Consider the following 218,635-nt stretch of genomic DNA (forward strand, 5'->3'; position numbering starts at 1 on the left):
TTATTTTGGATATTATTTTAGAAAGCATTGAACTGTATTTCGTAAACTTTTTTTTGAAAGGTTTAATGGCCCTGAAAAGCGCCGTGGTTTATGGTGCCTGCTTTTGCCACCAAAGCAGTCTGTATAGACAAACTTTTACCTTCTTCTACCAGCTGTCGTTTTGCGATTGCGTTTGCCACTCACTGAAACTAATTGTTGCCTTGATGAGCGCCGAACCGAAGCTGCTCTGTTCTTGATGCGGGTTTTCTGATTGTCGTGAGCAGCTTTGCAAGCCAACTCGAGCACTCCGACGGCCGAAACTCTTTAATCGCTGTTAGGTATACTGGTGCTCCGGCACCAATCCGTTCGGCTTAGTTACCCTTGCGGAGCAATCAGTGAATGCGACCAACAGGGAACTGGAGACCTGCACGGTTCGAGTGAGACTTTGCCTTTCCCTTAACTTGTCCTCCTTTGTTACGTCCACGATGCCGATGCCGTACAACCACACGGGTTTACGGTTTGAAAGAAAATAAGATATTTTTTTGGGGTCCGCGTGTTTTATACTCTAGCGGTACAAACTCACAGGATAGAGACAAATCGGCAGACTCAGCCAGAGGGGCGAGTCCAACGAGACGAACAAATGAGCGTTAAAAGGGAGCGATGGCAAAAAAATACATTCATTACGATTTGTTCGCTCGTTGGATTCACATGCAGGCTAAAAAGGGTCCTTTTCAGGATCACAAAATTATCTTCAATCTAAAGAGTTTATTGTTTTGTTATCACTCGATATCCCCATCTTGTTCGGCTAAACCTTCCTGTTTAGCGATTTGTTGCCACTCGCCACAGCTTTCACAGTTGGAAAATTTCTTCCCATCCAGCTTTGTGACATGTTGTACAGTAAATTACATTCAATGCGACGTGCCGAAGCGCCACTCAGTGTCGCATTGGAGGCGATTTTAACCTGTAATTGAACATTTGCGATGACAGTGGTACAGTGTCGACTTTCAATGTGGGGTCATAATTTGGATCTCTATGTTTACAAAAATGTCCAACTAAATAAGTCGCATTACATGTCCGTCCAATTAGCTAAATGTCGAACTAATTGTAAATTACTGTACCTTCAATCTGGAAACAATTTAAGAATTGGTGAAAATTTAATAATCAGGAAAGTCCCCAACTATCAATAAGCTGAGAACAACTGCCAAATTCACATATTCATCAGATCCTGGCAAACAAATTATGAAAAAATCAATTTCTGTTTTATTATTATTTTGGATAATGTTTTAGAAAGCATTGAACTGTATTTCCTAAACTCTTTTTTCCAATTTAGAAAACTTAGTACTCGTGGTTTTGAAAAAAACCATTTCGAACGCCCTCGATGCCGCCTTGTTCTGGATTTGCCACTAAAGCAGTTTGTATAAAGAACAAACTTTTTTCTTCTGCTACCTGATGCCGTTTTGCGATTGCGTTTGCCACTCGCCCCTCGCTACAACTGCCTGTTGTCTTGATGTCCACCGAACCGAATGTGTTCTGTTCCGAATGCGGGTTTTCTTATCGTCGCGAGCAGCTCTGCCAGCCAACTCGATCACTTCGGCGTCCGAAACTATATAACGCCGGCTAGGTGGACTGGTGCACTGGTATAACGCGCTCGGCCTAGCTACCCTTGCGGGGAACTCCAGATCAACACGGTTCGAGCGGGATTTTGCCTTTCCCTTCACTTTTCCTCCTTTACCATGTCCAGACATGGCTGCTTGGGTTGGTTTGTTGATGTGTTGTGATGCGAACCGATGTGGTGTACGGTTTGGATGAGAATGATCGTTGCGGAAGGAAGGAAGGAAGGTATTGTATTATAGAGACTTTAAACTTTTGCAGTTCATTCGTCTCTAGCCTTGAGAAAGGCCCTATGAAAACTCTACTCTACTTTACTCCAGCGCTACCACCTCCGCCTTCTTGCCTTGAGAAAGGCACTCGATCCCTCGCCGTCCAGCCCGTCCAGCAACGGTGTTGTCCAGTCGGTGTCCACACAAAGAATGATCGTTGCGGCAGCGGAGCGGGGATTTTTAAGCTGACTGGCTGGCTCGAGAATTACGCATGTGTGAGACTGCGACCAATGTTTCGTTCATTTTTTCTTTTTCCTTTCTAATCGTGCTTCATTCTATTTCGCTGCTGCTCTGGTTGCCCGTTTTGGTCGGTACGATTTGAGGAGCACAAAATGGACCAATCGAAAATGGGCACATAGTGCATTTTGACAATGCTTGATATTTCACAATTATTCAATTATTTATCTCAAGAAAAATGAAATGTTATTCGTTATGATAGATGCGTAGATATATTTCCTATCAATTGATGCAAAAACCTTTGCGATCTATTGAGAAATGCTCGAGTTATAAACGTTCCAAACCTTGCATTTTTTCCTACTTGTTCAGTGCCTAGATTTCCATTTCACCCTTTATATCTTCCGGTTAGACGTAGTCCTACGTCAAAATATGTCGACTCAGAGGCTCGGAAGTTGCTGGACATCTGCTTTGACATGCGTCTTGTCATCCATAATTAGACAATGCGGTTTTGTCAGCATCTGGGTGTAGAGTTTTAGAGCACATGATTTTGCCACCGTGTTCTGCCATTCATTGCGATGCGGTGACTTTTGAACTTTGTCGTATGTAATCCTTCACGATTTGACGTAGGACTACGTCTTTGATTTCTATTTGGGGGTGTCACTCCACGAAATTGAAAATGTGGCATGTAACGATTCATTGAGGAATTTCAAACGCATATTACGCCACATCGTTATTGCGATATATGTTATGTTGTATACCATTAGACAGCAAATTTATCCAGCATTTATTTTTTGCTTAAAACATGAACAGTGAATATAGAAAATGGGTGGGTTATATCTATGATATAACCGCAAGGTAGACGTGGGACTATCTTAGCTTAGCAATCATTTGTTTGTATTGATTAAATTTTTGATTGAATGAAACAATTTCCCAATTCAATTAAATGTGTGTAAAATTATTGTACAAAGGCTATGTAAGGTCATGCATTGTGATAGACTATGTTCTTCGTTTCAAGTAAATTTAATGACAGTCCTTTTACATGTGGTATGATGGATAGGACAAAATATGTGAACGGAAGAATTATCAAACTATTATTTATTTTACTTCTACCCCTAAAGTTTGCATATCTCAAGTGTATGTACTTCTCGAACTGCGAATTTGCTTGATTTGATGAACTTTAGGCACTCAGTTTCGAACATGTACCTTAAACGCATATTGTTTAATCAATAGGCGTTATCGCAGCAAATGGTTATCAACATTTTGCCTAATCATCAAATGGTGTGCTTAGAAATTCTGTGAGCTGAACATATGAAGGCATATCCTTCAATGCAATCTTGAATAACCGAGCAAAAACGTTGTACCCGTACCCGCTATGCAAAACAAAACTGCGGGTGCAGAAATACCCCCGACTTGCATGAACCAACAACTTCAACTTCTATAGAACAAAAATACCTCCGACCTGCATGAATTTGCAATGCCAATTTCTCCAGGTACATTAGTTTTGAAATCTCTGTTAGGGAACACACCGAACAAAAGCTCGCCCTACTTTCATGTATTTTCAATGCCGATTTCCACAAGTCTGCTTGGTTTTGATGGTCGTGTTGGGGAAACCGTAAATCGGGTCAATCAAAACAAAGCAGTTAGCGCGTTTAGATAACGCTCAACATGTCACAGTTAATCAATTGTTTATCTAATGAAACATAACATTCTATTAATTGCGATAGATGCGTAGAAATATTCCCTATCAATTGATGCAAACATCTCTCCGATCCAGTAAGAAATGTTCGAGTTATAAGCATTCGAAATATTGCATTTTTTCCTGCATGTTCTGTGTTTAGGTTTTCATTTTACCCCCGTATATTCCGGTTAGACGTAGTCCCACGTCAAAAACAAAAGTTAACAATTTGATGATTTGATGATATTAATTAAGTTAAAGCTAATATAAGTTAATATAAGAAACTGTTTTTCCTGGAACTCCATTTGATGTATCAAAAGAATAAAAATTACAGACTTCCGAACAATGAAAAAAACTCAATTGAAATGCAATTATTACAAACAATCACAGTCCTACGTCAGGCTCCCGTCCGTGCTCCTAGGTCCAGACCCATCTACTTTTTTTGTATTTTGCACGAAAGTTCTGCTTACATTTAGTTTTTTCGACACATCTCTAACGGAACTGTTCGGGTTTCTCTTTAAAACATGAGCTACGAGTTTGTGATCCTTTACACTATACGGAAATCCATTTTAGTCACTTTTGACGTAGGACTACGTCTAACCGGAAGATATAGGGGGTGAAATGGAAATCTAGACACTGAACAAGTAGGAAAAAATGCAAGATTTGGAACGCTTATAACTCGAGCATTTATCAATAGATCGCAAAGGTTTTTGCATCAATTGATAGAAAATATATCTACGCATCTATCATAACGAATAACATTTCATTTTTCATGAGATAAATAATTGAATAATTGTGATAAGCATTGTCAAAATGCCCTATGTGCCCATTTTTGATTGGTCCATTTTGTGCTCCTCAAATCGTACCGACCAAAACGGGCAACCAGAGCAGCAGCGAAATAGAATGAAGCACGATTGGAAAGGAAAAAGAAAAAAATGAACGAAACAATGGTCGCAGTCTCACACATGCGTAATTCTCGAGCCAGCCAGTCAGCTTAAAAATCCCCGCTCCGCTGCCGTAACGATCATTCTTTGTGTGAACACCGACTGGACAATATCGTTGCTGGACGAGCTGGACGGCGAGGGATCGAGTGCCTTTTTCAAGGCAAGAGGGTGGAGGTGTAGCGCTGGAGTAAAAGTAGAGTAGAGTTTTCAAAGGGCCTTTCTCAAGGCTAGAGACGAATGAACTGCAAAAGTTTAAAGTCTCTATAATACAAGACCTTCCTTCCTTCCGTAACGATCATTCTCATCCAAACCGTACACCACATCGGTTCGCATCACAACACATCAACAAACCAACCCAAGCAGCCATGTCTGGACATGGTAAAGGAGGAAAAGTGAAGGGAAAGGCAAAATCCCGCTGGAACCGTGTTGATCTGGAGTTCCCCGCAAGGGTGTAGCTAGGCCGAGCGCGTTAGTACCAGTGCACCATTCCACCTAGCCGGCGTTATATAGTTTCGGCCGCCGAAGTGATCGAGTTAGCTGGCAAAGCTGCTCACGACGATAAGAAAACCCGCATTCGGAACAGAACACATTCGGTTCGGTGGACATCAAGACAACAGGCAGTTGCAGCGAGTGGCGAGTGGCAAACGCAATCGCAAAACGGCATCAGGTAGCAGAAGAAAAAAGTTTGTTCTTTCTACAAACTGCTTTGGTGGCAAATCCAGAACAAAGCGGCATCGAGGGCGTTCGAAAATGGTTTTTTTCAAAACCACGAGTACTAAGTTTTCTAAATTGGAACCATTCCATAAAACAAGGCGCTTTTCAGGGCCATTAAACCTTCCAAAAAAGAGTTTAGGAAATACAGTTCAATGCTTTCTAAAACATCCAAAATAATAATAAAACAAATTGATTTTTTCATAATTTGTTTGCCAGGATCTGATGAATATGTCAATTTGGCAGTTGTTCTGAGCTTATTGATAGTTGGGGACTTTCCTGATTATTCAATTTTCATCAATTCTTAAATTGTTTCCAGATTGAAAGTACAGTAATTTACAATTAGTTCGACATTTAGCTAATTGGACGGACATGTAATGCGACTTATTTAGTTGGACATTTTTGTAAACATAGATATCCAAATTATGACCCCACATTGAAAGTCGACACTGTACCACTGTCATCGCAAATGTTCAATTACAGGTTAAATGCGACAATGCGACACTGAGTGGTGCTTCGGCACGTCGCATTAAATATAATTTACTGTACAACATGTCACAAAGCTGGATGGGAAGAAATTTTGCAACTGTGAAAGCTGTGGCGAGTGGCAACAAATCGCTAAACAGGAAGGTTTAGCCGAACAAGATGGGGATATCGAGTGATAACAAAACAATAAACTCTTTAGATTGAAGATAATTTTGTGATCCTGAAAAGGACCCTTTTTAGCCTGCGTGTGAATCCAACGAGCGAACAAATCGTAATGAATGTATTTTTTTGCCATCGCTCCCTTTTAACGCTCATTCGTTCGTCTTGTTGGACTCGCCCCTCTGGCTGAGTCTGCCGATTTGTCTCTATCCTGTGAGTGTGTACCGCTAGAGTATAAAACACGCGGACCCCAAAAAAATATCTTATTTTCTTTCAAATCGGCATCGTGGACGTAACAAAGGAGGACAAGTTAAGGGAAAGGCAAAGTCTCACTCGAACCGTGCAGGTCTCCAGTTCCCTGTTGGTCGCATTCACTGATTGCTCCGCAAGGGTAACTAGACCGAACGGATTGGTGCCGGAGCACCAGTATACCTAACAGCAATTATAGAGTTTCGGCCGTCGGAGTGCTCGAGTTGGCTTGCAAAGCTGCTCACGACAATCAGAAAACCCGCATCAAGAACAGAGCAGCTTCGGTTCGGCGCTCATCAAGGCAACAATTAGTTTCAGTGAGTGGCAAAGTGTTTCTCCGGCACGTCGCATTAAATGTAATTTACTGAACAACATGTCACAAGCAGGACGGGAAGAAATTTTCCAACTGTGAAAGCTGTGGCGAGTGGCAAACGCAATAGCTAAACAGGAAGGTTTAACCGAACAAGATGGTAATATCGAGTGATAACAAAAACACAACACCAAAGGTTCTTTTCAGAACCATCAACATATTCATAAAGAGTAAACAGTAAACTAATCCATTTTTCAGGTAGATAGGTAGGTATTCACGTAGGAGAAGAAAATAAAACAATATATTTAAAATATATATTTAACAAAAGCTGTCCCCTTTGTATAGTCCTACGTCACTCCGGTTATGTCCACGACATTACCCACCCGTCTTATATATAAGAATTTTTTTTTTAAATGAGTTTTAAGTTGAGTTTTTGCGCGCGCGTGTGTGCGTGTGTGTGAGAAAGTTTTTTTTGTTTTTCATAGACGATTGCGCACCGTTTGCGCAACCGTTATGGCGTCTGCTGATGCTATTGTTGCGCGGACGCGCTATTACCAACAGTCCTCAAAGGCACCATGGGTTGTTTTCTTTCGGCCCAAGGAGAAATCGTTGAGAACTCTTGACATTTCTAGAGATTTGCTGCGTAAGTATCCGGATGTCTTGATACGTAAAGAGAGACCGGACAAACTGCGTGTAGAAGCACCGACTTTTGATGTGGCGAACAAGATTGTTGACCACGAGATTTTCAACAGGGAGTACCACATTTACATCCCTTCTCGAGATGTGGAGATAGAAGGCGTAGTCTCCGATGCGAGTCTGAGTGTTGAAGAATTGAAAAAAGCATCGGGTTGTTTTAAAAACTCGCTAATTGGTGAGCTTGTGAAGATTCTGGATGTTAGGCAACTACATGCAGCATCTTTGGAAGACAACCAAAAAGTCTATAAGCCTTCACACTCGTTTCGGGTGACTTTCGCTGGTTGTGTTCTCCCGAACTATGTGAAAGTAGATAGTGTTTTTTTTTCCGGTGCGCTTGTTTGTACCGCGGGTCTATAATTGCACCATCTGTAAAAATTTGGGACATTCTTCCAGCCATTGCGGCAACAAGTTCCGCTGCGGTAAATGTGGTGAAAAACACAGTGAGGATTCTTGTACACAAACAGTGGAAGAATGTATCCACTGTGGCGAGAATCCTCACGCACTACAGGAGTGCCCAAGGTACAAACAGCACTCCGATAAAGTGAAGCGTTCTATCACAGGACGCTCCAAGCGGACTTATGCTGAAATGCTCAAGGCCGCATCAGCCGCTCATGATGAAAACCAATTTTTGGTTTTGTCAACTCAAGAATTGGACTCTGATTCTGATGAGGATCACACTACGGCTACACCAGAATCTTCGACAAAGGATGATTCTCAAAAAAGAAAACTCTCTTCACCAATGATGCACCGTAAGAAAGCTAAAATGATCCTCAGAAGATTGTCTAATTCCAAGGATAATGGTAAAAAAACTAATCCGAAGACTCCTTCTCAGCCAATTCCTGGTTGCAGTAAGGATTATACGCCGTTACCCAGAAGAGAGAGAAACAAAAACGCTGCCCCTCGATCTTCTCATAGAAAATTCGCGTCCAATCGAGGATTGATAGCTTTTTCGGACATTGTGGACTTTATATTAAACACCCTCAATATTCAAGACCCCCTTAGAAGCCTTATTTCTGCCTTGCTTCCATCTCTGAAGTCTTATCTTAAGCAATTGACTGTTTCATGGCCCCTCCTTGCATCAATCATATCTTTCGATGGATAATTCACCTAACGTAGTAGAAGATATGATCAATGTGCTACAATGGAACTGCCGTAGTCTAGTACCTAAACTAGACTCGTTCAAAATTTTACTTAAAAATTATGACTGCGATATATTCGCCCTTTCTGGAACATGGCTTTCTTCTGACACAGAACTGAACTTCCACGATTTTAACATTATTCGCCTGGATAGAAATGATTCTTATGGAGGAGTACTTCTGGGGATCAAAAAGTGCTACTCTTTCTATAAAATTCCTCTCCCAGCTCTATCAGACATCGAAATTGTCGCGTGTCAAATAACGGCAAAGAATAAAGAACTTTGCATAGCTTCAGTATACGTTCCTCCAAATACTAACATTAGCCGTAGTCAACTTTGGAATCTAGTCTCGATTCTCTCATCCCCAGTTCTAATACTGGGTGACATGAACTCCCATGGTACTGGATGGGGTGATCCTGATGACGCTAGAGCGGCTATTTTTTACGATTTATGTGACGATTTCAATTTGACTATCTTGAACACTGGTGAAGCGACACGAATTCCAAAACCTCCGGCTCGAGAAAGTCGACTCGACCTATCTTTTTGCTCAAGCTCGCTATCATTAGATTGTCAGTGGAAGGTCATCAATGATCCCCATGGTAGCGATCACTTGCCAATCAATATATCAATCAAGTGTAGCCCGCAATCCACTGAACCATCTCGAGTTCCATTTGATCTAACAAGGAACATCGACTGGCAAAAATTTGCAATGGCGGTAACAATTGGTGTCGAATCAATAGATATGCTTCCACCATTGGAAGAATATCGATTCTTCGTAGATTTGATGTATAAAAGCTCATTGGAAGCACAAAAAAGAAAAGTTCCTAGTGCTCCGTTTAATAGAAAACCAGCCACTCCTGGCTGGGACGACGAATGCACAAAATTGTATTTGAAAAAATCTAATGCTTTCAAAGCTTTTCGTAGACATGGAACATCCACACACTTCGAGGAATATTCGTAGCTTGAAATACAGCTGAAACAATTAATTAAAGCAAAAAAACGCGGTTACTGGCGCAATTTCATTGAAGGTCTTTCTCGTGAAACCTCAATACGTACCTTGTGGAGGGTAGCTCGCAACATGCGTAACCGGTCATCTACCAACGAGAGTGAAGAATACTCCAACCGATGGATATTCGATTTCGCTAAAAAGGTCTGTCCAGACTCAGTTCCAGCCCAACATATTCTTCGAGAAACGTCTCCAAGCGGTGGACCTCTGGACAGACCATTCTCAATGCTGGAATTTTCTATGGCTCTTCTTTCATCGAACAACTCTTCACCCGGAAGCGATATGATTAAATTCGTTCTTCTAAAAAATTTTCCCGATATCGCGAAAAGACGCATGCTAGACTTATTCAATACCCTACTAGAAAACAATATTGTGCCACCCAAATGGAGACAGGTCAAAGTAATAGCAATTCAAAAGCCTGGCAAACCAGCGTCTGACCATAACTCATACCGTCCGATTGCTATGCTCTCGTGCATTAGAAAATTGTTGGAAAAATGATCCTTCGAAGACTCGATCAATGGATCGAGACAAATAATTTGCTATCAAGTACACAATTTGGGTTTCGTAAGAGCAAAGGAACAAACGATTGTCTAGCGTTGCTTTTTACGGTTATTCAACTGCCCTTTGCGCACAAGGAGCAACTGGCTTCAGTATTCTTGGATATTAAGGGAGCTTTTGATTCGGTTTCCATAGAAATTCTGTCAGACAATCTGGACAGATGTGGACTTCCTGGAATTTTGAATAACTTCTTGTACAATTTGTTGTCAGAAAAGCGAATGAACTTTACCCTTGGACAACTGACAACTTCCAGAAATAGTTATATGGGTCTACCCCAAGGCTCATGTCTCAGCCCCCTTCTTTATAATTTTTATATGAAAGATATTGACAGTTGTTTGGCAGAACAATGCACGCTAAGACAACTTGCAGATGATGGTGTGGTTTCCGTCAGAGGTTCCCATGCCGAAAACTTGCAAAGACCATTGCAAAATTCCCTAGGTAACTTGTCTTCCTGGGCAAGGAACTTAGGGATCGAATTCTCGCCGCAGAAAACAGAACTGGTAGTGTTTACTCGAAAGCGGTTCCCAGCCCAACTGCAACTCAAGCTTTTGGGCAGAAGCATTACCCAATCATTGACCTTCAAGTACCTTGGTGTCTGGTTTGATTCAAAATGTACTTGGAATACCCACGTAACGTATTTGAAACAAAAATGTCAAAAGAGGGTCAACTTTCTCCGCTCGATTTGCGGCACGTGGTGGGGAGCTCATCCGGGAGATCTCATAACGCTTTATAAAACAACTATTCTATCTATTCTGGAGTATGGCTCTTTCTGCTTTCTCTCAGCAGCTAAAAGTCACCTTCTAAAATTGGAACGAATTCAATATCATTGTCTGCGTATAGCCCTTGGCTGTATGCACTCAACGCATAACATGAGTCTCGAGGTTCTGGCAGGAGTAATTCCTCTACAGAACCGATTCTGGGAACTTTCTCTCAGAATACTGGTGAAATGCGGAGTCACGAACACACTTGTGATTGAAAACTTTGAAAAAATTCTTCATCTAAATATACAATCTCGGTTTATGAGAATTTATTACCACTATATTTCGTCAGATATTTGTCTTCCATCGTTTACTCCAGATCGTGCTCACTTCACCATCAGCAGATCCACAATTGAATACGATCTGTCGATGAAACAAGCAATACTTGGGATTTCAGATCAGCTTCGACCAACTTTCATTCCCCTATTTTTAACCGAAAGTACCAAAAAGTCAATTGCATGAAAAGATACTTCACTGATGGGTCTCCCCTCAATGGATCCACTGGCTTCGGTGTTTTCAATGAAAATTCGAGCGCCTTCCGTAAACTGCAGGAACCTTGTTCCGTTTATGTTGCTGAGCTGGCAGCAATCGACTTCGCATTGGGGATGATCTCCAACAAGCCTGCAGACCATTACTTCATTTTCTCGGATAGCCTCAGTTCGCTTGAGGCTCTCCAGTCGATGAAAACTAGTAGGCACCCATCTTATTTCCTCACAAAAGTGAGACAGCAGATGAGTGCACTGATCGAAAGATCTTATAAGTTAACCTTTGTATGGGTCCCCTCTCATTGCTCAATTCCTGGCAATGAGAAAGCGGACACTCTCGCAAAGGTGGGTGCCCAGGAAGGCGAATTGTTTGATAGACAGATTTCATACGATGAATTTTTCCAATTACTGCGTCAGAGTTCCCTCTTGAGTTGGCAAACTGATTGAAACACTGGAAGTCTTGGGCGGTGATTATATTCAATTATTCCAAATGTTTCTTCGAGAGCGTGGTTTAAAGGTCTGGACGTAAGTCGTGACTTCATTCGTGTAATGAGTAGACTTATGTCCAACCACTACTCGCTAGATGTGCATCTCCACAGAATAAATCTTGTTCAAAGCAACGTCTGTCGGTGTGGAAACGGTTACGATGACATCGATCACGTAGTTTGGCAATGTACGGATAATTACGCAGCCAGAGAGTACCTTTTGAATGCCCTTAGGGCCCAAAGAAGACAACCCTATGTTCCTGTTAGAGACGTGTTGGGAACTCGCGACATCTGCTATATGCAGTTGATCTATATGTTTGTGAAACGGACTAGCATAAGAATTTAATGCTTTTGTGTGTTTTTTTCTTTTTCGTTATTAGTTTGTTTGTCTTGTCCCCGTCGTCCACCCTCGACAGATAGTCGAATACCAGATGCTATCCCTGGTCTTTATGCACAATGCTACAGTGCGTGCGGCAACTCTCGGTTGAGACAACGATACCTCATATCCATATCCCTAACCTGATCCATCCCACAAAAATTATTGCCCGTCTAACCTCGAGTAAACCGCGAGTAATCGGTCGAAACCTACTAAACATAGATTTAAGTTGAAATTCTGTAAAAACAAATCATGAATTAGTGGCTCCGCAAAGCTCATGCGATTGAGCCTTACAAATGAATGAATTGAAAAAAAAACAAATTTATTTATGAAAAATGCAAATCCAAAATAGCCGCCACCACAAGATGGCACCATCTATATTTTTTTCACAACCCCATCAATATGGGTGACTAGTAGAACACAGTAGATCATGAAAAACCCAATCCAAGATGACCACAGTTCTCAATTAAACAACTACTTTTTAATGGTTTCATTCAGATTGCCCTTTTTGTACGTATTTTTGAGTGTTTGTTAAGTTGTCCCACATTGATAGAAAATTGACCTCGTTCCGGTTGACTGATTGATCTGAAATTTGGAACATCCCTTTAATTCTACTCTCTGGCTGAATGGCTTGACTTGGAGAATACACTACATTATGAACAACATAAGTTTGAAAAGGTCGCCGCCACAAAATGGTCGATCATGTATTTTTTGCAATCCCCTCAATATTGGTATCAAATGAAATGATTTGACTAATAGAATAGTATATCATCAAAATATTCCGAAGACAGGTTAGGTAAGTTAGGTAAGAAATAAAAATTAAAAAAAATAATTTCTGAATGGTTTTGGTTTGAATGGAAATGGAGAATTATACTAATGGTACAGATAATTTACTACAAATTAGAAAATAAAATAAGTAAAAAAACTTTTTAAGTTAAAAACTTTTTAAGTTAAGGTAACTGAAAGCTAGGAAATAATTGGACAAGTAACAGTTAGTAGTTATTACATCCGTTCCTTCATTAATCTAGGGCAATGATGAGACTAAAATAAAATCGTGAGGTATATGATGAAACAACTGACTGTGGATAATAGAAATCGAACGTTTATTTGTTACCTAATTTTCTTCGGAAAATTTTCATGATGTACTGTATTTCATTAGTCAAATAATTTCATTTAATACCGATATTGAGGGGATTGCAAAAAATAGATAATCGACCATTTAGTGGCGGCGACCTTTTTGAATTTATGTTGCTTATTATGTTTCGTGTTCTCCAAGTCAAGTCATTCAACAATTTTTTAGCGACGCCCAATTTGAATTTTTCAAGATCATGATAAGCAGTTTTATAATGACAGTAGAATCAAAAGTGTCATCCAAATTTCAGATCAATCAGTCAACAGGAACGGGGTCAATTTTTTATTAATGTGGGACAACCATACAAACATTTAAACATACATAGAAACAGGTCAAGCTGAATGAAACCATTTAAAAAGTAATTAGTAATTGGATTTTTCATGATCTACTGTGTTCTACTAGTCGAGAACTTTCTTTTGATACCCATATTGATGAGGTTTTTGAAAAAAATATATATGGCACCATTTTGTGGTGGCAGCCATTTTGGATTTGCATTTTCCATAAATAACTGTATTCTTCTAGTCGATCCTTTTCATTTGATATACATATTGACGGGGTTCTGAGAAAATGTGTAATCCGCTATTTTGTAGCGGCCGCCATCTTGGAATTAAATTTTTCATAAATAACTGTATCCTACTAGTCAAGCCCTTTCATTTGATACCAATATTGATGGGGTCGTGAAAAAAATATATGGCACCATCTTGTGGTGGATGCCATTTTGGATTTGCATTTTTCATAAATAACTGTGTTCTACTAGTCAAGTCATTCGATACCCATATTGATGGGGTTTTGGGAAAACCCACATTGATGGAATTTTGAGAAAATATCGGCATAATCCTCCATTTTGTAGCGACCGTCATCTTGGATTTTCAAGATCATGGAATACGCAGTTTCATAATGACACCAGAGATAAAGATGTGTTCCAAATTCAGATCAATCGGTCAACAGGAAGGGGGTTAAATTTCTATTAATGTGGTACAGCGCTACAGACAACGTTACAAAGCTACAAAGTCACAAACATACAAACGTGTCAACCTAGATAAAACCGTTTTATAAATAAGTGCAAATCTTTATTATATTACGTTTACCGAGAGAAAATTCGTTTTAAGTATTTATAAGTATTTATGACTCGATTATCCGGAGGATTCGATTATCCGGAGTGAAAAAAAATCAATACTCCGGATAATCGAGTCCGACCTGTAATAATAATATAATATAATGATAATATATAAAATAATATTATTTTATTTCAATTGAAAAACGCATTACGTCAGTTTATGCGAACAATATGTTAGTTGATCGTTTATTCGCAATCTTGACATAAAATTACGTTGGTGTTCTTACCTCACTCACATGAAGAGGATAAAAACGTGAGATTTTCTCCGAAGTATGACAGTCCCAGTGATTGCAGAAAGGAAACGGACTTGGAAGAAAATTTCTGTCCAGAGGAGATGGCCTGGATTCGATGCAGCCGTTATACTAGTTCCGAAGCAAAAACTTAGAGTGATACGAATCGGCCAACCACGTGTCAAGATGCGTGTCAACTTGTGGCGACCAGGTTCTTCTAGCCGGTAGCGAAACAACGCCAGCGTCAAGAGAAGGTGTCTCCAATCGACGGCCCATTTTGAAGAACCGTCGATGCAAAGCATTTTGTTACGACAAAATCAGCCGTGAGCGAAGATCCGAAAGCAATTCTTGTTTTTAGGGATTGTCAGTGACGGAGCAACGTTCGAAAATTTACGTGAGACGGAACAATTGCTGGATGAAAAGCATGCCACATTGCCAGTGTTTTTTACAAATTTTTCCAAATCCTGATTATTCTGAAATATTTGAAGTCACTGTAAATGAGCTAGTAGAAAAATTTGAGTTCCATATTATGAAGTACAGGGTTCTTCTTGTTTAAGGCCTCGGAACTTCACTCTGACATGATTCTGGAACCAGCGTGTGCGACTTATCTCGTGCAGTGTAGGTGAAAGAGTCGAGTGGTATATGGAGGAGCGGATATTCGGCCCGGGTGCATGTGTGTGTGTGTATGCGTTGAAGCGTTACCCGATTAACGGTTGTGTACTGTTGCGCTTGCAGTGGTGGATAATGGTGCTAACCCGTTATAGGTGAAGCCCCAAGGTAAGCTATATTTATATGCCACACACAGCGGAATTCGATTCAAAAAGAATTCAGGACTGTGGGTCCATTTAATATACAAAACATATAACATATAATATCTATTGCATATAATATCTATTGCTATATGTGGTTAAATATAACATATAATATCTATTGCTGGAAATGTGGTTAACCCTGACCTATTTCGAACAAAGTGCCATCTGTTTGGAGCGACGTCTTTATTGCGTACAAATGGCTGTTACGTCAAAATGGGGTTTTCAATAATGCTCGATTGTTTTCGAACAAACATACCATATTTTAAAGTTTTGCGTATGTATGACATGGTAAAGAACGTGAATCAGTAAAAAAAAGTGGATTCTGGTAATGTTGGCAATTACGTCAATTACGGCAGTTGAGATCTGCTAATTACTTGCGGGAAAGGTCGTCAATCGAGTATTCGACGTGTCAAAGTAAACTGGGTGAGGATTTCTTTTTAGTTCTATCCAATAATCCATCACTAACTTCCATATAAATTGATTTATAATTCGCTCCTAATAATTGTAGCAACTCGCAACCATATTCCTTTCCATTCCTATCGTGTGTGTGTGTTTGTGTATGAAGATAATGCGTAGCATCAGTTCAGCTCATGTTTTAATTGACAGAGATTGTTCAAGTGTGTAGATGTAGATGTGACTATTTGTCTGTATATGTGTGTGTGTGGCTGCAAAAGAACATGTTTGTTTACAGATTCTGAGCTACAGCGAGTTGAGTTGGGGGAGGAAAGTTCAAGTGCACCTTTTTGTTTGCGTGTGTTAAAATAACAATTTTCTCATGGAACATTGCTTATCCGGAATTTTATGTTGTACTGTTTCGTTTGTTTACTGATAAAATAAGTTAATTTTGTTAATTGTGACTATAATTTTGTTCGCTATTGTATCGCACGATATGTTTGCATTTCTATTTCTTTTCTCACATTTTTTCCCACGCGTATGAGCGCTTGGAAAAACCGTTCACCGCTGGTTCTGCTCTCCGTAATTCCTTAAAGTACAGTGTGGCCAAATCAGTTGATACCTAATCGATCAGAATAATTTAAACTTGTTGTGAAAGTGCAGCAACAACTACAATTCTGTTTTAAAACGAATCAAGCTGTTCACTAGGATTGATTTAATTGTTGTTCAACAGGTAAAAAATGAAGCTTAGTTTTCTTATAGCTTTCACTACGCATCATAGAACCACTAGTAATGTATTACACAGTTAGAAGTAAAGTGCGACCGAGAATATTTCCAACGACTTATTTCCTAATTTAGACAATCAATTCGAGCAAAGGAATCACACAGAACTGACTTCAAGTTGCGATTCGTTTTTTTTTTCAAACCACGTGTCTTCAAACTGAACCGCGAAAAGAAGCGTCTTTCACTATCTAAAAACGGCCTCCGCATTTCCACCCGGGGAAAACGCTCACTAACCTATGCCCTCTACATGCTGCCCACTACTGCGGATGGCGAAGGTAAAGGCTGACAGGACAGCCAGGACTTCGTTGCTCATCCCTACTATCGGGTTAATTGTTCTAAATAAATCAACAACGTCAAACACTTCTTTAAAGTCATCTTTCGCGCTCCGCCTCTCGCTTCGGCCAACAATCATCGTTTCTGTTTAGAAATCTCACAGCTCCTAGTTAACGCTCAGTTTTCATTTCCGCTTAATCCTGCTCATTCCTTTCTCACTCACCAAAATTGACACCTTTTTTGCTGCATGAGTCGCAAAACATCATCGCACTTTACATTTGCCGTGGGGCTTACACCTCATGTTGCTGTGTGTATGTTTGAGTGTATTCATTGTGTTTTAATCTTTTTGTTTCGACAGTTTCTAAAATATTATTATTCTATCCGTGGCTTTCTTCCAAGCGTCGGCGAATAATTTGGAATTTTAGTTTTAACTATATATAACAATTAGTCACATTTTCTTCATCTTGTTTGCATTGTTTCGCTTTCCGTTTCAATAGGCTTGTATAAAAATATTTATTTCTTTTTTTTTTTCTTGCTCTCTCTCTCTGTCTCTCTGTTCATACCCTTCCTTGTTCTCAGATTTTTCTACTAGATAATTATTTCTGCATGGTTCCAGTGTACAATAAATTAGGCATTCCTCGAAAACCTCATTTAATCCCCGCTAGCGCCTTCGTGCGGTTTCATTTTTGGTTTACTCTTACGTGGCGTTAGCGATAATTTTAACCGTTATCTTATTCTTCATTATAAAAAAAACTACTTGTTGCACTATATCATGTTTGCCATTGCGTTGTTAGGAATTATTTTGGAAGGTTATATTTACGTTTCTTACACCGTTGCGTCGCTTGTGTTCGATCATGCGTAGTCTACATCGTCACTGTTTGGGTTCGATTTACACGCAGTGGCACGGGTTTATTGCGTTTTCTTTTGTTTTCTAAGGGTTTTGTTTTTTTTTCACTAAAGTGTTACTTATGTACTATGCTATATTTAGGCTGAGATGGGAAGGAAGCTGGCTTACTGACGGAGTAGTTTTCTTGGTAGTGAACTTGACACTTACAGTACCTTAGAACAGAAGGTTTAGACAATCGAAATCAATCTCATCACTGTGAGTTGTTTTCATGTGCACGGCTTGTACAATTTGAGTATTGTTGGAGGTCGTTCAGACTTAAATAATCGTTCAATAATTAGGCCTTGCAGCGCCAGATAATTGAACATAAGTTGTGGTGCCAATTGGCAGCACTGCACTAGTTACAATCTCATATTATATAGAGCAGGGATGCTAGGTGTGAAAGACAAGCTTTCATTTTGAATCATTTTAAACGCGAATAGTTTTAATAGAATGTATTATACGATATCAAAACAAGCACTGTATGAGTTATAAAATATTGGGTAATGAATTTAATTTTGTTCAATTTCATTATAGAAACATGTGTATAAATGTAAAAAAACCAAAAATCCCTGCCATAACTTTGTAAATATTCGGTCTGATTCCACGCGGCGTGTGAGGTGAGATGACAATTGTCACGCATGTCACGCGATTCCACCAGGCGTATGCCGTGAGAATTCTCACTTGAATGAACTCTCACCGTATTCCCGCTCTCAAATCTACGTGACGATTGTCACGTGAACTGGGATTTCTAGGTGACAAGTGTCGATATGTCTTGAGGTGTCGACAGCGCATAAAAACAAATGAAAAATGGATGAGAAATGGTAAGCGTCGTTTTGGTCTTAATAATCAATTTATCTTCAATTTTCACAGTGCGAGTTGCGAATTGCAAGTAGTTTGAATTTATTATGAAAGCGGTAGTGAATCTGTTATCCCTTGAACTGACGAATAAGCACTCCGGAAATATTTCAATTACATGAAGCCAATTTATTTTCTCTTAAATACAACTATTGCATGGATCTTGTGTTTAATCTATCTAGCCACAAGTCATCACCACCAATTTACATTTCCATTTATCCTAAGGCTACATTTTATATCCTAAGGTGGGCCAACTTGCTAAAACCACCCTTCAGCCACCTTGGAAGTCTACTGTGTTTCGTTTGTAAACAAAACACAATACGCTTGTGCCCAAGCTCGCTCGTGATCAGTCTGTCTCTTTCACACTTCAAGCAAATAAATTCCCTTCTGCTTTCTTCCGTACTGTTTTCATATACCGCTCCCCTAACCAAATTAGTGACGAAACGGCCTCACCTTAGGATATACTTCTAGCGCCTTGCATTTAACCTCTCTGAGCGCAATAAATAAAATTCTGGGATGTCATATGTTTTTTCTCAAATATATGCGATAAAAATCTGAAATATCTGTAAATATCTGCAAAACTGGCCAGCTTCGTTTATCATTACGACCCAAAAATGTTTTGTCACTGTTTTAAAGAACCTGCAGCAGGAATAAAAGGTAGTGACGAAAGTTAAATGTCTTAGACATATGTGCGAATGTGGCACCTCTGATCTGATTTGGCAACCAGCAGAATGAACACCTTGTCACATGCAGTTCATCCTCTCACATACATAAAATGAACTTCTCACGGCACCCGATACGACAGTAGGCATAGAGTGAGTGAGCGACAGTAGGCATAGAGTGCGTGATGGTGATGTGACAATTGTCATCTCACCTCACACGCCGCGTAGAATCAGGCCGATTGTCAAATAGGTCAAAATTCATCCATTTTTTACATGATTAGGAATAAATTTTCATTCGTTACAGGTTATAACGACAAAAGAAATGACTCGCAGAAGACAAATAAAAAAGGTACGACAAGCTGATTTCTTTCTTGTCTACGATTAACACTGGAACTATCGACAGTTATAATATATCTATGTCTACCAAAGTGGTCATTATGACTAGTGTGATATTTTGTTGTCTAAACATAAAGATTTCAAAGGAAAGAAAATATATAAAGAAAAAGTCATAACATTATATTATTAAATAAAATTTTAGACAAAATTTTGTGAACAAATGATACAACCGGTCATTTTGACTCCCTAGACATGTCATGCTCACGTCTTCTGCCGAATTTCGCAAACTGCCTTTTTCAGAATTATATCCAGATTAGGATTGGGCAATCTTTAGAAAAAGATCGATCTTGATGGATCGATTTTCTAAACGACGCAGGGATCGATTCACTGATTTAATCGGTACCAAAGAATCGATCTTCAAAAAATCGAATGTCTTTTTCCAATTTATTTGCTTATTCTATATAAGTGTTGTTATTTCTTTAAAATGGAATGAACATATCACATTCCTATTAAAACATCAAAGGCATTTCATTTTGATTCTCAGAATAAAGGCCACAAAAAAACTTGAAGGTTCAGAAAGAAGGATTTTTCCAGGGCGTTCATCTTGAGCCGCCATGGAATTATTTAATATTATAAAATGATTGAAAACTGTAATTGAAATTGAATAACTGATATTCCTCCAGAACTCCGCTGACAAAACCCGCGTTGAATCCAATCGTGTCATACGTCTGGTATTTGGTCAAAATCTTGATAATAGTCTCAGTTCTAGAAAAGAACGCATCAGCTGAACCTGATGTCACTATTCCATATCGTTACAATTTTCCAAAACACCATCAATTTATTATAGCCACATAAAGCGCCAGTTCAAATCCAACCTTCGAGAAATACAGTCTATTCCTATTAAAGTTAAATTGTTATTTTTAAAAAACGTCCAAGAAGCTCCAAGTGAAGAAAGGAGATCCGACTTGCCCGAACAGTCATTTTTTATCGATATGAACAGGGAGGTCAGATACGAAGACATGTTTTTTTTGGAAAAAACAATCAGTTCTAAAATTGATCAATCGATTTTTTTTTTCTCAGTGTCAAAACCCAATATCATGTATTTTCTAAACAGTTATACGATAAAGTTACCTAGTTTTTTTTCACAGTCATAGCAAAAGACTCCCAAACATCTAGGTACGGTGATTGAAACGTATTAAATAGAAATAGGAGACAATAGAAAATCATTCATTTATCAAAAATTGTTCGAAATTTGTTCAAAAATTGAGTTGTGCATTCTCGCTTAGTTTTAAAATATGCTAATGTAACATGAGAAAAACGTTTCACGAACTGTTTTAAAAAGGAATCGTCTTTTAACACTACTTTAACATTTGCAGTGAATGATGACTCTGAAAATATCAATAGTGACTGCGCGATAACTGGCGAAATCGAAGATGATAAATAACAAAAAAATGAGCTTTCTAAAAGAGATAACAAAGATTGTGAGTTCCGATTTCTATGAAGATAAAGTTGTAATTCAAATGAAACATAACATAGAAATTGTACTAATCGAACTTGGTATTCCTAGCAAAACCTGAATTTTGGTATCGTCAGGATGAGTAAGAATGGAGCCTTTGGTCTTGATTGTGACCCCGTGGTCTTGAATCGACCCGAAACGGCAGATATGTGACGTGTAATAATTTTAACCTCTGGCACAATTTAAGACGCATCGGGGAGTATTCGAGCATGTGAAAGCCACTGGATTTGCCAGCAATGCCAGGCCAAATGTCATTGAGCAGATCTGATAATGGATCTAATAAACTTCGTAAATGGTCAGTAAAACTTCGTCCAGGACAATGAAGAAGACTGTAGAGATTCCACTTCGGTCGCGGCTCGGAAGGGCACTGGAATGTCTGAGTTTGAGGAAAACCAACAGACGTCATGAGGAGGAGGAGGAGTCAAAGCTACGCGATGAGCAGTTAGCTCTACCGAAAACTTTGCGGGAAGAAATATTACGGGTGCAAAATTGATGGAAATACGTCAGGAGTTGATGGTTTCAGATTCTAAAATGTACCCACTAAAATAATATGCAATGATACATGCGAGCTACTCATAGCGAATTTGCTAGCGCAACTAGTGATGTCTAAATTTTTCATTTATTTGATTATCTATTAATCGTTGGGGTATTTTTCAATATTCGATTCATTCGAATAATTGTCTTTCAATATTCGATTAATCGAACGAATATTTATTTCTTGAAAAAATCACGTATCACGATGTCATTCTGGTCGCGTGGTCTATCGGGTTGTCGATGTTAGATGGTTGGATTAAATAGCCTAATCCTTAGCCTGAAAATGCATTAACCTTGAGAAAGATTCCTTCTTTCATTAATCGCGATTACAGTGACAATTATTCGATTTATTCATATTTTGATTTCAAATTATTCGATACAAAATTATTCGATTATAATTATTCGATTATTTGAATTAATCGAACGATTAACCGACGTCTCTAAGCGCAACTGAAGTTGGACAAGGCTAAGTATAAGCTGCTCAATTCAACAACTCTTGTCGCCTTTGGGACCTTCATGAGGTAGCTGGTTCAAGCAGCCAGCGATGCCTGTTTCGATGCTCTGCGCTCAGTCAAGACTCTAGAGTCTAGACCATAGAAATGGAGAAACAGAAAGCAAACTATTTCTCCCACGAAAAACGAAATGCGGGATATCATTTGTCGAACATAAAATGTATAAAACAAATGAACATAAAATGTAGAGAACCTTCTCCGCCATCTCAACCAAGATGCTGAACTATAGGTGTTTCGTTCTTGACACTTTCAAGACATGACGTGAGACGAGTAGCGAGACGTAACTTTCTGAATTATTTACTTTTTGTTTGGGTGTGTGGTTATGATTTCATTGTCAACTCGCTAAGGAAAATAATTGAAGGAAAAAATAAGCAAATATATATTCGTGGAATATAGTGCACAACCTCCTTTTGCTCTAGCCAATTACTTGTAACGGCCCTTTCCGGATCTCCTCCCGGTATATGCACAGCATTCTCCTCCTCCCTGAGCGAAATCAGTGGAGCCACAATCAGCGTTATTTTTTGTCACCATCGCCGTAAGCTGATAGTACTCTTTTCCCCGCCGATAGGAGCCAAACGGAAGTACATTTTGCTTGGAAAGAAAGGCGAAAAGATATACTAAAACATCCTTCTGCACTGTTATGATTCGACAATAAAGCGCGAGCAGCTATTTTTCCAACGAATGCATTTGTCACCAAAAGGTACGACTTGTTTTGTAAACAAATTTGTTTTTTCACGAGCAATGGCCGAAGAGTAATTTTGACATTGCGGTCCACCTATAGTACAACGCCTTGATCTCAACGAGAACGGTCCTCTTTGTTCTTTAATCACCATAGTTCTAGATATGTGCGAGCGCAAGAAGATGGAAGAGCAGATTTTCTTTTTAACTCAACACTCTCACGCTAGAGTGTGGAAAGAGAGCGCTAGAGAGCTAGAGAGTACACTATGATGAGCTTTTACCTGTACGCTCTGGCGGGTGCACTCTGAAGGATGCGCTCAGGTAAAAGAACAGAAGTGGTTTAGCGCTGTGGTTAGCTGAAAAAAATGAACCCAGGTGAAACATGCGTGTGGGTTTTATGTCGAATGAGATTGGACTCTTCAGGTTACTCTTCAGTGTACTCCTCTGAGTGGCGGAGTGCGGATCAGTGCGCTTCAGTGCTGGACACAGGTTTTCGCACATATTTCATCAAGAGTAAAGCGTAAAGAGAGTGTAAGAGAGTGTGACTCACTCGCACCAAGATTTCTCCCAACTAGCGCACACTGGCTCTCAATATATCTGCTGGAGAAATGGAAAAGTGCATGGTTTCTTATTTGTGAGTGATGACTGTATCCTTAGTTTGGGAATGAAACACGCGCGCGAGCGTATCATTTAGGTCAAGATGGTGAGTGGTTTTGTTTTTCATCATTTTCACCATTATGAATGTGACGAAAATCAGAATTTTGACCATCCTCAAAGATTTAATGACTTTTGTTTTTGCTGTTGCTTTTTCTGGAGTATGTTTTGCCTCGGATCAACAGATGAAATCGTTTTTTTTTCCAGGGTGAAAACCATGAATTGACGATGCTAAATGAAAAGCAGAAGGATTTATATCTTCAATACTAATTGATTTGAAGATCTTTTGAAAAGCGGCAAATATGTTTAGGTTGGAATGGCAGCAGAAGAGATCATTTTTAGAGATAATCGTCGTTGTTTTTTCGCAAAGCTGATCAAGCAGATGAAAAAAAGATTTGATTTTGATGATCCAGGGTTCTGAGATGGGAATATACAGGATCTAGAGAATGAATTCTATACCCAAAAGGTAAAATTACTCCGTAAGGAAATCACAGTTTCAGAAGACGAGCATGTGCAGGATTGGAGGACAGAAATTGATGTCTAAAAAGAGATGACGGTTCGCGCTCATTCTTGGGTACTTCGTTGCTTTTTTGTAACGTTCTCAATATGCTCACTTCTCGGTAACAATCGAATGATTTTTTTCTGAATATAATCAGAACAAAAATAAGCTTCGAAATCTGCTCAGCAACGATACGACGAACGCTATTTTGAGATCAAATAATTTGATTAAACATCGTGGCGGCAGCTCGAAAATTTTAATAATTATAGTATGCAGTCAAACAAATGAATGGCTTGCAAATGTAAATGTACTATTTGTAGTAAATAAATAAGCATTTTTTTGGTACATGGTACAGATTTTCGGGAGAAAAAGTACAGATTAGAAAGATTTTTTACCCCTCTAGTACAGATTAAAATGTTGCAACACTTTTGGACGATATATAGTACGATTACTAACATGTCGGTACATTTAGATTATTTTTTTGATTTTATCGACCTTTTCGACGACAGATCTTCCTGTGCGAGGTGCATCTTTAACATCAAAAACCTGAATGTAATCGACGAAACCAAAATTGCACGTGATTACACGCTGTTAAAGTATCGGCACCATAAACACCATTCATAATTTCAGCGACCTGTCTTGCATTTTCGTCTTTACCAAAGAAAAACTGTAAAATGAATCGTTTTTTTTTTGATGACTTTCATTGTTGAAATCCTGTAAATAACAACTGATTGGAACAAACAAAAAACACCGAAAGTTTGTTTTAGTCTGAAACGAGCATAAAAATTGAATTGTTTGGTGGATACTATACGAGATAACGATCACTACAGCCATCTACTGAGAAAATAATGGATTTCTTTTTCCCCAATCTAATATTTGAGTCTATTGACGAAGACTTTTGAACAATATGTTGCAAAATTTCCTTAAAATCGCTGATTTAGCGATGGACCTTGAAATGAACACCGAATGGCGCGTCGATTGATAGAAGAAGCGTAAACGGGTTTGAGCCGGCCAATAGTGGAAGCCAGACAACATAAAATTTCCAGACAGTTCCCATATGGCTATTTGGAGACTTGACCTACCCTGAAACTGCGAGTTCATGAGCAACTGGACGAGTACGTCACAAGATGCTGCTGTCATCATGCCACACCATGTGACTTAACCATTGCTGAGAGCAAACACATTTCATATCTTCTTTTGGGTTTTTTCATCAATCCTAAGAATCCCCATAAGATAAGACTACTTTGAGAAGTTGCTACATAGATCAATGGAGTACCCTTCAACTCGGCCTCAGTAAAGGGACTAGATCTATATGAGTCAATTTCCCCGCACAGCGAATGTTGCGAATGCGTCACCAACGGTTAAATGGTTCTGCGTGGTTGTGATCGTATTGATTATTTGTTCCGTGGAGTCTTGACTGTCTGCTTTTTGTCTTCCACGTAATAGTTGCGTTTTAAAACAACTGATCCCAAAAATATAAATTAAGAAAATGCAGAAACCACTTCCTGAACAGTTCTACGCCACTTCCTTTCCTATCTCGACCCTAAACACATGAGCTTCCGCTATAAACATAAAAAAATGCAGTCTCGGGTATTTACAATCACTAGCTACGTAATCCTACTACTATTTATGTATTTTGATTTAACAAACTTCCAAGTACGGGATTCCTGTTGATGTGAAACCTTTTCTTTACGTTCGATCAATGTGAAAAATCTGCCGCGGGAAGAAATTCAATGAATGTCTACAAAGGAATGATGCTCTCAACACAATCGCGGCTCTCGAAAGCAGGAAGAAACGATTGGTCAAAGCACGAGGGAAAAATAGTAATCTACTAACCCCACTATTACGTCGTATGGCATTGTGGAACGTTTCGGCGTTAGACAGAATAGTTGTTACCGATGAAACTCGCCCAGTTGGCGGCTAAACATTCGTCGATGTCGAACTACTGCTGGCGCACGGTTCCTCCAGAAGATTGGATCTATCCAGCAATATGTGGAGCGATTCAGGCTGACCCACATCTGCTACGGCGGCGTAACTCGGCTGGTGCCCATGATGCAGGTGATGATGAGGATGGTGCAACTGGGTCTCGTTGCCAGTGGATAATTTCCTAATATTACTACTTACGCTGGAGGAACTACCGATCGGTTCACACGGCTGGTAGCTGCTATACTTTAAATCCTTTGAGTTTGTCCTCCGGTGCCTCAGGATACTGTTGGAGTCATCAATCAACGCTTTGATGCCCCCCAAAATCCCACTGGTGGCACCCTCTCCAGGAACCTGTGCATTCAGTAAGTTCAAATCTTTGGAGTTGTTTCTAGAATGTCCATAGCTGGGAGACGACCCCTTCGCGTATTTGGATTCTAGTTCCTCATTCAGATCATTCATGTTCTTATTACCTCCGACCGCTCCCACCGCACAGTTATTCAACTTGCTCACATTTTTCAACAGATTCACATCATGCGAGACGGAACTCTTCCTCGAACTGGTCCCGCCTCCATTATTCGCCAGGAACTTATTTGCTATGTCATTGTCCAACCGGATGATGACATTGTTCGGTAGGAAGGAAAACTCCTGCCCGTACGAATAGTTTCTTGTGTGTCGCTTCTTCTTCGGCCCGCCACACGGGCCACCGTTCCCTCCGCTACAGCTGTTGCTGTAGTTCAGTTTGCCATGGCCATCCACATTGTTGTTCTTCAGGTGGTTCAGAATGTACTTGATGTTGGTCGATGACGGCTGCTCGTTATTGTGCAGCGCAATCCATCGGCCTAGGTGTGAAGTTGCCTGCTGCTGGCGACAGCAGTGCTCCTGATCCAGATCCCGGGAGTTGTTTCGCGTGTGGTGTCGCATAAAACGTTTCAGTTTCCAATCGTGGAAGTCCGTCTCCCGATTGGTGGTCGAATTAGACCGTTGAATCTTTATGTCGCAGGAATTGCTGCGGATGTGCTTGCGCGGTCGATGATAGTGCTGGGCTGGAGCGTCGTCGTACCTGCTCCAAAAAAAAGTTTTTTCAAGTGATCTGAGAACAGCAGTTTTTTGTTACGGGGATGGGGAAACTTACCTGTATTCTAACTGAATCGATTTCGAATCATTCCTCAAATGTCGACTAGCTATCAGTATGCGCTTACTGCTGTTATCGCCCACCGATTCACCGGAAATGCATTCACCGTTGAACGGAATCGCCTGACTGTCCAAATTAGCTTTTTCTTCAAACACTGAAAGTATAATTAAAGGAAAAGAATGATTAATGGAAAAGAATGATATGTGTTTTTACAGAATATTGACGTTCATGATTTAGAAAATATCAAAATTTTTTGAAGAATTTACATGAAAATTAAGAAAAAATAAAAAACTGACAACGTGAACGGAGTCAAACAGGCCTTGAACAGTGTTAATGAGATGCTGTTTTTAGTCTAAATTTTGTAATTTTAGTACGAATTTCACGGTAAGCCGTCTCACACCTAGATCATAAGTAAAAATCGATTATTTGATTCGTTCTTTCGTCTATCCATGCCGACGATTCCGATGGAGAAATGATAGCATGCAACAAATGCGACCAGCCGTACCATCGAAAGTGTCAAAAACTGGGTATTTCCATAAGCAGGTGGAAGTGCTAGAGATGTTTGACAGACTTTAAAGGGGTAATCGATGAAGGAGAAGTATGATTTGGAAGAGCAAATCGAAGAAGAAGAGAGTAGCTTTCAGAACTCGGTTGTGAGCGAGACAGACTGGTGAAAAACGAAGCACTGATTTGCAAAAGGCTACTAGTAACAGAGGAAAAATAGGGTTACCTTTGTCGGCGAAAGCGACTAATACCAAGAAACAGTGGCGATACGTGACCGGGTGATACCCGGGGCTGGTGGCTTGGGTGTCGCCCCTACAACCAAATCTTGTTATCAAGTCTTTGTTTTGGTTCTCTAATGAAAAATCAAGGGCCTGGCCGGGTAAGGGAGTAAATATTGCCCTCCAGCCAAATCACTAGCTGTATGGCAAATATTGTATAAGATATTAAATAAGAAATTTTGACGGTTTATTTGAACCCGTATGTGGTTTAACATAGGATCTATAGTGAAAAACGTACTTTTTCGTTTATTTCACGCTATCCTCAAAAGCTTTGAGATAAAAAATTGAAAAAAATACTGAATTTGCATCTCACTACGGTGTATCAAGAAAAATTATCAAAAAAAAAATCATCAAATTCTGAATTTTTTTTTTGGGATTTAGAGATTCAGTACTACTCTAATTCATATTTAAATGTGTTTCTAAGGCTTTTCTAGATATTTGTGATTTTTTCAGTGTTGCGCGATACAAAAGAATTTTTTTATATAATATTTCCAAAGAGTCTGGTTGGGTAAGGGAGTGAAAAGTCCCCCAAGGAAATTGAACGGTGAATTGCGTGGATTTGAGTTATTTTCTTGGGGGAAACCTTTTTTATGCGGTCCCTATCTACCGCACAAAAATGTTTTTTTTTCAAGATGTGTACCAGCACGATTTCTTATAGCTGCTGATGAAGTTTTGCACGATTTTTTGATGCGACTTTTTATGCGGTCCTTATCCCCCGCACAAAAAAATGTTTATTTATGTCTAAAATAAATCGGATATACGTATGCCAGTACTCGGATTAGGTGCACATATATGTCGTATATCCATCCAAACTTTTTCGCAAGCATTTGCCATGTATGTATATTGTCTAAACTTTTGCATGTATATGCTAGTGAGGCGCATCATATACCACCCAAAATGTGGGGTACGCTATGTTGCATATACAATAGTCATAATATTTAATTTTTGCTGGGTACTGTCAGCTCCATCCCGGAGTGGAAATTTGGATATCATAACGGCACTTCGGGTGCGTCAGATATAGCTGATCCGGGATTTACAATATCCTCTCCTTTCTGGAGAAAGGCGGGAGCGTTGAACTGCAGCCAGGTTCCGGTTTTTTCCCATCCCCATCCGAAATTAGTTCATTAATTTCACTTCATGCGTTATTTCTCAAGATAATTTGAGAAATTTGTGTGAAATTTGTGAACCATTAAAAAATCTGAAGAAAGTCAACATTATACTCACATTTATCCAAACTGATGATTGACCCAACAAGTTCGTTAGCTGACAGTGGGTTCAGTTTGTCCAGCATCTTCCTCCGTCGGACCAACCACCAATCGATGATGAAAATTACCAGTGCAATGATTTTTATACTCGCGCAGAGTCCAACATACCTGAAGGTAGATCAACATTAACAAGCAATCCGTCATTCATGAGCACTAATCCCGGTACTCACTTGTAGCGAAATTTCTCGATGTCGTAAATGAGACAGCGACCACCTTTCTCGCCGCAGGTGGACTTCCACAGCAGACACGACGAGTCGATCAAATTGCCGAAAACAATCGGCGCAGGAATGTACCCGAATAATCTGAATATCACAAACTGCATGCCAAGCGCAAACGAGCGCTCCTCTTCGGAGACGGACCTGATATACGAATAAAAATGTTCACAACAAATTCCTCATTAAGGTGAAGAAACTCCGATTACCTTAAAACTATCATCAACAGCGGCATCTGTGTCGAAGCGACGACGAACGTCATGAAGAACAACAGTATCAGGAAAGGATAGATCGTTCGGCAGGGTTTGTTGCAGACCCCGGCAGTGGCCACAGGAACGACGGTCACTTCTGCAAAGTTTTCATGGGCATTCAGTGCTTGCGCCTGTGCTCCCTCGGCCCCCGTGTATACTTTAGTGACATTAGCTTGAACGCCTAGAATAGAGGAATGGATGAATGTTCTCTGAATTTACGTTCACCGACGCAAACCGGCCAATACTCACAAGCACAATTGGTATAGTTCGAACTGGAAGAGAACGCTGTACATCCGGCGTGACAAGGACTGAAGTACGTAAGCCCGTTGTTTCCACAGACCGGTTCAACATCGTACATGTGACATTCACATCCAAAGTTGCATGCCGCAGTGAGATTTACCTGGAACGGCTCGGGGGCATGAGCCGGTGAGCTGTTGTAGTATGGAATAGTTGTGCCTGCCATCTTCAAATTTTCACATCCCAGGAAAAACAGCAAGCCATAGCAGGACAAACAGACAAGGTTCGAAACCAGAACAAACTGAACTGCTCCCTTAGGTTTCAGTTGAAACCGCTTCAGAATGCAACCGCCTATGAAGATTCCAATACATGCTCCGGGGACTGCGATGGATCCCGTAAACACACTAGCTTGGCTCTTACCCAAGCTGAATTGCGTTTCGAGATACTTAGGCAGGAACACCACGAAGCCGGACACGATCATGAGTTCCATGCAAGCGCCCAAGCATGTGACGATGTATACAGGGTTAGAAACCAGACGCCACATTGACAATGGTATGTCTACGGGAATGAATCGGTTAGAAAGTAAATTTTAAATTATGAAGAGCATTATTTAAACTTACCTTTGATGTCCTTCCCATATCCGGAATCATCATTTGTTTTCCCTGCTCCAGCTTGACCAGTTCCACCACCGGATTGCTGCTGATTCGACTGCTGCAGCTGTGACTGGGATGTCTGCTGTTGTCTTTGCAAACTGCTGGAGTTGTGCGAGGACAGTTGCTGCAGTTGGGGCAGTTTTTGTTCAGCTATTCGGATTTTCTTCTTCTCTCTCGTAAGTACTTTGGGAAATGAGAAGAACGGTACAGCTACGAGGATCAACAGGATTCCACATACAAGAAATCCGCCCCACCACATGCCGACCCAACGACGGTCGTCTTGATCTGGAAGATGATAATTGTAATTTGTCAAGTTGCTTTTTTATTTGTATAAGTGTGTCAAATAATCGACCATAATGAAATTAAATGGAACGATTAGGTTTTTAACTGTTTATAACAATTGACATTCAAAAAATTTCACCTATATTGATGTCGCTACCGGAGAACGAATCCATATGAAACGATAGCAGATATGCTCCAAGCAGGAAACCTAAAACAGGCCCAAAAGCGGCCATACTATACATTGCACCTGAAATAAAAACCAAAACAGTTTAATAAACAAAACTAGCGATAATCTTATGGAGCAATTCCACGCCAAATCACTCGAAACAAGACCGTTTTTGGCGCGACCCTTTTCGATTTTTTAAACCTTGTAGCTACCCAATTTTAGTTACGACTGATTTTTCATAACGACGTGTGCAAAAAATGGAACAACTTTATTTTTAAATAGAGCTTTTTTTTTGACATACAGGGGTGCGGTGTCGATCTCTCTAAAAAGGACGTATGATTTTTTTTAAATTATGAAATCTTAACAATTCAAGAAAAGTAAAATGAAAAATTGAATCTATATGTCATTCTACATGAAATACTATATACTACCTTGATCAAAAAGTTCCCGGAATCATCACAGTGTGGTGCTCTCAGTCACCCGTTTTAATTTTATTTTTTTTTGTAGGTTGGCACATCTGTCATTGACAGTCTATAAAATTTGTAGTGTGATAGTTTTACATTTCTAAAAGTTACGCTGTATTGAGTACATATGCTATTGTGCGTGCTTCTATTTTGTACAATTTGCAAATGCACACAATGCCATCGTGAACATTTGCCTGAAAACGAAATGAATTCCAATCACCAACCACCGAATTCACCTGATTTGGCTCCCTGCGACTTTTTTCTATTCGAACGACTAAAGAAACACGTTTCAGCACCCGAGATGAGATAACGGAAAATTCGAAGATGGCGCTGATTGTTATACCGCAAATCGAATATAATGAAGGTTTCGAGGGTTGGATCAAGCGTTGGCATAAGTGCGTTGCAGTCGATTGGGAGGGGAGGGGAACAATATCGATATTGATGTAAGGTAAATTATTTTGGTTTGTCTAGTTGAAAATATGATCATGGTTTGTCCACTTTTTCGAATGCTCTAGTTCATCGTACTTGTGTCAAATCATGTATTCAAATGTATCAAACCATATAAATCATGATCATCATCATGTAAATCTTTTTCATGATTTACAGTAGTTTTATAGTATATTTTGACGGATTCACACGTTTTAAAGGATTATAAAATCCACTCTCTGTGTTGAGCGTGTTGAGGTGAACACTTTGAAAATTCTCAAAGAAAAAGGCAATATTCTGAAGAAAGCCTAAATTATGAATGGATCAATATGATGACAGCAAACTCAAGCAATGAAAAATGCAATATCTACTTGAAAATTCGATATTTTTTCTTTCAAAAATGGTGATTTCTAAAACCGGACAAACCATGACCATTTTTTGAACAAACCATGATCAGAGGAGAACAAACTATGATCATAAATTGAGGAAAATCGTTAAAAACATATTTTTTTCAATAATTTCGCCTTATGGTAATATTAGCAACTAGAGACTTGGGACTTTTCAACAAACTCGTCTTGATTATATGTGATTTTGATTAAGAAAAATCGATTTGCATTTACTAGTTACGTAAAAACTCCCTAAATCGGACAAACCAAGATCATTTACTCTAAAATCTTGTATTTTTCATTTCCTGAATAAATTCCGGCATTTTTTTGATTAAGGTAGTAAAGGGTGCACCGTTTAAAATCCGCACACACAAGATTTGTTCTCAAAATTCGAGTTTTTATCGGATTATCACCAAATTTTAAAAGGAATGCCCAATCCGGCCAGTAATTCTTCGGACCGTCGTGAGCCTTCAGGAAAGGGAGAAGCCGCTCTAGTACAAATCACTTGCCAAAACATCTTGGCGTACATCGACATCTTCTGTATCCGGTCTCGTCCGGTTCTCGTGGTCATCCAAATTACCCTTGGCATACAGGTTTCCTGGAATCTGATTGAAGTCCGCCTTAACATATGTTTCGTCATTCATTACGCAACAGTGTGATTTCGTTAACTTCTGGTTGTACCACTTCCGGGTACGGTTTTTTGCGACCGTATTCAGTTTCTCGTCACGGTTTGGGGACTTCTGAAGCTTAAACGTACGTAGTCCAGCTCGAGTTTTGATTATATTTGAGTTTGCATGAAAGTCTTGCTCACATGCAACTTTTTAGTCATATCTCGAACTGAGGCGTTCGGTTTCCGTTTGAGGGCTCCAACCACGCGTTTGTGATCGTTCTCGTTGACCTGATGGCTTTTTGACGTAGAACTACGTCTTTCAGGAAGGGTGCCAAATCAGAAAATAGGTCACGTTTTTGTGAAATAGAGTTAACGTGATTAACTATTTTCACAGCGAACGAATTATGATACTTTGCACACCGATGGAAATTCTCTAAGATTCTTTTGATATATCATACAGTACAATCCACTAATGCCTAAACAGTTTAAATTAATGAAGCATTCTCATTTTCCCATACATTTGTTCTGTCGATTTGTGTGCATTCCCGAAGAGAGCTGTCAATAACGAACAATTGATACATTCGTTTCTGCCCGTTTTCCATATATCTGGTTCAAATAAGCCATCTGCGATTTGAAGCCAAACGAGCCCATTCGTTACGTGGACACCGACTGGACAACATCGTTGCTGGACGAGCAGGACGGCGAGGGATCGAGTGCCTTTCTCAAGGTAAGAGGGTGGAGGTGTAGTGCTGGAGTAGAGTAAAGTTTTCCAAGGGCCTTTCTCAAGGCTAGAGACGAATGAACTGAAAAAGTTTAAAGTCTCTATAATACAAAACCTTCCTTCCTGAAGCCACACCACTTCTCTTTTGGTGGTCATCGAAGCAACATGGTTGCCGCAGAGCGTCGAGCGGGAGAGGATTGTTTTCTTGTCGGGTGAAGGAGGAGTATGGAATAGAGCTTCTTTTTACAAGGGCCCTTCTCAGGGCTTGACGCGGAAACCAAAAATAGAATAGAATAAAAAACACAGATGCGAGTGAGCTAGCATAACACAACAAGCGGATATCATTCATGCCTAATGCTGATTTCACACACATACACACACAGCTCGATACAAGGAGAGCCTTCTGTATCGAGGTGTGCTACGACAAAAAAGAGCAGCATACCAGAATTTTCTGTGCTAGTTCGGATATGGAAGAGTATCCAGAATTTTGGAATATAGACATACACTACATTTATTAAGATAAACGTATATTTCATGAAAGTATGCTCAAATTCCAGCAGGGTAACCTTACTGTTGCATGTGTGGGGATCGATTATATCTCAAGCGAACTATACGAGCAAAAGTGTTTATAGTTTGTGCTCGATATCTGAGCAGGAAGGAGAAAGTCTGATGCGAGTTGAACCAAATAAACGAGAAATGCTGATAGCTTTCGACTCTACTCGGATCTTTCGAGTCTACTGAAGTAGTGAAAAATTAAATAGCTAAGAAGATATTGCAAAAATTTCGATGCATTCTAAAATAATATCCGAAAATCCGTAAGTTGCTAATAATACCATAAAGCGTTCAAATTATTGAAATGTTCATGTTTTTTTAACGATTTTCTTCAAAGAGAAATTATGATCTCGGTTTGTCCGAAAAATGGTCATGATTTGTCCGGTTTTAGAAATCACCATTTTTGAATGAAGAAAATCGAATTTTGAGAGTAGATGTTGCAGTTCTTATTGCTTGCGTGCATGACATGATTTCCAATAGCAACAATTCCGACATGCAGAAAAAGCACAATTTCATACACACACAACGACGCGCAACCGAAAAGACAACGTGTATCAACGTACAGCAGGAAAACAAAAAGAAAAACGAACGGTAAACGGCGAGGATTCGAGTTATTTTTTTGGGGAAACCTTTATTTAAGCGGTCCGTATCCGACGCATAAAAAAATGTTATAAATTTTTAAAAATTCATATCTTAATTTTAGAGAGTCCGATACCGCGCCACTATATGTCATAATTTATTGAATCGAAAGAGTTATCTAATCAAAATATATTGAAAAATATCGAAGGATGAGTCTTTTAAGATACAAAAGTTTTAAAACATTAAATCCAATTTTTGAGTTATATTTTAATTGGTAATTTAAAATAATTTTGTTTTAAATAGTTCTATGATTTTCTAACAACTTTGTCGTACGCCATATTTCAATCATACATCTTGAATTCGAGCTACGATTTTTTGAAAAAAAAAGTTCGATTTTTCTACATACACCCTTATGAAAAATCAGTCGTAATTAAATTTGGCCATATGATAATGAAAATTGTGATTTTGGAAGACTGTCACCATGTGTATAAAAATCGAAGAGGGTTGGGTCATCGGCTTAATGATTTGACGTGGAATTGCTCTATGCCAGCATACCTATATACATTGATGAACTCTCCTTCCGCACATGATCGTCGACATACGTGGTACCCAGTGTGAAAAGAGGACTTCCGCCACCTCCGAGTAGGATTTGGGCTATGATGAATAATATCACCGGCCCAAAAGTGGAGGCTTTGCTCTTCAAGCAGTTGTCACCTCTGATGGGTAATAACATTGTCTCGATTACGAAGCAATTTTCTTTCAAAATAAGGTTTCTTACCTCAAATTATGTGTCGTTAGAGGCGGATTGGAAAGGCTATTTGAGAACCGCCCTAGCCCCATATCCTGTTCTCGCACCGATACCAACCGGCAGATATTGTCGGTAGTCTTATTGTTGATTAAAATCCCGGGATTTGGCTCTCCCGTAAAGTGGGGAATCATGAAGATTAGTGAACCAATGCCCATTATCACAGCACCTGTCAAATCAAGTGACCTTCGTATATTTTTCCATATATAAATATCGATACACTTTAACATTTACCAATTCCAATCCACACTGGGATGTGTCTCCGGCTGCCCAGGTAGCTAACAAAGATGACGGTGATAACATTCCCGATCTCGTAACTCGAAGCCACCAGCCCGGATAGGCTCGAAGGGATCTCGAACCGCTTCTCGATGGTCGTGATGACCGAATTGATATATCCGGAACTGAGTGCCTGCTGCAGTGTCACCAGGATGGACAGCAGCAGTACGAAGACCTTAATCCTAGCGAACTGTTGGAACGTCGAAGGCCTGCAGCTCAGGATGCCGCAATCCCGCGAGTAGTCCTCGTTCACTAGCAGCACGTTCGGCAGGGGCTTCTCGCGTTCCATCATCATGACAGTGTTCGAGGGCTGTCGGCTGTGGCACTTGATCACGGTGTCTGTGGTGGCAGTGTTCACCGAAGCCGGCAGTGATTCCGATTCCGTGTCCTGGGGGATATCCGCACTGCTGTCGTCCGTCTGAGCTTCCGCGTACAGACCGGTCATCGCGTACATGGACTCATTCCGCCTGAAAGGTAAAGAAAAGTATTTTTTTATAATTCGTTTATTTCTACAGGCTCCGCTACATAGGTTTCAAGGACCTAAATTCCAAATTCTTTTTTATGTATCTTTTATATTTACATTTTGCTTAGATAAGTAGTAATTGTGAGCAATGGAAATAAATGTTAAATGTTGAATGTTTAAGAAAAACATTGAATTGCACATAGAAGGTTATATATGCTACCAGACTTTCCACAATTTTTTATTGGAAAGGGTAGTTATGATTCATGATTCATTCTTGTTCTCGGGAGAACAGTAAACACGCTCAGAACAATACATAATACGCATTCAGTATGTATCGCGGCATTTTTCCTGTACTACATACAGTGCGGTTCCAGGCGAATATATATTTGTCCCACACTACCGTTATCTATTTGATAACGCATAAAATCAACAATTCGTACAATCTCCACGGTATGAAAACCGACGACGTACCTGCTATTTGATATTTCTCTTCTGCTTTGATTCCGCTCTACAATATGCATGCTTCTAGCATATTCTGAAGATGTACCCTGTGTCGAAAAAAATAGTTCAACACAGTAGCAAGATAGAAGCTGAGATTGACCAGGGCGAGCACAATATTTAGAGAACTACCGCTGACCACCAACGACATGTATCGACAAGTTTTGACTAAGATGGACATTCAAGCAGGTACTCATATTTATAGATTTTTGTGATTTCAACACTTTGCTTTCGAAGCAGTTTTGAGATATTGAAACAAGTTTATGGGTCAATTAATAAACAACATTACCTATACACCTTTTATCTTTCGAAGTGATTAACATACCACATTGTACAATTTTTTTTTATCCCATTTATTTATTAAAGGCTCAATAGCATTTTAGCTGTAACGGAGCCGAATTTTAATCGTGTACATGTCACATGGTTATCATATATCTATAATTAGCACATTACACAGTTGCCATTCGCCAGTATTCCTTCTATACCATTACATATGGTACATTCACACAGTAGCCATTTAGGCGTAAGAGAATTCTTTCTGTTCTTCCATTATCCAGTGGGTCCACCGGACAGCAGAAATAGTTGATTGATCATTGTTGAGTTATTTCTAGAACAGCAGCCCGATGTGTCTTGCAGAGCAGAGCAGTTGTATGGATAAATCGATCTTATTTCGACCGTGGATCGATCTCCATCGCTGATGATTGTTGGGTGGACGTAGTTATTCTGTAACAACACAAAGATGGTCAATGAGGGTCCTGAGTTTTGAACTCACGATCGATCGCTTATTAAGCGAACGTGCAACCAATGTGGCTACGGAGACCCCCGCACATTGTACAATTGACAATGAGGTGTTAACGCCCGAAACTTTGCACCCCAAATGTAACGCTCTTGTTTTAGAAATTTAAAATTACACCCCAGTAAAGGTTCAAATATGATGTGATGCAAAATACAGAGGCGCTCTTCACCAGACGGCAGGAAAATCGACACGGTGCTCACACCCAACAAAATTGCACCGTACAGTTCATTCTTCCTTAGAATCGAGCAAAACCATTGTGACATCAGCATTGAGAAAGACTGTTATTTGATAGCTGGAGCGAGACGACTTGAATGATTGATTATTTGAATTATAGAGGCTTCCAAATTTATCAGTTCATTGGTCTCTAGCCTTGAAAAAGACCAATTCAGAGAACTCAACTAAACACTCGGCTTTAAGAAAGTTTATCGAAGATTTCGCTGCCGCTAGATGACTGATAAATTGTGAATACTGTGTTTTGAAATCGCGAGTGGCTTGTTTATACTCAATAAATAGAATACGGGGGAGCTAAAATAAGCTAAAGCTAAAGCAATATAATTGTCCGTAGAACGAATTATGCAATTGCATTTCGAGTGACCAATTTACGCCTGTCTTATTGGCAGTGATATTTGAATATTGTACCTCCCTTATACATACTCGGCCACAAGAACACGATAGAAAAATGTGTATTCTTCCAATTTTCCTTAATTTTAATCATTTATGAGTTAGGGAACCGTAATGTATAAATTACCGAAAAAAATTCAAGAACTTCCGATTCGATTGGAATGCAAACCATCAAAAACCATTCATAGTTAAAATAAATATTAACGGTAAAATTATTTCATTAAAAACCGCGACCAATTTTCTGATTTAATACCATAACTGAGAGACGTAGTCTTATGTCAAAAAAGGTAATGATTTCATATTCGTATTATCATATCGATATTCTCATTTTTATTCTCCAATGTCGACAGGGGTAGTCCAAATGATCGGATTAAATGTATTTAATTCTCTATAATTTCTCGATGGTTAAAAACAATATAAACTGTATGCGAGCCACATTAAAATATTATTATTAAGGGTTACTGATTTTTGTGATTATAACATTACGATCTTCTGTGATAATTTGCTCAAGCTTCCTTATTCAAACCGAAATAAATCAATATCGAAACCTCATTACCCATTCCACACGGAGTCTGGCTTCCGGTAACAGTCACCTGCGAATGAATTCGAATGAACTGACAGCAATCATGGACTGAGCCAGGACTTGATTGGGAATAGCTATCCTGGATGCATTACGCTTCTGGTAGCCAACACGGGGAACCGTTCTCAATTGCTCTATGACTGTTCATCTGTCCTAAGTGCTTGTTCAATGCTTGCCTCCAGGCTAGAGATCATTGCAGTCGGATTCTAATTTTGGACCAGCATGGCGCATGACGTATCTGATGCAAAGTGTGAAGTTTGTGTGCACGGCTGTACGGAAGTTAATTGCATTCCCGTAATGTGGACCGCAAATCAATTTGGTGCCAGTAATGGTTTTATCTAGCGAATTTAGCATCCCCCTGTTCGATGGGACAAACAGAATAGTTCGTACTAGTTGCATCGATTATTCAATTCATTCGTTTCAGTAATAATATGTGAGTTACTACTATGGTTTAAAGCAAATGTAACTCAGGTTAAATTATATACATTTTTCCAGGTACTGTTCGAATGAAGACAATCAATTTTAATTGTGAAATGGATGGTGTCACACATATTATAAATATAAAAACGCTACTAAGTGCCATCGAAGAAAATAGATTCCTCAGATTCTTGAATTCTTCGGATCTCAAATTCGGTCTTTTCAAACATAAACCCCGAACTACACAATCAGGGGTGACATTGCGTGTTTCGAAACGAGTAATTTTTGTTCGTTTCGGCCACTTTTGCCATTATGGATCTCGAAACGAGTGTAACGAATAAGGTAGTAGTAGAATTTCGAGCAAAATTTGACATTACGTAACAGCGTTTTTTATCTCGAAACGAAAACGAATATCTCAATAAGAAATGGCTGATCGTCGTATGGAAAAGTGCTAGTGGAACGTTGTTTTTAATATTAAAATTTAGATCAAATAAAATTTTAATTGCTTTTCCTTCGGGTTTTGACGTCTATTTGTACCTGTATGTGAGTATATATACAATACTTTTTTTTTAATTAGTCACTTGTTATTCTAGCACTATGGAATCACAAAGAAATGTAAAAAGCATCAACACTGCTCAAGTGGAACATTTGACAGAGTTCATGGACGAACATTCGGATCTCGCCCGGAATGTGCTGAATACCCCGGATGCGAAGAGGACTTCTCACAGATTATGGGACAATTTAAAGAATGCACTTAATGAGCGAGGTCCCCGGTGCGGGAAGTTTCGGAGTGGAAAAAGTAAGTTCAGTGATGCATATTTTTCCATGAAATATACATATGGAAAAGAATTAATATTTAGGTGTGGGCGGACTATAAATATAAAGTAAAGAGCAAACTTCGTCATAATATAAATAGTGCAAAAAAAAAAACGAAGGAGGACCAAATAAAACCAAACGTTTGAATATGTTTGAAGAAAGCGTGGTGAGATCTGCCGGATAGAACGCTGCCGTCTGTGGAATAGCTAAAGCCAATTCGTTTGGTATTCGAATAAGGCGCCGCCCATCATTCATGAAACGCTAGAACCTCCACCGGAAATTCAAGCAGAAAAAACCAAAAAAAAAAAAGAAAAACTAGAACTTTTTCGAAGATACGTTCTGGCCAAGGAACATTGCAACGAGACGCAAAAGGCTTCATTGGAGGTAAAACGAGAAAGCCTATAAATTGAAAAAAAAGCGCTTGCTTTACAGTTGAAGCAACTTGCGTCGAATCAAACAGACATTATTGTTATGAATAAGATTTTTTTTTTAAATTATTGTTTAGGATTAATAACTATTAATAACTTTTGATATATTCATCAATTATTCTGCGCAATTTAAGCGCTATCAGAATTTTATGTTTTGCCAAATGCGCAACTATAGGCTGACTCGATAGACTTTGAGACTGCTAGCTTTTAAAATATGACTGAGTAAAGCTGATATGAAAAAAAAACAAAATACTTCAATAAATCCAACCAAAAGAATATTCATTGTTGTTTGATTTATGATTGCATAAGCCATTCCATGTAAAACCGATATAGTGGTACTCAGATTTTCGTGAAAATTGGTAGTTATATTTCTTATCGAGTATATTTACTTATACGAGTGGGGTATGTAACAATAGATAGAAAATATGGTCGCAGTTACGAAAATAAGTAATACCAGACTAAAAAAATTGCCGCGATTTTTGTTTTTTAACGTTTATTATTACACAAAAAAAAGTTTTTCTACATATTAGGAAAGCAAAGAATCCCTGATAGCGTCTCGAATCCTTTGTGCTCTGCGTTCTAAGCCGCGATCACTACCTACTTCGTTTGTTACTAACGGCGTATCTTCTAGTAATAACAGATCATTAAAATTAAACGGTACATTATAAGCTATACACATGTTTTGTAGAGCACAACATACATTTATAATGGAAGCAGCCTTTTGTGGGCTGTATCTAAGCTTGCGGTCGGATGAAAGACACCTCCATCGAGCCTTCAAAGCACCAATACCTCTTTCTACAGAACACCTTGCGGTATAATGTGCTGTGTTGAAAATATCTTCTACAGAGCCTTCAGCTGCTATTCGGTATGGCGTTAACAACCATGGTGCTTACCCATATCCACTATCACCTGAGAATCAAAAAGGTTTAGTGAATCACCAAATCAACTGACGTATAAAATTACCTAGTAATCTCGACTCTTTATATCGATAACGTATATAAAACAAACTCACTCATTTTCACTTAGCGAAAGAGGGTCATTTTTATCTCTCAACTCCCGCCTCTGTGGAATAAGCGTGCTCTCTTCTTTACTATCGCTATCGTCAAAAAACATTTCGCGATCTTTTCTTTTTAATCACAATTCTTATATAGGATCAAATAAAATTTGTTTTTCGGCATTGATATTCGCAATAGCCGTGAAATTTGCTTTGTTTACAAACCCTAAAATTTGACATTTCTCTTCGAGACAAATTTTGCTCGAAATCTAGTACACTGAAAATAATAACTCGAAAAAGATACATAATACTGAAATCAATTCGATTCGAGTTTGAATTATCTCGAAACGAGTTACTCGTTTCGAAATGCGCAATGTCACTCCAGGATATTACAGTTGGTTTGTTGTAAGCTACTTATCGGACTGTCTACAGACTGCTGATCTATGACTTGATAATTAATTTATAAATTCGATAATTAATTGAAGGAGCGCCTCCTCGTACATACCTGTGTCCTTTCCGGTGTGCATTGCTGTTCGACGTTCCGCCGTCGTTCGCTGAACTCGAGGTCGTCATCTTCATTCAGCTGGATGTGTGTAAAGTTCGCACGAAAACGAGCGTCGTTAAGGGGCACTTAGCTTTCTTCCTTCACGGGAGGCTGTGGGTTTGATGCGGTGGCAAGCCAGATTCGCTCAGTAGAGTTATTTTCAAGCGTTGCGGCGCCACCTCCAGCATTCTCCGGGTATATTAAGCTACCCCGATCGAACTCGTCTCTGACGTCAGAAACCTGCAAAGCGATAGAAAAACGCTTAAATTAAAATTTGCTTTGCCACTCGGGGGAAAAAAAATGAAACGGATTATTTGAAACCGAGTGACGAAAAGCTTCTTGGCGCGCTCGTTATGTTTGTACATGCATTAGGTTCGCACCCGAGCATATATGGTGGCTGGCGATTGGGGAGAATGTATCATAAAATCGTAATTGAGGTTACTCAACGGCGAGACGGTGAAATCGGAAAAGTGCTTTTATGATTCGAACTTCGGTGGTACTATATAAAATCGGTGGAATTGATGTTAATCGAAAAGATTCGTCGTTTAAAAATGTAAGAAATGGGAAATTCACGATATTGGGCTTCGTTCAACACGGATTATCATAAGGGGTTTTTTTTACGCATACGTAAGAACAAACAAAACATAGTTTTGAAACTCCTCATCAAAACTCCGTTCGAGTCAAATCAAATCATCGAAATTGTGCCAAATCTTCATTCGTGTTGTTTACGATGTTGAGACACGTGTTCATCTGGCTTCGTCTGAACTAAACTAGGAGTGCCACTAGAACCGCACTATCGAATAGTGATACATAGAAATGTTTTTTTGTATGGTTTCGTTCTGCTTCTAGTGGCTCCATTACGTCTGGAAAAGTCACACCAGAGACCTTTTCTTTGTTCGAAATAAATTGTTCGTGATGAATTTGCAAAGGCGTCAACGACTGCTCTACATTCGAATTTTTTCAAGACCTCATATTGTAACCTATGATATGTGTTAATGGGTAAACATCAAACGCTATGTTTTCGAACTTATAGATAACGTTGCACAAATTGCTCTTCAACCGTCGCATAAAGCACAAAGCAAAGCTGTGAACATGATGAGAATGTCATATCTTACAAAAAATCTGTTTAAACTCGAAAATTTCTCACAATTGTTCTGGAATCTCCCTCTATGAATCATCGTAAAAATATAGCTGTTAAAAACTGTCATGCGTTATTATTACATAATTAAAACAACGTTCAATTGAACAATGCTCTTTTTCCCATGTCGCGAATGAAACAACTCCCTTTGTCTGTAATGTCTGATAGTGGTATACAGTGCTAAACTAAAGAAGAAATCTTCTGGCTAAAATCCACACCGTTGGGTGGTTCCATGTGCTTGGATGAGATGTTTGAATAACCGCCCTTCTCCTAGCAGCTGAACAGATTGCAAATGAATAACTACGATGGGGGAACATAGCTTGAAGTATCGCATGTGTCGTACAGAAATCATTCGGTTTTCAAGCACGTTGCACAATGTTATGAATGTTTTGTTTAATATATATGAAGCAGTCTTATTGGAACCGTAACTTTATTTCCGCCTCAGGTGTTGGATGCTGATGTAAACAGAATCAATAATAATTACTAAGGCATCTGGTTCTTTCTTTTAGTACTGACTTTTCACGATTGAATTCCAATTCTCGAACATTTTATTTGCAAACATTGTTATTTGCGTTTTTTTGTTTTATTTGCTTTTGATAGTGATTCGATATTTCTGCTGTATATTCATCACTTCCCTTAAGAAGATTATTATGATCAAACTTCATTGCAAATGTTATTTTAAAAGCGGTATAGGGTAAATGATCTTGGTTTGTTCAGTCGAAAATATGATCATGGTTTGCCCACTTTTTTGAATGCTCTAATTCAGCGCTCCTGTGTCAAATAAGGCCTTCGAATGTTTCGAAACATATAAATGAAATTGCCTTTTACATGATTTATAGTAGTTTGATAGTATATTTTTACGAAATCACATGTTTTAAAGGATTATAAAATACACCTTCTATTTGAGTCAATGCGCCCCTCATTCGAGCTAACTTTTAATCGATCACCAGATGATTATTTGGCACGTATTCAGACCTTTTCTGGATTACAACACTTATAAATATTGTAAACATCATGCTTGCTCACCATTTGTATCGGATTTACATAGCTAAACCATTAAATTAAACCCCAAATTGGACAAACCAAGATCATTTAACCTAGATGATTCAAAAGTGATGATTTTGATGTCAATGATAAACCAAACTAAGGACAGACAAAACAAAATTCGAAGACGATGAGTTGCTGAAGATGCTTTCCATTTTGTGGGATCTACAAGGGGTGTTGTACAGCGTGCTGCTGAAGGCGGATGTAACTGTTACTGTCGATGTCTACACCCAAACTAGCGTTGCTAGAAAGCATTTCATTTTCGGCAGAATCAATGTCTTTTCATGCCTTGTAGCGTCAAATGAGCAAATAATGTCATCTGTCCCCCAACGCTTTGAAAAGTTTATATGAATAGAAAATAGACATCTCTCTCTTTTTTCTTTTTTCATCTTTTTTGGGATTGCACAAAAAAAAGTCCAAACGACGCCAACGGGGCTCGAACCAAGGCCGGCTGGAATGCTAGACTGTTTTACACGACCACGCTATTCACACAGCTAATGATGCTATTGCGCAGAAGTACGATAATATATACATCTCATTACAAATTTAAGTTGAAAAGTGTTTTCTAATTTTACACTTAGTAAACACTTTTCAGTGTAAAGGAGATATATATCCATCTTGCTCTGGGCCGTGTACACATGTGGCAATGTAATGGGCGCTTATTTGGAACGTGTCTCTTGTTTCGCTCGCCCGTATTAATCTTATATTGCCGTACCATATCTATCTATATACATAAAAATGGAGTGATGTCTGTCTGTCTTATGGACTCGGAAATTACTGAACCGATCGACATGGAAATTGGTATGTAGGGGTTTTTGGGGCCGGGGATGGTTTTCATGATAGTTTGAGACTCCTCCCCCCTCTCTGAGGGGTGGCTGCCATACCAATGAAACACAAATTCAGCCATTCCATGCCAAACCGATATAGTGGTTCTCAGATTTTCGTCAAAAGTGGTAGTTTTGTTCATTATCGCAAATTATTAGACCCGTATTTTTTTTATTTTTTTGTTAGGGTGACCATTTCCGTTTTAGGGTGGTCCGAAAAATCCATTTTTTCGCATTTTAGCCAAAAAGGTTTTTTTTTTCTAAAATTCATAATTTTCGAACCACTGGACCAATTCAGATGTTCAACATATTAAATTAAAGCCAATTAGCTGGTCTTTTTTTGGAAAAAATACTACAGTTGCAGAAAATTAGAATTATGTTTTCATTATAATTGATTTTATTTGTTTTCTATAGTTTTCATGGTCTCGAGACCAAAGGCACTATATATTTTATACTTGTTCTGGAAAGCTGAGGATTTTTCACATAACACATTTTTAAACCAGGGAGGCGTTTTTTTCCGCCATACAGATGAAACATAAATTTCTGCATTACTCGAGAATTAATCAAGCAAACGAAACCAAATTTGGCAGGTGCAGGTGTTAGGGTGCAATAAATGATTCTATGGTGGTTAGATACTCCTCCACCCTCTCTTAGGGTGGGCATGACAATGAAAAACAAATTTCTGTATAACTCGAAAACTAATCAAGCAAATGGAGCCAAATTTGGCATGTGAAGATTCGAGGGGGCACGAAACGTTTCAATGGTTAATAGCCACTCCTCCCCGTCCCCCTCGGGGAGAAGAGAGGAGGGGTCTGTCTTTATTCTATCATGCTTTCTGTATCAAACATTTATTCCATGTAACGGAGAAACATGTTATTTGTAAGTGGTTGAAAAATCTCATGAACTTGCGCTTAGTAAGAAAACGTGAATGTTTGAAGGTATTGATAGCAAAAAACAAATTTTAGGCGGGACGAAGTTTGCCGGGTCAGCTAGTATATTATACAAATGCTTACCAGTATTTGAGAGTCATGACATTTTCTGTTATTTTACGCTCATTTAATGTAATAAATCGGGATGACAAACATGAGCTAAAAATCAATTTTGGGTGTACAAATGTCAATAATGAGTTGTTGCGAAAAAAACAACGATAGCGGTTTTCCTCGCGTAAAGTTATTTTTCTTCATGATAATGTTTGGTCACAAACAAAAAACACATCAAGAAAACACTGACACAGTTCGAATGAAAAACTCTACTTATTACTTGTGTGTTTCTTTGATACTAAATTTTCCTTTTTTATCTAGATTTTATACACACCTAACATGAACAGAAATTACCCTTTGGCGATGGTTCTACGGTACCATATCAGGACAGTCCCCTCAGACAAGTACAGTTCTTCAAACTGTGTCAAGAGTATCACTCTTCCCCTGTCCTACGCCAAAAATCACTGAGTAGCAACATTTTTTTCTCTGAAATATAATTGACACGGAAAACTAAACTCTGATGATGATGATGTTGACACTGAAACACTGAAGTAGTTTTCCAGTATCTCTTAGCTACATTTTATCTTCAAGGCTCCCAAAAATATCATTCTCAAAGCAATGAGCAACAAATTATACTATGCAGCAATTAATACAGAACAGCAACAGAAGATCTGAACCGAATCGTATAGAAACAAATTTCACCTTCAGTTTTCAACTAATGAGAGCCACCGAAGTAAAACATCTTCTTCACATAAATTACCAACTTAAAAAGAGCTGCGTCACTTTGAACTCGGAAACAAATCTCAATTTGGGAAAATTCACAAAAATTCTCCCTCTTCAATGAATTATAAAATCAGTTTGATTTTTATCATTCCGGGTATTACTATAGAATGCACCGAACATTACAAAACGATTGTTTGCCGCTGCTTTCACTGCTGCCGCTCCTGTCGTTACTGTTGATGTTGATCTTTTGCTGCCGCCCCTCTTGAAGTGAACTGTTTTCCGGTGAGAAAATGAATGATCGATTCAGAGTAGAGCAGCGAAATTTATTCATATTGACTAGCGAAGAATCACACAGGGGGTGGGGCTTTGGGACGCAATGGCTCGCTTTTTTTAGGCATGCATTATATCGAGCAAAGCCGTTAGGGAAGAAATGGAAAGCAGATAAGAGCTCGCTAGCTGGGGCATGTGTTGGCTTCGTTATAATATTTTCTTCTATTCTCTTTGGATAGAATGATATGCAAGATAGATAGCTACGTTTTTTTTTGCTGTAATATTGTTGTATTCAAATGGTATTTCGCTGTTTCTCTAGTCGCGCTTTAAGAACGGTGCAATTTTAAGAGCACAGCTTGGGCCAATCAAAACATGGAGTTTAGCACGCTTAGATAATGCATGACATCTTAAAATTATTTGATTGTTTGTCTCAAAAAAATTCTTCATCTTGATAGATGCGGAGAAATATTTTCAATCAATTGTGGCAACCATCTTTGTGATCTAATCAGAAAATGGTCGAACTATGAGCGTTCGAAATCTTTCATTGTTTCCTACGTGTTCAGTTGTTATATTTTCATTCTTCATATTTTTCTTGTGAGACGAAATCCTACGTTAAGACTTTCGATCGTATTGAAGAGTGGCACAAAATCGACCATTCCATGTTTTTAGAAACGAACGGATTGAATGAGTCACTGCGTGCCGTTTTCAACCATAACAAATGGCATGCATTCACTCATTCGCCGTTTCCTTAACCGCGCAATCTGTGTGACAGAGGCGAGAGTTGCTGTAGGTCGGCATAAGTTAAACAAAAACGAACACTGGTTGACGCTTGTTCCATTGACGGCTACCCCACCTACAAGAACACCATCAACAACTAACGTATGATTGTATGAATAACCTGCTACAAAGTAACCGCCTTCCAGCAGGAATTAGCACAGCGCGGTTGTAAAGAACAAAGAAACTTTCTCAAGCGCGAACAGGGAAGAGGCGTGCTGAGCAGACTGCGAGCTTGTTAACCTTTCGGAGCAACCGCTCCGCGGAGTCTGTGCGAAATCAGACTCTGGGATGATAAATGCTCGATAAATCAAGTGTTTAGTCATCGGGAAGGATAGCAGCGCGTAGAGGGGTCTTAGAAAGGTTTGATGAATGGTGATAAACCATTACAGTATTAAGTTTTTTGGTATTTGTTAAACATCGACCCGGGATCTGTGTAATTTGGTAAAGCGCTCGAACTGATTGAATCACAATCGAATATAAAAAATATGCGCTCTATGTTATTAACAAAGATGCACCTATAGGAAACATATGCTTTCTGAGATGTATTGGTTAATGGAAAAGGCTCGTTTAGGTTTCAGTGATCTCCTTTATGTCTGTTTTTTTTTCTTTTGTACGTTTCGAACCTATCAAGACTAATCAAATAGATGGGTGAAAGTGAATGGCGAGAATTGATTTTTTTTTCAGAACGTGTTTTGTCGTGTTTCGTAAAACTCCTGTCCCGGTAGCAGCTTAAAATCCGATTGTGCCAAACTTGCGAGCGAGAAGCGCGAAAATTTTCAAGTAAGAAAAAATATTCCACGAATAAATTTTTATCTTGTTGTGTGTAGATGTAGTGAACAAAAATATCGGAAAGAAATAAAAAATTGATTTCTTTTTTATTTTTCAAAGATTTTGTGTTCTAGCACAATTTCTCGTCAACCAATTCAATAGCAAAAAAAATGGAATGAAACCTCGTATCGAACGTGCTGAGAATAGACCGAAGCAAGTACCTCCTGGTTTAAGCGGTTCTTCTACGCACCAGGGGTCCTCAGCACTTCCCGGAGCAGAGCCCAACACGTCTGTTCCTTTTTCGCGGTGGTCAATGGCCACAATCTGGCTTGCTTGCGCTTTCTGACCTGGTGGACAATATTTTAAATGCTTTAAATATAAATGACCCTCTTAAAAGCATAGTATTATGTTTGCTTCCGATTGTGAGAACATTTTTGAAAGAAAAATGTGGTTTTTTAGCAGCGTTCATTTCCCTCGATGCCTGATTCAGTGCAAGAGGTCAAGGATTTGACCACTGTAATACAGTGGAATTGCAGAAGCATCATCCCTAAACTAGATCAATTTAAATTTTTAATTCATAGTTCTAACTGTGATGTATTTTCCCTCTGTGAAACATGGCTTTCTTCAGCCGACGAACTGAATTTCCACGATTTCAACATTATTCGCCTCGATCGAAATGACTCGTTTGGTGGCGTACTATTGGGGATCAAAAAATGCCACTCCTTCTATAGAGTCACTCTCCCATCGATGACAGGCATTGAAGTTGTCGCTTGCCAGACACAAATCAATGGCAAAGACCTCTGCATTGCCTCGATATATATTCCTCCAAGAACTATGGTTGGCCGCCATCAGTTTTTTTATATCATCGAGGCACTGCCGGAGCCGCGGCTAATCTTAGGTGACCTCAACTCCCATGGAACAGCATGGGGTTCACTCTACGATGACAACCGTGCCACTTTGATTTATGATCTGTGTGACAACTTCAAATTGACAGTTTTGAATACTGGGGAAGCAACTAGAATAGCCAACCCTCCTGCACGGGCAAGCATGCTAGACATATCACTTTGCTCTTCTTCGTTATCCCTGGATTGCACGTGGAAGGTAATCCAAGATCCCCACGGTAGTGATCACCTGCCAATAATTTTATCGATCGCCAATGAATCAGGTTCTCGTGAGTCAGTCGATATTGCGTATGACCTCACGAAAAATATTGACTGGAGAAAATTTGCAGAAATAATATCTGAAGCACTTGTTTCAATGCATGAACTTCCTCCACTCGAAGAGTATAATTTTATATCGAGTTTGATTTACGAAAGCGCACTTCAAGCTCAAAAGAAACGTGTTCCTGCTACCACTTTACGACGTCGTCCTCCATCACTTTGGTGGGACAAGGAGTGTTCAAAGGTCTACCTTGAAAAATCATCCGCTTTCAAAAAATTCCGGAAAACTGGACTAGTGGAATGGTTTCGAAAGCACCAAGCTCTAGAAGCCAAACTAAAAGGTCTGATTAAAGCAAAAAAGCGTGGATATTGGCGAAAGTTCGTCAATGGTTTGTCAAGGGAGACCGCTATGAGCACTCTTTGGAATACGGATAGGAGAATGCGTGGCTGGAACCATACAAATGAAAGTGAGGAATACTTTGACCGTTGGATTTTCAAATTTGCAAGAAAGGTTTGTCCCGATTCCGTTCCTGCACAAAGCGTCGTACGCGACATTCCACTCCAATGCGACTATGAGAATTTTTCGATGGTGGAATTCTCAATTGCCTTCCTCTCATGTAACAATTCAGCTCCGGGGTCGGACAAGATCAAATTCAACTTGTTGAAGAATCTTCCCGACTTGGCAAAACAGCGTTTGCTGAACTTGTTCAACAAGTTTCTGGAGCTGAATATTGTCCCGCATGACTGGAGACAAGTGAGAGTGATAGCCATACGGAAACCCAACAAGCCGGCTTGCGATCACAACTCGTATAGGCCGATTGCAATGTTATCCTGTATTCGCAAAATGTTAGAGAAAATGATTCTACTTCGTTTGGACAAGTGGGTCGAAACGAACAATTTGCTGTCAAATACGCAGTTTGGCTTCCGCCGAGGTAAAGGGACAAATGATTGTCTCGCGCTGCTATCTTCTGAAATCCAAATCGCATTTGCTCGCAAAGAACAAATGGCTTCCGTTTTTCTCGATATCAAAGGGGCATTTGATTCAGTTTCCATGGAAATTCTCTCAGAGAAACTTCCTAATCGTGGACTTTCACCAATTCTGAATAATTTCCTGTACAATTTACTGTCAGAAAAGCACATGTTTTTCAATCATGGCAGCTTGAAATCTTCTCGTTACAGTTTTATCGGCCTACCACAAGGCTTCTGCCTAAGCCCCCTCTTGTACAGTTTTTACGTCAATGATATAGATGATTGTCTAACTAGAGACTGCACGCTGAGACAACTTGCAGACGATGGAGTTATTTCCATCACGGGTACTAATCCCGCCGTTCTGCAAAAATCCTTGCAAGATACCCTGAACAATCTGTCCACGTGGGCTCTCAAGCTGGGTATCGAATTCTCTACGGAGAAAACCGAAATGGTCGTTTTTTCTAGGAAGCACGAACCCGCCCAATTCCAGCTTCACCTATCCGGTAAAGCGATCAGGCACTCGATGTTTTTCAAATACCTTGGAGTATATTTTGACTCTAAATGTACCTGGGGAATACACATTGCGTATTTGAAACAGAAATGCCAGCAAATAATCAATTTTCTCCAAACAATAACCGGAACATGGTGGGGCGCCCATCCAGGAGACCTCATTCAGTTATACAAAACAACGATATTATCAGTGTTAGAATATGGCAGTTTTTGCTTCCGATCAGCTGCCAGGATTCATATTCTCAAGCTGGAGAGAATACAATATCGTTGCTTGCGTATAGCAATGGGGTGTTTGCATTCGACACATACGATGAGTCTCGAAGTTTTGGCAGGAGTACCCCCAGGAGTAGTTGTCGCATGGCTGTCCATGCGACAAAAAATCCATGGAATCCCAGATCATCTACGCTCAGATTCTGTTCCGCCGATATTTTCAGCAGAATATGGGGGCATAGTTAGATCTGATAAAATGTTCTTTACTGACGGTTCATTCATAAACGGGTCCACTGGCTTTGGCATCTTCAATGAAAATTCCAGTGCCTCTTTCAAACTCAAAGATCCTTGTTCCGTGTATGTTGCTGAACTGGGTGCGATATACTACGCACTGGGGATCATTGAAACATTGCCCATCGACCACTATTTTATTTTTTCAGACAGTCTCAGCTCATTAGAGGCAATCCGCTCAATGAAGGTTGATAAACGCTCATTTTATTTCCTAACAAGAATAAGACAACTATTGAGTGTTTTGGTCGAAAAATTATTCAAGATTACCTTAGCATGGGTTCCCTCTCATTGCTCGTTTCCGGGGAATGAGAAAGCGGACTCGCTAGTTAAGGTGGGCGCTTTAGAAGGCACACTTTTTGAAAGGCAAATTGCTTATAATGAATTTTTCCACATTTCTCGTCAGTATACGCTCGTAAGTTGGCAGCGCATGTGGAGTGGTGATGAGTTCGGTCGTTGGTTACACACGATTATCCCTAAGGTCTCGACGAGTGCATGGTTCAAGGGATTGAATGTAGGTCGTGATTTCATTCGCGTGATATCTCGGCTTATGTCCAATCACTACAACCTAAACGCGCATCTCTATCGCATTGGGCTCGCAGCAAACAATCTTTGTGATTGTGGCGATGGCTACCACGACATCGAGCATGTTGTCTGGTCGTGTATCCGGTTCCATGCTGCTCGCTCTCAGCTCTCTAGAGCGCTAAGAGCACAAGGCAGACAATCGGATATCCCCGTCCGGGATATCTTAGGTAGCCATGATCCTGATCTTCTGCTTCATCTATACCTGTTCCTCAGAAACGCCGATGTCAACGTTTAATGATGTTTCCTTCGTTGTGTCCCCGTTTCATATCCCTCCTATCCGATCGATAAACTTTTACTTAGTCGCGGCAATACATACACACACTCTTTACAGACACACGGGCCAAAGGTTGTGCAGTCCACTGATCATTCAACAAGAGCCAAAGGTTGTACCGCTCATGACAACTCTACACGAACTGAAGATTGCGCCGGCTAGAGACCATTCTACCCTGGATTCCTCGAGTCGAGAAAGCCGCACCACGCTAGATATGAGGTACAGACTAGGGGGGCGTTGCTGATTAATGGTCAGCTGCATCCCAATAGGAAGTATCCCGTGTCGGGCACACGTACAGAGCATTGGAGATAGCAACATCCCAATTACGAAAACACTTGTAATACTAACCTCGAGCCAACCGCGAGTAATCGGTTACATATTACTAACATAGATAATAAGAAAAATTGTATTGAACTCCCGGCCCCGTGAGGCTAACGCCATATGAGCCTTTATAAAAATATATATTTTGGAAAAAAAAAAAAGTTCAATAGCAAAGCCAATTAGTCTTATCAACCATCTTTCATTTGATTTCTACAACGTTCCTGTAATTATTACTCGTTCTTTTTAAGGACCTTAAATACAGAGATATCTTTGCTTGATTGAAAATATTTCCCTTTGTATTTTATGATTGATAGTTCAGTAAATAATTTTGCTATGCGATAAATCGGAAAGCAGCTTTGAAAACTTTCTTGAAATCGATGCAATAAAATAGAATAAATTTTTAAAATCCTTGTACAGAATTTATTATTTGAAAAAAAAAAAAATAGAGAAGGTAAAACTATCCTATGAAAGCGGTAGTACCATTTGAATTGTTAATGATATTTATTTTGAATGTTAAACTATTTTGTTTTTCACGCTCGATTTTTTATTTCATAAAAAGACTTACAACGTGAGAGAGAAAAGGTTAACGAGAGAAATTACATGAAGAGAAATTTCTGAATGTGTTTTACGAGGATATGAGCGTTTTTCTCGAAAAACATTTTTCAAATTGTCACCATTGATAACTTAAAACAAATCTTTGATATGATTTTCGATGTGAACTACCGTTCTGAATCATATATCGGACAACATCATATTTCGGACACTTTGATCTAATATCTTGAAATGCTTAATGCACTGATGATATAACTATCAAATTAATATCACAATTGCTTTTTTAGAGTAATCCCCTGAAACCAGGGGATTACTCTATCATTTCACATGAGAATTACATTTGAATTATATCATAATCGGCAGAAATCTTACAACACTACTCATTATCGTTTGTGTTTGACGTTTCCTTAGCGTGAGCATGTAGGATTTACCCGTTCATCAATATTTAAATGTCTCCCGTATTTCATCAGTTCTCATCATTGTTAACAGTTTACTGTGATTGCTTGATAAGTGTTTCGCAGTTGACTATTAAATTTAATCAAGTGTAATGTAATTTTCGTCCAAAAAATTACAAAATAAAGTGTTCGGAATTTGAATTCAATCTGTCCGAAATTTGATTCAGTGTCCGAAGTTTGATTCTTATTCGCTTCATTTGAAAAGTATTTTATTCGATGATTTTTTTATATTTTCAATACCAAAGTAGAAAGCTTAAAAGTATATTGAACTAATTTATTAAAAATATCAACCAAATAATACCTATGCATAAAGTTTAGATCTGTTTTCTGCATCATATGCCTTAAGCGTCCGAAATATGATTCAGAACGGTATTTGGATTGAAAAAAATTATAAAAATGTAATTCTTCAAATTTAGTTTAAACATTTCAATTTTTTTATTTGAATATTTCAACACGTGATTCTTTTATTTTTATTCATTTCAGGCTCATTCACGGAATACAACACTTACAAAAATCAGAATTCCTTTTTAATAAAACAAATAAAACAATACAATTGCATTAGCTATATCACATTGTATGTCAATTTTTGGAACGAAAAACGAGTAATAAAAATAAAAAATATAAGGGATTGTGCCCCTTCTCGGACTTGAAATTGCGAATAAAATCGCACCGCTGTGTACGACATCATTCATTTACAGAAATACTATCAACCCTCAGTAATGATTTCACTATTGCATTAGCATCAGCATTAACAAAGACTGTAGATTGCTCGCTGTTTGGAGCACGACCATGTAATGCAAATCGCAATTGCCTTATTTCATCACCCAATAAGATCCAAACGGACGGAGCATAGGTTGCGAATATTTTCTCATAGCATTTCGAGCGATCAATTTACGCGCGCCTGATTCGCAGTGGTATACAATGAAATTTGCTTCGCCTCTACATTAGCTGCTCGTGATTGATAAAATGGTTAGTTTGATACAGACATGCTTAGGACAAATGTATGGAACAATGGTAATGGTTCCAATTTTCATAGATTTAAATTATTAATGAACTAGGGAATCCAGGCATATCAAACAAATTTCCTATTCGATTCGTTTGTGGATCATCAAAATTCGTTTGCACCCAAAATAGTTATGAACGTTAATCTATTTTTTAAGAACGTGACATGTTTCCCAATTTGATACCCTTACTGAAAAACTAAAAGATGGTGTTCAATACACGACCGCATTGTTGGTGCACACCTACGAAACTATTGCCGAAGAATGAACACTTGCAATGAGTGAAGGAAACGATTCCCAAGCCAATAAAAATACCATTTGAGCAGATTGTCAAGAACTTTTTTTTCAGAATGCATCGAAATTTTTGAGACAACTAGGAAATATTTCTACGCGTCTATCACAATTAATGAAATGTTATTTTCAATTGAATAACTGTAAAATGCCAAACGTTATCCAAACGCCCTAACTACCAATTTCTGATTGGCCCGGTTTACGGTTTCCCCAACACAGCTATCAAAATCAATGTACCTATGGGAATCCGCTTTGAAAATATACATGCAAGCAGAGGGTATTTTTGTTTCCACCGAGCTGTGTTTCCCTAACACGGACTTCAAAATCAATGTGCCTGGGGGAATCCGTCTGCAAATACATGCAAATCGGGAGTATTTTTGTTCCCACCGAAATGTGTTTCATTAAGATGGATTCCAAAACAAAGATGCCTGAAGGAATCCGCATTGCAAATATATGCCAGCTGCGAGTACTTTTGTACTCGCTTGTCTTTATGCAGACCGAAATATGTTTCCCTGAACCGTACTTCTAAACTGAGAAACCGGGGAAAATCGTCATTTCAGAACTACAGGTTCGAGAACTACGTGAACTTCATGTGATGCAATAATATCAGAGGGAAATGTAAAATACAATGATCGTTTGACAATTTTTCCGTTCACATATTTTGATTGACTAAACGTAAAAGAACGGTCATCAAATTTACTTGTAATGAAGAACATAATCTATTACAATGCATGAATCGATCTAACATGGCAACTGTTCAAACTTTTTACTTACAGGGCAAAAGTGTTGAATTCAATTGAATTCGAAAATTGTTTCGTTCAATCGATAGTTTAATCCATACAATACAAATACTTACTAAGACAACGGTAGTCCCACGTCAACCTTGCGGTTATATCATAAATAAAACCCACCGTTTTTTTTATAATTCAAATATGGCTTATTTCATGAAGAAATGTAACCTTTCAACGTTAAGGTGAAGTTTAGGTGGCTATTACATGTACAGTGGAGTAAAAATCGTGATTTTTGAAGATTTTGCTTGAATTTTCACCAGGAATTGTTTATATCGATATTGCAGCCAAATTAAGAAAGATAGAAGTTGTGCGTCAACGAACAAAATGTAGAGCGGTTAAAGAACTTCAATTTAATTGCTAGAAACAATCTAGTTTAATATAAATTTTTAGGATAAAATAATAATAACACATTAAAAATTATTAACTTTTAAGTGTTTCACTTCCAAATGTTATTAAAATCCACTAATTTAGTTGTTCCACTAAATTTTCTCATCTTTCAAATGAAAGCATCAGAATCGTCTTCCGTAGCGTACTTTTTAATATAGAGCCTGGCAACAGAGTCCAAAACAACAAAAAAGTTCTGTAACTCTGTCACTGTTGAAATTCAAACATATGCATAGGAGGATTTTTTTTAATCAAATATGATCGTCTAGCACCTCCTGAGAGAATCTGGATAAATAATTTTTTTTTCATGTGAGAAAGGTGTTTTCTGACTTTAGGAGGATGAATCAAAAATCAAATTCCTCTTTTTTTTTTTTTTTTTTCAAAAAACGAGAAATACATGCAAAAAAAAACAAATAAAGAAAAAACTTTTTTGACTCGATTATATACAGGATTCGATTATACAGGCAAACCTTTTTTTGTGCGGGGGATAGGGACCGCATAACAAAATCGCATAAAAAAAATCATGCAAAACTTCACCAGTAGCTTTAAAAAACCGTGTTCGGTACACATTTTGAAAAAAAACTTTTTTTGTGCGGTAGATAGGGACCGCATAAAAAAAGTTCCCCCAAGAAAATAACTCAAATCCACGCCATTCACCGTTCGATTTCCCTTGTTTCCCTGCTTTGCGGTGGGACAGTTTGCCTCTTCGGTTGCGCGTTGCTGTTTTGTACTTTTAGTTGCATGCCGAAACGTGATGCTGTTGGATATCATGTCATGCAAGAACTTAGAGCATTTCATGGGAGGAGGGGAATGATATCAGAAGAGGATAATTGAGACGCAAATATGTTTTTTTCGCACTGAAATGCATATAAATCATCGAAAAAAAGTAAATGGACGATAACTTCGTCAAATAAGCTTCTTTTCATATACCGCATAAAAAAGCGCACAAAAAAACCGCACAAGAACAGAAAACCGCACAAAAAAATCGCACAAAAAAAAAACGCACAAAAACAGGTTTTACTGTATATGGTAAAAAGAGATCAAAAACTGTATATAATCGAGTCCGCGCTGTATAACAACTCGAATGAGTGATCAGTTCATTTAAACAAATGACGTTAAAAAGTACGGTTGAAGGCTAATGTTTCTCGAAAAATCTACTTCTAATTTCGCCATAATTATTGGCAAAGAAAAAAGACAAAGGGTGCCGGACCAGGTAAATAAGGTGGATGATTTAGGACACTAACGAGATTGTGGTCCAAAAATTGATTCGCGATCGATGATCTGTGACCTGGCACATTATCGTAAAGAAAAGTCCAACGAGTCGAGGCCCAATATTCGGGTTGAATTCGGTGGATTACGGCCATGAGATGCTGCAAAACTCTGAGATAATATTCTCCAGTAACGTTTTGGTCAGGTGGAATAAACTCCTGATAGTTTGAGTTCTGGACCTTAATTTACATACTCTATTTTCAAAATAAATGCTCCCGTTTAAATTATTTCCACTAAGGGCAATTATTTGGTTTTGAATAATCGACATTAAACAACCGGAATCGCAACAGCTTGCGTGTGCAATCAAATTAACCCACGTTGAACTGTCCCTGTCAGTCTGTCTGTCCGCAGCTATTCGAGCGGCAATTAGTCATTCCCAGAGCCCAAGTATTCGCTACCAGCAGCCATAAATTACTACGCTTTATGATATCGTGCGCTCGAACTGAACGTGCCATCATATCGCTGTCAGATTTGGTCGGAAATGAAATCTAGGCTATCCCAGGCGGAATTAATTTATTCCAAAGTTCTACGTGTAATGAAACTCTCGCTGACGCTATTAAATCGCGTCGATGTAAATAGCAGTTTATTTGGTGGTATCGAAAAAATCTTTCTCCGTGACAAATAACGGTGTTTCGAATGTGTAACAATTCACCGAGCAAGGCTCATCCTTTCATCCGACCTTGTCATGGAGCATTGCGGTTATCGGCACGAAATGGGTGTACAGAATTTATTGCTTCGATTGTTATTATAAGGCGGCTCGCACACCGCAGCAATAAGCAACTAGCAAACTGCAGTACACAATATGCAACAGGAAACATATTTTGTTGTTCTTCGCATACCAGAGCAATAAAAACCCCTGACATTATGCAAACAATCGCCTTAATGTACGAAACTTGTCAAAATATGAGCGATAAGTTGCTATTCAACCGACACGCCGTGTTGCTAGCGACATGTGTTGCTCTGTAAAGGCGACAGCGATATCGTATTGCGTCGGTGTGCGAGATCAACAAAGATTAAATGGAAAAATCCATTGGTGATAATATTGCTTATTGCATGTTGACAGTTGCTAGTTGCTCATTGCTCCGGTGTGCGAGCCGCCTAATAGTTACTTGCTACCATCGCAATGTGGGTAGCAGACGATGCTCCGCTGGAGCTAAGCTATCGTGTTTGACGGTACAGCTGTCAAACCGATGCCAGGTTCTCATGATTCCCGCCAGCAATTGCTGCACAAATCGATTGTTTATGGATTCACGTCCCATTTCGTTTTTCCTGTGATACAAATGTTGTCTACGATTCCACCACATTCCGCTCAAGCAGCGTTACATGTTGTATAGAGATTGTATCCTTTTTATGCGCAGTATTCAGACTACTTACTCATTCAACGTGTTAACGCGTTAAGGTCTGGAAGACCGAATAAAGAGTGTTAAGGTGGCCGTACACTGTTTGCCCGGAGGTCAAATATTTGATATTTATTGACAGATAAGGTTTGATTTGATATTTGTACAAACACTATTTTGTTTGCCACTCTTCAATTTTAAGCAGTAGTAAACAATATCAAACACCGAACATGGAAAAAAATCAACTGAAATATCCAAGGTAACCTAACCATGTACCGACAGGTTTGAAGAACAGACTGAAAAAATATTTTAGGTATCCAATAATTGAATATTTGCTTGTCGTGTTTTGTGTAGAATATATTTGATCAGTACACGTTGACCAAATTTTATTTGTCAAAAAGAGTCAAATATTTTTTTTTATTTAAGTCATTTATTTTTACAGGCTCAGTTACATAGGTTTAAAGGAGCCGAACTCTTAGCTATACTTTTATTAGTATATATCAACATGTTTCCTTAAATCTAGGGTTAATAAAGTAGGAAACCGATTACTCGCGGTCGACTCGAGATTAGAAGGGTGACATAGTTTCTTTGGAAAAGGAGGGGATATGAGGATATTGTACAATGTTCACACTCGCATTCACACTCACGCTCATCATCCTCAATTCTTAAATCTATTATTATATCTATTATGTATATACATTTCAGCTTATTCTATAGTTAGTCAGAAGGGAAACAGTCGCTCGCGAAGGAAAAAAAAAGGAGAGGATAAGGGTGTACGGACAATCACACACGAAGATCGATAGTTTTAAGGAAAACATAAACAGTCAAATATTTGGCTTCGGTCAAACAGTGTATGAGCACCCTTAGAATTATAATTTGTTTGGCTAAAACTCGACGCATTTTTTTCTTTTCCACTGTGTATTTCAAACACACGTGACATTCTGTGTGACGCGAACAAATAATCAAGACTGATTATTTCATCAGACGTACCCAGTTGTCTTTTAGAAAACTTATTTCAAGTGTAACAACAATTCAATTGAAGCCACAACCCACAATCTTGAAAGTTTATCTTAAAGAATTCTACTGTTAACACAACAACACACATTTATCAAAAAGTGCACAACTTGCACCAGTGACCTATTCCACTGAAGCCACAGTAGGAAAAATAACTAGAGCACCGATGCACGTGACCACCAGGTGTCTATCCTTTGGTTTTGCTCTGTGACCCTATCCTCACGATGCTGTGATTCACCGAGCACTTCATCCGCAAAACCCATTTTTCATGAAAACAATGAACATTGAGCAGTCCGGATGGACTGCTCGGATGCACCCAGCCCTGGCACACATATATACGTGATATATTGCCCGGATAACCCGGTGAAGACGTGGGTACGGAAGATAAATACTCCCATGTTTGAAACAGATCCCCTGAATTGCATTCGATAATCCAGTGCATCCAGGGGCCGATGGTTCAAAGATCAAATTGTTTAGAGGATATGTTTTTGTGTCATCCTGATATATATTTCAGCATGTAAAACTACACCTTTCTGTTTCTGTTTCGTCTTTCGAGCACATTGATTCTACGTGCAAAACAATTAAGATAAATGGCAAAACACGCTTGCAGTGATGGTGCGCAAGGTGTGCGGTCGACTGACCTTGATGCCCACAGGACGCTCAGGTGAGCACAACGACCAAGCGCATCGTCGTTTGCGGCATCCTGCATGCGACAGTAGAAAAACAGAAAAAAATCACATTTATTCATGCAAGTCACATAGAGATGCGAGACTGCTGTTCGATGCATACATTTATTGCAGTCGACTTCGATCGCGTAGTGAACAAACAACCAACTAGAAGAGTTACATACTTCTCTCATAACTATGCTAGAGGCGGCCTGCTGCTATTGGTGCATCAAGGTCATATTTGCATTTGTTTTGCCTTCCAATAGCTTCACACAAAACGACGCTAGTGATCTCCTGCCACGTGACATGCAATTGTGCCTTCCTGGCCATCCGGTTTTGGTGTCGGGCAACCTGATTGGCATATCCTCACAGCACTACTGATGGTCCCTCCCCCCTGGGGGGAAGGTAATCAGAACAGCTGGAAAAAAGAAAATTGCTTTTTTCCTTTTTATTGGTGCATTTTCTGCCATGGCGTCAGCACCGGGCGTCGGTGGTTGATGATTTATTGAAAACACTCTTGGAGAAATGCAATGCGGAACGTTTGTCGGATCGATCGGATTCATGTGCTTTCCAAGCTCCAGCTGAAAAAATAAGAGGGTATTTGTAATCCCCTCACGTGTCTTAACAAAGTTTATCTTGGGATAGTTGAATCTAGATAATATGGTGAAAAAAATTTGACATGTTTTTTGTGAGTATTTACTTGTGATTACAAGTGTGTAACTATTCGTGTAATGATAATTTGAATCAAAACAATTTAGCACGAATATTGAAAACCGAATAATGTGTCTCTCTGGCTTCCATCGTAGCATACAGTTTTAATCAAATTTTAGTGATTTTGATGTATTTCAGTTCCGAAGCTACAATAGTTTTCTTCTATGAATTGTGTAGTTTAGTTTATTCATTACTATCAACAGGCCTGAACATGAGTGCCCTAATGATACCTAATAAATTAATAACATAAAATACTTAATCTACTTAAAACTATGCCTAACTGGAAAGAGCGGTCAAGAATGCCTTTCTTAAACTGGCGCGAGATAAGTGAAAGTCATAAGATAAGTAACAGCGGTTAAATACACGAGACATACTCGATACGGGTTCGTTGTAACCGTAGTTTGTGCGAGAGTGAGGAAGGCAGAGAAATGTATGTGAACGCAGGTTACGAGGGCGTATATTAAAATCGATCGACTGAAGAAGATCAGCACAATCGATTTTCGAGGAAATTAGATCGGATATAAAAGTTGCCTTCGCTACATCTCTACGTACGCTCAACAAATCGAGTCCGATCAATTTACAACGATCCTCATAGCTGGGTAAGTTCGAAGGATCGCTCCAGGGCAAGTTGCGTAGGGCGAAACGGACGAATTTCCGCTGGATCACCTCAATTCGCTGGACACTATTTCGGTAGTAGGGAGACCATACTATGCACGCATATTCAAGATGAGAGCGCACTAAAGCACAATAAAGAGCTTTGATACAATGTGGGTCTTTGAATTGCTTTGTGATGCGAAAAATGAAACCTAACATCCTAGATGCCTTGGTGGTGATGTATGAGATATGGTCGTTGAACGTTAGCTTTGAGTCTAAGACGATACCAAGATCCTTGATAGTTACAACACGTTTCAAAGAGATATTGCGTATTTTATACGAAAATGTTACAGGCGATCGTTTCCGCGTGAACGATATGACTGAACACTTTGCTGGATTTAAAACCATTCTATTGGTTTCGCACCAATCAGAGAAAATATCGAGTTGTTGCTGTAGGAATATCGCATCATCGACACTATTCACAGTGTAGAACAATTTAAAATCGTCCGCATATGCAAGTTTGGGACACTTTAGCCAAAGATTAATATCATTGAGGTAAAGCAGGAATATATAAGGACCGAGATGACTTCCTTGAGGAACGCCCGATGTCACCCGAAAAGGAGATGAAACGGTATCGCCGATTTTCACTGACATCACACGATCAGTCAGATATGAGTGTAACCAGTTCAAAAGAAAACTATGGAAACCTAGACGCTGGAGTTTGGCGACAACGATATCGTGATTGATTTTGTCGAACGCGGCCGAAAAATCTGTATAAACAGCATCGATCTGGTTACGAGACTGCAGAGAGCGGGCGATGAACGATGTGGACAGCACCAGATTTGTAGAAGTAGACCTTCTGGGCACGAAACCGTGTTGTTGGTCGGAGATGTAACTACTGCAGGCGTGTGAGATGAAATCCAAAACTATTATCTCAAATAGTTTGGAGATAGAACAAAGGCAAGCGATACCTCTATAATTTTTGACGTCTTTTTTGCTGCCTTTTTTAAAAACGGGGTAAACGAATGAATTTTTCCATGCCTTCGGGAAAACTCCACAGCGTAGTGAGCGACTGAACAATAGACTTAGCGGTGAAGAGAGTATGCTTGAACACTTTTTCAATACGATAGAAGGGATGCCATCTGGCCCAGGATTCGAAGATCTCTTAAGATCCAAACACGCAAGTTGTACTTTGCTGGAACTTATAGCAGGATTAATACAGATAGCAGGTAGGCAAGGTACACTACTGGCGGCTTCATAAATTTGCTCATTGTGAAGTCTTTCGCTAACGAAAACGCTACTGAATTGTTCTCGGAATAGCTCACATATGCTTATTTTGTTTGAAGCATCCACATTGTTGCGTGTCATTATGGTTGGTAGTCCTGACTCCTTCCTCTGTACATCAACAAATCTCCAAAATTCTTGTGGGTTCTTTTTCAGATTACTCTGAACACGGTCCAGATGAGCTCCAAATAGCGCTCTGTTCATTTTTTTATAGTCTTTGTTGATTTCTGAGTAACGGGCTTTCCAAAAAGCACAACGGAGATTGGAAAATTTCCTCAAAGTAGAACGTTTTACCCTCTTCAAACTTCCCAAAGATGATTAGACCATGGCGGATAACGGGAGTTGCAGGCTGTTTTCTTGGGGACAAATCCGATTGATCGATTTAGGATAACATTAGATAAAGACTGCGTGGCTACCTCTATATCGCTGTCAATCAGAATGTCGTCCCAGTTGATACTTGTGAAGAAACGATTCATTGATGAAAAATTCGCTTTACGATAATTGTAGTAAGTAGATTCGATGGTTTCAATAAAGACGAGCGGTGACGTTTCGATCAACGAAACAAGAAGCGGAGGATGATGACGACATATTTTAACTAAAGCGGAAGGAGCTTTGATCACCGTTGTGTTGTGAACCATTTCTGAATTGGTGAAACATAGGTCGAGCATACGATTATTATCGTTGAGGATTCCGTTCATTTGACATAAACCGGCAACACTAAAACTGTCTAGTAAACGTTCGGTTAAACAGTTCATAGATGAGCGTGAAGAATATAGATACAAGTGTTTACTTGTACTCTGAGTCCACCTAATACCGAACAAATTGAAATCACCAAGTAATAGAATGTTGTCAGTCAGTGACATTCGATTTGTTATCCAATTGAGCGAGGAGATGTGCGAATCTATTACAGTTGAGTCGTTTATGCGATCTGGAGGTATGTATGCAATGCCAATATAAGTGGTGTGACTATAGAACGACACGGCAACCCAAATTTGCTCAACAGTACAGCCGTCAGGAGGAAGTAACTCTCGTGATATGAATTTCGAATTTATGGCCAGTAAAACTCCGCCACCAGTGTGGTCTTCGTACTATTTTCAACGGATCGATCTGAACGATATACTGTGTACGGGAAACCGAACAATTGTTGCGACAACGTATTACTATTGAGCCACGTTTCGGTGAAAGCATAGACATCATATGACGCATCAGAACATGCTAGATAATATTCGTTGATCGAAGTGTTCATTCCGCCAACATTTTGGTAGTATATAATTATGTCGTGGCTCGAGTCACAGTGGGTGAGGGAGCTTTGTATAAAAAAGCGGCTTGTGTTGCGGCTTGGGAACTGCTTTGATAATCAACTGACTCAAGTGATAGGTCATCAGGTGGCAGCAGCTGAACTGCCTCTGTTGATGGTTTTCGATTAGAGAATGGAGATATAGACACACATTCAGGCCAAAAATCATTGGATAAAATCAGTCTAACGATTGTCTCGGGAACACTTATTTTGAATGAAATAAATGATAAGGGCGGCTCCCCTTCTCGATTTTGACGTAACAACTTGTGACATCGAATATTTGACGAGTCACAGTTGCATCTCTTCGAAATATAATGAGTTATATTCTCTGTTGTTTCTGTTGGCATGAACCTCGTTAAGTAAAACCAACCAGAACGGCGTACAACAGGAGCGACAGAGAGTGTAGGAAGTGTAGGCGTGCGGCTTACATTACCTACAGTAGACCTACTACTAGCATTGCCTGCGTTAGTTGGTAGACGCATGTTTGTTGCGATGTTTAGTGAATTGGTTCCGAATCTCGGATGACGAGTGTTGGTACTGGTTGTGGGTTTCCGTTGTTCATTTCGATTGGTAGCTGGTATCAATGAAGATTGAATCAGTGGCGTAGTATCATAACCAGCTTCGGCTGGACATATACCGATGTGTAAATTACCTGTGAGAACTGATGACGTGGCTGGCACAGGTGAACAATTTATGGCATTGCTGGTATAGCGATCCTCGGTGTCATTGGGCTTTCGTGCGGTAGGTTTCCCTTGTTTCCCTTGCTTCCGTGTTGATGACACTGGTGCAGCGAGGCTGGTCGAAGCCACTAAGTGCTGAATACCACTGATATGTGGTCTTGATGACACATATGTAGTAGCAAGAGTGCACGCGTGATGATCGACCGTTGTAGTTTGCGGGTGCCTCATGTTGGAGTTATCTGTGACAGTAGAAGAAGTCGCTGGTACAGGCGGAGGAAGCTGAGGATAGTCCGTGTTACACAAAGTTTCAGGATTGCCCAAACTAATTGGCGAGGATTCATTCGCGATATACATGATCGGCAGAACTGAGCAGTTGTTGTTTTCATTTATTGGAATTACGCTGTGATTCATGCTCGAAGCAAAGTTGACTGGAACCGAGCGAGAAAGTCTCTTACAAGGTGCAGTATCATCAACCCTAGTGGCTGGACATATACCATGTTCAGCATTACCTGATAAAACTGCCAGATCAGATGTATCCACCGACGCATCTACTCTGATTCGTTTTCCTATTCGGGAAGATGTTAAACGTGATGAGGACAAGCTGCTAGTCCGGTTCCTTTTGTTCAAGTTAACTTCCGCAGGGTGATCGTTGTCAGCAAAGAATGAGTTGAAAACTTTGCTAAGTTCGAACTGCATATTATTGATCTCATCTTCGAAGTTTCGTAAGTTTTCTGGCGCAGTAGCTTGGGGAGCGTGTCCACAACAGCTCGGGCGTGGTAAATTTCGGCCGTAAGCACGGCACAAAGAGCGAGTCACATCTATTTGGGCTCCGATGAGCCGAACGATGGACGAGAGGCGATCGTAGATTAAGTTCAACACTGGAAGTTGTTGGTTGGCACTTTCTTTAGTGTTGATACAAAGTGCGCATAACCATTCAGCACCGGAGCAATCACGAATAACTTTGTGCTGGTTGCCCGAAATACCGGCGCACTTGAGGTGGTACATTTTCTCACACTTCCAGCAGGCGATTCTGCCGCTGCGAGCTGATGTCGTGTAGCAAGGGTTTGCTTCGCACCTTTTAGTCATTCTAGCGTTGAAAGATATGTGTTGTTCGGAGAGGCTTTGCTTCAATAGAAAGCAACAATGGCACCGTTTATCGCTTGTGGCGATGTAAACAGAGTCCGAAAATCAGAATTTATGATGATTTTGGCACGCAGATTACACTGTATGGTATTGCACACACGTTATCGGGAATCGCGTACTGCTTATTGCGGAATATTTATACGATGCGAAAAGATTTACACGGTTAAAACCGAATTTTTCGAAGAGCGTTTAAAAAAGGTTTGTTTATGCGGCAGATGTCACAGAATGAATGAATGACAATACAATCATAGATGAAACTAATTTTCACAGTGGTTTCCGGCTACCCCAGAAGATTTTAATTCCGATGTATTATGATGTGGTCTTCTTAAAACACAGTTTAAACGCGAGAGCATCTTTTCCGTGTTTTAGTGTTATGTTGCGTAATCCGCGGTGACCGTGCCACACACGCGGATAATTGGGACTCTATTATACTTATTTCCTAGAGAGCGTTTTGAAGAACTCGAAACAACTGATGCTTTATATGGGCTATATGCTATGCGTATCAAAATACAGCAATTCCAAATGAAATCGTCCTAAAAATGCAGATTTTAAAAACTTGTATTTATGATTCCAATGAAAGTGTGTATTCCGTTTGGGTTGGAGGAAATATGAGTTTTTTGCAGCAATTGGGAATTTTTTGACTCAAGCGTAACTTTTGAAAAGGACGTATCGATTTTAGTAAGAGAAATTTTTGATAATTTATATCTTAAAAACTATGAGTCGTACCGAGATAGTGTCTCAGAAAGAGTTATAGAGTATTGATGGTTGAATATTAAAAAAATGTACACTGAGAAAAAAAAATAGTACTCTTTTTTCTTATTTACAAAATAAAAATTCAATTTGCAATCTCCAAAATACATATTTTTTAATTTTTTTTAAATTTTTTCATACAAAATAGAAGTCATGCAAAAAATTTAAAAAATGGGCCCAAGATGGTAAAACTATTTTTGACGAACTTTGTGGAACATCGAATTTTTGAGGATTTTCGAAACTTCGAGTTTTTGTATGTTAGGAGTCATTTTTAATCACAAATTATGAATTCTGATATTATTTAAAACAAATAAGGTTATTATCAATCTCCTTCTAAATGTAGCCATTCTCGAGATATTTGAAAAAATATTTGTAATTTATTGTCTTTTTAATAGTAAATAGGTCCTTTTAATATGTTTGTCGTGTTATACCATCATGTTCATGAGATTTTATGAATTCGCTTATAATTTCTAACAACTTTTCCAAATACATCGTTATGGTAAAGACATATGTTTAGGAGTTACGTTACGAAACATTCGAAGACATGTTGGTTAATACAAAACGTAGCGAAACTAAATTTTTTTTTATCTTAATACAAACTTCAATCAATAAAAAAAATATTGGAAATTATAAGAAAATTCATAATTTTTCATGAACATGACGGTATAACACGACAAACACATTAAAAGAGATTATTTACTATAAAAACGATTATAAATTAGAAATATTTTTTTCAAATATCTCGAGAATGGTTGCATTTAGAAGGAGATTGATAATAACCTTTTTTGTTTTAAATCACATCAGAATTCATAATTTGTGGCTAAGAATGATTGCTAACATACAAAAATTCGAAGTTTCGAAAATTCCTAAAAATTCGATGTTCCACAAATTTAGTTAAAATAGTTTTACCATCTTGGACCCATTTTTTAAATTGTTTACGTGACTTCTATTTTATATGAAAAAAATAAAAAAAATATAAAAAAATACATATATTTTGATATCGCAAATTAAAATTTTATTTTGTAAATAAAAAAACGAGCACTAATTTTTCTTCTCAGTGTATATTTTTTTTCAAATTAAGCCAACAATACTCTATAACTCTTTCTAACACACTATTTCGGTACGACTCATATTTTTTGAGATATAAAATATCGAAGATTTCTCTTACTCAAATCGATACGCCCTTTTCAAAAGTTACGCTTGAGTCAAAAAATGAACCATGATGATGTATTTGGAAAAGTTGTTGGAAATTATAAGCAACTTCATAAAATTTCATGAACATGATGGTATAATACGACAAACATATTAAAAGGGATTATTTACTATAAAAAAAAATTGAAATATTTTTTTAAATATCTCGAGAATGGCTACATTTAGAAGGAGATTGATAATAACCTTTTTTGTTTTAAATCACATCAGGATTCATAATTTGTGGCTAAAAATGATTGTTACCATACAAAAATTCGAAATTTCGAAAATTCCGAGAAATTCGATGTTCCACAAAGTTCGTCAAAAATAGTTTTACCATCTTGGGCCCATTTTTTTAATTTTCTGCATGACTTCTATTTTGTATGAAAAAATTTGAAAAAAATTAAAAAATATTTATTTTGGATACTGCAAATTGAATTTTTATTTTGTAAATAAAAAAAAGAGTACTATTTTTTTATCAGTGTAAATTTTTTTCATATTCAACCATCAATACCAACTAACAATACATAACTCTTTCTAAGACACTATTTTGGTACGACTCATAGTTTTTGAGATATAAATTATCAAAGATTTCTCTTACTCAAATCGATACGCCCGTTTCAAATGTTACGCTTGAGTCAAAAAATTCCCAATTGCTGTGGAAAACTCATATTTCCTCTAACCCAAACGGAATACACACTTTCATTCGAATCAAAAATACTCATGTTTTGTCATTTGTCGATTTCATTTGGAATTACTCAATAAGAAAATCAATCTGTAGTAGTAAAGAATTGACACCAAGTATATCAAAAAATGTCACCTGTCACGAACATTACTAATAGGTTTAGCCAACTAATATCTTAAATTCGGGATCCTGAGGTCAGAAATCGAAGATTTCCAAATCAAAAAGTAGAAAGATCTGTACCTAGAGGTACGGACGGAAACATGACGTAGGACTCTGTTTTTATAATTAACAATGCTTTTGTTTTTATAATTAACAATGCTTTCTATTTTCAATAGTAAACTCATGAAAAAAAATCCGATACTCCAACATTACCGAAAAACTCGACATTATCTGGTTTACTTGTATCGATGTTTATAAAAAATCCTTATTGATAGAACCATCCCTATAGAAATATTAATCGATCGATCGACTTTTTTCTTTCGTTCATTAAATTTGGCTGCATACGATAAGAAGCCATCATTTTACACTGCATTCTTAAACTTAAGCTTACCTCGGCGATTATACGGGTTTTTTTTCTGATTACAATTAAAAAAAACCTCACGCAACAATTAAAAAAAAACCAAAATAAAGCTTATTTCAGGACATTGTCGATGTGACCACCCCTTTTTGCGATAACGCGTTTTAAACGGTGAACGGTAATACGCGCCGGAGGTCGTTGCGAATGCGAGCCGTTTCTCTTTGTTGAGAGGGGAAAGAGTTTGGAGCATCTGGATTTTGTACGGGGACATTTCAATATCCGTCAACATTCGGTACGTGGTGGACACCCCGATCTCCTGAGCTAAACGAGTGAGACTGGTGCGGGGATTGGCGCGGACGCTTTGCAACTGCTCGGTTTTCCGCGATGTGCGCGCGGTTCGTTTGGCGCCATATTTGTCAGCTTTGTTATCGAGAACACCTCCGGTTTTCTCGAACTTCTTCACAAGACGTAAGATCACACTTTTTTTGGGCCATTTACGACGAAAAGTGTTGAAATTCTTACCACAAGAGGACGAAGTTTCATTAAGGCTTCGGTTGCTCGAGTAATACGATTTCACTAAAAATACACGTTCTTGTAAATTGTACATCTTGACACTAAAAACCATTCGATCAGACTGAACGAGTAGCCGAATATTATCGTCCCGAAGCGGGGAATGCAGTGTTACCATCGACGGAGCGAGAAATATTTTTTATAAGGAGCTTTTTCGATTTTTTTTTGCGTGAGCGTTTTATCTGAAAGACCCTGTACATCCCATCTTCATGCGTTAATTTTCGCGAAGATACAGCATTTCAAAAATCACCTAAAAATTTCGACTACGCACTCTGTTCCTCGCTCTTTTTTGTCGAGCGTAATTCGGATGCTGAGTTCGAAAAATAATAGAATTTGAATGTGGAACACTAAACTTACTCTCTGAAATTGCCTGAAATTCAGAATTTTAAATTGAAATTCAGATCATCTGTTTAAAATTCTAACCATCCAAGCGCAGATCCCACGCCGCAAAAAAAAAAGTTAAAATTTCCGATCAAGAATCTGTGATTTGTAAACTGCAGCCTTTTGTCTAGAATTTGCTGACTACTATCTTAAATTTGGGATTCTGAAGTCTGAAATCTAGAATTTCCAAATCAAAAATCATTCGGGCCATTGACGAAAATCGAATTAAGAAAGATATTGGCGTTGTAAATAAATGTACTTTCCCGGTGATGACGATATTGCGTAACGCTTCCCAATAATACCGTTTCCTTTAATAATCAAGTTGAATAGTAAAACAATCCTACAGCTGAAACCATCAATATTTGATAGCTGAATCCAGAATCTATATCTCTTATTTTTGAATATACAATTATAAATTTGTGTGCCCCCGTGGTCAAGTGGTTAGCGTCACACCTAAAATACCGGGGATTCGGGTTCGATTCCCTTTCTGATCGGGGGTATTTTTCGTCGAAGAAATTACTTTCAACTTGCACTGTGGTCACGTGGCCCACAGAGACACTTTTCGCACCTGAGGATGCTGAGCTGTCGAAGTGGATTGTGTCACATTTACCCGAAAGACATTCACCTGAATTCCAACCACCCGAATGAACATTTACCTGAATGCGACTTTTACCCGGATGCAATATTTACCCGAAAGTAGCATTTACCCGAATGTGAAAACCCAGAAAAACATATTTTTAAGGGCATTCATCTTGTACAGTCATGGAACCGTTTAATCAAATAAATCAATTGGAAATTATTATTAGTAATTCGACAACTGATGTTCATCCAGAGCTCCGCTGATAATTATCCCATAAAATCCAGCCCTTCCATACGTCTGACATTTAGTTGAAACCTTGGTAGAATGTTTTGGCTGGACCTGATGTCCCCATCCAATTTCGCATAATTTTCATTATCCCGTACATGTGATGATGTAAATAAAACTTGTGACCACTTGTTTTGCAACGACCAAACTTACAAAACTATTTCTCCTAAGTTTACGACCAATAATTTGACAAATGAAAGCCTTGACCTTGAAAGAAATTCAATGTTTATGAACTTTGTCAGGTGTCTTTCAGTGAGATTAAAATCTATGTTCACTGAAAAACAAATTTAAATAAAATTTTCTACGATCAAAAGATCGGAAAAATCGCGAAGAAAAGATTGATTTTCGTGATTTTTTGGAGTACAAAGAATTAATCCAAAAAATCGGAAATCGGAGAGGAATGGATCGATCTAAAACTCTAAATTTCGATCCAAGATCGCCCAATCCTAGCCCTGTAGCATTTGTAACAACGAATATTGCATCTAGATTAAACTTTCCGAATTATGAATCACCAAATCTATGGCCTTCTAACGAGGGTTCTCGTCTGGTCCGCCATCCAGACGAGGGTTCTCGCGGATCCAAAATTTATAACGCGTTTTTCTCGAAAGTTTTGCAAACTGGTGAGAGTTCTACCTCCGGAACGGTCCATCCGATTTTGATGAAATTGTTTTTCCCTGATTCTCCACTAAATATCCTGTAATCGTACGTAGGATTTTTTTTATGTTATGAAGAATAAAATTTTAGTGAATGTTTTCGTCTCGATTTTTCAGACAAAAACACAGTTTTTTTTACAAAAAATGTCGCCATTTCGGCAAAAATTAATATTTTGAAAAAATCTTACGTACGAAGACAGGAAATATATCCAAGATTAGGTAAAAAAATAATTGGTTGAAATCGGGAAAAACATGTACGACTCCCACTAGTTAACAAGGTTTTGGCTGCAAGTGTTCAACAAACCGGTTGCGGCTATTCAGGGGACAGTCCAATTGACACCATTTTTTTGTTTGTTAAGCAATATATACCTAATAAAACTGTGATATCAGACTAAACACTGTAATTTATTTTCTCGTTGAAAAAAATCGCGAGAATCACATACTTTTTATGATGTTCATAGTGTACTACCCCCTTAAGCCTATTTCAATACGTGCTTCATTATCTTGGCTAGGGAAACACACTTCTTTCGGTCCTCGGCTTCGAAGGTTTTGACAATCATCCAGAGCTTGGTGCATCTTCGAAATCGAAATTACCGGAACGAAATCGACGAAACCAAAATTGCGCTTGATTGGTTGATGCAAGCGTTTAGGGATTTCAAACAGTGCAACAAATTGCAGCGAAATAATCAAACGCTCGTAGAGAAACTAGATACCCTTGTTTTGCTCACTCATAAAAACACAAAAGGAATAAAATCCGGTTTGAGATTCGCTTTAAACCGGTTATGAACATTTCAATTGAAAATGAGCATCAACAATATACAACTCTATCAAATTTTATTAATAATGTTATTTATGAATTTTCTTCCTAATATACTTCATACTTCATAATACAATCAAGAAGCATAAAGCCCGGTCATTTCACAAGCTATGATAATAAAGGTATGTATTGAGCGTTGGTATGATTAGTGTTAACTAAAATTAATTTAAGCAGTACAAACCCACGTGAAAGGTAGTGAACGATCGTATGTTCTCCATACCGTGACACATTGGGATGAATAGCTATGACCAACGTGTTCAGGAGCTGGTGCTTACCTGATAAAAGATTCAAAAAAGATATTTTAGTTTTTTCAAACGTTTAATAGGAAGGTAAAGGGTGTAAACTGAAAATATAAAGGGTCGAAATGTGACGAAATCATGAAAGATTTCATACTCTGATAAGTCGGCAATCTCTAAATAGTCGCAGAAATAGTTGCATCAATCGATTGGACATATAGTGATGATGATGGTCCCGCCACCTTCCCCTACAGAGTTTTGAGCAAGAAAATATCTTTTTTTCTTCATATATCTGAAGTTTAGACATTCAAGAATATACCCCAGAAAGAAAATTTCGTAAATCTCATTTTTTTACCGGAATATGGCCATTTTAGTGCTGCGGTATCTAGTACGTTGTTTATAACTTTTTATGACTTGGATTAAATTTGATGAAATTTTGGGTAAAACTAGTTTAGAGTGTAATCATTACATGTGAAAAATTTCGTCACACTCTGTCAAGTGGTTATCGAGATGCTTTCCAAGCAAGAAGTGCTTCGACAAAAAATTATGGGCACGGTCGTGAAAAAATCCCGGCCAGTCCCACAGGTGAATCGCGAAACAGCTGCAGATATTGGACCGTGTCCCGTGTGGTAAAATCGTTCAAGGAGACCCAGACGACCCAGCAGCGAGCTGGCAGCGGCGGAAAAGCGAAGACGACCGATCCCGTGAAGGCAAGGAAGGCGAGGGAATACGTCAAGCGCAATTCGAACCTTTCGATTCGGAACGTGGCCAAGAAGGCTTGCAATTTGTTATTGTCACTGCATATAGTTGGGCTACTATGACGACCATTGCAAAATTACCACCAAACGACGTGCACCAAAACATAAACCGACAAAATAAATTCTCCACTCTTTGATGCTAAATAGTTTGTCATACTGGTTTGACGATCAAAGCATGTTGCAAGTCAGTACCCTATGATCGTCTAGACGAAAAATACCATGTCACTTGATGTAATGGAAGATTACACGTTTACCAGGATGTATTTGTTTATGTTAAGCTACCTGAATACCATTGTTATATAAAACTAGCTGACCCGGCAATCGTTGTTCTGCCATATAATTTTTTTTAGAGAACATATTGAAATAACGAATATATTTCAACGGAGTTTTTTACAGGGTGGGCCATTTAAAGTGGAAGCATCTGGCAACCCCATAACTTTTGACAGAGATGTCAGATTAACAAATGTCATACCGCGTTGGAAGCGTCATTTCAGTACAATTTGAACCATGGAACAATACACACCTAAACAACGCGCTGAAATTGTTCAGCTGTACATTCAAAATAACTTCTCAATTGTGTTAACTAAACGTGCGTGGAAGAATAAAAATAAAGTTAAAACATCCGCCTGGAGACAACACTATACGTCGATTATATGCCAAATTTATATCGTCTGGTAGTGTTGGTAATGCCAGTCATCTGTCCAGACAACGACCAAGACGTTTCGACGAGAATATTGATGCCGTTCGAGCCAGTGTTGCAGAGACTCCATCGACATCAGGTCGCCATCGTTCGCAAGAGTTAGGCATCGCTCGAACCACTCTCCGACGCATAATTCGTGTTGATTTGAAAATGTTTCCGTATAAAATTCAAATGGCTCAACAACTTAACCCATCTGACTTACCACGTCGACTTGATTTTGCGAAATGGACCATCGAAATGGCCAAAAATGAACGTGGCTTTTGGCAAAAAATCATAATGTCTGATGAGGCGCATTTCAACTTGAATGGAGGAGTGAATAAACAAAATTGTCGGTTTTATGCTACTGAAAACCCTCAATTCATCGAAACGCAATCTCTTTACGACCAAAAAGTTACTGTGTGGTGTGGCGTTTATGCCGATAAAGTCATCGGCCCGTACTTCTTTGAAAACGAAAATGGAGCAACGGTAACCGTGAATGGGGAGCGTTATCGGACAATGATAACCGATTTTTTATTGCCATTTGTTCGTGAAAATGAATTGGACAATTACTGGTTCCAACAGGACGGCGCTACATGCCATACAGCGGCTGCCACGACCAAATTATTGCGCGAAATGTTCCCAGGAAGATTAATATCGAAAAACGGCGATTATGACTGGCCACCAAGATCACCTGATTTGACGCCTCCTGACTTTTTTTTATGGGGATATTTAAAATCCAAGGTATACACTGGTAAACCAAGGACCCTGGCTGCGCTGAAAGACAATATCCGACAAGAAATTGCTGCCATATCGGCCGAAACATTGGGCAAAGTGATGGAAAATGCCGAAAAAAGGGCACATTTTGCGGTCAAGGCCAGAGGCGGTCATTTACGAGATATCATAATCAAAAAGTAGTTAGAACAAATCTCCTTGGACCAAAATAAATGAATTTCAAATTTTTTTTTTTAAATTCCACTTCTTTACTTTGCTATTGCAAAAACAAATCCTTCCACTTTAAATGGCCCACCCTGTATGTTTCGTTCAGATTTGGCAAATAGATCTGAATGATGATTTTCATTGCAAAACATACATATGCGTACCTCTTTTTTTCGAATTTTTCATTTTCATTCTAAATACGCTTGTTCTATATAGAAGACTAGCTGACCCGGCAAACTTCGTCCTGCCCAAAATTTGTTTTTTGTTGTCAATACCTTCCAACATTCACGTTTTCTTACTATGAGCAAGTTCATGGGTCCAATCGCAGAACTGTTCATTGATTGATCTTCTAATCGACCCCGTTGAATTTACCTTTTACTATAAAATTCCTAGTAATCCTAACAAAACTCATCATTATAATATCAGATTATTTTCAGACACAATTCTCGTTCAAGATTTTTCGATCACTTGCAAATAACATGTTTCTCCGTTACAAGGAATAAATGTTTTATACAGAAAATATGATAGAATAAAGACGGTCCTAAATCGGACAATTCCTTCTTCGAGTTCTGCTCTTATCAACACATCCGACGATCCTTTTATTTTGTATAGATAGAAGAAGATATGGGAGTGCGTTTCATCACATTAGAATCTATTTCCTGTTTCGAACAAAGGTCAATTTCGATAGCGCAAACATCAAACGGACTAACAGCACTTGTCACTATGTAATTGTAGAACATATGGGAATTCAATTTTACGAATTTTCCCCAGAGTTTTCCGAAAATTTTCAATTGTCATGTTTGGTTGGAATATTTTTGATTGAAATATGTGTAATATTTTTATGGGACCCCCTCTCCATTCCAGAGGAAGGAGGGGTGTCATACCATCATGGAAACATTACTCATACCCAAAAACCCTCACATCCAAAATTGTACTTAGTTCTCAATTAATGATGAGTTCTCGAGTTATGCAGAAGTTTGTGTTTCGTTTGTATGGAAGCCCCCCTTAGAGAGAAGGGAGAAGTGTATTCACCATAGAAACGTTTCGTGTCCCGTTAAACCTTCACATGCCAAATTTGGCTCCATTTGCTTGATTAGTTTTCGAGTTATGCAGAAATTTGTGTTTCATTTGTATGGCAGCCCCCCCTTAAAAAGGGGGGTGGAGAGTCTTATCACCATAGAAACATTTATTGCACCCTTAAACCTCAATATGCTTAATTTGGTTTCATTTGCTTGAATAATTCTCGGGTAATGTAGAAATTTGTGTTTAATTTGTGTGGCAGCACGGTCAAAACGCATTGACGAAGCTCAGTAACAGGCATATGGTTGCATCGTACTCGGTGAGTCACCATTTGACCAACATTTTTGTCAATAGGAAGTGACTAATGTGGCTCGTCAGTTGCCAGTGATATTGATGAAACAGTGCAGCTCTGGTCATTACGCGAAACCGGTGTTGGAGTGGTACGAAGCTAACGATGTTGTTTGTGTACCGAAGGAGGCAATTCCGCCTAACTCGCCAGATCTTCGCCTAATAGAAATAAAGGATTACAGAGAAGGTATTCAAAAACGTCCAGGGTTTGAAATAAATGTTGATGCAAGTGTATGAGAAAGTTGGCGCAAGTGTTGCACAGGATTTGATGGGTGGCGTTAAGTCCAAGGAGCGGGCATTTAGCCTAGGAGAAGAGCTTGAATAAACCAACTATGTAAACAAATAGCTAATAAAAATAGTTACTTATTTCCTGAGAGTTTCAAAAATATCCGACTCAAAAGAAATTTTGGTGATAATTTTTGTATGTTGCGTTTTTTAGAACGGTCTTTAAAAACCTCTTTAAACCGTGAGTATCTGGAATGGATGATTTTGTGAGTATAGTTCACCCCAGGAACGGCTGTTTATTGACTCAACCTTTCAGTCAGAAATGAGCCTCACAATATGTCCGTTTTCCGTCTGTTTCGAATCCCAATCTGCGAATTCCCGACGAAATTGTTGGTTTCTGATAAAAAAACAAACCTTACTAAAGACAAGTGACTGTCAGTTTCAGATTCATAAAATAAAAAATGACCGCCATGAGCTTTCAAAATTGTCTCACCCTGTCTTTGAAGCACTGTAGAACGTTGTACCTGGTTCTGAAAAAGGTCACTAAACTCTTCATCTACAATTCCAAAACTACAAACTAAGATTCCGTATCAGGAATCAAGAGTCCCTGATTTTCTAGAATATAAAAAAAATGTCACTTTGCTGTTTCTGGAATAAGAAACAGTAATTTATAAGCTGAAGTCTTGAATTCAGAATCTTAGTGTTAAAATTAGGAATCGGGTCCTTCATCAGAAACTCGGATCTGAATCAAGAATATGAAATAGAGATTTGAATTATGGTTTTGAATGTGAACTTTCATTTTTGGATTCTAGAATTTGAATCCGGAATATGAATGTGGATTTGAGATTGAAATCTGAAAAATTAAACCTCAACTGAATCAGGAATCCAATATTAGAAATTGAATTCGGGAATTTACGTATTGGATACATATTCATAGCTAAAATCTTGAATTCTGATTCTGATCTTACAGAATAGAAAAATATTGAATTATCGAGGAAATCTTACCGTAAAAATTAAAGAGTAGCTTTATTTCTACAATTTTTCAAAATTTTTAGATGTCATAAATCAAAATTTGATGCCAGAGCTACGAGAAAAGAAGAGCACGATTGACTGATCGACTATGGATACATAATCGGATAGAAAATAGCCCTTCTAAATTGATTAAATTTTCGTGTCTTGACGACATACACATTGCCATGAACCAGCTCTGAAACAGCTTCGAATTACTTCTAAAATTTCAGCAAGCTTTTCTTGAGTTTGACATGAATCGTGGTCCACTAAAGCCAGCCAGTATCCCTACCCAGAGCTCTTCGTGTCCTTTGTCGTTGGTGTCAGATAGTTTACCAGATCAAAACCCTGTCAAGAACTCAAGAGGAGTGATCGTATGAATAGTAGATGCAGCTTACAAGCAGTATGAGTGATTTGAGCTTAAACGAGCAGTATCCTATGCGTAGAACGAGATACACACTGCAACATGGCGCAGCTTGGTCGAAACCGCCCCGAATGCGTTAATTGAACTGATTGAGAACTAAAGGTGATCTACGAATTAGAAACTCGTTGTAATTAATGTGAAATTGACGTTAATTTTGTAAAGGAGTGAGAGTTTTTTCCATCTGGTTCTATAGTTATGAAACACTAGCACTTTAGTTTTTAGAATGTTCCGCGCCTGAACACAACAATAAAGTTCAAACGGCCAATCTTATAAATGAAGATAGTTATTGTATTCTACACTATATACTTCAATTTAATCGACTTCTTTCATAACTCTGGGAACTCAGAAAAATTGAGTGGTTCTATAGTTATGAAACGCAGTGTATAAAACATTTGAATGAATGGAACATATTTTGAGTTTTATTGAACACTTTTCGGTACTTATCTGACTGAATTATGTATTACGCATATCCATAAAATAGGCCGAGAAGTCCCTCCCTCGAATCCCGTTGAATCAGTATTGACCATATACTTATATAACCCATTAAAAATGCCGAACCATGTTTTTGTCGTCTTCTCGATAAAGCTAAAATTTGACTGCCTTTTGGGTTGTTTATAATTGAAATATAATTAAAATTCCCACCCAAAGAACCGAAGTATTGTATCTATCTATTATCCGTGACCAGTGCCTTCGTCCGTCCTAAATAAACGAACCAATCGGAGAAATTATGCCTTGTCAGCAAATTTGAATACATAAACTGTTCTGCTTGCGACAGCCCAAGGATGTTCTCATTCGAGGAAATATCCCAAACCAAACAAGCCGAAGCATCCACCTACCAATTCCAGCTACAGCAGCGAACGATTAGTTTGCTGTTACTGATTTACTCTGGAAATAGAAAGGCTGTCTGTCCGTTGGCGAGATGGGGTGCCTCTAGCTATCACGTGCTATGGTGGAGGAAAGCGTGGGGGGTGTGGATGACATTGAATATCTCGTGCAGCGGTGAGTCTTCCCATAGACGCCATTCAACATGTGCGTTTTTTTTTATTATGGCCAAATATTAGGCTGTCAAAAAAGTCCTGCGGTATTTCCGCGAGGTGTCGTTGTAAGCGCGTAGTTCTAGTTGTATTCATTGTATCGAGTCATACTATAGCTTGTTGGAAAGGTATTTTTGCGCGCTATAATATAGTCCTTGACAGTGTTTTGTTTGGTTAATTCGTTCGTGAGTTATAGTGTTGCAAATATGGAGCAAAATAAAGAGAAAATCCGACATATTTTACAGTACTACTATGACAAAGGCAAAAATGCATCTCAAGCTGCCAATAAAATTTGTGCAGTTTATGGACCCGATACAGTTTCCATTTCCACCGCACAACGATGGTTTCCACGTTTTCGTTCTGGTGTAGAGGTCGTCGAAGATGCGCCACGCTCCGGAAGGCCTGTCGTCAAAAATTGCGACAAAATCGCTGAATTAGCCGAGAAAGACCGGCATAGTAGCAGCCGTAGCATCGGCCAAGAGCTGGGGATAAGTCATCAAACCGTTATTAACCATTTGAAGAAGCTTGGATTCACAAAGAAGCTCGATGTATGGATACCACACACGTTGACGCAAAAAAACATCTTTGACCGTATCGACGCATGTGAATCGCTGCTGAATCGCAACAAAATCGACCCGTTTCTGAAGCGGATGGTGACTGGCGATGAAAAGAGGGTCACTTACGACAACGTGAAGCGCATACGGTCGTGGTCGAAGCCCGCTGAAGCGGCTCAGACGGTGGCCAAACCCTCATTAACGGCCAGGAAGGTTCTGCTGTGTGTTTGGTAGGATTGTCAAGGAATAATCTGTTATGAGCTGCTTCCCTATGGCCAAACGCTCAATTCGGACCTGTACTGCCAACAACTGGATCGCTTGAAGGTAGCACTCATGAAGAAGAGGCCATCGTTGATAAACAGAGGCCGCATTGTCTTCCATCAGGACAACGCCAGGCCACACACTTCTTTGGTGACGCGCCAGAAGCTCCGGGAGCTCGGATGGGAGGTTCTTTTGCATCCGCCGTATATTCCGGACCTTGCACCAAGTGACTACCACCTGTTTTTGTCCATGGCGAACGAGCTAGGTAGTCAGAAGTTAGCCACAAAAGAGGCCTGTGAAAATTGGCTATCCGAGTTTTTTGCCAATAAGGAAGCGAGCTTCTATAACAGGGGTATTATGAAGTTGGCATCTCGTTGGGAACAAGTCATCGAACAAAACGGCGCATATTTGACTTAAAACAGATGATTGTAACTAATTTTATGAACAAATGAAAATTCAAAACAAATACCGCAGGACTTTTTTGACAGCCTAATATGTGCCGCTTGTCTGATGTCAATGCCTCATTTCCCGAGCAGTGAATGACCAGCGATTGTCGGAGATTCTTGAGATGTCATGCATGTGCACAACAGCAGGAAAAAAGTAGGTGGAAGTATAAAGTTTGAAGTTTGACCGAGTCGTTTGCGAAAAGTTGTTTCTTTGTCGTTTGGGAAAAGGAATGAATGGGAATGTTTGGGAAAAGGAATGTTTTGGAAAAGGAAGGAATGCATTTTTTGATGTGAGAAAAAGTGGTCCTTAGCATAGACATGGTTTTATTGCTTCTGATACTTTTCGTTGAGTTTTCCTTTCTACATCAGACTCTGACTCAGACTGTCGGAACCCAAAAGATCGAGATGCGTTGACATTATCATTTTGCGATTCTTCGAACTATTTGTCTGAATATGAAATGTTTCATGTGTAATCCTTTATGTCCCTTCTTCCACATAAATATGCGTTTAGGTGTATCGATTGAAAGCATGTTAAACGATTTAAGGTTCTAATCATCGAATTTTATTCAGTGAAGTTATATTCATACACTCAAGCACCAATCAGTGACCGCGGAAAGTTCGTTTGTTTAGGTCATTCACCGAAAGCCGCTACGAATCGTACAGTCTACCCGAGCTGAAACGTAATTCGGTGCCTCAAATTAGATTACTTAAAAGTCCTTGGAAACATTTATTTTAATGACCCCGTCCTAAATTATAATTTATTGCCCCATCCCTCTGGGAGTCTACCCAATGCTAGCATACCCTTCTCGCAACGAATGGCCGCTTTCGATTAAATTTCGTTTTATAATTAAATATTCTCATATCTACCATGGTTACCATGGTTTAAGCATCATTACCCTTTGTTCTACTCGCAGCGTTGAAGACGAAAGCCGAGTGTTTGTGTTTAGCAGTGGCTAGCAAACAAAAGGTTAGAGACACATGTCTGAGATCATTCCATCCATTATTCATAATCATGTTTTCTCCTAGCAACTTCTAGTGGTTTATCGCTAAAAAGCGGCCCGAAGAGAGAAAGTAGATACTTCCTGTATTCTCCCGAATAACTTCTCTTCCTTGTATGTCTATTCCTTGCAGAAAATAACAATCAATGGAACGCTTGAACGCACCCACATCAAAAGAAGTAGCAACTAATCAAGCGACTAGTTTCCATTTGCTCCACCCGCTTTTCCCCGTGTTAAATTGCTCATCGGGTTCACATTCGAGTTGCGAGCCGAAACTTTTCGAACACGCGAACCAAGTGATGACGACGGTGTGGGGCCCCCAGTTGACACCGAATCACGGCTTTGTTTTTGTTTCGCTTTGTTATGGAATGGACGAATTTTAGCGTTCCGGTGGTTCCGATTCTCACGCCGGAAATGTTTTGCAGCGTCGCAATTTGGGACACCGTGTTCAGCTTCTAACAAAGGGGTAACAGCGGGTAGAGTGAAGTTTTTTTTTTCTACAATGTCGTTTCGGTATAGAATTGTGCGAAATTGTAGCAGTTTGTTTGCAAATAGTAGATTGTGGTGTAACTAATGATTGGGTAGTGTGTAATTTTCATTTGCTCATCCCAAGCGTTTGTTTTCCGAGTGTGTTCAACGATAGGCGAGGTAATGAAGTGTTCGATGGTTGGGAAACCATTTAGGCGAAGACGGGGTAAGACCGTCCCCCTAAGAAAATCATTTTTCATTTAAACGTTTTAACGTTTAAAATTTTAAAATTAGATTTGTTGTACTACATATCATTGAGTATCTAATAATCTACTACTAAAAAATGTGTAATTGTTGATTGTATTTTTTTTGGTGTTTTTTCATTAATTTTTGAAATGATAAAAAATTGCTTTTTATTTCGCTGGTGGGGTAAGACAAGTAAAAAAAAGCAGGGTAAAACGGACCATGACGGGGTAAGACGGAGCGATGCTATTTTCAAACAGTTTAGTCTAGTAAAAATAACAGGAACAGTGTTGTCTAAGGTACTAAATGTTTAGGGTAGTTCATAAACTACACACAAACTTCTGAAAATGCCATCAATATTCCACGTGCAGAGTTTTGCAAATATTCGTGAAAACTTTACCAAATTATCGGAATCTATAAGGACGATTATTCGACGACTTCCTTATGTACTTTCGGGGCATTTGTATGTAAAGAGACGAGCAAAAATATGGTATTTTATTTGATATGAAAATCATTCAATATCACGACATTTGGCGCTTTTACCCCATCGGAAGTGAACCGTCTTCCCCCAGAGCACCTTTTGCATTATTTTGCACTTTTCACGCATTTTATATTACATTTTACATACCTTTTAACGCAAAAAGAACCGGAACAATCTACTGAAGGATTCGGACACTGACAATTAACTGAATACACAGTTTTTGCTGGAAAAATCCTTATTTTGGTTGCCTTGAAAATTAGATCGCTTGCAACCGCAATAGATGAAAACTTTGTTTTTTTGTTTACAATGTTGGATATTTCGTGCGCTCAAGTGTTGCCAAGTATTTCGAAACGACAAAAATAGGCTAGTCATGCTTCTTACGTAACATATTTGCCAAAAAACTGAGGATTTCTTATAAAACTAGAAGTGGTCCGTCTTACCCCGCCGGGCGGTCTTACCCCGTCTTCCCCTACTCTTCACTCTGTTTTTCAGAATTAGGGTTCACACATATACCGCGAATGCAGACTGGTTTGAAGCTAATTGAATTCTTAGCATAAATGATTTTCCAGAAAATAGACATTCTATTTTACAATGTGGTATTTTTTGCCAGTACATAGTTCTGTGTTGTTGAGTTCATTTAATATAGAATAATATTCGAATAATCAGGACAAGTAAAATTTGTCGGTTTAAGACGGATGAAGGTACTGGTCATGGATAATGGACAGAAGCAATACTTTGGGTGTTTGGGTGGGGATTTTAATTATGATTCAAAAACATCCCAAATGGTAGTCGTAATTCAGCTCTATCCGGAAGACGACAAAAACAATGTTGGGTATTTTAATGAGTTTCATAAGTATATGGTCAACACTGATTTAACAGGAATCGAATGGAGAGACTCCTCGTTCTATTTTATGGAATACATTCTGTAACATAAGTACCGGTAAGTGTTCAATGAAACATGAACATGATAATATTTGTTTTGTTTTTGCTCAAAGCAGCCTTGTGAAATTGTGAAAATCGATAAGTTTTCTTCCACAAATCTGCAATTTTTTGAAGGATTCAAGCGCAAACCCTGCAAAACGCCCAGATTATGCACTCCGTTTTATTTCCAAGTGATCAGAAGGGTTGAAATATTAAAGTCCGTGTTTTTGGTCTGAAGAAATCATAATTTTTTAAAATTTTAGCATTTGTTCTCCATCTGCATTGATATCACTATACAAATTACAATCAACATTATTTTTATTATCCAAAACATCACGAGAACGTTTAATCCTAGGGCAAAACGTAAATACACTTCTGCGTGTAAAATCGTATGTAGACTCCACTTTTATATAACTTTTCTCAAATTGTTACGATTTCGCAGAATATTGAAATTTCATCCTTTGAAAAAAATTATATCTTCATTTTGGTGAGTCCGACACGGTACCACTATATGACAAACTTTTTCTAATTAAAAGGGTTTTCTAGGGACCACCCTAAAATGGAAATGGGCACCCTAATGAAAAAAAGTACGGGTTTAATATTTTACGATGAGTAACCAATCTACCACTTTTCATTTGCGATTCCAATCACATAGTCCCGTTCCAGCTAGCGCGCAGTCAACGACTTTTGTTAATGGCATTTCCCCATACATTTGTTGTGTGCACTTCATCTGTGCGGACCAGTTCGGATCAGTTGCGGGTAAATCGCTCGCTTTAAATTAAAAAGCAACGCTTCTTCTACTTTTCAGGGCCACCAAAACTTTCTACTAAAGAGTTTTCTATTTTCGACGAGTTCTGAAATAATATTCGAAGTGATAACCAAACAATCTCTATATAAAAATGTTCTGTTCGTTTGTGTACGCGTCAAAAACTCGAAAAGTACGGAACCGATTGAACTCAAAGTATGATGCAATATACAAAACAACCAAACACATCTAGGATTGTTGTTACAACATAAAACATTGAAGAATTCAATTAATCATGCAACCACAATATGCCACAGCAAAGCGTGACAGGGTACAGCTAGCTAGATATAAAATAATTCTCTAGTCCTAAATCAATCATGCGATCGTGTCCGGAACACCACTCCCAAGTTGTTTTTTACATAAAACGGTCCGAGACGATCTATTTTGGTGAAATGAAACGAATGAAACTTGCCGCGAGCACTTTTCCGCAACTGAAATGAAGCATTTTGACGATGAAAATGAATAGAGCACATCCGAGCAATTTCAACCGTCAATAGAAGATTATCCAAAATAGAGAGAAAACGAAAGCAGAAATGAACGAATTAGAAGAATCGACGTTTCACTATGCATATAGAATTCTCAATCGTAAGTAAACTCTGCCTGGCTGGTATCATTTGTGAGGAAAATATGCAAATGTTGTGGCACTAACTTAAAGAAAATTAGTCCAACGCACATTTGAAAATATTTTCGCATATTTTCGACGTAGAACTACGCAATCCCATTATGAAATCCACTCGTTTACCACTTCGAATATTATTTTAGAATTCATCGAAATTTGCATGTTTTGGCAAAGCGGATTCCCCCAGGCACATTGATTTTGAAGTCCGTGTTAGGGAAGCCCGGTGGGAACAAAAATACCCGCGACTTGCATGTATATTTGCAAAGCGATTTTCCACCGGTACATTGATTCTGATGTCTGTGTTGGGGAAACCGTAAATCAAGCCAATCAAAAGTTGGCAGTTAGGGCGTTTAGATAACGCATGATATTTTACAGTTATTCAATTGTTCATCTCATGAAAAATAACGTTTTATTAATTGTGATAGACGCGTAGAAATATTTGCAAACGATTTTGCGATTTGCGATTGATGCAAACATCCTTCCGAACTGTTAAGAAATGTTCGAGTTATAAGCATTCGGAATACGGGTAGGGTTGGCAGACAAATCAGTAGAACAAATGTATGGAAAAAAAGGAAGTTCTTCCAGTTTTCATGAATTTAAATCGTTTAGAGATTAGCGAATTGTAATGTATAGCGTATCAAACAAATCTTAGAAAATTTTCGATTCGATTGGTATGCAAATCATGAGAATTCGTTCACGGTGAAAACGTTAACTTTATTTCATAAAAAACGTGACCTGTTTCCTGACTTGGCACGTAGTTCTACGTCGAAAACGCATTTAGTAGATATATACTATTTTTAAACTTATGTTGGAACAAGAGCACGTTTGATATAATTCGGTTCCATACCCATACCAAATTCTTATAATGAGTGTCTTTCAAAAAAAAAAAAGGCGCTGGGTAGAGCATAATTCATTGAAAAGTGTAATAGTAACTGCGCAGCATTTATTCGGGCAGATGCAGTATGTTAGCTGTCCAGAAATGAGGAAAAAATATATGTTAATTTTATGCGAATCCGTCGCCTCTCGCTCCTCGAGTTTCTTTAGACGGAGACGACAATTAGCGGAAACTTTTTTTTCCCTCCCTACTTCCTTCTCTCATCCCAATGAAAGCGAACGTCTGTGAATTATGAAGTACATGATCTGAATTATTAATTCGCTATGCCGACTATCGACGCAAATTCTAATGAGCTTTTTGTGAATAATCGAACAGCGTGAAAAGAGATGAAAAAAGAATCCAAAGCATATTCCTCAAATCACATTCGGCCACACAGACGATGACTTTATTTTAAATTATACCTAAAGTAAATTTTCTCTAGAGAATAATATCGAAAAAATCATTCCGGGATAAGGAAGGCGCATGGAAATTTAATATATTTCGCAATGGGGTTCCCTAATTCTTTCGCTTTTGGAACGCATTTGATTAAGGATGCACACAAGAACAAAAAAAAAAGATGTATGAATGTTTCGAATGCGAAACGAAGTAGAACTACACAGGAGGTGGATTATTAACAGTTGAACGGGTTGGCTGACCGTCCGGTTAATAGCCGCTGCTCAAATTCATTCGAATTTCATACAGTGAATGGATACGCGAGTGGATCCGGTGATATGTTATTAAACAACGATAATTTTTTAGAAGGAAATTAACATTGAATTCGCATCGGAAATACGTTTGGGTACAATCAAAATTCCCACTGAAACCTGGCCATGGTTCCACGTTACACACTAGAATCACTGTCTCCTCTCGTATGAAATCAAGCTATGGCTAACGACAACCCATCATGGCGCTAGCGCTGAATGCTAAACGACGAGTGCTCCAAATGAGTGGTTTTTAACAACCAGAATGTCCGCCTCGCATGGAGTGGGCACTTTGCCGGCCGAGCTCTGAAATGCAAATTTGATTCGCTTCTGTTCATTTTGCCGGCTGCTGCCAGCTGCCGACACAAAGATTTGGTGAATCAATACGACTAAATCTGAAATCCGGGAAAATGTCATTGCACCCGTAATAGGGACTCTGATAGATCGCTCGGTTAGCCATCGTGTCTCATCTGCGAGTCGCAAGTTTGCATTGTTGTTAAAAATAGATTGAACGTAAATGCAGGTTTGCAGTGGATGGCTATAAGCTAGTCGATGTAAATTCAACTTCAAAGCTGAATCTTGCTGCATGGAAGAACCGACCACTCATTAACACTCCTATACTCGCGCATTGGTCTGACAGAAAGAGATATCAATAATTCATTCATTTCTCAGAAAATATCAACACTACGACTGTGTAATTCTCTCCAGCTTCGTTATTCGTCGTTCGTCATTGTTTAGCGTATCGCATGTGATGGTACTAAAGAGACGTGTATCACTTTTTTAACACTTTCGGTCTGTCACACCGACGCGAGTACAGGTGTAACTTTTTTGGACAAAGTCCTATTTTAGAATATTGTTCAATGAAATGTATAAATTAATGTTAGTGGCGTGGAATATTCATTGAATATAATGCATAAGATCAGCACCGGACTATTCTCATTTTATTTAAGTCCCTTTTGTAACTGGATTGAACGGATCCATATATTACCTATTCGTCGTTAGATTCATACGTTCAAAAGCAAAATATAAATGTTTGACTTTCATATAGTTATTCGCTAAATACAATAGTCATACATATACACACTTGTGAAAAAATTTCACTTGTGGAAGAATTGTAAACAGTAAACTATAAACTAATCGGTGGCTTATGATTATGCTAAGATCATGCAGTTATGCTATGCTCTGATTCTTACTCCAATGAAACCACAATCGATTAATACGTTTTTATGTTGTTTTATAGCTCTTTATACTTCCATGAATTATATTCAGTTGCTTACTTTTAATTAATAACAGTGAAAAATTCGAATCTCGTTATTTGTGTTGGAGTATCAAAAATTACACTGTTTTGAGGATGCTGAATTAGATGACTATTAAAACATAATAAAGATGAAGAAAACATAATTTTTGGAGTTTTTTTATTCAATAATACCCTCTTCTTCAAATAAATGCCAATAAAGCCTGAAAAAATCACAATGGCAACATTACAGAGAAGTTCAATTTTCGGTCTGTGACACCGTGCGCGAGTATACGTGTTATGATTTTGCACGCGAGTACAGGAGGGTTAATGCTCCCATTGATATGGGCGAGATGGGAAAGAGCAAGTCGCAAGTAAGTAACGCGATGGCAAGTAATGGGATTGGAAATGATGTGAGATTGGAGTGGCCTTTACGTTATTCATTTAACCTTCGACATTTCACATCGGGTTCAATATGGTGTATCCGGAAAAGCTGTTTACCCGTAGTACATCGCGAATAGATAGTAGAATCTTTGTCTGAGAGTAGGAGAGAGTGTGACTGGGCATACAGTTTATATGCATATTGCCAAGAAGCACGCCATCAACAAGGAAGCGGTCAGAAAAATTCTTAAGAAGTTGGGGAGGTTCGGATCAGTGATGGATTGCCTAGGCAGAGGAAGGACACCCAAAACAGATGCCAGAACAAACAAGAAGATCATTCGGGAAGAGAATTATAATCCGAAAGTTGCCATCCGGAAGATCCAGGAGGAGCTTCAGCTGGTTTTGGTTTTCAGCTGGCTGGCAGAATGGTTTTGAAACGGCCTTTTATTACCAAGACGAACAAGGCCAAGCGGTTCAAATTCGCTGAAGAGCACGCTGGTACAGGTAAACTTCGATATAACGTACATTTCACTTTCAAAATTGTACGTTGTATCGAATTGTACGTTATATCGAAGCATAATAAAGTACTCACAAACGTAGTCTATAATACATTATTGTGTTGCTGTTTTAGTAAAGTTAACGAATAACTTCAATCAGAAGACGAAGCCAACCTTTCTCATGATGTTTCCCTTCGTAGTGTTGATCAGAGCTTGATTCGTTTTGAATCCGGAATCACAAAATGTATTTCGCTGTATTTCGGGATTGATTGAAGGTACAAAACTTGTTTTAGCATCACAATACATATAATTCATTGTTCTATCAGGAAAAAAATATTGATTTTTTTCCTTTATTCTTTGGAAATGTGTACGTTATATCGAAGTAAAATGTACGTTATATCGAGTGACGTTATATCGAGGGTACGTTATATCGAAGTTTCGCTGTAAACCGCTGGAGTACTAAAAAAATAATTGAGGTTGTATCCGAGACACGACTACGCAACCATTTTTTTTTTTGAAATTTATTGGTTTATCATTTCGGATGTTATTTGCGAACACGTCGATATTTCATTAATAACTCTTTAGTAAAAAGATTCGGGGACCCTGGCATGAAACAAACTATTCATGTTATTGTTTTCACTGAAATATGGTTACGTAAAGGTGAAATTTGTAACATTGATGATTATACATCATATCATAGTTGTAGAGAACAACGAGGAGGAGGTGTATCTGTATTCGTGCTTCGTCGTCTAAGAAGCCAACTGATCATGAAGCATAACTGTGAAGTCAATAATTTCCTAATGATTGAATTACTCGACTACGGAATCAAGCTAATGGGGGTCTACAATCCTGGAAGAAATGTCGATCCTTTCCTGGATATGTTTGAACGAATAATTTCAAATCATGAATCTTTGAACATATGCGGTGACTTCAATTTGAACATACTAGACGATTCAAATGAATTTGTTCAAAACTATCGTTGTAGATTGCAAAGCTTAGGATTTTTACTCTTGAATAGCGAGAATTCAATCCATGCAACTCGCTTGTCCAATACAATTACTACAACGATAGATCATTTTATTACCAATCAATTCAAACACAAACTACAGCTTTCAGTCGAAGATACGGAAAGCCACTTATCAGATCATAGAGCTCTTATTCTGTCTATTAAAATTACTCCTCCAAGAACAGAAAGGGTGAAAACGAAAATATATATATTGCATACGATAGTTTCCTCAATCATCCATTTTTGCAAACTATTCAGGATTGTAGCAGTTTCGATCATCTTACACGAAAACTTACTCACATTGTCAATGAAAATAAACAAGAAATGCGAAACCGATCGTTCAAGATTCGGAAACCGTACATCAGTCCAACGCTAATGATTGAAATTGAAAATAAAAACAAATTGTTCAAATTATATAAACAAACTCCAATTAACACTCAATTAAGAACTGAATTATACAAAAAATATATCGTGGGAGAAATACGCTTAAAAATAAAACAAAAATAGCTAAGAAAAATCATTATAAATCAAAATTAGATAGGTGTGGTCATAATGCAAAGAAAACATGGGATTTGCTGAAAGAAGTTCTGTTTGATCAAAAAAATTATGACGTAACTTTTCAAAAATTGTCTATCCATGAGAATGGAATTGTGTTACTTGGTAATAAGTCAATTGCTAATTGTTTCAACGACTATTTCATCAATGTTGGTAAACATGCTTTTACAAACGATACAGAAAATGATTTTTGCGATTACATGCCACGAAGAATAGATACAATATTTGAATTTTCATATGTCCAGGAGAGTACCATATCGAATATAATAAAAGATCTGAATTCAAGCGCCGCCAGTGGTTTAGATAAAATATCTATCAAGTTTTTGCAAAAATGTAAAACCTTTGTGATTTCGAAAATAACTGAACTTGTAAATAGTATGATAAGATCAGCAACATTTGATGATATTTTGAAAATTGCTAAGGTATTACCTTTGTATAAAACTGGAAGCAAACAAGATAAAGTGAACTATCGTCCAACATCAGTTTCACCAGCGCTCTCCAAAATACCAGAGAAAGTACTGAATCAACAGTTGAAGGACTATGTCTTACAAAACCATGTACTTAGTTTGATCCAATTCGGATTTATCCCAAAATCAAATATTGAATCGGAAACATTGGAACTAATTAATTTTGTCATTGAAGGTTTAGTATAAAGGTGAATTTGTAGCATGCGTCTTTATAAATCTCAGGAAAGCATTTGACTGCATCCCTCACAACATATTAATAAAAAAGCTCAAATATTACGGTGTATGCAATTCAGCTTCCAATATTTTAAAATCGTATCTTTCATGTCGGAAACAAATATATTACGTCAACAACGCTTTGAGTGATCCTATGTTCATTAGCACAGGTGTCCCACAAGGATCCTTATTGAGATCAATACTCTTCAACATATTCGTTAATTAAATCTTCTAAAATTGCCTCTCAACGGAATCTTGCAATGTTATGCAGATGGCACAGTCATCAAATATCGTGCAAAAACCTTGAGTGTATTGAATGACATGATTCAGCATGATTTGAATTTGATGCACCAATGGTTCTCTGCTAATAGAATGTCAGTAAATGCTGATAAGTCGAATTTTATGGTATTTAGTATGACCAACGTTACGCCTACATTAATTTTGTCAATTGATAATGTACCAATAAAACAAATTTATGAAACAAGTTATATGGGTTTAGTAATTGACAACAGATTAAAATGGCATAGCCATATTAAAAAAGTCAAACAAAGAATTGTACCATAAATTTTCGCCATAAAACCCATCGCAACCCATTTATCATTAAATCATTTGTATAAATTTAGCATAATAATTGTAATTTATAAAATAAAACAAGGGAACATTCAAGGCAATATAAACTTATTACCATACACAGAAATACACTCACATTTGACAAGGAATCGAGATAGATTTTTCATCAATAGATCTCGCACTGAATTAGCCATTAGAAATGTGTTTTACACCGGAATTACGAACTTCAATGCACTTCCATCAAATCTCAAAGAAGAAACAAATATTATAATATTCAAACAAAATTTGAAAGCGTATATTATTAACCCATTTTAGGCCAAGGCCATTTTTCATGTCTTTGGAAGACAACCATATGGTAATGTTTTTGCACCAAAGGATAGCTTAATTTATTAGCTACCACTTACTATCTAGTGCATTCAATTTTGTATAACTTCATTGAGCAATAAATTCGATTTTTTTTATCCCATTTATTTATTTTTTAAGGCTCATTAGCATTTAGAGCCGAATTTTAGTCGTGTACATGTCACATGGTTATCGTATATCTATAATTAGCACATTACACAGTTGCCATTCGCCACTATTCCTTCTATACCATTACATATGGTACATTCACACAGTAGTCATTTAGGCGTGAGAGTATTCTTTCTGTTCTTCCATTATCCAGTTAGACCGGACAGCGGAGACAGTTGATTGATCATTGTTGAGTTATTTATAGAACAGCAGCCCGATGTGTCTTGCAGAGCAGAGCAGTTGTATGAATCGATCTTATTTCGACCGTGGATCGATCTCCATCGCTGATGATTATTGTGTGGATGTAGCTATTCTGTAACAACACAAAGATGGTCAATGAGGGTTCTGAGTTTTGAACTCACGATCGATCGCTTACTAAGCGAACGCGCAACCAATGTGGCTACGGAGACCCCCAAATAAATTCGATATAAAGCAAGTATGTTTGGAAGGTGTTTTCCATTTCAATTAAAAAACCCAATCAAATACAAAAATATGTGAACTTTTCTACAGTATAGTTACTTTGATAAAAGAACATACATTGCGATATAGGGCAGAAATCATTCGATTGAGCCTCCTAAAAGAAAATAACAACTGGGAAAATCGAGTGTTCGAAAAATCGAACGTTGGCCAAAACCATATACCAACACATCTAACCTCCGCAGCGCATTTTGGTTCGTTTACTTTCTAAGACGGAAGGTTTTCTTTTCTTTTTGCATTTTCAATTGTGAATGTTTGCAAATATCGATTAATTTAGCAAATATTATTGAAAACCTGTACGATTTTTTGTCCGTAATAACTTTAAATGATTACGGCCCGTGTGTTCGTGTGTGCAGGTACTGGAGAAAATGATCAGTACGTGTAACGAGGATTCTAATGAGATTGCCAGTGTGAATATCCTCCCGCCGGACCGAATAATAACCACCCAATCCTCAATGCCTTTTTTTTCGCATAATGTTGGTACTTTGCAGATTTTGGAAAATGTTCGATTTTTCGGGAAAAGGATAATTGGAAAGAAATGATTCTTAAGCACAAACATTTCTCCAAGGCCAACAATAAAAAAAAAATAAGGACAGCAAAGTGAGTATATAATTTATATTTAGGTTAGGTGAGGAGGCGATCTGGCGTAGTGGTAACATCCATGCCTCTCACGCTAAAGGTCACGAGTTCAATTCTCACTCCCGACATTCTTCCTAAAATGGAAGTAAAAGTGACGAACCAGCCAAATGAGTTGAAAATCACTATAATACAGATAAAAAAAAAAAAAATTTAGGTTAGGTTAAGATACTTGCATTACAACTGAATTCACTTTATGAATAGCTGGTCACAGTTTTTGTTAACTTTTCAGCTTGTACATCAAATAAAGAAAAAAAGAAAAACATTATATTTTTTGAATGTTACTATTTTTAAAAAATCGGGAAACGTGAGAAAAAACGATTTGAACCGCGTTTTGTTTTTCAAACGGCCGCCATTTAGTCAAAAAGATGTTTTCGACTTGTCCGAGGCTCATGCGCTAGCGACATCTTTACTGATTTAGAATCTGTCTGATTTTTGACGTAGAACTACGTCTTTCATTAAGGGTGCCAAATCAGGAAACATGTCACGTTTTCATGAAATAAAGTTAACGTTAATAACTATTTTTGCCGCGAACAGATTTTGGCGATTTACATACCAAATGAGTCGGAAAATCCCTAAGATTGGTTTGATATGCTATACATTACAATCCCATGGTGTATAAATGGTTAAAATTCATGAAAACTAAGCGTTTCCATTTTCCCATACATTTGTTCTGTCCATTTGTGTGCTTTCCCGAACAGAGCTGTAAATAACGAGTAACGAAGGAGAAATCGTAAGACTTGAAGTCTCCGTGAACAAAGGAAAAGAAGAAGAACCAAGGGGAATATTTGTCTAGAGTATAAACAGTGGATCTCGCTGAGGCAAACTTTCATTCTTCGTGAGAACACCGACTGAACAACATCGTTGCTGGGCGAGCTGGACGGTGAGGAGTGGAGGAGTAATACGAGGAAAAAGTAAAGTTTTCAAAGCGCCTTTTTGGAGGTTAGAAACGAATGAACTAAAGAAGTCTCATGTGTCTTAATTTCGGATCGAGCTGGAGACGCGACCAAATTACTGACTCGCTGATGTCTCTAGCATTGCAATAATTGCATCAAACTGACGCCATTGCATTAAGGTTCTAAGCTACACAATTATGTGGGGAATCATCAAGCTAAGCTATCGTCAGCTCACCAAGAAAATAAATGTTCTAGAATTTTGTCTGTGATTTGGTTTCGCATGACGGTAGCAAAACCATCTCCACAAAGGATGACAGCTAAGCTGATCTAGACCGGCAATATTAACAAAAAGGGCTTCTGTTTAGAAAAGCGCAAAACGGATATAAGTGTGTGCATGTCGATCCGAACGTGGTGACATAGAGGGGAGATAGCGGGAGGGAAATATTTACGCTACGGTATTAGTAATGAATCTCTGCTGATCCATCTGTTTTCCGTCATCATAAAGGCTTCGTTGATGCCTTTGACATTGTCTCAATGCATTGAACTGACGCTATGGTAAAGCAGGTGTTAAGGTTGTGCATCAAAAAATTATTTGGGAATACCAAATTATTCAATAAGTTAGAATAAATTATAAATTGATTTGGTTTCGCGTGCCTGTTGCAAAACTCCCTTCAACTAGGATTGCATTTGCGCTAATCGTGATCATGATGAAGCAGTGCTACTCTTTTCGAGGTTGTTGAGATTAACAGGAAGAGTTTATTACGTTTATTTAGTCACCAGGAAAGTAAATGTCGTTCTGGAATTTTGTATGTGATTTGGATTCGCTTACCAGTAGCAAAACTTTCTCCACTAAGGATGATAACTGCGTTTATCTCGAGCATGTATTGTTCTGAGAGGACAAGAATGAATGATCAAACAATAATCGTCAAATGATTCTACATGAAAAAATAATTTCAGGGCGACCAAACTGGTAGAATGGTTATTTCTAAAGTTTCGTAGCATTCTAAAATAATATTCGCTGTTATAAACAAGCGACTTGAATTAAACTACAGCGTAGTTCTACGTCAACAATGCGGTCGTGTCTTGGACACAACCTCCTATAATTTTTTTTTGTTTCAGATAACCAGAAGGGCTGTAACGCCATGGCACAACTTTTGTTTGAACCCGTCTTTCTTCATCAGCTCTTACCTATTCTAGTTATGAATATTTTTTCTCCGTTCAATTTTTGTTTTATTGTTAAAAAATAGATGTACAAATAATGATATAATGGATAGTAAAAATATTCTTTGATTTATGTTTACGGAACTCAAAAAAACGTCCGAAATTCGTGTCTCTACACTAGAATACCACCTCAATAAAAACTTTTATTTGCAACATGGAACATGAATGAAATTGGGGGTTTCCGTAGCCACATTGGTTGCGCGTTTGCTGAGTTCAAAACTCAGGGCCCTCATTGACCATCTTTGTGGTGTTACAGAATAACTACGTCCACACAACAATCATCAGCGATGGAGATCGATCCACGGTCGAAAAAAGATCGATTCATCCATACAACTGCTCTGCTCTGCAAGACACATCGGGCTGCTGTTCAATAAATAACTTAACAATGATCAATCAACTGTCTCTGCTGTCAGGTGGTTTAACTGGATAATGGAAGATCAGAAGGAATACTCTTACACCTAAATGGCTACTGTGTAAATGTACCATATGCAATGGTATAGAAGGGAATATTCTCACGCCGAAAAATGGCAACTGTGTAATGTGCTAATTATAGATATGATAAACATGTGACATGTACACGATTAAAATTCGGCTCTGTTGCAGCTAAAATGCTAATGAGCCTCAAATAAAACAAATGGGACAAAAAAAGAAACAATGAATAAAATTTGAAAAAAAATCATAATAATTAGGATTTTGTTTTTGCCTTAACAAAAAAGGAATAAATGAAAAAATGAGTCCCACGGTGCAGTGCGGAGCTGCAAAGTTACATGCTGAACCAAATCGAGACGATAATATGATAACATGCCAAGCCGCTTACTCTAGAGATGGCGAATGAAGAATGGCAGTTTGCCGTTTGGAAGGAGTTTGGAAATAACCGGAAGAAAATAGAAGAGAACATTCTAGGAGGAAGGGATCACGGTCGCCAAATATGCAAATCCCGAAACTCGACGATATTTTGAGATTGACATATGCCACTGGAATTGTCTCAGTCGTTATATCCGGAACTGAGATCGGTAAGTAGACAAAACTAGTTGTGCTATGGTTGCTGGGCATGGAAAAGGATTCGACTATCGGAATGGTCTGCGTTAATCTCCGATAATTGTAAGATCTGAATTTGAAACCTAAAACATTTGTACCACAAAGGTCAGCCTCTCATTGGCTGTGTAACAGCTCTGTTAATTATTTAAGTTATTGCCTGAATTACCTAAAATCCCGGAGGGCCATCTTAGAGGTAGTTGATATCTTCCCAAAGGGCACCATAGGCAGCAAAAAATTTGGAAAACGATTATATGTTAGCTTTTTATTTGACCAAAATACCATACAAGATGACTTCCAAAGTGCTGAGTCGAATTATTTACAAACAAAAAGAGTGTGTTTTCACTTGAACAAACAACAACCTTACAACTTATAAATCGCTCAATAATAGAAAAAAAATTATATCTATGTTCGTTCATCATTAAAGCCATAGAGAGTGGTTGAAATATCATAAAAATGGCACGTAAATAGAATGCTCATAAAAAAATAATATTAAATTTAACAGTAATTCTTCAAATATACAACAGGTCCATCTTATCTACATTGTCCGTCTTACAGACAGTTCATCTAAGTCAAACGCAAAGAGAGATAAAATACATAACAGAGAATAAAGTGTTTTCTAAGAGTAAAAAGAAGAACATAAACGATTCTCTGTGTGGGCTGTGTATTTTTACTGTGTATAATTATACGAAAAGCTTTCATACATGATTATTTGTAATGTGTATTCTGTTCGCTCGCTCATATTGATCTTATATTGCTCTAGCATATATATTATACAGATGATATACAAGTATTAGGGAGTAGCGCATTTTCTGTTATTTTTAGGCTCATTTAATGTAATAAATCGTTATGCCAAAACATGTGCTAAAAAGTAATTTTGGGTTCAGAGACATCGAAAGATGGTGTTGCATGTCTGAAACAAGAATTTATCGAAAACAACCAGCCATACAACCGTGATGTTTCACCACGACAACGTTCAGGCCCATATTGCTATACCGGTTGAACGATATATGGCACACAAAAGATTCGAACTTGACCAACCCAGGTCGAAGGTAATATATCCACCTTGTCTGAAATAAACTTTCATTGTAAAGGGTGTGTCACATCAAATTGAATCACGGAAAAAACGCTGTAGAAATTCGCCCAGTAGACCGATCCTTTTGAAAATTTTAGACAGTAAAATAAAAACTATTAAACAACTTTTGGCATTTTCTTTTTATTCATACTTCGAGCCCAAGCCCGTATGCTCGCACCTTCCTTTTTACCCCGTCCATAAGGTTCTATACAACGTCAGGTTGTAGTTTTTTTTTAACAGAAATCCATTTTCTCTTGAAGTCCGCCTCCGATTTGACAACTTTTGGGTTCTTCCGGAGGGCCTGCTTCATAATCGCCCAATATTTCTATATTGGGCGAAGCTCCGGCGCGTTGGGCGGGTTCATTTCCTTTGGCACGAAGGTGACCCCGTTGGCTTCGTACCACTCCAACACGTCCTTTGAATAGTGGCACGAAGCGAGATCCGGCCAGAAGATGATCGGGCCCTCGTGCTGCTTCAATAGTGGTAGTAAGCGCTTCTGTAGGCACTCCTTAAGGTAAACCTGCCCGTTTACCGTGCCGGTCATCATGAAGGGGGCGCTCCGCTTTCCGCAAGAGCAGATCGCTTGCCACACCATGTACTTTTTGGCAAACTTGGAAAGTTTCTGCTTGCGAATCTCCTCCGGAACGCTGAATTTGTCCTTTGCGGAGAAGAACAACAGGCCCGGCAGCTGACGAAAGTCCGCTTTGACGTAGGTTTCGTCGTCCATTACAAGGCAATGCGGCTTCGTCAGCATTTCGGTGTCCAGCTTCCGGGCTCGCGTCTTCCCCACCATGTATTGCCTTTCGTCGCGGTTAGGAGCCTTCTGAACCTTGTATGTACACAGGCCCTCCCGCTGCTTGGTCCGCTGGACGAATGAACTTGACAAATTCAGCTTATTGGCGACATCCCGGACCGAACTTCTCGGATCACGTCTTAACTGCTTAACTTTTTCACTGACGGAGCATCCATTTTTGCCGTTCTTCACCTTCCAGTCGATGGTTAGGTTCTCGAAGTATCGTTTTAGTACTCTGCTGACCGTGGATTGGACGATTCCCAGCATCTTACCGATGTCCCGATGTGATAACTCCGGATTCTCGAAATGAGTGCACAGGATTAATTCACGACGCTCTTTTTCGTTCGACGACATTTTTCCAAATTTACTAAAAAAAGACAGTGAAGCATGGCCAACGTGATCTATACACTCTTATCTGATTATAAGCGAAAGCTGAAGATATAATTCCTAAAAATTAAATTTCTACAGCGTTTTTTCCGTGATGCAATTTGATGTGACACACCCTTTATATAACTTGAAGCGTTTTTTTATTTAAACACTTTTGTGAATGACAATAATTCCCACGTACGTATAACTCATCATCAAAGGACAACTGTTGATCAGATTTGAGTCGTCTATATATCGTTGTGTCTGTCTCCACTCAAATTAGAAATCTATAATTCTAAACTTTGGAAAATATTAAAAAAAAGGAAAATTCAAAAAAAAAAATGGGCTACTCATATGTCCTGCAGTGAAAAGTGAAATCGAAAAAAATGATTACGCATTTGTTTTACAATGATAAATTTGTCCGATTGGAGTTCATTTATTTTTGAATCAATTTTGACCACATTGATATTTATGTTTCGCCATTTTGTAAATACTAATGGATTTTCAGGTGGAAAATGAAAATAAATCGCAAAATTGTGGTCGTAAAATTTGAGTAATGATTGTCCGATTTAAACTGTTTTTTTTTGTTGTATCTCTCTCTAGACGTAGATCAATGTAATGAGAAAAAATAATTTTTATTTGAAAATTTTGAAGGAAGAAGGACCATATCTTCCATAGTAATAAACAATTTTAAACTGCTTTCGAGCTTGGTAATCTGATAGAGTTAATTGCTTCACACCACCGTAAATGTCGGAATTGTACATTCGTCAGTGCCGGGCCGAAGCAATTGTAACTAATTAGTTTACGAATTTGCATGTACATCGAACATTTAACCGACACCATTTAGTAACACACATGAACATACATAATCATTGAACTGCTTGCACGCCTATGTAGAAGGCAAAGTTTATGAAACTACAAAATTTGGTACTCCAACCCAAAAAAAATTCAACCTTACTCACAACGAAGCACATAGTCACAATCACGAAAGCACCAGCGAGTGGCAAATTAGTCAGCACATTTCTGCACCAAGTGATGCAAGTGCAGACCACTGCCCAAAATGCTAGTAAATGTAACACACAACATCCACCCACGAATGAACTGCTCCCGAGATCATGCTCATCCAACTTCGTGCCGCGCATTCAAGGGTGCAGTAGCAGCAGCAGAAATCACTCCAAACCCTGCCCAGATGGAACAAAGTTGCTTTTTATTGCCGAACTTTTCGGGCCCTTTTCGTCGACCAACTCACGTTACTCCAAATTACCGTCAGTAGTCCAAAGTGGGTCATTTGGAAAAAAAAGAAGATTATCCCCACTTCAGCAAGCAAAAGAGCTTACAGATGAAAGACTTGATGGAGAAAAAGAGAGAAAAAACATTTTCGTTTGTACGCTGCATACGAAATTGTGGAAGGTGAAGGTCATCCAAGCTAAGTGGAGCAGCAATTTTGGCTGAATCTTATTCCTCCTTGAGACTGGGCGCCACGGTGTGGAAAGCGACAGCTTTCTTAGACGGAAAGCGGAAGAAGACAACAGACGCCAGTTCTCCCACACTTTGTCTTCGTACTTGAGGGGGAAATGATTGGGACATTGATTTAATGTGTTTGCATTAAAAGGTTCAGTGGGTCAGATAGTTTTACCCAAGTGTCAACTGTGATGAAAAAAAGATCAACCTTGTCTGCGGTGTAGAAACATATTAAAATTCTTAATGCATTTCCACTTGATATGTTTATTAATTACTAGCTGACCCGGCAAACTTCGTCCATCCCAAAATTTTTTTTTTGTTATCAATATCTTCGAACATTCACTTTTTCTTACTATGAGCAAGTTCATGGGTTCAATCGCAGAACTGTTGATTGATTGATCTTCTAATCGACCCCGTTGAATTTACCTTTTACTATAAAATTCCTAGTATTTCTAACAAAACTCATCATTATAATATCAGATTATTTACAGACACAATTCTCGTTCAAGATTTTTAAATCACTTGCAAATAACATGTTTCTCCGTTACATGGAATGAATGTTTGATACAGAAAATATAATATAATAAAGACAGCCCTAAATCGGACAATTCCTTTCTCGAGGTCTGCTCTTATCAACACATCCGGGAGGAGTGTCAAATTTGGCTCCATTTGCTTGATTAGTTCTTGAGTTATGCAGAAATTTGTGTTTCATTTGTATGACAGCCCACCATTAGAGAGCGGGAGGAGTATCTAGCCACCGTAAGAACATTTACTACCCCCTAAAACCTCCACATGCCAAATTTGGTTTCATTTGCTTGATTAATGCTCGGATAATGCAGAAATTTGTATGGCAGCCCTCCCTTAGAGAGGGGGGTGGAGAGTCTAACGATCATAGAAACATTTATTGTACCATAAAACCCCCATATGCCTAATTTGGTTCCAGTTGCTTGATTAGTATATAGAAATTTGAGTTTTATTTGTATGGCAGCCCCACCTGAGGGGGGAGGAGTATTTAACCACCATAGAATCATTTATTGCACCCTAAAACCTCCACATGCAAAATTTGGTTCTGTTTGCTTGATTAATTATCGAGTAATGCAGAAATTTGAGTTTCATTTGTATGACAGCCCCCCCCCTTCTCTAGAGGAGGGGGTGGAGAGTCTAACGATCATAGAAACATTTATTGTACCATAAAACCCCCATATGCCTAATTTGGTTCCAGTTGCTTAAGTAGTATATAGAAATTTGAGTTTTATTTGTATGGCAGCCCCACCTGAGAGAGGGGGGAGGAGTATTTAACCACCATAGAATCATTTATTGCACCCTAAAACCTCCACATGCAAAATTTGGTTCTGTTTGCTTGATTAATTATCGAGTAATGCAGAAATTTGAGTTTCATTTGTATGGCAGCCCCACCTGAGGGGGGAGGAGTATTTAACCACCATAGAATCATTTATTGCACCCTAAAACCTCCACATGCAAAATTTGGTTCTGTTTGCTTGATTAATTATCGAGTAATGCAGAAATTTGAGTTTCATTTGTATGACAGCCCCCCCCCCCTTCTCTAGAGGAGGGGGTGGAGAGTCTAACGATCATAGAAACATTTATTGTACCATAAAACCCCCATATGCCTAATTTGGTTCCAGTTGCTTGATTAGTATATAGAAATTTGAGTTTTATTTGTATGGCAGCCCCACCTGAGAGAGGGGGGAGGAGTATTTAACCACCATAGAATCATTTATTGCACCCTAAAACCTCCACATGCAAAATTTGGTTCTGTTTGCTTGATTAATTATCGAGTAATGCAGAAATTTGAGTTTCATTTGTATGACAGCCCCCCCCCCTTCTCTAGAGGAGGGGGTGGAGAGTCTAACGATCATAGAAACATTTATTGTACCATAAAACCCCCATATGCCTAATTTGGTTCCAGTTGCTTGATTAGTATATAGAAATTTGAGTTTTATTTGTATGGCAGCCCCACCTGAGAGAGGGGGGAGGAGTATTTAACCACCATAGAATCATTTATTGCACCCTAAAACCTCCACATGCTAAATTTGGTTCTGTTTGCTTGATTAATTATCGAGTAATGCAGAAATTTGAGTTTCATTTGTATGACAGCCCCTCCCCCCTTCTCTAGAGGAGGGGGTGGAGAGTCTAACCATCATAGAAACATTTATTGCATCCTAAAACCTTAATATGTCTAATTTCGTTTCATTTGCTTGATTAATTCTCGTGTAATGCAGAAATTTTTGTTTCACTTGTATGGCAGCCCCTTCTTAGAAAGGGGGGTGTAGAGTCTTGCACCATTGAAACATTTATTGCACCTTCAAACCTCAATATGCCAAATTTGGTTTCATTTGTTTGAATATTTCTCGAGTAATGCAGGAATTCGTGTTTCATTTGTATGGCAGCTAAGAGAGGGGAGAGGAGTATCTAACCACCATAAAAACATTTATTGCATCCTAAAACCTCCACATACCTAATTTGGTTTCATTCTTTTGATTAATTCCCGAGTAATGTAGAAATTTGTGTTTAATTTGTATGGCAGCATTCTTATCTTATTCGATACTATCCTATTCATGATGACGATTTTAGTCTAAAATAAATGTTTCACTTTTCTTTTAAGATTTGTGAGTTATTCAATTTCGTTTTGAATAAATGTTCTAAGGATTGCTACGATTTTTGAAGCAAATATTTTTCATTTACTCGTATTTATAAATGTTGAAGATAGCCGTGTTGTTTTTCATTAGAATTATTACTGCTGTATTGAAGAATTTTATTTTTCAATGTAGAGGCGGAATCGAATATCTGTACCTTAACTATGAAATTCTACCTTCTCGAAATCTTCGGATCAGATAAGTTGGCAGAAAAGTCAGCATAGACGTCTAGCGTAAAATAAGTGAGTCACTCTTCTCATTGCTCTTTGCGTATTTGTTTTGCGCACAAATCCCAGCAGGAATTTGATCCACGAGAGTGTTTGTCTCTATGATTTGTGCACTCACACTCTCTCTCTCTCTCTCTCTCTCTCTCTCTCTTTCTCTCTCTCTTCTATATATATCTCTCTCTCTCTTCTCTATCTCTCTCTCTTCTCTATCTCTCTCTCTCTCTTCTCTATCTCTCTCTCTCTCTCCTTCTCATTCTCACTCTCACTTTCATAAGACAGAGTTTTTTTTTTATCCCATTTATTTATTTATTAGGCTCATTAGCATTTTAGCTGTAACAGAGCCGGGTTTTAATCGTGTACATGTACATATTTTTATGTTTCTATAAACTGTAAATTACACAGTATTTAATAGTAACCATTTAGGCGTTAAGTTTTCTGTTCCATTACATTATGGTAAATTACACAGTAGTAGCCATTTCGGCGTAAGGGTATTCTTTCTGTTCTTCCATTGTTCAGCAGACCGGACAGCGGAGACAGTTGATATTGATCATTGTTGGGTTATTTATAGAACAGCAGCCCGATGTTTCTTGCAGAGCAGAGCAGTTGTATGGATGAATCGATCTTATTTCGACCGTGGATCGATCTCCATCGCTGATGATGTTTGCGTGGACGTAGTTATTCTATAACAACACAAAGATGGTCAATTGAGGGCCCTGAGTTTGAACTCACGACCGATCGCTTAGTAAGCGAACGCGTAACCAAGTGGCTACGAAGACCCCCCAGTTTTTTTTTTTTTTTTTAATTTAAATCGTTTATTTTTACAGGCTCAGTTACATAGGTTTAAAGGAGCCGAACTCCTTACTGTATTGTTACTAGTATATATACATTTTTCCTTAATTCTAATGTTAATAATATAGGAAACCGATTACTCGCGGTCGACTCGAGTTTAGAAGGGTAACATATTTTCTTCAGGAAAAGGAGGGAATATGAGGATATGTTGACAATGATCACACTCACACTCTCAATCACACTCATCACACTCAATTCTTAAACTTATCTTATATCTAATATGTATTTACATTTCATCTTATTCTTAAGAAGGGATCCGATCTCTCACAAAGGAAAAGGAAAAGGAAAAAAGACGGGTGGGTAATGTCGGGGATATAACCGGAGTGACGTAGGACTATACAAAGGGGACAGCTTTTGTTAAATATATATTTTAAATATATTGTTTTATTTTCTTCTCCTACGTGAATACCTACCTATCTACATGATATGGCCACCGATACCGTACGCCGAAATAGCTACCGAACGTCCTCAAGTTTCCAGTGAAGAACTGGTAGCAGTGGCGAAGAGACTGCAGGTAAACAAAGCGCCCGGCCCCGACGGAATCCCCAACGCGGCCTTGAAAACGGCGATTCATGCGTTCCCGGACATTTTCAGGATAGTGCTACAGAAATGCCTGGATGATGGTCACTTTCCTAAGAAATGGAAGATCCAAAAGTTAGTGTTGCTGCCAAAACCAGGAAAGCCCCCGGGGGTACCAACATCCTATAGGCCTGATTAGTTTACTGTTTACTCTTTATGAATATGTTGATGGTTCTGAAAAGAACCTTTGGTGTTGTGTTTTTTTGACGTAGGACTACGTCTAACCGGAAGATATAGGGGGTGAAATGGAAATCTAGGCACTGAACAAGTAGGAAAAAATGCAAGATTTGGAACGCTTATAACTCGAGCATTTCTCAATAGATCGCAAAGGTTTTTGCATCAATTGATAGGAAATATATCTACGCATCTATCATAACGAATAACATTTCATTTTTCTTGAGATAAATAATTGAATAATTGTCAAATATCAAGCATTGTCAAAATGCACTATGTGCCCATTTTTGATTGGTCCATTTTGTGCTCCTCATATCGTACCGACCAAAACGGGCAACCAGAGCAGCAGCGAAATAGAATGAAGCACGATTGGAAAGGAAAAAGAAAAAATGAACGAAACATTGGTCGCAGTCTCACACATGCGTAATTCTCGAGCCAGCCAGTCAGCTTAAAAATCCCCGCTCCGCTGCCGTAACGATCATTCTTTGTGTGGACACCGACTGGACAACATCGTTGCTGGACGAGCAGGACGGCGAGGGATCGAGTGCCTTTCTCAAGGCAAGAGGGCGGAGGTGGTAGCGCTGGAGTAGAGTAGAGTAGAGTTTTCAAAGGGCCTTTCTCAAGGCTAGAGACGAATGAACTGCAAAAGTTTAAAGTCTCTATAATACAATACCTTCCTTCCTTCCGTAACGATCATTCTCATTCAAACCGTACACCACATCAGTTCGCATCACAACACATCAACACATTTTTATCACTCGATATTCCCATCTTGTTCGGTTAAACCTTCCTGTTTAGCTATTGCGTTTGCCACTCGCCACAGCTTTCACAGTTGGAAAATTTCTTCCCATCCAGCTTGTGACATATTGTTCAGTAAATTACATTTGATGCGACTTTGCCACTCACTGAAACTAATTGTTGCCTTGCCGAACCGAAGCTGCTCTGTTCTTGATGCGTGTTTTCTGATTGTCGTGAGCAGCTTTGCAAGCCAACTCGAGCACTCCGACGGCCGAAACTCTATAATCGCTGTTAGGTATACTGGTGCTCCGGCACCAATCCGTTCGGCCTAGTTACCCTTGCGGAGCAATCAGTGAATGCGGCCAACAGGGAACTGGAGATCTGCACGGTTCGAGTGAGACTTTGCCTTTCCCTTAACTTGTCCTCCTTTGTTACGTCCACGATGCCGATGCCGTACAACAACACGGGTTTACGGTTTGAAAGAAAATAAGATATTTTTTTGGGGTCCGCGTGTTTTATACTCTAGCGCAATTTAAGAATTGGTGAAAATCAATAAGCTCAGAACAACTGCCAAATTCACATACTCATCATATCCTGGCAAACAAATTATGAAAAAATCAATTTGTGTTTTATTATTATTTTGGATAATGTTTTAGAAAGCATTGAACTGTATTTCCTAAACTCTTTTTTGGAAGGTTTAATGGCCCTGAAAAACGCCTTGTTTTATGGAATGGTTCCAATTTAGAAAACTTAGTACTCGTGGCTTTGAAAAAAACCATTTCGAACGCCCTCGATGCCGCCTTGTTCTGGATTTGCCACCAAAGCAGTTTGTATAAAGAACAAACTTTTTTCTTCTGCTACCTGATGCCGTTTTGCGATTGCGTTTGCCACTCGCCACTCGCTGCAACTGCCTGTTGTCTTGATGTCCACCGAACTGAATGTGTTCTGTTCCGAATGCGGGTTTTCTTATCGTCGCGAGCAGCTTTACCAGCCAACTCGATCACTTCGGCGGCCGAAACTATATAACGCCGGCTAGGTGGACTGGTGCACTGGTATTAACGCGCTCGGCCTAGCTACCCTTGCGGGGAACTCCAGATCAACACGGTTCGAGCGGGATTTTGCCTTTCCCTTCACTTTTCCTCCTTTACCATGTCCAGACATGGCTGCTTGGATTGGTTTGTTGATGTGTTGTGATGCGAACCGATGTGGTGTACGGTTTGAATGAGAATGATCGTTACGGAAGGAAGGAAGGTATTGTATTATAGAGACTTTAAACTTTTGCAGTTCATTCGTCTCTAGCCTTGAGAAAGGCCCTTTGAAAACTCTACTCTACTCTACTCCAGCGCTACCACCTCCGCCCTCTTGCCTTGAGAAAGGCACTCGATCCCTCGCCGTCCAGCTCGTCCAGCAACGATGTTGTCCAGTCGGTGTCCACACAAAGAATGATCGTTACGGCAGCGGAGCGGGGATTTTTAAGCTGACTGGCTGGCTCGAGAATTACGCATGTGTGAGACTGCGACCAATGTTTCGTTCATTTTTTCTTTTTCCTTTCCAATCGTGCTTCATTCTATTTCGCTGCTACTCTGGTTGCCCGTTTTGGTCGGTTCGATATGAGGAGCACAAAATGGACCAATCAAAAATGGGCACATAGTGCATTTTGACAATGCTTGATATTTGACAATTATTCAATTATTTATCTCAAGAAAAATGAAATGTTATTCGTTATGATAGATGCGTAGATATATTTCCTATCAATTGATGCAAAAACCTTTGCGATCTATTGAGAAATGCTCGAGTTATAAGCGTTCCAAATCTAGATTCCTAGATTTCCATTTCACCCCCTATATCTTCCGGTTAGACGTAGTCCTACGTCAAAACTAAGGGTATAAGGACAATCACACACGAAGATCGATAGCTTTAAGGAATACATATATTTGGGACATGTAATCAAGGTCTAACCGAGTCAACACGTCCCTCACCGGCACCTGCCCGAAGGGTGACTTCTAAATTCGATCTGGCGACAAGATACAGCTCGCACGACCAAACAACGTGCTCGATGTCGTGGTAACCTTGGCCACAAACACAAAGATTGTTGTCGGCAAGATTAATACGAAAGAGTAGCGCATCTAACGAACAGTGATTGGACATGAGTCGGGAGAAGGTGCGAATAAAGTCCCGAAGGCAGAGTTAAAATGTGAAGATTTGAATGATGCAATGAATGCAAGGGGTGCTTCAAGGGGCTCTTCATCAACATTTTATTTAGTAAATAACTCAACTGCAAAAACGTTCCAATTTAAGTTTGCTATAGAATCTGATAGATGAGGTTCTGACCTATCTTCCACATTGTCAAATACAGCTGGTAATGTATTTGCAGCTAAGTTATGACCACAATAGACAGTCGATGTAGAGAAAACGATCAAATCACTTACACCCCTTTCATTCTAAGCCCCTCATTTGATTACAAATTGTGCTGACTATATTTAACTTATTAATGTATCGATAAGATATAAGATATATAGGATATATAAGATGATAAGAAGTAGCGCCGTGAAATTGTGTTGTTGCTTGTTTGTCTGCCACTGTATGGATCAATCGCACACAATGCACATCACACCGAGAGATGTCGATTGCGGTTTCTATTCCAGTATAGATTAGAAAATGACAAAACGGTTCATTTCAGTGAGAGGCTGGTTCATCCGAGCGGCTCGACAGCTATTTTCAAGAAGCGATTTAATCAAATATGTAAAGGAGGGAAGACCTAAAAAATAAAATTCAAAACAAAAACACAGGTTTTCTCTAATACATTTCCGTCTCAATGATACAATATCAAAAAGTAGTATGTCCCAAATTTACAAATAATTATTGTAATGAAAAATTTAGGATGTGAAACATATACTTTTCAAGCATTGCCAGTTGCGAACACCATTCATCCGCATGTTGTTTTTATTTTATTTCTAGCACATTTTCTCTCATGGTGATACTAAAAATTAAACGACAGAAAGCAACAGGAATATACATTGACACATACAGTAATGGACTTAAAAATGCACCAGCTATTTGAAACATTTTATTTTGTGAATTGTAAATCTACTTTGATAAAACTCGAACGCTCATTGATTGACGATGATGTTATGATCAAAATAGGGTAATAACATCGAACTTGTGGTTAATTACTTTCAGTGTGGATCTGAAAACGTAATGAACTGTCAAAATAGAGGACAATAAAAATGCACCAAGACAGTCAGTGTTAATTTTTATTTCGTAATCGGTTCGGACAGTTATTTTTTTGTTGTCATAAAGTTCATAACTACCTGTAATGAAGAAATCATTGAACATCATTGCTCGCAATGCTGTCGTCAGGGCAAAATGTTCTGGAAAAAACAAACCGTCAGGTTGCTGAACAGTTTGGTGTTAGCCACACGACCGTAAGAAGAATCAACAAGAAGTTTTTGGACCCTAACTCGGTAGAGAGGAAACCGAGAAGCAGACGCCACCGAAAATCGACGGTAAGAGAGAAAGATCAATGATTCGAGTTATCAAAAATGACCCACGGAAGACTTCAACAGACGTTACTCGATATGCTGCAGAGCATTTGCAGTTCAATCTAAGTTCCCGGATTGTCCAACGCCGTCTCTGTGAGGTGAATCTTTTTGCTCATCGACCCGCATAGAAGCCATAGATATCCATCAAGAACCGAAAGGCTCGATTGCGTTTTGCCAGACGATTCCAACATTGGTCAAAGCCCTATTGGGAGAAGGTACTGTGGTTTTTAGAGGTGAATGAACTGAAAAGATTAAAACCTCTCTAATTCATCATAAGTCAGGTAGGACGAAAGTAAATTTAATTTATTTTTGTCAGAAGGCATCAGATACCACATGGACAACGATATAATCCATGATACCTGGTTCCAACGGTCAAACATGGCGATGGAAGTGTCATGATCTAGGCTAAATTTTCATATACATGAGTTTTAAAATTGAAAAAAATATAACAACTTATTTAGGTTGTTCCAGCCGATCCAATACGTCGAATTGAAGTCATCATGACTACTTTTGTGTACAAGGAATTTTTAGAGACCACGATGTTTCCATATGCCAATGAACACATCCCATAAGGATGGACCTTTCAGCAAGACGAAGACACCAAATATACGTGAAGGTTGGTAAATCATGGTTCTCGAAGAAGAATGTGTCCGTTTTAGAGTGGCCATTACAATCACCGGACTTAAATTCGATTAAATATTTATGGGACAAGTTTGAACGACGTATACATGTTTGAACTTACAAGAATCCAGAAGATCTTATGACAGGGATCGAGTAAGAATGGTCCAAAATATCAATTGATCATCTTATTCCTTTGGTCGACTCAATGTCAGCTCGATGTGATGCAGTTATTGCATCAAATGACAACGTAATGAAATATTAAACTTATCTGAGGCAATGTATAATAAATGAAATAATTTCAATAAACAATGAAGTGTGTGATGTACATTCTTATGTTTTTTCCCGCTCTCTTGACATTTCTCTTTAGTAAGGTTTGCCATTTCATAATGGAAAGATATACGATCCAACAACGAGTCGACATTATTAAAATTTACTACCGAAATTTGGCGTCAATGGCCTCAACTTTAAGAGCACTAAGTCCAATTTATGGTCGTCATAATCGTCCTGCCAGATCGACAGTACACAATGTTCCCTTGCCAGTGAGACAAAGAGGTGCCGTAGTGTCGAAAATATTGCTGCCGCTAGCGCATCAATCGAGGAAAACCCAACTCAGTCTCTCATACGTCGTTCTCAAGCGTTGGGACGTCGTTGATACAAGACCTTACAAGATTGAATTGACGCAAGAACTGAAGCCGCTTGACCACCAGAAGTGTCGTATGTTCGTGAATTGGACAGAGCAACAACTTGATAATGATCCGGATTTTCATCGGAAAATCATCTTCAACGATGAGGTTCATTTCTGGCTGAACGGCTTCGTCAATAAGCAAAATATGCGTTATTGGTCAGGCAGCAATCCACACGTACTCCATGAGTCACCATTGCATTCCGAAAAACATACGGTTTGATGCGGTTTATGGTCCGACGGCGTCATTGGATCGTACTTCTTCCATGATGATCGAGCACGTTACTGTGAATGGGAATCGTTACCGCTCAATGATAACCGAATATTTTTGGCCCGAATTGGATGATATGGACTTGGACAGTATGTGGTTTCAACAGGACGGCGCCACAAGCCACACAGCGAATTTAACAATCGATTTATTGAAAACCAAGTTTTGTGAGCGTGTTATCACACGAAATGGCCCACTGAATTGGCCGCCTCGGTCGTGCGATTTGATACCGTTAGACTATTTCCTCTGGGGCTACGTCAAGTCTATGGTCTATGACAACAAGCCAGCGGCGATTGATGAACATCGTACGAATATCGAACGTGAAATTGCAGCAGTATCAGCCGATTTATGCTTGAAAATTGTCGAAAATTGGATTCAGCGTCTGGACTTCTGCAAGGGTGCCCGTGGTGGCCATGCAAAAGAAATCGAGTTCCATACATATCAAATGTACATCCACATGAATAAATCAAATGTACTTCCACATGAATAAAGGATTTCATTGATATCCAAAACCATTTTTGTTTTATTTAAAAAAAACTTATGTAGCGCCCTTATTGAAAAACCTATTACAAAATAAAACATTGCTTCGATAGCACCACTTTTTTGGATGCCTAGAGTCTTCAATAAAAAACAAACCTGGATTTCACAGCAACACAGACAGACAGAAAGGACTTTATTGCAATTCAAGTCATGCTCTCGCCGTTTTTTAAATGAAAAAATTGCTTTATGAAAAACATTGTATAAAAAATGTCACCGAGGATGTTATCTGACAATCTCTTCTTTTTTCCATCCGAAGTTGTCGCTTGGTGCTCAGTAAGTGCTATACTTTTACTCCAAGTACAGTGATATCGTTTTAATTGAAGTGCGTAGCCTCGATCCGGATTCATACAACCATCGTTGAACAATGACATTTCCGCAATACAATTTACACATTTTTCTCTAAATTCATCATGAACTCAGCATATGACCTTCCGCCAACGCCAATAAATGCATGCACTAAAGACGGAATAATTGCAACCCATCATCCGCTGCGATAGCATCTCGACAGCTACTGTTTATTTACCGTCAATTCAACCGTGAAGCAGATCAATCACCACACATGCACAAACACACATGCATTAGTCTATCCGTTTTCCGTGCAGCATCTTCATAAACGCACACAACGCGAGAGCTGTCGCCGGTTGTGATCTGCGGTCATGTGTACCGCGTGTTATGCAGCGGGAAATGTGCAAGAACGGCAATATTGATGCAAAACAGTTGCACAGCTAATGTGGATAGGGTTGATATTTGAGCTGACATTTGTGCTTCGGAGTTATGATTCACCGAAGAACTCAAGTTAAGATGTATTTTGTGAGATCCTCTCTAATGGTTAACACGACATCGTTGAGCTGAGCTGAAAGACAGAATTTCAAATTAGCAAAAATTTGATAGCTTGTCATGTTAGTTATCATCGATGATACTTTGTAGCTGTCATCATTGTCATGTTGGTAATCATTCGAAAAATGTATTCTAAGTGTACAGAAATGACGCAAGCTTCATTCTGCAGTTAACAGAGACTATTAAACATAAAAAAGAATCATCGTGATACTGAAACCAGTGAGATTCTTTAATTTCATTCATCCGTCGGTAGTTTTTATTACTGCTGCTACTGCAGTGCGCTGAACCTTCGCGACAATCTGCCATTGAAGATAGCCACCGAAGGAGACCCTCCTCGTGGCGCCGAACGGGGCATTATATTTCGAATCTCCTGAGACAGCACTCGAAAACTGCAGACGAACCACCTTTGCGAAACACTCTCAGCGAACTTCAAACGGTCGGCTCAAATTGGATTCAGAAAATTTAGGGGAGAAAGGTATGCCATGCATCCCCTCAAGGAATAGATAGATCTAGCATTTAGCGAATCATTCGCTATCCAACTCTTGACGAGTAAAGTTCAGTGTCGTTATTGTGCGTTGCCACTTTTACTATTGTGCGATTGGTATAGTGTACGAGTGAAGGTCATTGCTGTCCGCTTTCGAATTGACCTTTTGTGAAGTGGAACAAAGGAAGCAGCGCTCTTGCAGCTTGCAGCCCTTGGCGGCTGTTGAACATTGGCATAACGGGATCGCCATCGTGTGGCTGTCGTTAACGGGAATTATCATCACGTGACCGTGTGAGTTATTCTTGCGCTATTGTGTTGATCCATAGCGCGTAGCCTCTGTCTCTCCCTGGTTAGGGCAGTAGAGCGCAGTATCGGAACAACTTTTATATTAAGGTACACCTATTTAATATTAATGTTATTATTCAACTCATTTGTTCATTGTTTAATATTATTATCATAATTTATTTTTGTTTTGTTATTTTTTTTTCGAGATTATTGTTAAAATCAATAATATATTAGAAATAAGACAGAAATTTTTGTAAAATGGAGGATAGTGGAGGATCTCCAGAGATGGAGATCTCCGATAATGAATCCCATTTAAGATCTGGGAAAAAACATAAACGAGTCCCTCAAAAAGAAGATAATTCTTCTGGGGACGAATCTGCTCATCCTTCCAAGCCCCCCTCTAAGAAAATAGCAAGCCTCCCTTCTGAACCGACTGTTACTTCCACTCCCCCTCTCCCATCATCGATTTCGCTTCCCCCTTCTGATGTTTCCGATCCAACCCAATCCTCGTCCTCGTCCTCGTCCTCGTCTTCTCCCTCTGTTGTTTCCGCTCCACGTGTCAGAGTTTATCCAGAAGATGCACCTAGAACTGGCCCGTGAGTTGTTTTCCTCCGGCCAAAACCAAAAGGAAAAAGCCTTAACGTGATTCAGATCATGAAAGATCTGGCCAGATACACTTCTGTATCTGAAATTCGCAGGGTTAGACCGAACAAATTGCGGGTTGTCGTGAATGAACGGAAACACGCAAACGAGATTGTTGCTGACCAACACTTCACTCTCGAATATAGAACATTTATACCCTCCCATAACGTAGAAATTGAGGGGGTGATAACTGAAACGGGTCTGACGAGCGAACAAATAAAAAAAGAAGGAAAAGGCAAGTTCAAGAAGCTTCCCTCAATGGAAGTAAAGATCTTGGACTGTCGCCAACTCGGGAAACTCTCCCATGATGGGGACCAAACGAAATTTACGCCGTCCGACTCGTTTCGAGTCACCTTTGCTGGTGCCGCCCTCCCTGACTACGTTATGGTGGACAAATTGAGATTACCTGTGCGACTCTTCGTGCCAAAGCCCATGACTTGCAACAAATGCAAGTCAGTTGGTCACACTTCAGATTATTGTGCCAACAAGGAGCGCTGTGCCACTTGCGGAGAGCAACATGAGGGGAAATCCTGCAGTGCGACTGAGCATAAGTGTCCATATTGCGGAGGATCCCCACACGCGCTCTCAGCTTGTGAAACTTACAAGAGTCGCTGGGAGAAACAGAAGCGCTCTTTAAACGAACGCTCGAAGCGCACTTTTGCGGAAATTTTAAAGGGCGCTTCTCCACTGGCCCAACAACAACAACAACCAATCTCAACACACAATACCTTTTCCACGTTGCCAGTTGATGAAATGGAAGCGGACACAGCTAGCGGGGGCACACCGTTTATTTTCAAAGGGAATCCCCGGCGCAAAAATGTGACCACTCCCAAAGTTCAAGAACAAGTCCCCTCGGTGATACCCCCAGTTAGCTTGCCTAAAAAATCGAGTGCAGCGGACAAGCAAAATCAGGTTCCTCCTGGCTTCCGTGGGAATAGTTCACCTTCGAACGACCCAGCACTCGAGGGGACATCAAAAACCCCAACTGTCCCTGTTTTTCCGTCCAGCTCAACTTCCCAATCGGGATTTATAAAGTTGTCTGACCTTTTGGATCAAATCTTCAAGTGTTTTAATGTTTCCGACTCCATCAGAACCCTTGTCTTCTCAATGCTTCCAGTAATCAAGACAATTTTACAGCAATTGATGCAAACATGGCCCCTCCTTGCAATGATTATCTCTCTTGATTTTTTTTTTTCCCAAAATATATTTTTTATTAAGGCACATGTGGCGTTAGCCTGACGGGGCCGGGAGTCCAATATTTTGACAATTTTTGTCTTACAACTATGTTAGTAATATGTAACCGATTACTCGCGGTTGGCTCGAGGTTAGTATTACAAGTGTTCTCATAATTGGTATGTTGCAGTCTTCGATGCTCTATGCGTGTGCCCGACACGGGCTACTTCCTATTGGGATGCAGCTGACCATTAATCAGCAACGCCCCCCTAGTCTGTACCCCATATCTAGCGTGGTGCGTCTTTCTCGACTCGAGGAATCCAGGATAGAATGGTCACTATCTCTCTTGATGTCTAATTTAAATAGAGAGGTCGGAGATATCACTGTTTTACAGTGGAATTGTCGTAGTCTTATCCCTAAATTGGATACATTCAAATTTTTAACTCATAACTTCAATTGTGATGTTTTTGCTCTGTCCGAAACTTGGCTTTCTTCGCGAGATGATATCTCTTTCCACGATTTTAATATTATACGCTTGGACCGCGATGACAGATACGGAGGGGTACTATTGGGGATCAATAAGTGCCACTCATTTTTTCGAATTGACTTTCCACCTATTGGAGGGATCGAAGCTGTTGCTTGTCATGCAAACATCAGAGGCAAAGACCTCTGTATTGTCAGCTTGTATTGGCCTCCGAGAGCTGCGGTTAGCCGCAAACAACTTGATGACATGTGCTCACTCCTTCCTGAGCCACGATTGATCTTGGGAGACTTCAACTCTCACGGAACTGCCTGGGGGGAACAGTACGACGACAATCGTTCATTGTTGATATATGACCTTTGTAACAACTTCAATATGACCGTTTTGAACACTGGGGAAACAACACGTGTGCCTAAACCTCCTGCTAACCCAAGTGCTCTTGACCTCTCGCTTTGCTCGAATTCACTATCGTTAGATTGCAAGTGGAATGTAATCCAGGACCCCAACGGTAGTGATCACTTGCCAATCAAAATTTCCATCACCATTGGGTCGAATTCTTCTGAATCTATAAACATGGCATATGACCTCACAAGACACATTGACTGGAAAAAATATGCGGACGCGATTGCTCTAGCCATCAATTCCAGAGATGGTTTACCTCCATTGGAGGAGTATAACTTCCTTTCTCGTTTGATCTATGACAGCGCGGTTCGCGCTCAAACGAAACCCATCCCAGGCTCCACTATTCGTCGAAGGCCTCCCAATCTATGGTGGGATAGCATATGTTCCAAGCTTTATGTAGAAAAATCGAATGCATTTAAAGCTTTTCGGAAACGTGGAACCCCTGAAAATTTTCAGACGTATTTGGACCTTGAAAATCAATTTAAAAACTTGATCAAAGGGAAAAAACGTGCTTATTGGCGAAATTTCGTGGGAGGTTTGTCACGAGAAACGTCAATGAAAAAATTATGGAAAGTGGCTCGAAACATGAGAAATCGCTCTTCAACGAATGAAAGCGAAGAATATTCACATCGATGGATTTTGAATTTTGCACGGAAGGTTTGTCCTGATTCCGCTCCTGTGCAAAAAATTGTTCGAGATATACCACAAGGTAGGTGCGATCTTGATTCCGAGTTTTCGATGGTAGAATTCTCTCTTGCTCTGCTTTTATGTAACAATTCTGCTCCGGGATCGGATAGAATTAAGTTCAACTTGCTGAAAAACCTCCCTGATGTGGCGAAACATCGCTTGTTGAATTTATTCAATCGGTTTCTGGAGCATAATATTGTTCCAGATGATTGGAGACAAGTACGAGTTATAGCTGTTCAAAAACCCGGAAAACCCGCGTCCGACTTCAATTCGTACCGCCCAATAGCAATGCTGTCTTGTATACGGAAATTGTTGGAGAAAATGATCTTGTTTCGCCTTGATCGATGGGTTGAAACGAATGGCCTACTCTCAGATACCCATATTGTGGTTTCGCAGGGGCAAGGGGACGAATGATTGTCTTGCGTTGCTTTCTTCAGAAATTCAAATGGCTTACGCCGAAAAAAAACAAATGGCTTCAGTATTCTTGGACATAAAGGGGGCCTTTGATTCTGTTTCAATAGAGGTTTTGTCAGACAAATTACACTCTCGGGGTCTGCCGCCTCTATTGAATAATATGTTATATAATTTGCTTTGTGAGAAACATTTGAACTTTTCTCACGGAGATTCGGCAGTAAGTCGGGTCTCTTACATGGGCCTCCCCCAGGGCTCATGTTTAAGCCCCTTTTTGTACAACTTCTATGTAAGCGACATCGACAATTGCCTTACACAAAATTGCAGCCTAAGACAACTTGCAGATGATGGAGTGGTGTCTGTCGTAGGATCAAACGAATCCGACCTGCAAGGACCCTTACAAGATACTTTGAACAATTTATCAACCTGGGCCATTGGGCTAGGGATCGAATTCTCCACGGAGAAAACAGAGATGATGGTTTTTTCTAGGAAGCATAGACCAGCAAAACCAAAGCTTCAACTTTTGGGTAAACCGATCACTCATGCTATGTCATTCAAGTATCTTGGGGTCTGGTTCGACTCCAAATGTACTTGGGGGGCCCATATTAGGTATCTGAGTAAAAAATGTCAACAAAGAATAAACTTTCTCCGTACAATTACCGGCACCTGGTGGGGAGCCCATCCCGAAGATCTTATTATGTTGTATCGAACAACTATTCTCTCAGTGATGGAGTATGGCAGTTTCTGTTTTCAATCAGCTGCCAAAACACACCTCATTAAACTCGAGCGAATTCAGTATCTTTGTCTCCGTATTGAGTTGGGATGTATGCCCTCAACGCATACCATGAGTCTCGAGGTTTTGGCAGGCCTACTCCCACTAAAAGATCGCTTCAATTTATTATCTCTTCGGTTCCTCATCCGGTGTAAGGTTATGAATCCATTGGTGATCGGAAATTTTGAGCAATTGATCGAGCTAAATTTTCATTCTAGATTCATGAGTTCATATCATGAATTCACCTCTATGCAGGTTGTTCCTTCTTCGTATATTCCCAACCGTGTTTGTTTTCCTGACTACATCAATTCCTCTGTACATTTCGATCTGTTCATGAAGGAGAAAATCCATGAAAATCCAGATTATCTTAGATTGGGGTTCGTTCCTACAATCTTCAATGCAAAGTATGGGCGTATCAATTGTGATAATATATACTTTACTGATGGGTCCTCTATGAATGAGTCCACAGGATTTGGAGTGTTCAACGTATTTTTTAGCACCTCACACAGTCTTCAGAATCCTTGCTCGGTATATATTGCTGAATTGGCAGCGATATACTGGGCGCTGGACAGCGTCGCCTCACGACCTGTTGAACACTATTACATTGTAACGGATAGTCTTAGCTCTGTCGAAGCTATCCGTTCAGTGAGGCCGGAAAAGCACTCGCCGTACTTCCTTGAGAGAATACGAGAAATTTTGAGTGCTTTATCCAGACGCTGTTATGTCATTACCTTTGTCTGGGTCCCTTCACATTGCTCAATTCCGGGTAATGAGAGGGCTGACTCATTGGCAAAGGTAGGTGCAATTGAAGGCGATATATATCAGCGTCAAATCGCCTTCAATGAATTTTATTCTTTAGTTCGCAAAAATACCATCGCTAACTGGCAACGCAAGTGGAATGAAGATGAATTGGGCCGGTGGTTTCACTCGATTATCCCAAAGGTTAGCCTCAAACCGTGGTTCAAAAGTCTGGATTTGAGTCGGGACTTTATTCGCACCTTCTCCCGACTCATGTCCAATCACTGTTCGTTAGATGCACTACTCTTCCGTTTCAATCTTGCCAGCAGCAATCTCTGCGTTTGTGGCCAAGGTTATCACGACATCGAGCACGTTGTTTGGTCGTGCGAGGTGTATCTGGTCGCCAGATCGAATTTAGAAAACTCCCTTCGGGCCCGAGGAAGACAGCCCAATGTGCCGGTGATGTGTTGGCTCGGTTAGACCTTGATTACATGTCCCATATATATGTTTTCCTTAAAGCTATAGATCTTCGTGTGTGATTGTCCCTACATCCTTATACCCTCCTTTCCTTCCTTTGCGGGTAATTCGTCCCCTTGCTATAAATAGTAGAATAAGTTGAAATGTAAATAAACTATAGATATACGAATAGATTTAAGAATTGAGTGCTCATCAACATTGTTACAATTTCCTTATATCCCATCCTTCTCCTAAAAATATGTCACCCTTCTAAACTCGAGCACACCGCGAGTAATCGGTTTTCCACCTTACTAACCATAGATGTAAGAAAATTGTTTATATATATATATATATATATAGTTTTAAAAATATATTTAAGAATTCGGCTCCTTTAAACTTAAGTAACTGAGCCTGTAAAAATAAACGAATTAATAAAAAAAAAGCATTTAGCGAAACCGAGATATGATATCGATGATAATTCGATAGATATCGAAGAAATCACTTTTATGAAATCAGCGTTATAAAATTATTTGTTTACGAATGTCGCAATCGATCGTCGTTGTTGGGAAGTTGGAATTGATGGGAAGGGGGTTTTATTTTGGTTGTGTAATTCCGAGGAGAAATCCATTCCTTCTCAAACGATAATAATCCTGCTCCGGATCAACAATGATTCCAACTGTCGGGGCTTAAAGAGGGGTACTATTTGTGCTGGGTATTTCCGAAGAGGAATCAATTCCCCTTTGAGCGTTATTGATTCTTTCCGGCTAAACGAAGTGGTATAATAATCACTTTATTCGAAAGATGATATGTCTAAGATTTATATGCTTGTTACATATTGATTGCTAAGCTAACGTTAGTCCTACGTACACCTTGCGGTTATACCAAAGATATAACCCACTTCTAGTTTATAGCTAACCAAATTTGACTATGAGGATTGCGTTTACATTCTTGCAATGTCAAGATATTAAAGTGGACAGTTTCACTCGATGGGGGCGTTTTAGGCATTCTTCCCCCACAATTTCGTACACCACCACGTGCGCGACTAGTGACTGCCAAACGACGGCAGGTGGTTGATTGCCAATGGCTTGTCCTGTCAGTGCCGCCCAAAAGAGCTATTTCCGGCTGCACAATCCCAGCTATAATCAGCTTATTGCTGAGAAAAGCTCATCTCCACGTGTATTTGTATGAGTGTTTGTGTACGCGTTCGCATTAAGAAATGAATCTTAGCGATGCTTATAACTTTGCGGTCTGCGGAGAAGAATGATAAACTCTCTTGGCCGCGGGCAGTATTTTCGTTGCTGCTTCGTCCCACATTTTTCGTTTTGGCCATCATCTATTTTTCAGATTCGGCGAGCCAGAAAAGCGTGCAAATGCCGCCGCACTCGCCGAATGCTGATAAAGTCTGGAGTCTGGAGGAGATACAGAAATAAAAAAGAACAAGATGGAACAGCCAGACAGATAAGTTTTGGCTGAGTTTATGGCTCGGATTATTATCCATGGTGCAATTTGTTATAGCACATAAACCTGTTATTCAGTGGAGAAGGATGGAAAGTAACACAAAATTTGCTCTCGATATTCCAGACATCATGATGGAATCAGGTTGTAGGTTATTGAACCTATAAATGATCAAATTTATGATTTTATAATTACATTACAATAAGTTTATTAACACAGATTTCTGGAAACAGGAAAATAAGTAATAGAATTTCAATTATGTTATCAACAGTTGAATTTCCACGAACAACTTTTAAACTTCAAATGATGTTTTGAGCTTCAGAGAAGTTAGAATCCTGCAAGCTAAAAGTGGGTAGATTCCCTTCGTACTGTTGACTGTATTGAAAGATTTAGAAGCAGAAGTGATTTCGCTGGCTGTTATTCACAGGAAAAGATGAAAACAGTATCTCATTATGGCGCAGTTTTTTGATTTTGGAAATGCCTAAAAGCAATCCGATAATATGGCAGTGTCCACCTCAGCCCTTTGCGGTCGGAATTATTTTAACTTGAAAAAGTATGCATAACTTTGTGAGATTATGAAAGATGAACAAAATTTATTTATTTCTATGTAAACTTCAGAAAAGTACTTACTAAACAATGTGTTTAGTATGTTGTTTTCATATAAAAAATATATGCTACTAGCCGACCCGGAAAACTTCGTCCCGTCCAAAATTTATTTTTCGTTATCACATCCGCGTTTTCTTACTAAGCGCACATTCATGGGTCCAATCGCAGAACTGTTCATTGATTGATCTTCTAATCTACCTTTAAAATTATGTTTTACTATAAAATTTCAGTACTTCTACCAAAACTCGACATTATAATATTAGATTATTTATTCTATTAATTATTATCACTATTCTCGTGCAAGATTTTTCATCTACTTGTAAACAACATGTTTCTCCGATAATGGAATAAATGGTTGATACAGAAAAACTGATAGAATGAAGACAGACCTAAATCGGACAACTCCTTTCTCAAGTTTTGCTCTTATCATTCGGCGAGAAATTTGTGTTCATTTGTATGGCAGCTCCTCCTTAGAGAGGGGGGGTGGAGTGTCTAACCACCATAGAAACATTTATTGCACCCTAAAATCTTCACATGTCAAATTTCGTATCATTTGCTTGATTAATTCTCGAGTAATGCAGAAATTTGTGTTTCATTTGTATGGCAGCTCGCCCCCCTAAGAGAGGAGGAGGAGTATCTAACCACCATAGAATCGTTTATTGCACTCTAAAACCTCCACATGCCTTATTTGGTTTCATTTGCTCGATTAATTCTCGAGTAATGCAGAAATTCGTGTTTAATTTGTATGGCAATCCCTCCCCCCCATAGAGAGGTGGGTGGACTGTCTAATCACCATAGAAACATTTATTGTACCCTAAAACCTTCACATGCCAAATTTGGTTTCATTTGCTTGATTAATTCTCGAGTAAAGCAGAAATTTGTGTTTCATTTGTTTGGCAGCCCGCCCCCCGTAAGAGAGGGGGAGGAGTATCTAACCACCATAGAATCGTTTATTGCACTCTAAAACCTCCACATGCCAAATGTGGTTTCATTTGCTTAATTAATTCTCGAGTAATGCAGAAATGTTCGTTTCATTTGTATGGAAGCTCCCCCTTAGAGAGAGGGGTTTCGCCTGGCCAAATATACGAGAGTCACTATTTATATTTCGGGAATTGGCAACACTGATGTCATGTGAGTCCATCTGACGGTTCCATCGTAAAGTTTGACATTTTTGACGATATACGTACTCAGAACATTTTGTCATACGGACGCTATTTGTTTATTTCATATTTAGTTGAAAGTTTGGTCTCGGCAAAAAAATGGAACTGAATCGTGAACATTTTCGTGCGATGATTTTTTACGACTTTCGACGTGGATTATCACAACAAGAGTGCGTCAATCAACTTAATTTGACTTTTGGCGATGAAGCTCCATCAAAAACCACTGTGTATCGCTGGTATAGTGAATTCAATCGTGGTCGTAGTTCGCTGTCCGACGAGTTTCGTGAAGGTCGTCCAAAATCGACTGTAGTGCCAGAAAACATCGATGCTGTGCACGAAATGATTAAGCAAGATCGTCATGTAACCTATTGTGAGATTGAGGCATCCCTAAGCATTAGTTCCACCAGCATATATGCGATTTTACATGAACACTTAGTTGTGCGAAAATTATGTTCACGTTGGATACCAAATAATTTGACAATCGCTCAAAAAAAAAAGGCTCGTGTCGATTGGAATAAATGCTTTGAAAATTGGTTTAAGCACATGCAAAAGTGTATCGATCATCGTGGCGAGTACTTTGAAAAACAATAAAAATATATTCGCAGCTTAACTGTTTGTTTTTGTTCCTATTCCCGAAATATAAATAGTGACCTCGTATATGGCTTGTTCGCGCTTTATAATACATCTTTATTTATTTTACGCGTCGGATAACAAACCGATGAAAGTAGTTTCGCACAAAATTTTGAATTGACCTAACATGTGATTCGCTAAACCGCATTAGTTACAAAATAAATGAAATGTATTGAATTCAATAGAATTCGAGACATGCTTCATTGAAATTTCAAATAATTCAAATTTGAATGGAGGCATCCGTTATCAATCACGAATGTACGATGAAAAAAAAACGTTAGTGTTCAAAATTATTTGAATATTGATGAAATAGAAGGACGGTATCCAAGACACGAATACATTGTTAACGTAGGACTAAGAAATTATTGGCGGCGAGAACAAACATCATAGAAATTTAAGCTCAGCAGTTTGTACTTTTCAGTACAAATATTTGATAACGCTGACGAAGACTGATCAATAAATGCTTGCCTTGAGGAGCCCAAACGATTCGCAAAGCAATGAATAGTCAATTTGAGCAGATTGTCAAATTTACTCGCAGCAATAATACGTACTGTTGATTGCTCGCTGTTTAGGGCAACAATGGAAAACATTCCCAAAAAAATAATCCACAAATTATACTACGCAAATTATACTTTCGCTAAACGATAACAGAAAATCCGTGGTGATAGAGGAGATAGCAACCACAGCGAAACAAATTTTCACCTTCAGTTTCCAATCGAAGTAGACAGTTCTCTCCGCTGACATTTTCATCACATCCGACTTAAAATCCACTGCACTTTGCTACCATTTCCAACCCGGAAACAATGCACGAATTAGCGAAAATAGAATGATAAATCGGAAAATGTCCCTAATAAGCCCAAAATCTCTTGCAATCAATAAGTTTTGTTCTCAACACCCGTCGTAACAATAATTTCCAACACACTACCTGCTACTTTCTACTAGCCATATAGCAATATGAGCGAGTGAAACAAGAGACACATTGCAAATAAGCACGCATCAAAGCTTTTCGTATACTTTGCCACATACACGGCCCAGACCGGAAAGGATAAAGAATCACGTTTATGCTCTCCTTTTTACTCTAAAAAAACTTTTGTTTGAAATATTCTGCCAACGCTAGTTTGGGTGTACCAGTAATTCCCTTAGAAGAGTTTTTTTTTCCACTAGGACTTCACGCTCATTTTAACTAAATAAGTAAAACTGTCATATTTTTTATATACTTTGTTTCCTTTCCTCAGCACATTTTTATTTATGAATTAGATATATTGTGCTTTTGGCTTATTTGAGCTCATTGGTGTTGGAAGGAGCGGTGGGTTACATCAAAAATCTCTCCGCCATTCGAAAAGGCCATTTGGACAGTCCGCTGGATGACTTATAAATCGTAAATCATTAAGCAGACACACATATTTAAAGTCGGGTTGTGATGGGAGAATTGAAACTCGTTTGCTGCTGATGATGATGTTGTTGCTGATCGCTTCTTTGCGGGGCAGCTATTTTCTGTACATACTGGATGGCGGGAGCATTACACAGGGGTAAGGCTTGCAAAGCAATGTTTCGGTTCTCTTCTCACGGTGCAATGCTTCATTTTGCTTCTCTCCTTCCCGTCTTCCTTTGTATCAAGCAAAACCATTTTTGTGATATTAGCATCAGACAAAACTGATGTCTGCTCGCTAGGTGGTGCGAGACTGAGGCTGAGAGAGAGAGAGTCTTGAAAGATAGAACATATAAACTTTTTCAGTTCATAAGGGGTTTATAAGGGGGGGGGGATAATGAAGTTGCCTTCTAAATGGCAACAAGTTTGCGAACAAAACGGCGCATATTTGACTTAAATTGGATAATTTTAAGTAACGGGTGTTAAATAAAAAATGAGAATCACACATAAAAAAAATTTTTTTTTCATCGATTTCAGTATTTTTTATTAATAACATAATGTATTTTCTTCAAAAAAATGTCAGTGAATGTTTGAGTAAGGGCCGTGGTCTGCTGTTCGACGCAACTTTGTCGCGATGCTCTTACAAGAACGTTGTACGGCACTCACGTCCATTTTCCGGGTACAATTCCGGATTCTTGTAGTCAGTTGCTTCGTGTCCTTGGCCCTCCAATTGTTTTTATACACTAGGGCACTGAGTGAGCCAAAGAAATCCTCTATTGGGCAGCACTGGGGCAAGTTTGTTGGGTTACGATCATTCGGCACGAACGGTATCTTTTTCTCCTCAAGATACGCCAGCGTCTTCTTGGCGTAATGGGAAGACGCCTTGTCCGGCCAGAAGACGTACTCCCCATCCGCGTGATGCTCGTTCAGGAACGGCAGCAGGATTTTATCGAGGCACTCTTCTCGATAGATTTGATGGTTGATTGCCAGACCGCTCGGCTTAAACCAAGGCTTTGAAATGCCCCGGCGGAAATGGCGATGTACAACATAACCTTTTTTTCAAACTTGTGCTTGAACTTGTATTTCACTTCAGGCGGTGTGGATGACTTGTCGCTGGAGTAGTAATTATCATTTCCTGGAATATGCATTTTGGACAGCGGAAAATAGCTTTCGTCGTCCAGAACGAAAGACGTCCTGCGGAATTTTTTGGTCATTCACCGACACTGTGATTTAACCGTCTCAATCTGCTCCTCCGTGTACTCCGGCGAACTAGTCTTCTTCCTGCAGACGATTCCTTCCATCTTGAGGGTCCGATGGATCAATACGTGGGAGCAGCCATATTTCTGACCGGCGTCACGCAGACTGGTTGCGTCCTTGTTGTCAAACAGCTTCTTTAACGATGTCTTCCTCTGCTTCGTCATTATCGTCACCGGACGACCACTTCCAACCTTCCGCTCTACGTTCAGGGAACCCAGGATACGATATATCGTACTGACAGGTACATTTTCTTCCTTAAAATGTGCCACCGTGAACTTTTTTCCTTGCTGGAAATGCGTTTCGTAGAACCGTACAATACGGTCGCGGAGCACGTGCTGTTTCTACGCCATCTTTGCTTTGACTAAATTCAAACTAGCAAAACCAAACACGCCTACTGTTTCTAGGGAGCCCAAAGAGCAATTTTCTTGGAGAAAGAAAATTTTACGCTCTTTATTTGAGTTACTAAAAGGTATTGAAAAAATTCTCATTTTTTATTTAACACCCGTTATGTTAAATAAAGTGCCAAATTTCGATCAGAAATACGACATTTCTATTCCCCCAATCCTATATAATAAAGGGTGTGTCACATCAAATTGCATCACGGAAAAAACGCTGTAGAAATTCGCCCAGTAGACCGATCCTTTTGAAAATTTTAGACAGTAAAATAAAAACTATTAAACAACTTTTGGTATTTTCTTTTTATTCATACTTCGAGTCCAAGCCCGTATGCTCGCACCTTCCTCTTTACCCCGTCCATAAGGTTCTGTACAACGTCAGGTTGTAGTTTTTTTTTAACAGCAATCCATTTTCTCTTGAAGTCCGCCTCCGATTCGACAACTTTTGGGTTCTTCCGGAGGGCCTGCTTAATAATCGCCCAATATTTCTCTATTGGGCGAAGCTCCGGCGCGTTGGGCGGGTTCATTCCCTTTGGCACGAAGGTGACCCCGTTGGCTTCGTACCACTTCAACACGTCCTTTGAATAGTGGCACGAAGCGAGATCCGGCCAAAAGATGGTCGGGCCCTCGTGCTGCTTCAATAGTGGAGTAAGCGCTTCTGTAGGCACTCCTTAAGGTAAACCTACCCGTTTACCGTGCCAGTCATCACGAAGGAGGCGCTCCGCTTTCCACAGGAGCAGATCGCTTGGCACACCATGTACTTTTTGGCAAACTTGGATAGTTTCTGCTTGCGAATCTCCTCCGGAACGCCTCTACGGAGAAGAACAACAGGCCCGGCAGCTGACGAAAGTCCGCTTTGACGTAGGTTTCGTCGTCCATTACCAGGCAATGCGGCTTCGTCAGCATTTCGGTGTACAGCTTCCGGGCTCGCGTCTTCACCACCATGTTTTGCCTTTCGTCGCGGTTAGGAGCCTTCTGAACCTTGTATGTACGCAGGCCCTCCCGCTGCTTGGTCCGCTGGACGAATGAACTTGACAAATTCAGCTTATTGGCGACATCCCGGACCGAACTTCTCGGATCACGTCTAAACTGCTTAACTACGCGCTTGTGATCTTTTTCACTGACGGAGCATCCATTTTTGCCGTTCTTCACCTTCCAGTCGATGGTTAGGTTCTCGAAGTATCGTTTTAGTACTCTGCTGACCGTGGATTGGACGATTCCCAGCATCTTACCGATGTCCCGATGTGACAACTCCGGATTCTCGAAATGAGTGCGCAGGATTAATTCACGACGCTCTTTTTCGTTCGACGACAATTTTCCAAATTTACGTAAAATTGACAGTGAAGCATGGCCAACGTGATCTATACACTCTTATCTGATTATAAGCGAAAGCTGAAGATATAATTCCTAAAAATTAAATTTCTACAGCGTTTTTTCCGTGATGCAATTTGATGTGACACACCCTTTAGGAGGCGATCTGTAACACATTATCCGCAAGTGGGGAAAATCTTGAACGGACTTTGTGTCTGATAATCATTTTACATCTATATATTAAAATTGGATTTCTGTCTGTCTGTCTGTCTGTCGGTCTGATTCTTATGGACTCGGAAACTACTGAACCGATCAACATGAAAATTGGTATGTAGGGGTTTTTGGGGCCGGGGAAGGTTTTCGTGATAGTTTAAGACCCCTCCCCCCTCTCTAAGGGAGGGCTGCCATACAAATTAAACACAAATTTCTGCATTACTCGAGAATTATTCAAGCAAATGAAACCAAATCAGGCATATTGAGGTTTTAGGGTATAATAAATGTTTCTATGGTGGTTAGACTCTCCCTAAGGGGCCCTCTTAGGGGGGGGTTAGACCCTCTCTAAGGGGGGGGCTGCCATGCAAATGAAACACAAATTTCTGCATAACTCGAGAATTATTCAAGCAAATGAAACCAAATTAGGCACATTAAGGTTTTAGGGTGCAGTAAATGTTTCTATGGTAGTTGGACTCTCCACCCCCTCTCTAAGGGGGGGCTGCCATGCAAATGAAACACAAATTTCTGCATAACTCGAGAATTATTCAAGCAAATGAAACACAAATATCTGCATTACTCGAAAATGAATCAAGCAAATAAAGCCAAATTGGGCATATTGAGGTTTTAGGGTGCAATAAATGTTTCTATGATGATTAGATTGTCCACCCCCCTCTCTATTCATTTTACAATTTAATCTTTTTAAATTTTACATTTTTTAACTAGATAGAATTATGAAAATGAATGTTTTTTATTTTTGTCGGCGGTAATCATCTATAGCGCTCCATTTTTCTTTATGTCATAGATTCCATCTCCAAATATCCGTTTGATCTTTATCAAAAGATGGACCGTCAAAATATGCTAATTCGAGAAGATACGACATGAAATGCATTTTGTTTTCTAATAGAAGACAAGAGTCAAAAGCGTTTCACGTATTTTGTATTTTTTTAACAGCCAAAATATTCACTACAAATAATTTGTATGGCAGAACAAAGTTTGTCGGGTCAGCTAGTTTTTGAAAGAAATGAATTTTTCTATTTTCGATTTTTTTAAGGAAAAAGTTTGATGAAAACAATTTCCTATATTTCATTCTTTGATTGACATTTTGTAGATATAATTTATTTGAGAATTTAAAATAAATATATTATTGAGAAAAATGAATTTAATCTTTGAAAATAATTTTCTGTTTCAGTCAATTTTGGTGTTTTTCAAAAAAATTTAAACAATTTTCTGCATCTCATTCTTTGATTAAAATTTTGTAGGTCTTATAATTTTCGAGTTAGAAATTTCTGTAAAAATTATAAAAAAACTTTGGCATTAAAAAAAATAGTTAAATTTTTTGGAGATTTCAGGTATGCAAAGTTGCTTAAATGTCCAATGGCATTACACCCACAACGTTTCACTGAGATGGACCGTATGGTCACTAATAAGCCTTTTTGAAAATAACAATGAAATTTGCAATGTCTAGGTTTGTTAACCATATTTCATACTTCCGAAATAAACAGTCGCATTATCAATAGTATGTTTCATGGATATTTTTGAAAAGCATATTGCATATATTATAATATATCATCCACGGAACGACTTGACAGTATTGTTGTAATAACCATTGACATTTTGAAAAAAATGTGACTTATATTGTCACCTCCTGTTCAGATCAGGTGCTCTGATATGTTCATGCAATAATATGTTATGATACGTGGCTACGAACAGCTTTTCTATCCTACAATCACCATCTACTTTCTCATGTGATTGATAAAAAACAAACCCCTTTCGTGCGAAGCACTAACAAGCATCCAGTACAATGCATCGATTAGAGTAAATTGATTTTTACTGTGCTCTCGGGAGCAATCGGCAATAGCCATTAGTGCTGATAGCGTTTTGTTTACTTCCACAGCGGAAACATTTGATTAAACGGAATTACACAATATGGTAGTCTCATCAGTAACACGGATCGAATGAAAAACAAATACATTGAACCGAAAATGAACCATCACAATCAGCACTATTTAAACATCGGGTCGATGTTGGTAACATTAATTTGCAATGATTACTTACGGTCTCTTATTTATGGAAGGCAGCCGGTAGGCAATTATTAATTATAACCAATAATCAAGGGAACTTTGATAGTACATATGGATACACATTGTACTAAAGTATTGGAAGCACCCCATCATGAAATCGATCGCTATATTACTGATCATGATTCATAAGCGATAGTAAACATTGATGTGTTTTTTTTCCTCCTCTGACCCTCCAAGTCCACGACCACGACAAGGACAAATGAAGTCCGCGGTATGTAAAGCAACCCATACTTAATCATAACCTCGAGTATGCATGAAACATGGCGCACCAAAATTGGCTAGCATGATTCAGAGTTTGTTTTACATTTGCATGGCGGTCGTTCACGCAGGGCTGAAATTCAACAAAGAACTGCATTTTGTTCCTTACTTTAATCATACGACCCGAGGAGTAGCTACAGTAAAAGTGGCGCCGCACTTTCAACCTAATCGGTAATCTTCTTGCGAATTTGTTTGGTCATCTGGAGGGGTACAAGCAAAAGCCCGAGGAACACGAAACCGGTCGTGCGACTCGGTGGAACCACTTTTCTGACATAGACCTTTTTGTGTGTACGATTTGGCAGAGTGAATGTCAAGTGGCAAAGTTCGAATGGAAGGAAAAAAGTTTTTAATTAAAATAAAAATGATTGTTCCTTCCCATCGGTGATAAATCTATGTCAAATGGTGCGTTTCAAATTGAGATCTCACAAAATCTGTGTCAATGGTCATTTGCGTTAGATTTTAGTGCGAAACAATGACAACAAAGCACGCTGAGAATAGTGCCATCATCCAATCAGAGATTTTTATTATCTTTTATTTTCAATGTTGTGTTGCTAGGGGCCTTCAACGCGATTTTGGAACGAAACTGAAATCGAAAGGAAACAGTCCGAGAGCCATTTCCCCTCATTTTCACAATAATAATTATGACATAAATAAGTTCACATTTCCCAGGAATTTATTTAGCGTTAGTTGACAGGGTATTATTTTTGGACGGTAAATACCACAGCCACCTTTCGAAGGAAGCAGGATTATACTTGTCAATGAATGTTTATGTCCGCGCGCGAACGAATTCGAACCTTTCCGAATTCCGAAACCGCTCACAATCTCAAGGCTGTGTGAGATCACGCCAACGCGTCTTTGATAGGTACGGTAGGAGAAACAAAAACTAGATTTGATGGATTACCTTGAATTCGTGTTGGAGCTTCTAGTTGATGTTTCATCGATGATTCCATGTATTTCGAATCAATTTAGCCCCTGAAAATATGGAGAAAATATTGTCTGTTAGCAGATTCAAAAAGTTGTATTTTAGTTTTTTAGCCCTTTTTCGTTCTCAAATATCTATAGAATATGTGGATGGAGAAACAATAATTATAACAGCCGCAAACCCCTGGGCACGCGGTACATTTTGTAAATGGGCTCAAAACAATGCTGTTGTTGATTCCGAATTTCACACGAAAATTTTCTTTAGCGTTGAAGCCCATTTTTGGTCGAATGGATACGTCGATAAGAAAAAACTTCCGTATTTGGAATGAAGACAATCCTCGTAACATTATCGAAACGCTGCATTCTGAAAATGTCATATTTTGTGTAGATGGCAAATAACAACACTTACCAAGATTTCATTTCAATTTATGGCTTTATGATTCTGTAAAACACCCTGTAGTTTTAAGAAAAGACAACCAAAAAGGAGACACAATAGAAGATATATATAAAAGTTTCCATACCGAAAAATTTTGAATAGAGATTTTAGAGACATTCAGTTTGATCTGCAAGAACGGGGAAATCAGTACCCTAAATCGGCTGAATAAAAGTAAAAGCAACCGATGCGAGAAAAAAATCACCTTCAGTTTTAAACCCAAGAACGCAGCTCACCTCTGTAAAATATTTTCTTCACATCCGGCTTAAAAAGTAGTGCACTTTGACGACAATTCTAACTCGGAAACAATGCTTGAATATGCAAAAATAAAATGATCGAACGAAAAAAGGCATCGTTTGGTCTAAAAACTTTCCTCAATACACAAAAACTCTCTCCCGGCAAAAAAAAATAAAAATCAATAAATCATAAATTCCAAGTTATCTCTCAACTTTAACATATAGTGTTGGCTGATCGCTGTCTCGAGTGAAACTAATAATTGAAAAGAGTGAGAGAGGGAGAGAAACCGAGAGAGAGAAAGTGTAGAATTATTGAGGTTTCACAGTTCATTCGCCTTAAGCCTAAAACAATTCCAGTTGGGGAATGTGTCCACTGGGCGTGACCAAACGGGACCAGCGAAAAAAATTCTAAATATAAAAAAATATAAATTCTAACTTTTATATTTAACACATGGACTTGTCAGATCGCTATCCAGAGAGAGAAAAAGAGAATGCAAAGAGATCAAAAGAGAACAAAGTAAGCATGCCAAGTAAGCTTCTTAAGTGGCGTTAACGTTCCTGGAGGAACTTCGCTGTCTTAACATAGTATTACTTGCGTCATTTTTATGAGTACTTAGTTGAGATTTCTATGCCATAAAACACGCCTTGAATGCATTCTGAGTGGAAAGCCCTAGAATAAACGTGACCACAGTGCAAGTCGAAGGAAATTGGGGTAACCCATTAGTGCCCAGCGTATGAAATTTAATACGCAAAAATGCCCGTTTTTGAAAAAACTGTTTTTGATGAAACTAAATACTAAAATTTAAATACATCAGAGTCGTATCGCGACGCGTTTGTTCCAGTGATGCTTTGATGTTAACAAACAAACTTATCCGGACCACAAATGCCTACTTCGATTTTATACGATTTTCAAATGTCTTCACATGGTACGAAAAAATACCTTCAAATGTCTTCACAATTTCGAACAATGTTTTATAGATTATTCAATGTTTATTCTAATTGACATTGTTATATAGCAACTTCTATTAAACTTACCTTGAAGTGTTTAAGTTTATTTCAATGAATCTGAACAAAGAATATATTCCGCGAACTAATTTTTATGAGTTTAGAAACAATAACTGAATTGATACATCGTTGATTGAGTGAATAACGCGCCAGGTCTTCCACAAACACGGAACTGTGATAACTCAATTTGTTTATCTCAGCTTTGAAGTTTTGGTTGTAACACAAATCATATCCATAAAACTAATTATTGTAACGGTGTGTAACCAGAAATCCTTCGATTTTCGAAGTGGCCGTTTGAAAGATCTAGGTTAATATATTGCCTATGATACCCAAAATAATAAAAATACAATGTCAGAATCATTCGAATAGCCTCTCTCGAGTTATCTCGAGAGAGAGAGAGAGAGAGAGAGAAAGAGAGAGAGAGGAGTGAAAGAAGAGAGAGGAGTGAAAGAAGTGAGAGGAGTGAAAGAAGAGAGAGGAGAGAAAGAAGAGAGAGAAGAGAGAGTTAAGAGAGAGAAGAATGAAAAGAGAGAGGAGAGAGAGTGAAGAGAGAGAAGAAAGAGAAGAGAGAGAAGAGAGATAATAGAGAGAGAAGAAAGAGAAGAGAGAGAAGAGAGATAAGAAAGAGAAGAGAAAGAAGAGAGAGAAGAGAGAGAAGAGAGAGAAGAGAGAGAAGAGAGAGAAGAGAGAGAAGAGAGAGAAGAGAGAGAAGAGATAGAAGAGAGAGAAGAGAGAGAAGAGAGAGAAGAGAGAGAAGAGAGAGGACATCAGAGCCAATGACGGTTAAAAAGATCCATATCTACATTGTTCCATATGAAAATGATAGGTTCTTATGATAGTTCGAGACCCCTCCCGCTCTCTAAGGGGGGACTGCCATACAAATGAAACACAAATTTCTACATTACTCGAGAATTAATCAAGCAAACGAAACGAAATTTGGCATGTGGAGGTTTTAGGGTGTAATAAATGATTCTATGGTGGTTAGATACTCCTTCCCCTCCCTTTTTTTTGGGGGGGTCGCTGCCATACAAATGAACCACAAATTTTAGCATTACTCGAGAATTAATCAAGTAAATGAAACCAAATTAGGCAGATGCAGGGTTTAGGATGTAATAAATGTTTCTATGGTGATTAGACACTCCACCCCCCTCTCTGAGGGGGAGCTGCTATACAAATGAAGCACAAACTTCTGCATAACTCGAGAACTGATCAAGCAAATTGAGCCAAATTTGGGATGTGAGGGTTTTTATGTACGAGAAATTTTTCTATGATGGTATGAAATTCTACTCAACCCCTTCTTGACAACAGCTTTGAATGGATTCGACGCAATCATTAGATACGAGAGAACAGTGGTTGGGCTCTAAATTATCTTTTCTTACTGTAACAAATACACTTCAAAGTATGGGATCAGCATATATACAAGAAACATTAGGTAATAGTTGGTTCAATGTATCGAATATTGTTGAGTGTTAGACAATTTGTTTGGTTTTTGAGACATGCTAATTGTTTGAATCATTCATATCAACAGAAACGACATATTCTTCAGGTGATGATGGAAGAAATGATACCTAAAATGGTTTCTATATCAATGGGGTTTAAAATATGAGAACGGAGTGCGATTTTTTAAATTTCCTAGTATTTGACTAATATGCTTCGATATATCGGAAACTGTTGGAAAATGTTGTTACGTTAAAACGAGGAATGCCTGTAGTAATTTTTTTTAAATTTTTGTTATCGTAAGTTTCATTCTCTTTGTTTATTTCCAAAAATTATGAATTTCAAATCACAGTGATTTGAGTAGAAGGTTTGTGCCAATTACGGAGAGAGAGAGCTTAAAAATGAAGACCAATGCAGGTTTTTGTCTAACTGTTATGTATCTCTACAATGTAAACGTCACTTCAAAGAAGAATGAAATCCTATTGCAAATCCTGACGAAAGTACTCGAGAAAAAACAACAACAACAAAGACGAGAAAACAAGAGTCGCGCTTTGGTGAACTGTTCAAAAATTATATTAACAACAACCGCACCAATGAAAGCATTACAACCCATCTCAGTGTAACGATAATTGTGCACAATTAGTGGGGCAAAAATCCCGAGAAACATTAGCGAGCATTTGTTGGGACAAACTCGGGTGTTAAATACGGATGCGTTAAAGCTGTCACTTTCACGCTGCTCAGATTCGAAGCCGGAAAAAAATAACCACGATAAAAATGGTGCTTCCCTGAAGTCAAACATTTATACGGTGACGAAAATATCCCTTCGCTCTTATCGTCATCATCATCATCAGTAGCAGCAGATGGAAATCATCGGAAGAAAGAGCAAAAGCCGTATAAAATTACGCAACCGAGGAAAGAATTCTCTCCGCTGTAGAAATCAATTTTTGCGTCTATTTTCGAAGTGCTATTTGGAGTGTTGAAAGCAGTTCGAACCAGATATGTGCGTTTGTTGCTGTGAAAAAAATGATGTCAATTAAGGTCATTCGGTTTGCTGAAGGCGCAGAAGAAGATTTAAGTAAACACGTGGTATGAAGCATTGATTCCAAAAATACAACGAAATTTATATTTCTCAGAAGTAGAATCCCACCCGAAATGGATAAAAATGTTCTAAATTGAGAAAAAAATATAGAAGCAATTAATTGATCCCCCTGTTGGCAAAGCGTGAAGATTGGAAGGTGCAACCATGCATCGAGTACATCGGCAAATTGTTTGTCATTATGTAATATGTTTGGATAAAATCACATCATGATCCAGTCATAAGGGAATAGCTACAGCCTCTCTTAGCGTAATAATGATGCGAACGAATAGGGTAGATAAGACTCTGATAATGATCTATTACCCTTCGCATCGATTGGTTTGATTATCAGACACCTCCTGGCAGATTTTAGAATGAAAACCATCGTGCAATAAATTATTCAATTAAACTTTCATTGAACAGAAACCCCTCCCACACTGTTGAGACACAGTGTTGAATTTGAAATGTGAACAACTAGTAAACAAATTCGACAGCATAACTTTCCGGACAACTCCCCTTTTAATAATAGGAAATAGATGAACCAAAACATAAAATTTCTGTTCCATCACCATCATTTTCAAAATAAACGATTGAAATTCTCAGGAAAATGTGTATTGCTTCGACTTTACCATGCGCACCTAGAGATTTCTGTATTGCCTTCCTTTTCCATTTGAATTCACCGAACATAAACTTTCCCAGTTTGTTCATAATTGATCGTTCTTTTAATAAAACCCAACCACATCCGCTCCGCGGTGATAAATCATAATGTTCGGCAAATTTAAGCCAACCAACTTCTGCTGCCTTGTTCAAGGCAACAAATTGCGACAAGATGCGCCACATTCTGTGTGTGTGTGACGAAACTTTTAACTCAGTTTGAACTCAATTTAATTCCCACCGTCGTAAACTTTGCTTTCTTCCTGGCGGAGGGATACAGTCCATAATTTAAATTAACACCAAGAAACAACGCCGACCAATGGGAGCCATTCTATGTACGCCATTATTTTATATACTATTAATACGCTCGACGAATACGAAGCCTGCACTTATTAAATGGTGACTAAGCAATTATTAGGCACATTGTGTTGACCCCCTTTCACAATTTCCACCCTTCGTACCTGGTTCCCCAGGAGATGATGATTTCGATACAACCATGCAGGAAGGAGAGGATGTGCCGTGGCGAAGGGAGCTTCTGGCGTTCTTGACACTTTGGAAAACTTTCAAATTATGCTATGTTCCGATCGTGTGTTTCGTTGGCATTACGATAAGCTTGAGATGATATTTCTTGCACCCGGTAGGGATACTTTGAATCCTTTCATCCCATTTAGCGACGGAATATGTGTTCGATTTATTCATGCTACACCCATACCTTGCTCTACGGCCTAGATAGGTTCCACGAAACATGGCCGCAAAGCGAAAAGCTGTATAAGGAATCAATTATTATAATAAAAATACATACAAATTCAATCGGATCGGTTCTTCTTCTTCTTCTTGGATGGCTCTAACGTTCCAGGGGAACTTTTGCCTTCTCAACGTAGCATTACTTGCGTCATTTTTTTAATTAGTAATACTTGTTTGAGATTTCTATGCCGAATAACACGCCTTAAATGTACTCTGGAGTGGCAAGCTCTAGAATACGCGTGACCGCAGTGCAAGCCGGAAAAATGTTTTTTGACGAAAAATCCCCCGGCCAGAACGGGAATCGAACCCGGCATGATAGTGGGACGCTAACCACTCGGACACGGGAGCACCGGATCGGTTCCAAATTTGTTAAATACCTACAAAACAAGTACATACATTTGTACATAAAATAATAACAGACTCAAAAAACCAACAATAATCTACGAACAAAAATGAAACAACTTTATGTTGCATAAAATATCTGTATGTATACTAGAGTGCCAATAAAAATAGCCATCTCGAATTTTCAAACGGAACTTTTTTTAAAATTTTGATTCCTACGAAAAACTACTGTATGCAAGATTTCAACTCAATGTTTAGTTCTAGTTTAGTTCTCAGCGTGACTGATTATCAGTAACTCTTTTTATCAGTCTCCAAAGGCCATAATCGTTTCGGCGGCATTTTGTCTGAAAAGTAATGAAATTGTAAAATAAATTTATTACAAAAATACAAACTAAAATTTTAAATTTGTGCATACATACATATGGTCGGTGTAAAGTCAGAGGGGACCAAGTCGCAAAATTGAAAATTTCGAGTTATTGATTACATTTGGTTAAGCATTATGCAAGCTACATACCACATTTATCAGATTTGGAAAATCACGCATACAGCAGGAATAACGTATCGAAATTGTTATGATTGATCAACGAAAATCTCTCATAGTATGCAGTCAGAGCGGACCATGTACCATTTACCGTGGCGAAATGGCTCTATATCATGTGCAAACAGAGTAGACCATGTGAGAATCATTTGTAAATTGAATTTAAATAATATACATGCGCCGAATTCAAACCAACAAAATATTTTCTTGAAGGTACCTTGTCGAAATGTACTTGAACCCGTTAGTGTAAAATGTGCATATTCTGAATATATTGAAAAATAAACTTGGTCCCCCTGACCGAACGGATCAGTGAAAAATGCTGGTCTTCAGTGTGCATGATCGCAAAATGTACTATTTCAGAGTGCGATTTAGGCTGTAGCGATAACAATGAATTCGAATTTGATTATTCTATTGACGAATACTGTCTAAGATTATTGAAAATGGGAACCTTATGCTTTAACTTGTTTACCGTGCAATCATATTCAGATGGTAGAGACCTTTATGCTTCACGCAACCAAAAGTTAATGCAGTTCCAAACACACAATCCTTCTCGCTGTAATTTTCATAGCAGAATGGCACACTTTGACTCACAACTGCTAATTGATTGAGAAATATTTCGAAATTGTTTAGTCATAGTGAACCAAATCTTAAAAAATGCTTCATTTCGTTCAGTCAGAGTGGACTATGTACGTATAGGCAGCCAAATAACAGCCTTTTTTGGCATGATTCTTGATGTTTTTTTACAACTGTCATACGTCAAAGCATTGCCAGAGAGTAACTAACATTTCTGAGAACAATATTGAACGAAAAAAAAAATTAAATGCTTTGAAAATTGCAGAGCATTAAACCTTAGGTTCGTTTTTCTCGAAATCATCAAAATGTCACATGGTCCAGTCTGACTTAACACCGACCGTATATACTTACATACCAAAAATGTCTCTAATTGTTTACAATAAAACACTCACAGACAAGTCTAAACCACACACTGAATAAAACTCGTAAACAAAACTTGGAAATATAAAAAAGTTTGCATGTAGGTATTTCGACATCGAAAAAAATTTGTTGTGCCGCTATAGCGAAACATTTTAGGCCGTGAATCGAAAACGTGCCTTAACTGAAGAGGGCCGTTATAGCGAAATGCCGTATAAAGAGCGGCCGTATAGCGAGGTATGGGTGTATTATGTTTTGAGTAACATACAAATCATAGTCCCACATTACGTTATAATAATGGAATCATGGCAGCAACAAAGAAAATCCAATACAGTTTTGACCATTTCAACAGTCACACAGTTTGAAACGACTGAAACACGACTGAGTCAAGAAATACGTTAACAGTTTGCAGATTTTCAGAAATTCGAAAGTAAAAATTTATAAAAAACTGTTGCTATCACAACTAAATGTAATTGAAGCTATAATGTATTGTTTATATTTATTAGGGTACCAATGAAAATGGTCATTTCGAATTCCAAAAAGTTACCCCATTAAAATGTTCACCACTTCGAAAAAATACCCTATGCCGAATTTCAGCTCAATCGGACTTAAGGGAGAGTGGCACAAAGCGGTCAAAGTTTGAGTTTTCTGAAAATCGAAAAATTACCCAAGGGGGGAGTAAAGGAAATCGGGGTTTACGAAAAAATTTTTTTGATACCAAATGTCTTGAAATTGCATGAAACGTCGAGATCTAGTGCCATCCCGAAAAAAATTGTTTGTCAAAAATCGGTTCTGTGCACCCGTGGCCGAGTGGTTAGCGTCCCACACTATCCTGCCGGGTGTTCGGGTTCGATTCCCGTTCTGGTTGGGGGATTTTTCGTCAAAGAAAATTCTTCCGGCTTGCACTGTGGTCACGCGTATTCTAGAGCTTGCCACTCCAGAGTACATTCAAGGCGTGTTATTCGGCATAGAAATCTCAACAAGTATTAATGAACGACGCTAGTTAATGAATACGTTGAGACGGCAAAAGTTCCACAGGGAACGTTAACGCCATTCAAGAAGAAGAACAAACTACTGAACCATTAAAAAAATACCAAGCATTATCGCTCTGATTTGTTTAACCGGTACTCCTCAAGCTGTGCCGACTAAAACGAGCAACTAACGTACCAGCTAGGCACGACTTTGATATAGGGGAGAGGGGGGCACATTCGGACACTTTTTTTCCTTGATTTTTAATATTTTTTGTATACTTAAAAAAAATCCTGAGTTCATCCTGGTTGTCAATTGGACATCAATGTATCATGTGAGCGTGTTAGAGGTGTGCGTTGATGCAATTGCGAATGGTTTATTCGAATTTTTGAAAAATGCCTTTTTGTCCGAATGTGGGGCAGTTTCGGACAGTCCTGGGGCACTTTCGTTTTCGAGTGGTGGTTTTCCGTGGTAAAGTTTTTGGCAAAGGTTCAACATTTTCCGGGGACAAAGTTGCCAAAGTAGAATCTATCTGTGCTGTAGACGCAATGTTTTGCAGCATTGTTGTATTACCTGATGAGTCATTTGCTACCTCCACTCCAGTAGGTGAAATCATTTGAGCATTCAAAATCCTTGTCCGAAAAAACCTTTCTTGAGAATGGATAGCAACCTGTCATTTTGAATGCAGCTAGGTTATTACTCAGATTGATCGTGTGTAGAAATAGTTTTTCCAGGATGGTTGAGTAGCTAATCGTTCTGCGAAACTGAGAGCTTTTGCTTTAAAGGGCCCATAACTGAAACATCTAGCGGTTGTAAGCGATTTGTGACATAAGGTGGAGAAGATACATGAATTGGGCAATTTTCTCGGCAATATTTAATTGTTTCCAAAGTGCAATGACTTGTTGATTGATTTTTGATTTTTTGAAATTGATTTTTTACGTTGCTTTTTGCTACCTTTTTCAAATGTTCCAGAACATTGAGAAACAGTTTTCCCGTTATGCAACAGTTAGTTTTTAGTTACTAACTGAGGAGGTGCACTTAAATTTTTAAATCGTCCACAAAGGAATTAGGGAAATACTTACAACTTCAAGCTCAAAAGTTTCGAAACGTGTATGAAAAAGGGCACTGTGTTGTTTTCGTAAGTAATAAACGACCAGGAGATGTCAAACCATATGACAGCTGTTGGTGGAAGAGCTGTTAACTTACTTATATTTGAGGGGCTTAGAATGCAAGGGGTGTAAGTGACTTGATCGATTTCTCTTCATCAACTTTTTCTTTAGTTAATAACTCGACTGCAAAACCGTTTCAATTTAAGTTTGCTATAGAGTCCGATAGATGAGGTTCTGACCTATCTTCCACATTGCCAAAAACAGTACGGAATGTATTTGCATCTAAGTTATGACCAAAAGAGAGAGTCGATGTAGAGAAATCGATCAAATCACTAGCACCCCTTTCATTCTAAGCCCCTCATTTTTAATTTCGTTGAAAATTGTACCACTTAATTTTTACAAGCGTTGTCCGAAACTGACCCCCTTTCCCCTACCCATTGTGATTCACTCTATCTAAGGGAAAAAAGAAGCAACACAAGAAATTCTACCTTTGCTGCGTTTTGCGATCGTTCTGAACGGACATGCAAAGCTGTTCGCTTCAGAATGCCTTGCGCAAAGAAGGATATGCGTATAGAGTTGAAATATGCACAACACATGCTCAGTGCAAAACTCATGCGAGCCATCTAGCAGCCAAAAGCATTTCATAAAGTCAAAGCTGATATTTCACTGATCGTCAAGTCACATCCAATTGTTGGCTGACGGATAGAAAACGGCACTTTTCGACCCGATATGTAAGTAGAAGGATAGGACTATCGCATCGTGTTACTTTCGCACGCTGCATGTCGCCTAAAGGTTTCCTCAGTTTAATCTCGGCCAAACACGGCCGCAACGTTATGAGAATATTTTGCACTTTTCGCCGACATATATTGATGAATAAATATTGAATTATTAAAAGCAATAAATGATGTAGACACAATAATTTCTGTTACAAAAGCGAATCCGTACCTCTTTGGATTATAACATAATACACATTTCATCGTGACGTGACAACGTTTTAACTCACAACAAACGTTATTCGATATTTTCATCTACAATTTACAATATTTTCAAAAAGTAAACGATGTCATAGTTAGATTGCGAAATTTCTACAAGAACAAGGATCATTAGTAGAAGAAGCTTTATAGTTAAAGTTGCTTTCTGCCAGTCAAATACTTTTGTGACTTGAATCTTGCAAATATTGGCATGCATTTTATGACGTCACAAACGTTCTGTGCGAAAAACAGAATTCACATTTAATAACGTGATAACGTGCAGCTGTGTCGTTTTTAATTGCGCTAATTCTTCTGAGAAAGGAATACGTGTTTCATTTCTGTACTGTTCTGTAGCTTAAAATTTCGAAAACGAGAGACTTACGTTTGGGGTGTAAGATTTTAAGCATCAACACCTTTTTGTCGGTTGGAAAGATTTGTAATCAATTAAATTTATCTGAAAGATAAGAGATGTACGAGTGATGTGTTTTACTTATTGACTCAAAAACTTGTTCCAATATCTCAAAAATTGCTTTGAAAACAAATTTGAAAAAACTATAAATATGGATCGCATGTCGTCGGCTGGCAGCAAAAGCACTGTAAATATTGTGCTCGCCCTGATATGCCTCAGTTTCTAGTTTTGCTAACATTTTGAATGGACGCATATAATTTTCCACCTCTGAATGCTATCAGAATATGCACAACGAAGGCATAGTAGAGAGCTTGCACTGACGAGTCGGTTGGAAACAAAATAGAAGAGAAATATTTACTAGGTGCGTATAAAAGTAATTTTGTCTCAAATTTAATTTTTCTCGTTTCAGTCGGATAGCTTCCAAACAGGAAGGTTTTGCATGACGCGAAGTCTGAGAGCCACTGCATTCCGAGTTTGTTATAAATGAAAGAAATCACACCGCAGTGCAATCTCGATCTTTATTCAATTTTTTTTTTAACCCGGTACAGGCTCGATGAAAAAATCAGACGCGCCGCGACGGTTTTATACCGTTAGGAGGAGATCGCTTGTGTATGATTGAATCAAGTATAAATTGATGATTGGAACAAGAATGAATCATGAATTAACAATCTTTAGCTGCTACACGTCTTTCTTAGGGCCACTAAAACTTTTTACTAGAGTTATTTATAAAATTTCGATGTATTTTAGAGTTATATACTATGTAATAAAAAGGGAATTGGTTTTGAATTTAGGAGAGTGCATTTGTGAATTTAGGATAGTGTTTGGACTTATTGCTAATGATGATGATGTTTTCAATCATAAAGGCTATGAACAATTTCAGTTCATTCACCTGTAACCTTGAAAAAGACCAATTTGGAAAACTCAGCTAAACTCTCTACTTCGAGGAGGACCATTCAGTATGATTCAGCTGATGATTAGTGAATGACTTATTGGTGACTTTTTCAGTTCGGTAATTTAATTTACATGAATTAAAGCATATTTTCCGAGTTAAAAGTGACATCCAAGCGCTCTTCTTCTTCTTCGGTGGAAAACTAAATACTTCTTCCGCAGCGGTTGTTGTAGCCACCCCCACAACCAAACAATTGATTCATTAAGTTTTTTTATAACGTCCTGCGAAAGGCATAGCCTAATTGGTGGAATTATGTTTTTATGAATGTAATGTGAAGATGTAAAGATGTAAACTACTTGGCTGTTCAATAAGTTCTGTGTTTCAGTTTCGCTCTAGACAGCGAGCAATCTATAGTACGTTAAAGTTAAGAGTTAATCTAATCATCTGCTCAAATTGGCTTTATTCGTTTTACGAATCGTTCGCGCCTCTCATTCAGTGCACGCATTAATTAATTAATCCCTACCAGCGCTATCAAATGTTAGTATTGAAGAGGTTCTCAAATTTCTATAATGTTTGTTTCCGTCGGCATTAATTTTGTAGTTCTACGTTAACAATGCAGTCATGTCTTGGCGTGTTAAAAATGTTAAAAAATATTATCAAGAAATCATAACGAAGTCCTTAAACAACTTAAACACAGAGGCGTCTCGTCCGCCTGTTCAAACTGTTCATAGGACAGGTAGACTATCTCAGAATATATATTATATATTCTGAGATAGTCTATATTATTTCACATTTGTAACATGGATGAGGAATTATCGAAGGTAATTTTTTTTGTGATTTCCATGTTATCCCGAATATCCTTATTATATTTTCTATTTTGGTGGAACTCAAACCCACCATGAAGAATATAATCTGATAGTTACAGTTGAATACACCCCAATCCGCGCGGAACACAGCCTTAACGCTACGAAATAAGCAGTAATGACTACCGGGCTCAAACCATTCATCTGAACCTACCGTCATCTGAACAGAGTGCAAACACAGTCAAATACGTATGAAACGATCACTACTACTAACGCGCTGCTTTGCGTAAAAATGACGTTTTCGGTTCAATATTTCTGCTGAACAAAACCGATGCAAACGGTGGAAAATACACACCACCAATCTTCAGTGTTTGTTCGAAGTTGTCATCGTTTCCCTTTCTGTTTCTCTTTCTATTCCTGACATCATTAAAATTTGAGAGAGGGCACAAGACCGCGATATTACATAGCACCAAACAGCCCGAGCGAGCATGATGCAAATAAATTTCATTCATGATTTCTGTGGATGTGGTGGTATTCTTCGATGATGTGTGGTTTTAATTCGAGCGTTTTTATCGATTTTGTTCATTCGACAACTTGAACCCGGTACATATAGTACACGTATGTCTGCTTTCGTTTCAAAACCTCCGCTGCATTGGCCGGACATGTGGATGAAATAGTTGCGTCATAATGCTGACAAAAATGTGGCCCAGAGCTATGATGGCGCTACTGTAATGTCCGGAGAAAAATCGTGTTCGCTAAACAATTAAAAAAAAAACTTTTTGTTATGTGGTGGATAGGGACTGTATAAAAAAAATCCTTAAGGAAATAACCCAAATACTAATGATTCCATTCGTGATCAACATTCGATTTCCTTTTTTCACTTTCATAAGCGGCCTACTCACATGCGCAAATCATAAAATTAGAAACTTATTATCGCACCTCTTTGCTCCTGTCAATAAGCTCCTACTGACACCTTAAAACAAACAAAACAAAACATGAGAATGGGAATTGACTGACACAGTCCCTATGTAGAGCGATAAAATACATATCAAAGAAAGAAAAAAAGACCGATTACTTCATTTTCTTTCAAATACCGCACAAAAAAATCGCATAAAAAAAACCACACAAAAACTGGTTTTACTGTATAGATAAATGTTGAAAAATAAAAGTGTTAAAATATGTCATCGCAAAACTGTTGTTTTAATGTTGCAAATTAAATTGAACAGGTAGCTCAGTTGGTCACGCGTCGCCCCTGCTTAAACAACACAGTTTCCTAGCATCGATGAAGTTCGGTCTGGGCGAGAAACATGTGGCAACTATCGCGTTATTTAAGTGCGGGAAGACGACGAAACAGATCGAACCACTTTCTAACAATGAACGATTTTTATTCCGCACACTACAATGGTTCTACGAAATATTTATTTTACTTTACTGCTGTTTTGCATCAAAATCAATGTGATAATTGGGTAAATTGGCATTGATTCATAAACTCCGGTAAGTCATGGCATAATTTAATGTATAGAGGCTTCAGATTCTGGACTGGTCGGCTTGTTTACCAGATCAAAACCCCATTAAGAACTTATGAGGAGTGATCGTACGAATAGTAGATGCAGCTTACAAGCAGTATGAGTGATTTGAATAGTTTAAACGAGCAGTATCCTCCGCGTAGAACGAGATGCACACTACAACATGGTACAGCTTGGTAGAAACCACTCCGAATGGGATTTTTTTAACTTAATTAAACTGATTGAGAACTAAAGATGGCTTACGAATTAGAAACTTATTGTAATTCTTGTGAAATTGACGTTAATTTTGTAAAGGAGTGAGAGTTTTTCCATCTGGTTCTATAGTTATGAAGCATTGGAATTTAAGTTTCTTGAATGTTTCTCAATAAAGTTCAAATGGCCAATCTTATTCATGAAGATAGTTATTGTATTCTACACTATATACTTCAATTCAGCCGACTTTTTACATATCTCTTGAAACTCAGAAAAATGGAGTGGTTATATAGTAATGAAACGCAAGTAAGTAATGTAACTCTACTCCACCTAAAAGCTGAGATATGTTGAATCCAATTTAAACAATTAAGATTCTGAAACGGAGATTCTCATATCGAAGACAAGAAGCATTTCATCCCGCAGTTGCCCGACCGCGTTCATCAACTAACATCTAATGCTCATTCTGTGTGTTTGGGGGAGGGGCAACTCGGCGTTTTATTTTTTTTATCAGTTTTATCTATTGCGGGCTCATTAACATGTTAGCTGCAACAGAGCCGAATTTTAATCGTGTACATGTCACATGTTTATTATATCTATAATTAGCACATTACACAGTTGCCATTTTTCGGCGTTAGAGTATTCTCTTCTATACCATTGCATATCCCAGCAAACATTAAATCGCATAACAAGCGTATATATAACATCATATGCCTCAAAAATTTGGTTGGCATATAATGCGCCTAACTGGTATATGCATGCAAAAGTGGAGGCCATATACATACATGGCAAATGCTTACCGAATTTGTTTGGATGAATATGCAACTTTGACCGATTATAATAGCGATTATGTTGGAATTGAATTGTGATCTAATATGAATATATTCATGAATTGTCAATGCACCAAATACGACTTTTGCCATACTTGTATACGATTTATTACAGACATAGAAAAAACAAATGGCGCAAAATATTTTCGTGAAATGTGTATTACAACCTCACGAATCGCCATTTTTATATATGAGTATTTATGTTCGTAGAAATAATAATTGTTTGATTGACTTGTGTTGGGAGTGGAATATGTTTAAAATGCCACAGATCGATGTTTGGTGAAAACTGCTCCGATGTGGGTTCGAACTCCGGTCGTCTGGATTAGCATCCACCAGCTATCTCGCGCGGCTATCTAAAATTTAATTCAACAGCGCTTAAAACTTTCGAGTGCATCAACATTTCAATGACATTTCAATATGATGTAATATGGTCTTTATTAGGATTTAATATGATTTACTGTTTCATGATTTTCTTCAGCATGCAACACGATTTAAATTATACGCTTATACGACACACAAACTGCATCAGCGTAATATACGCATATGATGCGGATTAAATATATTTTACGACAATGTACATCATAAAATTGATGTTTATTATACCGAATAGCGACTTAATTTGATAATGGTATATAAAATCGAGTTTTTACATTTTATGCGATTTAAAATATACACGATATATACTTTTTTTTTTTTTATCCAAAATATATATTTTTATTAAGGCTCATATGGCGTCAACCTGACGGGGCCGGGAGTTCAATATTTCGACAATGTTTGCCTTATAACTATGTTAGTAATATGTAACCGATTACTCGCGGTTGGCTCGAGGTTAGTCTTCAATGATCTGTACCTGTGCCCGACACGGGATACTTCCTATTGGGATGCAGCTGACCATTAATCAGCAACGCCCCCCTAGTCTGTACCCCATATCTAGCGTGGTGCGTCTTCTCGAGGAATCCAGGATAGAATGGTCACTAGCCGGCGCAATCATCAGCTCGTGTAGAGTTGTCATGAGCGGTACAACCTTTGGCTTTTGTTGAATCATCAGTGGACTGCACAACCTTTGGCCCGTGTATCTGTAAAGAGTGTGTGTATGTATTGCCGCGACTAAGTAAAAGTTTATAGATCGAATAGGAGGGATACGAAACAGGGACACAACGAAGGAAAAATCATTAAACGTTGACATCGGCGTTCCTGAGGAACAGGTATAGATGAAGCAGAAGATCAGGATCACGGCTACCTAAGATATCCCGGACGGGGATATCCGATTGTCTGCCTTTTGCTCTCAGTGCTCTAGAGAGCTGAGAGCGAGCAGCATGGAACCGGATACACGACCAGACAATATGCTCGATGTCGTGGTAGCCATCACCACAATCACAAAGATTGTTTGCTGCGAGCCCAATTCGATAGAGATGCGCGTTTAGGTTGTAGTGATTGGACATAAGCCTAGATATCACGCGAATGAAATCATGACCGACATTCAATCCCTTAAACCAAGCTTTCGTCGAAACCTTAGGGATAATCGTGTGTAACCAACGACCGAACTCATCTTCACTCCACATGCGCTGCCAACTAACGAGTGTGTCCTGACGAGGAATGTGAAAAAATTCGTTATAAGTAATTTGCCTTTCAAAAAGTGTGCCTTCTGAAGCGCCCACCTTAGCTAGCGAGTCCGCTTTCTCATTCCCCGGAATCGAGCAATGAGAGGGAACCCATGCTAAGGTAATCTTGAATAATTTTTCGACCAAAACACTCAATAGATGTCTTATTCTTGTTAGGAAATAAGATGAGCGTTTATCAACTTTCATTGAGCGGATTGCCTCTATTGAGCTGAGACTGTCTGAAAAAATAAAATAGTGGTCGATGGGCAATGTTTCAATGATCCCTAATGCGTAATATATCGCACCCAGTTCAGCGACATACACGGAACCAGGATCTTTGAGTTTGAAAGAGGCACTGGAATTTTCATTGAAGATGCCGAAGCCAGTGGACCCGTTTATGCATGAACCGTCAGTAACGCGGATACATACTTTGATTGATATTATATGCGATTATGATTTATTCGGATTTCTTGTAAGACTTGGCACGTGCAAAATTATACGATTTAATGTTTGCTGGGATGGTACACATTTACACAGTAGCCATTCAGGCGTAAGCGTTTTCCTTCTGTTCTTCCATTATCCAGTTAGGCCGGACAGCGGAGACAGTTGATTGATCATTGTTGAGTTTTTTCTAGAACAGCAGCCCGATGTGTCTTGCAGAGCAGAACAGTTGTATAGATGAATCGATCTTCATTCGGCCGTGGATCGATATCCATCGCTGATGATTGTTGCGTAAACGTAGTTATTCTGTAACAACACAAAGATGGTCGATGAGGGCCCTGAGTTCTGAACTCACGATCGATCGCTTACTAAGCGAACGCGCAGCCAATGTGACTAGGTAAACCCCGCTAACTCGGCGTTGTATATTATAAAATTTAAAAACAAAGCGAAAACATCACAGCAGCTCGGTACCGTATACAACATATGTGTTTTAGTCAAGCATTGAGTGAAAACCCACCGCAATATTACCAAAGACGCGGTAAGGCGATTTAACTGTGCAACAACGCTCGGCTACATATTTCTAAATTCATTGTAACTTTCTGGAAACCCTCCAATGGGACATTCACATTCCGATCGACACTTCAGTTCTCTAGAAAAACAAAAATTTCGGTAGATTCATAGATCGCCTCGAAATATAAGCAGTTTTCAAACGAATAGTCCGCATTTTTCCAGAAAGGTGGGAAAAGATTGTGATTAGCGACATACATTGTTGAATGCTTAGAATAAAGTATATATAACGCCAGTTTCGTTCAAAAGAGCAGTTTGTGTATCTATTGTGCTTAAATATGATAATTTCAGCTGTCCAGTTTCTATAAGACCATTTCAGAATTCACAAGTATTATCAATGAAAAAATCAAAACGATCGGCTGATTTACATATCAATAATTGGCAACCTTGCAATTTCGAGTAATGACCTGAAATATTCGTGTTGGAATACTATTTACCAAATTCTGCTGAACGGATTTCTTGATGTACATGTTCCCGAAAATGCGACCTTGAGCTCTTCAATCGTTGTGTACCGTTTTCCCTCAGTGTATATTCTGCGTACAAGGATCCCCCTAAGATTTTCAATAGGATTCAAGTCTGGAGAGCGAGCCGGCCAGTAAAAAAAAAATTTTTTGGTCCTTAATCCATTGCTTAGTTTCCTTGCTGGTATGAATACTAGCATTATTTTGCTGGAATGTGAATTTTTTGTGACGATATCCACGCAAAAACGGTAGGAGAAATGATTCCAGAACATGTATGTAATTCTTGAATGATGTGAAAGCTATCTTAAGCTTTCCGGTCACACAGATTCCCGCCCAAACCATGCACGAGCTTCCACAAAAATTCCTGGTTGAAAAATACTATTCCTTCTTTCGTAAATAACGCCAGTACCCGTTGAAACCACTTAGACCATCTAAATTGAACTTTTCGTCAGTGAAGATAACCTATACATTGAAGAACTTTTCGTTATGGTATATAGCAAAATGTATTCTTTTGGAAACATTCTTTGTCATAACATGCCATGCCCCACTGTCGGTTCATGTGAGCTTTGGCAAAACTCAGATGTCTTCCGATGTGAGATGATGTAAGATCAGGAATTTCAACCTTTTCAAGCTCTCTTTTTATGAGGACTTTATACCAAAACTTGACGAACTATCACCCGAGAAACTATTTCCCGCTCTCCTTCTTACTGTATCCTTGAAGATTCGCCAAATATTTGAGCACTGCTTGATGGGTTCGACGAGCAATTACTCTTATACCAACATTTTCTTGGTGAAATGCATCGATTTGTCTTTCTTCTATCTCCATGTGCACTTTTCCCTTCGGCATTTTCTAGATTTATTGATCAACTAGCGGCCCAGTTCCATATTTTAATAAGTTTACCCCAAAGTCATTGGAATAGCTTTGCTGTTGCACTCGAACAGACCTTCGCGACTTTTATTCTTTTCTTTTATTCAATGTTTCTTTTTTAGTTAAAATATCTCTATTTCTCAAACTTCTACTCTTTCTCTCACCTCTCTACTCTTAAGTTCCTGCTATCTACTCTATACTTTGATCTCTCTTCTCTCTACTCTCTGCTCTTCATTTTGAACTCTCTACTCTCCACTCTCCACTCTCCACTTTCTATCCTCTACTGTCTACTCTCTACTCTCTATATTCTCTGCTCTCTACTCTCTCTATTCTCTCTACTATCTACCCTCTCTATTCACTCTACTCTCTACTATGTACTCTCTCTCTACTACCTCTACTCTAGCAATAACCAAATGGAGGTAACCCAGAGAAACCTGAATCACTGCGACACGGCGCAACAATTGCTATCGCAAGCCGCATCAGAAACCAAATGCGATGTGGCGATCATAGCAGAGCCGTATCAAGTACCTCCAGATAACGGAAACTGGTTGACCGATAAAGCTAGAATGGCTGCACTATCGACGATGGGAAGATACCCCATCCAGGAAGTGGTATCCAATACATACGAAGGGTTCGTGATAGCCAAAATAAATGGAATCTTCGTATGTAGCTGCTATGCCCCCCCGAGATGGACAATAGAACAGTTCGATCTGATGCTATATAACCTAACAGAAGAGCTCATCGGACGGAGTCCCATAGTCATCGGTGGAGACTTCAACGCCTGGGCAGTGGAGTGGGGGAGCAGATTTATCAACGCGAGGGGTTTTAGTCTACTGGAAGCCCTGGCGAAGCTGAATGTGAGACTGGTCAACGAAGGCTACACTGAACTGAAAGAACTGAAAGTGAATAAAGCACCTGGCCCCGACGGAATCCCAAATGTGGCCCTCAAAGCCGCGGTTGAAGCGTATCCAGACCTTTTCAGAGCAACGATGCAAAAGTGTCTGGATGAAGGATGCTTTCCAGATATTTGGAAGAAGCAGAAACTGGTACTGTTGCCGAAACCAGGAAAGCCGCCAGGGGAACCCTCTTCATATAGGCCCATCTGTCTACTGGATACTCTCGGAAAGCTGCTGGAGAAGATAATTCTGAACAGGTTGACGAAGTGCACAGAAAGTGACAACGGACTCTCGAAGACGCAGTTCGGGTTCCGGAAATATAAATCCACGGTGGATGCCATCCTGTTAGTTGCCGAAGCAGCCAGAAAAGCCTTAAAACAGAATAGACGCGGCGATCGATACTGCGCTATAATAACGATTGACGTGAAAAATGCTTTCAACAGCGCCAGTTGGGAAGCTATTGCCGAAGCACTGCACCGAATGAAGGTACCGAATTATGTGTGCCAGATCCTCAAAAGCTACATTCAAAACAGGGTTCTGGCTTACGACACAGAGAAGGGACAGAAGGCATTGAATATAACAGCGGGTGTCCCTCAGGGCTCCATCTTGGGTTCAACGCTGTGGAACGGGATGTACGATGGTGTGCTGAGGTTGAAGCTTCCTACAGGAGTGAAGATTACCGGCTTCGCCGATGATATTTCCCTGACGGTGACAGGCGAGACTCGTGAGGAAATCGAGATGCTGGCTACAGCGGCGATAAAGGTAGTGGAAAATTGGATGATTGGATGAATAACGCGGGGCCTAGCAGTTGTAAGAGACGCCTCCTGGCCAGTGTAGCAACATCAATACTCCGATATGGCGGTCCAGTTTGGACAGCAGACTCCCCCCGTTTTTCTATTGAAAGGGAAGAAATGTTCCTCGCTAGCAGATCAACCCTAAATGCTCAGAACATCGTCCAAAAGATGTGCGAAAGTGAAAGTACGTGGAATGCAGTGAATCGTGCAATAACAAAAATGTTGACGACGCTCCAACGAAGATCGAGGGACGAGCAAAGATTCAGCATAGCAAATCTAGAGAAATGAGTGCATGAGCACAGCCCCCTCCCGAAGTAATACCAAATGGTGGTTCCGGGGGGCCAGGCATGAAGTACAAGGAGGTGGTTTTAGTGAGTAAAAATCTCACACTACCCAGTCAACTAAAACTGTTTTCGAAGTCAATTGAATTCAACATATTCGTAATTGTGTGAGTGAAGAATTTGAACAATCGACATGTAATGTAAGGCACCTTGTTTTGATGGCTGTGCTAGGGAACAAATTTCGGTGGAAACAAGAGCTCCTCCTGATTTTATGTATATGCAATACCGATTTCCTCCAGGCATCATGGATTTGAAATCTCTGTTAGGGAACACATGTCGGTGGGAACTTGCATGTAATTGCAGAGCCAATTTCCCCAGGTACCTTGGTTTTGATGGCTGTGATAGGGAAACAGTAAATCGGACAAATCAAAACGGGCCAGTTAGGGCGTTTAGATAGCGCTTGACATTTTACAGTTATTCAAACGCTTATCTCAGGCAGAATAATATTCTATTGATTGTGGTAGATGCGTGGAAATATTTCGTATCAATTGATGCAAACATCTTTCAGATGCAGTCAGAATTGTTCGAGTTATAAGTATTCGAAATCTTTCATTTTTTCCTGGCGACTGGCTATGTGTACTTGGTCCCCTCTGACTGAACAATTTGATGATGGAATCATATAATTTATTTAGTACGCAGTCGAAATGGATTTTAAACAGTAGAATTTCCTCCACTAAACCTATACAATAAAATAAACCGGTTTTATGGCTTGGAACAGTATTTTACTTACTAAAAATAATCGATTAATATGTACTTGAAAATGTGTGATTCTTGATTTTTATCAAAAATATGTTGCAACGACAAACGAGATAGAGTTATTTTGAAGAAGAGTTCTTGCAATCAATGAAAGGCCACGGTTAGATTTGGAATCGATTATGAAAAGCTTAGTAAATATAATTTTTTACTCTCTGACACTTGGGCCACTCTGTCTGAACAAGATATAATAGTATGTTCGATCAACTTTTAAATAACTATGAATTTTCTGAAAAGCATATACATTGTGTTCCAATATGAGTTACTTTACCGTGTTTATTGGAGGACGAAGGGAAGAATTTTCTGATGTGGAGATTCATTTGATATTCCTTCCCTTATTGATCAAAACAACTAAAACAACGGAAGATGTTACTGGTCTTATAGAAATCTGACACTAGTAAAATACAAAAACATTCGTTTACGCTCAGCGTTTGCACAAACACATATGAAAATCATGCAAGGTATGGTAGTCACCAATACCTACACACTATAATATAAATTGAAGCAATGTTTGTTCACAACGACACAAAACAGCAAGACCTGGTCTTATAGAAGTTGGACAGAGTGTATAGTGAATGATGATGCGTACTTTTCCCCACTCATTCTTCTTGAATGTTGTTCGTTTTGCTTTATTTGTGGGAACTTGAACATTTGTGATGATTTACAAGATAAACACTGCAAAACCTTCGTTGCTGTACGATGTGTGTCATCGTCATCATAAATTAATTTGTTATCTCAGACATAAAGCTATTTTGTTCCAACAAACTTCAAATATAAGTGTTCCCCAAAATTTTCCGCTGTTTTTATCTAGCCAACACCAACTTCCACTTTCCCACCACAGTAAATTACTACTCCAATTTCTTGGGCAACACCTAAAATGCGTAGTTCGCACCCTGTCCGCCTTCGCACACCTCATACCGCCTAGCCTTGATCAGGTGGTGCGTGTTCGCTGTCAATAAACGGCACTCTCGGATATTAAGTACCCATTCGTCTTGGCTCAGCAGAGAGCTTGGGAACAGTCATTTTGCGGATGGTTTCGTTTTCCCGGAAACGCCACAACCGAAAGCAACTCGAATGGTATATACTACCATTGCGCTTTCCCGTCTCTGCCCGTAGGCCAATGTCACCAATCGACACGGCGACAAGATTATGAATGAAGGAACACGAAATGGCTTGTTTCCTTTCTCGGATCATTAAACCATTATTTCAGGGCCGATGGAAACAGAAGCTTTATGTTTTTATTTTTGTTTTATTTATTTCTGTGATCAGTGCGAGCGAAGATGGGACCGCAGCTGCGGTTATTTTTTAGTATCGCAAGCCAGAGAGTACCTTTATTGCTATGTCGTGATTATTATGTGCCGAGAAAGTTTGGTTCAATGCGGAAGAAAGTTCAAATCACACAATGCTGCACTACCTGTCAACTGCGGCGCTAGAAAGTCAATAAATATTGTAGAGTAATGCTGTGCATTACAGCAAAAACGCAATCATTTGTGTTCCACACCAATGCCAGAGTGTTTCCAATCGTGATTCAATCAATGATTTTGCAGTTTGACGAAGCGAAGGCTAATAAACTTTTTGTTCTCGTGCTTTCTATCCATCTGGAAACAAAAACCACTTCCCCCCTAAAACGAAATTCTGCGAAAAATTTTTTTTTTTGCTTAACCAGTTTTGTATTCCCATCCCATACAGCAGCCCACAACGAGAGAAACCTGTTCACAATCCACCTCTCTGGCTGGTCCACATCCGATGGCCAGCTGTTCGGCCCCATAAGATGGACCGGCCGACCGTGGGTATGTGTATGTGTGTGAGTGTGCGTGAAGCTGAAACGGTCGTTCAATGTCTGCTGCAGTTTGGTGGGTCTGCATGGTTCAAAGACCATTTCTTAATTGCGGACATTCCACCAACGAGTCGACGTGTGACAATCAAGTTCAAATTTTATGGTTACGCAAAAAAACCGTCAAACCATGCCGGTGGGGAATGAAAAGAAAATACCACTCACCGGACATTCAAGGCTTTGTATTTTTGCTTTATTCGGCTGTAGCCATCAACAAGAAGGGCGGCAGTGACACTAACGAAGGTCAATCGTTTGGGAAGTGAGATGAGTTTAGAAAAATAAATCTTGTTATTGTCCCTCGACCATCCAGCACCCCACCCCCTCCCGCCACCGGAAGTTAGTAACGTGAGTCGGTTACGAAAATAGAATTTGCATGTTATCACTGCTCACGAACTGGAAAACTCGTTCATCATTGTCCGAGCGGTAATGTTCCGGCCACCGTTGTCACAAGAGAGTTTCGGGGACCGTGTATATCGGGTAGGGACTCGGAAAAACAACTGATAACTGCTACTAGTACCAGTGTGAAGCCCCTCGCAGAAGGATGACAACCGATGCGTAACAGACGAAAACAAAAAAGAAATATCCACGAGTGGACACGCTGTAACCCTACAGCAATCTCTAAAAGGAAATTCGTTACGCCAAGTGGACCCCCACAATAGGCTGGGCCACGGCTTTTTGGATTTCGCTGCGGTGCTCATCCGTGGTTGTAATCACTCCGGACCATTTGGGGAACGACATGACATTAGCGTTGTTACGTATTCGTTAACTCGTTTCTCTGCGATCCTTCGGTTGTAATACTTTAGAATTGTTATCGGAAGGGGTTTGTTTCTATTGAAGGGCTTCACTGTGCGTTTCTTCAGCTGAACATTGTTGTCCACAAAAGGGAAATAATTGGATCAATTCTGGGTTTTGTGCTGGAAGTACACTTTTATTGTGAGCAAGATTGTATAGTTGTTCGCGAAGGTGCACCGTTTCATCATCTGTACCTTCTTTCCCAACCAAAACACCGGTAGTGGATTCATCAGTCGCCGAATTGCGTACGCTTTTTGGTCTGCTTATCATGAGACGCAATGATCAATTCGGCTGTCGGTGTATAAAATCAGTACAGGGAAACTTCGATATAACGTACCCTCGATATAACGTCACTCGATATAACGTACATTTTACCTCGATATAACGTACACATTTCCAAAGTGTAAAGAAAATTTTTTTTCAATATTTTTTTTCTGATAGAACAATTAATTATCTGTATTGTGATGCTAAAACATGTTTTGTATCTTCAATCAATTCCGAAATGCAGCTGGTTTTGTTATTCCGGATTCTAAATGAATCAAGCTTTAATCAACAGTACAAAGGGAAACATCATGAGAAAGGCTGGTTTCGTCTTCTGATTGAAGTTATTCATTAACTTTACTAAAACAGCAACACAATAATGTATTATAGACTACGTTTGTGAGTACTTTATTATGCTTCGATATAACGTACAATTCGATACAACGTACAATTTTGGAAGTGAAATGTACGTTATATCGAAGTTTACCTGTATTTGATCTTTGCGCGGATTTATTTTTGTATATGAAAAAAGGTTGGTTTTCGTATGTGCTTTCCATTAAACCGTTTTTACGGTGAAAGTTCCGATCGTTTAAAGAAGTCGGATGATCGGCCATTTTTTCCGTGCCATCATGGCTAATGTTAGGTGCAATTCAAATTAAATTACCATAAACGCTTTGTTATACGTTCGTATTCACACCACTTTATTTACATGAAAATGGATACTCCATTTGTAATTTATTGTGTCAGGTGAATTTACACTACTAACTACCACGATCATGTGTTAATCGAATTTTGTAATGCTTTTTTAGGTGACACAAAACCTCCCTTGAGCTTCGCTTTCTCAAAGTCGTTTTACTTATGTAATTTTAAATTAGTACTTAGTTGAAGTTTCTATGACTTGATTGTATTTTGAGCTCGAGAATACGCGTATAACCGTGCAGAGCGAGTAGGAATAACTCTCTTTGACGAACAACGTTCGTGCAACATTTTCAAGAATTGCGCTATTTGCTTGGACGTCAGTTTGAGAACTGAAGAGTAAATGTCAAAATCAAAACAAAAACATTTTTATGGTGCCATTTTTGTAACGAATTTTTTTAATTTTTAGCATAAAAATCAGATGGGTCTTGGCCTAGAGATCTTGACATAGGACTGTGATTGTGTGTAGTAATTGCATTTGAATTGAGTTTTTTCATTGTTAGAAATTTGTAGTTTTTTCTCTTTTGATACATCAAATGGAAGCCCTGAAAAAAACTTTTTCATGTATGAATTTGTATCCTTTAACGAGTTAGATGAGATAACGTGGTAGAATCCGGAACCACATTCTATTCAAAAATGTACACAAAAATACCATTAAAGCCATTACTACCCTTTTCTTCTGTTTATTCAATTACGCAGAAGAAAACAAAGAGTCGTCATTTAGTATTTAGTCGTATCATTTAGACTTGTGTTTAAAAAGTCTAAATAGCTAAGATCTACATCAATATAAGCCCAAGTCAAATGAATCTATGACTACAGAAATACAGAGTCTTTCAGATTAAACGCTCACGCAAAAAAAAAACGAATAGCTCCTTATAAATTTTTTTTTGCTCCATCGATGGTAACACTGCCTTCCCCACTTCGGGACGATAATATTCGGCTACTCGTTCAGTCTGATCGGATTGTTTTTAGCCTCAAGATGTACAATTTACCAGAACGTGTATTTTTAGTGAAATCATATTACTCGAGCAACCGAAGCCTTAATGAAACTTTGTCTTCTTATGGTACGAATTTCAACATTTCTCGTCGTCGATTACTTCCTCTGGGGTACGTGAAGGACCGTTGCTACGTTAGTAAGCCACAAAATTTGGAGAAACTTAAAGAAGAAATGACACGAATTTTCAACAGCAACGAAGTCGTAATGTTAGAGCCGTGCACGAAGATTTTTGTGCAGCGTTTAAGACGCGTTATCGCAAAAAGGGGTGGTCACATCGAAAATGTCCCAAAATAAGCTTTATTTTCGTTTTTCAAAAATAAAAATCGGTTCACTTTTGTAGAATTTATCAAAATTTGTTGCGTGAGCGTTTAATTTGAAAGACCCTGTATATTATAGATAAAAATAGCATTTTCTCCTTCGTCGCCACGTTGTCCGGAACATTTTTTGTAATAACTTGAAGCCCGCTGGAAGACATATATGGGGAGCATAATATTAAGATCGCGACTACTCAAGCTATCGTAATCTGATATGCGTAAGAATACCCTATCGATCTTCTAAATCAGCAGCCAATTAAATTCATTAATTGCATTTTCTACATAACCAAACAATATGCTCGATATTATATCCTGGACCACAATTACATAAATTGTTAGTAAGCAAGACCTACACGATAAAAACGTGAATTGAGCACGAATTGATTGGGCAATATACAATACAATAACTGATACATGCATATCATCGGTAAATGGAGAATAATTTGTTATACGCATCAAATTACATTGTGTGCTAACGCCCGAATTTAGGCAGAAAGATTGCTCGTTGCGGAGGGAGGAAAGCTAGTGGCTAGTGCAATCGAAAGAAAACATACCCATTTTAATCGTCAAATTGTTAACTTATTTTTGGCTCAATTCACTGTTTATATTTTAAGCACAAAAAATTGCTGGATGAATTTCCTGTTCAATGGTATGTAACACAACATATGTAGCAACAACGATTTTGAGTAATATGCGTTTGAAAACTCTTAATGAATCGTTACATTTTTCGTAGAGAAATAAAAACAAAAACATAGTCCTATGTCAAAAGTTATTTCAATGCAATTCAATGCTACAGTTCGGTGCATTCTAACGTATTTTTTACTGTTTAACGGTGGCTTTCAGCCTTCTTGGCTGGTTCGTCACTAGCAAACGCCTCTACTTTCATTCCGAAGGAAGAATTTCGGGAGTGAGAATTGAACCTTTAGCGTGAGAGGTACGGATGTTATCCACTACTCCAGACCGTCCCAATACTAAAAAAATGCCCGAAATAATAAAAATTAATTTTCATACTGTGTTTTCTCGTGTTAATTTGGGAGTGTTTTTGGGATCATTGGTGGTTGGTGGCTTTCCAACCGATCATTCATTTTTTCACGAATTCGTGCATTGTTTCCGGGTTACAAGCTGCGTCAAATTACAACACATTGCAGGCTGAAAGTTCGTTCAACTGCGGTTCCAATAGTCGCCACCGCTGCAACCCAATCGGTTTTTCTGTTGCCGTTCTGCGAGAGGTGCTACATAGTATAATTTGTGTATTATTCTTTTGGGAGCATTGGAGACGTAATTTGAAGACGTAAGACGTAAGAGATAATGAAAACCACTTGTAATCAGTTAATTAGAAAATCTTATCGCTTCGCTGCTTCTGAAAATGATTTGCGTCGCTCAGTACAAGCATATGGTTTCTCTGGATATGGATGCAGTTGGGGAAAGTGAATGGTAAACTGAGTGTTAAAATAAACTGTTCTTTGGTTTTAGGGTAACTTGAGACAAATTTTGACAGTAAGTCTTATTTTTTTGTCATTTTTCCTCGCTCATTTATTTAAGGTACATGGAATCAAATATATATTAGTTCGAGGATATAATTGCTAAGATAAGGAGGTATAAAGGTTTGTGCCTACGGGAGAAGAAATAGTTAAAGCACTCTCACTCCCGCCCTTTAATGAAAAACTGAAATCAAGATTTTATAAAACACTTATTTTCAAACAGCGTGAAAAAAAAGGCCGGGGGGCATTTGTTACATCGTACTATTTAGTTTTTCATAATTTTACTAATCAATTATTATTTATATATAAATTCTCAATTTAATACTACAGGTAAACTTCAATATAACGTACATTTAAATTTCAAAATTGTACGTTGTATCGAATTGTACGTTATATCGAAGCATAATAAAGTACTCACAAACGTAGTCTATAATACATTATTGTGTTGCTGTTTTAGTAAAGTTAATGAATAACTTCAATCAGAAGACGAAGCCAGCCTTTCTCATGATGTTCCCCTTCGTACTGTTGAATAAAACTTGATTCATTTAGAATCCGGAATCACAAAACCAGCTGTATTTCGGGATTGATTGAAGGTACAAAACTTGTTTTAGCATCACAATACAGATAATTCATTGTTCTATCAGAAAAAAAAAATATAAAAAAAAACTCCTTTACACTTTGGAAATGTGTACGTTATATCGAGGTAAAATGTACGTTATATCGAGGGTACGTTATATCGAAGTTTCCCTGTACTTAGTATTTTTTAAATTCTGTTGTAAATCTTACATGTGGTTGAGCATATAGAGAGATATAGAGAGTTTGTACCTAAGGGAGAAGAGATATCTAAAGCATTTTAACTCCAGCGGATTTCCCTTCATCTGTTTAGCAACGGATGGTGGCGAGTTTCTAATTGAACAGACCCAAAATCGTACCACCCGGTATATTATACAACTTGTTCGATGGCATTCCTAAGGGTGCTCATACACTGTTTGACCGAAGTCAAATAGTTGACTCTTTTTGACAGATAAAATTTGATCAACATGTACTGATCAAATATATTCGACACAAAACACGACAAGCAAATACATATTGATTTTTATTTCATACCGGATAATCGTATTTTCCAGATAATCAAATCATACAAAAATATAAAAAAAAGTCTCTCGGTAAACGTAAAATATCCATGATTTGCACTGAATAATTTGTAATATTTATCGCCTTATTGCAGCTCATGGACCAACATATTATTCAAATGGTCAAGTCCAACTACAAACAGCTTATTTCGACTGTCGAGGGTGCGAACGCTTTATCAGTTTTGAAACTACATCAGGTTGATGAAGATGAAGAGTCCGAAAATTGGGATCAAATGGAACAGCCTTATGTGGAATCGAAAAAGTTATTAGTTGGACTGAGGTAAACGGATTGCCAATGGAAAGACAATTCCTGCTGAGAGAATTACGTGAAAATATTTTAGAGAAAAATGTTAATTTTCTAATTTTTTCTTTTTTTTGTATATTATGCACATTAGAGTGCCAATGAATGTATGAGAAAAAAGTGACCCTCAAATTTTCGAAAAAGACAAAATGTTCAGCTCAATCGGACTTTATTTACTAGTCGTCGAAGCCGTCAAAGTTTCAGTTTTTTGAGAACCATGAAATCACCCAAGGATATTATCAAAAATCGAATTTCGGGATTTAGATGACAAAAAAACGAAATGACAGTAGATCTCTACGTTTCATGCAATTTGAAGACATTTGGCATCAACTTTTTTTCTCAAAGCTCCGATTTCATGCACCCCTCTCTTGGGTGATTTTACGGTTTTCTGAAGACTCAAACTTTGGCGTCTTTTGCAACAATAGTGAATAAAGTCCGAATGAGGTGGAATGTTATATAGTGTATGTTCTCGAGAGAATCAAAATTTTTCACGAAGAACCATTCGTGAATTTGAGATGACCATTTTCATTGGCACTATAATGCACATCGTTTCTTATGAATTTGTTTTTAAACTGAAATAAATAAATAAATAAATAAATACATCCATGTTTTATTAAATTACTAGCTGACCCGGCAAACTTCGTCCCGCCCAAAATTTGTTTTTTGTTATCAATACCTTCAAACATTCACGTTTTCTTACTAAGCGCAAGATCATAAGTGCAATCGCAGAACTGTTCATTGATTGATCTTCTAATAGACCCCGTTGAATTTACCTTTTACTAAAAAAAATTCTAGTACTTCTACCAAAACTCATCATTATAATATTAGATTATTTTCAGACACAATTCTCGTTCAAGATTTCAACCACGCAAATAACATGTTTCTCCGTTACATGGAATAAATGTTTGATACAGAAAACATGATAGAATAAAGACACACCCCTTAGAGAAGGAGGATGAGTGTCTATTCACCATAGAAACGTTTCGTGCCCCCTAAAATCTTCACATGTCAAATTTGGCTCAATTTGCTTGATTAGTTTTTCAGTTATGCAGACATTTTTTTCTCATTTGTATGACAGCCCACCCTAAAAGAGGGGGGAGGAGTGTCGAACCACCGTAGAAACATTTATTGCATCCTAAAACCTCCACACGCCAAATTTGGTTTCGTTTGCTTGATTAATTCTCGAGTAATGCAGAAATTTGTGTTTCATTTGTATGGCAGCCCCCCCTCAGAGAAGAGTTGGAGTTTCTACCCCCATAGAAACATTTATTTCGCCCTAAAACCTCCAGATGCCTAATTTGGCTGCATTTGCTTGATTAATTCTCGAGTAATGTAAAAAATTGTGTTTCATTTGTATGGCAGACCAACCCCCGCCCCCCCCTTAGAGAGGGGGGTGGAGTGCCTAACCACCATAGAAACATTTGTTGCATTCTAAAACCTCCAGATGCCTAATTTGGTTGCATTTGCTTGATTAATCCTCGAGTAATGCAGAAATTTGTGTTTCACTTGTGAGGCAGTCCTCCCTTTGAGAGGGGGACGGAGTATCTAGCCACCGTAAAAACATTTATTGCTCCCTAAAAACTTCACATGCCAAATTTGGTTCAGGTTGCTTGATTAATTCTCGAGTAATGCAGAAATTTGTGTTTCACTTGTGAGGCAGCCCCCCCCCCCCCTTAGAGAGAGGGGGGAGTTTCTTACCACCATAGAAATATTTATTGCGCCCGAAAACCTCCAGATGCCTAATTTGGTTGCATTTGCTTGATTATTTTTCGAGTAATGCAGAAATTTGTGTTTCATTTATATGGCAGCCCCCCCTTAGAGAGGGGGGTGGAGTGTTTAACCACAATAGAAACATTTATTGCACCTTAAAACCTGCACGTACCAAATTTCGTTTCATTTGCTTGATTAATTCTTGAGTAATGCAGAAATTTGTGTTTCATTTGTATGGCAGCCCCCCTTAGAGAGGGAGGAGGGGTCTCAAACTATCACGAAAACCTTCCCCGGCCCCAAAAACCCCTACATACCAATTTTCATGTCGATCGGGTCAGTAGTTTCCGAGTCCATAAGAATCAGACAGACAGACAGACAGACAGAAATCCATTTTTATATATATAGATTATATTAGATATGATTAAATATTGAATTAATGTATTCATTTAAATTTGGAATTTTCAACGTATCTACTGAGAAAAACCGAAACTAGTTGTATGGAACAACCCCTTTTCCAACCCTCTCCTCTACCTAGCTACATTCAATTTTGTTCAAATAATCATATTTATAAAGTATGTTAACGAATTATTCTGAAATTTTTGATAAAAAAAATCAAAACTAAAATACTCCGGGTAATCGAGTTCCAGATAATCGAGTTTCCGGACGAGTTTCCGAGTCCGACCTGTATTTGGTTATTGGATGCCTAAAATACTTTTTCGGTCTGTTCTTCAAACCGTCGGTGCATGGCAAGGTTACATTAAATATTCCAGTCATTTTTTTCATGTTCGATGTTTGACATTGTTTGCCACTGTTGATAATTGAGGAGTGGCAAACAAAATAGTATTTGTACAAATTTCAAACCAAACTTTATGTGTCAAAAAGTGTCAAGTATTTTACCTCTGGACAAACAGTGTACGGCTACCTTAATATTATCTGCCATACAAATAAAATCAAGATAAATTTCTGCATAACTCAAGACCTAATCAAGCAAACGGAACCAAATTTGGCATACGGAGGTTTTAAGGGACAATAAATGTTTCTATGGCGGTTCGACACTCCTTCCCCGGCTGAATAACTCGAGAAGTAATCAAGCATATAGAGGCATATAGAGGTTTTAGGGTCCGATAAACGTTTCTAAGGGAGGGGGGGGTCTGCCATACAAATGAGGTGTTAGGGGGTTGCATAACTCGACAACTAATTAAGCGAATTGAACCAAATTCGGCATGTGGAGGATTTAGAGGGCACGAAGTGTTTTTATGGTGGTTCGACACTCTTTCCCCCTCTTTAAAGGAATATATCTTCTTCTATCAATACAAATAAAAATGGATCGCCGAATGTGTCGATAAGAGCAAAACTCGTGGAAGAAATTGTCCGATTTAGGGCTGTCTTTATTCTATCATATTTTCGGTATCAAAAATTTATTCCATTCAACGGAGAAACATGTTATTTGCAAGTGGTTGAAAAATCTTGAACGAGAATTGTATCTGAAAATAATCTGATATTATAATGATGAGTTTGTAATAAAAGGTAATTTCAAAGGGTCGATTAGGAGATCAATCAATGAACAGTTCTGCGATTGGACCCATGAACGTTCGCTTAGCAAGAAAACGTGAATGTTTGAAGATGTTGGTAACAAAAAGTAAATTTTGGACGAGACGAAGTTTGCCGGGTCAGCTAGTTTCAAATAAAAACGAGCGAACTCATGTTTGGTTTGTGAATCCAATTCAACGGAAAAATAATATTTAGGAATAATCCCAAGTTAAGCTTTATATATTTTAGAGTGCGTGATACAATCGTAGTGTACGACGTGGAAAATATGAGGATGTGTCAAGGTTCGATTCGACGACAAAAATCATTCAGCACTTCCACTTGCAAATACAAAAAAAAAGTAAAAAAAAGGCAGGTAGGAGAAATATGGATTCTTTCCACGACGAACCTGTTAAAATGTAGCAATTTGACCGATTGTGTAATAGGATTGTCTCGACAACACTGCGTAGCCTTATTTACACATGCGTAAGAACGCGCCACAACGCAGCCACAGATGGTAGAACTATACCCAACACGGATCGTAGATTGTAGCACCGATAATAAATATGCTGTAACAGCTGGCCCCATAATCGGGCTCATGTTATATTCACGCGTGAGGAAGTTACGAGTCTTACCGGCAACATTGTGACTACGGAGCACCTTTACGAGAACAACGTTCTGGCTGATTAGAAGTGCGGATTCAAGAAGATATTATCTACGGTAAATGTCTGGTGTGATGATGAATATATATGAGCATACAAGAGGTGTCTCTAGCCTGAGGCCATTCGTTGTCTCGTCGACATACTCTACTGGAGACAATAAAGCCGTCTGTTACTAGTGAACACGAGGAAACTCTGTGACATACATTTAAACAGCATCGGTGAGAATAAACATCGCCCTTTTCGTTGGTTTTCCGGCCAAATAACAACATGGAAGCATTTGACGGATATAATTACAAACATTTGTTAGGAAGAATTTAAACAATATTTTGCGTGATGTGATGTTTGCATAGCTGTTCACAGGTGAGAGGAAGAAATTCAAACCGTTTTTCAGGCTCATTCACCGCGAAACAATGTGATTAATGAGCCGATGCTTTCCATATGCTCCGACCAAAAACAAAAAAGATTATAGCAATATTTCATCAGTGCCGAATGCCGCTCCCAGTTTCCTGTGTAATTTGGAGAAATTGATCCGAATGGCGTTGAACGACAGAGGAAAGAAAAATCAACTTCCAAGTTGAATGAAACTGATTGGCCACTTTTCAGCGGTCGATAAATTCACACCAATCGATGCTTCCGAATCAACTGGATCGATTTTGTCCGTCGCCGCTGCACTGAAGCATTAGCGTCCATACGCCGGGCAATCGTTCACTTTCCGTGTAGTAATGAGCCGCTGCAATTGGCGATCGGCGAAGACCCACTGCTCTAAAAACAAGCCACATAACGCTCGCGAGCTAGTTTTGTAACCGATTAAATTTAATTCAATTCATCATGGTGGTTATGCTACGATCAAACTATGTATTCTCTCGGCAGGATGACCAATGAATGTAACAGCCAAGAGCGGGAGGGTTGGGATAGTGTGTGCAAGAAATCGCACTCAATCCGACCGCCAATTGTGAGTGTGTGCATATTGAATTGTTTTTTTTTCGCTTATGAGCCATAAAATATATTTTTTGCTTAGCTCTCGGAACCACTGTTGCATCAGGTGTTGTAACTATTTTGGCGTGGTTTTCGCGATTAGAGTGATTCGTTGCCGATTTCGCTATGTATGTGTGTGTGTGGTGTATAGTGGAATGTCTGATAGCATGATTAAATAATGATCGGGCGTTCCGAAAGGGACTCAAAACTCGAATGCAGTTAAGTTTCGATAGATATGCAAATCTACTCACGCAGACATAACGGCCGCTATAATTGGAGCACGAAACTTGATGAAATGAAGCCCATTCAATTAGAACGACTGCATAATGTTTCTGTTGATATCAACGATACCACAGACGAATATGTTCGTATCAACAACCAAAAAAACAATGAACTTTTCTCATAATGATTTCCATCAACGTTTGTTTTTCCAATTATTCACTAATGATCTTCATCATATCGATGTCCATCCAGGAGGGGAAACCTAACATTTCCAACAAACACAGAATGTCCAAACCAAAATACCTACAATTGTGGAAATTCCTTCAGATCGTGATACAATAGTTTTGAAATGGCATTCAATAATATATTACAAAACAAAAATCAACCGGGCAAACTTAAACTTACTTAACACTCCTATACTCGCGCATTGATCTGTCAGACCGAGAAATCAATAATTCGTTCATTTCTCAGAAAATATCAACACTACGACTTTGCTATTCTCTCTAACTTTGTTATTCGTCGTTCGTCATCGTTTAGCGTATCGCATGTGTTGGTACAAAGGAGACGTGTGCCACTTTTTAAAAAATTTCGGTCTGACACACCGACGCGAGTATAGGAGTAACTTTTTTGGACAAGTGCCATTCTTCATATTCTAGAATATTGTTGAATGAAATGTATAAATTAATGTTAGTGGCGTGGAATATTTATTGAATATAATGCCTAAGATCATTACCGGACTATTCTTATTTTATTTCAGTCCCTTTTATAACTGGATTGAACGGATCCATATATTAACTATTCGTCGTTAGATTCAAACGTTCAAAAGCAAAATATAAATGTTTGGCTTTCGTACAGTTATTCGCTAAATATAATGGTCATACATATACACACTCGTGAAAGAATTTCACTTGTGCAAGAATTGTAAACAGTAAACTATAAACTAATCGGTAGCTTATGGTAATTTTTAACAGTGACAGTTTCGGGGACATTTTTTTTATAATGGACAACATCGACAAGAAAACAGGAAAAAGAAAAGGAAGTTCCTAGAAATCCTTTTATATCATCTTTTTATGCCCCATCTAGAAAAAGGCATTAAATATTAGTTTACCAAGAAAACAGAGACAAAGAATATTAGAAATATACTAACTTTATATTCCAGAGCCTTTATCATCTGGTAATTATCTAGAAGGTCGTTATACATTCTTCTCTTCGATTATAGACCCGAAAAACACGCAACAACTGCATGAAATGTAAAACATATGTTTGTTTCGAGCATGCAGTTATGCTATGTTCTGATTCTTACTCCAATGAAACCACAATCGATTAATACGTTTATATGTTGTTTTTATATCTCTTTATACTTCCATGAATTATATTCAGTTGCTTACTTTTAATTAATAACAGTGAAAAATTCGAATTTCGTTATGCAGCATCTTTCGTAGAATGGCAAAAAAACGAACCGAATCAGTTATATGATGGCGGCAGTCTTCAGAAAACATACGCTGCGCTGCGCTCGAGTTTTTCATCAGTGCGCGTTCATAACAAACACGTATTCTCTCTTGGTACAGAATGCACCAAACTCAGAAGCAAGTGAGCGCAAAATTAACCCGGCGCAGAATTCAGATAGGGGATCCGCGGGTAATACGGACAGCGCGGTTAATGAGAACATCTTCTACATGTTATTCTTGAAAATTTAAGCCACCCTTAGGCAATGAATGCTGATCAAAAGTGAAAAGGGAAGCAAAAACCGAAAATCATACATGATTCCGCGTGTGGATGTGATTTTAGCTGCTTCGATTGTAGATGCCCAATACGCAATCTCGGTTGATGCGAAGGAATCAACCTTGCGAATCTGGATTGGCACTTTACATGGTTGAAGTAAGAAAAAGTGTCGAGTGAGTTACCCTTGTTCCTGGAACAAACTGAATCGACTGCCTTCGCACTAATTCCGTACGGAACGAGCAACGAACGGGAGCAGAATCAATCTATTAAATATCAACTAGCGGAAGGATCAACGAGTACAAGATACGAACTCCGAGCGCAAATTATACAACTTTTGCAGCGGACGTTGGAAAACTTTAATCTGAAGAACTCTCGTCAGTCGATACAACAGGAAGTTTCGGATTTAATCGTACGACACGATTCCAAAGACTACTTGCTTTATTCAGAGAACCTTGAGTTTTTATACAATTTTCTTCTATCCTAATTCTAGCCTAAATTCAAACTTAATGTGTGAAGAAAGAGAAAACTATAAACGTTCTTACTCCTTTGCATATAAGTCCTTTACCTATCGCTTATCTGTGATTCACCACATGCAACCTGGTTAGAGCTTATCTTTGACTCATAACTGCATTCTAAAGGCAACTAACTTAACACGATAAGAAATGTGTGCGATCTATTTGGTCCCTTTTCTTTTCCGTTATTCTATTGCATTGGGTTTTATTGCACCCGCTATCGACAGGTGAGATTGTTATTTTAGGATCGTACACACGGATCGCTCTTATCGAATCATGTTTTCCTTCTGTCCTTCTTTCGATCGTTTACGATATTGAAATTGAATTGCACAATTCTTTCGATTTCTTACATCGATATTAAGCATTTTGAGCGGTTTAATATCAAAATTCAATTCGCTGATGGTTATATTTCGGTTTGTGAGTTAACAGAGAAGCGATATTAGGTATGTACGGAAATTCATTTTTGAGTGGAAAATTTAAATTATTGAAATAATCGATTTTTTTGACAAATATTGACTTTTTGACTTTTTGGAGTTATGTTTGTTCTTTGAACAAACGAGTTTTTAAAAAACACTTTATTATTCACTTTTCTTAAAGTCAAATACTTAAACCTCACTGCACCGATCTACACGCGAAAAAGAGGTTGAGCCACATGGCGCTAACTCTTTTATAGCCTAAAAATGCTGATTATTAGTTTTAGCTATCAACTCGTTCATTGGCGCGAAACGTGGCGTGATGCGCCTGTTGCTTTTCCTGACGGCTTCCCCCTGGGATGAAAGTCGTCCTCGGCTTTCTGTTTTCTGGATTTATGCTTGCGGTACCATAGTGATCTTCGGGCGAGTTTGTCTGTTAGGTTCCGATGGTTCTTCCGGGTTCTGATGACTTTGAAGTTCCTCTAGATGCGACATTGATGATCTCGATGGGAGTCTATTCCAGATCCAAAATGATAGAGCTACGATGAAAATAATTGTTATTGTTGAACCGAATCCAAACGATGTCCACCCAAAGAGTTCGAGTTTCCATTGGATGTTATCTGTCCTTAGATTGATGTGTTTGATATGACCACGTTGTTCCAGATGTAACTTCTGTAAGTATTCTATAGGGAATTTGTTTGTAATCGTAGTAAAATTTACCGTCAATCCCGTTGTTGGAACGAATGATGCCAGTTGAACTTCTTTATTAATGTTGGAGTACATTTCGTCGTTGATAAAAAGTGTGCAGTTTGAAAACTGTACGAGGAAAGATCCCTTAAGTTTTCTATGATTCGATGAGCAGTTCGATGTTATTGATATTTCCGCGTCATTGATAATCACGTTTGAGTCATCGACTCGTTTGATAATACCATTGGTGTAGGTTCTTTCCATTGGGCATGTAGCTGATTCACCTCTCATCAATTGTTGAATGCATTTGGTTATTGGTTCAAGCTGCGTACTTGAGCATACATAGACGTTTCTACTCATTTCGCAGAGGGATTTTAGCGCAAAAGATGACGGACCTTGTAGATAATAGTTGGTTGAGATGGATATACGGGAGTTATTGAAGATAACTGGTTCGATGAAGTTGAGATCATATTCAGCATCCTTGATTCGTGGTACCTTCAGTATGTAGGCAATGGATTCCTTGGATGAAACCACGTATGCACTAGCGAAGTCCAAGGCTCCTGCTATAAAATTGTTTCCTTCCAGAAGATGATGAATTCTCGTGATTTCCTCTGCATTGATAATTCTGCTGCTTGGGATGTTGTGTTGAGCCAAAACTATTGCCTCCTCTAAATCTTCTAATTGTTGTGTGAGTTCATCTAAGCAAAAGAGCAAACCTACTGATCTGAAATCCTTATCGTTTTTCAATGCTGTATTATTCAGTATTATTGTTACGTTATTCACTTTTTCTGTTAATTTATTAATTCTGTCTTCGAATATGTGATTAATTTTGATTTGCTTTTCATTCGCATTTATCAGACTATTTGAAGTTGAGTTTATAATCCTTAAATCTTCTGCATCGGGGCTACCTGAAATGTACTTCCAAAGTGAACCTAGTTTTTCCCATCTTCTAACTCTAGTAGAGGGTTTTAATTTCAAAAATGTCTGTTCTAGTTTCGTTACTTTAGTTTGAATTAATACGCTTAGGAAATCAGCTGAATCTATATTTGTTTTTGCATGATATAAAAGTGTTTCAACAGAGTTTTGTAATTTAATGAGATCTACTCGGTGCAGTATCCTAAAATAATTGTTGCTTACATAAGCTTTTCCTAAATGTATGATTGCTACCGGGCTCTTGTCTAAATCGTGTACTAAAATTTTGCCATTCGTCGTTGTCCAAAGCCAGAGCCATAGTCTGTAATAGAAAAGTCTGTGTCTTAGTTATCTGTAAAGTTTTTCTTAATGTGTTTTTTATGTGTTTTAATTCCGGCCTGGTCGGTTACTGTTTTTTCTGTCTCATTTGTAATGTCTATTAGTCTGTATCTATGTCCTCTAGGTGTGGGCTTAGCTTTGCCTTTCACCAATAATCTTTGTTTGTTTAGTTGTTTGAATTCTTCTTTAGTTACTAAAGGTATTTTCGAATTTTGTTTGTGTGCCTGATTCGTTAATGAGTCCTTTGCGTTTTGTAATGTTTTTTGTTTTGATAGGTTGATTTCTATTGGATTGAGAGAACTACAAGTGCCGAAAATAACTTCTCTCGGTTTTAAATTTATTGACGAATGTTTGGTTTCGTTATAAATCGCTGTGATCATGGCAAGACCTTCGTATAAATTTAGATTCTCTACTTTTTTCTGATTGGCCATGTACATTTCTAGCAAAGTACTGTGGAATCGTTCCACGATACCATTACTGTCACTGCAGCTGGCAAAATGCAAGGAGATGCCATAATTTTCCAAAAATTCTTTGAATTTTGAATTTCGAAAGCTTGTGGCTTGATCACAAGTAATTAATTTGGGAATGCCAAACGTTTTGAAGTATTTTATTAGTGTTTCTTGAATTTCATCTGTTGTCTCATGCATGATCTTGTAAATCTGTGCAAATTTTGAGAATGAATCTACAACAGTAAGAAATTTTTCAGTCTCCTTTATAAAGACATCTATGAAAACATTTTCGAATGGTCCATTGTAGATTCGTCTAGAATGAGGTATAACGAATGGTCTTCGTTCATACTTAGCAAATTTACAAGATTCGCAGTTTTTGACGAACTCTTTCACTTTAGCCAACATGCGGGGAAAGAAGACTGACTTCTGTACTTCCTCGTATGTTAGTTTGTATCCACGATGATTGAAGCTGTGACATTTTCTTATAAATTCGTTCTGATCGGTACCTGAAATTAAATCTGGAAGTTTGATATTAGTTAAATGAACTTTAATATTTTTAAAATTTGTATCGATAATGTGTTGGCACATTCGGGCAATATTCAGGTCGGCAAAAATACCATTTAGTTTCGTCGGATCTAAGTGTCTTGTCAGAATGTCTTTTATGTCGTCTTCCGTATAGTCAGGTTTGTGAAATACATGACGAAAATGGTTTGGAAAAACCATACACGCAAGGTATGGACTCTTTGCAGCATCATCTGCTCTGTAAATAAGTAGTTGGTTCGCATATTTATTAATGATCTCTGGTCCATAGATCGGGTCATTATCGAAAAATTGATTAGATAGTTCTTCGTTTAGGTTCAATTCTGTGCGTGGAATCCTTGAAAGGCCATCAGCAACAACGTTTTGCTTGCCCTTCTTATAAATTATTTTAAAATCAAATTGTTCCAAGTAGAGCCTTTGTCTTGTAACTCTTCCCGTGGAATCTGTTAACTTTAATTCCTTTGTAAGAGGTTCGTGATCCGTATAAATCGTGAACTCTCTACCATAAAGGTACGGTCTAAAGGTTTTGGCAGCAAAATAAATGGCCAAAAGCTCTTTCGCCGTGGCTGAATACTTTTCTTCAGCTCTGCTCAATGTCCTGGATAGGTATGCAATAGGCCGTTCCTTTCCGTCATGTAATTGAGCTAGAACTGCCCCAATGGCAACATTTGATGCGTCCGTTGTAAGAATAAACGGATTATCGAAGTTAGGGTAAGCCAAAAGTGTTTCTGTTGTCATGATTGTTTTTAGCTCTTCAAATGCTCTCTCGTAATCATGATCAATATCGATGATTTTATTTTTACCTCTGAGTTTTGAAGTCATGGGTTTTGCAATATGGGCGAATTTAGGAATGAATCGTCTATAATAACTTATAGTTCCGAGGAACGATTTTAATTCTTTGGAGGTTTTTGGTAGAGGCCAAGACTTTATAGCCTCTATCTTATTAGGATTGGGTTTTACCCCGTCTATTGTGACGACATGTCCTAGGAAAGCTACTTCCTTTCGAAGGAAGTCGGATTTGTCACATTGAATTTTCAAGTTCGCATCCCTAAGGGTTTGGAGAACTTTTTTGATGTCCTCTAAATGACTTTGAAGATTAGTACTGTAAATGATGATGTCGTCCATATAGACGAAACATCGGATCCCTAAATGTTTTCTCAACACTGTATCCATAAGACGCTGAAAAGTCGCAGGCGCGTTTTTCAGTCCAAATGGCATACGAAGAAACTCGTACTTGCCATTATCAATATTGAAAGCGGTTTTCGGGATGTCTTTAGGGTCGACTTCAATCTGGTGGAAACCACTAGCTAAGTCGAGCACTGTAAAATACTGAGCTTTTCCTAGTCGGTCTAAGATTTCGCTCACCTCAGGAATCGGATATCGATCCGCCGGGGTTTTTTCATTCAATTTTCTATAATCGACAACAATGCGATATTTTCGTTTCCCAGAGTTGTCGAGTTTTTTCGGTACGACCCAGATGGGGGAGGTCCATTGTGAAGAGGATTCTCTAATTATACCGTTTTCCAACATTTTTGTAATTTGGGTTGAAACTTCCTTACGGAGGTGGTAAGGATATTTATATGTTTTTTGATGGATGGGTTTTTCATCCGTTGTATTAATAGAATGCTTTACCTCGTGTGTAAAGGTTAGCTTTTCATCATCCGCAAAGAATACGTCTTTGAATGATCTGAGTGTTTTGATCAAAGCATTTTTCTCTTCGTTATTCAGGTGTTCTGATGGGAAATTCAAACGAGGATTTACCTTCTGATGATTGATTTCTAGTTCGAAAGCGTCACTAGGGAATGGCTGAAGTGCCGTGTGGCCTTGTTCACCTTTCTTGGTTAGATGCACGAAAGCTTTATAATTATTTGCTTCATAAACGCCTGGTTTTAAAATTACGTTAGGATTCAAACTGATTTCCTTATCAATTAAAAATGAGCCGTTCGTTGTGGTGCAGATTTCGAATAGGTTTTCATCGGTGCCGTGGAAATTGATAGAAGTGGGGAAATATTTTGACACCGTGTATCTACGATTACTAAATGTAACAAATGCTCTGGAGGTGTCGATTACCGCACCCATGGCAGCTAAATTTTCATAGCCTATAAGGCCGTCAAAGAAATCATGAAATCTGAAGACATAGTACGGAAGTTTTTCATCGGATACTTCCGGGAGCAAATTTGTGTTTACCACGCGATCTATAAGAAACTTTCCGTTCTTGTTATTTATAACGGCTGGTCGTTTAATTTTTGTCGATATATTAACGTGCTCAGGGTTGATGTATGATTTATTAGCGCCAGTATCCACTAGGAAATTTAAATATCCCTTCGTGGTGGACAGGCGCAGGTATGGAATAAAGTTCATGTTGGCATGTTTGCTACACGAACGGTTTGAAAATTTATTTCGTCTCCTGTTTCGCTTGCAGTGTCATCGTCATCGTCATTGTCTTTGTCGTTGTCGGTGTCGTCGTTCACTTCGTTATTGTGAACTTCGGCTTTGTTCTTATGAAATGGTTTTGCCGCGGGTTTGAAGCGAGGGGGATTGGATTTCGCTTCGCCGTTGCTGTTCGGTTTGTCTTTGTAGTTGTCTTTTTGTCGTGGGAATTTACTGTATGATGGGCGATTTCGCACCTCAGCGTTTTGGTTGATGCATACCGATTGGTATGCATCTTCTAATGTGGTAGGTTTGGATTGTCTTATTATGGATGCGAGTGGCTCGCCTATGTTGTCTAAATATTTGGTAACTATTAGTATTTCAATCAGATCATTTGTTTGCAGTGGATTAAGCGATAGGTTCATCTTGATTTTTGTGGATAATTCTTTTACATCCGTATAAAATTTATGGTTATTTCTATCACCTCGTTTCATGTGAAATAGGTGAGACAAGTTTGTGGCTAGATCTTTCTGATCGCCATAAATTTCCGACAGAACCCGTTTTATGCCAGGTATGGTATTAGGATTTCCGTTTGCGCATAGAACGGTGCGCGCATCACCTTTTATTTTATTTTTAATAGCCCTCATATAGTGGCTGGGTATCGTGTCGGGAGCGTTGTTGTCTCCCTTCACTAAGTACATTTGGTATATTTCTTCTAGCTCTTCAAGCCAGGCAGGTAATTCCTTTTTGATGCCTGTGAATTCAGACATGTTTCGAATCGGGTCAGGCAGTCTATAATTGTCAAACTGTCTTCCACTGCTAAGCAGCATTTCTTGGAGCTCAGCCACAGTAGCTTGGAGCTGCTCAATTTCACTTGATCGGTTGCTAGGCATTTTCTTGCTTTTGCAATTTTTCCACAGTAAAAGGATAAAAATGACTTACGTTATTATTTTCCACATGTGTTCACAAGATCGAAGCGGGCCTTAGCTGTCGTTCCTCGATGAAGCGTCGTTCCTGGTGATTAATCCCCTGTTGGATGACGTGGCTTTTCTCGGTTCCTGTCGCTGGGTCTCTTTTAGTTCACTTCGATACTTATCCTACCGACTGCGCCAGTTATGTTTGTTCTTTGAACAAACGAGTTTTTAAAAAACACTTTATTATTCACTTTTCTTAAAGTCAAATACTTAAACCTCACTGCACCGATCTACACGCGAAAAAGAGGTTGAGCCACATGGCGCTAACTCTTTTATAGCCTAAAAATGCTGATTATTAGTTTTAGCTATCAACTCGTTCATTGGCGCGAAACGTGGCGTGATGCGCCTGTTGCTTTTCCTGACGTGGCACTCAGACGTTTTCTCGTCTGAGAAAAATCGATTTTTGACGAACTTTTTTTTTCGAGATGACAGTAAATCTCGACGTTTCATGCAATTCTAAGACATTTGGCATCAGAAAAAACTTTTTTTTAAAGCCCCGATTGGGTCTTCTCGTCTTTGACTGTCTTCTTGCTCTTCCGAAGTTTCCGCTTCATTATTGCCCAGTACTGCTCCACCGGGCGCAGCTCCGGACAGTTTGGCGGGTTCATGTCCTTTGGAACAAAATGGACAGAATTGACCTCATACCACTCCAGGACACTTTTAGAATAGTGGCATGATGCCAAATCTGACCAAAATAGCGGAGCTTCGTCGTGCTACTGCAAGAACGGCAAAAGGCGCTTCTCAAGGCACTCAGATTTGTAGAACTCGCCATTTACTGTGCCCTTTGTCACGAAAGGCTCACTCCTCAGTCCGCAAGAGCAGATGGCCTGCCAAACGAGTTATTTGGAGGCGAACTTCGACATTTTCTTCTTCTTAAATTTGTCGTCCACACCGAACCTGCTCTTGCCGGTGAAAAACTCCAACGCCGGAAATGGCTTAAAATCGGCTTTTATATACGTTTCGTCGTCCATCACACAGCAGCCATATTTTGTCAGCATATTCTCGTAGAGCTTCCGTGCCCGAGTTTTAGCCGTCGATTGTCGCCGTTCATCGCGGTTTGGGAAGTTCTGTACCTTGTATGTATGTAGTCCAGCTCTCTTATTTGCATTCTGGACGTAGCTCTGCGAAATGCTGATCTTTTTAGCCAAATCACGGCTTGATACGTTGGGATTTGCTTTAATCATCCGCTTCACCTTTTCCTCCGTCTTTTTGTTCTCCGGTCCCGGTTTTCTTCCAGCTCCTTTGCCGTGGTCCAACGTCAACCGCTTCAACACTCTGGAGACGGTTGAATGGTGAATGTTCAACATTTTTCCCAACTGCCGGTGCGACAGGTCAGAAAATTCCAGGTGTTTGGAAAGAATTTGTTCTCTCGACTCGCGTTGGTTCACCTCCATTTTCGTTGAATCGAAAAACACGACTTCGAGTTTGACAGCATGTAGACAATACACATCAATGAGAAAGTGTGCAAAATTTGGTTGATTTTTACCCAATGGTAAAAAAAAAGTTATGCCCTGTTGAATGTGTCGCAATAATCTCGTGTTCGCCCTTTGTTAAAGGTGGAAGACATCAAACCAATTATTATATGCGAAATATATATGCGAAAACCAGAGTTGCATTGGGTTTATAAGGACTGTTTCGAAGGATACACGCGAAGAAAGTATTTTACACATATTCTTTATATGAAAGTTACACATTGGAACACATTTTTAGTAAATACTTATCTGAAGTTTACCAAAAAAAATTTATCATGTTCATCTTTCATAATCTCACAAGTTATGAATATACTGCATATAATCTCACAAAGTTATACATCACTGCTTTTCCAAGTAAAAATGATAACGACCAGTACGATACCCCTGTTCAAATTTAATACGAAATACAAAGGGTTAAAATTGGGTATATAAACCAGTATAAGGATACGCTGTAGTAAGGATGGAAAATAACAGAAAATGTCATGACTCTCAAATACTGGTATAGCATTTGTATAATATATATGATATTGCAATATAAATTCAACATGAGCGAGCGAAACAAGGGACACGTTGCAAATAGGCACGCATTAAAGCTTTTCGCATACTTTGCCACATACTCGGCCTAGACCGAAAAAGATTCACGTTATGCTCTCGGTTTTACTCTTAGAAAACACTTTCCAATTTCATTTTATAATGAGGCGTAATATTATCACGCATTTATACAACAGCACCAGTGGCTAGGGATTGCATTACCGTGCCAAAATTTCAATAACCGGTTATTCGGTAATGAAAATTTCTTTACCGGTAAAACCGGTAAATTGCCGGCGAAAAAATACTTTGAAATAAACCATTTTCATGAAGAAACGACTTTTATTGATAATAATTAGTTTACAAGAAAACATTTTCCAAGTTTTTGCTACTTAGTAGCTACTTTGCTACTACTTAGGGACAAAAATAATGTTAATTTTGTCGTTTTCTGATCTTAATTGGATCTCATGAACAAAATTTCCAGGAGAGAAAAACGCATATTCATAGTTCAATGATGTTGGGTGTACAGTACGAAAAGCATCGAATACTATTGTCATGTAGTTGCCCCTGATGCCCTCTGTTAATACCTTTGATTCCTGCAATCGTCGTTCAACTTTTCTCTTGATGCTCAACTATTTTGCAGGTTCTGCATCGTCCAATGGATATTTTCCCTCTTGTTGTCCAGCTACTGAAGTCTGAAGTCACGAACGATTTCAAATGCCTGCTTGATCAATGCATTCCGTGACATTTGATAGAAGACGCCGAAGTCATCATTTATTATGTCGCGACTCGATCTTGACGAATCGATTTTCTAAACGGCGTAGGGATCGATCCACTGATTAAATCGGTACCACAGAATCGATCTTTGAAAAACCAAATGTTTTTTCACAATATCTTTATTTACTCTATATGAGAGCCGTCTTTTCTTTAAACAGGGAATACAAATTTTATATTTCTATTCAAACATCAAAGACATTTAATTTTGTTACTCATTATAAAGGCCTAAAAAATTTAAAGCTCAGAAAAATTGCATCTTGAAATATGAATGCTCTGGGAAATGCAATTTGGTCATAGTCATAAATAAATTAATTGAAAATTATTACTAGAAATTCAACAACAGGTATTTGTTCAGAACTCAGCTAGCAAACATCCCATAAATCCGTCCGTGCTACACTGAAAAACAAATCTATAAAAAGTTTTTCTGAGATCTAAAAAATCGGAAGAAAAAGATCGATCTTCGCAATTTTTTCGAGTACAAAGAATCGATCCAAAAAATCGAAATGGAAAAGATCGATCTTCTATAAATCGATCCAAGATCGCCCAATCCTAGTCACGACCACGAGCAGAATGATTATTCATATACGCAAACAAATCTGCCTACACAAAACGTTTATCCTTTCCTTCAGGGCTCCAAGCAGTCGCTTTGAAATTTCTGATGGTTGCTCCGATAGCTCTTCTAACATAAATTGCAATCCGACGTCAGGTTCATGAAGGGTGCAGTTCTTCCGCCATAGCATAGCTGGACCAGACGGTATCCCGTCTATTATTTTGAAGAAGTGTTCAAGCAACCTCTCGACACCGTTGAGCATCTTGTTCCGCCGCTCCATCCTCTGTGGTACTTTTCCAAATGTGTGGAAGAAGTCATTCGTGTTCCCGGTATTCAAGAAGGGTTGCAGGAAGGACGTCAGGAAATACCGAGGAACTGCCTGCCTATGCGCTATCTCCAAACTGTTTGAGATAATTATTTTGGATTACAGTTCCCATGCTTGCAACAGCTACATTGCCGATGAACAACATGGATTCATGTCTAAGAGATCATCGACTACAAATCTCGTTCGTCCCTCAAAAAAATGCATTCTATTGCTCTTAATTAACTTGAATAGTTACAGTAGTATATATTTATAATGTTGTAGTTTGTAGTGGTAGTATTATAAGTAGTAGTAGTAGTTATGAAGCATTAGGGCATCTATGTATAGCCTGTTGTCTTTGTAAATAAAGAATAGCAGTTCAACAGCGATGAGAACTGGTTCGAGGGCATCAACCAATTCCTTTATCGTTGTCTGTTCTTTATCGCTGAAGCTTATACTGTGTCTCGCCTTCAGATCGAGCAGCTCTGAAGCTGAAGCTCGGAGGTCCTAGAATCGGCGCAACACTACCAGTTATGTTTTTTCGATCTTATTTTGATTCTCGAGTAATATTTCGAAGCGACATAAAGGCAAATATTATTGTAAAAATTAAATTACCGAAATTACCGGTTATTGATTGTAAAATTACCGGTAGTTCGGTAATGAAAAATGACCCCCGGTATTACCGGTAAAACCGGTAACGGCAAAAACGGTTAACAATCCCTACCAGTGGCTATGTGGATAGCGTTGTCGTGTAAAACAGTTTTGCATTCTAGCCGGCATTGGCACGATCCCCGTTGACACACTTTGAATTTTTGACGTAGGACTACGTCTTTCATTTCTATACCGGGGTGTAAAATCAAAGTTTCGAAAACGAAAGCGTTACGCCGGAGACCGAGATTTTGAGCGTTAATAGCTCTTAAACAACTGAACGAAATGGTATGATGAACACTTCATTCGAAAGATAAAATGTCTACGCGTCATATACTTGTTACTTTTTCATTCAAAAACTTGTTTCAATAGCCTTAAAATTGCTTTCAAAATAGGCTATTGAAATCACCAATCGGTATATAAGCGAGCGCCGCTCGTAAACCCACTCAGTTATAATTGAACAGCGACTGGAGCATGTTGTCGCTGTTGTGATGAAGGTCACTTCGTTTATCATGAAAGCGCTGATGAAAGGTGTTACCAAGAGCCTGTTTGTACACCTTAGGCCAGAAGGGAATCCATCAGGAGGAGAGTGATGCCACGGTTCCGCTTGAAACATCGGAGCAGCCGACACACACACATACACGCGCGAAATCCTCGTTGCTATCATCGTTGCTGAAAAATAATCTACCAGTTCCACTGGGAATTGAAAAATACATTAATGCGAAAGAGTTTATTTTAATGTTTTCTATCCATACAACACTGCAACCAAATACATTTGGTTTTGTGATTTTTCAATCAATCGCAATTGACAGGAAAGCTTCTATTATTTTCCCCCATCAGTAGATAATTTTCGTATCCAATGTTGGATGCATAACATGAAAAACGGAAAAATTTTCACATCGCCAAAATCATGTAATATTCGAGTAATCATTTGCTTCTTACTCATATAATGCTGCGACCAAATACATTTCGTTTTGGATTTTTCAATCAAGTGTGATCAATGTAAGACCACGTCTTTCGGCAATTTATTAGAGGTGCAATGAATCTTGAGGAATTCCCGCTCTACGCGCACTGGCAAACGATGTTTACTCAACAATTTCTCAAGTGAGAAATGTGTGTTGTGAGAAAGGATTAGCGAACGCAAAAACGACAAACGGGAGAAAGAGATGTTTGGAGGTTGAAGAAAATTGGCAGAAAACATCTTCATTTTATCTTTCGAATAATGTGATTCATACCACTTCGTTTTGCCAGAAAGAGATTATTATTGCTCAAAGGAGGAATCGAGTCCTCCGAGGAAATAACCCAGAGTCGCCTATCGATTGCGGCATTCGTACACAAATAATTTTATAATGCAGTTTCATCAAAGTGATTTCTTCGATATGGGGAAATATTCACTACATAATGTCATGTGTTTCATATTCTTCATTATCAAATCCAATATCCATGGCCCCTATCGGTATCGAATTATCATTGACACCACGATTTTCGCTAAATGCTCATTTCAGTTCGGCCTGCAAAAAACTTTTCTGAACTCTTATCCATCAAATTTGGAGCCCTGAAAAGGGCCGTTGATTATATGCTAAGCTAATATAGCACGCTCTCCACGGATACGATGGGCCAGCTGGATGTCCTTGGGCATGATGTGACGCGTTTTGCATGGATAGCACACAGATTGGTATCTTCGAATAGGCCTCCTGCAGCGTCATAACCGCGGAACTTTGAAAGCGCAAAACGGTTTTGAAGTCCTGAGCAATTCCACGAATCAAATGCTGCAAAGGTAGATGGCGCATCAGCAATTCGGTCGACTTCTGATAGCGACGAATTTCACGCAAAGTTCCCGGTCGATAGCGATGTGGTCACACTCCTCGCGGCTGGTGCACTTATCCGAGCTGCTTTCGTGGTGCCTTACCACCGAAGGACTAACGAGCTGTGTGCTTGGTCCCACACAAACGAGTCCTCACGGTGCGAGAGTAGAGTAAGAAATGAACGAAAGCAAAGGAAGCATCATATTATAAACCATAAAAGTATAAAATGTAAACCCCACCCTCTTTATTATATTCGTAGCTTAGCCTGAGAGAGAAACGAATAACATCGAAGTAAGTATACAGTAATTTATTTGAATCCGGACACTTTGCGTTACATTTAATATCATACCGCAGCCACAACATTTTATGCATGTTGAATTAATACGATTGATTAGTAACTATCAAGTAACTATCAAGTAGCTATCAGTAACTATATTAGTAACTATTAATCGCATAAATTCAACATGAAAAAAATGTTATGGCTGTGATATGATATTGAATGTAATGCAAAGTGTCCGGATTAAAAAGCGTCCGGATTCAAAAACATTACTGTAAAAGAGAGTTAACTCGACTGAAAATTTTTCAGTTCGGCCTGCAAAAACGAAATTAATTGGAAGAGTACAGCATAATGCTTAAACGTGAGTATGAGCTTCCCCATCTCACATTCCAATAAGATTAATGGGTTTCCAAGAGGGCGCGCTACATACGGATACGAATGATTTCAATAACCTGTTTTCGAAGCTATTATTAAGCTATTGAAACAATTTTTCAAGTCAATAGATAGCAATCATATAACTCTTGGACACTTTATCTTTTGTATGAAATTTGTATGAAATGATCCGAAGCAGAATGAATCACGCTTAAAGAAGGGATGGATTTTTTCTTGGAATTTACTCAGCAAAAATAATCCCCTCGTCCCAACAATTAAAAACAACAAACGGCAAACAGTCTCATCAAAGTGATTTCTTTGATATGGGGATATATTCACTACATCATGTCATATATTTCATATTCTTCATTATCAAATCCATATCCATGGCACTTATCGGCATCGAATTATCATCGACACTACGATTTTCGCTAAATGCTTCTTCGGTTCGGCCTGCAAAATACTTTTCTGAACTCTTATCCATCAAATTTGGAACCCTGAAAAGGGCCGTTGATTTTATGCTAAGCTAATAGCACGCTCTCCTCGGATACGATGGGCCAGCTGGATGTCCTTGGGCATGATGTGACGTGTTTTGCATGGATAGCACACAGATTGGTATCTTCGAATAGGCCTCCTGCAGCGTCATAACCGCGGAACTTTGAAAGCGCAAATCGGTTTTGAAGTCCTGAGCAATTCCACGAATCAAATGCTGCAAAGATAGATGGCGGATCAGCAATTCGGTCGACTTCTGATAGCGACGAATTTCACGCAAAGTTCCCGGTCGATAGCGATGTGGTCACACTCCTCGCGGCTGGTGCACTTATCCGAGCTGCTTTCGTGGTGCCTTACCACCGAAGGACTAACGAGCTGTGTGCTTGGTCCCACACAAACGAGTCCTCACGGTGCGAGAGTAGAGTAAGAAATGAACGAAAACAAAGGAAGCATCTTATTATAAGCCATAAAAGTCCAGAATGTAAACCCCACCCTCTTTATTATATAAGCTTACTGTATACTTACTTCGATGTTATTCGTTTCTCTCTCAGAGTAAGCTACGAATATAATAAGGGTGGGGTTTACATTTTATACTTTTTTGGTTTATAAAATGACGCTTCCTTTGCTTTCGTTCATTTCTTACTCTACTCTCGCACCGTGAGGACTCGTTTGTGTGGGACCAAGCACACAGCTCGTTAGTCTTTCGGTGGTAAGGCACCACGAAAGCAGCTCGGATAAGTGCACCAGCCGCGAGGAGTGTGACCACATCGCTATCGACCGGGAACTTTGCGTGAAATTCGTCGCTATCAGAAGTCGACCGAATTGCTGATCCGCCATCTACCTTTGCAGCATTTGATTCGTGGAATTGCTCAGGACTTCAAAACCGATTTGCGCTTCCAAAGTTCCGCGGTTATGATGCTGCAGGAGGCCTATTCGAAAATAACAATTTGTGTGCTGTCCATGCAAAACACGTCACATCATGCCCAAGGACATCCAGCTGGCCCATTGTATCCGAGGAGAGCTTGCTATTAGCTTAGCATAAAATCAACTGCCCTTTTCAGGGCTCCAAATTTGATGGATAAGAGTTCAGAAAAGTTTTTTACAGACCAAACTGAAAGGAATATTTTCGTTTGGATGCCATTCAGCATCGAGAAAATTCCGGAAAGATCTAATCGTTGCTGAAAAATAATCTGCCAGTTCCCTGGGAATTGAAAAATACATTCATGCGAAAGAGTTTATGTTAATGTTTTCTAACCATATAACACAGCGACCAAATATTTTTCAATCAAGTGCTATTAATAGGTGGTTATCGAGTTAGTATTAACCACTGGTGGGCTTCGAGTATCGAGGAAAATCTGAAAAGAATTAATTGTTGCTGAAAAATACTCTGCCAGTTCCCCTGGGAATTGAAAAATACATTGAAGCGAAATAGTTTATTCTAATGTTTTCTATCCATATAACACTGCAATCAAATACATTTGGTTTTGTGATTTTTCAATCAATCGCAATTAACAGGAATGCTTCTGAAAATTATTCTTCCCCATCAGTAGAAAATTTTCGTATCCAATATTGGATGCATAACATGAAAAACCTTGAGCCTCCAACGTAACGCTCTCGTTTTTGAAGTCACCCAAATATTTATTTATCCATTCATTCAGGATGGATTTAGATTCAACTTCAAACAAATGATCTCTAAATCAACGCTAGTCCTACGTCACCCTTGCGGTTATACCATAGATATAACCCACTTCCTGTTTTTTTGTGAGTACAATTAAAAGAGAGATGAAAAAAGTAAAAGATGTCTGCTCCCACACATATAAACATTTTTAAGCTTTTGAAACTGATGCTCAATTCACTCTTCAGCACACGAAAAAACAATTTTTCTCCCGAAGATTAAATGTTTTCTGCCAAAGCTAGTTTGGGTGTAGATATAATACCAGAAACGCAAATGAATTAAGAACACCCCATTTATCAACATGTGCTTCACAAAAATCATTGTTCTTTAGAGGAATAAATGTTTTTCAAAAAAACTCAAATTTTAACGTCTCTGACACTAATAAATGTCAGTTCGAATGAGCTAATATTTTGCATAGGGTATATTATCGTGCAAATCAACACTTCATAGCAAGTTTCGAATGAAAAATCGAGATAACTTTTTTTTATTGGCACCCAGAACCGTACTTTTCGTTTCGTACTCCATAAAAGTCCCAGAGTGTCGATTTTTGACAAAAAAAATTTTTTCGTGATTACACTAGATCTCGACGTTTCATGCAATTCTAAGACATTTGGCATCAAAATTTTTTTTCGAAAACCCCGATGTCCTTTACTGCCCACATGGGTGATTTTTCGATTTTCAAAAAACTCAAACTTTGACCCGCGCCACTCTCCCTTAAGTCCGATTGGGCTGATATTTTACATAGGGTGTTTTTTTCGAGGTTGTGAACATTTTTTATGGGGTAACTTTTTGAAATTCGAGATGACCATTTTCATTGGCATCCTAATACACTATACACAAACCTCTCGCTTGAGTACTTTTTGTTATTTTTAAGCTCATTTACTATAATGAATGAGTATGTCAAAAAATGTGCTAAAAATTAATTTTGGGTGCACTGAAGATCGTTTTCAGCTGGTTTGAGGTATCGTACTAGCACATTTTACGATATCATTGCAATACACAATTCGATCGATTTTCAATCAGTATGTGCAGTACAAACAAATTGAGCTCATAAACACCCAAAGACTTGGTCAGAAAGCGGTAGTAGGATCACCCTGTAGTAGGTGCGGTAGGAAAAAAATGCGAAAATGGTTAAACTTTCATATTGGGTTAATCTGTGTAACTAATAACTTATTTTTGTTGACAGTGTATTTGTTTATGGTTACTTCCAAGTGCTGCATCAGAACATCGGAATCGTCTTATTGTAAATTTGAGAAAATGTACGTAAATTCAGTGATTATGAGTTTACTCAGAAGACGCCGAAGGAGATTGCCAAGGTGGTAGAATGTTATTTGGCCACAGTTTTACGCATCAAAAAGTCTCTACAGGATGGTGCTAAGCAGCGCGAGCCAGAAAGCTGAGGTCCGTACACAAAGCGGGATAAAATCGGTCCGCACGGATTTCTTGCAACCCAGTATGTTCCAGCAGGAAACTTGTCAAGGAAGTCAACATTTCTGGAAAAATTCCATGCGAAGAGTCATCACGCATCTCGCACGGATCTTCCAGAGCTAGGGTGAAACGCCGCATGATTACGTAGCTGATAGAGGAACTGTGAGTGACTCGCTTGAAAAGATTGCTTCCTTGATAATCCTGTTCTCAGACGAATAGTTGTTCAGCATTGATGCTGTATCGAACAGCCGCACAGACCGGATAATTTTACTGAAGAAATTTGAGGATGTTCCGGAAGAAGTGAAGTTTAAGTTCCAAACCATCTGGCTGGCGTCATGACGTCTGGCTTGGTGGCGTCCAACGGTTTGAAAATGCCACCTGTTTCATTGATGCTGGTATTAAAGTCAATACAGTACTGTACATCGGTATTGAGAAGGACTAATTGTTTCTCTGAGTGAAGATCAAATGCTCTGAGGATTAATACGTTGTCCTACAACAGGATGTTGCACCATGTCATACGTCACATCGGACCCAACCATGACGTCTTGGCCGAAAGATGGACCCCTAACAGTTCGGATTATTACCCGTTGAATTGTTCGATTTTGGCGATTATAGAAGAAGCACAATGCAGTCGATGTCGGAGGATTACGTTCGAAAGGCATGTTTTAGCTTACGGTGTAGTCTTGATGATGTCATTGATAAAAATGGAGGATAAATCGAATAAATTTGTTTGAAAGAATTTAATAAAGATAACTAAACTCGAAAATCTAGATATTACAGGGTTTTCCAAGTAAAACACACTTAGAATTCGATGATTTCGATGAAACTTTTGTTTCAAATTAAAGTTTGGTTTATGCCATTATGTGTGAAATACAACATCATTCAAATGTCCACCTAGGGCTTCCTCGCACACCTTGATCCGGAAAAGGTAATTTTCGATGACTTTTCGGCACATATGGGGCGGTATCTCGGCCATAACTTCACGAATGTTGTCTTTCAAATGTTCAAGAGTTTGCGGAGAGCTTAGACACGGTCTTTCGCATAACCCCACAAAAAAAAATTTAGCGGGTTCAAATCCCATGATCTGGACGGCCAATTGGCACCACCAAAACTCGAAATTATGCGTCCCTCAAATTTCGTTCGCAATATGGCCATGTTCGGTCGTGTTGTGTGGCACGTGGCGCCGTCCTGCTGAAACCACATGTCATCCGTATCCATATCTTAATTTGTGGCGAGAAAAAATCGATTAACATGCGGCCATAGCGCTCACCATTCACAGTTACCGTCTCGCCGTCCTCATTTTCAAAGAAATACGGCCCGATGACTCCACCAGACCATAATGCGCACCAAACCAAATGCGACTTTTGGCGGATGCAATGGCCTCTCAACAATCACGTGTGGATTTTCTGAGCCCCATATACGGAAATTTTGGGTGTTCACATAGCCACCGAGCTTGAAATGTGTCTCATCGCTGAAGAAAATTTGATACGAAAATTCAGCATTTTGCTGCTGTTGTCCGTCCACCCAATCGACGTATGCTCGACGCATTCCATGGTCACCCCGCTCTAATTTTTGTACCAGTTGGACTTTACATGGATGTAGGTGCAAGTCCAAATGCAAAATTCGCCACAATGATGTGTTTGACAAGCCCAATTGCTGAGCACGCCGTGGAGTCGAAACATTCGGGTCATCCTCCACACTGGCAGCAACAGCAGCAATATTTTCGGCCGAACGCACATTACGATGATGCACAGGTTTCACAATATCCGCTACGGATCCAGTTTGTTCGAATTTACGCACTACATTAGCGATTGTGTGCTCTGTAGGCCGTCCATGACGACCAAAATCCGTCCGTAATGCTCGAAAAACATTTGCCTGTTTTTCATCATTTTTATAGTATAATTTCACAAAATTAAGACGTTGTGCGATGCTAAAACGATCCATATTGTAAAATGGCAGACATTCAACTAACGATATGACGCTTTGGTTGACAGCTATGTCAAACGGTTGTCAGCGCAGGGCTGTATACTTTCGGAAGCCCGAAATAGAAAACCCTGTATTTCTAAAAGTAATTGAAACTGGGTTTTGAAAGAAATACCATGGAATTTCGCATTATTTTTCTGACGTAAGGTGTCAGAGTGAACCCAGTTCGACAGTCACCGAACTTGTAGGCATTCCATACAAGTACACAATTTTTGTGCTTTATGCATTGTTTGTCCGTGAAGCTTTTCAATTTTCGCGAACCGAAACCAGGTCGGAAATCAGGTCGAAATCTGCATTTTGTTTCGCCATTTGACACGAAGACGCGCCCGAATACAACCATAATGTAAACAATTTCAAAGCCATAAAATCTGCCTCTAGAGACCCATTGTGGACGACGATACTGTTTTCTAATTTAACCATATTTCGCACTCAATCGCGAGGTACGCCTTCAAAAGTAACCCTAAAAATGAGCGACGACTGACCGACAAATGATATCCACAAATGGGGCTCAGTTCCGTCCTCACCCGCACTGCGGTCAAACGTTCGCGTAAGCTCACGAGTACTTGCTGGATGTTTACAAACTTTCACGAGCCTGTCATGTTGTGCACAACGATGGTTCCGATGTGTCACTGGTTACAGCAACAGCTCTAGAGACCTACGCGTTGTGCGTTTTTTATGTAACACCCACGCGCACCAGTGGTGTAATTTAATGAGCGCAGGCACTGTCAATTGACGCTAGTGTCTCTGTTAAACCAGCTGAGTAATGATATTTTTATCCGAACAGTGTTTTTTTACTGTCCTCGGGCAATTACATGTTGGAAGCGGTGTCATGGATCAGCGCTTTTCGATGGCGATAGATTTAAAATGTGCCGCTTACATTTTCATTTCCATTTTCGACCGTTTTTTTGTTGCGCAAGTTAAAATTCAGCCTTCGACTAAATCTTGATGATCATCGTGAACTATTTCGTTCAAACGTAAACCAATTCAAAATACTAGCTGCTAGTCGACGAGTTGTTTATTCGAATCCCTTTCGTGCATAAATAAACAATCTCAGTCTGTTAGACATTGCTGCGAGACACTGCAGAGGAGATCAGAATGCGCCGTTGGAATCCAAGTAAAATTAACATAATTTCCGGAACGTGCTGATAAGCCTCGTTTTAGACCCAGCAGATTTTCTTCCGGAAGGCTGCGAACAGCCTTGGTCTACATTTCAGACAAAGCAAGTACACCGATCCCAGCTGTATGGATGTTGAAGAAAACCACAACAAACCTCGCAAATGAACACAAGCGAGAAATTGTTCAATCATTTGTGGAATTCAACCACAAAACGCACCGACAATTTACACCCATTCCTACACTAATTTCGTTTGTACAAATATGTTTTTCATCGCATCGGTCGTGCGTTTTGCTTGAACAATTGGTTTGCAACAGTGCTGCTACATCATCATATCGTGTCGACACCCGAGAGACCCCGAGCCCTGCTGTAAAATGTGGACTTATGTTTACGCGCCTGGATTGCAATTTGAAATCAACACACCCACACACACGCGCACACATACAGCTGGGACGGACTAGTTGAATGGTAGGTGGTGTGGGAGTACCAACACGTAACATGCACAAGATGGCCCGACAGGCGAAAACAAGTTTATACTCGACGAAATCGGTTTACCATCGTGTGCTATCAGCGACCGGCTGGTTTCAACCATGTCACTGAGTCGAGGCTTTTCCGGGTTCACTCGAAAGCATTTGTACGGGCAGTACAGGGTGACAAAAAAGTCCGGTCACACAGGAAAATCTCAATATTTCAAAGAATAAGAAGAACATCTGAATCTGGCTTTCATAGCTTCATTCAGTAACTCATAAAGATACTTCACAGACGATATCTCGGAATTACACCACCTTTCTCTGATCGAACCAGCTTCAGATGTCTCGGAAAGTCGTCAAGCGGCGCGCACATGCTCCATCGGCATCTCGTCCCAGATTTTCGTGATAACTCGCTTGAATTGCTCCAAATTTGTTATTTTATAGTCGTTCAGCTTCGACATCATGTATCCCCACACGAATCCGGAGACGACGGAGGCCATTCATTCTTCGAAATGAAATCGGTCAAGTTTTCCTCACACCACGCCTGAACAACCTTTGCGGTGTGGGATGGGGCGCCATCTTGCTGGAAGCAGTAGTAATCATCTTTAAACAATAGTTCAGCTTGAGGCAGAACATTTTTCTTCAAAACTGTGTCCAGGTAGTACGCTGCGTTGATTTTGACCCCTTTATCGATAACAATAAGAGACAGTTTACCTCTCTTGCAAATGGCTCCCCAAACCATCACTGACGTCTTATTTTGGAACCGGGAAACGTTCAGCTTGTCCGCAGGAGCTTGCTGGAGGCTCACACTCCAAACTCGATCATTTTGGCGATTGACTGTTTGCTGCAAAACGAACAGCTTCTCGTCCGAAAAAATAATCTCGTCATCTGCGCGCCAACCGAGCAACTCCCGCGACCGTTGGTACCTCTTTTCCTTTGTAGCTTTGGTAACCCCATGAACCACTTGTTTTTTGGACGGTGTAAGTTTTAAATCCTTGCGCAGAAGCAGGCGGATTGATTCTCGGTTCATTTTAAGGTTCCTGGCCAGCTTCCGTGCAGATTGGGCGGGATTCCGGCGAATCCGGTCTCGTATAATCTTTTTCAGCCTTGGAGTTCTCACAGACCTTGGTCGTCCATATCGTGCCTTGTCCTCGGTGCCTCCGGTCTCGAGGTACCGATTTATGGTCCGGTACACGAATTTCCGGTTGATTCCGAGCGATTTTAGGTGTTTGAATATGTGTCCGGGTTTGTACCCTTTCACATATTCAGCGATAACAGCTGCTCTTAACTCTGCCATGGCTCACAACTCAATGTAAACAAACTGCACAGAAACGAAACTCTGCCACTTTGGGCAGCAAAGTTAGCCCTTTCATTTGACATATAGATGGCACCAGAGAGATGCAACGTGTAGGCCAAGACGGGTCTATGGTACTAGGTGAGGCCGTTTCGTCACTAAGTGGGTTAGGGGAGCGGTATATGAAAGCAGTACGGAAGAAAGCAGAAGGGGAATTATTTGCTTGTAGCGTGAAAGAGACAGACTGATCACGAGCGAGCTTCGCCACTAGCGTATTGTGTATTGTTTACAAACAAAACACAGTAGACTTCCAAGATGGCTGAAGAGTCGTTTTAGCCAGTTGGCCCACCTTAGGATATACTTCTAGGCGCCTTGGTGTAGGCTACAGGCGACCCCAAAAAAGTGTGATCGGACTTTTTTGTCACCCTGTAGGAGTAGTTATGCAGAAGGGTTAGTCATTCGTCACATTGCTACACTTTAGGCTTATTCGGCAAAGAAAGTTGACCGGTGTGTAAGTGTTTAACGAATATAGAATGATGTTCGATACGAGTATTCCTATATGAAGTACTGCTTTTAATTGAACTTCATCCGCCAACTGAATTTTAATCACGCACCAGAGTAACGTCACTTCTGTAAAAAAAAAGACTTATGTTTACCATACTACTTTTTGACATTTTGTATTTATAATAAATTGGACGAATAGTTCAATTTTGCGCAAAAACAAATCAGCCCTTCGTGTAACAAGTTATAACTCTTCTAAATAAAGACTTGTTAGAACGATTCAATAAACAGTGGAGGCGATCTGGCGGCATGATTAACATCCGTACCTCTCAAGCTAAAGGTAACGAATTCAATCTATACTCACGACATACTTCCTTCAGAAACGAAGTAAAACCATATCCGAGTGACGAACCAGCCAAAAAGACTGAAAGTCACTTTGATACATTAAAAAAAAGGAAAGCAATTTTGTTTGTTAATCATTATAATATTGCTTGAGAGATTCATTGAGTCCCACAAAATTTTGAGCTGCAGTGAATTCATCACATGGAGCCAGAACAATCTTTTACGACTTCAATTTCAAAAATGTTTGTATAAATATTATTTGAATCATTCAGGATTCCTATCTCCATCCACATACACGCACATCCTTCGAATCTCTGTTTGATTTTTACGCAGGCACCATCTTGCACTCCCGTACCATATTTGGTCACGTCTGCACCTGTTTACTACTGTTATCTCGTCGTGTTCGATGCAGAGAACCTTAGCTCGTTTGTGTACGAGGCTCCGCCGACTGTTAGCTTAACATGGCCGCATTCGGATGCATGTCGCCGTGTGGAGATAACAGTAGCAATAGAAAAACAGGATTTCGTGGAAAAAAAAATATCTCTCGAAACACAGAGATAATGAAAATCGTCTCACGACTCTGTGGCCCTTTCGATGGAAGCTTCGGTTGTAAATTTTCTTCCTCGGGCAGCCACGAGATGCGATAACACTTCTAAAACAAAGAAATCTTCGTATTGTGAACCCAATGCCATAAACGATTCAATTTTGACATAGGGGGCCAAGTCAGAAAACAAGTCACGATTTTATGAACTAATGTAAACGTTATCAACTATTTTCACTACGAGAGTCGTTCAAAAAGTAAATTTCAGAGCCCCAGCGCCATCTCGCATGGAAAGTTGGAACTACAAACTACAAAGAAACTTTGGTCGGATCGGACGCGTCGTTCGTGTTTTATTGGGTTTTTAAATGCCGCTTAAAAATCGTGCAAATATGAGTTGCCGCTTAAAAATCGTCCAAATATGAGTTACGTTCTACCATTCGTTTTCTGACCGCGAAAACAATAGTGGTACTGAAATTCATCAAGAATTGTGTTCAGTGTATGGTGTAGGGTGTATGAGTCTTCAAATGATGAACCAATGGCGGAAGGAGTTCCAACCAGGCCGAGAAGAGCGGCCCCATTCTGCTCGCGTAACTCAAGAGCAATTGAAAAAATGCAAATGGACTGTGTTCGAGCATTCTCCTTACTCCCCAGACCTCGCCCCTAGCGACTATCACTTATTCCCGGTGATGACACAGGCGTGCGGTGGTCAACGATTCGATAACACTTTTAAATTACATCAGGATTCATAATTTGTGGCTAAAAATGATTGTTAACATACAAAAATTCGAAGTTTCGATAATTCAGAAAAAAATCGATGTTCCACTAAGTTCGTCAAGAATAGCTTTAACAACATGGACTCATTTTTTAAATTTTTCACTTGACTTCTATTTTATATGAAAAAAATTAAAAATAATTAGTTTTAGATATTTCAAATTAAAGTTTTTTTTGTAAATAAAAAAAAGAGTGCTATTTTTTTCTCAGTGTATATTTTTTCACGTTTTAACATCAATACTCTTTCTAAGACACTATTCCGGTACGACTCATAGTTTTTGAGATATAAATTATCAAAGATTTTTTTTTTTAGTAATCGATACGCTCTTTTCAAAAGTTACACTTGAGTCAAAAAAAATCCAATTGCCATGAAAAACCCATATTTCCTCCAACCCAAACGGAATGCAAACTTTCATTAGAATCAGAAATACATGTACTCAAAATTTGCATTTTTAGGACGAATTCATTTGGAATTACTGAAAGAATAAAAATTTAAATAAAATTGGCAGCATTCCAATTTTCTCATACATTTGTTCTGCCCATCTGTGCTGTCAATAAAGTATCGGTCAGTTACAATATTTAAGAATCGTATGAGCTGCAAAGCTTCAAGCCTCCTCAATACAAACAACTTCAAGTTCATGTCCACGTTACAAAATATGCCATTGCCACTGCGAACCAAATGTTGCGTTTGATCTAGAGACAATGAGAGAGGACAGAGAAAATATTGCAATTTAAGCTCCGCCATTCCTCGATAGATCCCAAAGATATTTGCATCAATCGAATGAAAGTACTTCTATTCACCCATTACAATAAAAAAAAACTTTAGAACTATTGATTAGCCGATCTCTCTGTTTTGCTATAAAAAGAACAATTAATGTAGCGATAATGATTATGATGTCCAGAGATGCCAACCTTCCTGATTTATCAGAATTTCCCAGGCATTTTAGCACACTCCCTGATATCCTGACGAATACTCAATTTATCCTGATTTTTCTGAAATGGTCCTGATTTTTCCTGATTTTTGTACTCTTTACTTAATGTTACCTAATGTTAATGTAATGTTACTTAATGTACGAATAATAAATATACTGGTTTCCATGCCAAAGTTTTCTGTCATGATAGTTCTCCGGCTCACATTTGTATATATCTTACATTAAGTTAATCTTTGTACTTAACTTTTTTATTTCTACCCTCAATTGTTTCGTGGCTTCCCAAAACATTGCTAGAAAATTTCATTAAACCAGATTGTCTGACGAATTTATGAAATGACAACGAGATTATGTTTGAGGAATAACATTGCTTTATTGAGGATAATGTGTATGTAGATGTATCTCCAGTGTTATTAATGTAGGAATACGTTTCAGAGTGTAAAATTACTCAAGAGAATACTTTTGAATCGACAGTCAATATAAAAAGATTTTATATGTAATTTGTTCGTCTGATTCAAAGTTGAATAAACTTAAAAGATGGGACTATGGTAAATATATCTATAACCATACTAAATATCATTAAAATTAGGGAAAATTCTAAAAAAAACTCTTCCTCTGCTGATATACTTTCCTCATTTGGTGAGTAAAGATTTATTCCAAAGCATGGATGATGAGTTCAGTGGAAATTTGAATATTGATTTCTCTGCAAATCTCTGTAGTGATATAAACGATCAAAAAGTCAGGCGAAACACTAGCATTTCCGCTTATGCGAGGATTTATAAGCATGGTATTAATTCTCTTACATATCCGGTCTTCGCCCGAAGGAAGGAAGACATACAATTATGGATATAAAATTAAATTATAATGCTTTGATTGAAAATGATGTTTTTGTATTCCCAAAAATAGATATTAACTTTTCGGACAACCCAATATGAGCTATCCTGATTTATCCTGATTTTTATTTTCATTCTTCCTGATTTTTTCCAATCACTCACGCAGCTCAGTGCAAGCATTCTATGAATTGAATTACGCGTTTGTTGAATAGAACAAGGGTTTCCTTCCTTTCTTCTTCTTCTTCTTCATTTGTTTCTTGATGGGATACATATATGGGGGCGGCATAAGGGATGTTCAGTTCTGGTAATAAAGTTAGAGTGAGTAACGGAAGAAACGTGATTAGTGAGTGAGTGATGTTTCGGTCGAACCAAGCAAGTGTGGTGTTTTTAATTTTGTCAGCGGACTGTGAAGAAATTCGCTGTCGTATTCGATTGGAAATGAGTTTTGGCTTCTCCGGCGGTTTCTCCGCCAATATGACTCAACAGTCATTCGGGCTTTTAGTTGCTATCTCACTCTACGACTCGCATTTCATTCTTCCCCATCAAATAAACTTCAATGCATACTGAAGTGATTTCTCCCAAAATCAATTCGTTTCTCTCTCTCATTTATTACGTATGCATGTATCGATGTTTGAGTTTAACGTGGTTTGACATATACTACAGGTGAGGTAAATTTTTGGATCGTATACGAAAATTACTTACAGTTTCGCATGCTCGTAGGTGCCACTATTTCGCGTGTGTTTTTCTAACATGTGTTTTGGTAAAGTTTTTTGGAAGCATTTTTAACGGAGAATTTACATTTGTTGTCAGTTTCAAAACTCGGTTGGTTGTAGTATGTGTTAACATCCCACAAAGTAAGTACTATTTTGGAAGTTTAATTTTGCTTCGGATGTACTTATGGCGGGTTTACATTAGGGAGATCTATAGCTATAGATGAAATTATTCACGTGGAAATAGATGTAAACGAGTGAGAATAAATATGATACACTTGTTCGAGGTATATATAACTAGAATAAACTCAGCATATGTAAACGCTGGTGAATTTCTCACTGGTGAGAAAGCACTAAAGTTGATCGCAGTTCTACAGGGTTCTCCATTTCGGGCTTCCGAAAGTATACAGCCCTGCACTGACAACCGTTTGACATAGCTGTCAACCAAAGCGTCATATCGTTAGTTGAATGTTTGCCATTTTACAATATGGATCGTTTAAGCATCGCACAACGTGTTAATTTTGTTAAATTATACTATAAAAATGATGAAAAACCGGCAAATGTTTTTCGAGCATTACGGACGGATTTTGGTCGTCATGGACGGCCTACAGAACACACAATCGCTAATGTAGTGCGTAAATTCGAACAAACTGGATCCGTAGCGGATATTGTGAAACCTGTGCATCATCGTAATGTGCGTTCGGCCGAAAATATTGCTGCTGTTGCTGCCAGTGTGGAGGATGACCCGAATGTTTCGATTCCACGGCGTGCTCAGCAATTGGGCTTGTCAAACACATCATTGTGGCGAATTTTGCATTTGGACTTGCACCTACATCCATATAAAGTCCAACTGGTACAAAAATTAGAGCGGGGTGACCATGGAATGCGTCGGGCATATGTCGATTGGGTGAACGAACAATAACAGCAAAATGCTGAATTTTCGCATCATATTTTCTTCAGCGATAAGGCACATTTCGAGCTCGGTGGCTATGTGAACACTCACAATTTCCGTATATGGGGCTCAGAAAATCCACACCTGATTGTTGAGAGGCCATAGCATCCGCCAAAAGTCACTGTTTGGTGCGCATTATGGTCTGGTGGAGTCATCGGGCCGTATTTCTTTGAAAATGAGGACGGCGAGACGGTAACTGTGAATGGTGAGCGCTATGGCCGCATGTTAACCGATTTTTTTTTGCCACAAATTGAAGATATGGATACGGATGACATGTGGTTTCAGCAGGGCGGCGCCACGTGCCACACAACACGACCGAAAATGGCCATATTGCGAACGAAATTTGAGGGACGCATAATTTCGCGTTTTGGTGATGCCAATTGGCCGTCCAGATCATGCGATTTGAACCCGCTAGACTTTTTTTTGTGGGGTTATGCGAAAGACCGTGTCTATGCCAACTCTCCGCAAACTCTTGAACATTTAAAAGACAACATTCGTGAAGTTATGACCGAGATACCGCCCCATATGTGCCGAAAAGTCATCGAAAATTACCTTTTCCGGATCAAGGTTTGCGAGGAAGCCCTAGGTGGACATTTGAATGATGTTGTATTTCACACATAATGGCAAAAACCAAACTTTCATTTGAAATAAAAGTTTCATCGAAATTCGAATTTTTTGTGTTTTATTTCAATTTACTTTCGGAATTTAAAGTTGGAAAACCCTGTACTTCAGGTGAATAAATTCACCGAAAAAGAGATAGACGACTCATTTTCTCTTTCTTGCACTCGTATTCATAGGCAATTGAATGTGTTTGCTGTCAGCAGATGTAAACAACGCTCATTTTTAAATCAATTTATATTAATTTGCTCCTGCCATCGATGGTTAATTTATTTTCCATGACTGATAAGAGTGAACAGAAAGAATTGATAAGAATCGAAATTAACTAACTGATCCAAAATTGCATTTCACTGCTGATTATTCAAGTGGTAGGAAGATGCACAACTCAGATTAAATATATGCATATGTAAACGGGTTGTGCATTTATCATAACTTCAAATTGTATAAAGGAATTCATGAATATATTTATTATATAAATTCACGCTAGTGTGAACGGTTGATGCGATTTCTATAAATCTCATCATATTTCTTCACATGAATATATCCCTAGTCTAAACCCACCGTTACAAAAATTGCCCCGCATTTCCCCGCAAAACTTTTTTGACGAAAGTGTTCCTCAAAGTGTCTGTTATCATTCAGCACTTGAATTTTTCACCCGAAACCCCCCTTTTTGGATTTTTTTTCTCAATATTAACCCGAAATGTTAATTAGAAAAACTGTAATTTGAAGTTGTGCCTTTTCATTAATAATGTGAATTATTTTTTATGGATGTGGCCGCCCAGTTATGTAATAAGAAATTGTTCGATCATTCAAGAACAACTGGGCAGGATATAACTGCCTCAACTCCCGTGAGGAATTCATTATACGATTTCGTTATAGGAAAAAAAAATTTAACCAACATTTCGTCAACTTTGCAAGCGCTTCTACGAAAGAAAATTGTGAGATTTATTAGTAAATTAGTAGAAAAGTTGGGCTCTGCAAACAATATGGTGGACCAATTTTCAAATAAAGAAGATAGATGGCTGATGTTGGAATTTGTAATTCCTTCAGAAACTGGTAATTGTAGTGTTTTCTTATTATAAATGTTGCTTTAAAAATATTTTATAGGTTACAATATTTTTTATGTTATTTAGGGACTGCGGCACCGAGTAGTGAAAATGGTTCATCTCTAGGAAAGAGAGGCCTAAAAAAAATTATGAAGAATGTAAAAAAATGTAAATTTTGAACATTGCCCCATTTCCCCTCTCTCCTTTTGGATTTTTGGTGAAACAGAGTTTGAAATGAACTCAGCGTATCCGAAAACCCCAGTCTACCAAAAATTGGATTTGCCCGAACCTGACGCGAGTAAACGCGATGCGAACGCGATTTCAATGCGGCGAAACTGTGTGTGGAATGTTTTGCCGCGAATGAACGCAGGTGATGGTTGCCAGACGATTTATCTATAAATATCTTCACAACCGAACTCATCAATCGAAAATAAAAATTGAGTTGTTGAGAGAAAAAGTAACCAAATACCACTGAGAATAATGTTTCATTTGCTGTACTTTCAATTTAGATTTTCGGTTGAAGCTTTCTTGAAAAAAATACAATATATTACTAAATTAAATGTCTCACAATTCAACTGTTTACAGAATGGAGCTGTGATATCATATCTGGCATCCTTGTGCTGGGTTATTTACATGCGGAATGGAGTGGAATAAAACATCAAAAAACGCGCGATCTGACGCGATCAGTATGTCATAGTACGCGATGAGTTCCAATTCATAGCTCCACATCGCATCGCACCGCGTTTGATGTGTCCTCGGCCTAAGTACTTATCGGACCGCCCTCGTATAGTGATTATTACGCTGTTGACAGCTGGATGCGTTGATGTTGTCTGAAAATCGATACCTTTCTGGTGGTATCGGTTCTGACGCTACGGAGTGTCGCAGAACGAATTCCAATGAATATTTTAACACCTTACGACAGTACCTAAAGCGTTACATAGGGGCTTTTGAAAATTCGAAAAATTGCCAAAATGGCGGCCATTTTTGTTCAAAATGAGTAATTTTTCATGAAAAATTGTTGTTTAGGAGCTCATAAAAAATCTAGAAAATGAGATATCAAAAAACAGTTATGTAACGTTTTAGATAATTTATTTTTACATGCTGATAAAAAATTTCAGCCCAATCGGTCAAATTGATCCTGAGATATCGATACTACCAGTTGAAAAAACATGGTTTTGAGAAAAACGCATTAGCAAAATATTAGCTGGACGCTTTTTAAAAGCCAACTAAAATCCAATAAAATCTAGTTTTCACCAGATTCAACTTCTAGTCAAGGCAAGATCTTTCCAGAGGGGGCGGCTGAAGGGTATTGCGCAGCGTTTATGTAGTTAGCATTGCTTTCTCTCGCCCGTGGTTCACTGATAATGGAGCATAAATAATTCGCACCAACATCGACATCCTTGTAGCCCAGGCGTTGTCGATTTCGGAAGGGCACTGGCATCACACATTATTGAAGTATGTGAATCGTGTCACGCTCTGCTCTGGGAGGAGTTGGAGGACCAGGTGGAAATGAGCGCCTTTTTGTTGTTGCATTTCTCTTTGACCTCGTGCTTTTGTTTTGGCCCATCGCTTTCTTCCTAGCAGCTTTTTGTCTGTTTGGGGTCTTTACTTTACTTTTTATTTTGCTTCACTGCGAAGCTCGAGGGTGAGTTCTCGTTACGATTGTGTGCGGTTATGTAACCAGCTCGAGCGCGAACGTGAGTTTCACCCTCGCAAAGATGACGCGCGCACATGTGGTGGTAAAATTTGCTCAGCTGGTTTTCTGATTATGTTTCCCAGAGTTTTAGCCTAGCCGCACAAAGCGAGCCATACTGGTTGGAGGCCTACTTGTTGTTGTTCTTCGTTCTAATTAGATACAATGAATACGAGGGACGGTTACACTTATGGGCGGTAATAGAAATATGTGGGAGGTAGGAATGAAGCGAAATAGCTTATAGTCGTATACATGATGGTAATTGCAAACACTTTGCAAAATCACCTACAGATAACAATCATTTTAATTTCTTCGAAAATAAGATACAGTTCACGTCAAATAAAAATGGTATTTTGCTTTAAGGAACCTTTAACATAATCGTGACGTTGTGACATTTTACTTTTGACACTACTGAGAATTTGGTACGCAGCACCATCCCTGAAATTCAGGAGAAGGGAGATGAGTCGTTTTAAGATCACCATCTTCATATATCTCGAAGAAAGTACTTGTGATTTCGCCTCTTTATTTCTCTTTTATCAAACGCATGAACAACATCAGCTGTATATAGAGAGAAATCTTCATCTGACATCTGAAATTAAACAAGATTTACCTTCCGATAAAGTTCGCGTTTGTCAATTCCGTGTGCGATATCTTCAGTCTTCGATCGTGATTCCTTCACTTCTCCTCACAATGTTTGGTACGTTTTGATTATATATTTTTCACAGAACACTTTCTCTCAACAGACCTCTATTTTATTCCTCCCCAATAGCACCGTTTTTTTTTCACTCAACACTACAGGTACCAACCGCACAAATTAGAGCAGCCGCAACCTTGCCTACAACACGTCGTCTTCAGCCTCTGCTGGCTTCACTTTCATAACTTCTCAACCACGATTATCGACCAACTGGGCATCACGACAAAACAGATCACATCCACATGGCTCGCAGGCTCCAACAAATCGTGACGTATTATGATTTCTGCGATCAATGTTGTTGCACACCACTGACTGTTGCACACATACACAAACTGCCCCCAGCTCAAACCGTCGCGTTTGTCGTTTCGGCGGCGTCGTCGTCGTCGTGGTTGTTGTAGGGTTTCACAAACCTACGGGGCATATTATTGCACCGTCGTCGTCGTCGTCAAGCGTTATACTCTGCGAAGAAAAACAAGAATGGTTGAAATAAAAAAAAAACAAAAACAACTGAATGAAACTGTAATTGTAGCTAAGCGTGGAGTGGAAACGCAGGGCTTCGAGAGAATAATGTATCAGCTGAAAGTTTTCGTAGAACTGAAGCTAAGCTGAAACATTTTTCAGCCATCCACAAACCGTGTCTTTTTCATTAGACTCATGCTTCTCATGGCGGAGGTGGTCACAAAAACACAAAATAGTGACACAAAAAAAAATCTATCATATTCATTTCCATCAACACTCATAATTTGCGAATGGTGCATTGGTGCAGTATTGAGCAATCGCAGTTGTGCGGTAAAGATAACGCCCTAATATTGTGGAGAGAAAAGGCGGAGTATTTCTGTTCAACCAAAAAGTTATGCAAATTAATTTAATTTTTCAAATGTTTCAAAAATGTATAAACAAATAGGTAATATTGAGGATGAAGTGTCAAATGGAATCAAAAATTTGCATAGCTTCATTCATACAGTGATTCAAACCCGTAATCGTACTCCACCATGCAGATATCTTTTCCCTTCTTTTGAAAGTCGAAAACAAGCTTTCGGGACTTTCTATTTAGATAAAGTCATAGTGTCATATGAGAGTTAAAAGGTTTGCTATCTGTTTTCAGAAAAATGGTTTTTATTTCTCTAGAAATGGCGAATGTATGTGCTAATGTATGAAAATTGACTCAAACTCATAATCGTACGCTGGTTGAAATCTCTACTCGATTTTGAAGGCGTTGGCCAATTTCCGTATTCCATCATTATTATGGTATCCCTTTTTCATTACAACTATCTTTAGCTGTTTTTGGCCTTATCTACGAGTTTTTTTGTGTATTCGGAAGGAATATTTATCAATTTTTTCATCAAGGGGTTTTTGAAATCGTTATTTTTAGAACTTTAATGGTTTCTATTTTTCTACACAGATAACTTCCTCAGTTTTTACTGAAATTGATATCGAAAGATTGTAGAGGAATATCAATAACTTTTGAGTAGTTGTAATGTAACCATGTGCGAACTTTATATGTCTTGAGCCCTGGGTCATTGTCTTGGCAAAACTTGAACCCTCGATTCCATCACATTTTGTTGACAATTTGCTTCATATTTTCCCTCAGAATGTTCAAGTAAACATTCTGATCCATTACACTGTCGATAGAAACCAAATTGAGCAAACAAAAAGTTTGTAATGTGCCTAGGAAGGGCAACTTGATGCCCTAGCACGGAGGGACAAACAGTATTTCAGCAAAAAGAAAACAGTAACTCCAATTTGATTATTCCAAACAGCATGAAACACATCAATGTCTTACTTGTAAGATGTTGTTTCCGTAGATGGGTCCTAATTTGATATTTTTGACTCCGATGGTTATCGTTTCTTATAGAGGAAGCCAACGATGAATTAAAAGTTAAAAAACATCTGAAAGCAACGTTTAAACATGGTGGTGGTGGAGGCATGGTATGAGGGTGCATGTATGGGCAATTTGGTTTTCATCGATGTTGTATTGGATCAGAATGTTTACTTGAACATCCTGAAGGAAAATATGAAGCAAAGTGTCAACAAAATGTGATGGAATCGAGGGTTCAAGTTTTGCCAAGACAATGACCCAGGGCTCAAGACATATAAAGTTCGCACATGGTTACATTACAATTATTCAAAAGTTATTGATATTCCTTTACAAGCATCCGACATCAATCTCAGTAAAAAACTGAGGGAGTTATCTGTGTAGGAAATTTAGAAACCATCAAATTACTAAAAATAAGGATTTTAAAAATCACTTGATGAAAAATTTATAAATATTCCTTCCGAATACACCGAAAAACTCGTAGATAAGACCAAAAACAGGTAAAGATAGTTGCAATGAATAAGGGGTACCATACTAATGGTGGAATTCGGAAAGTGGCCAACGCCTTCGAAATCGAGTAGAGATTTCAACCAACGTACGATTATGAGTTTGAGTCAATTTTCATACATTAGCACATACATTCGCCATTTTTAGAGAAATAAAAACCATTATTCTGAAAACAGATAGCAAACCTTTTAACTCTCATATGACACTATGACTTTATCTAAATAGAAAGTCCCGAAAGCTTGTTTTCGATTTTCAAAAGAAGGGAAAAGATATCTGCATGGTGGAGTACGATTACGGGTTTGAGTCACTGTATATATAAAAATGAATTTCTGTCTGTCTGTCTGTTTCTTATGGACTCGAAAACTACTGAACCGATCGAAATGAAAATTGGTACGTAGGGGTTTTTGGGGCCGGGGAAGGTTCTTATGATAGTTCGAGACCCCTCCCCACTCTCTAAGGGTAGGGGGGGGGGTGTTCTGCCATACAAATGAAACACAAATTTCTGCATAACTCGAAAACTAATCAAGCAAAGGGAACCTAATTTGGCATGTGGTGGTTTTAAGGTGCGATAAATGTTTTTACGTTGATTAGACACTCCGCCCCCTCTCTAATGGGGGGCTACCACACAAATGAAACACAAATTTCTGCATAACTCGAAAACTAATCAAGCAAAGGGAACCAAATTTGGCATGTGGTGGTTTTAAGGTGCGATAAATGTAACGAAATAGATCTTCGTTCGAAGTGGAAATGGAATTTAATGTGATAAAACGCACTTCTGTATCGTCTTCTATATATATAAATAAAAATGTAAGGGGTTGTATCTAAGACACGACCGCATATTTCAGACGTAGAACTACGCAATTATATTATGCAATCCACTTGTTTACCACTTCGAATATTATTTTAGAACGCATAGAAATTTTTGTAATAGATTATGTTCGTCGTTACAAATAAATTTGATGAACGTCCTTTTACGTTTGATATGATGCCTAGGACTGCCAAAACATGTGGACGGATAAATGTTTACGTAGTTCTCAAACCGCGAAAGTTCATTCACCTCTAGTTTCTGAAATGACGATTTTCCTAGTCTTTTCAGTTTAAAAGTACGTTTTAGGGAAACATATTCCGGTCTGCACAACGACCAGCGAGTGCAAAAGTACTCAACACCAAAAAATGCCCCCGACTTGCATGTATTTGCAAAGCGAATTCCACCAGGCACATTGATTTTGAAGTCCGTGTTAGGGAAACACAGCTCAACGGAAAAAAATACGCCCAAATTGCATGTAGTGATCCCCGATAATCGTTCGGTTAATCGACTAATCGAATACCTCCTACAGAAATCGATTATTAATCGAACGAATACTGCACAACCAATAATCGAAGCGAACGAATAATTTACGTCAATTAATCGATCCAAACCCAGAGAGAAAAATACGTACGGCCGCTGCAGTTTTATCCTGAAAATCAATCATTATCTTTGATGCTCCCCTTAGTTCGTAAACGATGCTCAATGCCGTCAAGGCGAATTAAGCTTCGTTTACGACTTAAGGGGAGCGTAAAAGATAATAATTAAATTTCAGGCGGAATGAACACTTTTTTGATTCCAAATGGCTTTCTAGCAAATGACTAATATTAATCTAACTAATTATTTCTCTCTCTCTGTGACGATTAATTGATTATTCGATTATTTGGGGCGATTAATCGTATCGAATAACAAACTGCTGAAAACTATTCGATTAGCTGATGAACGATTAATTTCAAAAATCGGGGATAACTACTTGCATGTATATTTGCAAAGCGGATTTCCACAGGTACATCGATTTTGAAGTCTGTGTTGGGGAAACCGTAAATCGAGCCAATCAAAACTTGTTAGTTAGGGCGTTTAGATAACGCTTGTCATTTTACAGGTATTCAATTGTTCATCTCATGGAAAATAATATTTTAATCATTGTGATATCATCTTTCCGATCTGTTAAGAAATGTTCGAGTTATAATCATTCAAAATACGGGTAGGGTTAGCACACAATTCGGCAGAAACAATTGTATGGGAAAAAAGGAAGTTCTTCCAGTTTTCATGAATTTAAACCGTTTAGAGATTAGCAAACTGTAGTGTATAGCATATCAAACAAATCTTAGAAAATTTCCGATTCGATTGGTATGCAAATCATAAGAATTCGTTCACAGTGAACATAGTCATTAAACATTAAACATTTATATCATAAAAAACGTGACCTGTTTTCTGATTTGGCACCCTTCCTGAAAGACGAAAGAGTTCTACGTCAAAAATATATCGTCGAATGTGTTGATAAGAGCAAAACTCGAGGAAGGAATTGTCTGATATAGGGCTATCTTCATTCTATCATATTTTCCGTATCAAACTTGTGTCTGAAAATAATCTGATATTATAATGTCGAGTTTTGGTAGAAGTACTGAAATGTTATAGTAAAAAAAAAATATTTAACCAGCATCCATTTCATTCCTATATCGTTCCTGACGACCTTTCAATACAGAGATCGAACCGGCAACGGAGACCTTCTACGATTTGAAATCGAGAGTGGCTTATTTATAAAGCCTGTTTCAGTTTAAAAATAATAACTGGACTGTTTCAGTTATAATCTGGTCGCATAAAATAGGTCATTTATCAGCATTGAAAAAACGCACAAAAAAGGGAACTTTTCGTGTGTGTTACCACCCATTATTCTCTGCACAGTACTGTTGGTAACCGCATTTGCTATCTTGTTACACCACATTTTCATTCGAGCTGTTTAATGATGTGATGTGTAGAAGCTTTAAACTTCCTCAGTTCATTCACCTCTATTCTTGAAAGATGCCAATTTAGAAAACTTCATTTATTCATTCAACATTGAACTCACTTAACTCCAAACGCTCCGGGCCTTGAAAAGAGTTCAACCATTCATACGGACTCGTAATGAATAGCATACCAAACAAATCTTTTAAAAATCTTCGATTCGATTGGCATGCAAATCATCAAAACCCGTTTGCAGCAAGAATAGTTATTAACGTGAAAACTGTTTCATGAAAACGTGACCAGCTCTCTGATTTGGCGCCCCAACTGATAGACGTAGTCCTACGTCAAAAAATTATTCCGATTAGGTTTTGATGGAACCGTCAGCATGAGTTCCTCGAATATCTTGTATACTTTATTATCACTCTGGATCTCGAGCATCCCACGTTACCTTGACATTCATTTTCAGCGTCCATTTAAGAATTGCCGAATATTTCTCGATTGGACGAGGTTAGAGGCAATTGATGGGTTGAGGTTCTTCTTGACGAAATTGACCCCGTTGTCGCGATGCCACAGAAAGATGCGAGGACATGATTTGCGTTGGTATGATTGCTATGATTTGCGCTGGATATGATTGGCATAGGAGAAATCGATTCCTCTTTTGAGCGTTAATAATTCTTTTCCGTTTCAATGAAGTGGTATGGTAATAATTCCATTCGTAAGATAAAATATCTAAAGGCGCGTCCACATTATGCTGAATGATGCCGATCGGCCTGTACCAGGCGGCATATTCGGTTCGTTATGTAATGTGGACGCCCCATCGAGTGCATGAAGCCGCAGCCGTCACGAACACACGAAGCCCAATGTCGTCAACGACAATTTACTTCGTTTTATTTTGGTTCGACTTTCTTCGATCCGGACCCACTTGTTTCGGGTTGGGTTCGGTTTGATTCGAGTTGGTTTTTCGGCAAGCCCGGGCGGTACGTCCACATTTAGTCGGCTTTACCGGGCGGCCAAGGCCGATTGGCGTAATGTGGTCGCGTCTTAAGAGTCATATGTTTGCTACTTATTGACCCTGGAAATAATTCCAATAGCATAAAAATAGCTTTGAAAACAGACTAATGAAATCAAACTACTCTGTATATAAGCCGGTGCCCGATGATTACCCTAATGCAACTTAGATAGAAAGCTTTAAAAACAACTTTGTGGGAGATATTTATACTCTAGAGAAAAACTTCTTCGACAAAGTTGTTACATATAATAGAGCGCTCATTTTTATGTTGTCAAAAATAGGTTGACCAAGATTGTCGATGAAATAAAAATTCTAACTTTCTAATCATTACAGATAAAGATAAATATTGTTCAACAAAGTTGTAGCCCCAGTATTTTAATCAACTTTGTAGAGCAAAACATTTTTCTATCTTTTGATATAATTGATTTTGCCCTTTTTTTTTCAAGTTGCATTGAGGTGACCATAAAAAAAAGGTACTTTTATGTTTCAAATCCTCCATCAAAGCTGTCTTCGAACGATTTTTAGAGCTTATCAAAACCAACATTTTATGATGCAGAACTTGTAAATATCTTAATGCTGCTCAAAGTAATTGATGGTTTTTCACTCAAAAACTCATGATTTCAATTTTTCACTCAAACACAAAAAAATAATGTAGTTTTGAAAATCACATATTATGTAGAGTGAAATTTGTTCTTTCAAATGCCGCCAATAAAATTTGTTCATGTTTGCCCCAAAAAGAATGAAAAACAAATGAACGTATTTTTCGGGAAGAAATATCAATATCTTTGAGTGGAATTGAGATATTGACAAGTACTGTATCGCAAAATGTTTATATTAGTAAGTTCTAAAAGTCTTTCGAAGACAGTTTGCAGTTTGAGTTTGAAATATAAAATTTAGAAAAAAGAACAGTTTTTTCATGGTAACCCTAACGCAACTTAGAAAAAATGCGCTATATCGGTCATTTCAATACAAAAAAAGTTGTCTTAAATAACTGCTATAACATTGTAGAACTATATTTATCTCTATCTATGAAGATAAGAGAGTTATATTTTTTATTTCATCGACAATTTTGGTCATCCTGTTTTTGATAACATAAAAATGAGCGCTTTATTATATGTAACAACTTTGTCGAAGATAGTTTTTATCTAGAGAAACTGTCGAGCTCTAAATGGTAATTTCCACGTAAATGCACCTCCTGGACCATTGTGCATTGTGCAGTGGTTGTGTAGAATAGCCTTACAGCCCAACCGGCCTTAGTTCAATCCCTGCTTGGCAGCGTTTTAGAATTTTTTTGGACAATTCCAGACTGACGTTCAGACTTAGAGAATGAGCAGTTTGTTCCATACATACAAACATTTCAACACTATTAGATACAGGTACTTTTATTTGTATATTTGACGCTGTAACACATCTTTTCTGCAAAGGATGATATCGTACTGCATCGAAATCCGGGCACTTAAGCGCTTTCGATGATAACGTCAACTACTAAAAATATTGACATATCAAAGCATAAAAAAAGTCACAGGAGGGTTGTGTAGGAGAAACGACCGCATAGTTGACGTAGGATTCCGTTAGGCTATCTGTTGTTTTGGATACGTTTCAGGAATTACATTGTTAAACTCTTCGATGATGATTTGGTGGCCCGGAAAAGGGTCGTTGTTTTTAGGGTTGTTAGGTATTGTTTGTTCACAACCGAGTGATGATAATAGAAAGGGTGGTTATTAGACATTGGATAGTGCGTATCACGACAGAAGATGCCAAAGTGGAATGGAATATGATGAAAGCCGCCCTCTGTGGCCCAGAACGAAATGTCCCATCATGAAATGATTAAGCAAAAAGCGTTTGAAATTGGACAATTTTCACGATGTGCTCGATTTTAGATTTTTAATTTGTACCCCAATATGTTCCCGAAAGACCTAATCCTACGTCAAAATACCGTTCCCATAGAATGAGAAGACTTTCACGTAAGTTATGAACCACAGAATTCCACAAAATCATATCATATTTGTTCAGAATTTGTAAATTTCTTCATTGTGCCTTGATTTTGAATTCGGCCACTTTTTTATTTATGATTTGAATTCCAGGCACTTGCTTTCAATTCCGGGCACATTTTGTCGGCAGCATTTCTTTGAGTAAAAATTAGTTATTAATTTTTGTAGAGAAACAATGGAATAAGTATTCCATTATAATCTTAAACCAAACATCGATAAGGAACGAAAGTTATGAAATTTATTTTATGATTATCATTTCGAGAACATACTCTTATGTTTACTTTGACCCGTCCGGATTCAAAATCATCTTCTGAATGTGCTTCTTATTTCGGACATGGGTTTGTGAAACACAAATGTTTGTTTTGATTTTTGACATTTTTTGTCAACAGATAGGTACAATCAGGGAAGAAAAGTGGAACTTGAGAGAAAAAAGTGGCAACGATTTGTGGCAAGAAAATGAAAACAGTGAAAAAATTGACAGATTGTTTACGCTCTAAAAATTTAACATAATGTTAAGATGTCTCTAAAAGGGTGGGAGACATCGTATATAAGGTGGGAGGTTCGTATATAATGTTATTAATATTGGCATCATCATGATAAACACGGCGATTGGGATAGAAATTACGAACTGAAAATTGAATAAAATATACATATAGACGCTGAAACGCTGTGGACAAATATTATAATGCATTTTTATCGGTTTATGTATAATGCATTATCAAAATAAACCCATATGTATTGTAATCATAACTTGCTGTGCTATTCATAACAACATTTATGGTCGTATTCCATCAATGATGACAAATGTGTAATTTACGAAGCAAGCTTCGCCATAGAAACTGAACATTGAATAAAAAAATTAAAATGTGGTAAGAGCATCAGTTGAAATATTTCAAAGCATTCTCATCGGAATAAATTGAATGATATTAGGCTTTCAAAAAAGTCCTGCGGTATTTCCGCTGTCGTCGAAAATTGCGACAAAATCGCTGAATTAGCCGAGAAAGACCGGCATAGTAGCAGCCGTAGCATCGACCAAGAGCTGGGGATAAGTCATCAAACCGTTATTAATCATTTGAAGAAGCTTGGATTCACAAAGAAGCTCGATGTATGGGTGCCACACACGTTGACGCAAAAAAACATCTTTGACCGTATCGACGCATGTGAATCGCTGCTGAATCGCAACAAAATCGACCCGTTTCTGAAGCGGTTGGTGACTGGCGATGAAAAGTGGGTCACTTACGACAACGTGAAGCGCAAACGGTCGTGATCGAAGCCCGCTGGAGCGACTCAGACGGTGGCCAAGCCCTCATTAACGGCCAGGAAGGTTCTGCTGTGTGTTTGGTGGGATTGTCAAGGAATAATCTATTATGAGCTGCTTCCCTATGGCCAAACGCTCAATTCGGACCTGTACTGCCAACAACTGGACCGCTTGAAGGTAGCACTCATGAAGAAGAGGCCATCTTTGATAAACAGAGGCCGCATTGTCTTCCATCAGGACAACGCCAGGCCACACACTTCTTTGGTGACGCGCCAGAAGCTCCGAGAGCTCGGATGGGAGGTTTTTTTGCATCCGCCGTATAGTCCGGACCTTGCACCAAGTGACTACCACCTGTTTTTGTCCATGGCGAACGAGCTAAGTAGTCAGAAGTTAGCTACAAAAGAGGCCTGTGAAAATTGGCTATCCGAGTTTTTTGCCAATAAGGAAGCGAGCTTCTATAACAGGGGTATTATGAAGTTGGCATCTCGTTGGGAACAAGTCATCGAACAAAACGGCGCATATTTCACTTAAAACAGATGATTGTACCTAATTTTATGAACAAATGAAAATTAAAAAAAAATACCGCAGGACTTTTTTGACAGCCTAATACAATAATTATACGACTAAATAATGTAGGTACGCTTGAAAAACAACATAAAAATATTTTTTCTGAATAAATTTATTTTTTTCAGCTTCGAACACACCCCGTAAAAAGCCTTTTTTTTTAAATACCCTCTGTCTAGAATTTACAATGTAATGAATTGTTAACGTCAATTAGTTTCTAGTAATCAGCTTTTTTTCTATATTTTTTAGTATTATATATATTTTCCATGCCAAACCGACATAGTGGTTCTCAGATTTTCGTGTAAATTGGTAGTTTTGTTCCTTATCGTTAAATATTATATCTCATTCCATTTTAGGGTGGCTCGAAAAATCTAGTTTTTCCCCTTTTTTCCAAAAATATTTTTTTTCAAAAATTCATATCTTTCGAACTACTAAACCGATTCAGATGATCGACATATCAAATTGGCAAGTTAGCTAGTTTTTTGACGTAGGACTACGTCTTTCATTTCTATACCGGGGTGTAAAATCAAAGTTTTGAAACCGAAAGCGTTACGCCGGAGACCGAGATTTTGAGCGTTAATAGCTCCTGAACAACTGAACGAAATGGTATGATAAACACTTCATTCGAAAGATAAAATGTCTACGCGTTATATACTTGTGTCCTTTTGATACAAAAACTTGTCTCAATAGCCTTAAAATTGTTCTCGAAACAGGCTATTGAAATCATCCACTCAGTTCTAATTGAACAGCGTTTGGAGCATGTTGTCGCTGTTGTGGTGAAGCTCTTCGTTTATCATGAAAACGCGAATGAACGGTGTCACCAAGAGCCTGTTTGTGCACCTTAGGCCAGAAGGGAATCCATCAGGAGGAGAGTGATGCCACAAACGGTTCCCCAGGAAGACATCGCTACATACACACATACATGCGCGGAATTCTTTCCGTTTGGATGCCATTCAGCATCGAGAAAGTTCCGGAAAGATCTAATCATTTCAGGAAAATAATCTGCCAGTTCCTCTGGGAATTTAAAAATACATTCATGTGAAAGAGTTTATTTTAATGCTTTCTAACCATATAACACAGCGATCAAATACATATGATTTTGTAATTTTTCAACCAAGTGTAATTAGCAGGAAAGCTTCTGAAGATTATTCTTCCCCATCAGAAGGATATTTCCGTATCCAATATTGTATGCGCACGCAATCGATTATTTCTCAGTCGCCGAAAGTTTCGAGCTCAGAGTTTGCCTTCCAAATTGCCATCGTAAACCACACCTTCTCTCGATTCAATCTCGCACAAAAAGCACACTTAAGCGATATTCTGGTGGTGAGACGTATTCATTTTTGGTGAGGACATCGACAAGACAACATCGTTGCCTAACGTGCTGGAGGAGGTGGACGGTGAAGGATCGACACATACACGCGCAGAATTCTTTCCGTTTGGATGCCATTCAGCATCGAGAAAGTTCCGGAAAGATCTAATCATTGCTGGAAAATAATCTGCCAGTTCCTCTGGGAATTTAAAAATACATTCATGTGAAAGAGTTTATTTTAATGTTTTCTATCCATGTTACACTGTGACCAAATATTTTTCAATCAAGTGCTATTAACAGGTGGTTATCGAGTTAGTATTAACCACTGGTGGGCTTACAGTATCGAGGAAAATGTGGAAATATCTAATCGTTGCTGGAAAATAATCTGCCAGTTCCCCATGGAATTGAAAATTTACATTCAAGCGAAAGAGTTTATTTTAATGTTTTCTATCCATAATCCAGTTATACCATAGATATAACCCACTTCCTGTTTTTTGAAAAAATACTATACTTATATATAAAAAATATAAGAAAAAATTTTGTTTTCTTAATTATTGATCGTAATTGTTCTTTATAGTTTTCATTCAAGGGCGCTATACTTTTTTTTATTTTTTCTCGAAAGCTGAGGATTTTTCAGATAACATATCCAAAAATGTGTTCTTCGTTTTTAAACTATGATCATTCAAAAAATCATTCTTCTCTTCTTTCCAAAAATGACGTTTCTCAAAAATTCATAACTCTTAATCTACTGAACCGATTCAGATAATCGACATAGTTAATTTAAGTCAATAATTTCACACTTGCAAAAAATTATTTTTTTTATTTAAAAAAAAAACAGATACAAGTGCAATATTTTTCCAAAAAATGCTAGGCTTTGATTTGATATATCGATTATCTGAACCGCTCTAGTAGTTCAAGTGTTATGAATTTTTGAGAATAGGAAAAAGGGGAAGAAATTAATATTCCGAACTATCGGTTAACTTTAAAAAATTATAACTCAAAAAAGAAAAAAGAATATAACTAATTTTGAGTACAAAAAAGTAAATGTTTAAAAAATTCTCAGTTTTCAAGAAAAAATATAGAAAAATATAGCGCCGTTGGTCCCGAAACCATGTAAACTATAAAAACGGATACAATCAAGAATTACGAAAACAAAATTCAAATTTCTTGCATATTTTTCAAAAAAAAAACTAGCTAATTAACTTCAATTTGATGTATCGATCATCTGAATCGGCTTAGTGGTTCAAAAGTTATGAGTTTTTGATAAAAGTCATTTTTGGGAAAAAGTGAAAAAAATCGAATCACCCAAAAAAAAAGTTACAGGAGGGTTGTGTCCGAGACACGACCACATAGTTGACGTAGGATTCCGTTAGGCTATCTGTTATGTTGGATATGTTTGGTTGTTGGGTATTGTTTGTTCTTTCCACCAGTGTTTACCGAGTGATGATGACAGAAGGATGGTAAACAGTCGTTGGATGGCGCGTTTCAGATAAAAGATACTGAAGTGGGACGAGACATAATGAAAACCATCCTCTGTGATCCTAGACGGAGACATTATATGTATGAATGAGATAAAGAAAAAAAAAATCACCAATGTATTTTAAGATTATTACCAATACCGAACACAATTATCAATTTTTCTCATCAGTAAAATCATGTTACTTTCATATACAGCAAACATATTTGAAATGGAAAAAGTAATTTTCTTTGATAATATTTACTTTCTGAGTATTTATTCAACACAATGCGAATTTCAATTGGACTAACAACACCTAATACTATTTGTAGAGCAAATATATAAACTATCCTTGGGTGAAAATGAACACAACAAAACAGACAGCTTAAACCAAACGATCCGTTCTCGAACGGGAACAAACCTTGGTTTTTATTTTGAAATTTGAAATAAATTGTTTCATATATCAAGTCATTTTAAACACAACTGCTGCCATATACAATTTAACACTTACACTTGTGCCAAATTTTTCACAATACACGATCGGTCATTGATATGAAATTTCACGAGGTAACCAACATTAAAGTTCCAAATTTGAATTTTACTTGCTAGAATTAATTGTATCACTAACCTTATATTTGCAATGCCGAATACATTTCAGTAGGAACAAAAGCTCCCCATACTTTCATGTATTTGCAATGCCGATTTTCCCCAGGCAGCTTGGTTTTGATGTCTCTGTTAGGGACTCGCCGCATGTATCGTCAATTTCGACGAATTAGAAGTGAGTATTTCCGTTAGGATAGGGGTTGAGATTTTTCAATTGTTCGATAGTTAGTTCCATGACATATATAATTTTCTTCAATATAAAAAATTGTTATGGAATGCCGAAATTGATTGACGCAAAAATTACATCAATTCATTATGAAATGACTGAGCAATAAGCGTTTGAAATTGGTCAATTTTCACTATGTACTCGATTTTCGATTTTCAATTTGTACCCCAATATGTTCCCGAAAGACGTAATCCTACGTCAAAATAATACAGGTTCAATGTTTTACCATAACGAGAAGAAGCTACCAATTTTCACGAAAATCTGAAAACCACTATATCAGTTTGGCATGGAATGGCTGAAGTAATACTGTTTTTCATGTCTTTTAGTGCGGTCATAATAATAATTAGGATTACTGCATTTGTATTGATGCTAGAAAATATCATGAACTTCCTTGAATAGTGGATATAATATAATTCACTTTATGTATTAGAGATGAACCAGCTTTTGGCTGAAAATCTCTTCAATAAAGAAAGAAAAAAAAATGAAAAAAAAAAACTTTATGTATGTATATATATTATAAATATTTTCAAACAAATACATTTGTCAAACAAACTGCAAAACTAAATACTTTAAATACTTTGTGCCTTCATTTTTTGAGTTTAACGTTCAAAGGCCCTTAAATAAAAATGGCATTGGAACAGCAGAGTAAAACTGACATACAATTATGACGGATGATTGCTTTTTGATTGGCGCGTGCTCCAACTGGCGAACCGCCAAATAAAAGGCACTCCAACTAAAAAAGCGCCAATAAGCAAATGGTACTGCAAAACTGTGAAAAATATATTAAAAATATACAATCGAAGACTCTTTTTGTCGTTTATGAGTTTGGTTTTTTAAAGTTACTACTAGGCATGTTTGCGGATTAATGGAAAGTTATGATATGTTGGTTTGAAAGTCAAGAATTGGGGAAAAAATATAGAATTCATGTGAATGGAGACGACTTTTGTGTACAGCACATGCCACTGGGGCCTTTTGCTGATTAAGTAAGTAAGATTTCTTCCAAAACGTCATAACTTCACAACCATTGAGTCGATTTCAAAAATCGTCATATGAAATGAAATCTTATTCTTCTATGAATCAACTTTAATCTGTCATTCACACAAACTCAAAAATTAAATACTACAGAAAAACTTTAATTATAAAGCTTAGAGAATTTGCGACTTAATTTTCCACAATTTGCTCTTTCACACCAAATTTCTATCTTGTCGCAATTTTAAACCTCCCAAATTGAATTGTCAAAATGAAGAACGAAAAGCTAGAAAAATTAACAAATAATTGGAGGTTAATAATAAAGCAAAGGTAACCTTGGATTTTTAAAAACCATCTCAGAAAAATATTGAAAAAAAACATTCCTTTTTTAATTTCTCTTTCAAATTTTGATAAAATTGCACTGAATGGTTGAATAAGGGCAATATTAATATTTGAATAAACTTATGTAATTATAAACATGTTTATATAAACCTTCCCATCTTCTCATTCTTCCTTAAAGACCTTGCTTCAAAACAGCTAGAAATCCATACACTCTCAAATCAAGTGTGCCTGAAAAAAATTTATTTTTCACGTAAACAAGCGATGAAAATGTGGACACTTTTTGGTCAGTGAATTGTATGGAGTTCCACTGCTTTTACTGCTCCACTGCCACTGCATTGTACCGCTTGACACTACACTAAATGGATACAATAGTAACTATCAGTCACATTAATTCAACATGCAAAAAATGTCATGGTTTCGGTATGATATTGAAAGTAATGAAAAATTATTCAATTAGAATTGATTTGATACCCCTTTTTTAGGCTTATTCCAGAGATTCTGTGAAAAAAATGCTGTCGAGCTTCAGAACAAATTTAATAAGTTGAACTAGTTAATGATTTGTTGTATTGATTTTTGGGGATTTCATTTGGGAAATAAATTCTGCACGTAAAACACGGTTCCAACAATGTCACTTTATCCATTACAAAAAGTTTGAGGCGATAATTAGACGAATGTATTCACGATGTTGTGTTGTGTAACGAAATTTCTCCATCGTAGAATGTTGGCGACAACTCGTGTTAGACCAAAGGATAATAGAACAAAACAATCATTCATCCCACTACCATTCTTCATACCCTGCCCTCCCACAGGCCCAAAGTTCCAATAAGTTTTTCCTGAACAAACAGTGTTTTTCTTCCACCATTTGACAGCGACAATAACTACGCTTCGTATTTTCTTCCTCCATTGCATCACACTCACATTGATTTTCCTCGAAGCATGGCTCGAACGGAAACGTCGTCTCCATTCAACACGGGCTGTTTCCGGAAAGATTCAAGTTCTGAACTGAAAATTTCATCGCAATAAAAACACGATAGGCACACTTCGGGCCACTTCGACAGCCGTACGATCAATAATAACATCTAAGAACAACCGGAAGCGATGAAAAAATAAACACAACGCGAGCGACAATCCAATAGCGACGTAACAAAGAAAATTTCCTTTCTACTCGAGCACTCACTGTTGTTGTATTTGCACTTTCAAACCTCAGCAAAGAAATGAAAATGATAACAAAACTAAAGTAAACATTTCTCTGCCATTGTTTTCATAATCTCGTAACTGGTCACGGCGACACTTTCACACTATTGAGATAATTTTCCCAGTATATGAATACATCCGTCAACACTGATGCTGTGCAGCATCTTTCATCCAGAGATTGGAAAATTACACGACAGCTATGCTCTGATCAATCGAGAACCAGCCACACACAATGTTTGCCTTTTTGCCACCAGAACAGAATCAATCGAACCCGAACAAATCGACCGTGGTTTAGACAATTCCATTTGAACTCTTCTCATGAACTGACAGCGAGTCGAGCGACGGCCGACGATCATGGCTGCTGCTTTCCTTTCGAAACCAAAAAACACACAGAGAGAAAAGCAGGACACACCAACACCACTGGAAGGGCGAGAGCGACAGCGCATAGATACGGTAAATTACGGTAAAAGTGGGAGGCATGTGGCGGAGGCAGCATCGCCAAGCGTTCGCTCCCGCATATGTTCGCAGTCAGCTGTTTGGGCTGTCAAATGGGAGTGTGAGCATCGATGTAATTGTGTACGTGTGACGTTTTAATGGTTATGCTAGACAGAAGCGAGACGTATCAGTGCTAATGTTTGGTTTTCCGCCGGGATGCTACATTAGTACAAATGGTCGCAAAGCATATGCGCCATCTGCGTGCCAGTAGATTAAGCCTAGTAGAATGGCGTTTACACCCAAAAAATCTTTGGTAGAAGAATACCGAATACTTTTGGTAATGCAAACATTGGTAAAAATATTCACAAGAAATTACGCTGGATCCAATATTCACCCCTATTCTGTATTTTGATCGATTCGATATATTTCGAACGACTTGATAAAATTCCATTCTGTATTCCGTTCGACCTATTTTAACATTCCGTTCGATCTGTTTCTCTTCGAACATTAGACGGGCAAAACGATCGAAATAGGGAATGCGAAATTATAACTTTATTATAACGTAATAACGGTTTCGAACGAAGTGCAAATCCGGCGAAATGCAGAATCGGAGCGATTGATTCGAGAGATTACCAGAAGGGTGAATCTGAAACCTTCCAAGCCTATTTCACTGCCTAAACCAGGGGTTCTCAAATTGGCCGACATCGACCCCTTGGGGTCGATATTAGTTTCTCAGGGGTCGACATGAACGAAAATTGGTCTTGGGGGTGACGAGGTCTAATAATTGAGCCCCATCAACTAACACATGCTCTTGTTTGAAACTTTCAAGAAACAGTATAAGTTGTGTTACATTATCCAACTTGATTTCTAGTAGAAAGTATTATTGTTGTACTTTTCAAAAAGTAAACAAATAAATGAGCGCGCCTAAGTTCGTATAAGATGAAAAATTTGGGAAGTGAATTTGGCATTTGTGTTCTGAAATTTGTTGGAACTTGAATACACTCATTTACTATTCTAATTCTAGAGATTACATTAGTAGAAATAGAAGGAAAGTCACCAGATTCATCTCAAAACATTATAACATATATAACTTTACATCTATACATATTTTGTTGAATTTTGATGAGGAAATGATGTCAAGTTTACTAGCTCAACCCACGGTTGCCAGACTTCCAGATTTGTCTGGAATCTTCCAGACTTTGGTAAAGTATCCAGATATCCAGATCGTCCTTTGTCTATTCCAGTCTTTCCACACTTTGTCTAATTTTTTACAGAATTAAAAAAAAACTGCAATTCACGTTTGACTTTATTGAGTTGGTTTGGAAAGCTAGTTTGTGCTTGTTTTATTGAAACAGTTATTCAAACAGCGATTGAGAAGTACGATAGCGACAGCTGTGATCACAAATGTTCTCGGAGATGGTCAACACGAGGGGTCCATTAGTCATTTGCGAAGCAATCCGTTCAGTTTATTTGCCGACGAATCGACGAATCTGTCGAAGAAATAGTCACTAGTCTTAAGGTAGTCGAACACTGTCCGGAGGTCAAACAATTGACATTTTTTGACAGATAAAGTTTGGTTTGATATTTATATAAACACTATTTTGTTTGCCACTCTTCAATTATCAACAGTGGAAAACAATGTCAAACATCGAACATGGTGGAAATTCGACTGAAATATTTAAGGTAACCTAACCATGTACCGACGAGTTCGGAGAACAGACCAAAAAAATATTTTAGACATTCAATAACTGAATATTTGCTTGTCGTGTTTAGTGTCAAATATATTTGATAAGTACACGTTGATCAAATTTTATCTGTCAAAAAAAGTCAAATATGCGGCTTCGGACAAACATTGTATGAGCCCTTAGTAGCCAGAACTAGCTATTGGAAGGATGGTATACTGTTCGTGAATGATTGTTTTTATGACATTATATAAGTTACCGAAACGGATTCTAGAACGTTGTATGACGAGATGGTTTCGTTACTCAAGAGGGACGAAATTGCATACCAAATTTATTTCATTAGATATGAGGCTAATGGAGCAAGGACCATGACTTCACCAGGCAACTCACTTGGCGCTTTGCTTAAAACAGATTGTCCATCGTTTTTCAATGTATTATGAAGTGTATTTGCTATAGTTCTGCCTTATGCTGCCTTATGTAAGTATATTCCAGATGAAATTGGAAATCCATACGCGACTAGATGGCCTTCACGGGAAGCAATGGTGCAAAGAGTGCTTAACAGATATGAACCATTCCAAATCTACTTTGGATTTGTAAAACATATTAATCATGTTTATTTATTTTTTTTTTATCTTCGCTTATTTTTCGTCGGCCTATTTCCGCCACTTTAGTGCCAATCACCGACATCAGGGAGGCGACTCCACCTGTTCCTACCTATCAGACTCAACAACTCATGAGCCGGGCCAACTTCTTTTACTTCCGCTCCGAAGGAAGACGTAACCAGAGATTTTTCGCCTCAGAAAATCCCAACGACGCCAGCTGGGATTGAACCCAGGCCGATCGGATTGTGAGGCTGTTACGCTAACCATACAACCACTGGCGCCGTCCATTAATCATGTTGAAAATGCCAAAGTGGTACACTAATATTTATTTGACATTTCTGTCATACATACTCAAAATGATTAACAACACCAACAAGCTGTTTCAAAGTGAAAGTCCTACCGATTCTTCATTCGAGCATTTCACGACTCTTCTGCACGGTATTGGATTTTTTTTCACAAATAAGTTCTTAAAAATGCTAAAAGATCTGAATAAAGTTGCGTTTGATCAAAAAAATTACGGAAGCTTGGAAAATATGTAGGTTGGGACAACGGCTGAACTACACATTAGAGAGTGCGTAAACGATGGAAAAATATCTGTTGATCGGCTTAACGAATTTGAGACTAATGGAATGCATCAACTACAACTTCAACGACTCCTTTTTGGTAAATCTCGCCATGTTGGACCCGTCCAATGTCATCAGAAGAAAACATCAAACCATTCTATTGCTTACTGAAAATTTTCCTAATCTGGTTCCCAGAGAAATGATTCAGCCAATTGATGAGGAATTCAGAGAGCTGCACAACGTTGATTTTTCAGACTATTCTCCGGATGAACGAACCAATGTAGTCATGTTTTAGAGTGATGTTCTAGCCACAACTACCCATGGTGGTCAAATGACATTCCCTCAATTAAGAAAATTTATCCCACACTTACACAGTAGATCCTGAATAGAACGCTTACAGTGAAAAACTTAAAACATGTTTAACAAAGGGCCTGGCCGGGTAAGGGAGTAAAAAGTGCCCCCAAACCAAATCACCAGCTGTATGACAAATATTGTATGGGATATTAAATAAGAAATTTTGGCGGTTTATTTGAACCCCTATGTAGTTTGACGTAGGATCTATAGTGAAAAACGTACTTTTTCGTTCATTTCATGGCATCCTCAAAAGCTTCGAGATAAAAATTTGAAAAAAAATTCTGAATTTGCATCTTACTACGGTGTTTCAAGAAAAATTATCCAAAAATTTTTTTATCAAAAATTGAAGTAGTAAAAAAATATTGAAATTTAAAAAAAAAATTTTTTTGGATTGAGATTCAGTACTACTCTGATTCATATTAAAATGTGTTCCTACGGTTTTTCTAGTTTTGTGTGATTTTTTTCAGTGTTGTGCGGTACCGAAAAATATTTTTTTATATTTCCAAAGGGTCTGGCTGGGTAAGGGAGTAAAAAGTGCCCTCAAACCAAATCACCAGCTGTATGGAAAATATTGTATAGAGTACTAAATAAAACATTTCGGCAGTAGTACCATATATTTGAGTCCTTATATGGTACACCATAGGATCTATGGTGAAAAATGCACCTTC

The 218,635-nt window shown here is 38.6% G+C and overlaps 2 protein-coding genes across 5 annotated transcripts; both read right to left on the minus strand.

Annotated features, from left to right (window-relative positions):
• Positions 1–15,826: 15,826 nt before the first annotated feature.
• LOC129780586 (solute carrier organic anion transporter family member 5A1) lies at positions 15,827–214,668 on the minus strand. Of its 4 annotated transcripts, XR_008743964.1 has the most exons (16): positions 214,056–214,668; positions 198,255–198,797; positions 129,869–129,939; positions 41,785–42,063; positions 35,625–36,133; positions 35,364–35,559; positions 35,141–35,301; positions 30,821–30,928; positions 30,367–30,684; positions 29,759–30,304; positions 29,468–29,690; positions 29,217–29,405; positions 29,006–29,154; positions 27,000–27,153; positions 25,778–26,927; positions 15,827–25,654 (listed from the first exon to the last, which is right to left on the minus strand). XR_008743964.1 is itself a non-coding variant. In XM_055789005.1 (15 exons), exons 4-15 carry the CDS (start codon positions 41,856–41,858, stop codon positions 25,862–25,864), a joined length of 3,693 nt encoding a protein of 1,230 aa, XP_055644980.1. In that variant the 5' UTR covers positions 41,859–42,063; positions 129,869–129,939; positions 198,255–198,797; positions 214,056–214,668; the 3' UTR covers positions 15,827–25,861. The 4 variants fall into 4 exon arrangements, 3 of the variants coding, with proteins under 3 accessions (XP_055644980.1, XP_055644981.1, XP_055644982.1); XM_055789005.1 differs by having other exon boundaries at positions 15,827–26,927; XM_055789006.1 differs by lacking the exon at positions 129,869–129,939 and having other exon boundaries at positions 15,827–26,927.
• LOC129773432 (protein GVQW3-like) lies at positions 187,875–188,711 on the minus strand. Its single transcript, XM_055777040.1, has one exon. The coding sequence runs from the start codon at positions 188,709–188,711 to the stop codon at positions 187,875–187,877; it is 837 nt and encodes a 278-aa protein (XP_055633015.1).
• Positions 214,669–218,635: the final 3,967 nt, after the last annotated feature.

Source organism: Toxorhynchites rutilus, chromosome 3 (genome assembly GCF_029784135.1).
Source record: "Toxorhynchites rutilus septentrionalis strain SRP chromosome 3, ASM2978413v1, whole genome shotgun sequence".
Lineage (NCBI taxonomy): Eukaryota > Metazoa > Arthropoda > Insecta > Diptera > Culicidae > Toxorhynchites > Toxorhynchites rutilus.

Excerpts from the sequence above, each read along its gene's own strand:
- LOC129780586 (XM_055789006.1), bottom strand. The coding sequence starts at position 41,858 with ATGAAGATGACGACCTCGAGTTCAGCGAACGACGGCGGAACGTCGAAC. Across the intron at positions 30,929-35,140 it reads GAGTTCATCAATGTATATAG|GTGCAATGTATAGTATGGCC; the intron begins GTATGCTGGCAT and ends TTTTTATTTCAG. Across the intron at positions 29,406-29,467 it reads CTGTTGATGATAGTTTTAAG|GTCCGTCTCCGAAGAGGAGC; the intron begins GTAATCGGAGTT and ends TTCGTATATCAG.
- LOC129773432 (XM_055777040.1), bottom strand. The coding sequence starts at position 188,711 with ATGGCAGAGTTAAGAGCAGCTGTTATCGCTGAATATGTGAAAGGGTAC.